Below are 288358 nucleotides of genomic sequence, written 5' to 3'. Positions count from 1 at the left end.
TCATGTCAAAACCAACTTTACAATGTCGGTGTGGGGGGGGAGGGGGGGTATGATTGGGTGGGGGGGAGGGGGGAGGCTGGGAAGGGAGGTGAAGGGTAAACAAAGGAGGAGGCTGCAATGCTTGGTAAGAAATGTATGCATTATCCTGCCCATGTAATTGTAACCCCTCTGTACAGTATGTTCTCAAATAAAATAAAATTAAATTTAAAAAAAAAGATTATTTCCTAAATGTCACAGGGGAAAGGTATATAAATCACAATCTAGATATGGAAGAGTAAGGGGTTAATCCTGTGAGGAGTAAAAAGCAAGAAGAAGAGGTACCTCTTGTCCTATATCTTATAGCGGCCTCAATAAAAAAAAAATCTGAGGGCAAACTTTTTTTTAAATTTTTGTCAATACTGGGGTTTGTTTGAACTCAAGTCCTAACACATACTTTGGCAGATGCTCTACTGCCGAACCACACATCCAGCCCATTTTTTGCTGGTTATTTTTGAAATAGGGTCTCACTTCCTGCCCAAGGTACATGACTGGAAAGACATCTTCCTGTTAGGTTTTTAGTTTTTGCTGGGGTAATGCATCCAGCTTCCCTTTGTTAAGATGGAATCTTCTAGATTTTTCTGCCTAGACCAACCTTGAACCATGATCCTTCTAAACTCAGCCTTTCATGTAGTTTAGGACAACAGGCATGCGACATTGCATCCGGCCACAGGCTGAGAAGGGCTCTCACAAACTCTCCCGTCTGGCTGGCCTGGAACTGTGATCCTACCATTTTAAGCTTCCCAAGCAGCTAAGATGATACCGAGTTCCCAGCACACACTTTACTTCTTATGAGCTCCATATAATTGGCAGGAGAAGAAGGAGGCTGTAAAATTCAAATAAAAAATGTTCTCACTTGCTAACAGCTATGACAGTTATGGGAAAAAATGAAATTTAAAAGCCTTGTAATATTTAGGTGTCCCTGTATTTGGACGTGACTATAAAGCATCACAGATAAGTTCATTAGACTCCCCGATAACATAAGAGGAAATGTTCACCACACAGCACAATGTGTGTGAAGATGTTTCAATGGTTGGTGGTTCGCCTACTGTATCCTTCATTTCGACTCCAGAAACACACACAGGATGAGGGCTGGAGCTCAGAAGTAGAGCTTTTCTCTGAGTTCAATCCCCAGTCCAAGAGGAAAAAGAAACACAGTGGCGGGCTGGGAAGATGGCTCAGTGGTAGAGTGCTTGCCTTGCATACCTGAGGCCCTGGGTTTGATTCCTCAGCACCACATAAGCAAAATGAAAAAAGCCGAAAGTGGCGCTGTGGCTCAAGTGGTAGAGTGCTAGCCTTGAGCTGAAGTGCTGAGGGACAGCACCCAGGCCCAGAGTTCAGGCCCCACAACCGGACCCCCCCCAAAAAAGAGAGAGAACATAAAAGAAACACAGTGGCGTCCTCTTCATTGTGAGCCCTTGTGCCCCTACTGATACATGCTTGAAAATCAAAGAAGTTAAATGAAAAATGACTCCCCAAATAGAAGGCCCAATGTGTGTGTGTGTGTGTGTCTGTGTGTCTGTGTGTGCGCGCACACGTGCGCATGTGTGAGACAGACGACAGACAGACAGAGACAGAGCTAGAGGAGGGAATGTTTTTTGTGCTGGAATGAAGACTTGAACTCAGGGCCTCACCCTCTCATTAAGCTTTTTCTCTCATAGCTAGTGCTCTCATTCAGCCATACCTCTACTGATAGCCTTTTGCTGGAAATAGATAGAAGTCTTAATGATTTGTCTGCCTGTGCTGGTTTCAAAACTTTATCCTCACATCTCAGGCTCTTGAGTGTGAGAATTATAGGAGTGAGTCACCGGTGTCCTGCCCACATTAGTTTTTATGCATTTGGTGGAGAAGCTAAGAGACAGAAAGGAGCAATTAGCTTGTTCACACACAGCTCCGCGGTGCTTCCCTGGAGACCCCTATCTCTGTCCCTCTTGTAAAGAGTTGTTGGGATTTGTTATTACAGCTCTAAATAATAGAAGAGTTTTGTGTTAAGTCTTTCTGGGGTTTTTTTTCTTTTTTTTTTAAGAGAGAAGAAAATGGTAACGTAGGTGATTTCCAAAGATTTCCTTCCTAGTTGGGTTGCCCACTTCAATGAAACAAGAAGGTCAAAAGAAAAGTAAAATAAAAAAAAAAAATCAATGTCTGAATCAATAGATGGCATCTCTGCTCAAATCAGATTACTTGATCCTACTCTTCTCTAAGAAGCTAAGTAGAACACAAGCTATTAACCATTAACACAACTGACAAGCACTCATTCATTCATTTATACCATAAATGATATCACCTGTGATAGCAGCTCTCAGATATCTACTTCTGTGTCTAAAGATCTGTTTTTCCCATGATGGCAAAAACGCCTGGCTAATAGGATCTCAATTTGTGTGTTCTGCACCAGAGTAGCTGGCATAGCTATGGGCTTGGTTTTACCAGCTATTTGCAAGTGGTTCTATGGAAGAAAAAAAAAAAAACAAGGTGTTTCTCAGAGCAGGTAAGGAATTTACCCTGTTACTCACTTGATAGTTTAGTCCTTGTTTGCCTATTCAACTCTTCCTGAATTTTCACTTTATTACAAGATATTTCAACTGACTCCCTATGAGTGCTTCCAGAATATCCCATAGATCAACTTCATTCTTCTATCTAAAATATCAGCATGCCTATTCTTTTCCCTAATTCCAAGCAACAATGAATCTATTTTTTTCTCAATTAAACAACCTACTAATGCAAAGTCAAACACTGAATGGAGAAGTATTTAGAACCAGCAGGTATAGACTGACAGATTTATAGAGGATAATGGATAGATAGCTCTACCTGCTATTTTAGACCTAGGAAACATCTGCTACAAGTAAGCAGTTTGTGGTCCCAAAATCAAACAGAAGAAGAAGATAAAAATAAAAAAATAAAATAAAAAAATCATACTGATTCTGTAGCTTTGGTAGCTTGTTTTGCTTTTTAACCAAAAGTAATAGTAGGCTTCTGTATTCTGTTCTTATGTTCTACTAATACTAAATTTTCCTATAAGGCAAATGAGAAAGATTAGAAAGCATAAACCTTTTCAGCAGAAAGTAAGCAAGTAGATACTGAGGAGGGAAAATGCTAATTAAAAGTATATTTAACTGAGCCATAGGAGACACACACCCCCATACAGACCAGGCCAGTCAGGCTATGAGGGTATCCTGCTCATAGAAATGGTGGAAGCCAATTCCTGGAGATACTCCTGATGGGACATATCCCATATAATAATGTATATAGAGAGTCACGCAACCCCTTAGTAATGAACTTCTTTTATTTCTACCCTAGTCTTTTAGTTTCATCGTAAGCAACTCCATGAAGCAAAGACTTGGCTGTCATTCAGTACATTTGGACAGTGGAACCTGACCAAATTGCTTGACATTCTACCCCTACTCCCTACTCTATTTTCAGTCCCCATTTTCCCTCCCCAGCAACTTTCTCATTAAGCATTATCTGGTTTGGCTGTCTCTACTACCTACTTCAGATAATTGCTCAACTCTCCACTTGGCTCTCTGCTGGGTAGGCTTGACCTACGAGAATGGATGGAAAAGGAACCAACATTTTCCTTTGATCTCTTAGAACTCAGGATTCCATTATATAATCGACCATAAATCCCAGCAGTGGAGATTGACATCAACCTCCGAAGTTACCAGAATACGACACTCCTAGGTGATTCACAATGAACCTGACACTTCTTCAATAATATGAACTCAGTGCTTCAGTGTGACCACAATGAGACACTTTTCTGAGTTGCCTTCTCCATAGGTTTGAGAGTTTCCTGGATTAATTTTTCTCTTCTGTAATCTAAACCTTGTAGGCCAAATGTTCTAACTGGCTATTTGCCTTTTCAGATTTAAGCTCACAGATTTTCCTTGTGGCCACACAGAATATCGCTCCTCTGAGAACAGATTTGATACATAAAATGGGCAATAAATTTTGAACTCAAGAGCTAGATGAAGAAGTCAAGGGCTAGCCCAGGTTAGCACACTTTTGTACATGTACAAGAGTCTAGTGTTCCCAGATTTCAAGTACAGATGCGCGTGGATTCTAGGAATCCAGGCAACAAATCGGAGCCTTTGCTAATCCCTAAAGCTCCTTTTATGTCACAGAATAAGTCTCATTCCCGACCGAACCTCTCACTATGGCATCTAACGAGGAGAAAGTTGGCATTTAGATTTCACTTGTCTTCCAAGTGCCGAGGGAGGAGTACAATGGAGAGAATCCAGGCAGTGAGAAAGAAGTGGGCCCTGCCTAGTCCAAGCATGCAATAATTTGTGACCTGTTCTCAATGATTAATACTAACTACTTTAACACTACTTGTGCAACACAAATACCACACAAAGCAGACCTTTGCCTTCTCAGTTTTTTTCTCCCCCTTTCCTAGAAAACATTTTTCTATGAAACTTTTCTTGTGGTGGTGGTTACAATATCTACTGGAAGTTGCTACTTGCTTGATTTGTGAAGGAGGAATGTTCTGGAGAAAGATGCCATCAAACCAACACAAGCCATGTGCTTCATTCCCAGTGGTAGAATGGCACCCTCTCCTTGGACTTCTCTGCTCAAAATACAAAGCTAAACATCAGCCACCACGGTCCACTCTTGAGAGTATACAATCAGCACTCCAGACTTACTGCAACTGAAATGAAATTATTGAGTCTGCTTGACCCTCATCTCCAACAGGTCCTAGCCTTGGCTTTGTTCTATTGTGGGTGTCCTCACCTTTAACTATCTCTTAAAAGATAAAAAGGAGCCAGGCGCTGGTGGCTCAGGTCTGTAATCCTAGCAACTCAGGAGACTAAATTCTGAAGATTGCTGTTCAAAGCCAGCCCAGGTAGGAAAGTCTCTGAGATTCTTATATCCAATTAGCCATCCCCAAACCAGAAGTTGAGCTGTGACTCAAAGTGGTAGCATGCTAGTGTTGAGCACCAAAATTCAGGGACAGCACCCAGGCCCTGGGTTCAAGCCCCACAACCAACCAAAAAAAAAAAAGGAGAAAACATAAGCTTCCCCCTCTTCCTCCTCACATCCTTGGAGGCAGCCTGCTATCTGCATGGCACAGAACATTTCCACACCGACAAGAACTCTCACAACCCCCTGCCCAGAGTCCTCTGTCAGTGGGACAATGTGTAGCTGTCTCTTTTCCCGGTCAGCTGCCTATGGGTTTGGTTGTACATGCCCTACCACCTCAGCTGTAACTCAACAAGCTACTGAAGACAAGAACTGCACCCACGATGACTGGGGAGTTCCCTCCGTGTAACTTTTTCATCAGTTTTGCGAGGGAAATAAGCACTCAGAGTGAAGACTTGCTTTGTCCCCCAAGCAGCTGTTTTGGATAACCACTCACAAGTCACCACCATCTTGACAAACACAATAGGGAGATAAGAACTGTTTCCTTATGATCTATGTTCTTCTCCAACTGAGCTCATTTTACTATGAAAATATTTTGAGCAAGTAGCATGTTAAAACAATGCTACTTTTCAAATAAGCTTAGGATTGCTTAGGATATTTGGTGCTTGGGAAACTTATTATAAAATCAGGCAGACAGTGTGCCAGCCACATAGGCTTGCTATTCACATCCAGGTAGAGTTCTTCCAGTCATTTTTTTTTGGAGGGCAGAACAAAATCTCCTTTATAACCATAAACAATCATAATTCAAAAAAAGTGAGCCTGAAAAGATTTGTTCAATTGTTCAATTTAAGGTTTTTCAATTTAAATTAATAGTGCACCTCTCGTGACCTCTTCCAGTCCCCTCCAGAATTGATGTACTTGCTCTTCACTTGAAGACTTTAATCTACACAGTATTTTCCTTCCGTTAAGGCATCATCTGTCCCAAACTCTGCACTCAAATCTTTCATGCCTACACTATGAAGCTCAGCTCCTCAAAATGAAATCCACCTCCCCGTGGCTAAATTCTATCCCACCATTTGCTTGCAGTTAACATATTCTTTTCCCATTTGCTACCACTTCCCCCAAAGCCTGTTGTCCCATACCTTTGCCCCTACTATTTATCCCCTTTCCTTACATCTCCCCAAGGCAAGGTTGCCGATCTGTCCAGATCAATACCACTTCCAGATCAACCACTTCTCCTTGTGTTCCCACCCCATGGTGCTTGCTCTCCACTCACAAAGCTCTCAGCGTGTTCTATTCTATTCTGGATGCTGAGGAACAAAGTCAGTGTTACAGCTATTCTGTGATAGATAGAGTACACAGTTAGCTTTCTGTACCTGACAGAGAAGATCTGGACATCAAAGAGCATGCTGGGTTCAACTGGACAGAACAATTCCATGCCTGACCTAGGTGTGCACCAGGATGCCTGCTGAACAACACCCTACCTCTCTACTCAAGGCTTGTTCGGTCTGTTTGTGCGCAAGTCTCTAGGAAAATGCTTAATGTCCCACAGCAAGGCTTTGTAATTGTTCTTCATTCCCGGAACAAAAGTAGGAAAAGTACCTAACAATGTAAGGCCAATTCTGCTACATTCCCAGCAAACTTAACCCCTACATTTCCCATCGGAAAACTCCATGCGACCAGGATTTCTAAAATTCTTTTTCTTTTTTTATTGTGAAAATACCGTTCAGAGGGGTTACAATTACATGGGCAAGGTAATGAGTACATTTCTTATCAGGCATTGTTGCCTCCTCCTTTGTTTCCCCTTCCCATCCCTTCCCATCTCCCCCCCTCTAAAATTCTTTATTAGAAAGAAATGTGTATCTTAAGCCTCTTCTTTGCAAGGTGTTAGGAAAAGAAGTCCTGACAAATAATTAGCTATCAGAGTACAAAAGACAAAGGCTTTCTCAATTTTTCTTGTGCATGTCTTGGAATCTATCAAGCTCTGGGCGGCCATACCCCCAGGAGAACACTTAACCCATGGCACATGGAGGAAGGAAGGGCCGTGGGAATGGAGGGAGGTCACCCCTTTATAGAAGCACCTTGAAGCGGGGGCGGGGAGGGGCTGGTGGAGGGGTTTGTGAGAGCAAGGAGATAAAAAGTATGCCCAGCCCAGAGTTACGCTGCTATCCTGGCGAAGGAAGGACAGGAGCCATGTCCGCTGAGACTGACACGTCTACTTCACACTTTTTACACAACTGAGGTTCCCCAGGAACCTCCTCCTCCTCCTTGGCACAAAGGGCTTGTGTATCGTCTTCAAGGTACCAAGAAAGGGCAGGTGTGTCAGGTGCCAGCGGTTCTCACCTGGAATCCTAGCTACTTAAGGGGCTGAGATCTGAGGATCCGCAGGAAATTCTATGAGATTCTTATCTCCACTGAAGCATCCAAACAGCTGCAAGTGGTGTTGTGGCTCAAAGTGGTAGAGTGCTAGCCTTGAGCAAAAGCAGCAGCCCGGGAACAGTACCCCCCAGGCTCTGAGTTCAAGCCCCAGGACCATCAACAAAAGATTTCAAAACAAAAATTTTTTTTAAGAAAGAGCAGGTAAGATTGTGCCCCGTTTATAACCCAAAACACAGAGAACTGGTGATTATTCTAAATGGGAGATGACCATGAGATGAAGCTCCTGAAAGTCATGGTTAAAAGTCATGGCTAAGAAATTGAAGCTTCACATATACAGCTAATAAAAATCTTCACTGTTGTTACTCCAAAAAGAGCAGTGCCTAACCACTGGCTTACCACATGGCTTCCCAAAATGAGTCACTGAGCACTCCCAAGGGGCAGAGATACTAAGGGTGGAGATGACCATCTTCCTTCCGAAACCCTACCATGATTCCCCCCCTAGCTCCCATGTGACCTTTGACACCTGTGGGGGGGGGAGGCTTGCCTTCCCACCAACACACAGATGGTTTCCCCAAAGCACCCATCAGCCTCTCCCTCCTACCTCATCCTTGCACCGCGTCCAGGCTGCACTCATGCGCTTTACATCCGAGACCTCACACGTAACTCCAGTAATGATTTATGCCTTGTGTAATAACTTGCATGTGATAAAAGTGAACATTTCCCAAAATTCTTGTACTGACATGATTTCATTTAATCCTTATCAATCACTATAAATTTCTGTAAGTCAAGAACGTACCCATTTCCTTGCTCGTGTAACTGTAACCCCTCTGTTCAGCATTTTTACAATATAAAAATGTACAAAATTTAAAAAAAGATTGTCATTCCTCCTGTCATACAGATAGAGATACGGAGGCCTAGAGAGGACATAATGCCTCCTGTGAGATGAGCCTGGCAGGCTCCACACTGATCAGAAACTGAGTCTGTGTCCTGCGGAGGCTGTGAGCATATGGGGCTTTGGAAGTAGATGAACCTTCCTTCTAAGCCTACTGGTGTCATTTACAAGGCTATAATGTGAGACATGTCATTCACTCACAAAGCCTCAGTCTCCTCATTTGGAAAGGTAAATGCCTGGGGTGGGTGTGAGAAGTAATAGTAAAAATATCTATAAAAAAAGTCACACCAAAGCAGGGCACCAGTGGCTCACACCTGTAATCCTAGCTACTCAGGAGGCTGAGATCTGAGGACTGCAGTTCAAAGCCAGCCTGGGCAGAAAAGTCTGTGAGACTCTTATCTCCAATGAGCCACCAAAAAAAATGGGAAGTGGCACTGTGGCTCAAGTGGTAGAGTGCTAGCCTTGAGCTGAAGAGCTGAGGGACAGCTCCTAGACCCAGAGTTCAAGACCCACAACCAACCCCTCCTCCCAAAAAAAAGTTACTCCAAATAAAACCTTTCCCAAACTTAACTACTAATGTAATTTATGTTATTATCCCCAGATGGGAAATAACAGAGTTAGATGTGAGGGAGAGTCTCACATCTTTGGTAGCATGATGAATTAGAAAATTAACATATAATTCTGTGTGCAGTAAGATTGGCAGAATGGTGGAAGAGATGACACTGGCCAAGATACATTGTACTCATGAACCAACACAGTGTATTGAAATCCCTTTGTACAACTTCTTAAAGATAACTTCAAAACTAAAATAAGACAAATTAAAAAGGTATTTTTAAAAAATCACGTGTTAAGCCAGGTGCTGGTGGCTCACGCTTGTAATCCTAGCTACTCAGGAGGCTGAGATCTGAGGATCATGGTTCAAAGCCAGCCTGGACAGGAAACTCTGTGAGAATCTTATCTCCAATAAACCACTAGAAAACTGGAAGTGGTGCTGTGGCTTAAGTGGGAGAGCACTCCTTGAGCTGAAGAGCACAGGGACAGTGCCCAAGGCCAGAGTTCAAGCCCTACAACCAACCAAAAAAAAAAAAAAAAATCCCATGTGTGCATGGACTAAGATTTTGCCCCAACAACAATAAAATAAAAGGCTAGTGGTGCTAGAGATGAACCCAGGGCCCCATGCACGCTGAACATATTCTCTACCTCAATGTGCTTCTTTTGTCATGAAAGTTAACTGTGAAGCATCTGTTTTGACTTTTTTGTTTTGTGGGTGGTGGGGAGTTGAACTCAGGAACTAGGCACTGTCCCTGAGCTGTTTGCTCAAGGCTAGCACTCTACCACTTTGAGCCACAGCTCCACTTCCAGTTTTCCAATGGTTAATTGGAGTCTCTCAGATTTTTGTCTCACAGGCTTTCCTGCCTGCGCTGGCTTTGAACCAAGACTCTCAGATCTCAGCCCCCTGAGCAGACAAAATCACAGGCGTGAGCCACCAGTGCCTAGCTGTAATGTATTTTTTGACATATTTGTCTCAGCAAGATTTTCCTTGCCACCTTTCTCAACATGAAGGAACATATCATCTTTATAGCCACACAGATGGGAATTATTAGAAAGACATTGGCGTTCCTGAGACATCTCTTCATTACACACATTATTCGTCTCTTCATTTCAGCTAGTGGCCTGTCTAGCTGGCTAGACTAACTGCCCTTTACTGTTTAGGACAAGCCTCCAGTTACGGTCAGTTAGGCACCAATACCTGGCAGCTATCAGCTGATCTTGAGGTCTGTTTATTTATTCAATATGTATTTATTGGGCGCAGGTGCTATACTAGGCTTGGGAGAAAAATAATGTCCAGGGACTGGGAAGGTGGCTCAGTGGTAGAGCGCTTGCCTTGCATGCCTGAGGCCCTGGGTTCAATTCCTCAGCACCACATAAGCGCTGTGGCTCAAGTGGTAGAGCGCTAGCCTTGAGCTGAAGAGCTGAGGGACAGTGCCCAGGCCCAGAGTTCAGGCCCCATGACTGGACCAAAAATAATAATAATAATAATAATGTCCACACTGGGTGGTGTAGCACACATCTGTAATCCCAACATGCAGGAGGCTGAGGAAAGAGGATCTGAGTCCAAGGCCGGCCTGGGTTACACAGCGAGTTCTAAGCTAGCCTGAGCAATACAGTAATGCTCTATCATAAATCAAAGCAAAACAAACAAAAATAAAAGCAGGAGAGAAAAAGGAAAGAAAAAACAGAGGGAAAAATATTTTCTCATATTGAGCATCTAATTCTTGAAGACTATAAATAGTTTTATGAGTGGTTTAATCTCCCATGCATTAATTTGTCCCATGTAAATCATATTAGGAGGCTACTACCCCTTTGTTGCAGATGAGAAATTCAAGATCAGAGGTGAAATCATTTTTCTAAATACCATAATAAGACTAAGGTGGAATTGAAGTCATGGAATTAGTCATCTATGGTGGATGTATAAATCTTCACCAGAATTTTAAGTTTTCATGGAAAACCTGAGCAGATTTATAAGGTACATAAGATAATAATTCTACTGGTAAAAGAATAGTTCAAGAATCACAGACTTTCAGAGAAAAAAAACAATGTTACGTTCATCTTTTTATTGGAGGGGGGTTAGTACAGGTGAGTTGAACTCAGAGCCTCAAGTTTGGTAGGAAGGTGTATTACCACTTGAACCACATCACCAATCTTTGCATTTTTTTCACCTCGATCTTGAGATCCCCCTGTCTCAGCCTCCAAGTAAATGGGATTACAGGCATAGTATCCTGTTTTTGTTTCGTTTTTACCACAAATGAGATGGTCCTTCTTTCTCTTGCCTGGTTTTTAAATGGCCTACTTGTAACCACGGAACAGAGCTGTGCAAATGAACGCTCTACCGCTGGCCTCAGCCTGAGCAGTTGCTGTAATCACCGGGACGGAACTCGCGGACAAACACTCACAGGAGGCCCCCAGAGAACCAGGCTAGAAGGTTTAACAGGGACCTGGCACACAACTTCCAGTGCTTGGTGACTGGGGGGAAGTGGAGGGAAGGTAGAGAGAAGGGCCACCAGCTCCACACTAAACCAAACACCAATTTCCTTGAACTGAAAGGAATTGTTTGACTTCGGTATAGTTGAAACCATATGAGCTTATCCCTATCTTTGACTGTCCCACATAAATATCTCCAACTATCTAAGAAAAGTATCCTGATATTGCACCCTCATCCTTATAGCCAAAATTTTGCCCTATTTTTCTGTAGGTACATCAGATGTACCTCTGATAGGTACGTCAGAGGTTTCTTTTTTTTTTTTTTCTAGTTTCCTTGAAAAACCAACCTAACCACCTCTACCAGTATTCTATCCAGGCATCCTACGGCCAACACTGGGCTGTCTTCAGGGATAGCCACAAAACCACAGCACCTTTTGCCTCTGAGAAAGAGGAAAGAATTCTACCAAATAGAAATGGCTGTGAACCCAAGATCCCACTTTTCTCCATTTCTTTTGGCTCTCTGTTGTTTTCAGATATTGTTCTAATACCCCCACCTCCCACCGGAGATGCCTTCTCCGTTTATTCCAACGCACACCCACATACACATGGACATACGGTCCACATACAAACATGTGAGCATGTGGGATGAACACACACATGTAATGTACGCATGCACATATGAGCTAGAGAAAGACAGAGCTCTGTGTTTCTCACACTCAAAACCAGATTTGTCTCCCAGCAACTTGGCCCGAGGAAGGCCTCTGGAAACCTATTAAATGTGATGCAAAGAGTTATTTTAAAATCTGGCACCTTTGGCTAGGAATCAATACCTCGATCACAAGACAGGTAACACCCAGCCCTTACAGTAAGTAGAAATATGTTTATCCAAGTTTAATCATGTTGGCTTTTATGGATAGGTCAGAGCGAATAAAGACTGGCTAGCTTCTTGAACAAGCATGAGACTTACAGCCTAAGGAAATGCTGTCCTGAAATGGGCAGCATTCCTCTCAATAAAACGAAAGTATCCTGTCCTGTCAGACGTGAGCCCCGGGCCCCTACACCAGCAGCCCACTCCACAGGGCTGTGTCACAGGACAAAAAGTCATCAGTCCTTGTTTTCAGATAAGAGAAAACTGAGTCCAGGGGACCCAAAAGAACTTGCTTAAAATCATGGGGCAATTTCCAGGCAGGGTTGCTCATTCTTTTATTGCTGGATTGCATAGCTCTTCAGAAAACAAAACTTGTCTGCCTTCAGGAGACAAATAATGGCTCATTCCAATCACTTAGTTCAAACTCACAGAAATCGCAGCACCGAAGATTAAGAACACAGCGAGTGCTGGAGCCACCCCGAGGTCAGTCCAATGAGGATCTGTGCAAATCCCATCGTATTTCAGCCACGGAGGATCTCAGAGCCAGGACAGAACCCAATAAATAGAAGTTTATCTGAGGTAAGCAGGCAACTTGTCAGTGCTGAACTAAGGAAAGGAAAAGGCATGACGCGCTCTGACTCAGCTCAATATTATTCCTCCCAAGTGAATTTCCACTGCAATCAGGTTAGATTTACCATGTTCGCAGGGCAGGATTCCTTGTCTACAACTCCAGAAAATAGTCCTAGAGTAGTAGGAGAGAGAAATAGACACCACTTGGCGCAGAGGAGGTAAGATCTGAGGTCAAGAGCCTGTTTGTACACAGTAACACATTCGGGGGCTGGAGGGGGGGGAGAGGAAGAAAGAAGGAAAGAAAAGTTAATAAATAAATGGAGGAGAAGAAGGAACAGGAGTACCTGCTGCAGGAGAAGAGAGTCCCTCAGAGACTGCCTTCCCGGGCTAGGGCAGAGCCCCGGGCGGTACATTGGCCTGGGCTGCCCGGCTCAGCCCTGTGGAGCATGCAGCCTGCATTTTCAGTTTTGGTAGACGCCGAGCTGTGGCTGTGATGACCGTGAAATTAGGAAACCCAGAAACTCAAAACTAAAGAACTAGCACCACCATTTGACGAGGACTGGAAACTCTCCCGGAGACATGAAGGAAGGCGGTGGCCTTCCTTTCTCTCCCAGGCAGAGACGGTCACTTCCCAAACTCTGTGATGATAGATGGTTAACAAGAGACCAATCCTGGGTCATCTACCCGATTTAGTGTTTTTTGCATAATCCAACCCATTTTTTTCTTTATTCCTAATGATGTTCACAGTCTAGACAGGCATATGGAGTTGAGAGAAAATAAGAATAAGGCCTTCCTTCGACACATAAATTTTATTCACCCAGAATCAGCTTCAGCCACAAGTTAGGGTGAGTAGGGGTTTTGTAACTTTCTCTTTTGGCCTTTGACTCAACCAGCTCTGCCCGCTTGTCACTGATTAATTCGTTTCTGATTAATTGTCACCTGATTAATTAGACTTTGTAACCTACATGGGTTTAGCATCTCTCAGCTCTCGCTCCAAAGCCCTTTCTTCTGTCAAAGAACTTTCTGTAATGCTGGCATTTTACTGCAACAAGTTAGTTGCAAGTTTATGGATTGGTGGGGGTGAGGGTTTTCTTTTTTTGAGTTTTTTGGTATGTGTGTTCATGAGTGTACTTTTTTTAACAAAGACAAGCATTCTACAGTAAAAACCATGGGATTTCATTTTATTTTCAATGCTGAGGATGAAGCGTAGGGTCTTGTGAGCTGGCAAGCCCTCTACCACTGAGCTATGCACCGGCCCCTAGAATTTATTTTTTGTAAAATGATATTGAAATGACAATAGCTTAGAAAGTCTGCTGAGGGTTTTGTAGCAAGCATGTTTGTAAATATACAGATGTTTTTTGTATGCAAGTATGACAACAGTTTTCTGAAAGTGAGAATGGAAAGAGAAGGGAGGAAGAGAGACATCGCTCTTTTGTCTCTGAGTCAAATTGAACCATATTAAATAAGAGGCAGCTCAGCTGGGTGCCCGTGGCTCACACCTGTAATCCTAGCTACTCAGGAGGCTGAGATCTGAGGATCACGGTTCAGAGCCAGCCAAGGCAGGAAAGTCTGTGAGACTCTTATCTCCAATTAACCACCAGAAAACTGGAAGTGGCGCTGTGGTTCAAGTGGTAGAGCACTCGCTTTTCTGGAAATGGTGCTGTGGTTCAAGTGGTAGAGCACTCGCCTTGAGCTGAAGAGCTCAGGGACAGCGCCCAGGCCCAGAGTTCAAGCTCCACAACTGACCAAAAAAGAGGGGGAAAGGGGAAGGCATATCAGAATTGGCTAGAGATGAAAGCAAACCAAAATTCTCATAATCCATGCTTTCAATACTTTTTAAAATAAACACCTTCACTGTCTTCAGTCTTCACTATACTAGTGGATTAGCCCATAAAATAATTCAAATACACAAATTGGTGAGTGAGTAACCTCCTCAGACTGTATAAACTAAGACACGTTGTAGCTAATCTACAGAATATTTTGATTTTTGGGGGTCGGGGGGGTCCAGTCGTGGGGCCTGAACTCTGGAACTCTGGGCCTGGGCACTGTCCCTCAGCTCTTCAGCTCAAGGCTAGTGCTCTACCACTTGAGCCACAGCACCACTTCTGGCTTTTTTCTTTTTGCTTATGTAGTGCTGAGGAATCGAACCCAGGGCCTCATGCATGCAAGGCAAGCGCTCTACCATTGAGCCACCTTCCCAGCCCCAGAATATTTTGATTTAACAAAAACAAAAGTTCCAACAAGATTCATTGGCACAGAAATGATCCTAAACATTGACGGGACTTTGCTTATTGTTGTCCTTAGGATTTCTGGCCAGAGCTGTGTTATTTAATAAAATGTTTGAGTAGCGGAAATGTTTGAAAGCAAAATATTTTTCTAAATTAATTAAGTGCCTCCGTTATTTCACTTACCAGAAAGGATGAATCATCCTTTTTCAAGCAGCATTTAACTACCTGTCAACATCAGCTGTGATCTCAACAGAGAAAAGAAAATTACCTAGGGCTAAGGGTCTCAAAATACAACATCCAATGGACTCTAATTATAGACTATTTCCTTTTGTTTAGAAAATCACCATTTATAATGAAAAACTGGCACAAAGCATAAGTTAGATCACTCATTTTTAAAGGACAATTATTGGCATTTGTTTGCATCCCAGTACCATATTTTATTTATTTATCTACTTACTTAGTACTGGAGTTTCAACTCAGAGTTTTGTGTTTGCTAGACAGGCATTCTACCACTGACATAGGCCCGCAGCCTTTTTCTCCACTGACTCTTCTTGAGATAGGGCCATGCTGCCTGCCTGGGCCTGGGTTTGAGCCTGGATGGAGATCCTTCTACTTTATGATTTCCATGGTAGCGGAGATCGCAGATGCACAACCACATGTAGCTTCGTCCATTGTGATGGGGTCTCGTGGAATTTCCTGCCCAAGCTGGCCTGGCACACCAGTCCCCCCAATCTCAGTTTCCCATGTAGCACTGAATAAGGGGTGCACACCACTCCACCCAGATACTGGGTGAGAAGGGGATCTCTCAAATTTTTTGCCTGGGCTAGCCTTGAACTGTGATCCTCCTAAGCTCAGCCTCCCAAGTGGCAAAGGTTATAAGCATGAGCCACTGGGGTCTGGCACTTTCTTGAATGAGGAAAACTGAAAGAACAGAAAATATCTTCAGGGCATATACCAACATCAGCTAGTGAGGGGTGTTTGTGTGTGTGTGTGTGTGTGTGTGTGTGTGTGTGTGTGTGTGTGTGTGTGATGTGTGTGTGTGTGTGGTGTGTGTGTGTGTGTGTGTTTGCTGGTATTGAAGTATTGGGGCCTAGATGCTGGCCCTCCACTTTGTCCACTCAAGCCTGGCACTCTACCACTTGAGCCACACAACTCCACCTCTGGCTTTTTGGTAGACAGTCTTTCCTGCTAGAACTGGTTTTGAATCACGATCCTCAGATCTCAGCCTCCTAGTAGCCAAGAGCACAGGTGTGAACCAGCCATGACTGGCTAGCACAGGTATCTTAAGTACTTTCAAAGAAACACACAATGCACATTTGGCAGAAGTATCTGAGCCAACACATGAGACCATGCTCAGGGGCACAGACAGGAGCAGACGTGTTTTGTGTGCACCATGGGACGCTGCGCAGCCTTACCAGGGCACTCTAAGGACGGGCCATCCAGTCGCTGTAGGAAGGTGATTATTAATCTTTGCAAGTCAACGTCCTAACAAATTCGCCAAAAATAACAACGTGTGCTTGAATACAACTGAAACTGTTCTTAAAATATTCGGTAATTTTTATTTTTTAAAAGGAGGATGGGAGAAAGACTCCTTTGAGAAAAGGTATCTAATAAAACTGTATCCATCACTACTCGACTGACTTGCTAACGAGCAAACAAATAAGAAGAGAATGATTCACATGATGCTGTATAATATAGCATAACTGAAACATAGGACAAATCAAAGAATAATTGAAAGAGAAGCACTCTGCTTTGATGCCTGATTCCCCTGCACCCCTTTTCCAAGTGAAAACAAAAGCCTGGCTTTTCATAGAATCATACCATCCACTTCATCTTTAGGAAGAAACAAAGAGGACCAACATACAACGTACATATCCCTCTAGAGTAGCATATGGTTTATTAAGAAACACAGAACAATCAAAGTCTGGAAATTCGCCCAGGTTACAACCTGGCTTTTTTTTTTTTTTGCTACATTCTCCTATTCTAGAAGTAGCCACTAACAGGCTGGTTTCCACACGCAACGGAAAGCAGAAAATTGATGCAATCTGTCCAGGTCATTCAAGCAAACTCTTGCTGTGATCCGAGTGACTTGTGCTAAGATTTAAAAAATCAGGTTTTGTGATTTGGAATGGGTGCTTTTGTCCAACACCCCCAGATGACAGCAGAGTTTGGGACTCGACTACATAAGGTAATTGCCCAAATTCTCCATTTGTTCTGATTAGCGAAAGATCCTTTCCTTGTGTACGCCTCAAAAAATAATCTCAATTCCACCACAGGACAAAAGCAGCTCTGAGTTTCAAGTTTCTTCAAGAAGAGCCACCAAAATTGATAGCGGCAGTCCCACCAGCCGGCCATATTTTGAAAGGAAATTGCACCGTTCTTGCTCCTGTTGCCTAGACAACCAAGTGAGTCCCTAGGATGCCTTATCCTCCTACCTCACATCACCACGGGGCCATAGTGACGCATCCATAGGACATCGACAGTCTGTCTATAGTCAGGCCAGATTGATATAGGATATGACTAACATTAAAAAAAATGAAACCGGGCTCTCTGTTAATAAACGAGTTTTCTTCCTGCTTGAAAAAAAAAAAATGAAACCGGGCACCGGTGGCTCACGCCTATAATCCTAGCTACTCAGGAGGCTGAGATCTGAGGATCGCGGTTCAAAGCCAGCCCGGGCAGGAAAGTCCGTGAGATTCTTATCTCCAATAAACCATTCAGAAAACCAGAAATGGTGCTGTGGCTCAGGTGGTAGAGCGGTAGCCTTGAGCTGAAGAGCTCAGGGACAGCGCCCAGGCCCAGAGTTCAAGCCCCAAAACGGAAGAGGGGAAAAAAAAAAAAAAGAAGATGAACTTGGCCAGTCACATCAAGTTCTCAAGAATATGAATTTGGAACCCTTGATTGACGTAGAGAACTTCAGAGGGGGTATCCTGCAGGGAAATGGGGAAATAGAGCAAGAAATGGCCCCTAGATGAAACCAGCCCCGGCTGAGCTGAGCTGAGCTGAACGGAGCAGACGCAGGCTCTGGTCTTGTGGCTGGGCTGCACGATATGGCTGCAGCTGCATCCGTTACTGATGAACTTGCAGAAATTACAACGGCGATGGCTTCTTCTCTGTGTATCTAAGGAAGTCTGGGCCTTCTGATGAGAACAACACCATTAAAACGCTCATCCCAGGTCCCAAGTGTTAGTTTTTGTCGTAAAAGACATGAAATCCAGCAAGGTTATTTTATAGTGTTCTGATCCAGGGGTTTGGGCCACAGAGCCTATAATATACCCAATATTCAACAATACTTTATCCAGGCTTTTACTCATGAGGGAAGCTCTTTTGGAAGCTTATAGGGATAAAGGTAGTCTCTTTCTCAAGAGAGAAAGAGAGGGAAAGGGAAAGAGAGAGAGAGAGGTCTGACTCTTCAAGCACTAGACAAGTCAAGCAGAAAATACTTTTTGGGGACAAGATCAAATTCAACTAAATCTCACAGGTTATCTATAAAAAGATTCGTAATATAGAACAATATATTTGTCAGATTAAAACACCCCTCTAAGGAAATAGTGGTTGGAAATGTTAGCTTGGAAGAATCAATGTGCTACTTCCATAGTTACAGGATCAGTTATGCAATGGGAGATCTTCGTGCGGTTAGAAAAGTAACTCTGGTTGAGCCCAGAGGTACCGCCTGCCACCCCGGGGCGACAGTGGGAACACAATAGCTGGGCACTATGGCATGCACCTGGCAGCTCAGTCACAAGGGGAAAATCACAAGTGGCCCACGCCAGCCTGGGCCTACAGTGAGACCTGATCTCCAAAATCACCAAGGCAAAAGGGTCTGGAGGGGTGGCCCAAGTGGTAGAGCTCCTGTCTTGCAAGCTCCAGGCTCTGAGTGCAGTCTTTAGGATGGCTAGGATTATAAACAGAATAAAAGCTTTGCACCATCCTATGCCCCCAAGACCTTGGCCCCAAGCCACGCCCCCAGTCCGCCAGGCCACGCCCTTCCTGGGTACCACACGCAGACACTCACCCATAGCTGTGGGATGCAAGGCCACGGGGGCACCAAGAGGAGGGCTGCTCTCCCAGCCCATGTGTTTTCATCCACTGCTCAGGTGTTCTGCCTGGTTAGGAAGATGCCAGAAAGTTCTCCCAACCACCAAGAACCAGTACCCGAGGAACACTGAGTCTTACACGCAGCACTGGATCTTGTCGCTCACTTCAGCTGCCTGACTCCACCAGACCACGGGGATGGCAGTCCAACAGGAGGCAGCTGCTTTCCATGAGCCAGCCAGAGGGAAGCCCTGACCCTAACAAGAACTGGAACCAAGGCTCAGAGGGGCGCCTAGCTCCCCGGGAGGGGTTCAGCCTGAGCCACAGGTGGGTGCTACCCGCGGCTGCACCGCACAGTCTTGGAAATCACCGCAGGCTATCACAAGCTTTCTTCTTCTGTTGCTGTTTTCGCCTACTTTTTCTTCTGGACTTCACCATCCACCTCCAGAATGCCTGCTGTCCTGAAAATCCTCTGCGGTTCTGGGAACGGCCCAATGGCCTCCAGCCTCACCCCCTTCTAGCCCCTCCCACACAGCCTCACCAGATCCCCTTCATCATCATCCTCACATCACATGAATGGAATTAAGGACACACCACCGGCTCGGCCCTGGCCAGTGATCTGGCCCCGCACCCTCTCACCAGCCGCAGACGCTGTCCAGTCAGCCTCATTCTTTGCTCTGGGTATCCTGCGCTTTAATCTTGGCCCCTTCTCCGGACAGGTCATGCTACTTTTTCAAGGAACACCTCCTCCATGGAGGCCTTTGGGATTACCCAATACCAGCCTCCAAGACCCACAGAGTGTTGCCTGTGTCCCTCATTGATAGCCACAAACACCTCTGGGGCATTTCCTCTCTGCGTGACAAGGAGGAACACCATGACCTTGAAGACTTTGTGTCTGGGAAGGGAGATAGACATACCAACGGATGAACTGTTCAGTGACCCCAGAGGTGATCAGAACACATACTTTTACAGTACCAACCATGCTACCCTTAGGCCAGCAGCACATTTGATGTGAGCCAGAGTTCTGCATGGGCCTTTACCCACTCTGCTCAAAGAAGAAATAAGACATACTAATAATAAAAAAAAGTAAACAAAGACTACAATTAGGTAATTGTGTCAGAGATAGGACATAATATAATTTGCACCGTTAAGTAAAATAGAAGGGTAACAGTAAAGAGCCAGTAGACCACTCGCTCACCCTAAGTGCTTTAAAATGGAAAATAATGAGGGCTGGGAATGTGGCTTAGTGGTAGAGTGCTTGCCTAGCATGCATGAAGCCCTGGGTTCAATTCCTCAGTACCACATAAATAGAAAAAGCCAGAAGTGGTGCTGAGACTCAAGTGGTAGAGTGCTAGCCTTGAGCAAAAAAGAAGCTCAGGGACAGTGTCTCGGGCCTGAGTTCAAGCCCCAAGACTGACAAAAAAAAAAAAGGAAAATCATGACCCCTCGGGCAATGAATGTATGGAGCATTTCCATCTCTACTACGTGTTTGTTGATTTCTCCATTTCACAGATCATTCTGTACCCTACTGAAAACAAACATCAAATGTGGGGTGTCCTCAAAATGACACCAGGACTTTGGGGTTACATAAACACCTGTGCGTTGTTCTGAAGAAGAGTCTGGAACTTTCTCAGACTCTTCAGAACGCTTGAACACGATGAAGAACTAGAGGAGCAAGCTTCTCGCACCTCCGTACATGGACATTTTCATTTGCTCTCCCGTGTACTACTGCGTGTCTTCACGGTGCGTAGCCTTGCCCTGCGCCTTTTCCCTTCCAAAGGAGTTTCACCCTGGGAATAAAGTGTCGCCATTTGCATCCTTCTTCTGAAATAAACTTCTTGTGTTTGGAAAGTTCTCCCGTAAAACCTCGGAACGATGCTGATGTCCTAAACTTTAGGTCTCTTGCTAATTACCATCCTGTGAGATGAACCGGCCTGGGGCAGCCAATGAGGACACCAGGGCCAGCTCCCAGCCCAGCTCCCAGCCCAGCTCCCAGCCCAGCTCCCAGCCCATCCAAGCCCTGTCCATCATGCCAGGAAAGCTTCAGACTGGACGGAGGGGAAGACACCAATGCCAACCTTAGTGTAGAGCAGTGCCCACCTCTACTGGGCAGTTTGACTTTGCTGCTTGTTTTCCTCAAGTAAGAAAAGAAAGGGACTAGCGTGAGGACTGAGGTGTGAATGAAGTGAGAATCAGGTCAGGATGAGGGTCAGCTGACGCTGAAGGAAACCAGAAGCCGAAATGGGAGAGAGAGGGTCGCGCTCCGCGCTGAGGAATCCGCCATGCAGAAAGATGTGTGGTGACTCCAAACTGTGAGCTTTCTTCTTCCCTTGCCTTCTGAGGCCGATTCTTCACCTAAATCTCTAACAATAGGTTTCCACCCTCAAATGTCCTCAGCATCTTGAGTGGCCACAACTCCCACCAGGTGTGAAAGAGGAGACGTGTTTAAAGGTGTTTGGGCAGAATCTGCACTCCAAGGAGGAATAAAGAAGTCCTGGCTCCACTTCCAAAGTTGCCACCAAAGTAACAAAGCTGCCACCTTCTGGGAACATCAGAGTGAAGGAAGCCACCTGTCTCAAAGAATACGTGCACTGCTATTTATTCCCGCAAAGAACCAGCGTTCGTTTCAACCAGCAGGGCAACGCTGGGCTCTGTGACACTGGGGATAAGGGGATGAAGGGCTGCTGCTGCTGCTGCTTCTTGTTGTTCTTCTTGTTTTTCTTCCTCTCTCTCTCTCTCTCTCTCTCTCTCTCTCTCTCTCTCTCTCCTCTTTCTCTTTTTCTGGAGAAATTGGGAAATAGTGCAGGAACAGCCAATGTTTTCCACAGTCGCGCATGCTTCCGGAAGCTTCTATCTTGGCAAGATCAACAGGCAAGCACTGGGCAAGGGCATACCATTGAGAAAGCAAAGAATCCTCGCCCCTCAAACACTTTCCTGACCCCAAGCAGGAGCCCAGGAAGCTTTGGCCATGGTCCGCGCAGCCATTCCAGAGCAATTTGGGTCAAGTTACCCTGAAGTACCACAGCAAAGTGCTACTTATATTGTATTCTTATTTCTATGCCCCAGGACCAGCTGAATGTGTGATCAAGTTATATTATGTTCATAGACTGCTTTGTTTAATGGCAACTCCTTTACACAACTACTTAAAGATGAAGAAGAAGAGGGGGAGGAGGAGGAGGAGGCAGCATTCAAAGGGGTACTCAGGCAGGATGGGTTGATTAGTGTACCCCAGTTCCAAGAGCTGAGTGGTTGGTGAGAAGCACAGGAGTTTAGGTTTAAGAGCAAAGTAAGAGCTCAAGTGAGGTCTCAGCCAGGAAAAGAACCATGGAGATGGAGCTGAGCACTGCGGGTGAGAGTCCCAACTAAGATCACAAAGAGCTGATTGCAGACAGGGAAGGGACAGCAACCATCCCGGGACGGTGGGCCCTGGACAGGGAAGGTGGGCAGGCCACACAAGAGACTGTGGGAGTCTTCAACGTTCCTCACGGGTGGGAAGTCCACTCCTGAGAGACCAGTGGGCTACCAGACAGCAAAGAAAGCTCAGCCCCCGAGGAGGGATGGTAGAGAGGCACAGCACAGCTCATATTTCAACCAAAAATGATTTCTGGTATACTTATAAGGCTCCAGGCACTGCACTAGGTGTGGGAGATCCCTGGCCTCCCGAGGCTTACATGTTAGTGGAGTGAGGGCACAGAGGAAATAGTAACTGTTACGGGCTGAAAGCTTGTGTCCCCAAAATTCATATGCTGAAATCCAAACCCCTAATGTGAGCAGGTTGCCACTACCTTGGTCTCAGAATTCCACCTTCCGGTTCTGTGGCAGAGTTCTGCTTTTTAAGTCAGTCACCCAGCATATGAGATCTGTCAATACCTGTAACTAAAGTAGCAATAAGTGAAAGAAAGGGGAGGGGTCAAAGGACAGCACTGAGATAAAGACTTGCAGGAAATGGAGAGTCAAGGCAAGCTGGAACCTTAAAGTCGGTGATCAGACAGCCTGAGTGAAGAAGACGGCATTGAAGGAAAGGAGGCATAAAACAGCTCGGTGTAGTAGTGAGTGCCAAGACCAGAGCGGCCCAAACACAGCTGGGAATCAGAGAGGAGCTTGGCATCTGAGAAGGGGCTGGAGGCGGAACTCTGACTGGCTGTTCAAAGTGCAATAGAAGGGTTTTGCTCTGAGGATAATGGAAAGCTCCTGGAGACAAGTTGCTCTCTCAAGACTGCGGGAGGATTGGGCTGAAGGCCCCTGTAACCAATGAGTACAGACCAATCAGAACACCGCAACCCCCAGGTGCTTTCCATAACAAAAATGTTACCAATGGAATGCCTTCCTCTACAGAAATGTATTTCTCTGGTTCTGAGGCTCAAGGCCATGCATATGGGATATAAAACAAAGATGTCCGCCCTCTTCAACACACAACCTCAGCCAGGTGCCTGGAGAAATCTTGGATTTTTTTTTTTTCTCCCCTTGTAAAATTCCCATTTCAACATGATGTTAAGCTTGGCACTGGTGGCTCATGCCTGTAACTCTAGCTAGCCAGGAAGCTGAGATATGAGGATCACAGTGTTGATTTCAAACCTCCACATGATTGTAATGCACAAGGAGAGGTGAAAATCAGGGGGATGGGCTCATTTTTAGGTCCGACTCAGCCTTAGGTGTATCTCATCTAACCAGGTCTGCCTGCTGCCATTAATATACACTTCATGCTTCTTTCTTTTACATTTGCATAACATTTTTACATATTTCATTAGAAGTAGTCACAAGAATGTGGGGGCCTGGCACGGATAGCTCACGCCTGTAATCCTAGCTACTCAGAAAGCTGAGATCTGAGGATCCTGCTTCCAAACTAGCCAGAACAGGAAAGTCCATGAGACTCTTACCTCCAATGAACCAGTAAAAAGGCAGAAGGGGAGGTGTGGCTTAAGCCTTAAGTGAAAAAGCCAAGTATGAGCTTGAAGTGCTGAGTTCAAGCCCCAGTACCAGAACAAAAAAAGAAAAGGAATGTGTGAATTTGCATTGGTGGAGAAAAAAAAAAAAACAACAACTCCTGAGCCCCAGTTCCAGCATTGGAGAAAATAAAGCTGAAGGAATACATCATTCCAAACAGATACCTAGGTCCCCCGCCTCTGCAATCCTTCCTGCCGAAGTTGCGCCGTGCGACTCCCTGCTCCTGACAATGTGACAAGAGGTAAACAAAGGAAAGTTGTGCTCACTTCCAGCCGCTACAAAGCACAGGCCAACAGAAAAAGAAACAGAATCAACCTTTGCCAAATGGAAAAGAACAAAACCAGCAGGGCCTGTAGCTCTACACGGAGCTTTTGAAAGGGAATTTCAAACAATAGAGAAGAAGCGCTGTGCCATCTCTCCAAAGATTTGCAAACAATGTGACAAGACAATGTGGCATGAATCCTGCCGACCACTGAGAACCCGTCTACAGGGAAGACACAGCATACTCTGAACTTCGTCCACGAAACACTCTCCCTGTGGGCATCTGTCCAAGAAGCCATCTCCACTCGGGACTATTGATCTGTCCACGACGTTTACCGGGCACTTCGGTTCCCATTCATTATATAGGAATTGATAGGAAGGTAAGAAAGGGTTAAGTCTTCTCATCAGCAAAGTTCAGTGAAGTCCAACAGTGCCTGCCTTCATTGGGGAACCAGAAACTTCCCACCTCTTTTCTCAAGAAAGTGAAAGCCCCTAATACGTGGCTCCTAAAGCCTAACTCCAGTGTTCCTTCTTTTCCAAGAACTCTCTTCCTTTGTCTTTCTTTTCTCTGTCATGATTTCCAAATTGCCTTATACCATTCGGGCTCTGTTATAATTAGCTGGAGGGGACTATCCAAAAGCCTCTTTGCTTCTGTTGAGATTTGGGGGGTAACTATGCTCTGAGATAAGCTGCCATCTGCTGGGACTTGGGGGGTGCTCTTTATCAGATGGCAGTTTCTCTGATGAGCCAGCTTCATGAGTAGTTGGGTAGATGGGGAGGGGGTGCTCCCCAGAGTGCCTTCCCCTGAGAGGTGCTCAGTGCAGTAGAGGAGGATGCCAATTTCGGGGAGGGAAGGCTGCCCGTGTGGTGGCTCCGCTAATTAGCACCATTTGAGGATAATTACGACAAGACCACATGCAGAGAGCATGAAGTTTCAAGTGTTGTAGACCATTAAGCAAGTAGCAGCTCCGAACTGTATCTCCTTGGTGATTGTGAAGAATCTTCCAGAAGATGGACAGAGGGCTGTGGTAGGCTCTAGGCCTTCGCAGTAATAGGAAGGGATAAGCCAGCCCCCAAAATGCACCTCCACAACTTGATGGTGGACATGCCAGCCCACATGCTCCCAACCCACTGCAGCCCTAGTTGGTGAAGCAGCCAGCCGCGACCTCAGCAATGGACAGAGCAGGTGACCAGGGGGCGCTGGAGTCTCCATTCATTCAGAGCCACTGACCTGGGAAGACCCAGGAGGACAGAGCAGGACCCGGCCTACCGTGCTGGGAAGTCCCTGGAAGAAATGATGGAGGCTGGCAAGCCAGCTTTCCCCAGTTACTCACCCACCCTCCATTCTGTTTCTTCTCTTGTCTGTTTTCCCCCACCAGGCTCTTCTATTGCATCGGCTCTGGATCCTGCTTCAGTTCTTGAACTCAGAACTGAGTGTGGTTTACAGGTCTTGTACTTTGCTGTTTCCTTCTCAGATGCAGAGTCCAAACCTTGACTCTTCTGCTAACACTTCCACTGGGCCTTGGACTTGAAGGACATGACGTGCCCTAGCCTTCCCTTCCGTGGGCCACACGGTCAGCTCTCTGCTGCCCCCGCCTGACCCACAGCAGAATCTGCAAGTGAGAAATCCTGCAAATTTCTTTATGTACCCCAACCTGGAATTCTGGCCTGCACTCAAATTTTGTTCATTTTTTTTCACCATAACCTGACTCAATTTATGAGTCCTACACTATTCTTAATGTTTAATGCCCAAGTTACATCTGGGTAAATAAGCTACTTTTGGGTAAGTGCTTCGGGTTTTGTTTTGTGTGTGTGTGTGTGTTTCTAAGGTAAGTTCAGAAGAATGGTAGTATCATGAAAATTTCTGAAAAAAAAAACAGCCTAATCCATGCTATATAATGCAGCTATTCCAAAAGGGGGCCATTTATCCACACGGATTCTTTCCTTCCATTTCAAGCTTCCTATAAAAGTAGAAGGGGAGGCAAGGAAGTGCGTGGAGGAGGAAGAAGTGATTTATCTGCAGTCCCCCATACACTTTTGGTGAAGCAGCTCAAGAACTTCTTTGAAGAAATTCTTTCCTCTTAAGGGACTGGGCTAAGAGTCTAGCCATTCCCACCTGCGACAAACTGGCCCATCATTACAGACATGACCGGTCCTGCTCTCCGTGGCAAGCCCTGGCTGCCTCCGGTACACCGTGGGCGCTCCGTCAGTATTTGCTGAGTCTAGCCATGTGATTAACAGAAGTCTGTAAACCAGATAGTCCTGTAAATATCTATCATCACACGACCGCGCAGCAGTTAAGGCACCTTTGTATGTGAGTATTCAGCATGACAGGGGCAGCCTTCCCTCTCTCCTGAAGTTAAAGCTTTTTCTACCTTAACACTCCATGTGAGTGGTCACCAAGTGGTTTAGGAATGGGAAAAGATTTCTTCTCATAAATCACCAGTGTTCCAATGGTCTGGCTGAAAAACAAACGGAGTGAAAGTACATCTCCACATCTTCCTTCTTTATCACGAGTAGCTTTCCTCAATAGACATCCAGAGCAGTCTTACTAAAGATCCTCCTAATCTGGATGCACACCATGTTCTGGAGAAGATAAGGGAGCAGATGGATCAGTCTTAGGTGGGCTGGAACTATAACATAGTCCAATAAAGACAAATCACTTCACTATGATTAAAATCCAAATTAATCACATTTGTGATTCATAGGTAGATCCTCTCCCCCCAAAAAAATGACACAGTAATAAGGAATTTTTTGTAAATGATCTTGATAGACTCACAATTGTGATTCACAGTCTTAGAAACATAAATCCAAAGGTCCAATGCTACGTGATAGCAGAGTTGCCTAAGCTACTTTGAGACAGTTGCACCCTGTTGATGCCAGGGTTCATACCTGTAATCTCAGCCAGGCTAGAGGAATAGATCAGGAGGATCGCAGTTTAAGACCCAACAGGGCAAAAAGTGAGACACCATGTCAATCAACAAGCTGTATTATACCAATAATAAGCAGAGTCACATCGTTTCCATGGTATTTTTTTAGTTATGGAAATTTTAAGCAAACAACATAAAAAGAGATAGTATGTAATATAAAATATACATTCTTAGAAAGGAAATAATATAGTCAATAAACTGAAAGGTCCAAGCACCCTAGCACCTAATTTGATAAAGCAAAAGCCATTTGAAGGACTTGATTCAATGTAATTATAGTGAGAGATGTCAATACATTTCTTTTAGGAGCGAATCAATATTACATTCAATTAGTTACATTTGCTAGTAATTGAGACACGCTTGTACCTTTACATAATGGGTTTAAATTTTATCTACCAATTATTTAGAAAACTTAGGTATGAAGTTGGTCACAAATACTATAAAAAATCAAAAAGTAGAGATTTATTGGCCACAAAATCTAGTAATAACCCAATAAAATGAAATGAAATTAGAATGAATGAAATTAGAAAATCTTCATTTGAAAATGTTATTTATACCTAATAAATCTATTGACTCAAGCAAATCAAAGGTGATCTTCCAACAACGATGAAACAATTAAACAAATACTTCAGGTCCAAAAATCTAAGGGCCATAAAACTGACTAAAATATACTTTCAAATATAGACATGTGTTTTACATGGTATTAAAATATTTATAAAACTATATACATCATACTCAGCTTAAGAAATCCAAAAAGAAAGGAAAAGAGAGAAATCTAGATATTAGAATGTGAAGCTAGAGGAAAGACAAAATTATGGAATAAGTCAGAGAGCTCTTTGAGAAGACTAAGAAAATAAACCTACCTACCTGACATAAAGAAAGATGGACAGAGAATTAAAATGTGCAAAGCTAAGAATGAGCAGCAGTAGAATGAAAGAGAATTATTCCTGTAAACCTAGATCAATGGGGGGGGAAACCTGCCTGGTAATCCTTCCTAGAAAAATAAATAGATGCTAATTACTCAAGTTGACCTGCGAAAGCTGAGTAGATCAATTCTCCCAGAGGACAGGAAAGTTGATTGAAGAGCTGGCTTCTAATGAGTTCACTGCTGAGTCCCAGTTACCAGATCTAAAGGAAAGGTGATGATGAGAAGATCTTTATTCCCCTCCTCTCCATGCCCTGAAGCCCTGGGTTGGAGATGAACTCGTAGTATTGGAGCCCTACACACCTTTCTAGCATCACTCACACTGGAAGTCACAGTGCTTGAAACCTGGCTCCCTCGTGGAGTGGAGCTGCCTTGACAACTTGGCCCAGCTGGAGTTTGCAAAACGCACACTGTGGAGCCAAGGATTCGGACAGCACTCACTGAAGTCCTGTGTGCGATTGGTTCCTGGCACTCAGCACTCCAACTTTCTCAGCTAACAAAAGGAATGAAGAGTCAGCCCGTGTTGGGGGTGGGGGCGGTTATTGGGCTCATCAAATGAGCAGGAAATGCTAGTGAAGACTTAATCATCACGCCGAGCTGGTGGTTGGTAAGTGGCTCAGAAATGTCTACCGTTGTGATCATTTCAGTCAGCCCGATGTCAGAAAAAGAGACAAGAGCAAGAAGCTTGGTCTGTGGGGGCCAGGTTTTGAGGCTCTTCGGGTTCCCTGGCAAGGTGCTCTGGGCTGTCATTTCTCTTGCCTTCTCAGCATCTCTACGTATCACTGAGGAGTTCAACCCCTGTGGGACTGGCCCTTCCTGTCGTTCTACATGAGGCCATGGTTAATGCCTATCCCTAACACCACCCCATTTTAGGAAACCAGCAAGTTCACCCCAGACCTCAGTGCCCTGGGGGAGATCCAGCCCCCAACAGCTGCCCTGCTGTTCCCATTTCCTCTGAAGCCTAATTCTGGCCATTACCCTGCCCAGATGGCTCAAGTGACCTCAGCCTGGTCACAGCCCCTGCGTCCACCCGAGGTGCCACCAGGGGGCTACTCAGCCCTGCTGTCCCTCAACTGCATCCATCGCACAGAAACGCCAAGTGCTTGCCATTCTCCCTGCTTCTCTCCAACTAGAACGCCACCTCAGCCTCTAAATGCCCTGATCCTGCCAAGCAGCCATGCCACGCTCAGACACCACTTCCAAATGGTGGCCATAGTTTCATGACCAACTATCTTTCTACCCCAGTCGATCAGATCGCATGAGGCTTAGCACTGTGCCCACTGACACACCTAATAATATTTGCCAACAGAGTGAAAATACGTACAGCACAATATGCATACACCTGGAACTCACTGCACTCTCCTTTCTGGATCATTCTTCCTCACTATTCTGGGGGAGCAGGCTCTGAAATCCTTCTGCAACGAACGTGCCATAGCTCATCAGCAAATCATCATGAGTTGGACAGATTTCTGGATAATTCCTTCTTTCCACAGGCAGGGCTTCTTGCCACCTCGATATCTCTGTTAATGATGATTGACAGTTCTATTCTCCCAGCCTCTACTCAAAGCCGCTCTACGCCTCTCCCTGGCAGTCACAGCTTGGCTTACAAGGCCTCCAATGTCTTTGTAGCCAACATCCTTATCTCCTTGAGCTCAATTGTTTCTGGCAACAGAACAAAAGGCCCCACAGCTCTATGGCTACCTACCACCTCCACTGACCTTGCTGGGCTCATGGGGTTTTGTTTTCTGTGGGTTTTTTTTTTTTCAGAAGGGGAACAGGGTGAGATCCAAGCACAAAAGTCTTAAAAGCCCAGTGCCAGAGGGGCTGGTCGCTATCAGCTGGACCAAATGAGGAATGAAGTGACTTCTCAGAGCTCTGCAATTTCTTTGATATGGACACGATCGATCGTTCTGTGAGCCGAGGAACACGAGGCACCGCAGGGTCCCGCCTCCCTGAGCGGCAGGTCTCACAGGAAAGGAAACTAGAGTAAGTTGGGTGAGATGGCGGTCGTTCTGGGATATGACATGTATCTCCTGCAGGAACGGGCAGCCTTTCTGTAGCTGTAACTCATCAAACCTGAGAGATGTGTGGAAATGAGTGACAGCAAATCTATGAGTTTTTGTTTCTGCCGGTCTTTTCAGTTGATGACCTGACTCATGGGAGGTGAGCGAGACGGAAGACTCAGCTGTCTTGGTACTTTCTAATTCTTCGGTTCAAACTCTAGTTTTCTGTGGCATTCCACCTTCCCTTCTATGCCACCTCTCTCCTTCTAGCTCTTTCCAGTTTCTATGACAGCCTCCACCCACACCCGTGAGTACGTAAGCACTCCCTGAACTGAGGTGTGTATTGCACCTCAACTTAGCTCAACTTAGGTTCTGTCATAGGCACCTGTGCATGAACCCATTCATTTTGAAAGCTCTTGTTGGAAAAGGAGGAAGAAGAGGAGGGAGAGGAGGAGGAGAAGGAGGAGGCCTCTGCAGGGGTGAACAAGAACCAGCAGCCAGGTAGAGGTCTGTTTCTCCATTAGAAGTGCCCAACTGAAGAAACAGATGAACAAACACCAGGAGTTCCAGCACTCCGAAGACATGCAGAACTCTGAAAATGATAGCTAACGAAGGACTACACTAGGTCCAGCAAAGATGGTGGAGACCAATGAAGGAGGTAGGCAGCCAGAGAGCTGTGGAAGCTTTTGGCGTTTTCATCTACCCAGAAGCTGATTTCCATGGGTGGCACTTCCTGCAGAATGAGAACGTACCCCAGAGAAGTAGCTAGAATCATTGAAGAGAAAACACTCTTCAAGGGCTTCTTAGGAAAATGACTAACAGAACCCATGCCCCTCCCTCCACCCCATCCCTGAAACTTTTTCTTAGTCTAATGGCTGAAAAGGAAGGCCAAGTCTTTGGTTCCCTAGGGCATAGGACTTAGTGGGATTTCTTTTAATATCTTTCAAATTGAAGATTTAAATTTTTTTTCAATATAGCTTTTCTTCCCTGCTACAGCTTTAAGTCAATTTTAGAATGTCAGTTACTCCTGGCAGACTCATTTCAACGATTTTCTATTAAGAGGCCAAAGAAAGAGTAAAAATTAGCCAATTTTTTCTGATCACTCTACTTGTGCTAATGGAATTCTTTTTCAATAATCTCTTAGTTTTACAATGCAATTCTTTAGACCCTGGCCAAGTAAAATGTAATTTTTTAAGTGATACAAGAAAATACAGAAGGAAATCACTGTCCAAGAGATTAAGGTAAAATGAAATGAAATAAAATACCTAAAATGATTTGAGAAATCGAATGGCACACAATTCTTGCCTTTGTCTCTGGAATAATAATTTTGAGATAATGTCTCATATCCCTAAAGGGGCTAGAAATAAAAAATGAAATCAGTTCTTAATATGCCACGGCACTTTGGGAAATGTGATCAAACATGATGTGTTAGTGGTCTGGAGATGATTTAGAAATCCATTTTTTAGGTATTTGAGACCTCTTAAATCTTGGCATGGAAAAAAGAAGGAAAGATGTGTTTAGAGATTTAAAAAAAAAAAAGTAGACCCAGAAGCTGAAGTTACATAGAGTAGAGGGTGGATCCCACTCTGCCCTTCGTCCTTCAACTCCGGTTACTTAATTCATCAGCAAAAAGAGGGGGGGGGCTCTAGTTCAAACTTCGTCAAACTGGAGTCAGTCCTGCACTTCAGATAAACAATCAACATTTGTTCCCACTAAGTTTAGGGTGCAGGGAGCAGGGTGAGAAAGGAGAGAATGCATCCAAGAGCAAACATGTGCAAGAGGAAAGGCCATGAACAACGCAATCAACTTCTGCTGCTGCAGCGGCCATCAAGAGACCTCTGCTGACTCAAGCCCGGCACTGGGGTTCTGCGCTCCTGAGTCCAGAGACCATAGTTCTCCAACTGTATTGTCTCTTTAAAACAAAATGTCTCTGAGGCCAGTTTAACGATGAAATTAACAATGATTTATAGGTCACGACAGACACTTCTGCAAAACAAACCACTTAAAAAATCAGAGGACTGGATGAAGCCAAGGTCTGGGTCCAGTTCCCTGTTCCCCTGCAATTTCTCTGATCCTTTCTACCTCATTTTCTTGTTTAATGGAGGAGGCTAGAAGCCAGGAAAATTAGAGCAAACCCCATGGCATGAGAGCCATTCTATTCTGTTCCAGGCAGCTGTGAGTGAGGAAAGGCATTAATTCTACCAATTCTAAGCAACTCTCCTACAAACATACAGAAGGAATTTAGGATGTCCATGAATTGAGTGTTATCCTTGCTTTGTCTAATTCATAACAATGACAATACTACAAAAATATTTTGAAGAAGGCAAGTTTAGGGGACTTTCCTTTGGTCTGTTTTCTCTACCCACTTCATAACTGGAGGTAGTAATTTGGAAAAATACTTATTACCTTCTAAAATCCAAATCCATGGTAATCATGAACTGATTATCTCAACACTCTTCATGGAGTCTTCAAAACCATTCTCAGGAGTTGGTGCCTGTCTTCTTCCCAGTTTAGAAGAGGGAGAGTTTTGGTAGAAGGAACATAGGTTGCTATCTGAGACAAACAAGAAGAAAATATGGGATTACACATGGTAGAGGGAAAGACTTTACTGGTTTGTAAATTCTGAGAAGACAGGGCCATTTGGCCAGGGAAGAATGAAGCTGTTTCGGTAAGGCAGGTGCTGCTTGTTGTAATTGGTCCAGTGTCCAGCCACTGACCTTTATCAGATGGGCCTCAGAGCTGAGATTTTGGCAGGTCACTCTGCCGAAGATAAATCTGTCCTGTGGTTGTTGTTGGTTTTTGGTGGTGCTTTTTTTTTGTCCTGCCTAATAAGAAAAATGTCTTCTTGTTTTATCTAAAGTTTAATCTTTATCAAACCTGATATATTTGAATAGTAATTTCTTCTAATTGTTTTTTCATAAGCTACTGGGTTGGGTATTGCTGATAATAATTTGAAGATGTCAGTAGTAGAATTCCTTATATTTCCTACTTGAAATTAATTTTTTAAAAAAAAACAAAACATGGCACTGGTGTCCTTGTTTATGGTCTTCCTGAAGGCCAACCTTCTCCTATTCATTTCCATCTGGTAGTAATGTGACTTTCCATGTATTATCTTATTCCCTCACCTTTAAGCCACTACCTGGGTTTTTTTAGCTTCAAATTATGCCAACTTTTCCCCTCTTAGCAAAAATGTAACTGATACATTAAACAATGAGGACCAGAGAGGGTAGGAGGTGCGAAATGTATCCAGGACCTCCATGGAAAGGACAGCCAGCCAGAAGAAAGCCACCGAAAGTCACCTACTCTGAACTTCCTCCAAATTCTCTCTTTCACCTGACACTGTTCAGGGATTGGTTTCCTCACTGGCTACAACAAAGTGAGCTTTGTTTTTTCCCATAGACATGTACATGGCAGTGAAATCTCACCTTCTGTATGGTTCTGGGTTGTTCCCGAGCTCTTCTTCAACAGTTTTCATCTCCTTGAATAAAAACCTGAACTTTAGGGAGGTAGGGACTCTGCTGTCACTAGCAGGGCTCTGGGAAGGGAATGAATGCCCTAACAGGAAATGACTGTGACTGAACAAAGCCAAGAACAGATTTTGTTTCCACGTCTGACATTATCTTGTTTAATAATCTCAGAAAACTGCACAGAGCTTCACGGGTTATAAACCTCTGAAGGCTGTCTGAGTTTCTTACCATGGGATGCTTGTGTACCACTGAAACTCTTCCAACAACAAGGCCATCCCCAGAAGTAATCTTTCAATCTTGGGCCAGAACTGTGGACCAAAATATATCTTTTTTGTTGTTGTTACTTAAACAAAACATTAAAACAAAAGGCACTAATAGTTTGAGTGTATACAAAGCAAATTTTTACTAAAGTTACTGAGCAAATTAGATCATTGTTCAGAAATCTTCTCTGCAAAAGAAGGGATGGGGGGGAATGAGGAATACTACATAAATTCTAAAAAAAAAAAAATGGCAAGAGAGTCCAATGAACAAAATAGCCATCCAGTTTAAAGAGATAAAATAAGGCACAGCTAAATAAATCAATGAAGTCAAGAATTCAATGCAACATCTTTAAAAAGACTTCAATAAAGAGACAGAAACCCAGAAAAATGACCAAACAGAAGGCAATAAAGTAGAATAAAGTAAAAATAAAGTAGAAAGCCTCTTCTACAGAATAGATGGCATAGAAGGCAGAGTCTCTAGTCTGAAGACAGAATAGATATAATAGAGAGTAAGTAACCTTAGCAGAAAAAAGATAAAAGAAAAAAAGAAATCCAAACAATAAGAAAGGAGTTTGCAAGAACTGCAGGATTCAATCAGAAGACCTCGCTTGCAGCTGATAGGTATTGAGTAAGGAGAAGAACAGAAAACTAAGGGCATAGAAAACATATTCAACAGAATTATAGCAGTAAACTTCCCAAACATTCAAAAAGAAAAGATCATTCAGATACAAGAAGCCTTTAAAACACACAATAGACCAGACCAGAAAAGATGCTCCCATTGCTGCATTGTGATTAAGTTGGTTAAGGAGAAAACAAAGAGAGGATCCTTAAAGCTGTAAAGGAAAACAGTCAAGAGTAATTGCAGATTTCTCAGTTGAAACCCTAAAGGCAAAAAGGGCTTGCCATGATATCAAGCATTGAACGCAAACAAGGACCAACTGAGAATACTGTATCCAAACAAACTTTCTTTCATAACCGAAGGGCAAACAAAAACATCCCATGATAAACAAAAACTAAAATAATTTATCACCACCAAAGCAGAACTACAGAATATACTCAAAGATATCCTACACACAAAAAATCTACATAGCCTGGTGCCAGTGGCTCATGCCTGTAATCCTAGCTACTCAGGAGGCAGAGATCTGAGGGTCATGGTTCAAAGCCAGCCCAGGCAGGAAAGTCCATGAGACTCTTATCTCCAATAAACCACCAGGAAACTGGAAATGGCACTGTGGCTCATGTGGTAGAGTGCTAGCCTTGCATGCATGAGGCCCTGGGTTCAATTCCTCAGTACCACATAAGCGGAAAAAGCTGGAAGTGGTGCTGTGGCTCAAGTGGTAGAGTGCTACCCTTGGGCTGAAGAGCTGAGGGACAGCGCCCAGGCCCAGAGTTCAAGCCCAACGACCAAAACAAAAAAAAAATCTACATAAACAGGAAAGAGGCAAAGAAAACAGACCCTACCAGATGAGCAGGTACTTATAGTAAGAAGAGAAGAGACACAACCCCTAAGGAGGGCAGTAACATGAACAGCAACGCTCCCATGCCTGTCGGTTCTAATACTAACATTAATGGGCTCAGTCATCCAATCAAAAACATAGAGTGTCTGTCTGGATCAAAAGGCAAGAGCCATCAATCTTCTGCCTTCAAGAGACACATCTAATTGACAAAAAAAACAAGTATCTACTCAAGGTGAATGGCTAGATAGAAGTCTTTCAAGCAAACATCCCTCATAAACAGGCCAAAGTAGGAATAGTAATATCAGATAAAAATTAGTAAGAAGAGACAAAGAAGGACATTACATATTCCTAAAGGGAACTCTCCAACAGGAGGACAGAACAATTCCAAACATCTATGCACTAAACAGTGGAGCTCCCAGTTTCATCAAATGAATACTAATTGACCTAAAAACATAGACATAGACTCAAACATAGATCCAAATACAGTGATCATTGATGACTCTAACACATCATTGTCACCTTTGGATAGATCATTCAGATAAACCCAGCAAATAAACCTCAGAGATAAACAAGTGTATTGACCAGCTGGACCTAAGAGCCATCTCCATAAAGATAACAATAAAAAGTGATGAGTAAACAGGCATGGGAATTTTTTCTTCTGGTATTTGAACTCGGGGCCTTTGCACTTGCTAGGTAGGTGCTCTACCACTTGAGCCACTTTCCCAGACTTTTTTTGCTTTTATAGTTCATTTTTCAGATAGAGTCTCACACTGCCCTCTTATTATGATCATCATACCTCACCTTCCCAAGTTGGGATTACAGATATGTAACACCATACCTATCCATGAATGAATTTTGAAGTATCCAACCCATATTAAAATCTATAGGCCTTTATTTATTTATTTATAAACTGTGTCCTTTCTAGAATGGAGACAATTTCAGATACCATGGATACCAAACATCACATAAAATGTTCTACCTCTTTAACAACAAAGTAACTTCACACAGTTTTTGTTGTGATATTTCCACAGAGGTTTACTATTTTTCCATACATATAAAGATACTTTGAAATACTTTACATAACATATAATTATTATATAATATATAGTTATATATAAATAATAGATTTATATATTACATTATTATATTACCATATAATAATATATTATGTAAGTTACCTACCACATATATTATAAAGAGTACCTTTCCACTAACTTTTGAAAGTTCCCTGCTGTAATTGAACAGTCATTTAGCAAAGACTCTGACTCCAGGAATTAAGAAATTCAGGCACTTCCAGCCAAATCTCCTGTGCGAGATGGACCATCCCAAATTTTCTGATGAACAGATGAGCTAGCAGAGACTCAGGTCATTTGAAAGACTTATGCAATGCTGTTTGAGGCTCAACCATTAATAGAATTGGATCTCTCAAGCCACAATTCAGGCGTGCTTTTCATTAGATAGAATAAATATTGAGTTACTTTATTACTTGCACAAATGTTTAACAAGAATTTTTTAGAGATGTGTGGAAATAATCCACATGTTTTCTTATAAACAAATTCCTTTACATTCCAAATACATACTAGAGACTTTTAAAACTACTCTTTGTAACTAGTCTGAACAGAAACTGTAAAGGGAGGTACCTCTGACTCTCTCTCTCCCTCTCTCTCTCTCTCATATCCTGGGGATGAGGAAGCTCTTCATCTCAGAACTCATGGATTTGCTGATACAGAATGAAGGAGGAGGAGGACGAGGAGGACGTGGCAGCCTGAGTCTTGGCAATGCTTCATAGATTTCAATCCTGGATCAAAAGCTAGACAAATTTAGGATTAAAGGCGGGTTCTTCTACCTGGCTGTGGAGCAAGTCCCTTGACCTCTTTTTCTTCCTCTTTAAAAGGGATTGATACAAAGTTGAGATGGAATAGTCCTCAATAAGTACTGAGCATAATCCTTATCTCCCAGAACTGGTGGTCAACTTGCTTTGTTGCCCGTGAACTCTGTGCTGTCATGGAAAAAAATGGACACAGAAATGATGGAACTTCTACTTCCACACTAAAGGCAGACAGAGTTCCCATTAACCTGTACCCACTCTAAGGCCAGATGGAGCAGACACTAAAAATAACTCCTCACCAGTGGCAAGTCCTGGAGAGTCCTCCAAACCATCTCAGCCCTCCAGCCTCTCCCATTTGACTTCATCTGAGAACGAAGGGTCAGCCCCTGACCACTGCTAGATGGAAACTGGGTGGACATTGGTGCCAACGGCAGCATCCCAGATTAGTCCATCTCTACCTGTGCCCACGGCCTCTTTGAATATTTGTGTTTGAAAAAGTACTCTGTGACAGTCTTAGCCCTAAAATCTGAGCCTGCACCCATGGGTTCAAGCTAAGCATTTCTGGATACGTGGTGATCACTAAGAAAAAGCACTCAGTCTTCCCATCGGAACTGAGCTTGCTTCTGGACATCTTCTTGCTCTCCAGCTTCCAGCTGTTTCCACCCGCAGCATGTGATCAGCGTGGAAGGTGAAGGTAGAATGTATTGCTGGAATCCTACTGTCTATATTTTCCTGAGACTTGCTATTTCTTCTGATTATGTTTTGTTTGGGGTTTTGCTTTTGTTTGTTGTTGTTGTTGCTAGTCTAGTTGTTGCTCAGTTGTTTGGTTGAGGGTTTTGTTTGCTTGCTTGCTTTTTCTTTGTTTTGTTTTGGTTGCTCTGGAGCTTGAGCTGATGGCCTCATACTGCTATGCAAGTGTCCTACCACCTAAGCCACTTCTCAGCTTTTGTTTTGTTTTTGTTTGTTTGCTTTAGCTACTTTTCAAGTAGTATCTCATGTTACTGTCCTAGGCCAACCTGAACTGGACCCTGCTCTTATACCTCCTGAAGAGCTGGGGTGACAGGCATACACCACCACCACATCTACCAAATTGCCCAGGTTAGCCTCAAATCACAATGGTCCCAACCACCACTGCCAAAGAAGCTGGGATTACAGGGATGCACTTATAGGCATGAGCCTGCATTTATCAAGTAAGGAATATCAGTGAGTGTCATTGTAACATGAACAGCAAACAACAGTTCTGGGTGTGCTGGTGAGTAGAAATATATAAAAATACACCTTAAACTCAGAGAGATAAACTTATTTTTTGGCCACTCCTGGGGCTGAGCACTGTCCTGAGCTTCTTTTGCTCAAGGCTAGCACTCTACCATTTGAGCCACAGCACCACTTCTGGCTTTTTCTGTTTATGTGGTACAAAGGAATCGAACCAAGGGCTTTCATGAATGCTAGGCAAGCACTCTACCCCTAAGCCACCTTCCCAGTCAAATGATAAACTTTTATAAAGTATTTCATCTCCATGAAAAAATATATTTATAGAAGTAAAATAATTGAAACCCAGCTTTATTGACAAAGCTTAAGCTGTCGTTGGTACATTCTATCATACCATTATCAGAAGCACCGACAGATATTTACTGAGTGCTTGTAATGCGGAGTAGGCGAGGTATGCTCAGAATATGCAGAGTCACTTAGCTGCTGATCAAAATCTAATTGAGGAGATGATATATCATAGAAATTGAAGGGGGAAATCACTTTGAGCAGATAATCTCACATGGGAGACGCACAGAATAGATACTGTTTATACCACATCTGCTCTAGGAAGAACTTGAAGTGCAGCCCCAAACTGGGGACTGAACCAGACAGAAAAGCACAATCCAGGCCCAGCCTCTGTGATTCCCTCTGCCTGGTCTGCATTTTTACACAAATGTAAATGACACCTGCAACTGTTGCAGGGGAAACAGGAGGAGGCTACAATGCTTGATAAGAAATGTACTCATTATCTTACCCGTGTAATTGTAACCCCTCTGTACAGTATTTTCACAATAAAAAATAAATAAAAATAAATAACTAAAGCAAAGGAGGGCTGTCCACATCACTCAAATGGTAATGTGCCTGCCTTGCAAGTGTAAGGCCCTGAGTTCGAACTCCAGTACTGCCAAAAAGAAAAGAAGACACAAAATTGCCCTCTCTAGGGCAAGAAGCAATATGGCTGTAACTGGTATAACTCGAAAAATCTCTTTGGCTACAATAGGCATGTTGGATAAAAGACAGCCTCTTCAGCAAGTGCTATGGGGGGAAACTGAACATTTGTATGGATTAGTCTGAAGCAGGATCCCTGTCTCTCACTTTGTACATGCATTGAAGTGGCCCAAAGATCTCAATATAAGGCCTAAACCTTTGAGACTCCAACCAGAAGAAGTAGGAGAGACACTAGATCTTATTGACATAGGCAGGGATTTCCTGGATAGAATTCCAAGGACTCGGCAAATGGGAGAGGGCACTGACAGATGGAATTACATCAAGCTCAGAAGTGGCTGCACAGCAAAGGATATAGTTTCTAAGCTAAAATGATAACCTACAGAACGGGAGAAGATCATTGCCAACTAGACACCTGGCAAAGGTGCAGTAATCAGAATACACAGGAGCTTATAAAACAAAACCCAAAAGGGTTCAACAACCCAATAATAAATGGGCAAAGGGGAGGGGGGGTGGGGAGTATTGGGGGGGGGCAGGGGGAGGATGGAAAGGGATGGGAAGGGGAAACAAAGGAGGAGGCTACAATGCTTGATAAGAAATGTACTCATTATCTTACCCGTGTAATTGTAACCCCTCTGTACAGTATTTTCACAATAAAAAAATAAAATAAAATAGAGAACAAAACAAAAAATAAATAAATGGGCAAAGGAGCCAAACAGACACTGCTCCCAAGAAGTGCATATAGCCCACAAACACATGAAGAAAATGCTCAGCATCCCTGACCATAAGAAAATGCAAATCAAAACAAGAAAGTCTGAGTAGCCATCATCAAGAACACAAACAACAAATGCTGGCAAGGATGCACAGATATTACCCTCCTAGCAGGAATCTAAACTAGTGCAACTACTATGGAAATCAGTATGGAGATTCCTCAAAAAACTAAACATATTGCTATATATAATCCAGTGGTACCCTCCTGGGCTCACAGGCACCTGCACTACAGGTGCCCACAGCAGCACAGTTCACAATAACCAAGTTGTAGGAACAGTCAAGCTGTCCTCCACAGACAAATGGGTCAAGAAAATGTGATGTGCCACCAAAATATGAGATTAGGTCATTTGCAGGGAAATGTATGGATCTGAAACTATTACACTGAGAGGGCCAGTCCCAGAAAGACAAAAGATACATTTTTCCCGCTCATCTGTAGATCTTAGACCCAAAATACAATCTCCTGGATAAACACACAGGGGCATATGCGTATATAGAAAGAAGCTGACTAACGTTCAGTATACACAGTAGTGCTTCTCCATGGAGTAAAGCCCTGCAACAATAGCCAGGCACTGGTGGCTCATGCTGTCATCCTAGCTACTCAGGAGGCTGAGACCTGAGGATCACAGTTCAAAGGCAGCCAGGCAGGAAAGTCCTTGCGACTCTAAGCACCCAAAAAAAAAAAAACAAACAGAAGTGAACCTGCGACTCAAGTGGACTCAAGCACTAGTCTTGAGCAAAAATGCTCACGAAGATTTGTAATCCTCCCCCAATGTCCAAACTAACCAGTTTCTTTCATCTCACACAATGAACAAAACTTCAGGACCCACATGCCTGTAATCCCATCAGTGGGAGCTGAGGCAAGGAGGATCGTGAGTTGGAACCCAGGCCTGGTCCCATAGTAAAACCTTATCTCCAAAACAATGCGAATCAAACAAAAAGAAGTGCTAGCAGAAAGGGACACGGCGTCCATGGAGGTGGTCCATGTACTTGACTCATTCACGGGGCAAGAGCGTACCACAAAGCAGACAGGCCACGGTCCACGTCCCACGTCCCTTCGTGGCATTCAGCCCACTTCTGAATCCTGACCCTGATCTGCTTACCAAGCGGAAAAATGCCATTCAGATGCAACTTTGGTTTCTGAAGATATAGAGCGCGCTGCTGCTGCACCCGAACCAGCAGTGTGGCCGGCCAGGCAGTGTGAGCTCGCATGACTGTGGCGAAGCAGTTGGGACACACAGACCAGGCGCCACGGGGCAGGAGCCCTGGCCTCTCCCCGGTTCCCTCTGGAGGACGTCACACAGCACAGCCAGGCTGCAGAGCTGCTCCTCGAACCCTCTGAAAGCTCTTCTTTCCCAGCCGTCCACTTGCATCGGAAGGAAAACAAGGGTGATCTCTATGAACACAGGTTTCATACAGAGCTACGTTTCACCACGTTCTGCAGACAATACCAAGTCATTATTATTATAACTCAATCCTCCTTGCCTCCGCCTCTCCATTGTTGTGATTGCAGGCCTGGGTCTGCATTTTGGTTCGTTGTGTTAGAGGAAAGAAACTGGCTAGTTTGGACATTGGGGAGGGTTATAAATCTTCATGGGAAAATACATGTAATCCATGAAGACAGGGAGAGGGACATAAAATAATTATTTCAGTCATCTCCCCTTCAGCAAACTAAACCTAATGACTTCAAACAACAGGAATTCATTATTTCTAGTGTTCCTGTGGGTTGACTTGGCCATTCTCTTGCTCATAACCAGAGTCTCATTTGTGCTTGCATTCAATGGACTATGGGTCAAGCTTAACTTATGACGCTGGCATGACTGGACCCTCTCTGCAAGTGGTTTCTTATGGTTTCTCTCCAGAAAGAATAAGCTTGGCTCACTTTCCTTGTTCAACATCTGGGTTCCACAGGGCAGGCTCCAGGCACTTAACCAAACCTCTACACACAGCACACTGGCTGGCAGCTACAAGTCACGCGCCAAATACAGATTTGGTGTGGGTTGGAAGAGGTTACACAGAGAGCTGACACCAGCAGGTAAGTCCTTGAAGATCAGTAATAGTCCACCCCAGAGAGAGGAAAAAAATCAGTGCCTGATTAGTGATTTTAGTCCAGCTGCAAAGGCATTAAATATAAAACCATGATGACTGGAAATAGTAATTACCTAATATTTGCTTTGTGACCTAAAATGTGGTCTGCTTTAGAAAATGTTCTGTGTGCTGCTGAGAACATGTATTCTGATGCTGCTGGGTGAAATATCCTGTAGATGTCTGTTAAGACTAATTGGTCTATGCAGTTGTTTAGATCTGCAGTTTCTCTGTTGAGTTTTTGCCCAGTTGATCTATCCAGGGGGGAGAGTGGTGTGTTAAAGTCACCAACAATCAATGTCTTTGGATCTATTTGTGACTTTAGGGAAAGCAGTATTTCTTGGATAAATTTCGGTGTGCCGATATTTGGTATATAGATACTTAGACTTGTTATATACTCCTGTAGGAGAGATCCCTTTATTAGTATGTAATGTCCTTCTTTAATCTCTTCTTGCTAATTTTAGTTTGAAGGCTACTTTATCTGACATTAGGATTGCAATAATAGGTCATATATATATATGTATACAATAGGTCATATATATATACATATATATATATGGTCATTGAACTGAACTAGACATTTCACAGCTATTCTTTCACCTGACACCCATACCCAGTGTTGGAAACTGGTACCGTTACTCGCTTTCATTTTAGAGATGAAGGAACCGATACCAGAGATTTAAGACAATAGCAGAGGTGAGTTCAGCTTAGCCTCCAGTGAGTACAAGTTCAAAGTCTATGCTTGGAATGCCCACATGACCGTGCGTCTCAACAGCATGGAATAGAGGTTCCTGCTCAGGTCAGTGTGGCACAGCTTTCAAAACGAACTTTCAACTCCCAACTGCAATCTGATCAGAGTTCAACCATCCTCATGCCCAAACTGGGGAGTCATCAAAGGAGGGTTCCTGGGAACCCAGTGCTCTGTGGGAGGCTGGTATCATCTCTCCTTTTCCAAGTCAGTGGCTGACACCTATGCACAGACTCTGTTCTCGCCCGATGGAAGCAGGGCTGGTTACTGGCTAGCCCCTTCCTCCAATTAGGGCTCTGCAATGGGCTCCTCAAAAGAGCAGGGGCAATACACCACAGGAGCAGCCTCTGGAATCTGGCATCAGGCACTTTTCCCATCTTGGATCCTTCCTTTGGCTATGAAACAAAGCTGATCACAGCAGCGGCCAACTGCCCAACCATTCAGGGGAAGATCCACGTAGATAAAGCAGCCCAATCTCTGGCACATAAATGGTGACTTCCGTTCTTAAGATTGGTGGATAAGAAATGTACTCGTTACTTTCCTTGTGTAACTGGAACCCCTCTGTGCAGCATCTTAACAATAAAATTAAATTAAAAAAAAAAGATTGGGGTTTGGAGGTTTTAGAACTTTGTTGAAAGCTCCTTCTCCTTGCTAATCATCCCCAACTCTGAGGGAAGCAGCATCCTCTGAGATACATGCAACTCTGGCGTCGTGCAGCTCTGGTCAGTGGACCTGTGTCAGCCATGTGCTTACATATAAAAATTCATTTAGGATAGATTTAAAAACAAGCCACAAAAACAAAACCTGATTTCTAACATTAGGTAGCCATGTCCTCTAAAGTCATAAACTATATACCTTAGTGGCGTTTTGGGAGCTCGATCTCTGTACTGAGGGTAGGAAAACCCAATTCTAGATGCAAAGGATCACCTATGTGATTCGTTGCGTATTTTACTAAAAGAAAAAGGCAAGGATAAATATTGGGTTTGAAGAGGTATAAACATGCGGTAGAATTTTTCCCACCATTCTCCTACACCGATGGGGATCTGCTGTGTTCTCATAACTCTGTGTTGCCCACTGACCACCCACCCCCGGCACCCCCTCCTGGTTCTCAGGAAAACTTCACCCTGACCTTGTCTGAAAGTGCAGGACTGCCCCACATCAAGAGCAGATCCCTACCATGAAACCCCAAACAGGACAGTTTGCACAATCAACCAGGACAAAGAAATGCCAAAGAACACTTCACCCTTGAATGTATAAAAAACCTAAAACCCCCACATTCCCCGCTCTTTGTTCCCCAACCCTGCTCCATGTTCCATGGAGTCCTTCTGCAGCCATAATGAAAGCCAGTTCTGGTGTGCTGAGCTGTCCGCCTTCTTTCTCTCCTTTCATCCCCTTGTTCTTTCCCTAACACACACATCTAAAGTGCACATATTTGACAGTGCTGTATTATCTGCAAAATGTAAGTGCCTCCTACAGTCTCATGCATGTGTGTGCACACATGTGTGTATACACGTGTTGGGCGGGGCTTGAATTCAGGGGCTTGGGCAATCTCCCTTAGTCTTTTTGCTCAAGGCTGGAGCTCTATGACTTGTGCCACACCTTCACTTCTGGCTTTTTGGTGGTGCATTGGAGATAAGAGTCTCTCAAATTTGGCTTTGTACTATGATCTTCAGAGTAGCTTAGTACTATGATCTTTTGAGTAGCTACAATTAAGGGCATGAGCTCCTGGTACCTGGCCTTCAGGAAGTATTTTAGATGACTGCTTCAGAAACTGCCACAACAGACCAAGTAGCTTAACTAAACAGCGATATCTCCACTGTCTTGGAGGCTGGCAGTCTGAGGTCAGTCTGAGGAGGTCGGAGGCATGGCTCTGCTGGGAGCTCTCTCCTGACTCAGCTGAGTCCCTTTTCCCTCTGTCCCAACATGGCAGGCACACAGCAAACCCCAGTTTCTTCTTCTCATAAGGGAACAAAGCCCCATCTAGGGCTCCCCACTGACTACCTCTTCAAAATCGAATCATTCCCCACAGGCACCACCCCCTAAAACCATTCTAGGGGTTTGGGGTGCAATATATGAAGTTTTGAGAAGCCCTGACATTCAGCTCATAATACTCTCAAATTCTCCCACTTCCTTCAAACACTATTACAAGGAAAGGGAGAGCATGAAGGGTGAAAGTGAAATCCTGCCCCCAAGTTTTCTTTCAATTCTCTGTAACACTTAAGATAATCAGGATCCTCTAAAGAGAAAAATATGCCTTAGGGAGCTTTTAGATAAAATGAGCAGCATGAGTACCCTTTAGAATGTCTTTCTCCAGGGCATAAAAATTATAGTCTTGCTAATCAAGTCTGTTTTGAGTATAGTTTTCTTTCTCACTCCTATTTACAAAGAATGAGCTATGGGTTGTCTAGAACTGAGTGTAGGTTCCATCTTCTACATCTTTCCAGTTTAATGATCCTCGCTAAGTCCTTCTGAATTACTTTAAGCCCTGTACCTTTAACTATAAGAGCAAGAATTGATGTTTTAAATTATTGAAATAATTTAAATTATTCAAAAATTATAGAAATAATCCAAGCCAGGCGCCATTGGCTCACACCTGTAATCCTAGCTACTCAGGAGGCTGAGATCTGAAGATCGCAGTTCAAAGCCAGGCCAGGAAGGAAACTCCATGAGACTCTTATCTCCAATAAACCACTCGAAAACCAGAAGCGGCACTATGGCTCAAGTGGTAGAGCACTCACCTTGAGCTGAAGAGCGCAGGGACAGTGCCCAAGCCCAGAGTTCAAGCCCCATGACCGACCAAAAAAAAAAAGAAAGAATCCGAATTGTGTTCTGAAGCTGCGTCAGCATGTACAGAAAGGCTCCGTGAACCACTTCTTGCAGAACAGACATTTATTAGAGGTTTGTTCTACCTTTTTGACAGGACTTTCTTTTTCAAAAACTAAAAATTACCTTCAAATCTATACCACTTTCAGGGAAAAAAAAATATTCTTATTGAAAGCCTGGATCAGTGGTAAACATAGCTTTGCTAAAACCTCTACATTAAGGGATTAAATTCTTTATAAACCTTAATAGTGAAATAAACCACTGCCTGCAGACGTGGCGCAGGTGCACACCCCACATTGCACACACACTGCCGCATTCTTAGACTTCGTTGCTGGGAGCTACACCTACATGTCACACCCAGGGACTCAATTCAAGCCAGGACATAATTTTCAGGAGCTCCACAGTGGATCGACAACATGTTTATCGCGAAGATGGCCTTCTGAGCTCAGTCTACCCTCTCGTAAAACTTCCAAGGTCTTGGCTTTTGACTGACAAAGATGCCAAGATGGCCTAGGCTTTTCATAACTGGTGCAAGGAGGAGGCACTAAAGCTAGACCTAAGACTTGATCTTCAGACTTAGCCTGGAAGTGGCACTGTGGCTCAAGCGGTAGACCGCTCGCCTTGAGTTGAAGAGCTGAGGGACAGCGCCCAGGCACAGAGTTCAAGCCTCATGACCAACAACAACAAAAAGACTTGGCCTGCCTGAGGTCAAGTTTCCTGAAAAGACTCAGAGACTGAGAGCAGGCCACGGGTAGAACCTCACGCTCAGACTGAGGCCTGTGACAAAGCAGGAAGGTGGAGTTGGCAGCAGGGACAGAGCCCCACCCTGAGGTGGTGGCCGAGGCCTTGCCCTCTGGTAAGGCTGACAGGAGGTCACCGTGTCCTGCGCTGTGAGGCCAGTGCTGGGGCTTTGAGCCCCGCCAGCCAGCGCCTGAAGAGAAGGCCCTACCAGCAAGGCCTTGGTCGGGGGGGGGGGGGGGCCCTTCAGCTCAGGGTGGATCCTTGTAAGGGATCAGCTGGGGGTTGTCAGGAGCCAAAGCTCTTGGCAGTTTGGGCTGGGCATGTAGCTCAGTGGTAGAACACTGGCCTAGCAAGCCCAAGGTCCAGACTTAATCCCCAGCACTACTATATATATATATATAGAGAGAGAGAGAGAGAGAGTCATTTTATATTTGTGTATACATATATATACATATAGAGAAAGAGAGAGACAGACAGGCAGACAGACAGACAGACAGACAGACAGACAGACAGACAGATAGATAGATAGATAGATAGATAGATAGATAGATAGATAGATAGATAGATAGATAGACAGACAGACAGACTTCAGTCCTAAAGGGGTTGGGGAGGCTCGGTGCACCCCAGGTCCCCATATGTGCTGCAAGGCCCAGAGAAGCTTTCATTCTTCACGGGGTCCTCACAGCACCCCAGCCATTCGGCATCACCCTGTGGGAAGATAGGAGGAGATGCGCTATGTGTAAATGACGCCCGGAGTGACAGCCACACTAAATCCCACTTAGCAACACTCCGCTAAGCTTGCTTCTCAACTAGAACCCTGGGCCTGCAGGCAGGGAGCGTGAGTGTCGCCTTCCTTGTGGATTTTCCACCTCTCATTTTTAGTGATGGGCATTATCCCCGAGTGGGGAAGACAGAGCCCCCTTCACCCCCTGTTCTTGGGTCGTCAACTGCCTTCGGGTTTCCAGAGGGTTCCACGGTCTCCTGCAAGCTCTGACGGGCACGTTGAGGTCCTGCCTGCACTGGCCCATGCTCCTTCTCACGTGAATACCTCATCTTTGTTTTCTAAACTGCAGTTGCTCTAACTTAAGCACACAGGGAAAAAGCAAGTAGAACGTCACATCATGGAAATCAGAGGAAGCGAACATCTCAACAATGGCGAATGTCACCTGCTGCCGATGACTCAGGGAAGACAAGGGCTTTAAAGGTAAAAAGGAAAACCGATTTGCCAACCAAAAGATGGAGTGTTGGTTGGGTGGAGCCAAAGCCAGGCGACAAAGGTCAGACCCGGAAAGTCCCAAGAAGGGATTTGGAAAGACATCTCTAAAGGGCTCTTCTGTAAAGACAGGTTCTAGCGAGTTGCTGAGAAATGGAGTGATGGTTTTTCATTTTTTCTCGCATTTTTATGAGCATCTGTAAGTTGTACAAGAAGCAGGTGGCTCACACCTGTCATCCTAGCTCCTCCTGACATCTGAGGACCACGGTAACAAGTCAACCTGTGCCAGAAAGCCTGGGAGACTCTTATCTCCACTAAACTACTAAAAAAGGTGGAAGTGGAGCTGTGGCTCAAGTCATAGAGCACTAGCCTTGAGCAACGGAAGCCAATGGACAGTGCTTTTACCCTGAGTTCAAGCCCCAGGACCAGCACCAAACAAAAACAAGTTGTGCAAGAGTTTCATTCTGAGCTGGGCACTGGTGGCTCATACCTGTAATCCTAGCTACTCAGGAGGTTGAGATTTGAGGATCACAGTTCAAAGCCAGCCTGGGCAGGAAAGTCCATAGGACTCTTATCTCCAATAAACTACTCAAAAAAAGCTGGAAGTGGCACTGTGGCCCGAGTGGTAGCGTGCTAGCTTTAAGCAAAACACTCAGGGACAGTGCCCAGGCCCTGAGTTCAAGCCCCAGGATGGAGTTTCATTCTGGCATGTCCAGACGTGCCTTGGACATAACTAGATCTCTCCCATCTGTTCTGTGATTTTCCCTCGTGCCCCTTCCCCTTTCCAAATCAATCTCAGCAAGTTTCACTTCATGCACAGACATGAAGGCACAGACATGAAGTACACTGGCAAATTCACTGCCTTCACCCTCTCTGTTCAGCCCCCTCTTCCCAGGATGACTCCCCCACACCAGATGACAGAGACTTAAACCTGTTTAAATATTGATGGAAAGAGAAGCAAACCACTGGAGGGACTCAGTCCCTGAAGACAGAAGTAGAAACAGCACTAGGAGACAGGATGGGCAAGGGTGGGTGGAAAATACAGAACACCACGTTAGGACTCAATAGCCAAGAGGTTTCCTGTAATGGCTTCTATTTGCGGAGGAAATCGGACATGAGATTATCCACTGGGAGTGAAGAGGAAAAAAACAGGATAAGAGCCTTGAAGGTGCGGGGAGTATTTGTAATAGTTACTTTCAGAAAATGGCAGTCAGACCTAAGCGGGAAAACAGCACAGGACTACCAGCAAACGCCAAGGACTCAGCGAGATCAAGGGCTGTGAAGCGGAGATGCCACTTAGCTGTGATTCTGTGTGATTTTCTCCAGTCTCACTCCGTGGGGCAGGAAAGGCAGCAGAAACATTGGTAGTTGGGATTCATTCCAAGCTGAAGCCAGAAGGGCAAAGGAACAGAAGTTAATGGCATTAAGGATAGAGTATGGGAAGAAATAACCTTAATGCTCAGGTTAGCTCCAGTTAAGAAGGAAGACTGGCAGGGAGAAGAGGGAGAAAAAGGAAACTCAGGGGAAAGAAATAAAGGAAGGAAGAAAGAAAGAGAGAGAGAGAGAGAACGAAAGAAAGAAAGAAAGCTATGGCAAAAGAAGGAGGAAGATGGGGAGGAATAAAAGGTTGTAAATGTTTTATTTAAGAATTCAGTCATTAGGTGGCTCATATTGGTAATCCTAGCTACTCAGGAGGCTGAGGTCTGAGGATCACAGTTCAAAGCCAGCTTGGGCAGCAAAGTCTGTGGGACTCTTTTTTTTTTTTTTTTTTTGGTTGTGGGGCTTGAACTCTGGGCGCTGTCTCTCAGCTCTTCAGCTCAAGGCAAATGTTCTGTCGCTTAAGCCACAGTGCCACTTTTGGTTTTCTAGTGATTTATTGGAGATAAGAGTCTCATGGACATTTCTGCCCAGGCTGGCTTTGAACTGTGATCCTCAGATCTCAGCCTCCTGAGTAATTAGGATTACAGGTATGAGCCACCGGCACCCGGCTTCCATGAGACTCTTATCTCCAATTAACCACTAGAAAACCTGAAGTGGCGCTGTGGCTCAAGTGGCAGAGTGCTAGCCTTAAGCTGAAGAGCTGAGGGACAGTACCTAGGCCCAGAGTTCAAGTCCCACGACTGACAAAAAAATAAAGAATTCAATTATTGCACCCTATGTACATTACAGAAATATCACAGTGAATGCCACTGATGTGTACAATTCTTTCTTGTTAATAGCCAAGTGGTGGTGGCTCATACCTGTCGTCTATGCTACCTGGGAGGCTGAGATTGGAGGGATCAGAGTTCAAGGCCAAACCTGGCAGAAAAGGTCTCAGGACTCCTTCTCAACCAATCTCCAGTTGCAGTGGCATGTGCCCAACATCCTAGAAAAGTCCACGAGATTCCATACCCACAGTAGGTCTAGGTATAGTGCTTCAGACTCACTATCCCTTTAACTAAATCTAAAATAGGCAGATCGCTGTTCTTGTGGCTTGCTCTTCTACCTGGTCAAATGAGACCCTATTTCAAAAATACCAGTGCAAAAAAAAGGGCTACAGACAAGGCCCTGTGGCAGAGAACCTGCCTAGCAAGCATGAGGCCCTGAATTCAAAACCCAGTATTTATAATATATATTTATTCATTTTACAAAAGCTGAGCATTGGTGGCTCATGCCTGTCATCCTAACTACTCAGGGGGCTGCTATCTCAGGATTGTAGTTTGACGACAGCCGAGGTAGGAAAGTCCATGAGACACTTATCTCAAATTTACCACCAGAAAAAAACAGAAGTAGAGCTGTATCTCAAAGTGGTAGAATGCTAGTCTTGAGCAAAAGAGCTCAGGACAGTGCCCAAGCCCTGAGTTCAAGTCCCACATGTGTGTGCATACATTTTGGGGAGTGGTATTAGGGTTTTGGAATTCAGGGCCTAGTGCTTGGTAAGAAGGCACTCTACCACTTGAACCATACCTCCTACCTTTTTTGCATTGAGTTTTTTTCATATAGGGTCTATTGCTCTTTGTCCATGTCTAGCCTTGGACCTGCTTTCCTTGCTCTGCCTCCAGCTTAGCTAGGATTATAGGCATGTATAACCACATCCATCTTGTCAACTGAGATGGTATTCTTGCTAACCTGTTGGCTGAGCTGGCCCTAAACCATGATTCTGCCAATCTACATCTCCCAAGTGGCTGGTATTATAGGTGTGCATCATCACATCTAACTAATAAGAAGAAAAATGAAGAGTTCAGAGCTCAAGTTTGAGGGAACAGGCAGGAGAAGATGATCTGGCTCTGCTCTGAGATTTCTCACAGACACTTGGAGATGGTTTTGTTCTCATCCAATCTGCTGTAAAGACCACTTTCCAGTCAGCATGGAGGAGCCCATCTGTCAATGGAAGAACGGAGGCCAACGTGCACAGACAAGCAAAATCAAGCAGAGATGAGCAGTGGGTGGCAAGGACAAGAATCCAGACAGGCATTCTGAGTCCCAGGATCTAGCCAGACTTAACCTAGTCTGCACCTCAGTCTTTCGAATGAGCCTCAACATTCTCTTTCCAGCTTAACTGCTTTGCTCTACAACAATGCAGTCTAGGGTGTGAGTAGCTAAAGCCAAAGAGGATAAAAGTTTTAGACCTGAGAAGGCCCAGGAACTGCAGAGATGTTCTAGCTTAGTTTGGCCTGTGCACCTTAAGAGTCAACCAAAATGAAAACAGCTCTCTGTGTGGTGGAAGGTTTATATCCATGAGCCATTTGCAAAGTCTGAGAAAGACAGAACCAACAGGATATTAGGCAGTAACCACAATGAAGATCAGAGGCAAAGTGTTCATCAGCTACTGGAAGCTTCAAAAGAGCCATAATCAGAGCATGGCATGCACTCCTATGGCTCCTGCCTGTATTCCTAGTACTTAGGAGGCCAAGATCTGAGAGTCAGGATTTGAAGCCAGCTGTGGCAGACAAATCTGAAAGATTCCTATCTCCAGTTAAATTAGAAAAGCTGGACTGGAGACATAGCTTAAGTGGTAGAGTGCCAGCAGATCAAGACACACACACACACACACACACATCTGGAAGCCACACAGGAAAGAGAGACACATCTAGACTCTCCTTGCTGATGAGTAGGTAACCGGAGCATGCACTCACATGCATAACTGCTGCATAAATGAGGAACTGCTATGAAACTCTGCCCCACTAAAAACCAGACTTCCAAGTCTTGGCATCAATATAGGTCAATATTATAGATTCCTGCAAGCGCTCTTCCGCCCTACCCACAGATCACAATCACCTCTGTGCCTCTGTAAACTGGATATTTACATGGACCAGGCTTACAGTTTTTCTGGAGATATTTTACACTAATATTTTCAGATGTCTCAGTGGCCAGAATAATAACCTCAGTAACAACATCACTCGAGTGTATTGAGTAGAAGAGTTCATATTAAATATTTAAGCCCTTATTTTAAAATCACAGCACCCTGGTGTATTTTATTGATCAACATAAAATATACATAGATATTACAGAAGAGCAAAATCTAACATAAAAACGGGAAGCTTGCCTGCCAAATCTGACCTGCGCCACAGAGAAAAACCAACAAATGGCTGGCATTTTAACAAGGGGACAAAGAGAAATGGCGATGTGAACAGATTTTCAATTTGTCCATATGACAAATATTTACGTGCAGATATGCACATCTAAAAGTTACTTTTCTTAACTTTACCTTAGGGATCTTTTCCACTGTAAATCACTATGGCTTTTTTTTTTAATTAAGCTTTTATTTTGGGGTGTGTGTGTGTGTGTGTGTGTGTGTGTGTGTGTGTGTGTGTGTGTGTGTGTGTGTGTGTGTGTGTGTGTGTGTGTGTGTGTGTGTGTGTGTGTGTGTGTGTGTGTGTGTGTGTTCTAGTCCTGGGATTGAACTCAGGGCCTAGGTACCATCCATGAGTTTTTGGCTCAAGGCTAGCACCTTGAGTGGCCACAGCTCCACACTTCTGGCTTTTTTGGTGGATAATTGGAGCTAAGAGACTTCCCTGCTTGGGCTAGCTTCAAACCATAATGCTCACATCTCAGCCTCCTGAATAGCTGAGATTACAGGCATGAATCACTGGCTTCCAGCTAAATTAAACATTTTAGTGCTTCTGTGTATATTGAACATTATTCTATGGATGGATGTATTTATTATTGTATGCACATTTGATTCCTAGAGTAGAAGTACTAACTAACCATCTGGTTAACCATTTGGACAACCATTTGGATAAATGGAATATCATTTCATGGGATAAAGTGTGGTGCTGGCACTAATATAGACTATCGTCAGTCTCTTTTATGAATCCTAACATATAATTAATGATCAATCAAAACTGGAAGAATGACACAGTTGTGCTGTTCAAGATACTGCTGAAAGTATCATTGACTTGAGTAGGAAATAAATCTACAGAGAAAATAAATTTATTAAAGACATACAATCTTTGGAAAATGCAAACAGAATGTGCAGGAGCAGTCTCCTTAATGATGCGAACACACTCATGTGAACAGGCTTCAGAGGCCCGGTGCCGTCATTTCCTCCTCTTGAGGGAAGGTAGACCTGAACAGCCACTTCTGCTAGCGTGGGGCCTCCATGGGCTGCAGAAAACACAAGGCTGATCTCAGGCTTCTGGGGGAAACCCAGCTGTGACCTCAGTCAGGGCCACACCTGTTCACACACTGGCACACCAATGCCTCGCACACCAGGGAGAAAGCCAGGCAGAGATGGCCTGCCCCGGATCGGACCACGGCCACCTTCTCTGAGTCTGTCCTCCAACCGTGAAGGGAGACTTTTCATTTCCTCACTGTTTTCACCATTGATCTACGCTTATTAGATGGTAATTTTATTAGAAATAATGTGTTGATTTTTCCCTCCACCTTATCACTAATTTCACATAGCACTATGGGTATTGGGATTTTTTTTAATGACTGCAAAATTAACAATCAATGGTAGCACATTTATCAAGATTCAAAACTGAAAAAAAATGTCATCTAGTCTTGAGCCCACATTCATGTTTATCCAATTGTCATAAGAATATTTCTATGCCTTTTTATCTGAACCATGATCTAATCTAGTTTTGGCTTTTGAAACGATTACTTCTCTTTAACCTTTTCTCCATCAACTAGTAACTTGCCCATTATTTATGACATTGACTTTTTAACTTTTTAAAACAATTTTATAAAAAAAAAATTTATAAATGGTTGTATATTTTGCCCTTTTTTTCTTAATTTTAGATGCACTAGATCCTATGTTTAATTTCAATAAGACAATAATGACTTAGACATTTTAGCCAGCTGGTGAATCATGTCTTTTATCTTGCTGAGAAGGCTGAGATCTGGAAGGTCTCAGCTCAAGTTCAGCTTGGGCAGAAAAGTCCACAAGACTCCATATCCCAAATAATCAGCAGAAATTAGGGTTAGAGGTGTGGCTCAAGTAGTAGAATGCCAGCCTAGCACGCTCAAGACCCTGAGTTCAAACACCCAGAACCCTCAAAAAAAAAAAAACCCTAATAAATTCTTCATCTAGTTTCTATCTGCACAACCTCCTCAAAAAGAGTAGACATTTTATATGGCAAAAATTAAGATAATCTAAAAGAGACAACAGATTTTTCTCAGTAAAATCAAGAAAATGGTTTCCTGAAAAATATTTGCACAATAAAAATTGTAAACGAAGTCAGCAACTGGTAGAGGTTTTTTGTTTGGTTGGTTGGTTTTTGTGGGTCCTGGGGCTGGAATTCAGGGCCTGGGCTCTGTCCTTGAACCTCTCTGTGCTAAGCGAGCACTCTACCACTTAAGCCACAGCGCCACTTCCGGCTTTGTCTGTGGTACTGAGGAATCAAACCCAGGGCTTCATGGCATGCTAGGCAAGCGCTCTACTACTAAGCCACATTCTCAGCCTATATTTTTATTTTATAAAGTCAGAATCATGAAAAATTCTCCTTGCTGTAGTATATTTGATCCATTAGTGAATAAGACTGAACAGGACTGCTTTATCCTGGTGGGGTTGTGTTCACGTGGAAGATTTCATTTTTAAAGAACTGAGCAGCCCTGTTCAAACATTCACAATTATCATCAGATGTGATCTAATAGCAACATTTTAAACAGGCTTTCGTGTACACACCATACTGTGGCCTAAACTTAAGATCTGGATTTTTCTGTCAGTTCTGGTGCTATGTTACTTGAGACACAGCTTCTGGCTTTTTAGTGATTCATTGGGGATAAAAATCTCATGAACTGTAGCCCAGAAACAGGTACAATTACTATGCATGAAATAAAAGCACATATCAAAAAACAATTTTTAGAAGATTCTGCCCATCGTTGTGATGAGAATTGATTTGTCTTGTAAAACTCCAACTCAAAAAAAAAAAAAGCTATGTCATCACTGGGAACTGTCCACTCGTACTCCCCACTCAAGGATGCAGTCTGGATGGATTCTTCAATCTCAGAGCACTAGCAAATGAAGCAACAGGTGCTTTTGGAACTGAACATTTGTGTGGGGCTGGAACCTCTGAGATCCTTTTCTGCCCATGGTGCAGCCATACTAAGTTATCGAAGAATACGATCACATTTCTATAAAGACTTTGTGACATGGAACTCTGTGTGCCATCTCTCAGCTCCACCTCCCTCTCAGAGATCAGTGTTCAGTGAAGAAATTTTAAATGGTCTCCCAGGTGCCTATCTTGCCCTGTTGTGAGGTTACTGATGCAGGCACAGGTCACAAAATGGTGCTGGTGTAAATGGATCAGTCTTTCAAGACACTTGATGATCTCATAATCAGGAAGAGCAAGAGTGGTCATGTTCAAGCCCAGCATCTGAGAAACTATCTCCCTGAAGTCCACCAGCTGCAACAACAAACAGAAACATGTTAACAGGACAGAAACTACTGCTGGGTAAAATTCAGCAACAAGAACACAAAACTAAGCCTGGCGCTGGTGGCTCACATCTGTATTCTAGCTACTTCAGAGGCTGAGATCTGAGGATTATGGTTTGAAGCCAGCCAGGGCAGAAAATCTTACTTATTTCCAATTAACTACCAAAATTAGCCAGAAATGCTGTGGCTCAAGTGGTAGAACACTAGCATTGAGCAAAAACAACAACTACTACTACTACTACTAAAGGACAGCATCAGGCCTTGAGTTCAAGCCCAGGATTGACACCAAATTAATTCATTAATTAAGATGATAGTAAAACATGGACTTGTATCCTACGAAGTCCCTTTAGCTTTGGTACTTTCATAATCCGTTTTCTGATGAGCCAATTGATGGTAGGAGAGCTCGCTAGTGAATCAAGATCCCCAATTAAATGATCTTCACTCAGCTGTGCACCAGTGTTTCATACCTGTAATCCTAGCTACTCAGGAGGCCGAGATTTGAGGATCAAGGTTCAAAGCCAGCCTGGGAAGAAATGTCCATAAGGCTCTTATCTCCAGTTAACCAGAAAAAAGCCACAAGTGTAGGTGAGATTCAAGTAGTAAAGAAAGCACCAGCCAGAGAAAATGAGGGAAGGGGTGACATGGTTCAAAAAGAAATGTACTCATTACCTGACTTACATAACTGTAAGCCCTCTGTATATCACCTCTACAACAGCAATAAATATATTCAAAATAAAAGGAAAATACCAGCCTTGATTTAAAAATACTAAGTGCATGAGGCCCTGAGTTCAAGGCCCAGTCAAAACACAAAAGAAACAAAACAAAAAAACAACCATAACTGAGACTCTGACCTCACTTAAACTTCATTTTTTTTCATTTCCAGTGTAGGATTCTCCATGAACTTACCTATCCTGAAGCTGGGAATAAGTGAAAGAAGACTGTGTGTGTTCTGTGTGCTACAGAGCATGCATGATGTATGTATTGGTAGGGATGTCAGTGAATTGTAAGCATTTCTTCCTTGTAACTGAGGACTAAACTTCTGAAACTAGCAAAAGAACAAATGGGAAGAAAGCCAATGAAAACAGGAGGCTTCCTAGATTATGAGGAAGACAAGCCACACAGCCTGCCCCCTCACTGATTGTGACCTTACACTGACCTTGGACTACTATTTGCCCATCAAGAAGAGGGAAGATGGGCTGGGAATGTAGTAGTAGAGTGCTTAGTAGTAGAGTGCTTGCCTAGCATGCATGAAGCCCTGGGTTCAATTCCTCAGTACCACATAAACAGAAAAGGCCGGAAGTGGCACTGTGGCTCAAGTGGTAGAGTGCTAGCCTTGAGCAAAAGAAGCTCAGGTACAGTGCCCAGGCCCTAAGTTCAAGCCCCAGGACTGGGAAAAAAGTAAGAAGAGGTAAGATGCTAGGCACCCATGAATTATATCTATAATCCTAGCTACTCAGGAGGCTGAGATCTGAGGATCATGTTCAAAGCCAGCCCTGACAGACAAACCGGAGAAACTCTTATCTCCAATTAATCACCAAAACACTGCAAGTTAGAGGCATGGCTCAATGATAGAGTGCCAGCCTTGAGTGAAAGAGCTAAGAGAAAGCACAGAGATCCTGAGTTCAAGCCCCAGTACCAGCGCGCACACACACACACACACACACACACACACACACACACACACACACACACACACACACACACACACACACCTATCTAGATAGCACCTCAGTACAAGTACCTGTCATTTTGGGAAAGGTAAAATTCAACCTGAGATGGAGTAGTATCAGGAGAATGCCATCCAACATGCCCAGCCCACACTCTTTATGGAAGTTCCCAACTCCTCAATAGCCAATAGCCTTTCCATGTTGAGGGTTCTCTTCACATGATGGCACTGGGATGCTAGTGTCCTTCCCCCAAAACAGATAGAAAATAGATACACAGATACATAGATGAAAGATAGAAGATACAGATAGATAAAATAGAAGATAGAAGATAGATAGATTGATAGACATGAATATAACCCATGTGATATAATCACCCATGGGGTCAGGAGCTGGGGCTTTGGGAGTTAATTAGATTTTGATGACATCATGATAGGAGTTAACTAGGCTTCATGACAGCCCAATGGCTGAGCCCCATCCCCTTACAAAAGGCCCAGAGCTGCTCTGTTCCTTGGACCATGTGAGGACGGCATGAGAAAACACCATCTGCCCATCACTTTGACCTTGACCTTTTCCAGCTCTAGAACGATGAGAATTAGGCATCTAGTTGAACACCTCCCCAGTTCTACCACTCTCTTACAGCACCAAAACAGACTAAGAGGCCAGCCAGGTCTCCCAGATGTCGAGATTCCCCTCAGACTTTCCCACCCTTTTCAATGTGACCCAAAACGTGTCATTCCTGAGATGTTTCCTTTCTGAGAACATTTGCTGTGGTAGTTTGGCTTTCTCCAACCCTGCCTGACACATGAGTCAAAGCAGAGACAGCCAAAGAGAAAAAAAAAATCCTAGGACCAGCGTCCACTCTCTGCCCTTTTGAGCTTCAGAGAGAGTGACATGAAAGCCAAGGCAAGGCAGGTCAGGCTGCCCGCGACATACTCCTTTATGTCTGACCTGATGTGCTCACCAGATAAAACGCTCCTCCTTGCAGCCAGCCAGCCAATGAGGCTTTTCTCTTTTTATGGCTTCCATCTGGGTTTGGTTGACCATGAAGTTTGGGTGCCACTGTTTGACAGTGGTGACTGTTTCCTGCAACGGATCTGTGCGGGAGATAAGGCTTCTCCCCTGACACGCAACCCCTGCTCAGTGTTAAATGAGAAGATCGGAGATGATGCAGATGCCACAGGCCATCACCAAACACAACCAAAATCCCCACCACAGCCAGAATCTGGCTTCTCACTGGTATTTCACTGCTCAGCATATCACCACATGCCACAATTCACAAATGGGAATTGTTTTTCTTAGAGAAAACTATAATGGTATTAGAATGCCAAAAAAAAAAAAAAAAAACCCAGCTCACTAGAGGATGGATATGTTGAAATACTATAGAAAGCTTTACAAGTTGTTTTTAAGGGACTATATGAATAACACTCTCTTTGGCAGAACATGCACTAAAATGTGGAAAGACACAGAGATGAGCACGGCCCTGACGCAAAGAGCCGTGAAGCAGTGCATATTTTTAAGTACATGAGCAATCATCGAGCTTTTAAAGTATCCTGTCCTTTCCCAAACAAGATTTCCCCACCAGATCTGTGCCCACCTGCTTTTCCCTCTTCATCGCTTCTTCCAAAGACTGTTTGAGGGTCTTCACTTCACTGGTTACCACTTGTATCATGGTTCTCGACCTTTCCTTGTTTTCCCTGGCCTCGTGTTCCAAAGAACCCAGCTCTGACTTGACCGATGTCAACTGCTTCTCTACCTTCTCCTTCACCTTCTCCAGCCTGTCTCTGGATTTATTTAAGTCTTCAATGGCTTTGGTCTGCTCCAGAGTTTTAATCTGAGAAATCAAAAGAATGCTGATCATTTCTCTTATATTGATTTAGCAAAGCTGCATAAACAAGACAAATCAATAGTCATACAATTATTTTTATGAACAAAGACTTGAATTCATCCTAGCCAGCCATACAGATGTGGCTAAGCACTGTATGCTGAATGGACATGATTGAAGACAGTTCCAGCTTATGAATACCATATTAGAATACCTTTACTTGAAAAATCAAGGAGAGAAAACTGCAGAGGGCAATATTGTGAGCAATTTTGTTTCTCTAGGCAGGATACTAAAATCAAGCCTGTGAGTAACCAGGTCAGGTGGCACATACTTGTAATCTCAGCTCTTTGGTGGGCAGAAATAGGAGGAGGATGGTCCAGGATCAACCCAGGTAAAAGCAGAAGCTCTTATCTGAAAAACCAACTAAAAGCAGCAGGTCTGGGAACATGCCAAGTGGCATGACCCTGAGTTTAGTACCTAGTACCACCAAAAGTAAAACCAAAATATAAACCTAAAGCCTTCAAGAAAAGTGTACTGCCTATGTATCCCCATCTTTTATATACAAGTAGTAGAAAGAACAAACTACCTCATCTTCTAATGTTGGAGCCCAGGGAAGTCCCACCTAACATCCTCCCAGGAAGTCCTGGTTGCTGTGAGGAAACTCTAGGCCCACAGTTATTCAGAAAATTCTTTTTTTTTCAAGTACAAAATATCATGCTTTATTTTTACATCCACATGAAATGATCAGAATAAGCAGGTACAAAATGCAGTAAAGAGATCAACAATTGGTTAAGAGATGACAGCCACAGAGATAACTCAGGGGTAAAGTTAGTCTTTTCTACAAAGGGTGCTGGCATGAAATAAAGACTATGACCCAAAATTATTCCATACATAAAATTAATACAGATAACAAACAACAAACTGGAATTTAATGCGTCTCCAAATGGATCAAAGACCTCAGAGTCAAAGCAGACACTCTGAAAACATTACAGAATGGAATAGGAGAAACCATAAGTTTTCTTGGCACAGGCCGAAATTTTCTTAATAGAGACCAGAAACACAACAAATCAAAGAAAGGTTGGACAAATTGGATTGCATGAAATTGCAGAGCTTCTGCATGGCAAAGAACATAGCTAGCAAGATCAATAGAAAGCCCACGGATTGGGAGAAGATCTTCACTAGCCATACAATGGACAAGGGTCTCATATCTAAAATATACCTGGAACTCAAAAAATTGAGTCCTCCAACAATAAATCCTCAAAGAAACAACTGCCCAATAAATAAGTGGGCTAAAGACTTAAAGAAGAGGAAAGAAGGATGGCCAATAAACACATGAAGAAATGCTCAACCTCTCCAGCCATAAAAGAAATACAAATCAAAACAAGATTGAGATACCACCTCACCCCAGTTAGAATAGCTATAATCAAGAACTCTAAAAACAACAGATGCTGGAGGGGATGGACAGAAGGGAACCTTACTGCATTGTTGGTGGGAGTGTAAACTTGTTCAACCACTTTGGAAAGCAGTATGGAGGTTCCTCAAAAGACTCCACATAGAGCTCCCATATGACCCAGCAATCCCACTTTTGGCCATTTACCCAAATGATCACAAACAAGACCACACTAAAGCTACCAGCACAACTATGTTTATTGCAGCATTATTTACCATAGCTAAGATATGGAACCAACCCAGATGCCCCTCAGTAGATGAATGGATCAAGAAAATGTGGAATATATACACTATGGAATTCAGAAACTTCTGACTCCACTGTTGGGTACGGGAGCTGGAGGTGGCTGCTACATCCCACTGCAGATGAAGGGAGGGGACGGTCCTCACCCCTCAGGAGTCATCCAGAACCTTGGAGCCAAGACAAAGAAGATCCTGGCAGAGGAGACATGTTTTCTTTATTAGCTTATTGTTAAAGATCGTACCAGAGCAGCTCACAAAAGAACTCAAGTAAAAAGAGAATGACACTCTGACATATTCTACCACATGAGAACACCTTGTGAATGCTGCACTGAGTGAAATAAGCCAGACACAGAAGGGCAGGTGCTGCGTAATGGCACCAGTATGAGACACCTGAGCAGGCTAGCTCACAGACACGGAACACAGAGTAGACATCACCAGGGGGTGCGCATGGACACAGAGTTTCAATTGGGAATCACGGGAAAGTTCCGAAACTAGATGGTGTGATGGTTGTAAAGTGTGAATGAATTTAATGCCACTGGATTGTGTACGTAATAATGGCTAAAACAGGAAATTTTGTGTTATTTTTATTTCATCACAATAAAATGTAAGCAGTTTTGTATGGACACAGATTGTGTGTGTGTGTGTGTGTGTGGTGTATGTGTGTGTGCTGGCACCAGTGCTTGAATTCAAGGTCTCACATTCTCACTTGCCTTTTTCTGCTCAAGGCTAGAACACTCACTTGATCCACACTTCTGACTTTTTGCTAGTTAATTAGAGATAAGAGTCTCATGGACTTTTCTGCTGACTTCAAATCTCCACTCTCAGATCTCAGCCTCTTGAGTGTCTAGGATTACAGGCATTGGGCCACTAATGCTAGGCTGACACAAAATATTTTTAAAATAATCATTTGAAAGAAATATAAATGAGCTACTAGGTAACATCTACATGTATGACTGAAGTAAAAATGACAGGTAATGACAGGTAAAATTAGAACTCAAATACTGCTGTTTTCAAAATGTTAAACACAGAATTATCAAATGAGCCTAAAATTTCACCCTAATACTGGAAAAACAACACCAAAATAAATTGCTTTGAAGCACATAAATAAATATTTATTTCCTATGGATTGAACAAAGAATATAGATGAACAGAGCTCCAAATTAAATTTTGGACTTTCTAAGAAATAAGAGGTCTCTGGGCATATTCTCAAAGCAAAAGCACCTTCAAAAAAATGTTGTGTTCAAGTCATTTAAAAGTTTGGTATGAAAGTGATGAAATAAAAGATATCAAATAATGAGTGCTTATTGTTCCTCTCCCCCAACCCTTCTTTCCTAAGAAGAAAGGACATTCATGGAGCTACTTTTTCTGTTTCCCCCAGGGCCCATTAAGGGGTTTTTCTTTGAATGTGAAATGTCTCCTGCAGACTCACATTGAATGCTTAGTCCCCAGCTAGTAGTACTATTTTGGGAGAGATTTCTGGGTACTTTATGAGGTGGGACCTCATTGAAGGAACTAGGTCAGTGGAATGCTCCTCTGAAGGTTACACCTGCTTTTCAGGTTCCTCTTCACTCCATTTCCTGTCAACCATGAGATACAAAATCTCCTCCCCCCTCCACCCCCATCCTTCACCTACAATCCTACAATGATGCTCTGCTCCAGCGTATTACACCCAAGCAACCATGGACTAAGCCCTCTGAACTCATGAACCATCAATCTTTCCTCCTTTTAAGCTGCGCATGTCAGGCACTCGGCATAGCAATGAGAAAACCCGCAGGGTAAAGAAGTTAGTATTGGCAAACTAAATTAATCTACAAAACAAAGAATTGACAGAAAGTGGGAAGAAAGGCATGTGTCCATGCCAACGAGGCTGCCGGAAACGCTGCTTGAAGAAAGTGGGCAGGGTGTGGGGGAGAGCTGGGGAGGCAGGGGGCTGCGAAGCAATAGCCTGAGAGGGAAAAGGAGATGGGAAAAGATACTTAAGTCACTGATGCTCCTGACAAATGAAAGCTCACCTTTTTAGGGAGGAGGAGCTTAGGGTCTGACGTTGTATTGTTTTCTTTCGTCTGAATAATGATAAAGCTAGCAATGACCCTTTAGTGGCGCTGGTCAGGAGGATCTGGGCTGATGTTGTGGATCATAGGCAGAGGCCACTGTCACACACTGACAATTTTCCCTTGTCTTGGACTTAGCGTGCATCTTTGTAGTGACTGAACATCCAACATAGGACATGAGAGAAGAGGGGTGGGCTGCCCCTTACCAATGAGGCCCCCAGGAGCTCCTCTGTCTCTTCCAACATGTGAAAGTGTTGTCTGTGAACTAGAAACCAAGACCTCCCCACCGACATCAAATCTGCCGGCGCTTTGACCATGGACATCCTGGCCTCCAGAACCATGAGAACTGAATTTCTAGTCTTTCTAAGACACACTGCGTGGTGTTTGTTTTATTAGGTAGAGCTAAGAAAGATGCTGGACAGAAAGAAGCCAACAGCAGACACACCTGAACCAGGCATAGCTACTGAACTTCATGGGGTGGGGGGCGGGGTAGGGGGGAGACAAAAATCCCTTTGGCAGCTGAGAGCAGCTTGGGACTTGCTAACAAGTGGACAAAGGAACAAATTCTGAAGCTCTGGAAATACAGAAAAAATAAAGTGCTTCCATCTGGAGGGAAGGGACCAGAGCCCATAAAATGGTGCCAAACAAGAAGGCACCTGAGGCATCGGAATGCTATCCACAAACTGTAAGTCTCCAGGGTCTGAGCTTGGAGACCATTCATAGATACTGAGTTATCAAAATCTGCATCTGGATATGGTTTGTGTATGAGCTACCATTGTATCAGAATATTTTCTCAGCGGATAGTCCCGACTGTGCCGATTGCATTGTGGTAAGGTACAGTATCATTGTTCTTAAGAGATACATGCTATCATTCCTTTGAACAACTAACATGCAGTCTGAGAAAGTGAATACCAGGAAGCTGGAACATAGACAAGAGGAAAGAGAGCAGAGGAAATGAGGGAGGTGGAGAGGCAAAGCACCCATCATATTCAATGGATACATGTGAACGTGGAACCAGGTAACTTGAGAGGCTGAGGGGGGTTGGGACAGATGGGGAAGAAGATGAGAGACATTGGTCAAGCTGTCTGTCATAACTCAGCATGTCATAAGCTAACACGCTGAATTGAACCTGCTTTGTGCAACTATGTAAAGACAATAGAGAGAGAAAGAAATACACACGGGAAGGTAATTAGGGGTAAATTGTCAAACTAATTTGCAACTTACTTTCAAATGCTTCAGCAAAAATTAAACCCATATACACATACATATACAAACACAAGGCATGATACAGCAATGTTTATAACCTAGGTGACAGCCAAGAGTATCTATTATACTGTTAAAACTTCTCAGACTTGAAATTTTCAAAACAAAACATTAGACATGGTGCTATATTGATGATCATGGATCCTATCAGTAAAAAATTTTGAATATATGCATTTATACATAAATTACATAAACATACTACTTCAAATAACATAATGTTTATATAAATGATATAAACATACTGCCTTAAATAGAATATTCTAGAGACTATCAAACAGTTTACAAATCATGGGCATTTGATGAATTCAATATATATTTATTTTATTCATGCATTTTCTTGTGTGGTCCTGGAGCTGGATCTCAGGACCTGGATTTTTGTTCATGACTAGCACTTTGCCACTTGAGTCTCAGCTCCATTTTCAGCTTTTTGCTGGTTGATTGGAGTTAAGAATCTCATGGACTTTTCTCTCTAGGCTGGCTTCAAACTTTGACCGTCAGGTCTCAGCCTCCTGAGTAGCTAGAATTACAGGGATGAGCCTTTGGCACTTGATATAGATCAATATAGACACAAAGTTGTGTCCCATTTACACAGATTCCCTCTACAGACCAATGGCTTTACTGATCCAAAGCCAAGTGGGAAGGTACTGGGATTGTTATGCTGAATTCAAAGCTTTGTCCTTGCAGAGGAGACATCTTCAGCCTTCCTCTTCGCACTGGAGAAACGTTTGCTGTAGGCTACCTTCCAAAGGTGACGAGACACAGCTTGGAGACTAAGAAGCAACAGGGATGAGGTCTTAATGAGAAACATGCATGGCCACGAACTCTGAAACCTAGGAGATTCCTCACAGTCCTGAGGCTGCCTGTGTTCTTGCTGTCAGGAGCCAAGAACCAGAGGCCCCCAGCCAAAGCCAAGACGGAGCTGGGAGCCAGGGGCAGTGACAGAGGCTCAGCCTCGTAAAGTCAATCCGATGATGGGATGGACTCCTGGGAGTGCGGTGGGACTAACGCGGTTTCTTAATCCCCCTGAGGGAATGCTGAGCCAGCCAGGAGCTCAGCACAGACGGTGCCCCAACTTTCCATGGAGTCAGAACTGGCCATAAACTGGCCACAGACCGGTGTGGCAGTGCAGCAGCTTCCGCAGCGGCAGAGCTCATTCCCAGGAGCCTCGCGCATGGCACAGTCAGCCTGGGCCAAGCAGCCATTAAACCTGCCAGGCAATCCTCTCTCTAGTGTAGCCAAAAAGGAAAGGCAAGTAGACTTAAAAGAAGCTGAGAGCTGAGTGTACAAGTCTATAATCCCAGCATTCGGGAGGATGTGACAGGACAGTCAGTTCGAGTCCAGCCTGGGCTGCAGAGGGAGACCATATGGTATGTATGTCATACATGTGAGATGCATATTCATGTATGTGTTCGTGTATATTCATAGATGATAGAGCCCTACATACGTCCTCTGAATATCTACATTTTCCAGCTGGAAAGTTGAAGTGCTTCATCTAAAATGTCATCGGGGAGTGAGGGAGGGAAGGGGTGACATTGTCCAAACAGAAATGTACTTTAGCCTGCCTTGTGTAACTGTGCCCTCTCTGCACATCGCCTGTATAAGAACAAGTTAAACATATCACTGCAACTCAAGGCATGGTTCAAGTGGCAGAGTAGCTCAGCACATGCCTAGCAAGCTTGAGACCCTGAGTTCAAATTCCAGTACTATCCAAAAGGAGGGAAGAAAGGAAGAAAAAAGAACAGGAAAGGAAGGGGAGGGGAGAGGAGGCCAGGAAAGGGCAGGGCAGGGGAGGGAAGGAGAGGGAGGGGAAAGAAAGGGAGGGAAGGACAGGGGATGAGAGGGAAGGAAAGGGAGGAGGGGGAAAGGGAGGAAAGGGGAGAGCAGGGGAGGGAAGGAGAGGGGAGGGGAAGGCAGGAGAGGGAAGGAGAAGGCAGGGGAGGGGAGAGCAGGGGAGTGGAGGGGAGAGCAGGGGAGGAGTGGTAGGAAAGAGAGGTTCCCTTCTTTGCCTCCAGTCCCCACGGGCCTGGCTTATGTACCAGTGAGGAGGAGAGGCCTGGGTGGTCAGAGCAGAATCTGAGAAGGGAGGCTGAGGCTGAAGAGGGGAAAGGCTGCAGAGTCGGGTGGGGGAAAGGCCTGGAGTGGAGGAGGAGTTGGGCACAGCTGACATAGGCTGGAGATGTCATGAGAGGCAGGAGGAAGAGCACCTGGCTAATGGCTGGGAACACTGCTCCCTGATGAAGACAGTAATGAGGAGAATAATGGCCTTGGGTTTTGGTGGTCTTGCTGTTTCGTTTTGGCCTCCTCTCCCTACTAGGCTTGGCCCCTGGGGTATAGACGACTAGCTGATCACTCTTCACCAGACAGCTAGCCTTCCTTCCTGTCCTACTTCTCAGAATAAAGACCCATTCCTGAGGCTGGCTTCATTGAAATGAAGACTAAGTTCTGGCCAATGGTGACACACTAGGTATTATATCATTCCTGGAAAATGGCACACAAGCAGTCCCTCCACCTTTCTCCAGCTTGGTAAATGGAATGGGGCTGGAACCCCAGCAGCTCCTGTGGGCTGAGGGAGCACTAAGACGCTACAGCAGGATGGAACAGCCGGTTGCTGATGGCCACAGAGCTGTCCAGCTAAGCGTGGAGGGCCTACTTCCATGCTTCTTTCCAGTGAGAAAGGGGCAGACGTCTATTCCCACGTGCTTTAACACATGCAGCTGAAACATCACACCATCCGGCCATGCACATCTGGCCTTTTATGACTTACACTAACAGTTTGCTACATGCTCCAAAATTTTGCCACGTGATTTCAGTGTCTGCAATAATCTACAAGGCTATGTGTGTGCCAACCCATACTATGGTAATATAATATTCTTAGGTTAATGACAAAAGAGCAACGGTAGAATTAAGATATAAATAATATGGTTATATGAAATACATGGGTGGTACAAACAGAATGTCTGCAGTGGGAAAACAATGCACATGCTAGCATAATGGCTCCATCCCAAGGGAAAACAGCTGTAGGTAAGCAAACTCCAAATAACCCGCAGCCTTAGCAGTCAGTACCACACATTTTTGTTAATAATAATCTCGGTAAAGTAGTATCATCTAGCTGATAGCATGTACCTGTCATTTTAGCTACTCAACAAGCTGAGAACTAGAGGATCATAGTTTGAAGAATCAGCCCAGGCAGAAAGTTCCATGAGATTCTATCTCAAAGAAGAAGCAAAATAAAAAGCAAAAGGCTGGACTGGAGGCATGGTCCAAGGGGTAGACCACCAACAGACCAAGCAAGCTGGCCAAGGTCAGAGCCCTGATTTCAAGCAGTAATAGTACACACACAAAAAAAAGTGATAGTATTATCTGTCATCTTGTGCCTAATATGTCTACTTTGATTCTATTTGTGTCATTTGTTCGTTTGGATTTCATCATGGTAAAATCTCTTGTTGGTTTGGATTGCATCATATAAAAAATGTATTATGATTAAAGACAGGTATGGTGGCACACACCTGAAATCCCAGTCTCTCTGGAGACTGAGCCAGGTAAATTGCAAGTTCAAGGCCAGCCTGGACAACAGAACAAGACTTTGTTCAAAATTCAGTGTCACATATGCTAAGTGGCAGAAACCATAGAGAAAAAAACCCTTCATCATATGGTTCCATTTATATGAATGGTCCAAAATAAACAGTGCTGAACTGCGAGAAAGTAGACCAGTGGCTGCCTGCTCACGAGAGGGCTTGAGGGAAGGATGGAGGACGTTGAAATCATCTAGAATTAGACATTGGTGATGGCAGTACAGCTTTATCAACACACCAAAAACCACGGAACAATAGACTTTGAAAGGGTCTATTGTAGCCAGCCTCTGGTAGCTCACACCTGTAATCCTAGCTACTCAAGAGGCTGAGATCTGAGGATGGCAGTTTGAAGACAGCCCAGGTCGGAAAGTCCATGAGACTCTTATGTCCAATTAACCACCAGAAAACTGGAAGTAAAGCTGTGACTCTAAGTGGTAGAGTGCTACCTGTGCAAAAAAACTAAAAGACAGTACCCAGGCCCTGAGTTCAAGCCCCATGACTGACAAAAAAAGGGAGGGAGGATCAATATTATAGTAGGCAGATTATTTTTCCAGTTTTAAAACAACAGAAATGGATCCAATTATTACCTTCTGTTGTCCCTCCATAAATGATGAAATTGTCCGTTTAGTGAGTTGTGGATTGAAGAGTTCCCCCACCCCAAAATGTTGTCCACTTAAAACTTGAGAACGTTGCTTATTTAGAATGAAAGCCTGTAAGGATTGAATTAAGGGAAGGATCTCATGTGAAGATCATTGGGTTTAAGAGCCCTCTGAGCACTATGATTGATGTTATCAACAACAGGCAAAGAGAGGCAAGAGAAAAGGTCACGTGGAGACAGAAATCAAAAGATGCTGCTGTCGGCCAAGGACAGCCAGCAGAAGTCAGAATCACAGAGGAGGCACAGAACAGATGCTCAAAGCAACAGCCAGGCACACTTCATGTTTCAGGTTTCCAGCCTCCAACATACAAGCCAATCAATTCCTGTTGGAGTAAGCTAACCAGTTCATTGTACTTGGGCAGCCCTACAAAGGAACTCAATAAGGTCATTTATTTTTTTGGTGGTGTCTAAAAAAAAGTTTGTTTGATGAATAATTAATTGAATACAGGGACCAGCCCAGGCACTGAACAAAAATAGGTGGCATCTTGCTCACCACCATTGGCATGAGCTTGCCAGTTAGTGTGTCCACAGTTAGAGATCTCTTCTCTTCCATCAGAAAGCATACTTGATCATCTTCTGCAATGTTTAGGGAGTGAGTCCTGCATCAAATCCAGTCTCCGCTGAAGCTTTCCAGAGCCCAGGGTCACGGACATTCCTACAGCCTGTCTCCTCCGCAGGACTTGGGACACTGGGGTCACCGCCTCCTGATGGAGAACTGTGCCCTCCCTCTGTCTCTCCAGGATTTCTCTGTCTCTTTCCTGTCAATGTGACCCTCCTGTTCAGAATCCCTCTTGGTCCCTGAGATGCCAATCAAAATATTCATCCATATCTTGTCTACCATAGAGAAGCTCCTTTTCCTTTCTGAGTTCCTTGGGCTGTCTTTCCACGGGTGTCCATTTCTCGTAACTTTTCCTTCTGGGGATTGAGCTCAGGAATTCTCCCTTGCTGGGTAAGGGTTCTACCCTCTGAACCATGCCACCAGCCCTTTTGCTTCAGTTTGTTTTTTTTCAGATAGGGTCTCTTACTTTTTTCCTAGGCTGACCTTGGAACACAGTCCTCCCATTCCACTTCCCAAGAAGCTGAGATTACAGGCGTGTGTCACTAGAAGGTTCCATATGTTCAAGGCCAGCTCCATTCCAGGTGCTTTGTCCCTGATGGGCTGTGTCCAGATTTGGAAATCTTGCAAAAGTCGGCTTCTGGCTCCCTGCTGAAAGCCAGGAGGCTCCCGTCCACTGTGCTGGGGACAGGGTGTACAGCAGTGCTCATGCGTAACAGTGAAATAATTTTCATTAAATTCCTGTATGTGTTCACTTCTTTCTTGTCACAAGTCAAACACTGAATCAAGGAACCACATCTCCCTCCTCTATTAACCCTTTGCATGGTATGCTGTAATTAACCTTAGTAAATGGGGAGTTACTCTTCTCATTTCTCCCTAAGAAATTATTACCTGAGAAAGCCTCCCGCCAGGCTTATGACACAGTCATCTACACCTTGAAGAAACATTTTTGTTTTCTGTCTTTAACACTGCCCCTTTTCAAATACTGAAGACGTACTAAATTGATCAAATATATATGTATGTGTGTGTATATATATATATATATATATATAAATATTATTCTGCTGTATACAATTTTTGCCTTTTCCCCCCAAACTCTGGAAAGTTGGCAGAAGCTTTCATTATTTGCTTCTCTGGCATTCCCACCCTCAGGCTGTTCCTCTTGTACATAAACCTTAATGTCAGCTGGAAAAATAAAAACAAGCAGCCAGGCACAGCTATAATCCTAGCTACTTAGGAGGTCCAGACTTGAAGATCTGGGTTTGAAGCCAGCCCCGGGAGCCAAGTCCATGAGACTCCTGTCCACATAACCACCAAAAAGCCAGAAGTGGAGCACAGCTCACTAGTCTTGAGTGAAAAAGCTAAAAAACTAAGTGCCAAAAGGAAAACAAAACAAAACAAGAACTCAGAGCCACACACTTGCCTTAAGTTCATTGGTGTCAGCTAGTTTGGCCTTGAGCTCCGTGTTAGACTCCCGACACGTGCTCAGCTCCTTCTGCATCCTCTCCACCTTCTTCTCCAGCTTCCTGATGGTAAGATGGGCCTCGTCTCTCTCCACAGTCAAGGCCTTTTGCATGTGCCTCTCCTCCTCCAGCTGGGCTATTTTCCGCCGGAGGAGGCTCAAATGCAATTCTTTGCTTTCCAGTCTTTCTTTCTGAGTCTTGAGCTGGTTAGATACAGAGGGGTTTTTTTTAAATAATAATAATAATTGAACAGTCAGTAAATATAAATGAGTTAACCCAGATAATGTCGATTTCTATCTACACTTCAATAAGGCTAATTTGTAAACCCTCAAAAAAAAAAAAAGGTCAGTGGGTTCATAGCGCTGATTGCATTTTTTTATATAAATTCACATTTCTTCCAAGAATTAATTTTGGAGCTGCAAAGTATGGGACAAAAGAAGCCCAGAAAATGTGCAAAGAAGTCAGCTCTCCACAGCTGCTTCTCGCCAACATTTCGTGCTGCATAATACAAATGAGAGATCTCTTTTAAGGCTAATAAAATAGGCTCATCAAGAGCAGAATTCAGTAAGACAGAGACAAAGTCCTCTCTGTCACTCAATGGCCACAATACCTGCACTAATATTTTCTGAAACAAGGTAGAGTACAAACAAGTACTGCCAACCTAGATAGCTAATCTGAACACTCAGAACAAGGCTGAGTGCTACCCAGTATGAAAGATGATGTATTTTTACAGTAGGGTGAACTAAGGGGACTTTGAAGGAAGCCTTGTTTATATATTTAAAATCAAGATCTAAGAAATAGACTTGAGATGGCTGTCTTTCTTAGGGGATTTTGTTATAGACTTGACCGCTAAGAGACACCAACCAAGCAGGGAACGAGGCCTCAAGTTTACTTACATGACCAATCAAACTGATGCAAGAAATGAATGATTTTGAGAAAACGACTAAGAAAGGAAAGATCTCCCTGAGCAATACCGGTCACCCACTCATGAAGCAGAAAAAGTCTCTTAAGATGGAACCCTATGTGTATTTCTATGAAGCCTAAGGGAAATGGTTGTAAATATCACAGGCCCTGAACAGTTTGGGGTGATGGGAAGAGAGTAGTTGGTTCTTTATTTTAAATTATCATGCAACATATCCCGAAAGTACAATGGCCGGGACCTTCATGGCGCTGCTCTGACATAGGTGCCTGCTCATCTCCAGGCCAGGGCCATACACTGCCCCCTCCCCCACCCCTCCCCTCCTTACAGACTACAGAAGCCTTACTCTGTTACAAAATAAAGCCTCTCAGACACTGCCAAAGAGGAAGGTCAGGTACAGTGACACATGCCTGCGATCTCAGCTACGTGAAGATGTAATATAGGTATTTAATCCAGACACCCTTGTCATCGTTACAAATGGGGGAGCAGGGGTGGAGTTCCTGCTGAACCTCACTTTCTCCCTTGTTTTTTGACTCTGTGTTTGCGAGGTGTGGAGTGTGAGAAGGCGAGGAGACTTCGCAAAATGCTACCTTGAGCTTCTTGTCTCGCGGTGACACCTACGTCCATGCCAGCATCACCCTTCTGCGAGCCTTTCTAATATTCCTCTACCCCCATCTTTCTCAAGCTCTTATTTGGAGGAGGGGCACTTGAGTTGGAACCCAGCCTCATGCTTTCTAGGCAAGTGCTCCAACACTTGAGCCATGACCCCATTCCTTTTCTGCTTTAGCTTGTTTTTCAGATAGGGTCTCACACTTTTGCCCAGGCTAGCCTCAGGCGGTGATTCTCCTACCCCCACCTCCCATGCAGCTAGGCTAAGAGGCAGATGCCCAGCACTCTTGAACTACTCCAAGTCAAATTCCACTCCACTACAAATTTACCCCAGTAAGTTCTATACATGAGTGGTTTTAATACCTATGCAATGCTAAAGAAGGAAGGGTATTAAGTATGAAGGAAATCAGTTATCAGAGGAGAAATCTGGAAGTCATCGTAGCTCAATTTAATATCCCTGGTATTACTTCTCCAGGATGGGTTTGCTGGTAGGAGGACAAAGAAAACTGAATAGTGTCAAAATGGACTATTACAGCTATGAAAACAAAAAGGGAAGAGTACAGGTAGTATGGTGGAGGGGTGAAATTGATTAGAATATTGCATTACACATGTGTAGAGATGTAACAATAAAAATCCTCCCCCTCATAGGACTCATATATGCCGACTAAAAATACAGCTCCAGATACATTTCCAGATAAATGCAGTTCAAAAACATTTTTTACTAAAAATTAACCATCCTTTGGGATATGCGTTGCTTCTATTTTAATGTGATGGGACAGAGAGGTATATAATTTGTCCAAGGTCACACAGCTTGGTAAAGGCAAATTTGGAGCCCAGATGTGACTCATTACACAGCCTCTACACAAGAATTCAGCCACAGAATTTTCTCCTAAGAACTATTATAAGAACACATCTGTGCTTTCCCTTTTTCTTTCTCAAATACCATTAATTATATAACTGATAATTATACTTTATCCCTTTTATCCATTTATTCATTCATTTGGTCTAAGCTGTTTCATACTCTGCCTTCTGGTGAATGAAAAGTGAGTCTTTCTCTTTCTACTTTCTTTGTAATAGAGCTAATAGGTGCAGCCCTCCCCTCCTCCCCTCCGCCCCCCCGCCACCTTATTCCTCTTCTACCAAAGTAGTGGCAGCTACCTTGCAAGCTTCCCTTGCAGCTAGCTTTGGCCATCACAAAGACCACATTCTGACCAAGGTCACAAAGCAATTGCTGAGTACCTTCTTAAAAAATAGCTTTTGCATGAACTTTTTTGATTTTGGCATTGGTAGTGAGGCTTAAACTCAGGGCCTAGGCACTGTCCCTCAAGGATGGCACTCTACCAGTTGAACCACAGCTCCACTTTTGAGTTTTTGGTAATTAACTGGAGAGAAGAGTCTCACAGACTTTCCTGCCCAGGATGGCTGGTTTTGAACCTCAAATCCTCAGATCTCAATCTCCAGAAAAGCTAGGATTACACGTATGAGCCACCAATGCCTGGGTTTTGCATGTGATTTTGCATCCATCTTCCTCAACCCCTTCTTGTCCATCCTTCTGAATGAACACAGATGTAATGATTCTGGGCACCAGTCTGTTCTATGATTTGACCTATGAGCATAAGGCCCACACTAGGGATAGTCCTAAAGAAGACACACATAGCAACTCTTCATACCCGAAATCAAAACTCCAATTCTAAATACGTGCGTAGATATAAGATCTCAGCCATTTTGGTGACTATGGAGAGGATAAGTCGTTTTCCAACACCATTACATTCCAACATCCCTACCTTTCTCTGTAAATTGTGGGCAATAGTCTTGTTTTCGGTGATGGCGAGGCTCTCAAGGCGGGCCAGCTGCTCTGCGCGAGCTAAGATCACACCCAGCTGCATGTCGAAGCCAAGCTCAGCGGCCACCTGGCTCAAGTTCATTTTCTCTAAAAGCTGATCCAGAAATCTAAGATACTAAACCGAGGAACAAAAATGAAAATGGGACACAAGAGTGACGTTACTGTGGGAGCTCACAGCACCCTTCTCTTTCTCTCAAGATGACCAATGGTTCTCTTTAAGCTAGCTGGACTCTAGTTGGAGTCTTTGGTGAGGAATGTCTGAACCACCCTACCAACTCTTGTCTCTCCTTATCCTGGTCAGTATGCCAATGTCTGATTTAACATCATGCATCCTTCAGCATCTCACCATATGACAGATTTGGCTATGTCCCTCATCTTGCTGCTTCCGTGGCAAGCCAAGGCAACTGTGCCCATCCCGGGCCGGCTCAGCCCCTGAGATCCGCCCAGCCCTGGCCCCCCAGGGGGTTCTCTGCACCAAACAGGGCCGTGACCTTGAAGCTGGAAGCTAACAGCCTAACCAGTTGCCACTTAAGTCCTCCTGTGCCCTACAGATCACTCCAGAATCAATACCCTCCATACACACAGGATCCGAAGAACTTTGTGGGTGTTTTTTTGTTTTTAAGATGCCTTATAAAATGGGGATATTTTTTGTCTTCAGTACATCAAAGTTAAATGAACAATATCATCCAAAAAAACAAAGCTATGTGAAAGAAGTGAAAGACAAAGAGAGAAAGAGAGAGAGAGAGAGAGAGAGAGAGAGAGAGAGAGAGAGAGAGAATGTGTATGTGTGTGTACTTGCACATGCATGACTGGGTTTTGAATCCAAGGCCTTAAGTCCTTAAGTTTATGAGGCAGCCACTCTACCACTTGGGCTATACCTCCAGCCATTTTTGCTTTAGTTATTTTGTTTTAAATAGGGTCTCAAATCTAAGTCCAGATTACTATCCTCCTATCTACGCTGTCCAAGTCTTAGTGTATACCACCACTCTCAGCTCTTATCAGTTGAGATGGAAATCTCACTAGCCTTTTCCCCAAGTTGGCCTAGAACTACAATCCTCCTGATCTCTACCTCTAGAGCAACTAAGATTATAGGTGTGAGCCATCATACCTGGCCTCAAGGTTCATATCTAACCATCTAATGATCTAAGCATCTTCCTGCACTTCACTACTGTGGCTTATCTGGCCAAACTCAGAGAATAATGTTTATTAAGTGCTTGCTGGATGAGTAAATCAGTCAATGAGTTTACTATATACTCATCTCATGTTTTGGGTTTCTATCTTTGAAATTTCCTCCTGATTGGAATAACTTCTCATCCATCTGGCATTTTCAGGAAATTTAAATTTCAAAGAAATATAATTTCCTGCTGCCCAAGCGTGTCACTTTAAAGCTTAGAACTATCTGTATTTTAGTCATCAGGAAGAAATTCTCCTTAAGTGTATATTTACCAATTTTGTTAAATGGCATACATACAGATGCAATTTAATCTCCTTTTAACAAGTTTCTAGAAATATACTAGGATATTAGTAGGCAAATGCCCTATCACTTCTGAGCCACATCCATAGCCCAAGAATATTATACCATGTCACCATATTATACTATGTCACCATAGGCTGTTTTAGTCCCTGTGTCACCAGGCCATCACTTGATTGCACTGTGGCAGGTCTCCTTTCTGAAGTCTTCATTTCTCTTGGAAAATAACCTAACCATCATTGTTTGTATTTATATAAGAGTTGATCCCTTTCCCTAAAAGGTAGGCAGTCTCTTGTTTTCTGTGTCTCCAGGGGACTCATTCACTTCAAATGAAACATCAATAGAAGACTAGAAGGGATTCACATGAGACCAATATAAGACCCACAGAGGAATGGCCTCTTTTGAGGATCTTAACTGCTCCTTAGAAGATACTAGTCAGCATCGCATCCTAGAAGCAAAGGAACGCTGGTCATTCTCCTCATTTGAGTCACAGTTTGGCATACGTAAGGAAGGGTGCATTCTAGTACGTCATGTGGTGCTAGCCTAGGCTACTGTGCCTGTCATCTCTGCACGGCTGTCCTTTCCAATCTTGCATACTATCAGCCTTACCAGAACATGCATTTTATTGGCAGTGATCTGCACAAACTTCACCATGGACAGAATTCACTTAGACAATTTGCTTTCATAACTGGGAGTTATCTTGGCATAATCTCAATTTAAGTTAATGACTCATTTTTATGGAGAGGAAGGAGGAGAGCCTAATCTACCTGAACCGCTTGCCTTTGACATAAGTCTTCGATAATTCAGACAATATTTATCTGACTGTCATGATAGGCCCTGGAGAAGCAGCACAAAGGTCTTCCCAATCTTCAGGAAGCTCAGGCTCGGTAGAGTGAGGCAGGCGCAAGGACCCAGAGCAAGGTCTCTAGGGAAGGCTTCCAGGGGCAGCACATTTCCAGCTATGTCTTGAAGAAATGGTTTTCCCAGCTGAAGGGGGGAACGTTTTCTCAGAGAACAGCTGCTCGTAACCTGATGTGCAATAAGGCATATGGAGTGTTGTTTCAAATTTGAATGTGGCTGCTTCGGGGCTCAGTAATTACCACCCACCCTGCTAGGGTCCCACTCGTCCCCTTTTTGCTAGAGAGATGGCCAGGAAGGATTTCCAGGGAGAGAGGTGGGGACAAGGAGAACTGGCCTGATGTAGAAAGGAAGGCCATGGGGGGAAAAAAATCTATAACTTGCCAGGTGCTGAGAGCTCATGCCTATAATTAAATCTGAGGACCAGCCAGGGCAGACAAATCTACAAGATGCCCATCTCCAATCAGTCAACAAAAAGCCAGAAGTGGACATGTGACTCAAGTTGTTGTAGAGAGTCAACCAAAGAGTGGAAAGAACAAGCAAGAGCGTGAGGGCCTGAATTCAAGCCCCAGTGCTGTGTCACACATCACCGGTGATATCCCCATACTCAAATCTTCATGGGGGACCCCTTCTCTCCTCTCATCCTACTCTCCTCTCTAGGCAATTGACATACTGCAGTCTTGGCTCCAAAGTGCCATCACATGATCCTTCTAAAATACAGCCGTGCATTGCTTAGTGACGGAGACATGTCTGAAGAACTACAGCACGTACATGAACCGTTGTAGAACTTACTTTCACCAACCGAGATGGCTACAATCTCTCTAAGCAATAGGATCTTTTCTAACTTTTTGGGAGGTTGCTGGGATGGGACCCAGGGCCTTGCACGTGCCAGGCATGCACTCCACCGCTGGGCTGCATCCCAGCCACAATACTATGGGACCGCTGTCATATATATAGTGCAGTCCATGACTGACCAAGCATCATTCCTCAGCATGTGACTGACGCTCACAATGCTGTATTACACTTTACAGCCAACACAATAAGCAACGCTCAGTCTTCATCATCCAAGGCACTCCAGTCCCTCCCTCTGGCTGTGGCCCACTAAGAATGTCATGTTCGGCCCATATGCGAATATTATTCACCATTCTCCGAACATAAAACTATTCTAACAGATTTCTCCTTCCGTATCTGTCCCTTCTCTAGTCCTACTTATCATTCAAGATAAACTTAGGTGGGGTGCCGGTGGCTCATACCTACAATCCTAACTACTCAGGAGGCTGAGATCTGAGGATCATGGTTCCAAGCCAGCCCAGGCAGGGAAGTATCTGAGACTCAACTCCAATAAACCACCAGAAAATCAGAAGTGGCACTGTGGCTCAAGTGGTAGAGCGCTAGCCTGTAGCTGAAGAGCTCAGGGATAGCACCTAGACCCAGAGTTCAAGCCCCATGACTGACCCAAAAAAAAAAAAAAAAAAAGATAAACTTAGTTGTCTCCTGTAAAATCTTCTCCTTAACTAGAAATTCCTGCACTACTACAGTAAGGACTGCAGCGTAGCTGTGGCACTGCACACAATCGATGAGACAGCACACCATCTACACATCTGTCCCCGCACTGAATTATGAGTCTTTCAACATTAGGAACTCTGTAGTATTCATATTTTGCTCCCCAAACTTTCAGGACCTCATTATATAATGGTCATTCTATTGGATTTAATTGAACTCCTTTGAATCAAGGACACGCCAAACAATAGGAAGAGACTCATAGCTCCTTGGAATTCATCATGACCCAGGACACAAACGGTCCAAATACTTCAAAATTCTAACTATTCTCAGGTAAAATCGTAGACAGCAACAGATGCTTCCACGCTGGGGATGTGTGGCTGAAAGGATCTTACTTTTTCTTTGTCAGCATTCAAGTTGTCTCGCAAAACATCTCCTGAAACCAGCTCTCCCTCGAGGTGTGTCAGCTGACTCTGAAGAGTCTCCGACTTGTTTTCTGCCGCGTGGGCCCTCTGCAGTGCTTCCTGGTGAAACTCAGACTCCTTTCCCAACTGTTCAGTAAGCTCGGCTATTTGGGCTTCAAGCTGGGAGACCATCTGGAAATGAAGACACAGAAGAAGGAAAACTCTTGTTGGAGATACAACAAAGAGTTAAACTCTAGTTCAGCCTAGGCAGCTCAGCCATTTATGATACCCACTTATAAATTCTCTGCAAAAAAAAAAAAAATGCACTTAAAAAGTAGGCCACTGGTAGCTATATTTGCCTGTTTGAAATCAACCTACATTCATTATCTAACAAAATAGTTCTGAGCAGTGTTTGTAACTTTTCAATAATTCCTAAAGGAGGTGGAGGTGTGATTTAAGTGGTAGAGCACCAGCCTGGAGTGACAAAGTCAAGCCAGAATGTGAGACCCTGAGTTTAAACCCCAGTACCAGCATAAATAATTAATTAATTAATTAATTCCCTCAATGGGTTAATTATGTAAGGATAACATTTACTTGCTTCCAAAACTGCCATTAATTTAGAAGTTTCAAAACTTGGAAAGGGGTTAGAACAAAAATTGTTTTCCAAAACTACAAGAGTCATCCTCCCCACCCCAGAAACACTATGCGCATGGAGCTCATGAAAGTGCATCATGATAAGTAAGCCTAAGGCAGTCTGGGGAATTCAAGTGCAGAAACACATTTTTTTAAGTTTTATATGGCCCTCAATTGAATATTGGTTATTCATGTCCTGAAGTCCAGTGCCACTGATGGTCTACGACCCAGATACGAAGTGACATTATCATTTTAGCACTTGAAAGGTCAAAATCTCTTTAAGCTGGTGAAGCCAAATACAGGTAATGGCAGCAGGCAGTCACCCCAGGAATCTGATTACTGAGTCCTCCTTCTCCAACACAAAACCATGTCCCTCTGTGACTGGTGCCTGAGACTTACTACAACCCCCAGAACTTGCCCACTGCTGACATCTTTCCCAGAATTCCTTTCTGGGTCTGGACAGTTCTGACTCCTTATACCCACAGCAGAAGGTTATCAAAACTAAAGTATACTTTTAGAACCCTAAATCCAGTTTCATAAAGTGCTGAGTTGGGTAAAAAAAAAAAACAAAAAACTAAGTCTGTGCTGTGCCTTGGTGTCTTGTGCCTGCACCCCTAATGGCTCAAGAGGCTGGGAGCTGAAGATTGTGGTTCAAAGCCAGCCCAGGTAGAAAAATCTGTGAGACTCTTACCTCCAATTAGCCAGCAAAAAAAAGCCACATAAATGTGGCTCAAATGGTGTAATGCTAGCCTTGAGTGAAAAAGCCCAATCAAAAGTGAGAGGTCCTGAGTTCAAGCCCCAGAACACACACACACACACACACACACACACACACACACACACACACACACACACACACACACAAAGAAACTAAGTCTGCAGTGATAAAATTTGCTTTTGCAAATTTTTATTTTTGGTAAAAGAAAAGAAAGCAGTACTACATATTTATTCGGCCTTACAGTATTATTCTGTAGTGTTAAACATCCCAACTGTTCAAGAATTCTTATAGTCTCCATTTTTTAAAAAAATCAATTTCTTCTTACCTATCTATAAAACAAGCATACAAAAAGATATTGTAGCTGCCTTCCAATTTTCCAAAGAATAAGAAGATTGGTTCCAATAAGAAGATTGCCCTTAGCACTTAGATTGAGGACCAATAAAGTATAAATCAGAGAAAACCTCCACAACTACTTAAGGAAATATTATCCTCAACCCCTACACAGTAAAGTAATATACATGCCCTTTATAAAATACTCATTAAAAAAGAATTTATATGCAAAAATATAGTCTCACATAGATACCCCCCAACCCAGGGGCCACAACTATTAATATTTAAAATAGTTCATGCGGTTAACATATAGTAAATCAAGCACCACTGGCCCAAACCTGTAATCCAGCCACTCAATAGCCTGAGATCTGAGGATCGTGGTTTAGAGCTAACCCAGCCAAGATTATTTTATGCATGCAACTTTCTTTATTTTGACCTAGTAATATGTTAAGCATCTTCTCATTCAAATGATAAGAGTTCTAGGTCTATAATTCAGTTAGTTCTATACTTTGACAGAGTTAGCTATTCAAAGCCAAATTCAATGGATTATATCTCCAAGGATATTTTTTTTGGTCAGTCATGGGGCTTGAACTCTGGGCTTGGGCGCTGTCCCTGCATTCTTCAGCTCAAGGCGAGTGCTCTACCGCTTGAGCCACAGGGCCACTTCCAGTTTTCGAGTGGTTTATTGGAGATAAGAGTCTCACGGACTTTCCTGCCTGGGCTGGCTTTGAACCGTGATCCTCAAATCTCAGCCTCCTGAGTAGCTAGGATTACAGGCGTGAGCCACTGGCACCCTGCTCTCCAAGGATATTTTAACTTTCTCGTTTTTATTTTTTTTGGTTGAATTTAGAGCTTTGATCTTGTCCTTACCACTTGAACCATATCCCAGTCCTCTCAAAATAGATTTGTGTGTGTGTGTCAGTACAGGGGCTTGAACGCAGCATCTGGGCATGGTACCTTAGCCTTTTTACACGCGCGTGCACACACGCACACACACACACACCAGTACCAGAACTTGAACTCAGGGCCTCACACTCTCACCTGTCTTTTTCCAATCAAGCTGGCACTCTGCCACTTGAGCCTCATCTCCCCTTCTTGAGGAATTTTTGAATGTCACAAAGAATATAGGTGTCTGAGAAACCTCAACTCTAGGTTCTGATCATAGTGCTTACAAACAACAGATCTGATCTTAACACAAGGAGAATAAGGGCTTGTCTGGGTAGATCATGCAAGGCACCCTACAGAACTATGGCTATAAAACAAGTTCTAGGGCTGGGAAGGTGGCTCAGTGGTAGAGCACTTGCCTTGCATGCCTGAGGCCCTGGGTTCGATTCCTCAGTACCACATAAGCAAAAAGAAAAAAGCCGGAAGTGGCTTTGTGGCTCAAACGGTAGCCTTGAGTGCTAGCCTTGAGCTGAAGAGCTGAGGGACAAGCGCCCAGACCCAGAGTTCAGGCCCCACGACCGGACCCAAAAAAAAAAAAAAACAAGTTCTACATGATGCTGCCTCACCAGGGAGCTGTTTGGGTCATTCAAGGCTTGCAAGGTGTTACTGCACAACAGATGTAGACTCCAGGGAGGATGTATGTCTTCCAAATCTTCAACACTTTTCCTGCCCCACAGCTGAGCTAGAATAGAGTGAAACTAATAACAAAATAGATGCAAGGCCGGGCGCTGGTGGCTCACGCCTGTAATCCTAGCTAATCAGGAGGCTGAGATCCGATGAATGAACTGCCAAAAAGCTGGTGACGTGGAGATTTGGCTCAAGTGGTAGAGTGCTAGCCTTCTGCAAAATAGCTCGGGGACAGTGTGCAGATCCTGAGTTCAAGCCCCAGGACTGGCATAAAAAAACAGAGAAGATAGAGGTAGACGTGTCAGCTGGAGAGAGGGAGAGCTCTGGCCAGCAGTCATGGCCAGCAGCACAGCTCAGCTGAAGGAAGCAGGGCCTCCTGTAGTAGATCTGGATGGAGTCGTTCTGAGTTGACCGTGAGCTATGAGTTGAGGAAAGGAGAGAGCAGACATCTTGATGTGGAGCAGACTGTGTAGGAAGGTGTTTGGGGGTTAGGTAGCCCTGTTTTCTAATCCCTACTCTCTTAACAGCACGCTACCTAAACAAATGAAAACAACGAATCTCCCAGGAACTCACTGGTGATTAAAGGTGTACGTGGAGATCATTTGAGAAGCAAACTTGAATAGCAGACTTGCTCCCACTGGGGATGCAGTGACCTTCAATACAGCTTGCCCATGTCCATCTGCTTCAGAGTGGGTTCAGCCAGTCACACGCCCTTAAGGACCCTTCAGAAACTATCCTACATGTGTTTCCCAAACTATTTTCAAATGGCAGAGTGTTTTTTCAACTAGACTTTCTCAGGAGGACAAATACATGACCCAAAGGCAAAAGAATCCCACCTGAATCTTCACCACGGAAGATTTGGACCCACGGAAACCTGAGCATCAGTTAGGATATGACATCTGAAACCATTAATATACAGACTACTGGCTGTACTGAAGATGCTCAGTGGGCAAGCCAAGATTCTGGGGTCCAGAAAGGGCAAACCACTAATAACTCCATACTCTACCCGGTCACGGAGCTCAGCTTCAGAAGCTCATTTAGTAATCAGTGCATGGGACTCCCCTGAGTATTTTCAGAGCTAAATTTACATAAGTGTATGCAAATCAATTAACATTACCCATGTAACTCAGTTCCAGGTAATCAAATGCTAGTGGGACACAAGTGCCCCAACAAATACACCAAGAAGTCAAAAGAATCAACACAATTTTCTTTCCTTCCTTCCTTTCTTCCTTCCTTCCTTCTTACCTTCCTTCCTTCCTTCTTTCTTTCCTTCCTTCCTTCCTCATTCCTTTCTTTCCTTCTCTTCTTTATTTTTTCCTCTTTCTTCCTTTCTTTTTCTTTCTTCTTTCTTTCCCTTTTTCTTTCATTCTTTCTGTCTTTCTCTCTTGCTTGCTTTTCTGAGTATCTATGAACAAACAGCTGATAGTCTGTGGGATAAAATGAGACTGAGATTTCCATTTCACACTAGAGATGTAGGGAATTGGGATCCGGGCATGAGAAAGGCTACACTAACGTAATGTAAGCCATGAATGGTTGCAATGCCTCACTAAGAATGACGTGCCAGTGTATCACTCCAGGTGATCATGACACGTGTACAAGCATGGTACAGGATTCTGACAATAGGGAGAGGCTACATGTGTGTCCTCGGGCAGGAAGAACATATGACTGTCCATACTTTCCTCTCAGTTTTGCTGTTTTGTTCTAAAAAAATAAATAAAATCTATTAGAAAATAAAAAGTAATGCTTAGAGAATACATATCTCAATTTTGTAAAGCAAAAAATGAAAGACAAAAGATTTCTAAGAGGGCCTTGCTTCCTTCAACAGTAAGCATGGGAGTTTGGGAAGTAAAGTCAGAAGGCTGAGTTAATTCACTTGCCGAGGTCAAGGGTTTGCTGATTTCCCCAGGGAGGGAGGCATTCTGCTCTGAGATGAAACCAAACAAGAGGTACAAGAGCCCTGCGTTGAGAAAGAGCCTCTCAGGTCACGTAAGGACCAGGGCCTTTTGGACATAAACAACATTTTTCCTATTATTCAAGCCATAACTTTCCTGTAATAGGAGCTATATAAAATAAACTGCCAGTGGGGGAAAGCAAAGACAGGGATGACATTGTCCAATAAAAAGAAATATACTAGCCAGGTGCCAGAGGCTCACGCCTATAATCCTAACTACTCCAAAGGCTGAGATCTGAGGATCTCGGTTCAAAGCCAGCCTGGGCAGGAACATCCATGAACCTCTTGATCTCCAATTAACTACCAGAAAACCAGAAGTGGAGCTGTGGCTCAAGTGGTAAAGTGCTAGCCTTGAGCTCAGGACAGTGCCCAGACCCAGAGTTCAAGTCACACAACTGACAAAAAAAAAAAAGAAAGAAAGAAATGTACTTAATACCTGACCTACAAAATAGTAACCCCTCACAATAACAATAAAATTATTAATTAATAAATGATCCTGTCACAGGAATACAGTAGAAGGCAAACTCCTCTTCCTCCTTGTCAGTATGTATGGCCAATGGTGATGACAGGCTAAGCCAAGGCCGCCTCCTCTATGTAAGGTCTGCACAGGGACACCTCCCTGCCTCTTGGCTAAGTTTCTGCCCAGTATCTGTTACCTAGGTAACTGGCAGACCTGGAAGCAGTCACCTTCCCCTCCTGCTAGGTCAGATCCTGGGCCACCTCTGGTCACATGCCTCCCATCTGACCTGAGGAGTGTCCCAGACTCTGAAGTCACATCTGGGTCCAGTGTGGCCACACCTTTCCCCCACCTGGCCACACCTCTTCCTGTCCCTGGCTTAGATAAATCCTGGCCCAGGGGTGGGTCACCCCTTCCTTTGCAGCCATACCTCTCCACCATGCATTGCTGGGGCAGCAGTTCAGTAAATAAACTTCTTTTCCTGCCTGAATAGTGCATGGTGTTCTCTTAATTGGCTACTTAATGAAACCTACCTAGTTAATATACCTTACACTCTACCCACATCAATTCTTGCTATGTGAGTTGAGTACCCCCAAAAAATACATATTGAAGCACCCCAGCGTTTCAGAATCTGGCCTTATTTGAAAATGAGCTCTTTACAGAGATAACCAAGACACAGTAACTTGGACCAAGGTGGATGTTAACCTGATTAGACCAGCATCCATATGAGAAGGGGACATTTGGACACAAAGAAAGACCGTGTGAAGACACAGGAAGAATGCCACCCCAGGCTAAGGAAAGCCTGGGGCCACCGGAAGCCAGGGGATGTGCACAGAAGCAGTCTGCCAACCCCTGGCATTCGAATTCTAACCTCCTCTAGGACTGGGAGCTAGAAAATACCTCCCACTCCACTCAGTTTTGGTGATCTTTTGTTACAGCAGCTCCAGGAAGACGAGGGAAGTGAAACCCTCCATCTATTCCCATGCCCTGGTAACCCAGAGGTGACCGTGGAATACAGACTGTGTCCCATCAGTGGAAGTCAGCACCTACAGGTGCACCTATGGGAATGTTTGCTTTCAGCAGTGGCAGGATTATTGGTGATAGGACCTAAGATCAGGAAGATTAGGGCCATGGAGACAATCTTAGGCTCTTTAGAACAAACTGCGCCCCACTGCACCCTAAGAGCACTCAGATTAAGACATTTTCTTGTGATGGAAGGAGAGCCATAGGAATGTCTAAAGCAGAGCAAAGAGGCTGTGGAGGTCAATATGTGAGTAGCTCTGACTTTAATGCAGGAAATGACACAATGCTGATCATGGTCATAATGCTCTCTGCCCATCATCAGTTCTCATCCAGATGATTAGTCAGTTAGGAAACACCTCAAAGGAAAGAACATTTTGCCTCACACTTCTAAAAATGTGGTAATTTTCTGCCATTGTGCAAGAGGCCACTATTTCATAAACACCAGCTATGATGTTCTGAAATGTCAAGACTCAATAAGGTCTAAGAACTCCTTTAGAATTTGAGGGGCTCCACAGCAGGGGCTTCCTCTAAGGCAGAGGTTTTCAGCTGAGGTGTGGTGATGTTGCTCTTGGGGGCTTTTTTAGAAAGGTCTGGAAACTCCTGTGGTTGTTATCAATTAGGGTGAGAGAAGCTATCGGTAGTGAATGGGCATTTCTAACCATCCTCCTCTAACTGAGTGGCTTGAGCAGAATGTTGTGGCCTACAGTTCCAGAGGTAGGATTGTCACGTGAAGACGCCGTCAGGAACGGCTCCCTCTGAGCGTGTGATGATGAATCTCTTCTATGGCGTCATCTAGCTTCAGTCAGGCCTTCCTTGGCTCGAGTTCTTGCTCTCTCTCTTCACGTTGCCCTTTGTGTTTCGGTGCTCCAAAGCACAGGACAATGTCCACAACTAAAGATTTACTGGTCTAAAATGTCAGTCGTTCAGAGGCTGCTCTAAGATATATAAATAAATAAAGCTTTGCTAAAGAAAATGAACTTTTGCCAGAAGGAGAAACACCCATCGCAAGTAGAAATGACTTACTGGAGAAACGTGGGCGATGTCCTCAGCTCTACCAAGAACTGCAAATCCAAGCGAGAGAAAACGGGCAGCCAAGGGGTCAACAAGAGAAGCGAGGTTCCGCAGGTAGGCTTGGACACAAAGCAGAGAAGGCATGGGACCAAGCCTCCCGGGCTTGCGGGAGTGTTAACCTTGGGGCCGTGTGTGCAGCGTGAGCGGCAGCTGACAGGGGAATGAGCCTCCCCCACACTTACACACTCATCAATTTGTAAAGCTTGCATTCTTAAAACCATTTCTAAGACAATATATGAAATCCATTTTCTCCTGATTTGACTTGAGGATGAGTCACGCAAGACACCCGCTATATGCTTAATTTCAGGCTTTTAAAGAGGGAGAAGAGCTATTGGGAAAAATTACAGGGTAAGAAAGGCCGACAAAAGCACTAAAAAGATTCTGAATCATTCTAATTTTTATGGGGAGCTGGGGAAAGGCAAATTCAGCTTAACCAATTTACACCATTTTGCTTTAGAAAATAAATGTATATATCACGCTGACAACCGAACACCATGATTTCATAAGCTAGTATTAAAATAGTTTTAGAGAAGAATAAAGAAAACCTGGAAATATAGAAGAGGAAGCAATAAACTACATGGCCAATAAAAAGTAGCTATTGAAAAATACTGATTGCCACTCAAGGTAAATAATGGAGTTTTTCTTACTCTGGTAAAAAATTTCCTCAGTCAGTACCTGTAGGTAAACTGAGTTAGAAAGAGAAGAGAGTTAATCTCACAGATCCATATATATTACATGGTAGAATTTGGTCGAGCAGCCCTCTGTGTGTAAACATTTTATACACAAAGAGAATCCTAAAAATGATTGGCTAAAGAGGCAATGGGGTGTCTTTTAAGCATGTACAAAATCTAGACTTTTTTAATTTTTTTGGTTGGTCATGGGGCTTGAACTCTGGGCCTGGGCACTGTCCCTGCACTCTTCAGCCCAAGGTGAGCGCTACAGCACCACTTCTGGTTTTCTGGTGATTTATTGGAGATAAGAATCTCACAGACTTTCCTGCCTGGGCTGGCTTTGAACCATGATCCTCATATCTTAGCCTCCTGAATAGTTAGGATTATAGGCGTGAGCCACTTTACCCAGCTAAAATCTAGACTTTTTAAAAAAGAATTTAATTTTTTAACATTGCAAGAAATTGGAAAATGTATCCTTGAACTGCTTTTAAATAAATTTTGTTGTATGTATTAAATATATATGAAGTAACATTATCATGTTCATCTATAGCAGAATGGATCTGTCTTGAAACTAATGAATATACCCATCATCTCTCATTCACCCAATATCCCGGATGCCTTATAATCCTAGCTACTCAGGGGGCTGAGATCCAAGGATCAAAGTTCCAAGCCAGCTGGGGCCGAAAAGTCTGAGACTCCATCTCCAAAATAGCCAGCAAAACATTGGTATAGAAGTATGGCTCCAGTGGTAGAACGTCAGCCATGAGTGAACAAACTAGAGCAGGAATGTGAGGTCCCGAGTTCAAGCCCAGGACCAGTGACTGATTGATTGACTGGCAGGCAAGCACATTCCATAATCTCCGGATTCCCAGGCTCACAGTGCCATAAGCAAGTGTGTGGTAGAGACAGGATCCAATGTCAGGCAGGCCCCAACTCTAGAGCACATCATAGTCAGTGTGTCACCTGGGTACTAGGTACAGGTGAACATGAGATTCCCACTGTGAAAGGATACTTTTCATTCATTGCTGAGTGAGCTCAGAGGAAGCTCCTCTACAAGCCCCACACACTCACCCTCTCCCTGCTCTCCTCCTGGTCACCCAGTTCTCGAATCCTCTCCAAAATGGCATCCTCTGTGGCATCCTCCAACGTGCAGGGAAGGAGGGCTGCGATCTGCTGCCTAAAAGTGGCATTCTGACTTTGCAAGGCCATGGCTGCCTCCCGGCTGGCCTGCAAGCTCGTCTCCAGCTCCTGGGTGCTTGTCTTCAGGAGGCTCAGTTCCTGCTTTGAGGTGGCCCAGGCCCGCTGGCCAGTAAGCAGCCTCTCTTGGAGGATCTTTACTTCTTCTCCAAGAGCCTCTTTGGCCTCCATAGCACCAAACAAGTCCTGAAATAATGACAAGGTGAAGGTAGTCACAGTAGTACCCCACAGTGCACCTGCAGCAAGTACCGCTCGCTGTTCACTTACGTTCCACACAAGGACTCCAGGGTAAATGCTCATTTCAATTTGACTCTAAGTTTTCTATTGTCTCTTTGTGGGGTTTTTTGTTTGTTTGGGTTTTGGTTTGGTTTTTTTGGCCAGTCCTGGGGCTTGAACTCAGGGCCTGGGCACTGTCTCTGAGCTTCTTTTGCTCAAGGCTAGTATTCTACCACTTGAGTCACAGCACCACTTCTGGCCTTTTCTGCTTATATGGTACTAAGGAATCGAAGACAGAGCTTTGTGCATGCTAGGCAAGCACTCTACCACATTCCCGGGCCTTCTACTGACAATGAATACCTCTTTAATCCTGTTTAAAACCAACACTAGCAAGCTGGGTACCAGTGGCTCAAGCCTATAATCCTACCTATTTAGGAGGCTGAGATCTGAGGATGGCAGCTTGAAGCTAGTCTATGAGACTCTCATCTCCAATTAACCAGAAAAAACTTGGAGGAAGAGGAAGAGTGATGGAGTGCTAACCTTGAGCAAAAAACCTATGGGACGGCACCCAGGCCCTGAGCTCAGACCCCAGTAGTGGCACAAAAAGGAAGGGAAGAAGGAAGGAAGGAAGGGAGGGAGGGAGGGAGGGAGGTAAAGAAGGCAGGCAGGCACAAAGAAAGAGAGAAAGAGGAAGAGAGAGGGAAGGAGGGAGGGAAGGAAGGAAGGAAAGAAGGAAGGGAGGGAGGGAGGGAGGGAGGGAGGGAGGGAGGGAGGGAGGGAGGGAGGGAGGTAAAGAAGGCAGGCAGGCACAAAGAAAAAGAGAAAGAGGAAGAGAGAGGGAAGGAGGGAGGGAAGGAAGGAAGGAAGGAAAGAAGGAAGGGAGGGGGGAGGGAGGGAGGGAGGGAAGGAAGGGAGGGAGGGAGGGAGGGAGGGAAGGGAGGGAGGGAGAGAGGGAGGAAGGAAGGAAGGAAGGAAAGGAGGGAGGGAGGGAGGTAAAGAAAGCAGGCAGGCACAAAGTAAGAAAGAGAGAAAGAGGAAGAGGGAGGGAGGGAAGGAAGGAAGGAAGGAAGGAAGGAAGGAAGGAAGGAAGGAAGGAAGGAAGGAAGGAAGGGAGGGAGGGAGGGAGGGAGGGAGGGAGGGAGGAAGGGAGGGAGGGAGGGAGGGAGGGAGGAAAGGAGGGAGGGAGGGAGGTAAAGAAGGCAGGCAGGCACAAAGAAAGAGAGAAAGGAGGAAGAGAGAGGGAGGGAGGGAGGGAGGGAAGGAAAGAAGGAAGGAAGGAAGGAAGGAAGGAAGGAAGGAAGGAAGGAAGGAAGGAAGGAAGGGAGGGAGGGAGGGAGGGACGGAGGGATGGAGGTAAACAAGGCAGGCAGGCACAAAGTAAGAAAGAGAGAAAGAGGAAGAGAGAGGGAGGGAAGGAAGGAAGGAAGGAAGGAAGGAAGGAAGGAAGGAAGGAAGGAAGGAAGGAAGGAAGGAAGGAAGGAAGGAAGGAAGGAAGGAAGGAAGGAAAAGAGAGAGAGAGAGAGAGAGAGAGAAGGTGTGAAGCACCAGTTGAAAGCAGTCGCTAGTACAGTGGCGTTAGTCAAAGGAGCCTGGCCTTCACAGAGATGGAAGGACTGACCAGGGCACTGCTAAAGTGCCTTGCTTATCAAGCTCTTGGTTTCTCCATTCACTTTCCTATCCAGTCACCTCTGCGGCGAAAACCCATTCCTACTCTCATTAAACTACAGTCCTCATAGTATAGTTAAGAACCACTTAGCAAAGCTACACTATTTAGCCAGGTGCCAGGAGCTGATGCCTACAGCCTTAGCTACTCAGGAGACTGAAATCTGGAATATCAGCGTTCTAAGCCAGTTAAGGCAGAAAAGTCCGTAAGACTCCAGCCCCGGAGTAGTCAGCAAAACGCTGGGCTAGCCAGGCGCTGGTGGCTGACACTTATAATCCTAGCTACTCAGAAGACTGGGATCTAAGGATCACGGTTCAAAGCCAGCCTGGGCAGGAAAGTCTGTGAGACTCTTATCTCTAATTAATCACCAAAAAAAGAAAAAGCTGGTAGCAGAGTTTCTAGACACTTCTTAGATACCAGCTAAAAAGCAGAGCTTTTTAGGGGTATGGCTCAAGTGGTAAAGCATTAGCCTTGAGCAAAAGCAGCTTAGGGACAGGGCCCAAGCCCTGAGTTCAAATGCCAGGACCAACACAGACAAAAAAAAAAGGCTGGGCTGGAGATTTGGATCAAGTGAAAGAGCAAGCAAACTAAGTGTCAGTGAACGATCCTGAGTTCAAACTCCAGTGTCAGCACACCCCAAAAACATACAAGATTATAAATGTAAAGAGATGTCTCCAGACAGGGCTGACAGGAGTCACTTCCTGCACTGCTGATAATCAGGTATGCCCACATTTCACTTACAAAATACAATCCCCAATTTAACGACACAGGGATGAAAATTAATCCTAATCACTTTACACCTCAAATCCCATACAGGGTAGGATGTACTAATATTATTTCATAGTGGAAGACACCCCCTAATGCAAAAGTTATTTATGGTGGTACTTGTAGCCAATCATTGGCAAAGGGCCTTCAAAATAAAATTTTAAAAATTAAACCTCTATCAGATCTTGGATGAGAAGGGCTGACTGTCAACCTAAAGGAACTGATCAAGAGTCCATTAATACTAGAAAAAGTGTAACTGAAATAGATCAGCTTTGAGGAATTTTCCTAGCCGCATACCAAGTTATTCACAAATTTAGAGATACAGTTCAGCCGGGCACCAACAGCTCCTGCCTGTAATTCTAGCTACTCAAGAAGCGGAGATCTGAAGACAAGGGATTGAAATCAGCCTAGGTAGGAAAGTCTATGAGATTCCTCTCTCTAATTAACCAGCAAAAAGCCAGAAGTAGGGGTATGGCTCAAGTGGCAAAGCACCAACCTTGAGTGAAAAAGATAAGGGAAAGTGCCCAGGCCCTGAGTTCAAGCCCCAATATTGGTGTGTACACGCGTGCGCGCACGCACACGCACACACACACATACCACATGAAGAAGAAGAAGGAGAAGGAGAAGGAGGAGAAGGAGAAGGAGAAGGAGAAGGAGAAGGAGAAGGAGAAGAAGAAGAAGAAGAAGAAGAAGAAGAAGAAGAAGAAGAAGAAGAAGAAGAAGAAGAAGAAGAAGAAGAAGAAGAAGAGGAGGAGGAGGAGGAGGAGGAGGAGGAGGAGGAGGAGGAGGAGGAGGAGGAGGAGGAGGAGGAGGAGGAGGAGGAGGAGCAGAGGTGGAGGAGGAGGAGGAGGAGGAGGAGGAGCAGAGGTGGAGGAGGAAGAGGAGGAGGAGAAAAATACAGCTCACAACAACCCAAGCTCAACAAATCCAAAGCATTTCCTTCCTTTGAAAAGAAAACCCCATACTTAAGAGTCTACTAAGTACCAAAAAAATAGTCACTTGTGACCACAGAATCAGAGGCCCCTGTGGAAGAACCAAGTCTGGCTTCTGCACCTGGATCTCTAAGCTATTTCTGTATAGAATGCAGAACCAAGAGCTAGAGCCAGACCTTGGGGACGGCCACTCGCCAGAGCTCTGATTAATCTCATTGGGATTCAGGGACAAGCAGCAGATCTGCTGGAAATAAATGTCCTCCACCTGCAATTACCTGGCCGGCTATAAGGAGCAAGGTACCAGGCTGGCATCTGGTTGCGTGGCTACCTCAAGGATGCACTAAGCACAGGGCACAAGGTAAGGTGACATGGCTTGGCCAGCCAGGACTGCTGTCAGATCATGCTGACACAGACACAGGCCGCTTCCTCCAGAAACTCAGGCTGACCTCCACAGGGCAATATGGTGCTTGCAAATGAGGGCAGCCCCCAGATAGACAGCAAGACTCAGTCCTCAGAACACATTAGTATAATTAGACATCTTTAGATGCAGGCCAACTAAGGCAGCACTAACAACTCCTTCACCATTACTTTAACAAATGCGTTTGTAACTATATTCCATTTAGCTTCCAATTAAACGTGAGTCTGCATTAAATAATGAAGCCATTCAAGGTTGGTGTTTTGAAAACAGCATCAGTTACTGTTCCAATGTTGCTAATTATTACAAAGCTCTACCCAAAAACTGTCAGAAATGTGATGACTATAGTTATCATGATGGTAGGAACTTCTAACAGGAACCTAATTCCTCCAATTCTAAATCAGATCTACTAAATAAAAAGTTATCTGGCTAATTATACCTACCACAGTTACGATTAACAAATAAGCCTAGAAATTTCCACAAAAAGAGTACATTCAGTAGAAATGTGAATAGACATTTGGTATGAATATCTAACGAAACTTATTATGCACATGTGAGGTTTGAACTCAGGACCCATTAGATAAAAGTTAGATTTAATTAGATTAAATCCCAATTGATTAAATCAGATTAAAATCAGATCTTCAACATGATGGTTTTAGTCATAATTTTTATCTGCAAAATATGATATGAATATAATTGCTTTTTTAAATTAACTTCACATGCTTTCAAAGAAGAAAGCGTTGCTTACACAGAAGGCTAAGATCTGAGGATTCTGGTTCACCATCAATCCTGGCAAAAAAAAGTCCATGGACTCTTACTTATGAACAACCAGCAAAAAGCTGGCAGTAGAGGTGTAACTCAAGTGGTAAAGCCTAGAGCAGAAACGCTAAGCAAGCGCATAAGATCCTGAGTTCAGAAGCCCCAGTACGGACATGAAAAATAAAGGAGGAAGAAGAGGATAGAAAAGAGGAGGAGGAGAAAGAAGAGGAAGAGGAGAAGGAGGAGTAGGAGGAGTAGGGGAAGGAGGAGTAGGAGGAGTAGGGGAAGGAGGAGGAGATATAAGTCTTTTACCCTATTTATTCTCATTATGTACTTTAAAACCAGTGATTCACACCTGTAATCCTAGCTACTCAGTAGGCTGAGATCTGGTTCAAAGCCAGACTGGGCTTTGAAGGTAAGAGTCCATAAGACTCTTATCTCCAATTAATCAGCAAAGAGAAAAGAAAAAAAATAAAGCACACATACACAAAAAGTCGTTAAGTGGAGCTGTGGCTCACGGGGCAGAGCAAGTGTAGATCAAGAGCTCAAGGTCAGCATCCAGGCTCTGAATTCAAGCCCTAGTACCAGACCGAAAAAAGAAAAAGTTTACTTCTGTGGTTTCAGACGTGAGTTTCTGTGAGTTCAGACGTGTGGTTTATGATTAAAATTTTCTACTCATTCTTATCATACTTTATTAAAAAAATAAGAAGGAGCAAATGATTAAAAATAAAGTGCGCATGGTTTGGGAAAGGCTGGACTGGCGCAAGTCCCCAGCACACACAGGAAGCCGGTGGGAGGTTTGGCGTTGTGTTCTAGGAGGAAATACTGCGGGAACTGGAACACTTGTCCTGCACAAGTCTCCCAAGGATTCACAGGCTCCCTCATCAAAGGATGATCAGCTTTGTTCTGCTTAAACAAACCTACGGAGGATGAAATGGAAGCTATCAGACGACACTGATGATAAATGAGCAGACCTTGCCCAAATCTGGGCTGGCCCAGTGTGATCGTGAACTTGAGAGGCAAGAACACACTTAAGGCTGAAGTTCTCACCACTGTTCAACTCCACCCTGGTTGGGGATGGCCTTCTCTGCCCAGAGGCCAGTGTGGGTCTGAGCTTCAGGGCAGAGCTGATGAGATACTGTTCTGGTCTGGTCACGCCGTGCCTGAATGCCATGACACTGCCCACTGGCACTCTCATGAGAGCCATTGGCTAAATGGAATGGACTCTGCCTGGCACGCTGAGATTCCATGCATAATTCAAATTATTTTGGAACCAGTCATGTTGAATGCTGCTTTAACTAATTTTAATGTTTTAGAATGAACCTAAAGACAAACCATCGAGGACTTAATTATAAAAACAGACTAGAAGCCGGGTGCTGATGGTTCACACCTGTAATCCTAGCTACTCAGGAGGCTGAGATCTGAGGATCGCGGTTCAAAGCCAGCCCGGGCAGGAGAGACCATGAGACTCCTATCTCCAATAAACCACCAGAAAACCGGAAGTGGCGCTGTAGCTCAAGTGGTAGAGCGCTCGCCTTGAGCTGAAGAGCTGAGGGACAGCGCCCAGGCCCAGAGTTCAAGCCCCAGGACCGACAAAAAAAAAAAAAAAACAGACTAGAACGCAATCCCACACCATGCAAATATAATTATAAAAATAAAATCTAAGCCGGACACTGGTAGCTCATGCCTGTAATCCTAGCTACTCAGGAGGCTGAGATCTGAGAATCACAGTTCAAAGCCAGCCTGGGCGGGAAACTCCGTGAGACTCTTATCTCCAATAAACCAGTAGAAAACCCGGGAAGTGGCACTGTGTCTCAAGCAGTAGAGCGCTCACCTTGAGCTGAAGAGCGCAAGGACAGCGCTCAGGCCCAGAGTTCAAGCCCCACAACCGACCTCCCCCCAAAAAAAAAAGATAAAATAAATAAAACCCAACGTGGCACCAGTGGCTCATGCCTGTAATCCTAGCTACTCAGGAGGCTAAGATCTGAGGATCGAGGTTCAAAGCCAGCCCAAGCAGGAAAGTCCATGAGACTCTTGTCTCCAATTAACCAGCAAAAAGCCAAAAGTGGAATTGTGGCTAAAGTGGTAGAATGTCAGCCTTGAATTTAAAAGCCAAGTGAGAGCTTGTAGCACTGAGTTCAAGCCCCAATATCAGCACAAAAAGTCATCAAAGCAAAAAGGACTGGAGATGTGTCTCCAACAGTAAAACTCTTGCATAGTACCCAGGGGGGGAGGAGGGGAGAGGGAGAGGGAGAGGGAGAGGGAGAGGGAGAGGGAGAGGGAGAGGGAGACATTGGTTGTGTAAAAGAAAAGGGGTTGAGATACAATATGTAAATTTCACTTCTGCTTGAGTAGACACAGTGCGTACTTTTCTCAAAGCTGGAGTTGTTTTTTTGTTGTTGTTTTGTTTTGTTTTCAAGATAACCACAAGAAAGAACATCAACCTTTGATAGTTCTGAAAATATACATCAGCCTGAGCACCAGTGGCTCATGATTGAAATCCTAGCTGCTGAGAAGGCTGAGACCTGAGGACTGCAATTCAAAGCCTGCCCAGGCAGAAAAGTCCATGAGACCCTTATCTCCAATTAACCACCAAAAAGTCCTAAGTGGAGCTATGGCTCAAGTGGATGAGTGCTAGCCTTGAGAAGAAAATGTTCAGGGACAGTGCCCATATCCTCCGTTGAAGTTCTAGTACTGGCATAAAGGAAAAACAAAAACAAAGCCATACTTAGGCACATGGGGTACAGGTCAATGGTAGAACACATGCTTAATGTGTATAAGGCTCTAGGTTCAATCCCCAGCTCCAAAAAAAATTTAGTGAACTACTAAAGCTTTCCACATAATGTATTTACCATCTCTGATAAGTCAAGTAGATTTTATTAAGGAAAATTTCATAAGATAACTGAAGTAGACTCATTAAGCAAACCAGAAATCTGTTCTATAGAAACTAACCCTTAGCCTGGTGGATATTTCACTGCCTTCATCCATCTGGACTTTCCTAACAAACCTAGTTTCCTACCTCAAAAACAGAGCCACAAAACCATCATGAGACTCTTCGTAAGGCCATTAACATGTCAGTAAAAACACTTGATGGGATTTTTCAGTAGTAAATCTTTAGTGGTGAAGTCCCATGAATGAGTACTTTATTAAAGACCTCAAGCTTTTACTGCTCATGTTTTTACTTTACAATTTTTATTGTTTTGGCAAGAACCTCAAATCACAGTGAATGTGTTTCCAAAGTCTGAACAACACTGTCTTGGTCACTTCCAAGTAAAGACACTTATATAAGAAAAGAAATTCTTTGTAGTTGTTTGGTTAATCTTTAAATATTTATACAAAAGGGTTGCAATTCATCATGTCAAAATAGTTTCTTACTTCCTAATGATGTATTTTATGGACAAACATAAAGATGTATTTTATGGAAAAATATAAAATTCTTCCTAATTTCCAAGTCTTAATAATTGAATTAAAAATTAATATGAAGCTGGGCGCCACTGGCTCATGCCTGTAATCCTAGCTACTCAGAAGGCTGAGGTTTGAGGATTGTGGTTCAAAGATAACCCAGGTAGGAAACTCCATGATATTCTTATCCCCAATAAACTATTCAAAAAAAATCCAGAAGTGGTGCTGTGGCTCAAGTGGTAGAGCGCTAGCCTCGAGCAAAAGAAGCTCGGAGATAGTGCCCAGGCCCAGAGTTCAAGCCTCAGGACCAGCAAAAAATAAAATAATTTTTTAAAAAATTAGTGTGTTCCTCAAGAAACTAATCCCTCCCAAATCTAACAAACCAATTACTAAATGGGCAAGGGAACTAAAGAGAGACTTCTCAGAAGAAGAGATAAAAATGGCAAAGAAACACATAAGGAAATGTTCACCATCCCTGGTTGTAAAGGAAATGAAAATAAAGACAACCCTGAGATACCACCTTACCCCAGTCAGAATGGCCCACATCCACAAGTCAGCCAACAACAAATGCTGGAGGGGATGTGGAGAAAGAGGAACCCTATTACACTGCTGGTGGGAATGTACACTTATACAACCACTTTGGAAAGCAGTCTGGAGGGTCCTCAGAAAGCTAAATATTGACCTCCCTTATGACCCAGTCATACCACTTCTAGGCATCTATCCTGAACAACAGGAACCAGAATACAAGGACACATGCACCTCCATGTTTATTGCAGCAATGTTCACAACAGCCAGGATAAGGAAACAACCCAGATGCCTACCACAGATGAATAGATCTAAAAATTGTGGTATCTGTACACAATGGAATATTATGCAGCCATTAGAAAGGACAAAATAATAGCATTTGCAGGGAAATGGATGGAGCTAGAAGAAATCATGTTGAATGAACTAAGCCAAGAGCAAAGAGACAAATGGCACATGGTCTCCCTGATAAGTGGATGTTAAATCCAAAAGGTAAGGTGATATGACAAAATTAACAAGATTAAGAAACAAAGGACTTCCACTCATCTGGGTCAAATCACTACTAAATAACCCCATGCTGCTGATCACATGTATGGTATATATGTGTACACCGCAGGGAAACAACAGCGAGACCCATCAGCTGCACTGGACATTGGTCAAAATGAACTAAGCAATTTAATGGCAGTGATGGGAGGGAGGGAACAAGTGGGAAAGAGGGAACAGCTAACCCTATGCAAAACAAAAGAAATGTACATATCACCCAATGTGGAAGAAATAACTGTATTGCAAAGCTCATAGAACTCATAAATGTTATAGACCCTGATAGACAATTTGCCCCACGGAGGTTAGAATGTGATGTGACTTTAACTAAGCATCCCTATCCCACAATACTGTGAAATTTGGGAAATTATGTAATCACTTAATCACAATGAAGAATTTGAAAAAAAAATTAATGAGTTCCCACTCAAACTCTTCTTCTGCCCCTCACGCCCTACATGCCTGCTCAGCCAACGAAAGGAGCGGCCAGGGTGGTGCATGCATAAGCCATCAACAAATCAGTGCAAAGCCTAAGAGCTTCTCTGGGCTTCTCTTTGGGGTCTCCCCACTCTCCTTTCATGGTTTTTTCACTGTGAAGTAAGGTTTCTCTGTTTACCCTTAACATAAGTGAATGAATAATTTTTTAAAGTGACTGTCTCCTTTCTCCTCCCTCTTTCCCCCTCTCCTGTCCCTTCTGTTCCCTACTTCTCCCCTCCTCTCTCTTCCTTTATCCATCCCCTCCCCTACCCAGGTGAGAACCCAACAAGAAGACGGGCCTCTCTGAGCTAGAAAGCTAGCCTCCCCAGAACTCAACCTCCGCTGCACCCTGACTTCGGACTTCCCCAGAACTCTTGCCTAAGCCCTGTTCTGCTTTATTTTTTGCCTTGCCTGGTGTCAAACCCAGGGCCTCATGCATGCTAGGACGGAGCTCTTGCATTGAGCTAGACCGAAGACCCTGTGTGGTCATCTGTTATGCTAACACAAGCTGCCCAGGACATGTGGTTGATAACCATGATACAATCTTCAGCTCTTTTCCCAAAAATGACGTGCGCGAAGAAGAGGCGGCCACAGCTCCCCACATCACTACAGCCAGTCAAGGTGAGGAAGGCGCGGCCCCACCACGCCGGCGCCACGCCCACCGGCGGCGCCACGCCCACCGGCGGCGCCACGCCCACACGGCCACGCCACGCCCACACATCAAAGCCACCCTCCTGCTCAGCCTGGGAGAGCACGGGCCCTCCCTCTCTCTAATCTCAACTCCATCTCCTTCTCCAGCCCCCCCCACACACACACACACTTTTCTCCAGTGTACTTTTATTAACAAATTGCTCCAGTTCACTTCTGCTTTTGGAAGTTGGTTGTTATTACTAATCCAATAATTGGTTTCTTTTCCAAAAACTTTAACGAACATAATTAACGGATTAGACGGCATTAAACATACGGTAGTAATTTTCATGCTCAAACAGATCTAGTTAACTGAAAATGTCAAGCAATGCATGTGTAAATTAAATTAGGAATAAGACTCCTTTTGATCAACACCCCTCAGAATTTCAAAATGTCCGTCAGGTGTGGTGGGGCACACCTGTAATGCCCACTACTCAGGAGTTGGAAGTAGAAAGGTCATGGTTCAGATCAGCCCAGGCAACCCCAAGACCTTTTCTGAGAAATAACTGAAGTAGAAAGGACTGGGAGAGGTTCGAGTAGTAGGGCATTTGCTTGGCAAGCGCAGGGCTTTCTGTTCAAAATCCAGCACTTCCAAACACAGTTTTTAATTTTTATCTACTTGGATCCCAGCAGGTCTTCTAGGATTGGATTTTATATGACTCATTAAAAATTATATAAGATTATTCATGGCAGCCTTACTAATAATGATACCATATATAGTATACCATTTTACACTATATAAAAATGAATGTGTTATATATTAGATGAGATATATTCTTTTCTGTGTGTGCCAGTCCTGGGGTTTGAACTTGGTGCCTGGGCACTGTCCTTGAGCTTTTATGCTCGATGCTAGTGCTCTCCCACTTGAAACACAGCTCAACTTCCAGCTTTTTTTGGTGGTTAATTGAAGATACAAGTCTCAGAAGCTCACCCCCCCCCTCCTCCCAGGCTGGCTTTGAACCATGATCCTCAGATCTCATACTCCTGAGTTAGCCAGGATTACAGGCATGAGCCACCAGCACCCAGCTGAGAAACATGCTTTTATACATTATATGCATGCATGTGCACACAAGAGTTCCAGAAGGATTTAAAAGAAACGAATTTCCTCAGAGGAGAAATGTGTGCTTTGAGAGAGGAATGAGGGAGAAGTATTCACTGTGTACCGTTTTTTTTTGGTTTTTTTGAGTTTTTGTTTTTTTGCCAGTCCTGGGGCTTGAACTCTGGGCCTGGGTACTATCCCTCAGTTCTTCAGCTCAAGGCTAGTGCTCTACCACTTGATCCACAGCACCACTTCTGGCTTTTTGTGCTTATGTGGTGCTGAGGAATTGAACTCAGGGCTTCATGCATGCAAAGCAAGCACTCTACCACTGAACCACCTTCCCAGCCTACTGTGTATCTTTTTTTTTTTTTTTTGGTCAGTCTTGGGGCTTGAACTCTGGGCTTCAGCGCTGTCCCTGAGCTCTTCAGCTCAAGGCGAGTGCTTTACGCTTGAGCCACAGCGCCACTTTCAGTTTTCTAGTGGTTTCTTGGAGATCAGAGTCTCACAGAGTTTCCTTCCTGGGCTGGCTTTGAACTGAGACCCTTAGATCTCAGCCTCCTGAGTAGATAGGATTACAGGCGGGAACCACGGGTGTCCAGCCTTTAGACATTTAGAATTGTTTTTTTTGGGGGGGGGGGATCCGGTCGTGGGGCCTGAACTCTGGGCCTGGGTGCTGTCCCTCAGCTCTTCAGCTCAAGGCTAGTGCTCTACCACTTGTGCCACAACCCCACTTCTGGCTTTCTTCTTTTTGCTTATGTGGTGCTGAGGAATCGAACCCAGGGCCTCATGCATGCAAGGCAAGCTCTCTACTACTGAGCCACCTTCCCAGCCTGAAATTTTTTTTTTTTTTTTGGTGTCTTGTCCTGGGGCTTAAATTCAGGGCCTGGGCACTGTCCCTGAGCTCTTGCATGCAAGGATAAAACGTTACCACTTAAAGCACAGCTTTACTTTTTGGGGGGATAGTTAATTGGAGGTAAGAGCCTCACAGAGACTTTCTTGCCTGGGCTGACTTTGAACTGTGACCTTCAGATCTCAGCCTCCTGAGCAGCTAGGATTACAGGCGTGAGCCACCAGCTCCCAGCTACATTTAGAATTTTAGATCTTGTAAATATATTACTTATTTGTTTACATGAAAACAGCTTTTATTAATTATGGCTCACACACACACACACACACACACACACACACACACACACACACACACACACACACACACGGCATGCTGTACCTGCTTCAGCCTGTCATTCCCGTCCATCCAGCAGGCAGATTTTCTCTGCTCTTCCTTGACTTCCGATGCCAGCCTCATGATCGTCTCTCTGTTAGCTTTTGCTTCCATCTCATGGGCATTTACTGCCTCTTCAAGAGTAACCACTTGTCCTCTCAGAGATGCATTTTCCTCACACAGCTTTCTAACCTGAGCACAAAGTAATTATAACTAAAACATTAACACTTTCCTTTGTCTGCACCACTCAGTCCATAGCCTGGTAGTAGAGCCTATTCTGATAAAAAATATTAAAATCATATCCCTCCATAGATCCAAGCAAAGGCAATCTTGAAACTCAGCTCGTTAGGGGCTGACTCAGTGATCAACTAAAAATTATGCACCAGGTAGACACAGGACAAGGAAGATAGGAAGGAAGTTGAAGCTCCCGGAGAAAGCAACAGCCACAAGCCTCAGAAAGCATGGGGAAGCACTGGAGGTGGCGGGACTGTGTAAGGAGGTGAGAACCAGCCGTGGAGCAGAAGCCTCACTCAGCCCTTCCATTCCCACCTGCTCCCGCTGCGTGCGCGGAGCTATTGGCATGGTGACATGCAGAGAACACAAGACTGCTTATCAAAGGTAGCCTAAAACAAGCCGTTCACTGGTGGCTGGTACCCGTAATCCTAGCTACTCAGGAGGCGGAGATCTGAGGATCAACGGTTTGAAGCCAGCACCAGATGGAAAGTCTATGAGACTCTTACCTCCAACGAAACAGAAAAAAAGCCAGAAGTAAAAACTGTGGCTCAAGTGGTAGAATGCCAGCTTTGAGCAAAAAATGCTAAGAAACAATGCTTGGGTTCTGATTTCAAGACCCAATACTGGCACATAAAATACTTAAAGCACCCATAGATACGTAAACAGACAGATAGGCAGGCAGGCAGGCAGGCAGATGAAAGCAAACAGAAAAATCCTGGATACTTACATTGAGGGCTAAGATTATCAGGGCATTTTGCTTCCGGTGTTATGTATTAGAATTATCCACTGGGCACATTTATAAGATTCTCAGGGAAAAACAATAAATATAGGGAGACTCCTAATCTTATCCTTATATTAATAAATATTCCTCAAACAACACATTCCTGATTTTGTGATTGCATTTGGAACTAACGGGAAAAAAATGTCCCAAAGACATATTAAGATTAATTCTTAGCCTGGCACTGGTGGCTCATGCCTATAATCCGAGCTACTCTGGAGGCTGGGCAGGAAAGGCTGTGACATTCTTAGCTCCAATTAACAACCAGAAAACTGGAAGTGGAGCTCAAAGTAGGAGACTGCTAGCCTTGAGAACAAAAAAAAAGCTCAAGGATAGTATCAAGGCCCTGAGTTCAAGCCCCGTGACAAAAAAATTAACTATTAACCAATAAACAAATGCATATGGCCATGTAAATATATCTTAGGCAAAGTAAGTAATACTTGGAGAGTGATCTCAAATAACACTCGTGAGGGACGCTGGAAGTGAAGCTCAGAGCGGGTGTGGATAATTCCCGCAGGGAATGTGTGCTGTCCTTAGGTACTATCCCAGCCTCCTGCCACCCCTAGACTCAGCACAGCACTTCTTTTCCTGTCAGAACCGTGTATTGATCATCTCTTTCATCTTCATGCAAACACCTTTGAAATGAAATCTTCTTTCAGTGCCTCCTCGCGCTTCCTCTCTGGATCCAAGCAATCACAAAGTTGAGTTAGAAATTCCTCGTGTCTCCTGCAGTTCTCTGAGGCTTGCTTCTTAGTCTCTTCTTTTTCCATTGAACACTTCCTAACGAGCAAATAATACCGCAGAAGTCAGAACTTCAGCAATTTGTGGGAAATCATTGTCATTTTCAATACAATAGTTTCCCAAACCCAGTGCAAATTATTGTCAGCCAAGCCCTGCTAGGAAGGGAGAAATGCAGAAGCAATTTTCTGCCTTCTTCAGGAACCCTCAAGGCACCTTAGACTTAATAAGAGGAGGGGAGATGTAGGCTCAGTGGCAGAGGAGAAGGGTTTCTAGACTATGTACAGACTCTTCCTCATGTGTAGGGTCAAAATCCACATAGCTCTAGGTTTCCACTCAGGGCTCAGGAGGAAAGAGAGAGGCACACTATTGGTACCCGAGGAGCAACATTCATTTATCTGTAAACGCTCCACAATGACTTACAAGGGTGACATATATCAGGAACAGAGGATGGATGATCCCATACCTGGAAGAGATGTTCAATGACTGGTAAATATCATTATGAGCAGCTAATACCCAGAATCTTTAAAGAATATGGGAAGAACACCGGAATGGCCTGTCAAAGACAATTGGGAGACTTCTGTCCTATACTATCTCATTTAATTTTCAGATAGGTCTACCGAAATTGTATCATACATTATTAATGGTTAAAATATGCAAGGCTAAGATATCATGAAAAATTAGACACACATTAGAGGGAAATTTCAGAAATGTGGTGTCACTTTTTCAATATCCTAGGCAATAAGCATGATTATGGCTTTATCTTTTTCCCCATGGTGAGTGTTTACTGCAATTTTTCCCTCTATTCACAGAGTAACGAAACACATTAACTGCATATACTCAAAAGCATATCATCTTTCCATTTAGAAAAAAAATATACAAGGGGCTGGGAAGGTGGCTCAGTGGTAGAGTGCTTGCCTTGAATGCCTGAGGCTCTGGGTTCCATTCCTCAGCACCACATAAGAAAAAAGAAAAAAGCCAGAAGTGACTCTGTGGCTCAAGTAGTAGAGCTCTAGCCTTGAGCTGAAGAGCTGAGGGACAGCGGCCAGGCCCAGAGTTCAGGCTCCACGACCAGACCCAAAAAAAGAAAAAAGAAAAAAACATACAATAAAGAAAAGGATGACATTGTCCAAAAAGAAATGTATTTTGTTAATACTTAAGTATCAAATCACTAAGGCAATAATGAGTTATTGATCTTAACCCAGGCCCCTGCCCCCCTTTTTTTTTTTTGGTCAGTCATGGGGCTTGAACTCTGGGCCTGGGCACTGTCCCTCAGCTCTTCAGCTCAAGGCTAGTACTCCACCACTTGAGCCACAGTGCCACTTCCAGCTTTTTCTGCTTATGTGGTGCTGAGGAATTGAACCCAGGGCCTCATGCATGCAAGGCAAGCACTCTACCACTGAGCCACCTTCCCAGCCCCACCCAGGCCCCTTGAGCAATATGCTAATGATTCTTTCCTTTTATTAGAAGATACCTTCAGCTGGCTGCTTCCTCTCCTGAGGAAAATAAACATTTAAGGATGCTTTCAAAAGCTGGACTCTCTCTTCTGGAAACAATATGAATAAATACCAGCTCAAATGGCACTTTCTCATTCCTTCAGTAAGACAGATGATTAGATAGATTGATAGATAGTTGGATAGATAGATAGATAGATAGATAGATAGACAGACAGACAGATAGATAGATAAAAAGAAAAGCTAAATGCATGTTTATATTGTCACAGTTATCACTGCACATAATATGTTTTATTGTACTGGGGTTTGAACTCAGGGCCTCATACTTGATAGACTGGCACTGTCCTATTGAAGACTCTGGTAACATTTACCTATCATCTGTCTGTCTATCATCTACTATGGTCTATCTATAAATAAAGCATTATGGAACCAAAAAAAAAGAGAAAGACATTTACTCATTACCTGACTTATGAAATGGTAACATCTCTGTATATCACCTTTCTAATAACAATAAAAAATTAATCATAAAAAAAGAAAACTCAAAAACAAAGAACCAATATGTCCCTGGGTTCCTGTTTTTAGCAAATGGAAGGTAATATTTACTCAGCGTCTTGGGCACAATGAATGCTATTGCTCTTGTTGGTTTGTTTATATCATTCAGACATTAACCTTAGGATTGCAAGCTTATGTCTCCATTTCAAAGGTCTCTAAACTACACTCACTTCTATTCATATTTCATCTGACCCAATAAAGTTTCAGGAATCTGCCCATAACCACATAAATGTACCTCCTGTCAAGCCCTACCACCTGCCATCTGTATGCACATGTGTACACACACACACACACACACACACACACACACACACACGTGACAGTAAAGTCATATGTATTAATGAGATATATTTTAGATGCAGGCAGCTCCCAATTTTGCCTCAGTGGTCATCTCTTTTCAGAACTAAGCATGGTAACCTAGGTTTCCTGAGATCTTTGCCTAAATTGGGCATCAAACCTAATGAGGAATGTTTGGGGTGGTCTGGCTTCCTGGTACTTTTATAACTAGCTTCTTAATAAGTGCTTTCTTCTGTGGACTTCCGACCACCTCAGGGTTAAATCTCCATTTCCAAGAATGCACACTGCAATCCAGTTATGCATATAATCCGCGTGGTGAGTGCTATAACCAAACCTATGACAACAATCTGTTTGTTAAGATACTTGATGTTTAGAAAGAACTGAGGAAAATTGTTCAAGATTGCAAAGGTATTTGAGGCCAATAACTTTTTTTTCAGATTGGGTTTCAGGGCCAAATAGTACACAGCATTCAAAGCACATTCAAGAACAGAAACTAGTGGCTGTCAGAAATGAATGTGGCCACTAGGTTAAACTACGAAGCTTAATGGCGCCATACTTACTGTAATTGCTCCCCCAGTTCTGTGACTTTCTTCATTAGTCTCTGGCTCTCCTTGGTTGCAGTCTGAGCTGTGATTTCTATCCTGCTTTTAGAAGTGGAAAGTGCTGCTAATTCTTCCTCCAGCTCACGAACTCTGTCTCTCAACGAGGTGACGAGAGATGATTTCCTGGCATTGCTTTCTTTGTAGCTCTCCATCTCAGCCTTTAGTTCTTGACAGCAAACTTCTTTAGAAAGCATCTTAGAGCGGAGGTCTCGAAGCTAATATGAAAAGGAATAGAAAGAGAAAGGAAGAAAGAAAATGGATGTAACAGTGTACCATGTGAAGGACATATAAGAAAGCTGAAACCATCTTACTTCTACACCCAATGCTGGTGGTTCATGCCTACAATCCTAGCCATTCAGGTGGCTGAGATCTAAGGATCTCGGTTTGAACCCAGCCTTGGCAGGAAAGTCTATGGGACTCTTATCTCCAATTAACCACCAAAGAGCTGGAAGTGAAGCTGTGGTTCAAATAGTAGAGCACATTCCTTGGGTGATAAGTGTAGAAACAGTACCCAGGCCCTGAATTCAAGTCCCAATACTGGCGCACAAAAAAAGAAAAAGAAAAACATTCTCACTCTTTTCTTCATGACTTAATCCAGCTTCCTTTTCTTTTTCTCCCACTTGTATTTGTATAAGCAAATAGAAAATTGCATCTTTTTTTTGTCAGTTGTGGAGCTAGAACTCAGGGCCTAGGTGCTGTCCCTGAGCTTTTCCTGCTCAAGGCTAGTGCTCTACCACTTTGAGCCACAGTTCCACTTCTGGTTTTCTGGTGGTTCATTGGAGATAAGAGTCTCACAACCTTTCCTGCCGAGGTTGGCTTTGGACCAATCTTCAGATTTCAGCCCCTGAGTAGCTAGGATTATAGGCGTGAGCCACCAGCAACTGGCCTAGAAAATTCCATCTTAATAACAGACTTCATACTCTTTTTCAAAACAAAATGAGCAATGTCTTGGGTCAACTCACAAAACATGTGTGGGGACACTGCTCAAAGCCATACAACCCTTTCCAGTGGTCACCAATTCTCTGCATTCTCGTGTTGCTACTTTTACTGCTGAGAACCAGCAGTTCAAGGAATCAACAAGCCACATGGTTTGTGATTTGATATTCACAACCTTTCCCAAGTAAAGAAAGACTGTCCAGCCAATCACAGTGCTCCCCTCACTTTCTTTTTTTTTTTTTTTTTTTTGTTTTGTTTTTGGGTCCGGTCGTGGGGCCTGAACTCTGGGCCTGGGCACTGTCCCTCAGCTCTTCAGCTCAAGGCTAGCACTCTACCACTTGAGCCACAGCACCACTTCTGGCTTTTTTCTTTTTGCTTATGTGGTACTGAGGAATCGAACCCAGGGCCTCAGGCATGCAAGGCAAGCGCTCTACCACTGAGCCACCTTCCCAGCCCCTGCTCCCCTCACTTTCTGAGCCATCACTGTGAGTGAGAAGAAAACTAAACCCAGGCATGGCATGGGTGGCTCACGCTTGTAATCCTGGCTATTCAGGAGACTGAGATCACACACACATACACAGAGTATCAGCTCATCATTCAGCAGGTCCCAGCAGCCTCAGGGACAGTACTGGTCACCTCCCAGGCCAGCGTGGACTCCTCAGACCTCTGGGCAATCAGCCAATGCCTCTCAGGAGACGCAAAGGGCCCATGGATCCCAACCTCTTTCCAGAATTTTCTCCGGCCAACAGAACTTCCCTAATGAAGGAATTCAGAATTCCCTTGTAAGTGTTCCAGACTTCGAGTGATCCACCTTAAAGGAAGGTATTCTAGAAGACGCTGGAAATTTCTCCAGACAGCTTCCACAAAGGCCCTCAGGTGCCCCAGACTGTGCGAGGAGGCGGAGCTTCTGGAATGCAGGCACTGCCCGCTTCTACAGCATGGCAAGGGCAGGCACGCCCCAGGAGAAGATCAGGGATAAACCTGAGGCGAAAATGTTTTTATCTGTATCCAACTATCTCCATTCCCAACTCTATATCCTGCTCAGCCCCTTCTGATTGGCGAGTGTGGACACTCTTACCTCAGACTGAGCGCATTCAAACTTGACCAAAGTGGCTGCAAGTTCGCTCTGAACATTTTCAGCCACATCCCGATAGCGGTTTAACTGCTCCCGGGTGACTGGGACTTCCAAAGAATGACCATAAATGTCCTGGGGGAGATAACATTAAAGGGAATGGTAAACAGGTTTCTCTATACAGCTGCACAAAGAAAGCCTAGACAGTTCTCTTTGTATTTCAATTATATCAAAAGTGCTACCAAGACTTAACATGGTAGCGCATTCTTGTAATCTCAGCTACTTGGGAGCCAGATATTGTAAGGATCACAATTTGAGGCCAGCCCAGGCTAAAAGTTAGCAAGACCAACATGCTAGGTGGTATACACGGTAACCCCAATTTCATGGGAGGCATGGGTAGGAGGACTGTGTTCTGAGGCTGACCCAATCAAACGTGAAAGATCCTAGCTGGGCACACCTAGGTGGCTCACACCTGTAATCCTAGTGACTCAGGAGGCTGAGATCTGAGGATCCCAGTCCCAAGCCAACTCCAAGCAAGAAATCCATGAAATTCTTGTCACCAAAAAAAGTTAGAAGTGGAGTTGTGGCTCAAGTGGTAGAGGACTAGCCTTGAGCACAAAAGCTCAGAGACGATGCTCAGGCCCTGAATTCAAGCCCCAGGATTGGCACAGGAAAAAAAAAGTTCAAAAGGATGTAAAAGAAAATAACCCAAATAGACAGTAACCCCAAAGACCAGACAGACAAAGTCACATAGGAGGAAAGATGTATTGCCAGCAGAGCCAACAAGGCCAAGTTCTCACGCGAGGGGAGAGAAAATGGCACAGGCCCACCCCCTGGGCAACCCCTTTATACCATCGGGGGCTTGAGGTGTTTCACCTGAAGCTGGAGGCAGGAAGTGCCTTACCAGTCCCTCCCACAGATGGTACTATGGAGGCGGAGGTCTTGGGCCAGGCCTGCTACTCAGAGTGGGGGAGGGGCGCACAGCTCAGGGGCCCCACAGGTGCTGCTATTCAGACACTGCAATTGAGGTTCTGCTATTGAGGTGAGGGAGGGGCTCAGGGGCAGGAAAGGGCATTTGTCATCTTACAGGAGGCGGCCCAGGAACCAATGACGCGCTCACTCTAGACAGTAGTGGGATCTGACATAGACAGACAATCATTGCCAGTCCGGGAAATATCACAAAACCCTGACTCGTGACAAAAATAAGAGGGTGGGTGAGGCTCAGAGGTATGATTGAAAAACTAGATCCTTTCATTTTGAGACACCAATGGTCACAATTCTCACGCTGCAATTCTGGTGATCCAATTGAGCTGCAATTCTGGTGAGCCAATTGATGCCGTTTCATCCTGTACAGTAGCAAGAGTCAGATTCAGGGGTATGGTGGCCCCAGGGCATTGCATGAAGTGCCAGCACTAAAGAAAACAAGAAATAGCCAGGCAGTGGTGGCTCACGCCTATAATCCTAGCTGCTCAGGAGGCTGAGATCTGCGAACTGCGGTTCAAAGACAACCAGGGCAGGAAAGGCCGTGAAACCAGAAGTGGCACTGTGGCTCAAGTGGTAGAGCGCTAGCCTTGAGCTGAAGAGCTGAGGGACAGCGCCCAGGCCCAGAGTTCAGGCCCTGCAACCGACAAAAGAAAAAGAAAAGAAAGAAAACAAGAAAGAAGAGCACAGGATTGGCCTTGGCCGGTTATATTTCCTTCCCCATCCCAAATGCTGTCTGACTTCTGCCCAAAACTAAAAGCATCAACCAAGAGCTATTGGAGGAAGGAAGGGGCGAAAGCTACTTCTTGTCTCATCGTGAGACCGCCACTGTTCTCCCAGTCCCAGCCTACGAAGATGACCGACGAAGAGGACCTCGTCTCGCTTGTCTAGTGACAAGACCACATGATTTAAATGGAAAAGGTCTTTTTTTTTTTTTTTGGTCTGGTCATGGGGCCTGAACTCTGGGCCTGGGCGCTGTCCCTCAGCTCTTCAGCTCAAGGCTAGTGCTCTACCACTTGAGCCACAGCACCACTTCCGGCTTTTTTCTTTTTGCTTATGTGGTGCTGAGGAATCGAACCCAGGGCCTCAGGCATGCAAGGCAAGCGCTCTACCACTGAGCCACCTTCCCAGCCCATCCCAATGCTGCCATCTGCTCTTTCTACTCGATCTCCTCATCACTCCTGGAGTTGGCAGAACGAATGCATGAGGTTAGACACAGCAGGGAAGCACAGAGTGCACCTGTCCCCCCAAAAGGGAATTCTCAGCTTCACTGATGGAGCAGATGAAAAATAAGGATGCCAGTTGGGTGCCAGTGGCTTATACCTATAATCCTAGCTACATTCAACAATGATGAGGATCACAATTGGAGGCCAGCCAGGACAAAGTTATTTCAGAGACCCTATCTCAACGAAGAGCTGAACACAATGGCACATGCCTCTAACTACAATGGAAAGCCTAAAATAGCCAGATAGCACACAGGGACAGAGCCAGGCAGAAAGTGAGGGCTTCTCCCCAAAACAGCCAGCAGGAGGAGGAGAGGGAGGGGAATAAAAATCAACGGAAGGCACAGCTCGGTGGTTAGAACTCCGGCTGGTAAGTGCAAGGCCCTGAGTTCAAACCTCAGTCTTAAACAAAATAAGAGTAAGTTGATAATTATAATAATAATTATAATCAAAACTCCATACCTGGGAAATCACTCCTATATTTGGAGGTAAGCCCTTGACCCACGGGGTAATGCCCATAAATTTTACTTTGTAAAGCTTCAGTTTTTGCCCTTGACAGCTCACTAAACTATCACAGCAAAAGAAACACATGAGGCAGGCACCCATACCCGTGGGGCGAGGTTGGGCCGGGGGGGCCTGTAGGGCTGGTGGGGGGCAGCCCCTAGGGCTGTTTCTTTCCTAGGGAATTATTGGGACAGAGATCTCTGCCCACCTCTACCCAGTCTCCAGCTCCTGTGGTCTTTGTGACAGTCCTGTAAGGAAAGCGTTGGTTTATGCCGGCACATGAAGGAGATCACACGGAGGAGAATTTCCTGTTCCTCTCAGCAGCCCCCAGGGACACATCTGGTTCACAGCCAGAAACCACCATGACCAACTGCTCAACTGCTGCTTGACACACTCCTGAAACATCCTCACCAAGCCTAGAACTTGACAACAAGGGTTGCTATGACTGGTGTGAGGCAATCCACAAAACCCCAAAGCAACTCTCCCGAGCGCTTAGGAATCAGCAGCATTGGCCAGTCACAACATGTCCAAGGAGACGGCGGACAGCAGACAGCAGGACACGCACCGCCCAGGCCTCGGTGCAGAACGCCAGCCGGCCCTCCTCCCACAGGAGCCACCACCACAGGCCCCTGTCCCACGCACGGCCACTTGGGAAGCGTCAATCCTCATCTGTCATCAGGAAAATAGGCTTCCCAATAGTTGTGATCATTTCTTCCCTAATACCTTTCTTTAGGAAGTGATGTGGTCGTATCATTATATCTCCTTCTAACAAAAACGACTGCAGCAGAGCACTGCGGGCTCACACCTAGAATCCTAGCTACTCAGGAGGCTGAGATCTGAGGATCAAGATTTGAAGCCAGCCAAGACAGGAAAGACTGCCTCCCAGTAACCAGCAAAATGCTAAACTGGAGGTGTGACCCAAGTGGAAGAATGCCAGTCATGAATGAAACACTGGGCAAGAGCACAGAGTTGAAGTCCCAGTACCAGCACGCACGTGCCCTTGCACACATACAGAGATACACACACACACACACACACACACACACACACACACACACTGTAAATCCACAGTTTGATACTTGAGTTCATAAAACCAACAAAAGAGGAAGAACTCTACTATACATATTTCCTAAAAACATATTCAGAAACCGAAAAGAGAAGGCCTAACAGAACATATTACTACTGGAGAAGAGTACTGACAGGATAGGGGTGCTAGTCTTAGATCTGGGGTACTCAGGTAATGACTTCATTTTTTCCATAAAAATGTGCTTATAGGTTATTGGCACAGTTATATGTAAATTAGAGAAAACATCAGTAACTGAGGTTACCTTTGGGTTGTAGGGGTACCCTTCATCATATTTCCAAACCCTTTACAATGACCATGTAATTTCATAATGAGAAATGACATCCTCCCCTTAAATTTCAGAAAAGGGACAAAAACTGCCAGCCTGCCATGGGGTGCAGCTGCAAAGAACATCATGTGGGTGACAAAGAAATGACTGGAACTGACGCAGGCTGGAGTCTAGGAGAAGCTGACACTGCGGAGAGCAGCTCTCCGTGAAGCCCTCCTGCAGCTCATAAAATCTGAGAAAATTCTTCAACTTTTCTTGTAAGTATTAAACAATCTTCACTTTCAAAAAAAAGAGATTGATTTTCTTACCCTATTAAAGATTCAGGAGTGCATCCATTCGCCCTCACATGAGCACAATCTAAGTGATTAGGTACCTTCATGCTAACCCATAAAGCAATTTTATATTAATTTCCCAGAACCAACTACCTATGATTCGATTCTGCTACTGATATTATTATGATAATGAGGGAAATTGCCTCCCAGGGCGGCTTACAGTCCTGACAGCATAAAGGATGGTTTCAAAGCTCGGTGGCATAAAGCAGAGACAAGCTTATTCATAATTTAGTACACAATGTGTGCCATTATCTGACCTGCGGACAATGTCTTGGGCCGGTCCTGCTACTGGGGTGTTTAGCTGTCTTATTATCCTATGGACAAAAAGAAGTAGAAGAAAATCACTTCCCTGACACGCAAAAGCTCCCCAGCCATCCCATGCTCAGCTTCCATCCCATAACTCATGTCTTCTTTGTTCCAGCATCATTCCTTGTAGGTATACAACTCTATGCCTGCAGATGCTACCATCATCATCATCATCATCATCATCATCATCATCATCTCCCTCCCTCTCCCTCTCTCCCCCATCACATGGTGTCCTATAAATATGCATACTTTAGTAGACAAAACTAGATTTAAACAAAATCAGACGAAAACTAGATTTAAACTTTTGAAAGTGACTTTTCTTTTCTTGTTTTGTGGTTTTGTTTCTCTTTTTGGTGGTACTTAGGGTTTGGACTCAGGGCCTCATACTTGCTAAGTAGGTGCTCTACCACTTGAGCCACTCCGCTAACCCCTTCTTGTGTATAGTTTATTTTAAAGATAAGATCTTGCCAGGTGCTGGTGACCCAGCCTAGGTACTCATGAGGCTGAGATCTGAGGATCGAAGTTCGAGGTTCGAAGCCAACCAGGACAGGGAAGTCGTTGAGACTCTCATCTCCAATAAACTACTCAGAAAAAGCAAGAAGTGGCATTATGGTTTAAGTGGTAGAGTACTAGCCTTGAGCACAAAGAAGCTCAGGGACAGTGCCTACGCCCTGATTTAAAGCCCCAGGACAGGCAAACAAACAAACAAATAAATAGATAGGTAAATAAATAAGGTCTCACTTTACGTCTAGGTTGACCAGGACTTTAAGCCTTTTTGTTGTTGTTGTTGTTGTTGTTGGTCATGGGGCTTGAACTCTAGGCCTGGGTGCTGTCCCTCAGCTCTTCAGCTCAAAGCTAGCGCTCTACCTCTTGAGCCACTTGAGCCACGGCGCCACTTCCAGTTTTTCTGGTGGTTTATTGGAGATAAGAGTCTCATGGAGTTTCCTGCCCAGACTGGCATTGAACCACGATCCTCTGATCTCAGCCTCCTAAGTAGCTAGGATTACAGGTGTGAGCCACCGGTGCCCAGCTTGGATTTTGATTCTTATATTTGGGCTTCCTGATCCTTTAGGATAGCAGACATGCACCGGCATACCCCAGCTGCTGGTCGAGATGGAGTTTCTAGAACTTTTTACTTGATTTCTTAAGTAAGTTAGTGGTAACTGAGAGCATGGGATTTGGGTTTGGGTTTTGTTTTGACAACTAGTTCTGGAAATTTTCTTTTCTTTTTTATCATCTTTAAGTAGTTGTACAAAGGAGTTGCCATTTAACAAAGTAGTTTATGACTGTAATGCATCTTGATCAAAGTCACGTCTGTCAACATTCTCACTCATTGTTCCCACCTTCCCCTTCCCTCACTTCTCTTCGTTTTGTAGGATATACATTGAATCCATGACTGAACACATGTGTAAGAGTCCAACTTACTTGGCTCTAAATTGCCACATACTATTCATTCTATATTAAGACAAGAAACTGAATACAGCTGGGCACCAGTAGCTCAGGCCTGTAGTCCTAGCTACCCAAGAGGCTGAGAGTTGAGGTTTGCAGTTCAAAGACAGCCCAAGCAGGAAACACTGTGAGACTGGAGAAAAGAATCTCCAGTTGACCAACAGAAAATTGTGTGACTGGTGATGTAGCTCAAGTGGTAGAACACCAGCCTTGAGCAAAAAGCCAAGTGAGATGTGAGGCCTTGATTTTGGTTACTACCACCACGTGCATGAGCATGTACACGCATACACGCACACATGCATGTGCGCACACACACACACACAGCTGAATATTTTGCCTGTGAACGATTACTGCCTGCAGAAACAATAGGAAACCCTGAACTTGAACATCAGAAGAACTCAGACAAAGCAGAAAGATGAACACAGCAAAACTTGGCGTGTATTTGTTTTGACAATGTTTTGACTAGATTTGGGGACAGAAACTTCACTGAAAAAAAAATGAACCAAATATAAATAATGCTGTAGCCAAAATATAAAGTGTCTTCAAGGTTTAAAACAGGAATTCAATCATTTTAGTTTTTTTTAACTAACTGTTAAGAAGACCTCCAATGAACCAGAGAGAAATAGACTCCATAAGTAATTTCTGATGGACTATATCATGGCTTTCTCTTCCTGGGTGGCCATTAGCCTCTGTCCAAAAAAAAAAAAAAAAACTCAATCAAAACGCTGCCACTGGGTCTTTCTAGTACATGTCTTCTGTTGGAAGGCTTCCCTGGCCTCCAGCATATACAAACTCCCGGGAGCCTCCAAGCCCACAGCCTCCTAGTTTGGAAAACACAGAGATTGTTAAAAAAAATCTTGGTGCAATGGAAGCCAATCACTCACTTTAGAGAGGAATCAAATGATCTTTAACCCCTCTGTACAAGTTCATGCACAAACTGGGAGAATTTAGGGTTCGCAGTCCTCTATGGTGATCCCACAACAAATTGATAAAAAGTAGATCTGAAAGCCTCCATGAAGCAGAGAATGCGCTGTGCCCATGCTCATCAGAACAGATGAGCAAACACCCGTTTAGGGACCTCAACTTTTCAAAGGATGGGTCCATTGCCTCCCTGATCATCACAGCTCTTCCCCAGGACCCGTGTCCTACCTTCCCCATGCGCTGTGATACGGAAAGTCGCAGAGCAAACAGGTATCAAAGAAAGTACCACTCAATCAAGCAAGGCCCAGTACCTGTGCACACTGGTAAACAATTCTCTTACTCTCACAATTTAAGGCTCTCTCAATCATTTTCCTCTGTCCAGCTTCCTGTAGGACTTGAAGGACAGAAAACTTCCAAGGCCTCAGCTGACTCCTCCCAGAAAGCTTCCCATGCTTCTGTGCTTCTCACACGACCCTTAGCACAGGCTGAGAGCCAACCATCAGTGTGAGCAGGTGTTCCGTCTCCTTCCCTCAAAACACTGTGATTAGCAGGGCACCTGTGGCTCATGCCTAACATCCTAGCTACTCAGGATGCTGAGATCTCTCTCTCTCTCTGTCTGTCTCTCTGTCTCAGTCTCTGTCTCTCTCTGTCTCTCTCTGTCACTCTCTCTCTTACACACACACACACACACACACACACACACACACACACCCCTGTAATGCTTGCTAAGTCATATCTAGCACTTATGTAAGAACTCACAATGTAAATGCTCAGCAATTATTTGTTCAGTTAGGGCAATCAATGCATGCTCCTTCTGCTCCATCTACTCTTCCCAATGGACTGACTGGTGATGGGTGAGTGGTGATATTCTAGGCCCCACTCCACAGTTGATTCACTCCACAATCTCATCCCATTCCTGGGACACCTAATGCCACTGGCCACATGGCTGATGTCCACCGAGGCCTGCCCTCAGGAGATGGGCTGGCTGGAGAGGACCCACAGCTTCTCCCATGGTAAGGAGCAGCCTGCTGGCCACTGTAGCAGCCTGTGTCTTCTGAACAACACTAATAAACAGAAGCAGGTAAGTACCATGTGAGTATGGTCTCTGGCAGGAGGAAGACTAACTTCTTTCTGAGTGGTAAAATGACACCGTATCTCCCATACTGCACCCCAAAGGCCCTCCTGGGTTCTGTCATCTTACTATACAAAAAAAGGCCCAAATTCTAGAGAATGACTTTGACTTCCTTCCGGAGATTCAAGTCTGTTCCTTATCCAATGTCAAAACAAGAAACAAAAAAGAAGGGAAATTTTGTAATAGCCCCACAAAAAATAAAATACCTAGGAATTAACTTAACTAAAGAAGTGAAGGAGCTCTATGATGAAAACTTTAAAATTTTGATAAAGGAAATCAACACAGAACTTAAAAAATGGCAAAACCTCCCATGCTCCTGGATTGGAAAGATTAACATCATGAAAATGGCAATACTTCCCAAGGCTATCTACAAATTCAACGCAATACCTATCAAAATTCCACCCTCATTCTTCAAGGAAATAGAAGAGGCAATCCAAAAATTCATATGGAACAATAAAAGACCCCGAATAGCAAAAACGCTCCTCAACGGAAAAAACACTGCTGGAGGAATATCAATACCAAATTTCAAACTCTACTATAAAGCCATAGTAATCAAAACAGCTTGGTATTGGCATAAGAACAGACCTCAGTGGGAATGTACACTTATACAACCACTTTGGAAAGCAGTCTGGAGGGTCCTTAGAAAGCTAAAGATTGACCTCCCTTACGACCCAGTCATACCACTTCTAGGCATCTACCCTGAACAACAGGAACCAATATACAAGGACACGTGCACCTCCATGTTTATTGCAGCACTGTTCGCAATAGCTAGGATATGGAAACAACCTAGGTGCCCCACCACAGATGAATGGATCCAAAAATTGTGGTATCTATACACAATGGAATATTATGCAGCCATTAGAAATGACAAAATAATGGCATTTGCAGGGAAATGGATGGAGCTAGAAGGAATCATGTTGAGCGAGGTAAGCCAAGAACGAAGAGACAAACGGTACATGGTCTCCCTCATAAGTGGATGCTAAATCCAAAAGGTTAGGTGATACGACAAAACTAACAGGACTTAAGAAACAAAGAACTCCCGCTCATCTGGTTGAACCACTACTAAATATCCTCATGCTGCTGATCACAAATATGGTACATAACATGTGAACACTGTTATATATTACAGACTGTGGTAGACAATTTGCTCCAGGGAAGTTAGAATGAACTTGTGACTTTGAAATTATGTAATCATTTAATCACAATCAAAAAAAAAAAAAAAAAAAAAAAAGAACCTCGGGGAAGGGAGGGAGGGAGGGGATGGTAGGGGGAAAACAATGGAGGGGGTAACAATGTTCAAGAGGAAGTGTACTCATAACCTCACTCATGTAACTGTAACCCTCTGTATAGTAGCTTTACAATAAAAAAAAAAAAAAAAAAAAAAAAAAAAAGAACAGACCTCAGGACCAATGGAATAGAATTGAAAACCCAGAAATGAACCTACAGACCTATAGCCATCTAATCTTCAATAAGGGAGCTAAAACAATAGAATGGAAGAAAGACAGCCTCTTCAGTAAATGGTGCTGGCAAAATTGGTTAACTACATGTAGAAAACTAAAGCTAGATCCTTATATATCACCCTGCACCAGAATCAACTCCAAATGGATCAAAGACCTTGAACTCAAAGCAGACACTCTGAAAACATTACAGGATGGAATAGGAGAAACCCTAGGTCTCCTTGGCTCAGGCCGAAATTTTCTGAATAGAGACCCGGAAACACAACAAATCAAAGAAAGGTTGGACAAATGGGATTGCATAAGGTTGCAGAGCTTCTGCAGGGCAAATGACATAGCTAGCAAGATCAATAGAAAGCCCACGGATTGGGAGAAGATCTTTACTAGCCATACAACGGACAAGGGTCTCATATCTAAAATATACTTGGAACTCAAAAAATTAAACCACCCAACAACAAATCCTCAAAGAAACAACTGCCCAATAAATAAGTGGGCGAAAGACTTAAAGAGAAGCTTCTCTGAAGAAGAAAGAAGGATGGCCAATAGACACATGAAGAAATGTTCAACATCCCTAGCCATAAAAGAAATGCAAATCAAAACAACATTGAGATATCACCTCACTCCAGTTAGAACAGCAAAAATCAAGAACTCTAACAACAACAGATGCTGGAGGGGATGTGGACAGAAAGGAACCTTACTTCATTGTTGGTGGGAATGTAAACTTGTTCAACCACTTTGGAAAGCAGTATGGAGGTTCCTCAAAAGACTTCACATAGAACTCCCCTATGACCCAGCAATCCCACTTTTGGGCATTTACCCAAATGTTTACAAACAAGACCACACTAAAGCTACCAGCACAACTATGTTTATTGCAGCATTATTTACCATAGCTAAGATATGGAACCAACCCAGATGCCCCTCAGTAGATGAATGGATCAAGAAAATGTGGTATATATACACAATGGAATTCTATGCCTCCATCAGAAAGAATGACATTTCCCCATTTGTTAGGAAATGGAAAGGCTTGGAAAAAAATATATTAAGTGAAGTAAGCCAGGCCCAAAGAAACATAGGTCCCATGGTTTCCCTTATTTGCAATATCTAGTATAGGGATGAGTCAAGCGGAAAAGGTCAGAGAATGTGATGTTAGGAAAATGAACCCTTAAATATGTATTTTAATGTTTTTGTTTCTTTCATGCATGTGTTTCTAACACATTTATAAGATTATGTCCCTCCCCCACAGTGTAACCCCCGCTTTCACTATATTTGATGTCAGTATAACTTGTAGAGGAGATGGGGACAAACAAGTCGTTTAAGGATTCAGGTGGACCTGTTGCAACAATGAGAAGTACAAAATGTCATGTCAAAACCAGCTTTACAATGTCGGTGTGGGGGGGGGTATGATTGGGTGGGGGGGAGGGGGGGGCTGGGAAGGGAGGTGAAGGGTAAACAAAGGAGGAGGCTGCAATGCTTGGTAAGAAATGTATGCATTATCCTGCCCATGTAATTGTAACCCCTCTGTACAGTATGTTCTCAAATAAAATTAAATTAAATTAAAAAAAAAAAAGAAGGGAAAGAAGAGAAGGAGGGAGAGCAGGAAGAAGAGGAAGAGGAGGAAAGGGAAATAAATGTCAGAATTGAAGGAGAGGAAGCAGAGATGTGGCTGGAATGGTACCGTCTTGAGTGAAGAAGCCGTGAGAGTGTGAGGCCCTGAGTTCAAGCCTCAGTGTCAAAAAAAAGATTCCAAGTATCCAAATGAGCCAGGTACCCATGGCTCACGCCTGTCATCCTAGCTACTCAGGAGGCTGAGATCTGAGAATGACAGTTCAAAGCCAACCCAGGCAGGAAAATCCGTGAGACTCTTATCTCCAATAAACCAGAAAACCGGAAGAAGCTCTGTGGCTCCAGTGGTAGAGTGCTTACCTTGAGCTGAAGAGCTGAGGGACAGCGCCCAGGCCCAGAGTTCAAGCCCCACAACCAACAAAAAAAAGAAGAGGAGGAGGAGGAGGAGGAGGAGGAGGAGGAGGAGGAGGAGGAGGAGGAGGAGGAGGAGGAGGAGGAGGAGGAGGAGGCCGCCCATGCATCAGGAGTTAGAACCCCAACATATGACTTTGAGCATTTAATCCGCAACAGGCTGCCTCTTGGGCTGTGGGAAAAGGTAAACCCACAGCCACGGGATGTGAGGGCACTGGGGACTGGGACCCATGTTCTACTTGGCAGCGAATCACCTTGATTTCTTCCTACTTCCTTATCTGCACACTCCAAGCATGGAAACGTCCAGAGGCTTCTAGAACCAAAGAACAGCTTGACTTCCACTATTACCCTGACACATGTAGAGAAGACTCTCTCCCATCCATTCAGTATCAGAAAGCCACTCCCCATACGTGTTCTAGAGTGGTATCAGATTTGGTCATTTCTAGAGCTGTTGTAAATTAACTCTGTAAATTAACTTCATATTTTCTCTCCCTCCTCCTTCTTCCTTCCTCTCTCCTCTTTCTCCTCTCTCTCTCTCTCTCTCTCTTTTCCAGAGAGAGAGACGTTGAAGCAGGGAGGTTATAGTGTAACCCAGGCCGGCCTCAAACTAGTGATCCTCCTGCCTCAGTCTCCCTAGTGCTGGGATTACAGTTGTGTGCCTCAATGCCTGGCTTTTTCTCTCTTCTAATGCAATTTAGAGAAGCAGAGAATGTGAACACTTGTATTCAAACCAACAGTCCAGATCAGGGGCTAATGCTCCCATTTTCACAAAGAGGTCACTGAGGCCTAGAGGCTTAGCAACTCTCCCAGTGTCTTCCATGTAGCAGATGGTAGGGCTGAGTTCTTTTCTTCTGCTGTGTAGCCTATGGTTTTCACTAAGATGTCATAAATGAAGCATGCACAAACTCCTGTCATGACTTCAACCCAAAAAGAAAATGATCACTCCAAATGAACATGTGACACTTTTATCTTGACAGCTGTCAGAGAGCTCAACACTCAATTTAGTGAAACAATTTCATCAATTTATATAATTTTCCTAGCATATCTAACTCTCCACCAAATGGCCCTATCTTGTCTCTCCCCAAATCTCTGCTTTATGTATCTTTCTCTTATAAATCTAATTATTTTAGGAGTGATGACTAGTTTATTAATACTGAAAAACGTCAAATGCAAATGAAATTAACATAAACCAGACACAGGAGAGCCTAAATATCATGTGCTCTACATAACAAAATCGGTCAATTTTAGCATCAAGACCATTTAAGTCTCTTTACTTTCTACCACTGAGCCACCTTCCCAGCCAGTCTCTTTACTTTCTGATTCATACTTTTGTCAGGACAATAAGGATTTCCTCAGTAAATTGATGAATAATTGATTTTCTTAGTGGGTGCTTACAACAGGAAGAATTTACTCCCTCATATCCTTTCTATTACCCTATCTTCTCACCCCAATTAACATATTAAAATCCAATGCTCGTTTAAAAAAAAATTCTTCCTTGGGAGCAGGGTGTGATGCACACCTATAATCCCAGCATTGGGAGACTGAGGCAGGCAGATCTTGAGTTTGGATTAGATAGCTAGCCTGGATCATCTAGCAATTGCCAGGCCGGGCTGGACTGCACAGTGAAACTCTGTCTCAATAACAGTGATGATAACAGCAACAACAAGATTAATACTCATCAAATAACGCTTCCCACTGTCTCCCTGGAGCGCCTCTGACTCTGCGGCCTTCCTTCAGGCCCTGCAGGCCTCAGCGCTGCATCCACCTCTGAAAGGGATTCCAGCCATTTCCATCAGCCTGCTCTCCCCCAGGTTCTCCACCTCCACGAGCCGGGCCTTTCCCTCTCTGCCCCCTTGGGTCCCTCGTTCCCACCTTACAGCCCCAGTCTCCTGGTCCCGGCCCAGGAGGACCCTGTCCTCCCTCCCTGTCCGCCCTGCGGCCTCGACCTTCCTGTGGGCACCTGACACCTCTCACTTCCTCCTGGGAGCCCTCCTTACTTGGTGCCCTCCCTCGGCCCCTCTGCCCTGCAGCACACCTTCCTCAGCCTGAGGATCTGCTGGACTCTGTTCCCCAGATCTCCTTCCCCTTCCAGGCAATTCCCAGCTCTTGCGTGAGTTCCAACACTTCCGGTCTCTGATGGCTTCCGACCTCTGAAGCTTCTCCAGCCACACAGGTGCATTCCCAACTACCTGCCCCACCTCCAAACCAGCAGCAGCCGTGCCCCAGATGGCTCAGGATGGCTTCCTTCCACCCCACCCCTGGCCTGCTAGAGCACCCCCGGGTCATTGGGCCTTTCCCTCCAGACCCTCCCCTGATCTAACACATTTCCTAAGGCCACACTTGCTGTCTCCCATAGTTTGCCAATGAACCTGTGGGATTCCACCAGTAAAAGCACCTTCTGCTTTCTAACCTCATTTGTTGTCTGGCATATCACTTTTTCTTAACATTTTTACCTCTATCAGTAGAAAACTTGCAAGGATAATCTAGTGAACTCAAGAATAGTTTACACGTATCATCAACCATTATGAGAACACTTTACTGCATGTGACTGACTCCTTTCTCTGGGTGAACATTGCAGTTACGATTGCTGAATCATGTGTGAGCAATTTGCACACAACCATGGCCCTTAAAGTGCTCCAGGATGGCGTTCCCAACAGCACACCGTCATCAACATCAAGAGATCTCACAATAATACACATTACTCACTACTTATCCAGATAGTGTTCCTCCAGGCAACAAAAAGGGCCAGCAGTTCATGCCTGCAATCTTAGCTAATCAGAAGGCTGGGATCTGAGGCCTGCAGTTCAAAGCCAGCCTCAGCAGGAAAGTCCATGAAACTTTTATCTCTAATTAACTACCAAAAAAGCCAGAAGTGGAGCTGTGCCTCAAGTGTAGAGCACTAGCCTAGAGTGAAAAACCTCAGGACCAGTGCCCAGGCACTGAGTTCAAGTCCCAGGATCAGCACCAAAAGAAGAAGAAGAAAAACCACCACCACCACCTTGCTTGTGGCTATCAAGTACGGTAGTTTCTCGGTTTATCTTAGTCTTTCAAGGCATCAATGATGAAATAAACCAGTACAATGCTGCTCGAGTGATACACTGAGAAAGAACATGGCACTCACAAAGAACTGTCACAGTGAGGAGCCTGATTCTTCATTAGAGACAGGACTAGCCGGGTGCCTGTGGCTCATGTCTATAATCCTAGCTTCCCAGGAGGCTGAGATCTGAGGATCAGGGTTCAAAGCCAGACCAGATAGGAAAGTCCGTGAGACTGTTATCTCCAATGAACCACCAGAAAACCAGAAGTGGGGCTGTGGCTCAAGTGGTAGAGTGCTTGCCTTGAGCTACAGAGTTCAAGATCCATGACCGACAAAAAAAAAAAAGTTGGTGTATTTAAAAGAGTGGTTTGTAAGCAAGGCAAGAGGATGAGGCCCTGAGTTCAAACCCCACTACTGGCACAAGGAACAAAGAGAGTGGTGTGTTGAATGCTTCAAAGCCTATGGAAGTCCTCTCTCTCTCTCTCTCTCTCTCTCTCTCTCTCTCTCTCGTTTTGTCAGTCGTGAGGCTTGAACTCTGGTCCTGGGTGCTGTCCCTTGGCTCTTCAACTCAAGGCTAGCAGTCTACCATTTGAGCCACAGGGCCACTTACGGTTTTCTGGTAGTTTATTGGAGATAAGAGTCACACGGAGGAAAAAAAAAAGAACGTATTTTTCAAATATAAAAAATTTTAAAAAAAGAGTCTCACGGACTTTCCTGCCCAGGCTGGCTTTGAACCATGATCCTCAGATCTCAGCCTCCTGAGTAGCTAGGATTATAGGCTTGAGCCATGGGCGCCTGGCTTAAATACACCAACTTCTTATGCACTTGTCCTTGCTGTTTGTAAGAGCACCCCTCCCAAAGGGCTGTAGCTCAAGGCAGACCCCGTCCGTGACCTCGATTGAACAGCCAGCTCTCCAGAGCCTGGCCAAACAGAGCCTGCCCGGCACCTGCTCCGGGCTTCAGCTCACCAAGCTGTGTTCTCTTGTCGAAGCATTTAATCACTCCCTGAAATTACTTTATCTGCTGAAGTTCTTATAGCCTTACTGGGCTATAACCCTTAGGAGAAGGGGAGTCCAAGCACAGATCCCCAGCCTCCAAATGTCTAACGTGCATGAGGAGCTCTGTGCTTGCCAGTGCTGGGGGTGTAACTGGGCCTGCTGCACGTCACGTGTCTTACTAACATCTCTTTTTTCCCATCTTTTTTATTATTATCTTGAAGTAGTTGCACAAAGCAGTTTCTGAATACAGTGCATCTTGATCAATGCTAACTTCTCATTTTTTGCTTATTTCAGGGATCAACACAAGATCTCAATATCAAAGGTTTCTTTTGGGAAATTCTACTATCCATTTCCTTTACTCCAAGTAGCATAGATTTGGGGAAACGTCATCATTATACTCAAGTCTTAAGACGCTTGGCAGGTACACTGATGCATATATATATATATATATATATGCTATATATATATGCAAATGCATGCTGAAGAAGCGTGTGTGTGTGTGTGTGTGTGTGTGTGTGTGTGTGAAGAAATGTCATAGGGCATAAGAGGAAAAGCAGGGTGCAGGGGTGAAGCAAAAAAACTATAGGTTTCTGATAGAAAAATGAAATGTTTCTAAGATAACCCTCCATTGACTGCCAATGTATGTATTAGAATGTATGTTTCAGACAATGGCTTCAGTTGAAATTTATGATAAAGTTACAACTCAATTCTAATGTGGATTAAATGCTCCACATAACAATTTTTTAAACTATCAGAGTGGTAGATTCAATGAAAAAGTCACCTCAGTTATGAGAGCTATATTCCAGATACTTATTTTTATAAGACTGGCACATTCTCACTTAGGAGACTTTATCTGAAGAGTTATTCCAACTTGCATTCTTAGTTTGAGAAGCAATTTGTTTATTTAAGGAATATTTGCACTTGTAGACTTTGAAGCTGCAATCATTAGAAGCTATAATCAGATGAATAAGAGAAAGACTGAGGTGCTCTGGTCTGCTTCAGCGTTGCATTTGAACTTCTGCACCCTTACATCAAAGCCAATAAAGCACCAGTTTCAAAGGAAGAAAGTTGGAAGCAAAACAAAGAAAGAAAGAAACCTTGAGTTGAAGAACATAACATAAATAATTCTTGCTGCAGCAAATGGTACTGCCTTTCTCAATTAAAAAGAATTTTGTTGTCCTTGAACCTGGGGGAAAAAGTAAGACTATAATCAGTCAAATTAATTCAAGTACAAAGTAAGAAGTATTCACTATTGTTTGAAATATACTACACATTCTAGTAACACCACACACACACACACACACACACACACACTCTCTCTCTCTCTCTCTCTCTCTCTCTCTCTCTCTCTCTCTCTCTCTCTCTCTCTTTAAAAATGCAAATAAAAACTCTCTGTTTGCTGTCCAAAACTTCTCCCCTACCTGCTCTTTGAAGGTTTATCTCAGTCTGCATTCTAAAGCCAGCTGGTCAAAGAATAGATGCCAAGAGAAATTAAATGTAATAGTGAAAACAGAAAAGTGAAATGTGTGAGTAAACTGGTTATTTTAACACTTTTTACTCTGAAAAAATTTAGATACGGAAAAATTGCAAAAACTAGAACAGTTTCTATATATACCTCATCCAACACCTCCCCAACATTGACATCTGCCATTACCATACTTATTCCAACCAAGGAACCACACTACTGTATCATTATTACCATACTATTAACTAAACCTTATTCCAATTTCACCATTTGTTCTACTAAACTCCCTTTTCTGATCAGGACTCTGCATTTCCATACTGCATGCAATTTTCATGGTTGATTATTTGTAGAGCATAAATGTTTTTAATTTAGAACAAGGAGAAATCATCAAATTATTCATCTAATTCTTTTTTTTTTTTTTGGTGCCAGTACTGGGTCAAATTCTGGGCCCAGGGGCTATTCCTTACCTTTGTTGCTCAAGGTTGGTGTTTTAACACTTAAGTCTCACCTCCACTTCCAGCTTTTTGCTGGTTAATAGAAGATAAGAATCTCTCAGTCTTTTCTGCTCTGTTGTCTAAAAACTCCGATCCTCAGATCTCAGTCTCCTGAGTACCTAGGATTACAAGCATAAGCCACCAGCGCCCATCTTCCCTCCATTTTTGTTCTTTTATTCTGAGGTTATGGTGTTAGGTTCATATCTAATATATACATATATATATAATTGTTTAAATTTCTTTGTTGTTGTTATTAGTCATGGGGCTTGAATTCTGGGCCTGGGCACTGTCCCTGAGCTCTTCAGCTCAAGGCAAGCATTCTACCACTTGAGCCACAGCACCACTTCCAGCTTTTTCTGTTTATGTGGTACCAGCAGGCAAGCATTCTACCACTAAGCCATATTCCCAGCCCTAACTTTCTTTTTTTTTTTTTTTTGGGTCCGGTCGTGGGGCCTGAACTCTGGGCCTGGGCGCTGTCCCTCGGCTCTTCAGCTCAAGGCTAGCGCTCTACCACTTGAGCCATAGCGCCACTTCCGGCTTTTTTCTTTTTGTTTATGTGGTGCTGGGGAATCGAACCCCGGGCCTCATGCATGCAAGGCAAGCGCTCTACCACTGAGCCACCTTCCCAGCCCCCTAACTTTCTTAATGAATGGAAATTTTATAATTTTGTGATGACTATTTACTTCTAATTATATTTTGCATTTTGTGCAATATTAATTTTGTATTTTGTATAATACTAGCATGATAATGAGTTTTGTGTTGTTAGTTGCCTGGTATATCTTTTCATGCAATTTTTCTCTCATCCTTTCTATACTCTTTTGTCTAGCTGTATCTTTCATTAATAACATGTACATGAATACTTTTTAAAAGTCTGACTGTGTCAGTTAATTGAGCATTTAGCCCATGTATTTATTATCATTAGTGTTACATGCATATTGCTTTCAACTACAATTCTGTGCTTTTTCCCCTTCTCTGTTTCTTTTCCTTGAATTTTTTTCTTTATATCTGGAAAACAGAGCAATCTCACAAGTTATATGGAGACATGTAATCAGAATCACGTTTTCTTTAATTTTGACAAAAAGGAGGAAGAAAAAAATAGAACAGAAAAAAAAACCCTAGAGGAGTGAGGAAATTATTCTTTAAAAAGCAGAAATAGAGTCAGGTATACCTGTAATCCCAGAATTCACAGGCTAAGGCAAGAGAATAGGAGTCTGAAGGTAGCCTGAGCTACATAACAAGAATACTATTCCATACCCACTAGAATGGTGACAACACACACACACACACACACACACACACACACACACACACACACACACACACACAGAATGCCAAAATGGGAGCAAGGATGTGGAAAATTTGGAAACTTTGTACATTGCTGGTAGAAATTGTAAAACCATACACCACCATAGAAAACAACATAGCAATTTCTAAATTAAAAAAAAAAAATAGAACTACCATATGATCCAGCAATTCCACTGATACATATGTAGGTATACATATGTAAGTATACATATCTATACACACACATATATATATACATATCCAGAAGCATTAAAGGCATCACTTTCCAAGGAGATATTTAAGCATGCAATGATTATCATTCTGCCTTAAAAACACGCCACAACGTACATGACCCTTGAGGACATCCCTTTGGATGAAATACGCCAGTTACAAGGACAAGTACAATCCGATTCTGTTTGTGAGAAGTACCTAGAGTCAGATCCATGGAAACTAGAAGCACGGTGGTGGTTCTCTGGGACTACAGAAGGGAGGTGCACTGTTTAATGAGCACAGGGCTTCAGTTTTGCAAGATGAACAAATACAGAAGAATGGTGGTAAATGGTTGCACAATCTGAAAATGTACTTAATGCCCCTGAACTGCATATTTACAAATGGGTGACATTGTGTATTTTATTTGTTTTATTTGTGCCAGTGCTGGGGCTGGAACTCAGGGCCTGTGCACTGTCCTTAGTTGTTATTGTTTTCACTAAAGGCTGGCATTCCATCATTTGAGACACAGCCTTACTTTCAGCTTTTTTGGTAGTTGATTGGTGATGAAAGTCTCATGGGCTTGCCTGCCTAGGCTGACTCTGAACTGGGATCCTCAGATCTCAGCCTCCTGAGTAGCTAGGATTACAGGCGTGAGCCACCAGTGCCTGGAATTTTATGTTAACTGTTCTTAAAACTTTTTTTTTTTTAAGGCGAACCCATCTTGCTGTGCTGCCCAGGCTGGCCTCAAACTTGTGGCCTCAGATCCTCCTTCCTCAGCCTCCCACATAGTTGGGCCTACAGTGACATATCACCAGGCCCACTTTGAGAAAGTCAAAATGCAGAAAGGGAAACATCTTTCTTCTATTATGTTGATATTTGATGGGTTAAGAGACTTTATTGCTATGTTAAGAGGCTGCATTGCTATTTGTTTTTGTTTCTCATAATGATCCAGTCCTGTTTTACAAAGAGGAAAGGAACTTGCTCTGTTTCCCAACTAAGGCTTGTATTGGAGTCAAAATTTTGATTCAGGATCAGTAAGCAAAACAGTGGGTGAGCCGCCATTTGTCATAGGCCTAACACCAAATCTAAATCATTTTTCTCTTAATTACTTCAATGGCTTTTTGCAACTGGTGGTACTCCTGTGTATTTCAGATTCATCGCTCATTCAATAGCTTGTATAAATGCTGGACACAGTTCACTGTCCCAACTCAAACAGTATCTCTTTCCTCTTCACTTTCTACTTCCATTTTTGTACTATTGTTGAAAGTATTCATCAATTTTCCAGCCCAGTAAAGCTCTGTTGATGATCTGATTGCAGGTAAATCCAGCTGGATGCAAGCTCAGCACTAAATATGGCTCATCTTGATTGTAAATTCTTATTTTTCCATTGCTCATGTGTGTGAGAGAGAGAGAAAGATAAAGAGAATGCATGCAGGTACTGAGGCTTGAACCCACAGCCTGGGCATTGTCCCTTAGCTTTTTGGTTCCAGGCCAATATTTTAGAACTTGAACTACAGTTCCACATCCAGCTTTTTGTTTGGTTAATTGGAGATCTGCATTATGTCTGCCTGGATAAGCGTTCAGCCTCAGTCCTCAGATCTCAGCCTCCTGAGTAGCAAGGATCACAGACCTAAGCCGCTGGCGCCACCTGGCTTTCAGACGTGTGTCTCTTAGATATTAGTGTCCTACCAAAAATCAAATCATCAGTTCCAGAAAGCTGAGGTACTATTCCAGATTTAAAGAAACTAAAGAGCTGGAATAAATAAATACAATGCATCATACTGGAATAAATGCAACAAATCATTAAGTTACAGGTCAAAATTTGAATAATGTGGGCTGGGCAGGTGGCTCAGTGGTAGAATGTTTGCCTTGCATGCATGAAGCCCTGGGTTCGATTCCTTAGCACCACATAAGCAGAAAAAAGCCAGAAGTGGTGCTATGGCTCAAGTGGTAGAGCGCTAGCCTTCAACTGAAGAGCTGAGGGACAGCGCCCAAGCCCAGAGTTCAGGCCCCACAACCGATCAAAAAAATTTTGAATAATGTATATTGGGTAATATTATTGTAACTATGATAAATGTTCTGAATTTGATCAGTGTACTTTGGTTAGTGAATTCTTTCTTAAAAGACCAGAAGGTATTTAGGATGGATGGGACATGATGTCTATAATTTACTTAAACACTCAACAAAAAACATATAAATGACATCCAGTATTTCACACTTTATGTACAGACCTCTGAATTCACATAGTGTTGGGATAAACTGTAGTCATGTCAAATATGGAACTACCAGATGGTAGGAGAGTTAGTTTTATTTGTAACACCACCACTACTTTTCACAAGTGTGTCGGGATTCAGAGAAGCCCCAATGGGTGGGTTCAGACAGCATTCGAGCCGCTGAGCACTGGGATGGCAGGGAGCAGGAGGAGAGGGCAGGCTAGCTTCCCCAGGACGCCTGTGTTCTCAGGGCTGCTCCCAGGTTACAGCTCCACGGGTTCCTCTCCACCCTCCCTAGCAGCTGCCACACACATGCCTCATGCTGGAGCTGGAGATGCACCCAGAATTTCCTCTGTGCGTGTGCATGTGTATGTCTGTGTGTGTTTATGTGTGCCTGTACGTGTCTGTGTGTCTCTGTGTGTCTGCATATGTATCTGTGTATGTGCTGTGTGTCTGTGTTTCTGTGTGTGTCTGTGTCTGTCTGTGTGTATCTGTGTCTGTAAGTCTAATGTCTGCCTGTCTGTGTCTGTGTATCTCTGTGTATGTGTGTCTGTATGTGGCTCTGTGTCTGTGTCTCTGTGTGTATTTCTGTGTGTGTGTCTGTGTCTCTATAGGTGTATGTGTGTCTCTCTGTGTGTATCTGTGTGTCTGTATGCCTGCAACTCTATGTCTGTGTGTCTGTCTGTGTCTGTGTATCTGTGTGTCTGTGTATAGCTCTGTGTGTGTCGTATCTGACACCTGTTAAGTCCCCAAAGTCAAGGTACCCCCCCCCCGCCCCCAAGTAAAGGGATCCAGGGATGACTGAGGTTGGGTTTCTGGGGCGGTGACCTCCTCCGAAATGCCCTGGCCGCTGGGGAGTGGAGGGGGTGGGGGGGGAGAGGGGTGGGGAGGAAGGGCCGGCGGGTGGGGGGCTGCCCCAGGGTCACCGCACCTGCCCCCCCCACCTGCCGGCCCTTTCCGCGATCTGCCCGCCGCGCGGGTCCCTGGGCCCCCCGTGCGATCGCGAGCCCCGGGACGGCCCGGCCCTTCCCGGGGGTCGTCTGGCCCCGGGCCCCTACCCGCTGGCACCGTACCTCGGGCGCGGGGGCGCTGGAGCGGTCCAGGCTCCGGGAGCCGGAGGCACCAGGGCGGCTCATGCTGGCGACCCCGCGGCGGCGGGCCGGGACGCGGCGGGACCCGAGGAGCCCGAGCCCGGCAGCCGCGCGGAGCCACCGGGGCGGCCGCGTCTCCCGGGGCAACCGGTACACAGCGCGCGGGCGGCGCGGCGGCGCGCGCGTGGGGCACCCCGGGTCGGCGGCGGGGGCCTGGGCCTGGGCCTGAGCGCGGGGCGGCGGGGGCCTGGGCCTGAGCCTGAGCGCGGGGCGGCGGGGGCCTGAGCCTGAGCGCGGGGCGGCGGGGACCTGGGCCTGAGCCTGAGCGCGGGGCGGCGGGGGCCTGAGCCTGAGCGCGGGGCGGCGGGGGCCTGGGCCTGGGCCTGAGCGCGGGGCGGCGGGGCCTGAGCCTGAGCGCGGGGCGGCGGGGGCCTGGGCCTGAGCCTGAGCGCGGGGCGGCGGGGGCCTGAGCCTGAGCGCGGGGCGGCGGGGACCTGGGCCTGAGCCTGAGCGCGGGGCGGCGGGGGCCTGAGCCTGAGCGCGGGGCGGCGGGGACCTGGGCCTGAGCCTGAGCGCGGGGCGGCGGGCCTGAGCCTGGGCCTGAGCGCGGGGCGGCGGGGCCTGAGCCTGAGCGCGGGGGCGATGCCAGGGCGACGGGGCCTGGGCCTGAGCGCGGGGCGGCGGGGCCTGAGCCTGGGCCTGAGCGCGGGGCGGCGGGGCCGGCAGCTGGGGCCCAGGCCGGCGAGGGGCGCAGCTGTCGCCCCACACGCAGGCCATCGGGAGCTTTTGTTTGGCACTTGCTGTGTGTTCGCGAATGCGCGCGTGAGCGCCCAGGGCTCTGGAGAGGGCTTGGAAATGAGCTTTGAATTCCAGGCCTGAGCTGTCCCTCAGGTGTTTTCCAATCAAGGCTGGCGCTCTACCACTTGAGGCACAGCTCTACTTCGGGCTTTTTGCTGGTTAATTGAAGGTGAGGGCCTCGCAGACTTTCTTGGCCAGGCTAGCTTTGAAGCATGATCCTCAGATCTCAGGATCATTGCGTAGCTGGGATTACAGCGCTAACCTGGCAGTGTGTTGAGCCCTAAGTAACAGCTCTGTACTCATCCAGAATCACCTCAACCCTTTAACCGAAAACATTTAAAAACAACAACAAAAACAACCTAGCTGGGGGCCGAGGTCGACAGTTTGCGGTTCAAAGCCAGCCCAGGCTGGAAAAGTCCCCGTGAGACTTGTGTCTCCAATCAACCACTCAGAACCAGAAGTAGCTCACATGGTAGAGCGCTAGCCTTGAGCACAAAAAGGCTCAAAGGCTCAGGGACAGCGCCCAGGCCTGAGTTTAAGCCTCACAACTGGCTGTCCCCCTACCCTACCCCCCAAAAAAGGCCACAGACTTTCCTGCCTGGGCTGTCTGCAAATCACCATCCTCAGATCTCAGCCTCTGAGGAGCTAAGGGTTACAGGCCTGAGCCACCGTCTCCTGGAAGCCACACCATGTAAAGGTTAATTTTGCACTTTCTTCAGCTAGCAAGCCCGTGGCTGCAAAGCCCCCTCTCCTTCCCCAGAGAACTTGTCCCTTCTCAGGAACTGCCCAGAAGTGGAAAGAGCTGGATGAGGGAATGCAAGGTTCGCATTACACCCACTTGCTTGACATTAGTCAAGATCTCTCTGAGACAGCAATGAAAAGGAAGGCTAAGGGTTTTTTGGGGGGGGACCACAAATTGAAGGCCTCAAAATAATATAATAGGGTGAGGGGCATGATTCAATTGGTAGAGTACTTAGCTAGCATGAGAGAAGCCCTAGGTTCAATCTTCAGTACTGGTAAAACAAGATCAGAACTTGTGTGAAAAGCCAATTTCAAAAGCTAACAACAGCCAGGCACTGGTGGCTCATGCCTGTAATCCTAGCTACTCAGGAACTACAGAGCTGAGGATCTCAGTTTGAAGCCAGCCAAGGCAGGGAAGTCCATGAGACTCTTATCTCCAGCTAACCACCAAAACACTGGAAGTGAAGCAGTGGTTCAAGTGGTACGAGTACTAGGCTTGAGCAAAAATATCTCAGGGATAGACAGTGCCCAGGCCCTGAATTCAAGGCCCAGGAACAGCACACACACAAAAAAATGTATTAACAAAAAGTTTATAAATTGAACAAAACCTCCCAGCCTCTGGGTTTTTAAAAGGTCTTATTTTGGGGCTGGGAAGGTGGCTTAGTGGTAGAGTGCTTGCCTAGCAGGCATGAAGCCCTGGGTTCCATTCCTCAAAACCACATACACAGAAAAAGCTGGAAGTGGTGCTGTGACTCAAGTGGTAGAGTACTACTAGCCTTGAGCAAAAGAAGCTCCAGAGAGTACTCAGGCCCTGAGTTCAAGCCCCAGGACTGGCAAAATAAAATAAAATGTCCTATTTTGGAAAGGCTTATACCTTGGGGCTTGGGGGGAATGTGGGATTTTCCTGATCCCATTTTAAACATGGTTTGGATTTCTTTTAAAATTGTGCCAACTTTTCTTTCAAAAGCCAACAACAATGATTGTTTTTGAAAATTGGGAAGAGAAACTGTTCCTTATATGAACTGCTGTGGTTTGTCTATGTTGCTTCCAGATTCCTACTGAGGTTTTCACAAAAGTTTTCCAAAACATTTTGATGGTTTTTCTGATTCAGACCAGGCTCAATTTAATAACTAATTGAGGTTTTAGGCAAACCCATACATATATCCTTGGAAGCATCGTAATTCGTGTAATTTGGGGAAAGAGATTTTATCTTCTACTGATTCACAGATGTAATCTCAATTTAAAAGTATTTATAAGCTTACGTTAGTTACTGCCCATAAATTTAGTCTATAAAATTTCCTCTTGTAAAAGAAAAAGAAGCAAGAAAAGGGAAACTTGGCAATCATTCAGTTAACCATTCTGTTTGTGTATGTGTTGGCACTGGGACTTGAACTAAAGGCCTTATGCTCTCACTTATTTGTCTGCTCAAGGCTGGTACTCTACCATTTGAGCCACATCTCCATATCCAGCTTTTTGCTGGAGGTAAGAGTCTCACCAACTTTGCTGCCCTGGATGACTTTGCAACCATCCTCAGATCTCAGCCTGTAGCTAGGTATCAGTCAGACTTCTGATCTCAGCCAGAGTAGCTAGGATGAAGGGTGTGAAGGCCCATGTCGCAAATGTCCAGTTCAGCAAATCACTGTTTTATTGTTGTTATAAGGGTGACATACCAAGGGGTTACAGTTACGTAAGTTAGGAAAAAGAGGCCATTTCTCTTTGGACAATGCCACTCCTTCCCTCACTCTCTCCCAGAACAAATCAGTTTTAAAGAAGTCAATGCCATGGTGCTTGTGGGGTCTCTTAAGATAGTTTCTGAGGTTTAATCATTGCCCATGGCTCACGTCTGTAATCCTAGATCTAAGGATCATAGTTCAAAGCCAACCCAGGCAGGAAGGTCCGTGAGACTCTTATCTCCAATGAACCGCCGGAAAACCAGAAGTGGCGCTGTGGCACAAGTGGTAGGTGCTCACTTTGAGTTGAAGAGCCCAGGAACAGCACCCAGACTCAGGGTTCAAGCCCCATGACCAACTAAAAACAAAAACAAAAAACAAGGGCATCTACTGATTTTTTATTTCTTTGGAAATTTCAGCCTGCTCAATACAAAGTTCTGATCAGAAAGCCCCAAGAGTTAGAAAGAAAAGAGGTATATAACTCTGTCCTCAAGAATTTGAAGAATGAGGGCTGGGAAGGTGGCTCAGTGGTAGAGTGCTTGCCTTGCATGCATGAGGCCCTGGGTTCGATTCCTCAGCACCACATAAGCAGAAAAAGCTGGAAGTGGTACTTGGCTCCAGTGGTAGAGCACTAGCCTTGAGCTGAAGAGCTGAGGGACAGTGCCCAAGCCGAGTTCAGGCCCCATGACTGGAAAAAAAAAAAAAAAAGAATTTGAAGAATGAGGAGGAACAGTAAGACTTATAGAAGAAAGCTAAAAGTCCCCAAATGGAGTCACAGAACAATATTACGAAGCTGCTACACATTACAAACCAACCACAGACAGGTTAAAATAGAAGCAGAGATAGTTTTGTTTGGGTGCAGACAAGATTTGCAAATCAGACACAGGCTCAGCTAGAAAGAGCCAGCCTATAAGGAAAGGGAACTTGGGTTTTCCCAGCCTAGAGAAGGGGAGGTACAGCCTTAGCATTCTTTAAGGGAGATAAATTGGATTGAGCCACATTTGGCACAAACCAAGATGGCCATAAATTTTGTAAGTGCTTTGGAATGTCCAGGTCAAGAGGCAAACTGGCCAATCTGGTATGTCTCAAACTTTGCAAGGTATTGTTAGATTCCAGAAAATTGTTCTTTTGGGGTGACTCAATTCCCAACAAAATGTCTGTGTGACAATTTAGTCCTGTCTATTAAAAAATTTTCACAAAGACTCAGAAAAGGACTTTTGCTCTCTTTTTGATCATACTGTAGCCATTTTCACTTTTGTATTTTTGGTAATAGCTGGAATTATAAAAGTACTTGATGACCAGTTGGAAAAAAGACTGCACTGGGGAAGCAATCCTTACCAAAGTCTGAAAGAAAGAACAAGAAAAGAGATTTCCTTAGTCCTAGCCTGGCAAACCTCCACTAGCTATTTTGTGCTCACTGTGCAGAAAGTTCTACATGGATGCTTAACCATGAGGCTCCATCACAAATATACATCCAAGGCACCTGACCAGCCCGAGGCAAAAACAAATCCAGGGCTCAGAGTTGTGTCTTCCAGTTTTCATACCACAGTCATACAGTGGGCAGAGATTAATTTGCCATTCATAAAACCTGATAAACTGTGACCTCAAAAATCTGACCTTTGGATATGAGGACAGAGGACATCATTTCCAGGTTTGGGCTTCCTCCCTCCCCCCCAAAAAATATCCTATAAATATGTGTGATCTTTTCCCCTTAGATGTGTGTGTGTGTGTGTGCACTCGCGCGCGTGCTCATGTGTGTGTGCGTGTGCACCAATACTGAGGCTTAAAGTTAGAGCCTGGGAACTCTTAGCTTTTTTCGAGGCTGGCACTCTACCGCATGAACCATAGCTCCACGTGATTCTCACCATTGTCCTCCTGAGAAGTTTCCCGAGGCTGTCTATCACCTTCAGAAGTGGCTTTGAACTGTTTGGTACTAATTGAGATCATTCTCTAAGACTACAATTATTTAGGTTTTGGCAGTTCAAATCAGATTGTATATAGAACTGATTTTTTTTTTTAAAGAGACTGAATTAGGACATACTTTAACCGATAAAAATTGTGCCTCATCATGGGTTGAAACATCATAAAGATCCCAAATCAACAAGTCAAAGAAAGACTGGATAAATGGGATTGCATCAAATTGAAGAGTTCCTGCATGGCAAAGGACATAGCTAGCAAGATAAATAGAAAGCCCACAGATTGGGAGAAGACCTGTACCAGCTCTACATCAGATAAAGGCCTCCGTCTAAAATATACTTAGAGCCCAAAAAATTAAATACCCCAAAACAAACCCTCAATGAAACAACAACCCAGTTAAAAAATAGGCTAAAGACTTAAAGAGAGACTTGGAGGAAGAACAATTGCCAATAGACCCTTGAAGAAATGTTCAACATCCTGGCCTTTAAAGAAATTCAAATCAAAACAACACTGATAGATATTCCATCTCACCCCAGTTAGAATGGCCATTATCAAAAAAAAAAACAAACACAAAAAACTAACAAAAACAGATGCTGGTGGGGATATAGCCAAACAGGAACATTATTACATTGTAGGTGGGAATGTAAACTTGTTCAAACACTCTGGAAAGCAGTATGGAGGTTTCTAACAAGACTAAACATAGAGCTTCCTTATGACCCAGAAATTACGCTCCTGGACATTTATCCAATAGAACACAAACAATTTCACATGAAAGCATCAAGCACAACCATGTTCATTGCTTACCATAGCAATGGAATTCCATAGATATGGCATCAACTCAGTGGATGAATGGATCAAGAAAATGTAATATGTATACACAATGGCATTCTACTCATCCATCAGAACAATACTGTACCATTCATAAGGAAATGGAAAGAGTTGGAAAAAACATGTTACATGTTTCCTTCATTTGTGGTAACTAGAATATGTCTATAAATCTACAAGTATACACTGTATAGTAAAAGAAAAAAAGCCCTGGAACATGATAAATTACACAGGTCTCTAGGCATTCATACACAGTACTAGACCAAAGGAGGATATTTTAGGAGAGGAACACAAAGGGGCAATACCTATGTATCTGATCATATAAAATAATATTTATAGAAATGAGCTCCACAAAATGAAAACAAGAGGATTTTGTTGTTGCTGCTGCTGCTGTTTGTTTTCTTTTCCTTTTGTTCATCTGTCTTTGGGAGGGTAAAGGGGCCACAGAAATGATGGGACATAGGATGAACAAATGCAGCCGTGATACTCACTAGACACTATGTTGAAAATGAACTATACAACTTGTGGGTGAGCATGGAAGGGAAAAACTAAGAGCGAGGGAAAGGGTGACATTGTCCACAAAGAAATGTACTCTTTACCTGACGTTGGTAACTGTAACCCCTGTATATTATAAATTATTGTTATTATATATTATAGAATTGAAAGCACAGAATCTGTGTGGTAGACAAAATTACTCTCAACCCATGTTACTTGCGAAATAGTACAACAGAGCAATCCAACCTCTCTACCCTAATAGCTCTCCTCCTTGAGCCTAAACTTTGTATTGAACTCAAGCAGAATAGTCAGCAGTAGGACTTGTGCAAGGGGGGGGGGGGGGGGGGGGGAAGGGGCCTGAGGGTGTGACTTCAATGGCTTCACCTGCCTAGCAAACATGAAGCCCAGTTCAAATCCCAGGACTGCCAAAAAGAGATGCCATGATAAGCACTTACTAAATATTGACAGTTTACAGCTTATAAATCTAACACAAATACTTTTCTAAGAAGCCTAAAACAGTTGGACGGTTCCAAATAATTAGCACTACCTGAAGACTGCTGAATCTTATTGCAGAAAAAGTTGTCTAAAGATATTCATTCTGTTTTTATAGAGAAAAAGTTAATCTATACTACAAAATATTATGATTAAATAAATGTAGCCATTAAAAGTAACATTTTGGGCCAGCTACCAGCTCATATCTGTAATCCTAGCTATTCAGAATAGGTTGAAAGGTGAAGATCAAGGTTCAAAGCCAAAAAGGACAGAAAAAAATTCCATGAGACTCTTATTTCCAGTTAACAAGCAAAAAGTTGGCTAAGTGGAGCAATGGCTCAGGTAGTAGACACTAGCCTTGAGCAAAAAAGCTAAGAGATAGTGCCCAGGCCTTGAATTCAAGGTCCAGTACCAATAAAAATGAAATAGGTTGCTTTATACAATTTTTTTTCTGGTCCTGGGCCTTGAACTCTGGGCCTGGATATGTCCCTAAGCTCCTTTTGTTCAAACTTAGTCCTCTACTACTTTGAGCTACAAAACCACTTCCAGCTTTTTCTGTGATTAACGGGATAAAAATTTCATGGAGAAGCTGGTGGCTCACGCCTGTAATCCTAGCTACTCAGGAGGCTGAGATCTGAGGATTGCAGTTCAAAGCCAGCCTGGGCAGGAAAGACTGTGAGACTCCTATCTCCAATAAACCACCAGAAAACCGGAAGTGGCACTGTACCTCAAGTGGTAGAGCGCTCGCCTTGAGCTGAAGAGCTGAGGGACAGCGCCCAAGCCCAGAGTTCAAGCCCCACGACCGACAAAAAAAAAAAAAAAATTCAGGGAGGGGGCTGGGAAGGTGGCTCAGGGGTAGAGTGTTTGCCTTGTATGCATGAGGCCCTGGGTTCGAATCCTCAGCACCACATAGGCAGAAAAAAACAGAAGTGGTGCTGTGGCTCAAGTGGTAGAACACCAGCCTTGAGCTGAAGAGCCGAGGAACAGCACCCAGGCCCAGATTTCAGGCCCCACAACTGACCAAAAAAAAAATAATTTTTTTTTCATGGACTTTCCTGCCTAGGCTGGCTTCAAACCACAGTTCTCAGATCTCAGCTTCCTGAGTAGGTAGGATTATAGGCATGAGCCACCAGTGCCCAGCCATTATGAATTTTATTATCTCATTAGATCTCAGTTTTAGTTTTCCTCTCTTGGTTTTCCCCCTCTTGAGGAAAAATAAAAACAGTGGGAATTTTCAGTACAACTCATTTTATTATTCCAGTGCAAGAAAACATTTCCAATTCCAATTTCAGTTTCAAAACAAACTGACATGAATTTTTAGTTTTTAATATCTGTGGTTATGAACAATAAAATGTGTAATATAAAAATGAATTCCTTGTTGGTATTATATAAATTCAATGCATAGGAATATTTTCTATGTAAAGCAGTTTTATAAGGTTGAAAACTAAGTCTGTTCATTTAAAATGCTTAGAGCTAATAATCATTTCAGGTGCTTATAGCGAGCATAAATAAAATGTATGTGTTACACTGTTCAATTTTGTGCTTCCTGGCATTCATTTTTCAGGTCAGTCAACACACAAACACATGCAATAAAAGAGACTATTAAAATGAGACAGTTCAAGGACAACAGGAGTTGTAATTCACTCATGAGGTATCACTCCTATATGTTCAAGCATCGCAGTTGTAAAAAATGCCTCTTTACAAAGAGTCACTAAAATGTATGTTTTCACTGAGTAATCATTGTTCTAGGAGCTCAAAATTAAATTCCATGCTCCCTAGAATATCAAACACCATGCAGTATGCTAAGAAAATAAAACAAAACTAACTTATAAAGGAGAATTTATTTATAATTTGCTTTTCCCCAAATTAGAAATAAGTTCTTTAAAGCTATTTGGAAACTATACGTTTACCTTGTAATACTTTCTGAAATTCTGGCACAAGTATAAATATCAGCCACTAGCTTAAAACCCTCTCCATTCCCAAAGCAGTGTGGTGGGGCCATTGTCACCCATGGGCAGCAAGTGCACTTCCAGAGTGCAAAGACCTTTCTACACAGCTGGATTCAAACTGGCCCATCAAACTGGAATATGCCATACCTCCCCGTGGTCAGCCAGCTGGGATCAGAAGCTGTGAGCTGCTCAGCGAGCCCAGGTGGCAAACCCACCTGAATCTCTGCCTTCAGTGTTCTTATGCTGCACAGAGGTGCAGGATGGAAGCCATTCAGAGCCTCATGAAATGGAACAGTGAACTCCCATTTTTTGTCACCTGCCAGCTTCCTATAATTCAAATCACCCTTGAATATAATCAGACATGCCTTCTGTAGTTCAGCATATAAGTCAGGGGCAACCTGGAACATGGCACAGTATGCATAAGGCAGAGTCCAAAATACATGATCGTGGTAAACCCATCTTCCTGCTTGCACGTACTTTTCCCAATCACCCCCACACTTGGCCAGGTGCTCATGATTACCATGTTTTACTTGCTCCATCACCCAGTTAAAGTCACGTAGAGTAGTATCAGAAACAAACCACGGAATCATTTTCCCATGAAAATGAATCTCAGTAGCCAATCTAGAGGACAACAAGAAGTCAGCTAATATAAAATCTGTAATAAGTTCAAACCCAGAATTATCTAGAACAAAATCTACTCTAACTATGGATGTTTTTTTTCTTGTTTTTCTCAATTTACTAAGCAATGACCAGAGATGCTGCATATCATTTACTAAGATGAAAGGTTTTAAGTCTTCCAAAGAATTCAGTAGATCAGTCTTCTGAGAACTACTTTCTCCCCCAGATAGAGACAAGTCACATTTATTTCCCCAGAGTGAAATCTGAAAAAGAAAAATACAGAAAGTCATCCTTCTTTTATATAACCAACATAAACTAGCTGGGCACAGATGGCTCACACCTGTAATCCTAGCTACTGAGTAGGCTGAGATCTGACAGCCTGGGCAGGGAAGTTTATGAGACTCCTATCTCCAGTTAACCACCAAAAAGCCAGAAGCAGAGCTGTACCACAAGAGGTAGAGGACTGGCCTTGTGCACAAAATCTCAAGTTCAAGCCCCAGGACTGGTACCAAAACAAAACAAAAAAACCCAAAGCAAAACAAAACAAAAAACCATATTATAAAAGGGATGGGAAAGGGTTGCTAAAGTATTCATAAAATTATTTCAACAAAATTCTTAAAATGGGGCTGGGAATGTAGCTTAGTGGTAGAGTGCTGGTCTAGCATGCATGAAGCCCTGGGTACGATTCCTCAGTACCACATAAACAGAAAAAGCTATGGCAATGTGGCTCAAGTGGTAGAGTGTTAGCCTTGAGCAAAAGCTCAGGGACAGTGCCCAGACCCTGAGTTCAAGCCCCAGGACTGGCAAAAATAAAACAAATTTTACAACATTCACAGAGCCGCACACCAATGGTTCATGTCTATAAAATTTCATGCCTATAATATTCAGAATAATATTCAGAAGGCTGAGAAGTGAGGAATGCAGTTTAAAGCCAGCCTGGTCAGGGAAAGTCCAAGAGACTCTTATCTCCAATTAACGACCAAAAAGCTGAAAGTGGAAGTATGGCTCAACTGATAGAATACCAGGCTTGAGCAAAAATGCAAAGGGACAGAGCCTAGACCCTGAGTTCAAGCTCCAGGACTAGCACCAAAAAAAAAAAGAAAGAAAGAAAAGAAAAATACATGTTTAGGACTATAGGCTTTGAGTCAAACCTGGAGCCAATCCCAGTATCCTCAGTGAATAATCACTGGCAAGTCAGATCTCTCTGGCTCAGGTTTGGTGACTGAAAAATGAGATCATAAGACTTTCCTCACCGACTTATTATAATTAACTAACATGACGCATATAAATAATTTGGTTAATAATGTACCCAATATTTGCACATAGAAGTACTCAAAAATAGTAGCCAAAACAGACCCTAATCTCATTTGTGATTTAAAATTAGGCATGTGGCCATGTACGTATGTGATACGTACCTGTCATCTCAGCTGCATGAGAGGAGGCTCAGGTAGGGGCACTGTATGAGCCCAGGAGACCACAGACAGCCTGGGCCATACAGCAAGAGCCCATTTTGAAAAAAAACAAAACACACAATAACAAAACTACTAAAATTAAGAAAACACATGTTCCAAGCCAGGCGCCGGTGGCTGACACCTGTAATGGTAGCTACTCAGGAGGCTGAGATCTGAGAATCACGGTTCAAAGCCAGCCTGGGCAGGAAAGTCTGTGAGATTCTTATCTCCAATAAACCACTAGAAAACCAGAAGTGGTGCTGTGGTTCAAGCGGTAGAGCACTCGCCTTGAGCTGAAGAGTGCACGGACAGTGCCCAAGACCAGAGTTCAAACCCCACGACAGACAAAAAAAGAAAAAAAGAAAAAGAAAACACATGTTCCAATCAAGAGTATTATTAAATAAGGGTGTCAGGGAGAAGCCAACTGACAAGGGAAAATAAAGACAATAAACTGTAAAGAAATAAAAGCTTAAATTGGGGAGACAGATGGGTATCTTATTTTTTTTTTAAGTGAAATTTAGGCCACATCAAGGAAGACTGTACACCCCAGAGCACTCACAGCTAATGAGGAGTCAGGGGAGGGCCTGTGCACTAAGAGAATAAAATGCTTATTGTGAGTGGTCTGGGCATACTGCCCACCTCCCCATATTACAAGACCACCATTAGCCATTAGTCTCACTGAAGTCTCACTTTCACTACACTTCATGTCTTCCTGTCCATTCTCTGTGCTTAGTAGACAGTTGAGTATGCTTCTCATATTTATGTGGGTGCTGAGTGGGGGGGAGCGGGGAGGAGCTTGCCAAATTAGATGACAGAAGACATCCTGGCACTCATCCTTCTTTATTTTTTCAGTCTAAGACTAGGGCTCAAACTCAGTACCTGATGCTTTCCTTCACTGGCTAGTGCTCTACCAAAGGCACCGCACCTCCAACCCCTGGCTATTTCTTTTTTTCATTCTTCTTCACAATGTATTTCAGTTACAGGACAAGAATATATTCAAAGACTACTCCTGAAAGTATGGGTATCTAGACATGGCATGCTCAGTGGGGAGTAAAAATAAATTTGAAAAACTAGTATTAAAAAACAACTATTATAATGCATACATTACTGAACTGTAAAGTAATAGTTAAATCAGTATTTACTAGCACTTAAAAACATTCAGATGATTTGATCTTTACCTGTAGAAGTTTAAAAAGTTCATCTTTCAGCTGATTTTCATCCAGGTCTTCAATTGTCAGCTGTTGCAAGTAAGTACATAAAACGTTGACAGACTCCTGAGACTCTAAGAAATTTTGGTCTTTGGATTCTTTAAACACATCAAAGTCATCAAGTGGTGGGCTACAGTAGGAGAAAAGCATAGGTGGGACATTTATAAAAGTCCTCCTTGAGACTGGGAATGTGACTCAGTGGGAGTGCTTGCCTAGCATCTAGCACGCCTGAGACCCTGGGTTCTAGTCCTCACTACCACATACACAGAAAAAGCCAACAGAGGTGGTGTGGCTCAAGTAGTAGAGTGCTAGCCTTGAGCAAAAGAAGCTTAGAGACAGTGCCTAGTCCCTGAGTTCAAGTCCCAGGACGGGCAAAAAAAAATAAAAGTTAAAAAAAATCCTCCTGTCTGTCATTTATTTCTTCCCTCCTTCTCTCATCCCCTCTTTACCTTCTTTCCACATTCAGTACTGCAACTCAAAGGGAAAGAAAACAATAATCAATATACAAAAATATAATCAATTATACAAAAATAACTCCCCAAATTCATTTTAATATATTGGCAGAGGCTCCCAAGTTAAACATTTTATTAGAAGTAGTAAATAATTTGGTGACCATGTCTTTAATTATCCAACAGAGATTCCAGAAGAGATTCCAAGAGAAAATGGGTATTTTCTTTAAAAGGTATAGTTATGCTGGGAGCCAGTGGCTCCTGCCTTTATCCTAGCTACTCAGGAGGCTGAGAGCTGAGGATTGAGGTTTGAAGCCAGGCCAGGCAGAAAAAAATCCATGAGATTTTCTCTCTAATTAACCACCAAAAAGCTAGAAGTGAAGCTGTAACTTAAGTGGTAGAATGCTAGCCTTGAGCAAAAAAGCCCAGGGACAGTGCCCAGGCCCTGAGTTCAAGCCCCAGGAACAATGTGTACACACACACACAAAGGCATAGATTAATCACCAGTGTCCAAGGCCATACCTCCCTGAGGTTTACTGAAGAATCACATTCTCTGTTGGTTCCCTGAACATATCCTTCATACCACCTCCTAGTTTGCAATTACAATTATTTGACTGTCTATATTCCCTAACAGTTGCATAACAACAAGGGTTGGCCTATTTATTTCCAACACGCTGTATCTACATAAGTGTTTAACAGTTTGTTTACAAATGTTTGTGTGGTTTGAAAAGAGATCAATATTCCTTCAAACCACAATATTTTCTGGCTTCTCTTGCAATGTTAAGCTTTATTTAGTTCTCAGTGGGCAACAAGAAAAGGTGACACTGACCTTCTTTATGTAAGAAATAATCATGGAAGGTGTGTTTTCAAAGCTAGATATCCGATGAGACCCTGAGTTCACAGTGGCAATGAGAATCGAACCCAGAGCCTCAGGCATGCAAGGGAAGCACTCTACCACTGAGCCACCTTCCCAGCCCCGGGACTGATTTTTTTAATACAACATACCAGCATCTACGCAGCACATGACGGTGCCTCCTCTGGGCACTGTCACCAGATGAGGCTACACCTTTATTCCAAGGACGTTGCCATTGCCCAAAGCACTTTTGCAATTTCCCCTCTGGAATTTTCTTCAGAACCTGTGACACATTATCAAAGTGTCCTGTCAATACATATCTTCATAGTTCACTTTTAAAAACAGCCAAGTCACTCAGAACAATTTCAATGCAATAAAATATGTCATCATACTGAATAAAAACTTTTTTTGGGGTGTAAAATGAGTAATGACTCAAAAATAACAAAACCAATTGGTTTTTTGTTATATTTCTTTTTGAGGCTTATAAACTGGCTCTGAAAGAAATTCCAGAGGACACAAAGGTATTTTTAGCAAGGACAGCATTGCTGACTTGAGTCAGTCTCTCAAGGTGACTTAAAAGGGCAAAAAACTACTTGGGAACAGGGGTCGAGTGCAGGGAGCAGCAAACAGCTCAGACCCAATCAGGCCCTCCACTGGTTTTGAATGACTCATAGACCAAGGATGGTTTTTACATTTCTGAATGGACACAACGCAAATGAAAAACAGTGTTTTGTGACATATAAAATTCAATTTTTTTTGTGTCTATAAATAAAGTTTCACTGAAACACAGCCATGCTCTTTCATTTGCATATCCTGTTGTTAATTTCTAGATAGAAGTAAAATACCAGTCTATGTGGCATCAGGGTCATGAAATGGCTTTTTTTTTTTGCCAGTCCTGGGGCTTGAACTCAGGGCCTTGGCCCTGACCTTGGGTTTCTTTTGCTCAAGGCTAGCACTCTACCACTTGAGCAACAGCACCATTTCTGGCTTTTTCTGTTTATGTGGTACTAAGGCATCAAACCCAGGGCTTCATACATGCTAGGCAAGCACTCTACCACTAAGCCACATTCCCAGCCAAGATGGGTTTTTGAGTAGTACTCTACTCCTGAGAATTAATGGTAGACTTCATTCTACCCTAAGATGGATCAACATATACTTTTAGAACAGGTCTTGTCTTCTTCTAGAAGTGAATCCTTTCTAAGAGTCCTAAATAAGTTCATACTTAATAGGCCATCTCATATGTACTATAAGCCTATGGATTACAATTGCCAAGTAAATTGACAGCATTTAAATGTCCAACAGTACTATTAATATTTGCTGAACTCAAATGGATTCAAGCTTTCACTTGTTTCTATTCAAACCTACCCTTTACAACTTCAAAAAAGTGTAAGTGGCTGGGCATAGGATTACATGCCTATAATCGTAACTTCTCAGGAAGCTGAGATCAAAGCCAGCTGGACAGGAAACTCCATGAAACTCTTACCTCCAATTAACCACCAAAGTGCTGGAAATGGAACTGCATCCAGGCCCTGAGTTTAAGCCTTAGGAGTAGCACACACACACACAAAATCAATAATGTATAAGTAATTTAAACCTTTGCTATTTGTTGATGAAGCATTTACCTCTGGATAATGGCTTCATGAATTCTGCGATACATGTAGCATTCTACAAATAACCACGGGGACTGAAACCAGCTTGGTTTCCTATCACTTTCATTCAAAAGGCTCCGCTGATACTCCAGGTATTGATTCCATATGTCAGTATCAGCCCATTTGTCAACCAAGGGGATGATGGGCTTATCTGTCTGCAATTCATTCCGTAACTTAGAAAGAAGGGAAATAGCTTTCTTTTCAGCTTCCATGCCAACCTATGAAAATCAAAAAGAAAAAGATTGTGTTTGCGTACATATTTCTCTAGGATAACACAATTTTATAGACCTAACCTAAATTTAGGAAGGATAAAAAATACCATATTACAAACCTGCATTTTGTTTTCCATAAACTCTTATAAGCATTTTCAGTGAAAACACACAGATTTCCTCTTAACATGTTCATGCCCTATCTTCCCTGCCTTCTTTTTCCTAAGTGCTTTATAATTTTGGGGAGGGGAAAGGTAAGGGGGGAAAGGAGGAGAAAGTAGGAGAAGGGAGGGGAAAGAAAGGGAACAGAAGAGGAAAGGAGGGGAGCCAAGGAAGGGAGGGGAGGCAGTCTGGGCAAGGCTAGGCTTAGGTTCACATCTCTAATCCTAGCTACTCAGAGATTAATATTTGAGGACTGTGGTTTTGAGCTAGCCCAGGTAGACAAATCTGAGACTTTATCTCCAATTAACCAGCAGTAAGCTGGAATTGAAAGTGTAATTCAAATGAGTCAGTCAGGAACAGAAAAATCTAATCAAGAGTGAAAAGCCCTGAGTTCAAGCCTCAGTACTAATATAACACAAACAAAAAACAAGAACTCACAAACAAAGTACAAGCCTACAATCCCAGCACTCAGGAGTCTGAGGCAGCAGGATTCTGAAATCAAGGCCAAACTGGGCTACAAGCTGAGGTCAAGGCTAGCCTGGGCATTTCATCAAGACCTTGTCTCAAAAAACAAAATCAATAGTTAATAAGATACATATAGAACGAAATATAGGAAATAAGTTTCAAACCCAGCTGAGTATTTTTATAAGATCATTATAACCATATTGATATTAAAGAAATTTGGCTCCTACTATAATGTTCCAATAGAAACATTTCTCCAATCTCCACACCCCAAAGCCCCATCCTTTCTTGTTTTCTCAAGTAGAATCTATTATCTATTTTGCTGCTAGAAGGAAAGGCTGAAGTTCAGAAAAGAGAAGAGTTCATAAAAATTAAAAGTTTTAGGGACTTAAGAGGAATTCTGCCTCTTCTGGACTTCTACCCTAAATCCTTTCACTCCAACTTCCATTTAACAAGAAATTACAACTGAGATTTCCATAGGGTTCTAAGTACCCTTTAGAGGTACTATTACCCCTATTATCCCACCACTTGCAGGCTGAGGCAGAGGTCTTACAAATTTGAAGCCAGTCTGGATTACAGAGTTTCTGAGAACTAAGATTTGTGTGTCAATGCCAGTTTATCATTGCTTTGATTCAGTGTAAACATTTACAGAATCCCATGTGTGTCAGACACTGCCTAGGGCCAAACAGGGATGGACAACACCAGGCTCCATCTCCGAAGGTCTCATAGCTGACCAAGCAGTTATCCAAGGGTCTGGGCCTCTGACTATTGAGACGGGAGGGCAGGAAATTGTAACACTGAAAGTCTGAGGAAAAAGTATGGTTTTGCTGCAGCTAGGGGCTTAGGGAGCTTAGAAAGCACATTGGCCTAAGGGGAGAGGTCACAGATAGGAGAGGTCTACACAAGGAGAAGACTATTAAGACTACTAAGAACAGACTTTACTAATGCTGCCATTTTCCGAGGTCTTGTCCTGTGCCCAGAAGAATGTGAAACAAGGTAGAGCTGAAGGGACTATTAATAGACTTCTTTCCCTTAGGCCCCACAGTCCTCTGACATTTATGAGCACACAGCCCACGTAGCAATATACTAAGACTTACCACATTTTAGGTCACTCCAGTCAAAAAAAAAAATTACCGAACAATTGTAGGAACATAGAGCCAAAACCTCAGACAACCACATCTGGCTGAATTATACTTGAGTGTGAACATGTGCTTCTATCAAAAACAAAATCAAGCCGGGCGCTGGTGGCTCACGCCTGTAATCCTAGCTACTCAGGAGGCTGAGATCTGAGGATCGCGGTTCAAAGCCAGCCCAGGCAGGAGAGACCGTGAGACTCCTATCTCCAATAAACCACCAGAAAACCGGAAGTGGCGCTGTAGCTCAAGTGGTAGAGCACTCGCCTTGAGCTGAAGAGCTGAGGGACAACGCCCAGGCCCAGAGTTCAAGCCCCACGACCGACCAAAAAAAAAAAACAAAAAAAAATCAAACTTATGGGATAAACACTGGAAGCATACATGAGCAGAAAAGTAAATGTCCAAGACAAGCTAGATCTTAGCAATAAAGAATAATAAGAAGCTAGAAGAGATGCTGCACACCTGTAATCCTAGCAATCCAGGTATCCCTAGTTCTAGGCCAGCTTGAGCAACACAGTGAGACCCTATGTCAAAAAAAGAAAATAATAGGGCTGGGAAGGTGCTCAGGGGTAGAGTGCTTGCCTCACATACATGAGGCCCTGGGTTAGATTCCTCAGAACCACATAAGCAGAAAAAGCTGGAAGTGGAGCTGTGGCTCAAGTGGTAGAGTGCTAGCCTTGAGCTAAAGAGCTCAAGGAAGAGATTGCACTGCCTGGGACAGCGCCCAGGCCCCGAGTTCAGGCCCCAAGACCTACAAAAGAAAGAGAAGGAGGAGGAGGAGGAGGAGGAAGAGAGGAGGAGGAGGAGGAGGGGGAGGGGGAGGGGGAGGGGGAGGGGGAGGAGGGGGGGAGGGGGAGGGGGAGGAGGGGGGGGAGGGGGAGGAGGAGGAGGAGGGGGAGGAGGAGGAGGAGGAGGAGGAGAGGAAGGAAGGAAAAGAAAATAATAGGAGATTCTCTATTATGCCAGAATTAGTTTAGAAAGAAATGCAACATTATGCATCATATTGCCTGAGCACTGTCTTGCTCCATTTCAATTTGGCGAACAAACACCACCCAACATTTCTCTCAATCTTGGCTGTGAACTTTTTCAAGAAAATATATGGTGTACACATGATCTTTCAGTCTATTATATAACCCAAAGATTTCTTTCTTTTTTTTTTCAGTGCCAGTCTTGGGGCTTGAACTCAGGGCCTGGGCTATGTCCCTGAGCTTTTCTGTGCTCGAGGCTAGTGCTCTACCACTTGAGCCACAGCACTTCCAGCTTTTTCTAAGTAGTTTATTGGAGATAAGAGTTTCATAGACTTTCCTGTCCTGGCTGGCTTTGAACTGTGAAACTCAGATCTCAGCCTCCTGAGTAGCTAGGATTATAGCTGTGAGCCACCAGTGCCTGGTAATCCAAGATTTCTTTTGCCACTTGGAACTGGCTTAAGTGTCAACTGGTAGAACTTATCCTGGCACAAATCCCTGAGTTCAAATCCCAGGACTGCTAAAAAACAACAACAACAACAAAAAAAAGGTGGAGTAAGAAAAGCTACTTAGAAGGCTGAGATCTGAGGATTGAGGTTCAAGGGGCAGACAAATTTGAGACTCTAATTAACCAGTAAAAAAGGTAGAGGTGTTGCTCAAGTGTTAGAACACCAGTGCTGAGCAAAAAAACTAAGTGAGAGTACCCAAGCTCTGAGTTCAAGCTCTAGTACATGGGTGCCATAGCACACACACACATGCATGTGCAATGGCACACTCCTCCACATACAAACACAGATTTCTGTTGGACCTGAACATATCAAGGCCTCCATCTCCAATAACATAGTAATTTAGAATCTCCTCCATTAATTAAATTGACAAGTAGACCTGTACCTAAACAAGGTTATTTTCAAGTCTTTCTCTGTTCTGAACACCAATGAATGTTTTACTTCACCAGTCCAAATGTGCCAATCCATCATGCTGTCCTTTATTTTGAGCTCTGCATAGCAATCTGAACTTCTGGGTCCCCAGACTTCAAATTAAAAATATAAATATTGTAATTCAACTATGCTTGAAACCATAAAAGCTTTTCTAAGAAAGTCAACTAGCCATTTGTCTGCTAGAAAAGATGGTATGAGATCTAAATTGTTAAAGCACAATTCTCTTCAGAACTGGAGATGGCTGTTCTATCATTGACAATTATAACAACATATTATCCCACATAAACATTTGGCTCATATCAACTTTTACATTTTACATGAGCGTTTAAACCTCCACTACTATTATTCTGAGGAATTAACAAAATTAAGCATAATTCTTACCTCTCCATATTTCTCAAAAAATTCACTTTTATGTCGATGCAATGTATCAATAACCTTGGTTAAAATCTGTGGTGTTCTGTCTTTCATTGTAATATATGCAAATGATCTAGAAAAGAACCACATACAAATATATTGCTTAGTAGCTTTGACACAAGAAGGTTGGCCAGTTTTTAGTTTCTGGAATGCCTTATTTAACTAAAAATTCCCTTTCGTGACAAACAAAAAGGTACACCAGTTTTCTACAGCAGGGCATTAAAATGTGAGAACTTCCTTCAAAGTGTCACTGCAAACTAAGTCACCAGGATGCCTCCAGTTGCAATCTCTCCTAAGTCTGTTCACATGTTCCTATCTTTCCCATTCTACCCTTTTTCTATACCAGAATCAGTTTTACTTAGGAGACATGAACACCACGCTGGGTTCAGCTTACTTCCTGTCTAAGGACGGTCACATTCTTCTAAATGTTCTCTGCAACATTTTCAAGAGCCGATTTCGAATATGAACTTGGCTGTTTAACGTATGCACAGGGATGCTACATATATATATATATATATATACACACACACACATATGCACATATGTGTATATATACATATACACATGTATGTGTGTATACACACACACTGCGGTGGAAACTTCGCGTGCACTCAAAGCCCCCAATCACGGTCATCTCCCCGTACCCGGGTGCCAGTTAGATCAAATGGAAAATTCCTCAAGTCAACAGTTTGAGTGTTGAGTAACTTTTATTGCAATGCCGGGTACTTGTCCTGTGGCGTGACTAGTTCTGTTCATTCTTCTACAGTACAGGGGAAAGGCAGCTACGCTCCCGGAGGGCTCGAGTTTCAGGCATCTTCCGGGAGCCTGGCAACCACCACTCGCCGTCACTGTCCTAACTTGGGAGACTATGAATTAATCCGACCCGCGCCGGGAAGGAGCGCGTCTCCACACTGCCGAGGCTTTCAAGAAACTTCCAGACCCCGGGCGCATGTTCCCAAGGGACCGCTACCGGCTTGGCCCGCGCGCCGCGCGGACGGCCTCGGGTCGCGGAGCCGCACGGAGGGACTTGAACTCGCCACCTCGGGGCAGCGGGCGCCCGCCGCTCGCTGCCTACAGTTCCCAGCCAGGCCTGGCTCCCCGCTAACGTGGCCAAGAGAAAAACGAGACGAACCCCACGTCCCGGGCCGAGAGAAAGTCCGGAGGCTCCGCCATCGCGTCGGGCGCCACGCACCGTCGCGGTGCCGCCGCGAAGGAGTCGGGAAAAGGGGCGGTGTGGCTTTAAGAAACCTGCTTTTGAATGAGGAAACTTTATTTGGGGCCCGGACAAACAATGTCTGGATCGGGCACGCGGAGCCCTTCCGGAGACGCAGGCGGCGCAGAGGGCGGGGCGGGGAGGAAGAAAAGCCGCGGGAGGCCGTCAGGAGAGCGGAAGAAGAAAGCGGACGGAAGGCGGAAGTAGACCAGGACCGGAGGTCTCAGAACCTGGACAGCGGAAGAGGTCGCGGCGGCGGGGTCACGTGATCCTCACGTCACGTGGCCCTGGCGGCTCACGTCCCGCCCAGCTCGAAGTTCGTGCGCTTGCGCAGTAGCAGGCGCCAGTCCCGAGTACTTCACCGTGAGCTTTGGTCCGGGGCGCGGGCGTCTGCGGCCGGGACTGTCACCCCTCGGCGTTGCGGCGCGATCCTGCGATCCGGGGGCTTCCTTCTTCTCTTCCTGCGGAGAGGTTAGTGACTCCTTTTCCCCAACGCTTGTGGGGCCGGGCCCCGGGTTCTGTTCCCGGCTCCTGACTGCCCCAGCCCTCTCGGGTCACCGACGTCGTCAGCGCCGCCGTGACCCTCGGCCCCGGGCGGAGATCTTCGGTCGACTGAGCGGGACCCGAGCACCCGCTCAGCAAACGCTGCCCTCCCCGCTTGTATCTGCAAAGGAGAATAGCCTCGTGGATATCTGTTGTTTTGGAGCTCCAGATTGGGCACATTTATTTAAAATGTTCAGCGAATATCTTTTATCAGAAGATATCTATTTTTTCCTTTTTTTTTTTTTTTTTGCCAGTTCTGCGGCTTGAACTTAGGGCGTGGGCACTGTCCCTGAGCTTCTTTTGCTCAGGACCACAGATCTACCACTTGAGCCACAGCATGGAACCCAGGGCTTCATGCATGGGAGGCAAGCAGCCCCAGAAGATACCTATTCTTAAAAAGCAGAAATGTGCCTGATGATAGTGGCTCATGCCTGTAATCCTAGCTACTCAGGAGGCTGAGATTTGAGGATTGAGGTTCAAAGCCAGCAGGAAAGTCCATAAGACTCATATCTCCAATAAACTACTCAGAAAATCAGAAGTGGCTCTGTGGCACAAGTAGTAGAGCACTAGCCTTGAGCTGAAGAGCTGAGGGACAGCGCCCAGGCCCAGAGTTCAACCCCATGATCAGAAAAAAAAAGCTGAAGTGGAGGTGTGGTTCAAATGGCAGAGCATCCCTGGAGTGACAAAGCTCGGAGAACAGCGCCCAGGTCATGAGTTCAAGCCCCAGTGTGGACACTGTGCTCAACAACTGAGTGGCCGCCTTGTACTTCATTTTTGAAAGTTCCAATGAACTTGAATGCCTTAGGCATTATTGTCTGAGGATATACAGCATAAAACACAAAAGTCTTTTCCCAGAACTAACATTCTAGAGAGAAAGATGAAAATCTTCTTCCCTCTTAATATTTATTTTTAGGATGGTCACTAACATATATTTTACTTACTTGCCACTTGATCGATCATTTGCCACCCCTAGTAAGGTTTGAAAGGGATTTGGTGCTGTTTTTGACTATCAGCAACTGTCACAATGGCCTGGCACACAGTAAGGATTCAGTTCATGTTTCTCATATGAATAACAAACTAAAAATACAAGGTAGGCAAGTGATGTTAAATGCAATGAAAAATAAGAAATGGAGAAAGAGAGTGAGTGTCAGTTTTGGGGCTTTTGGTTGTAGCTGAAACACAGCTACACTTGAAGGTTGTGTGATGTGGATGAAGTAGCTAGAGAAGAATTCACTAGGTGGAAGAAGTTTAACAGAGATCTGAAGGAAATGAGAAAGGGAATCTTAAAAGATCCCTGCAGAAGCACTAAGTGTAGACATTCAGACGGTCAAGGTAACTAGAGAAGAATTAACAAGGAAGAGAGCTATAGGAAATGTCAGAGTGGTGGAAAGGGCCAAAAATGTAGCTCCATTGGGGGCAGGGATGGGAGGGGGAAGCTGAGGAGAAAGGTAAGGAAGGAGTGACATTGTCCAAAAAAAAGAAATGGATTGGGCTGGGAAGGTGGCTCAGTTGGGAAGGTGGCCTTGCATGCATGAGGCCCTGGGTTCGATTCCTCAGCACCACATAAGCAAAGAAAAAAAAAAAGCTGGAAGTGGCGCTGTGGCTCAAGTGGTAGAGCGCTAGCCTTGAGCTGAAGAGCTGAGGGACAGCACCCAGGCCCAGAGTTCAGGCCCCACGACCGGACCCCCCCCCCCCCAAAAAAAAAAAAAAAGAAATGGATTTATTACATGACTCATGAAGTAGTAACCCCTCTGGATAACACCTTAATGATAGCACTAAAATTACTATTTTTTTTAATGTAGCTCCATGAAGACCATCTTAGACCTTTGGCTATTGTTATAAATGAAAGCCATTGTCAAATTTACTGCTGAGAAATGATTTGATTTTACTTAAGTTTAGAAAGGATCATTTTCATGGTCATGGTGGGAAGAAACTAAAGAGGGCCTGGAAGAGAAGGGGCTGTTAGAATAATCTGGGAAAGGCAGAACTACTTGGACCAGGGAGTAGCAGTGTTGGCGGTGAGAACTGGTCTGAATGTATCTAGTGGGATTGACTGATGGATGGGTTTGGTAAATCAATAGTCAAGGTAGACTCCAGGCTTTTGGTTGTAGCTGACATATGGCTATACTTGCAGAATGAGGTCATGGCTTAACTGGCAACATGGCCTGCCTCCCAAGTGCAAGGCCTTGAGTTCACTACTGGAAGAAAACAAAGTAGTCTATAATTGCTTCTTGAATGGGAAAGTCTATAGGGAAAAAAATAGTTTTGTGGGAAGATTTCCAAAACTCAATTTTAAGCATGTTAATTTTGGGTATTTGCAGAAAGATGTAGAGATAAAATAATTGCTTCTCATCAGTATATAGATAAAATTGGGTGAGATAGCTAAGAGCTGGTTGGGAAGCTAAGTGGTCCAGAGGCTGGACCTGTTCTTGAGCAAACCAACAAAAGAGACAAGGTTGAAGTCAAGGAGGAAAAGAGCAGTGTGGTACTCTAGAACGCAAAGTGAAGCCAAAGTGATCACCTGGGCTCTTCGCTCCTTGACAAATCAACACTGAACAAAGGATTTGGAAAGGTGAAGGTTACTGGTGACTGACAAATAAATTTGAAATGGTAAGGATGGAAGCTCGAATAGAGTGAGTTTGAAATCAGAGAGGAGGGATTGGAATAGTAAATAAAACTCATTTGGAGAGAATTTTATTGGAAAGGAATTCAGGAAAGTGAGATCAAGAGGAGGTTTTTTTTTTTTTTTTTAATAAGTGGGAGAAGTTATAGCATAGATATATGGTCATAGGAATGTTCTAATAAAGGAGGAAATAAATAATGGCATGGAAGGGGAGAGAACGTCAAGAAAGGATGAGAATTTAGGGAAAATGAGGGCTGCTGTCATAGCAGAAAGGAAGGCCAACTATATGAGCACAGAAGCAGTAGATAGGTGTGTTGATGATAGCAGATGGTTCATCTTCTGGAACTTCTTTTCTGGCTGTTGATGTTGTCAGTGAAAGGAAGCAGTCATTGAGGGTGAGAAAGGAGGAGACCTGCAGGTTTGTAGAGAGAATGTAAGACTGTTGAGCAGCATGAAGAGAGTAGCCCTGATGACAGCATGAGATAGGACATCTTGGTCGGTCGGTCGGTCGGTCGGTCGGTCGGTCGGTCGGTCGGTCGGTCGTCTTCAGTCACATTCAGCTGCAAGAATGCAGGCACAAATTAGGAGTGTTTTACGTATTTAGAGTTGATGTTATGTCACATGGGTGTGGAATGGAAAAGGACACCTCTAACTTCCAGCTCAGTGGCTGTACCTATTCCTGGACAATGATGAGCAGTAGATAGCCTGTCCCTGCAGGATGGCTTAGAACCTCCATGGCAGAGTCACTTGTCGTTTCTTCCATGGGCTCCTGGCCTCTAGGTGCTTAGCTCATTGTAAGAGCTGAGTAAATACTAAATAAAGGAAGTTGTAAGTCTAGATATTCTTAAATAGTTGAAATGTTAATGTGAAGAGGTCCCATCACTTTTTAATGTAACCTGTCATACCAATAGCTTTCTAAGTTTATATATGTGTATATATCTTCTTATACAATCACAGGATTACATGATTATATATGTACACAATACTACTGAGCTACAGCTATAGCCCTATATTTATTTACTTATTTTTGCCAATTGTGAGGCTTGAACTCAGGGCCTGAGTGCTGTCTCTGAGCCTCTTTGTGCTCAAGGCTAGTGCTCTACCACTTGAACCACTTCCAGTATTTGAATGGTTAATTGGAGATAAGACTCTCACGGGGATTTTTCTGCCCCTGCCAGCTTCCAGCCATGATCCTCAAATCTTAGTCTCCCTGAGAAGCTAGGATTAGAGGCATGAGCCACTGGTTCCCAGCTTTTTTGTTGTTGTTTTTTTGAGCAGTACTGGGGATTGAACTCTGAGCTTTTTGCTAAGTGAGTCCTTTATTGCTGAACCACATCCCCCAACTATTTTCTTGCTTTGCTTATCTTGTACTAGGGTTTGAACTTGTGACTTTGTGCTTCTCATACTTGCTAGGCAGGTGTTCTACCACTTGAACTATGTCCAGGCCTCTAAACTTTTTTTTTTTTTTTTGGTCGGTCATGGGGCTTGAACTCTGGGCCTGGGAGCTGTCTCTGAGCTCTTCACCTCAAGGCAAGCAGTCTACCACTTGAGCCACAGTGCCACTTCTGGTTTTCTGGTGATTAACTGTAGATAAGAGTCTCATGAACTTTCCTGGACTTTCCTGATCCTCAGATCTCAGCCTCCTGAGTAGGTAGGATTATAGACATGAGCTACTGGTACCTGGCTAAACTTACTTTTTTTTTGTTTTTGTTTTTTTGGATCCGGTCGTGGGACCTGAACTCTGAGCCTGGGCGCTGTCCCTCAGCTCTTCAGCTCAAGGCTAGCGCTCTACCACTTGAGCCACAGCACCACTTCTGACTTTTTTTTTCTGCTTATGTGGTGCTGAGGAATCGAACCCAGGGCCTCAGGCATGCAAGGCAAGCGCTCTACCACTGAGCCACCTTCCCAGCCCCTAAACTTACTTTTTTAACCTGTACTATTAGAATTTTCTTATTTGTATTTTGAAGATTTTTAAAAGAAATATTATATGTGTATTAGAAACTTTAAAAAATAAAATAACTTGAGTTTTGAATTCATTTTTCTTGCAGCTTGAGATGTGGTAATGCCAGCCAGACTTCTCAGAGCCCTGGCTGGATCACACAGTATATTATCAAAGGCACATCAATATGGAAGATTTGTTCGGCTAGCATTAAAACCACTTAAGGAATCTGAGAATTTAACATGCAACAACACTTTGACAACACATCACAACTTGGATTTATTCTTTCCAGTTACAGCAGCTAGCAGTTTGAATAAGCCACAGGTCCTGGAAATGAACCGGATAATGTCAGCTACAAGTAAACTCTCTCTACTAAACGTTGCGCATTGCCAGAATGAAAAAGACTACCCTTCAACTGTGAAATCATGTAGTACATACAGGGAAGTGGCCCACAAACCAAATCTCTTGAGTTCTGAGTGGCTCATAAGACCATTAAAGAGGACTTACTCATCTATTGCAACTGAAACTGTTCCAAAACAAGACTTTCCACAGATCAAGAGACCACTGAAAGCATCTAGGACCAGACAGCCATCCAGGACCAACCTTCCCATTCTGTCTGTGAACGAGGTAAAGTCCATATGCTTGTGGCCTTGTGTTTCTCAGTCATTGCTTACTTGAAAGTAGTGGATGTTCATCACAGCCTTGTGGCTAACGTAAGAGAACTGGCCACCAACTCTGGATTCTTTTCAAGACTTTTGAAACCTAGTATCAAAGAGGGACTTAAAATTGTCATTCTAAAGAATGAAGTGCACATATAAAGACAAAATATAAGCTGGGTGCCAGTGGCTCATGCCTGTAATCCTAGCTACTCAGGAGGCTGAGATCTGAGGATCGCAGTTCAAAGCCAGCCTGGGCAGGAAACTCCGTGAAACTCATCTCCAATAAACCACCAAAAAACCGGAAGTGGCGCTGTAGCTCAAGTGGTACAGCACTAGCCTTGAGCTAAAGAGCTGAGGGACAGCACCCAGGCCCAGAGTTCAAGCTACATGACCAACAAAAAAAAATTTTTAAAGACAAAATATAGTCAATGAAGAGATTAAAAAGCAGTTTATGGAGAGATGAATTACTGACTTAGGAAAATTTTGGGAAAGAGTATTAAGTCCAGTTTGGAACTAAAGCTGTAAAAACACCTTAAAAAAAAAAATCAAACCAGAAATTCCTCATCAAATTTAAAAAGATGCAGGTTGGGATGGCAAAATGATCTGTCAAGGTAGAAGCAAAGAGCCTTTTTCTCCTCTCAAAGCTAAAGTAGTATTTATTACTCACTGTTCAGAGGGTGTTTGGGAGAATTTTTCAGCTATACTTTGCAGTTCTCTTCTAAGTAATACGTTCAAGATCAAGCTGGGTGCTAATGTCTCATGTCCATAATCCTGGCTGCTTGAGACGAAGACCCAGAGGATCATGGTTTAAAGCCAACCAAGTCAGAAAAGTCTGTGAGACTCCAGTTAACCAGCAAAATGCTGGACTGAAGGTGGGGCTCAAGTGGAACGTGCCTGCTATGAGTAAGAAAGAGAAGAAAGAGGGTTAGGCTTTGAGTTGAAGCCCCAGTACTGGCAAAAAGAGTGAGGAACTCAGAATCAGGCCCTTTGTTAACCTTTGTATTTTACATGGTACCTTGAACTGTACCTTATACTTTATGGGTATTAATTTAGAATGGATAAGAAATGAGCTTTTCAATGTTGCCATTTCATCTTTGAAAATTGAAATATTGATCCAGGCACTGTGGCATACCTTTAGTTCCTGCTGAGGAAGTAGGATCACTTGAGCCCCAAAATTTGAGGCCAGCCTGAGTAACATAGCAGAACCCTGTTTTCAATGAACAAAAACAAAACATTAGGTTTTAGATATTTTTTAATTGGATTAGACCTTCAGCAGCTACCAGAGCATAGGTTAGAATGTTTGTCTTCAAACCTTGATTCTCAGGTGGGCCCTGAGCGTGTTCAATTTGACTGGCTGGGCACTTTGTGTTGCTTTCTGTGAGAGAGCTACATTGGTCTAGAAGTGCTGGGTACCCAGGAGACCCTGTTCCTAGGAACCTGGAGTGTGCTGCTGCCTGGCCTGCGGAGGTCTTCCCTGAGCAGCTTTCCATGCCCCTTTGGGAAGGTGTTTCTTGGTTTCATGACACAGGCATGGTCATTAACTCACTCACTCTCCCCTGCCCTGAGTGGAGTGTTGGAGCTGAAAGTTCCAAGCTTCTCGCAGCCAGCTCCTGCCTGATGCTGTTCAGGGACCACTAAACGTCAGCTCACGAGGTGTTCCTATCACTTGAGAAAGAAAGTTCAGGGGATTTAGGCACCGTGTGCCAGGAAGATTGAATATTATAACCCAAAGATGCATCCGTACCCCATATCATGTAGAAAGTTGCAAGGTTTAGGAGCTCTGTGGAAGGAACCAAGGATGAAGACCAAATAACTATAAAGTTATTATATCCCAGTATTGCTGTAAAACAGAAGCCACATTGCATAATACACTAATTTTCTTTAGTAATAGTACTTGAATTAAATCATTGCCTGAGCATATGATACTACTAAACAAGACTCACAAATATCTAGCCCCATCTGCTAGAATATGTTTTCTGTAATCAGAAAACCAAAACACATACAGAGCAATTATTTTTTAACATTTTAAAATAGTCCTAATTTTGCCGGGTGCTGGTGGTTCATACCTGTAATCCTAGCTACTCAGGAGGTTGAGATTTGAGGATCACAGGTTAAAGCCCAGGCAGAAAAGTCTATGAGATTCTTATCTCCAATAAGCCACCAGAAAACCAGAAGTGGTGCTATGACTCAAGAGGTAGAGTGCTCTCCTTGAGCTGAAGAGCTAAGGGACAGCGTCCAGGCCCAGAGTTCAAGCCTCATGACCAACAACAACAACAAAAAAAACATGGGCTAATTTTGATCCTATATCCAAGGACTGTTTTAGATTAGCTTGCCACATCCATTTAAGAACATATTGTTGGGGTTAGAGATGTGGCTTAATGTAGAGTACTTGCCTAGTGTATGTGAAGCCCTGGGTTTGATTCCTCAGCACATCAACAAAAAAGGCCGGAAGTGGCACTGTGGCTCAAGTGGTAGAGTGCTCAAGCTTTGAGCAAAAGGAGCTCAGGGACAGTGCCCAGGTCCTGAGTTCAAGCCCCAGAACTGGGGGGAAAAAAATTGTTGATTCCATCCTAAAGCCTGAAATCTGCCTTACATTACATATGTAAACTTTGTATGTGTAAGTAGTGCTTTTTAAAAATAATCAGAATTTAAAGAGCTAGGAAAAGATAAGTATGCAAATGAAATCTCAGAGTAGCAGCACCTTTGATTAATAAGTGGGGGGAGGAATGTAAGTATCAGACTCCATGGTTGTCTGTCCCTTTACTAGTGTGCTTCAGCAAAAAGATGAAATTTAAAAGCAAAGGTATCAAACAAGATGACAAAAAAGCCAAGTTTTAAAACATGTATTTATGAACAGAAGCTCACAGCTTAGAGTAGTGCAAGCCACATTGACTTGTGACATGGAGAGAACCTGAGCCAAATCAAATGACATGCTGAGAAAGCAAAGTTAACAATCTGCAGAAAACCAATGACAAAGAATGGCTAAGTAAAAAAGATTATTCATAAGCCATTCTGAGTTCAGAAAACATTTCTTCATAAAAATAGTGATCGAATGACTTGTGTGTCAAAAGTTCTCAACTGTTCATTTTGGAGTTGGGGATTTAGCTCAGTGGAAGAGCGCTTGTCTGGCAGGTGCAAGGTCCTGAGTTCGGTCCTCAGCTCTGGAAAAAAAAAATGCTGTAAAAGATCAATAGTGGGGCTGGGAAGGTGGCTCAGTGGTAGAGTGCTTGCCTTGCATGCATGAGGCCCTAGCTATGAGTTTACTACTGTTCATTCTAGAGAAACCAAGTGCTTCCATGTTCGGTGCAGTTACAAGACAATCCTCTACCAGTTTATCTCCTGTCTTCTGTTTGCGTCTCTACTTTTCCCACTCCAGCCCTCACTGGGCCTGCAGGCAGTCACACATCATTCTGACACCCTAATACACTGATTTTGCCCAGCAAGCCGCAGAAAACTTGTCCCCTGGGTGCAGCCTGTTCATGGGGGTCTCACCGGAGGCCTCCTGACAGGATTCCTTTCCTTCAGCCAGCTGCAGGGCCACCCTCGGCACACACCTGATCCTATGCCTGTGACTATTCCAGCCTCTCTTAATCCATACATATCTGATACCTGTGAAAGGAAGGTAGAACACCCTTCATCCCCTCATCCATTATTCCAGTGTATCCACTAGATTTCTTCTAATTGAAAGTACTTATGCTCTGCAGTTTGTACATGTACATGCTTCAGTGTGGGGAATCCTGAAGTCTCCATTTATTCCTCTGCTGCTCTTGAAGCCACTCAGAATGTGTAACAGGCTGAGGGAAGGTAAAACTAGGTCAGGCTGCTTCTTGAGAAAGGGCAGGGGTGGGAAGAAGGAACAAATTCTTACACTGCTCCTGGCATTCCATCCTGTTAATACCTAGTAGGAAGGAACCTGGAAGCTGGGATGATTTAAGCCCTAAGAATAAATGTGCTTTAGTGACTTATAAACTCCTGACCAACATAAGCTAGCAAGTGCTGAACTGTCTGGAGCAGCTTATATTTATCAGCCTGATTAAACTTTATAGCAATCCTATAAATTTTCGATCAGGTTTTTAGGTCTGAAATCTTAACATGCTGATAGCTTTCAAACTTTCTGACCACATCACTAGTGTATTTTACATACATAGTGACTGGTATGCACACATGACAAACACTTCACGTTTGCTTTTTTATGAATACTACTCTGGAATAGTTCCTCTCTATTTCTTTTGCAGGGCTGGGGATCAAACCTAGGACCCAGCACATCTAGGGAAGTTCTCTAGCATTGCAGTACATCTCTATTTATTCTCTATTTCTAAAAAAATGTTGTCTGGGCCAATTAAACTGATGTCAGATCTTAACGGCCTATAACTACAGTCTGAGCAAACAATGAACAGTTTACTTCACACAACATGATACATGTGTGTACTGACTAAATGACACACTGTCAAGTTTGTAGACTCTTCTGTTTATGATTACTCAAGAGTAAAATACTGTAATTCATTTGGGGATTTTATGGAATCTGCCTGTACCAGGCAAGTGATAAATTGTAAAATGACCTCATATTTGTTACTGTGAAAGAGCCAGGAAAACTTGGTGGGAGAGCCCTTAACTGTTTCATCCAGACCTAGTTACTGCCTTTATTCCCTCTCAGGATAATCCAGTCCATTCTTTTGGCTAGTGGAAGCAGGCTCTTTTGTAGTTTGAGCTGAAATATGTTTCCATGTAATTTCCTTGTCTTCTTCCTTATCAGATCCCTTGAATGCTTGAAAATAATCTGAGTGCCAAAGTTGGCACTCAGAGCCCCTAAGAGGACAAGACCCAGCAGCCATCAACAGGTGCTTCTGAGCCTGTTGACAAGGTAACCTGTCCTGTGCTCATCCCCCAAACAGAACCTGATGCACTGCACAGCCTTTGCAACAGCAGATGAGTATCATCTGGGAAACCTATCTCAGGAGCTGACTGCCCATGGATATATTGAAGTAACAAGCTTGCCTAGAGGTACTTCTGCTTGAACCTGGTGCCAAGTATGTTAAAATAAGAGAATAACTTTTCTGTGACAGTGTCTTAAGTATGCCTTTATTTGCATTTTGTTTTTTATTGAAAAATTGTCATAAAAGTGGTATCAAGGGCTGGGAAGGTGACGCAGTGGTACAGCGCTTGTCTTGCATGCTTGAGGCCCTGGGTTCGATTCCTCAGCACCACATACGCAGAAAAAAAAGCCGGAAGTGGCACTGTGGCTCAAGTGGTAGAGGGCTAGCCTTGAGCTGAAGAGCTAAGGGACAGTGCCCAGGCCCAGAGTTCAGGCCCCACAACCGGACCCCCCAAAAAAAAAAAAAAGGTGGTGTCAAGCTGGGCACTGGTGGCTCATGCCTGTAATCCTAGCTACTCCTGGAAGCTGAGATCTGAGGATCACATTTTAAAGCCAGCCCAGGCAGGAATGTCCTTGAGACATCTCCAATAAACGACCAGAAAGCAGGAAGTGATGCTGTGGCTCAAGTGGTAGAATGCTAGCTTTGAGCTGAAGAGCTGAGGGACAGCACCCAGGCCCAGAGTTCAGGCCCCACGTCCGGACCAAAAAAAAAAAAAAAGTTGTACCCAGTGTTTATAAAAATGACAGAAATTATATATAATTATAGAGAACTTAGTTCTTAGATTAAAATCAGTGATTCATCTTTATTTGCAGCATTACTATTGCTTAGGAAGATCAAACTCTGTGTGTTAATATTCTGCTGTTGTAACAAATACCTGAGAGAAATCAACTTAAAAAGAGGAAAGGTTAGATGGGCACTGGTGGCTCATGCCTATAATCCTAGCTACTCAGGAGGCTGAGATCTGAGGATCCCGGTTCAAAGCCAGCCCACGCAGGAAAGTCTGTGAAACACTTATCTCCAATAAACCAGCAGAAAACTGGAAGTGGCACCATAGCTCGCCTTGAGCTGAAGAGCTGAGGGACAGCACTCAGGCCTCTGAGTTCAAGCCCCATGACCAACCAAAAAAAAAATTGGAAAAGTTTATGTTAGCTCACAGCTTTGAAAGTGTCAGTCCATTCTTCTAGGTATGTGGTAAGACAATGCATCATAGTGACAGAGCAGGTCAGTTGATCCGTCATAATGACCAGTAAGTATATGAAGAGCATGCCCACAATGACCTAACTCCCACCAGACCCCACCTCTTAAAGGTTTCCACTACCTCCCCAAAGGTCCACATGCTAGAAATAAAGCCTTTAATACATGGGTTGTTGGGAGATATTTACTTAAATCATAGTCCCATGCTACACATTAAAAAGTTATTGTAAGCCAGGCACTGGTGGCTCATGCCTGTAATCCTAGCTACTCAGGAGGCTTGAGAGCTGAGGATTATAATTCAAAGCCATTCTGGGTAGCAAAGTCCATGAGTCTCTTAACTCCAATAACTATTCAGAAAAGGCTGGAAGTGGCGCTGTGGCCCAAGTGGTAGAGCACTAGCCTTGAACACAGACAGGCTCAGAGATAGAGCTCAAGGCCCAGGATTAGAAAAAAAAAAAAGCTATTTTAATATTATAGTTCCATAAAATTGATATAAAAAACAAGGACATTCTTTAAATAGCACAGTATTTTAGAAGTAATAGAATTAAAATAAAAGATAAACATATGAGCATACAAAAGAAAATTTAACAGAATTTTAGGAAAGTATAAGAACGGGTTCTTGCTAGATGTGGAAGCTCATGCCTATAATCCTAGCATTCGGAAGGCTGAACTTACTGCTGCTGAAAATAGGGCAGCAGTGAGCTAGCTCAAGAGCATTCAGAGTTCAAGACCAGCTTGAACTATATGGCAAGATCAAGTCTAGCCTATGCCATCTTAATAACTAACAAATAAAACTTATTTTGATGGAAGAAAATTTTACAGTGACTTTGAAGGTAGATAAACTTTTTAATTCATCTGAACAGCAAAATAAATTGAAAACTTCCCTGCACCAATTCCATAGAGAGTTGAATGTCATCAAACCCCAGTACCTCAGAGAAAAGAGAAAGAAAGTTAAAGGCCTGGTGCTGGTGACTCATGCCTATACTGTAACTATTCTGGAGGCTGAGATCTGAAGATCATGGTTCAAAGTCAATCAGGCAGGAAAGGCCATGAGACTCTTATCTTCAATTAACCACCAGAAAACTGGAAGTAGAGCTGAGACTGAAAGTGGTGGAGTGCTAGCCTTGAGCATAACAGCTCAAGGACAGCATCTGGGCCCTGCGCTCAAGCCCCATGACCAACAGCAGAAAGCCATGTTTCATTTTCAAGTATGGCATACTTTACCAAATCTGAGTAGGAAAGTTAGAGACTGTGTAGAGCCCTTTGTAGTATATTAAGTGATCAAAGGACTTTATTAAAAGATGACTTGCATATAGTATCTCCTTGTAATACAGCTTTTCTGTTATTTATTTTAAATCTCAGATGCAGCAAATATTTTGGTGATAGGTGTAGAACATTCTGCAAAAGAAGGAGATCCTGGAACAATCTTCTTCTTCCGGTAAGATGGGAAAGAAACTGAATTGGGAAGTTGGTCAATGCTCAGGTGGCTGTGGTCTTGAGTGTGCAAAGGTACCTCTTGTGATAGCTTGTATGTTCAAAGTGTATTTGTGATCTGAACATATCATTAGGCCTAGGAATCTTTGGTAAATACTCTTTAGGAAATGAAATTTTAAAACAATAGTCTTGCCTTGGCTTGTCTGTAAGTATGAGTTTGCATCCAATGAGCTAACATAAAGCCCTGGTTTCCTATTCATCCAGTGCTCCTCACCAGCTCCATACTACCTCTGCTGCTTTTCTTTGTTTCTTTTCCTTGTGGAACTTTTCAGCCAAAGTTTTAGCCCATATTACTTCCCTTCTCCTTCTCCCCCCCACCCCCCCACCCAAGGGACTCAGACTGGTATGCTGGCTCACATACACTGTTATTTAAGGATGGCCTTTAATACCAAATGCAGAGGAGCCTAGTGAGGTCGTTGAGATCATAAACTCATGCTGCTATCCTCCCTATACCCAAGGAAGGTCTGTTACTCCCATTTTGTAGCTGAGGAAATGGCAGACCAGAGATTCAGTGAATTACAGTCATGGGACTAAATGATAGAAATGAAATACATGGGACATCTAAGAATCTGAACTTTAAGCCAGGCATGGTGGTATGCCTGTCCTAGCTACTCAGGAGTCTGAGGCGGGAAAATCATTTGCCCAGGACTTCTGAGCCAGTCTAGACAACATGGTAAACTCCTATATCAAGAAAAACAAAAACAAACTAGGTGTTGTGGTGCAGGTTTGTAATCCCAGTACTTCAGAGGATCAGCTAGTAAAAGCAGAAGTTCAAAAGACATCCTGAGCAATATAATATGACCTGGTCTCAAAATAGTTGTTTTGTTTCGTTTTAAAGGGTAGGGATTTACTTAATGATAGAGTGCTTGCGTAGTTTGCATACACTACCCTCAGTTCAGTCCACAGTACCAAAAAAAAAAAAAAGTTCATTGGTAGAGGATTTTTGTGGTTGTAGTCCTTCCAGATTAAAAAAACAGGAAAACCTGTCTTTGTTCTATCAATGCCTACCTTCCTTTCACTCGAACTTTAGAGATAAAGGTTTCACTGCTGAGTGCCAGTAGAAAAGCAGCATCCCATCCCTGCAGGGAGGAGTCCCGAGGTGAGGACCCGGCTGTGCAGTGTACTACAAGCATACACGTTCTCAGCATCACATTTCTAAAAGTGAAGGAAAGATGAATTCTGAGTAACATAAATAATGCTACATCACCTAGCTAGCGTACTCTAGCTAACCTCACAAGGTCATTTCAACACCTCAACTGATGAGACTTTCTGTACTTGTTTTCCGTACTGTATTTTACACTGACAGCTTGCCTTGCCAGACCCCAGTCATGGTCTAGGTCCTGCATTTGTGCAAGCTGTGTATTTTACACTGACAGCTTGTCTCACTAGGTACCAGTATGGTCCAGATCCGGCATTTGCACAGATGCCTCTGAATGTCGGCCCAACTGCATAGCAGAGCTATAGATGTGGGCTCAGTCCACTGTACTCCCTTCTGTTTAGATGTGACCCTCTGCATGCATATGTAACTGTGGCTTTTAACTTGTCAAAGCTGTCTCCTCAGACTCAGCCCTGATGCACTAGTATACTTACTTACTGGCCTCCAGGCCTGTCTATTCACCCACAACCGTTTGTTTACAGTAGGCAAGGCCCTTCAGTAGAAAGCTCTCTATTGACACTTTTCTGCTTGAAATTCCATGCATCAAATTGTCACAGAACAAAGTCCCCTTAGGGATTGACTGGGCCTGATGAACCTGAGTGTTCACATGACCACACATCTGGATGACTATGTAGCTTCCTTCTAGCTGTTCCAAGACACCACTTCGCTCCTTCCTTTTCTTTCCTGAGCATGCACAGATCCCACTCTTGATTGTCTCTTCTTACTTTCCCCACTGCTAGCTCTGCAAGTGCCTTAGAAGTTATATCTCTTGGCTAGATATCCCAGAGTGCACTCTGCCAACCTCTTCTATGATACTGATCATATACTGTGGTAATAAGCAGTCTAGGTGGCAATCTTTCTGAGATTGGGAGTTTCTAGAAGATACGAACTGAGTCATACTCATCTTTGTATCCTAAGTGATAAAATAAATGAAGACACACATCTACTAAACACTTGAGATGCCTAAAGAATGATTTACTTCCCACCATTCCCATCTTTCCTTCCTCCAGTGCAATAACCCAGTAACTAAAATGGAAGTTTTTATTTATCACTTATACAGCCCATCACTGCAAAAGTCAAACATGAAACTAAGTTTGTAGTACTCAGCCCTCCAGTTCTAGTATGGAGGCCCCTGTGCCTTCCTTTCAGCTGTTCTAAGCTTTGTGCAACGGCAAACTTCAATCAAACTCAGTCTCAGCCCCACAAGTCTTAAAAATGTGAGCCCCAGGCTGGAACTAGTGGCTCACAATTATAATCTTAGCTACTCAGGAGGCTGAGATCTGAGGATCATGGTTCAAAGCCATCCCGGGCAGAAAAGTCCCCTTGATACTCTTACCTCCCAATTAACCACTCAAAAACGAGAAGTACCACTGTGGCTCAAAGCAGGAAAGCACTATCTTTGAGCAGAAGAGCTTAGGGACAGTGCCTAAGCCCTGAGTTCAAGCCCCGTGACCAACAACAGCAACAAAAATGTGACCCTTTATTCTTTGCATATAGCAAAATCACCTAAGAGCTAAAGTTGTTCCAATTAAACAATATATTAAGTTTCTTTTTGTACTGGAGAGTTGAATCAGAGGTGCAAGGTGTAACACATGAAGGGACATAGTATGACAGTAGCAGCTACTTTTTCTAGAACTTTGATTTCATGTAGAAGTCAGGTTGTATCAAAAATTAAATAGACACAAAGTACTGATGAATCACCCCTGTAATCGTAGGCTGAGATCTAATCATCTTAGTTCAAAGATAGCTGGGGCACACAAATCCTAGAGACTCTTATCTCTAATTAACCAGCAAAAGACACTGAAAGTGGTAGACAGCCAGACTTAAACAAAAAAGCTAAACAAGAGCTTGAGGCCCTGAGTTCAAGCCCCAATACTGGCACAAAAATAAAATTAAAAAGTAGCTCTTATTTTAGCAAATGTTCCTAGTCCCTATGTCTAATCAATAAGTCATATTTCCTCCTGTTATATCCTGGATATGGTCTAGATGTTACCCAACTATGGCTTCATTGGCTTTATGTATGGACCCAAAAAATGTATTCTATCTTTAACTTAGTTAATTTTCTTATTCTTTTAAATCAGGGAAGGAGCTGCTGTGTTTTGGAATGTCAAAGACAAAACGGTAGGTGTAAATAAAGTATAAAAGTGTGAAAGTTTGGGCTGGGAAGGTGGCTCAGTGGTAGAGCGCTTGCTTTGCACCACATAAGCTCAGCACCACATAAGCAGGGGGAAAAAAAGCCGGAAGTGACGCTGTGGCTCAAGTGGTAGAGCGCTAGCCTTGAGCTGAAGAGCTGAGGGACAGCACCCAGGCCCAGAGTTCAGGCCCCACAACCGGACCCCCCCCCCCAAAAAAAAAAGTTTCTTAAATACATTCATCAAAACTACAGTTCTTATAAATCATGTGAAAAAAATATTTCTGAGAAAATGCCCATGTATATGATAATTATACTAAATAAATAGCAAGTAAATGCCCATTCCAATGGCTCAAGCCTGTAATCCTAGCTGTCAGGAGGCTGAGATCTAAGGATCCTGATTTGTAACCGGCCCAGGTAGATGAAACAAGAAGATTCTTACCTACAATTAACAGAAAAATGCCAGAGCTGGAGGTGTGGCTCACGTGTTAGAGCACCATCTGTGAGCCAGAAAGTCAAGTGAAAACAAGTGGAATACACAAAGCTAGTTACAGAATATAACAATACATTGTGGAAGTTGGTTAGCTCAGGGCTGGTGCCCCACCACTTGAATCGTAACTCCCATTTACAGTTGTTTGTTGGTTGACCAGAGATAAGGGTCTCAGTGACTTTCTTGCCCAGGCCTGGCTTCGAACTGTTATCCTCAGATCTCATCCTCCTGAGTAGTCAGTATTAGAACTGTGAGCCACTGATGTCTGGCCTGTGCATGTCTTTTGATATAGCCATTCCTAAAGAAATAGTCCCACATGACACCAAAGAACATGCTTAAGATGGTATACCATGCTGTAATGCATGGTAATCACCATCCCAATGGATATTAAATAAGTTGCACTTCTCCTCCATTGAGAAGAACAGCACAGAATACATTCACACCCATACCACAGTCCTATTTTACCTAAGACGATGCTCACAGGAATACAATGTGTTAGGCAAGCATCTCTGAGATTAGGATTTCAGGTGAGCACATAAGATAGTCACATTCTACACTTCATGTTCTAACTTAAAAAACATTTAGAACTTTTTTTTGAGATTTAGTGAATACAAACTATAATGTTACTAGTAATTTTCTTTGAATAATTATATTTTTCTCTTCTCTTTCCTGTTCATCTCTATTTTCTAAACATAAAGATTGATGAATATGCCATCTCACAGTGAGTCCATCTTTTCCTTAAAAACTAAGCAACAGAATTGTTGGGCATCATTGGCTCACCCCTGTAATCCTAGCTACTTAGGAGACTGAGATCTGAGGTGCATGGCTCAAAGTCAGCCCAGGCAGGAAAGTCCTTAAAACTTTTCTCCAATTAACATCCAAAAAGCTGGAAGTGGAGCTGTGGCTCAAGTGGTGGAGTGCTAGCCTTGAGCAAAAATTCTCAGAGACAGTGCCCAGGCCCTGAGTTCAAGTCCCAAACCAGCATATGCACACACATGCACATGAGCACGCATGCACACAACCCCAAAACATAATGTTGATAACGTAATGAAGGATATAAAAGCCCAGCTTCATATTTGTACACTGATGGACTTGCTTTAGTTTCAGGTTAGTGTTTCCTTTTCTTCTAGATGAAGCACGTGATGCAGCTTCTGGAGAAGCACGAAATCCAGCCCTACGAAGTTGCCTTAGTCCACTGGGAGAATGAGGAGCTCAACTACATAAAAGTAGAGTAAGAACTTCCTATCAGCTTTATGAAAGGGCTTGGAAAAATAAAAAATTTACATAAATCATTTCTGAATATAGACACTAATTTTAAGAAAAAAGTTCTTAGTTCAAACTAAGTCAAGTAATAAATACGAGGGGCCACGATATGGTGTGTGTTTGTGTGTATGTGTGTGTGACTTCTCAGGCTGTCCACAAATTAAAACAAGTAGAGTATAACTCCCAGTTGGAAAGCTTTTGTTTCAGTTAAGTAAATCCATTTTGTACTTGGTTTTGAGTGTAGAGTATAATATGATCTCAGAGAACCCTGTGCAGGAAAGTGGTGTAGAAATGTGGGTGCCTGAGGCTGGCAATGTGGCTTAGGGGTACAGTGCTTGCCTAGCATGCATGAGGCCCTGGCTTCAATTGCTCAGTGCCACATAAGCAAATAATAATAATAAAGAAATTAAGGAGCCGGGCACCGGTGGCTCACACCTGTAATCCTAGCTACTCAGGAGGCTAAGATGTGAGGATCACATTCAAAGCCAGGGTCAAAGCCAGCCAGGGCAGGAAAGTCTGTGAGACTCTTATCTCCAATAAACCACTCAAAAACTGGAAGTTGCATTGTTACTCAAGCAGTAGAGCGCTAGCCTTGAGCTGAAGAGCTGAGGGACAGTGCCCAAGCCCCCAGAGTTCAAGCCCTACGACTGATCCAAAAAAAAAAAGAAATTGGAGGGAAGGAGGGAAGGGTGCCTGTGTGATATAGGCCTGGTATGTGGCTCTAGGTAAAGCAAATGGGAAGGAGCAGCCTGCAGATTCCTCCACCTCAGCAAGGGCAAACAAAGAGTGCTAGGACACTGTTGAAGACAGGGTGGCTCATTTGGAAAGGACTCTCTCCAGTGCCCCCACCTACGAGAATATGAAACAAGGCTCTTAGGAAAGCTGATGGCAGAGCTTTAGGACAATTTGGAGATTTCAGATTGCCCGCCTTGGCCCAGCACTATTTTCCAAGTGCTTCCCCTGAGCCTTGTGGTGTCACTCTGGCCCACCATGAGGATGGACCAGGCCTGCAGTGGCTGCACCAAAGTGACCATGGGAGCCTAAGAGAGACAGAGATGTGCTAATGTACTTTCATTGAATTTTATCTATTTCTGCTACTACTGAGGCTTGAACTCAGGATCTTGTACTACTGCTTAACTTTTTTGCTCATGGCTGATTCTCTACTACTTGAGCCACAATTCTGCCTCTAGCTTTTTGCTGGTTAATTGTATGTGTGTGTGTACATATATATATGTACACATATATATACGTATATACACATATATATATACATACACACACACACACACATACATGTATATATATGGGGGGGGCAGGTCATGGGGCTTGAGCTTTGGGCCTGGGCGCTGTCTCTGAGCTCTTAAGCTCAAGGTGAGCTTTCTACCACTTGGGCCACAGCACCACTTCCAGTCTTCTGGTGGTTAACTGGAGATGAGAGTCTCATGGACTTTTCTTTGAACCATGATCCTCAGATCTCAGCCTCCTGAGTAGCTAGGTTTACAGGCATGAGCCGCCAGCGCCCAGCTGGAGATAAAAGTTTTGTGGGTATGTTTCCCTGGACTGACCTCAATCCTCAGATCTTAGCCTCCAGTAATAGGAGGATAGGTATGAGCACTTGGCTTAAATGTCCACTGATATTTTTTTTTAATACTGGGGTTTGAATGGAGGGGGTAACAATGCTCAATAGGAAGTGTACTCATTACCTTACTCATGTAACTGTAACCCTCTGTATAGTATCTTTACAATAAAAAATAAAAAAATATTAAAAAAAAATACTGGGGTTTGTACTAAGGGCCTAGAAGTCTACCCTTGATTGGTACCTCCAGCCCCTTAAAGTGCTATTAAGATTTGGAAGATACTATTTTTTTCTTTCTTTCTCACAGAGGGCAGTCCAAACTTCACAGAGGGGAAATCAAGTTAAATTCAGAGCTGGATATGGATGATACCATTCTAGAAAAATTTGCTTTCTCCAATGCTCTTTGCCTGTCAGGTAAGTTTCTCCTGCTCTCAAGGAAGGCATTACACAGTCTTTATTTCCTCAGAGGAAGTTTAAGTATTTGGTGAAGATTTTGCCGTTTTTCAGACAACATTCCACACAGCTAAGCACTCCTTTTCACTGTGGAACATGTGGGTAACTAGACTAGGTTCTAAAGCTTCCCTGCCCTCGTGCCTGCATTAAGGTCACCACCTTTGTTTTCCTGTCCATTGCTCAGTGATTGTTCAATTTTAGGTAGTTTCTAATCCAGACAGCCAAATTCAGCCCTGCCCTGTGTGATGGCCCGGGCCACATCTCTGTGTCACAGCAATAGGAAGGAGTCACATGGCTCAAGCTGAACATGTTCCATGGGAATTCCTTTGCTAACAGGCTGGCTGAAGACAGTCCACACCCTCTGGCTTCTTTCCAAGACTGATGCACTTTATTCCACTCATCGCCCAGAGTGTGAGAAAGCAACCTTTCTCCCACCTGTGCTCCCTTGGTGCACTGTGTCTCTTCCCTCTGCTCTCTAAGATGTGCTCCTAGAACATCAGCTCTGCCGGGTAGAGCTGTAGGCTGCCCACGGGACGCAGAGCTTCAGTTCCCTTTGTCTTTGCAGGTTCCTGCCATGCTTGCAGATCTATCTCCCTCTTCAGTTCCAGTTTCAAATTGGCTTTTTTGTTTCTGTTTGAAGGTTTTTGGTTGTTGTGGTTTTATTTTATTTGTGTTGTATTGTTTTGGTTTGGGCTTTTTGATACAGGGCCTGTTACTCAGGCTGGCCTCAAACTCATGCTCTTTATGCTCTTGCCTCCTGAATGCTGGGATTATAGGTGTGATCCACTATGCCTGGCTGCACGTTTGCTCCTTAATCTGTTGTCAGACTGGCAGCATAAACATGATGATAAAGAAATGTTTCTTGTTACTTTTTTTCCCCTAGTGAAGCTTGCTATTTGGGAAGCAACACTGGACAAATTCATTGAGTCTATTCAGTCAATTCCAGAGGTAATTATATCAATTCTGTACTTGTTTTCAAGAATTGATTTGTAGTGGGGGGAAATATAAACTTTTCATTTTTAACAATATGTACAAGATGAGTATAATAAAGTAATAAGAAAACAATAGGAAAGCTACATAGATTTTAAGCAATGAAAATACCTTTCAATTACATGTAAAATGATGATATATTAGAAACTTCGTTTTGGTTTTTCACTTTTTAAAACTTCCAATTACTGATTGCACAGTATGTTTAATAATAACTGAATTAGAGTGTCCTGGGCATGTAGTTAGTGGTAAACCACTTACCTAGCATGTAATCAGGTTCTGGGTTTGATGCCTTGTACTGCAAAAGGTATAAAGAAGGCAAATACTCCATTTCTATAATAAAGTGCCTGAGATAATCAAGTTATTGGGAGGAAAGTTTGCTTTGGCTCAGTTTCGGTTCCTGGTTTGGTAGACCTGTGGGTGTGGGATATGCGACTGGGCAGCTAATGGCGGGAACCCACGGCCAAGGAAGCTAAGCAGGAAATAAAGACAGGGAGACAGACCACGATCCCAGTGATTTCTTCAAGGGCACGCTCCTGGTGACCCAACTTCCCGACATTATGTCCCATCTCTACAACATCCCACCACTGCCCGACAGTGCCACAGGCTCTGGGCCAAGCCCCCACCACATGGGCATCTGGAGACATTCGGGATCCAAACTAGCCAGGCATCCAGTGTTCATGCTTATAATCCTAGATACTCAGGAGACCTGAGTTCTGAGGATCATGGTTCAAAGCCAGCCTGGGCAGACAAATCCTTGTGACTCTCATGTGCAGTTAACCAGCAAAAAGCTAGGACTGGAAGCAGAGCTGAAATAGAAAGCTAGTCATGAGTAAGAAACCTGAGTAAGAGCACAAGGCCCAGAGCTCAAGTCTCAGTACCAGCAGGAAATGGAAAGTAAAAGGAATTGGGGGGGGGGGGGGGGGAATATATATAAATATATAAAATTTCTGCCTAGTGGGGCTGGGAAAGTGGCTCAGTGGTAAAGCGCTTGCCTTGCATGCCTGAGGCCCTGGGTTCAATTCCTAGTACACATAAGCAGGAAAAAAAAAAGCCGGAAGTGGTGCTGTGGCTCAAGTGGTAGAGCACTAACCTTGAGCTGAAGAGCTGAGGGACAGCGCCCAGGCCCAGAGTTCAGGCCCCAACCAGACCAAAAAAAAAAAATTCTGCCTAGCAAAACTTTAAAATATTGGAGTGAATTAGGACATACATCTGGAAGACAGTTTTATCTAAAGAATTATGTACATAAAAGTATGTCCCTACAGAATTTACTTGATGAACCCAGTACTTTAAAAAGATATACAGAATCTGTGCATTGATTCCCTCCCACCACCCCAGGATGCTAAAATCTGTGGGTGCTCATTTTTATGCACAGTGTTGTACACACAACCCATGCATGTCTTTCTGTATACTTAAATCATCCTAGATTGCTGATTGTAATTAATACAATGTAAATGCTATGTAGATAGCTCTCCTGCTCTGCATCATTTAAGGAATAACAAGGAAAGTCCATCTGCTCATTCAGCACAGTGGCAGTGTGTTCTAGTTTCTTCTCTCTGGTTAGTTGACTACACAGACATAGAACCCACAGAAACAGAGGGCCAACTGTATATGTGGTTTTATTCCCTCCAAATAGGCTTTAAAAGCTGGGAAGAAAGTGAAACTATCCCATAAAGAAGTTATGCAGAAAATGGGTGAACTCTTTGCCCTAAGGTAAAGTTTCTCTTGTAAACAAAGTATTTCATATATTAAATATTCTCGAGAAAACATTCTGATAGTTCTGTATTAAAGAAGAAACATTTATACTTTTATAGGAATTCTGCTACTTCCATTTCATTAATGATAGGCAGGGAGAACTCTTACCATGAGAAGGAATGAGGTATACAAGGCCTCTAGCTGAGGAAATCCAGCAAGTACAGAAGAGGACCTAACTAGTCCACATTAAACCTAGACTTAGGCAAACACATTCTGAGAGTAGGAAGATATATTAGGATTTGGTTAATGCAAATTTCCAGCAAAATAAATACATGCAGTGGACTTACTTGTACAGAACAGTTACATACCAACTTCATTAAATATGAGACCCCAAAATGCAATACAAAGAAAAAACCCTTACCACTTAAACTCTTTCAGTACTCTGTAGTCATAGAACTTAAATTTTATGTTTTGAAACAGCCCTTTTAGCCTTATTTTGATCTTGTCTTTCCATTTGAGCTTAAATAAAAAGAAAGGCATACATTAAGTAATGACAACTAAGTCACAACTGTCACACACAAGACGCCGTCACTTAAGATGCCTCCCAACTTTAGAGAATTCTGGGTGTTAGTCCTGGGGCTTGAACTCATGGCATGGGTTATGCCCCTGTGCTTTTTATTCCCCTCAAAGCTAGCACTCTACCACTTGAGCCACAGCTCCACTTCTAACAATTAATTGGAGATAAGAGTCTCAACGACTTTTTTGTCCAGGCTATCTTCAAATCACAATCATCAGATCTCAGCCTCCTGAGTAGCCAGGATTATAGGTGTCAACCACTGGCACCTGCCAAATAATGCATTGAGTCAGATATACCTATGATCTAGCTATTTATTCAGAGGCAGGGGTTGGGTCTGCAGTCTAAAGCCAGATCTGGCAAAAGCATGAGACCTCATGTGAAAAACTAAAAGCAGAAAGGATCAGGGGCATGCCTTAAGTAGTAGAGTGCACAAAGCTAGCAAACATAAGGTTCTGAATTCAAACTTGAAATACTACCAGGAAAAAACCTCAGAAGTTAGGACTAAATATATTTAGATTTGTTAATATTTGTAAAATGTGTTTGTATAAAGCCTTATTTTTATCCTTGTATTATTTGAGTTGTTTGGTAAGATAAGAGTGTCTACTAGCCGGCCACCAGTGGCTCATACCTGTAATGCTAGCTACTCAGGAAGCTGAGACCTGAGGATCGAGGTTCAAAGCCAGTCCAGGCATGAAAGTCCGGGAGACTCTTATCTCCAATAAATCACTAGAAAACCAGAAGTGGCGCTGTGGTTCGAGTGATAGAGTGCTAGCCTTGAGCTGAAGAGCGCAGGGACAGGGCCCAGGCCCAGAGTTCAAGCCCCACAATGGACAAAAAAAAAAAAAGTGTCTACTATTGTTTTTCTGAATGCTTCTTTAAGTTATTTTCTTTAACCACTTAAATTTTCATTTAGCAAAAAATTTTAAAGCTCAGATTTCTATTAAAAAGATGGAGAGCAGAGGGTTGGGGAAGGGAAGTAATTTGGATGTTTGCTTGTTCAGTGCTTGCACCATGACTGGAAGGATACTGAGAGAGGAGCCTTCCTACACACAGAGAGCAGGAGAAAGGGAAAGGGGAAATTGGGAGTAAGATTAATCTGTTTTTCTCTTTTTATATCTTTTGGGCTTGGGGGGGGGGGGAGGGTGCTTTTCTTTTGTCCCCTTTTTTTTTTAAATCACAGATCTTCCTATGTAGCCCATACTAGCTTCAAACTCACAATCCTCCTTCCTCATTTTCCTCAAGTGCAAGTATTACAGGCATGAATCTTTACATTTAGCTGTTTTTAAACTGTGTGATCACCTGGCCCCAAAAATAACTTGCTTGGAACTGCAAAGTATTTTAATGAAAAAAGAAACAAGTGCATCATTTTTTAAAAATGTGTTTTCTAGCCGGGCACCAGTGGCTCACACCTGTAATCCTAGCTACTCAGGAGGCTGGGATCTGAGGATCATGGTTCAAAGCCAGCCTAGCAAGAAAGTCTGTGAGACTCTTATCTCCAACAAACCACTCAGAAAACCTGATGTGGTGCTGTGGCTCAAGTGGTAGAGTGCTCACTTTGAGTTAAAGATCTGAGAGACAGCGCCCAGTCCCAGAGTTCAACCCCATGATGGACCCCCAAAAAAATGTTTTTTCTACTTTTAAAAGGTTAAATATTAATAAATAGTAACCATTAAAATTTAAAGATTCAGCCGGGCGCTGGTGGCTCACGCCTGTAATCCTAGCTACTCAGGAGGCTGAGATCTGAGGATCGCGGTTCAAAGCCAGCCCGGGCAGGAAAGACCGTGAGACTCCTATCTCCAATAAACCACCAGAAAACCGGAAGTGGCGCTGTAGCTCAAGTGGTAGAGCGCTCGCCTTGAGCTGAAGAGCTGAGGGTCAGCGCCCAGGCCCAGAGTTCAAGCCCCACAACCGACAAAAAAAAAAAAAAAAATTTAAAGATTCAGTTAAGGCTGGCATGGTGGCACAGGCCTATGATCCCAACTATGTACACAGGAAGAATTTAAAAAAAAAAAAAAAGACTTAAGTTTGAGTTTTTAAATTGTTTGTAAAAGGTTTTTTTGCCAATTGTGAGACTTGAACTTAGGGTCTGGGCACTGTCCCTAAGCTCTTTTACTGAATAATAGCACTCTACCACTTTGAACTACAGCTCTACTTTGATTTTCTGATTAATTGGAGGTGAGCATCTCATGGACTTTCCTCCCTGGGTTGGCTTTGAACCACAAGCTGTAGACCTCAGCCTCCTGAGTAGCTAGAGTTATTGGCATGAGCCACCAGCACCAGCTTATTTTGTAAATTTTTAATTCACATATTTCTCCTAAGTATTTTGCAGCGGTCAGCATTTAAAGGTGCTCCCTATGTATGAGAAGTATCACAGAAACAATGGGTTTTCAAATTCAATGTAAGTAAGAGTAACCATGTCCCCTTTCTTAAGGCACCGAATAAACTTAAGTTCAGACTTCTTGATCACTCCTGATTTCTACTGGGACAGAGAAAACCTAGAAGAACTTTACGATAAAACCTGTCAATTTCTTAGCATTACTCGACGAGTTAAGGTACACATTTTATACTTTTACTTGACATGATTTGCCTCAATTTGTATGCCTGTAAGATACAAGTGAATGTGTTTGACTTTGGTTCCAATCCCTTTAGATTTATCTTTCCTTCTTTTCCTCTCTACAGTCACTTTGAAATTGATATGTCAAAAGATCTCTAGATAAGAAGTGTGAGAGGTCAGAAACTGATAGATGTTTTTTTACTCCCGCCTATCTTGGAAGTACTGGGCATTTTTTGTGAGTGTATTTTCTCTTGTTCAGATTAGAAAACCTCCAGCATGCTATTTTACCATTTGCTGTTTCTTTCCTTATGGTTTTAAGACATAGCACTTGAAAGCTAAGTGTTTTTTAATCATCTCTCTTTTCATTCTCTCCCATCTTAATGTCTTGTTTTACTGTGTAGTGTTACATTGAGTAGTTTTTGCCTGATATTCAAGATACTTCCTAGTCTTATGCCTTTCTCAGTGTTATTTACCAGTGGACCAGTGGTCCACACCTATAAGCCTAGCCACTCAGGAGGCTAAGATCTGAGGATCACAGCAGAAAAATCTGCAACACTCCATCTCCAAAAAAAAACTACAAAAGTGCCAGACTAGAACATGGCTAAAGTTTAGAGCACCAGCCATGACTGGAAAGGCCTTGAGATCGAGCTCCAGTGCAACCAACCCAAAAAAGTGTGGGAGCCAGTGGCTCACACCTGTAATCATAGCTACTCAGGAGGCTGAGATCTGAGGGTCACAGTGCAAAGCAAGCCTGGGCAGGAAAGTCTGTGATACGCTTTTATCTCCAATTAGCCACAAAAAGCTAGAAGTGGAGCTATGGCTCAAGTGTTAAAGTGCCACCCTTGAGTGAAAAAGCTAAGGAACAGTGCTCAGACCATGAGTTCAAGACCCAGTATCAGCAATGACAGAAAAAAAAAAAGTGACTTAAATTTCAAAAACCCTACATGGCTCACTATTGCTACAATAGTTTTGCTACTTACATTATTTTCTCTAAGCCAAGACCTTTGTGTAACTCATAAAAGGTGTCTGCAGTTGCCATTTATCTTGTGTGGGTGTCTTGTACCACAGAAAAGTAGAGGTCATGGCCCTGGTCTGGTCAGGGAAAGACAGCCACCGGAGGCCATCTGCTCATCGCTGGCATAGAAAGACTGATTACAGGGGCGGTTAAGATGAAATTTGGGGGGGGGGGGGCCTTCTTCAACATTTAAATGTATGAAACATGGATTTGATGACAGTTGTAGGACAGACCTGAAAAACAGTAGATTTTTGTGGCCTGGTGTTCATATAAAAGAGGGATGGTAGTGTCATGAAGGTAAGATACTTATATTAGCTAGCTATTACTATAACAAGTTTCCCCAAAACTTAGTGGTTTAAAGCAACAACTTACCACATAGTTTCACATCAGGACCTTTCTGTAGCAGGCTGCAGTGATCTCAAGAAGTAACTGGAAAGAATCACTTCTTGGTTTTTCCATGTGTTGCACATTAAATTTTCTGTATTAAAAATCATTTACCCAAGGAAGAAAATACAGGATTCCATTCTTCAGATGTTCACAAAGCACTGGATACCCTCCACAGCAGAGAGCTTGACAGTCTTGAAAGTCTTGAGGTGTTGAGTCTTCCACGTATTATAGAACATTCCTAAGAGTTCTCAAACTACAGGGAAAGATATACTCTAAGTAGTACTTTCTAAACATCCCAAAATACGTAAAAGATTTAGAAGTGGCTTTTGTTAATCAGCTTTCCATCACTTTTCTTATAGAAAAAAGATTTAGGCTCAGTTCTAGAGATCCCACCCTTTATCACATGGGCCTTGAGAGGTCATTCAATATCCAAGCTATATCAGAGCTCAAAGAAACATCCTTCCCTCTTCTATGCTCAACACAGGGCAGCACCACAGGTAATTAAAGGCAGAGTGGTCACAGTGCTGCTTTTTCCTTAAGATAGTCTTGTGAGAACTTGGGTGACAGTGTAATCTGCTGAGAAACACAAAAGTTGGGATAGGTCAGGTCATTTCATTTGTTAATTAGAAGTTTCAGTCTTAGCAAGACATGCATGTGCAACAGGCATTTCTGTGCGGTGCCCAGCACCACTCCTCAAACTGGCGTCCCTGGGGCTTCCATCAACACCAGCAATCTTGCTTGCATGACTTCCCTCACCTTTTCCTGTTTTCAGATGTGTGCTTCTGATCCCAATCCTGCCCTCCAAATGTTTTCCTAAATTCACAGGCCCTCCACCTGGACATATCTCATAGCAAATAAACTCCAGGACATCAGAGTTTGGTTATCAGCTTCCCAGTTCCTGGCAGAGTCACCACATAGAACACGTACTCAAAACTGATAGAATAAATCAGTGATTTAATTACGCTTCACTTATGTAGTCATCATTCTACCAGAAACCCAAGTCTCTGCTTCACTGTCCATATCTAGTGAGTCAAACCATCTTCCTTTTCCTACTAAGTATCATTCACTCTTTGGCAATTTATTGAAAGCCCATGTGATGATCATAAAGTGTATGGCGCCATCTTCTGGTAATTGTGCAGCAGATCAAATATTCAGTACTTTAAAAAAAAATGTTGCCTTTTAACTGCTTCAAATTAAAGCTGTCTACCAACAGTCAGGAAATCTTTGCAGACTGCCATCAAGTCTTACAAATAGGATGTTAAGCGTTTTGGCTATGTTACATAGCAAAGTGTTTGTGGGTGTGGCTTGCTATATACCAATAACAACTGGTTACCTAGAGGAAGACTGGAAAGCAAGAATTAAGTGGTTTCTTAATGTAAAGCTGCAGAATGTTGCAGCATATGACCAACTTTTCTTCCTAAATAAAATTTAGTACCTGATGGTAAGGTTTTTCTTATGCAGGTCATGAATGAAAAACTTCAGCACTGCATGGAACTAACTGATCTAATGCGGAATCACCTGACGGAGAAGAGAGCTCTCCGCCTAGAGTGGATGATCGTCATCCTCATCACCATAGAGGTGAGTAGGAGCACTGCACCAGTCATCTCCCACTTCAAGCTGTCTGAGATAAAGACAATTTAAGAATAAAAGGCCAAGTAGAGGATGATTTTGTTCTAATTACTAAGTCTATTTGGAAGTGAAGTTTCACAGCTATTTTTCTAACTGCATTAAATGTAAAGACAGCATTTAAAAGTAGTTCTGGCTCAAATCTCCAGCTTGCCATGTAAAAAGGGAAACAGTTCATTCATTGCCATCTTGGAAAAGTCCATTTTAGTTTGTACTGTACAAAAAGATTAGTAATTCTTACTTTTTACCACCCTAAGGTAACAGTTGAGCTGGGACGAGTATTTTCCTGATCACATGATAACCAGTGTCACAAGAGAAATCCAGGTTCTACAATCAAAAACCAATGCTCAGTACTGGGGGATTTCTTATTTAATAGCTTTAATTTTCTACATCAAATTGTCATTTCTTTTGCTGCATGAATAAAAATTATGACAACTGGTGTTCAGTCATCATTGACAGTTCAAAGTAAAATGCTCTTATCATTTTAGGAATTAAAGTCAAAAGGCTTAGATTTTGGATACTACTTTTTAGCCTCTCCTTGGGAATATGGCTAAAGAACCACACAGAAACTTACAAATGAAATCAAGATGGTAAGACAGGCTTTTGATGGCACAAGCACATTTTCTATACCTATTTTATGTGGCCTAATTTGAGTATGGTCATCAGTACTTTTGTCCTTCCATCTCCAGAAACTGACAGTATTCTTCCTACAGAGACAATTCTCTTATATACTTTAAGGAAATTAAGTAACAACCAGCACAAAAATGAACATGCTTTCCATTTTAATTAACAATTAGCCCTGACACTTGGGCCTTTCCCCCAACCTTTGTAGTTCTTTTGTGTAGCCCCTTGCTTTTTGCCAGAGATCAGCCTCAGCCTGCCACCCCTAGTCTGTATTGAGAATAAAAGGCATTCTGCATCATCATGCCTGGCTTTAGAGGTCTCATTTTTACCTGAGGTGGCCTTGAAATGCAATCCTTCCCATCTCTGCCTTAAAAGTGTGTGGCATGTATTTTGGGGTTTTGTGTGAACATTGGAACTGGGATGTTTTGTTTTTTAACATAACCTAGGCCAGTCTCAAACTCACAACCCTATTGCCTCAGCTTCATTTTAGTGCTGATGTTATAGGCATGTACCACCATTCCTAGCTCAGCAATTCTTAAGTCAAACCAACCACCAGTGACTCATGCCTACAACCTTAGCTACTCAGGAGACTGAGGTCTGGGAATTCCAGTTCAAAGCCAGCATGACAGAGTAGCCGAGATATTCTTATCTCCAATTATTCATTGAAACTCAAGCAGAGGTGTAGCTCTCAAGTGGCAGAACACCAGCCATGAGCAAAAAAAAGCAAAAGCCATACAAAAGTGAGAGGCCCAGACCACACACACACTGGCTTGTCAAGTAGCTGTGGAAACATGCATGTGTAGTCCCAGCCACTGGGAAAGCTGAGGCAGTGAGATCTTTTGCCCAGTTGGAGACAAACCTGGCAATACAGCCTAGGCTCAAAACAATGGTTAATCTTTCCCTTTCATGCCCTTTGGATGCATAGCCCCACTCCCCCAAACGAATGTCTTACATATGTGCCTATCCATACACTACTTTATTCCAAAATGAGATGCTTGTTTTCCACCTTGCCTACTGCTGCACGGTATCCCACCCAAGAGAACCTACATTTCTTGATAGCTGGATAGGCTTGTATTTGCTCTAAGAGTTCTAAAAGGAACACCTACAAATCATTTTCAGTACCTGCACCCAAGGGTACCTGTAATAGAAGGATGTGGGCAAGCATCTTTAGATCACGCTTCATCTAATTTTCATATTAGCATACCTATGGTACACATCTGCAATCAGTTTATCAAAGACTTTTTTTGGGGGGGGAGGGGGTCTGGTCGTGGGGCCTGAACTCTGGCCCTGGGCTCTGTCCCTCAGCTTTTCAGCTCAAGGCTAGCACTCTACCACTTAAGCCACAGCACCACTTCTGGCTTTTATTCTTTTTGCTTATGTGGTGCTGAGGAATCAAACCCAGGGCCCCATGCATGCAAGGTAAGTGCTCTACCACTGAGCCACCTTCCCAGCCCCTCAAAGACTTTTTTACAGCTTCTTTTCACACTTGATAGAATAGAGGCCTCAGCCTTCCTGAACAGTCCAGTACATGTGCTGCCTTTACTTTGGTCAGCCCACCAGAGGACAATTGAATAATTAGTGGAGGAAGACCCCTTCAAGCCCATTTAATATCCCCTATCAAGAGATGCATTTCAACAGAATGAACTTCAAATACCAATCAATAATTAAAATGATATGCTATTTAGGTAACAGCAGTAATTTTAGTAACCCAAAAAGCACATTTAATGCCTTCTGGCTATAGCAAATTGAAACCCAACATTTCAGTTGTTTTGCTTTGCTTTTGCAGTGCTGAGGACTGAATTCAGGGCCTTGTACTTGGTAGGCAAGTGTTCTTCCACTGAGCTAAATCCCCAAACTCAGACATTTCAATTTATATACAAAGATTACAAAGGAGTCAAAAAGCTTTTGTAACTATTTATTAGGGTGGGATACAGTCTTGTGGGAGAAATACAACATACAGTGTCAAGAACATTAAATCTGAATCATTTGCCTATGTTTAAATGGACCATAATGGACACAGATTCATTGACATTACATTCTAGATAGAATTGACAAGTAGCATAAATAGCATCATCATAGGATAGCAATACGTATGATACATTGGAAACATTTCAACTATAACAACCTAAGAGTTTAAATACCTATTTTAGTTGTAAAATGCATTTCACCTCTCCTAACAAAATGACCAAACAATTCTAAGTGTTCAGCCTGAGGCATACTCTTTTCAACAACTGGGTGTGAAAGCCCTCTCCAGAATCATACCTGGATCACCCATTAAGAGTTCAGGAGTTACTAGAACCAACCTCGATATGAATTTTTGCCTTACCAGCTCTTCAGCTATGTGTGTATCCCTTTGGGAAAGCTTTCACTGACCTCTCTGGGCCTGTTTCATGTATAACATGGATTTAATAGTACTCATAAGGCTTAGTTGGAATATATGTGAAGCTTCAAGAGTATTATCTATTATTATAACCCATCAGGGCAAAACTTAATATGATTCTGAGGAGAAATGAAAACTAAGAAATAAAACGTATTTTTCTAGTACTGAGGTTCACCCCCCCAGGACCTTGCACTTATTACATACTATGGCCTAAAGGACAGATGCTGTTGAATTCCGTATTGCATTAGAGTGGTTCCAATGTTCGTTTAGATTAAAATGAACTGGCTCTTCAGTACAAGTCCAAAAGGGCTTTTAGGACTTTACACATTCTGCATATACCAGGCAGCTACCAACAGATCTGAGTACCTTCTTGGATACTAACAGTAGTCATAATAAACCACTTTTATGTATCTGTGTATATATACACATATGTATATTTCAAGTTTTATCTTTTTTTAATTGAGCAAACCATATCCATCTACCTTAAATTGTTGTCCTTTCTACTTTGAGCACAGTTTTTCTGAAGTCTGGCTGTCAAACCCATTTACTATTACAGACTGCTGAGTTCAACACTTTCCAAAGCAGAAGCCCTGGGGGCTGCAGCTGGAAGAAGCTTCTCCCAACTCTCCTAGATGCTTCTGGTCACTAGCCTCTGAGAATACCAGCTCAAGCCTACTTATTGGCTCCTACTCAGGTTACACTGATTTAAGTCTTATGAGGACTAAATCTCACGAGGCTTCAGTTCCATCTTCCTCAGCCCCATCTCCTACTCTGCTCTCTCTGATTTATGTGTGCGCCTGTTGGAGAATGTGATAATGATTAATGAGTATTTTCCTAAGTACCAATAATCTAACATTCATTTTCCATTCTCTCTCCCCTGATTCAACTGCCATTTTAAAGGAAGATTTAAGATCATGATTCTAAATTCCTTTTCCTTACAGAGGGCTCATGAAAGAAATTTTTTTTTTTTGGGGGGGGGGGGGGGGTCCGGTCATAGGGCCTGAACTCTGGGCCTGGGCCCTGTCCCTCAGCTCTTCAGCTCAAGGCTAGCGCTCTACCACTTGAGCCACAGCGCCACTTCCAGCTTTTTTCTTTTTGCTTATGTGGTGCTGAGGAATCGAACCCAGGGCCTCAGGCATTCAAGGCAAGCCCTCTACCACTGAGCCACCTTCCCAGCCCCTCATGAAAGAAAATTTTATAGAGGTTACATTTTTGTTCCAACAGTACAATTTGAAACTAAGTATGAGTTTAAAATGCTTCCCTAAAACAAGCACCAGTGGCTCACATTTGTAATCTTAGCTACTCAGGAGGCAGAGATCTGAGGGTCACAGTTCAAAGCCAATCAGTGCAGAAAAGTCTGTGAAACTTTTATCTCCAATTAACCACCAAAAAGCTGTGGCTCAAACAGTACAGCATTATCCTTGAGGAAAAATAGGGACAGCACTCAGGCCCTGAGTTCAAGTCCCAGGACTAGCGCACACACACACATCAAATAATTTTTTTTTTAATGTAAGCTTCCTTTAAAAAATTTTTCAACATTCCCTACCTGTTAAAATAATCTGAAATTATGGGAGCTTGGTAAAAATCTACTCACAGACATTCTTTTATCTAATTTAAAAAATAAGTATTAGAAGATCTGATGTAGGAAGTGGCGCTGTAGCTCAAGTGGTAGAGTGCTCACCTTGAGCTGAAGAGCTGAGGGACAGCGCCCAGGCCCAGAGTTCAAGCCCCACGACCGACAAAAAAAAAAGAAGATCTGATGTACTTCTCTCAGCTCTAAGACAGTGGTAGAGATGAGGCCCCCAGCTTTCACACATCTTACATCTAATGAAGGCAGTAGGAAAACAAGCCAACAACTATCTGACATCACATGTTTACAGATACTCAAATCTACAAGAGAGGCAGGGAACAGACTAGTAAAACTAAGTAACTTACTGGGAATTAATTTGAGTTTTAAAATTCAGAACAGGAAAAATTCTTATGAGTATAAACTCGACTTTTAAACTCAACTTTTCTACACAAGAAACTAAAGAATTTGTTTACCGTAACTTTTGAAAACAGCCTGCAAAAAAATATGGAGGATATAAGACAGACTGGACTAATTATTTTACTTATTAAAAAAACAAGATTTACACAGGCTGGCAAACTAATAAATACTAATGATGCAATTCCAATGAAATCTAAACCACTACTGGCAACAAGACCTTAAATTTGATGATCTGGGCTGGGAAGGTGGCTCAATGGTAGAGTGCTTGCCTTGCATGCATGAGGCCCTGGGTTCAATTCCTCAGCACCACATAAGCAGAAAAGGGGACAGAAGTGGTGCTGTGGCTCAAGTGGTAGAGTGAAGAACCTGAGCTGAAGAGCTGAGGGACAGCGCCCAGGCCCCATGATGGGCAAAAAAAGAGAAAAATTTTATGCTGATCTGGAACTAAAGGGCCTTACTTTCTGGTTACCTATTGAGATTAGTTGTAATCCTCATGAGGGCTCACTACTAAAACTTCTCTCATGCTCATTTTTTTTTCCCTGAAGCTTTAGCATTGTCCCTGAGCTGCTGTCACTCAAAGGAGGCACTCTACCACTTAAGCGACAGCGCCACTTCTGGCATTTTCTGTTTGTGTGGTACTGAGGAACCCTGGGCTTCATGCATGCTAGGCAAGCACTTTACCAGTAAAGCACATTCCCAGTCCCAATCTCTTGTGTGTTTTATGTCCTTTCTCAGATGTACTGAAACCACCCTGGACTTCCCTTGGAGCAGCCAAACTTTCATTCCTAAAATTGGCTAAATCCTAGGTAACCACGCCTATCTTCAGACTAGAGCCAAAACAGTAATTAGCTAGGCACAGTGGCTTACACCTATAATCCTAGCTACGTAGGAGGTTGAATTCTTAAGGATCATGGTTCAAAACCAATCCAGGCAAGGCATCAAAGTCCATGAGACTCATCTCCAAGTAATCCCTACAACAGAGCTGGAAGTGGAGCTGTGGCTCCAAGTAGTGGTGCACTACACTTGAACAAAAAAGCTCAGGGACAGTGCCCAGGTCCTGAGTTCAAGCCCTATGACTGGCAAAAACACAAAACAAAAACAAAAAAACTCCACTAACAATGCATAAACAGCCACCTTTTTCAACTCAGAATTTTGCTGGAAAGCTATAGATATGTGGTTCAACTACTTAAAAAAAAAAAAAAAGCCTCCACCACCCACAAAAAAACATTTTCATAAAATGTGTTTAAGTGGTAGGGCACTTACCTATCATTTGCACAAGGCCCAGGGCTCAATGCCTCTAATACTCGAAGGACAAATGTGCTGATATCATATAGACATATAAACAATCAGGGCTCTGAATGAAGAATGGATGCTCCTTGATTTATATGATAGGGTTTGCACTCAGTCCCACAGATCCTTAGCACGCATAAGGCCCTGAGTTCAAATTTCAGTACCATTCAAATAATTGGGAAAAAAAATTTCAAAATTAACTATGTGTTTCAAAATCAGCTGTGGGGCCAGGTACTAGTGCCTCAAGCCTGTAATCCTGGCAACTAGGGAGGCAGAGATCCTGATGATTGTGGTTTTGCCATATCAGGCAAAAACCCCAGTAGCTCCAAAAAAAAAAATTGTGTACTGGAGATGTAGTTCACTGGTAGAACACACTACATGAAAAAGGGTAGTGTAAAAAAAGCCACAAATGGCATAATTCCACTTACATAACAGTTCAGGGTGCCAGACAGGAAGAGGGCAAAAGGCATAACCCCTGGGAATTTTACAGTGACAAACAGTCCTGTATACTTAGTGACTACAAAAGCATATACACTATGTTGAGATTAACAAAACTGCACATGGGCAGTTTTTCCAAACAATTTTAAGCTACTTTCCAATGTTATTTCAAAAATATACCAATGATTCCATCATTTTACTGGGGTACTGTGGGGTACAGTGCTGGTACTGAACTTGGACTCAGGCCTAGGCACTATCCCTTAGTTTTTGTGCTCAAGGTTGGTACTCTACCACTTCAGCCATAGCTCCCTTCCATCTCTTTTGATTAGTTGGAGATTAGTCTCAGCCTGCTGAGTATGCAGGAATACAGGCATGAACCACTGTTTCCCAGGACTTTATTTCACACAGAACCTGTAACTATTATCCCTAGTTTAGTAAAATGAAAAACTGAGAATCAGAGGTTAACTAAGGGAGGCAGCATGATTCAAACCCAGCCCAGATCTGACACTAAAGCAAGTGAGTGCACACACGTGTACTAAGCAGGTACTCAACCAGCTGAGCCATACCCTACCTAGAACAATATAATACACTGTTCCCTCTGCTCATGAACGCTCATCGTTCTGTCTCTCCAAGTGACAGACAAGAAAGTTAAGTTCCTTTAGTCCATTCCTAACTCAATACGGGTCCAGAGTTCAGGCCCTCAGTTCAACTCCCATAACTCTAGAGGAACATTGTCCAACAGAACTTTCTGTAATAATGGAAATGCTCTTACAATATCAGTGCTGCCCAATATGGTAACCTCTAGCCACATGTGGCTATTGAGCATATATGGCTAATGTGATATTCATTGGTACATCCACATGTGGCTAGTGAGCACTAGTTTGGATCACAATTCTAGAGAAATACTAAGAATGTACACACCAGAGTAATTACTACAAGAAAAAATAATTTATGTCAGATATATAAGGAAAGAATTAGACCAAGAAATCCATTACCTCCAAACTAAACAGGTTAGCAAACTAAGAACACTTTCTGAACATCTGTTCACCCTTCAAGATTCAGTTGGCATAACAACCCACTACAGCACTTTTCACATCTAAAACAGAACCACTGAATGTTAATTATCCAGTTGCTTTCTCTCTCAAGAGCAGAGACGTTTGTTATTTGCATATACACCACCAGTACCTACTCTACACCCAAAGGCCTTCTACAATAGGTTTTTTCTTTTCCTTCTAGTAGGAAAAATACCATCATGTAGGTTTTTCAACTACAAAGTCAACTAAACCCAAGGATTTAAGTACCAGAAGTACACAAGAGCTTTGAGTAGGGCCTGTGGGTTCCAAGAGAGACATAAGCAAAAACAAGAAGTGATCGACAAATGTATACAGTGGTTTAAGAACAGAAACTGTCAGGAATCAAGGTAAGATAAACTGAAATGCGTTTTAAGAAAGAAGTTGCAGCTAGGAGCTAGTGCCTCACACCTGTAATCCTAACTACTCAGAAGACTGAGATTGAAGGTCTAGGAGACTCTTATCACCAATTAACCACCTAAAAAGTGGAAGTGGAGGGCTGGGATGTGCCTTCATAGCTAAGTGCTTGCCTAGCAAGCACAATCCTGGGTTTGATCCCCAGCAACCACACACCAAAAAAATTTCAGTTGTTTAGGTGGGGAATGTGGCTTACTGGCAGAGTGCTTGCCTAGCATGCATTTAGCCCTGAGTTTGATTCCTGAGTACCACATACACAGAAAAGGCCAGAAGTGGTGCTGTGGCTCAAGCAAAAGCTCAGACAGCACCCAGTCCTGAGTTCAAGCCCCACAATCAAAAAGAAAAAAAGTGCCACTCTTGCATCTTGCATTTTTTTAATAGCAAAACATATAAGCTAACTGTTAACCTACTATGTGCCACCTATTACTCAAGAGAATGTGGGGAGAGAGGCACACAAAATCAAAGGGAAAAACAAAATCGAGAAATGCACCCTTGCTTCATTCATTCCTTCAATACCAGGTTTCATCCTATTTCTGGGATTACTAAACTGCACTGGTGGGGCTGGGGAGGTGGCTCAGTGGTAGAGTGCTTGCCTTGCATGCATGAGGCCCTGGGTTCGATTCCCCAGCACCACATAAGCAAAAAGAAAAAAGCCAGAAGTGGCACTGTGGCTCAAGTGGTAGAGCGCTAGCCTTGAGCTGAAGAGCTGAGGGACAACGCCCAGGCCCAGAGTTCAGGCCCCACGACCGGACCCAAAAAAATAAATTAAAAATAAATAAATAAATAAACTGCACTGATGGCTCACACCTGTAATCCTAACTACTCAGGACGCTGAGATCTGAGGATTGTGGTTCATGATTCAAAGCCAGCCCAGGTAAGAAAAGTCCTATCTCCCAATTAACCACCAAAACCCAGATGCTGTGGCACAAAATGGTAGCACAATAGCCTTGAGTAAAAAAATCTCAAGAATGGCACCTAGGCCCTGAGTTCAAGCTCCACAAGTGACCAAAAAAACAAAAGCTCGAGGACAGCACTCAGACTCAGGCTCAAGCACTACAAAGAAAAGAAGAAAAAAAAAAAAAAAAAAAGCCCTTCAAGAATCCAAAGCTTCCATGAAAAAGTCACTGAATAAAGTGGTAGTTTGTTCTTTATCCTGAAACCCTGACTTCGCAAAACCTCCCTTGGGCCCTTGACTTGCTATACAGAATTAATTTGCACCATACCTTCTTGTGGTCAGCAGGCAGGCAATACTTGGGGCTCACTATTCAAAGTAGTTTGAATTCCCTTAAGTACATTTTATTTTTTTCTAAAACTCTACTGGGAGAGAGGAATTTAACATCCAGATACCAAACAGTACCCTTCATTTAAAGTGTTAACTACTATTTTAACACTGCAAACTGGGAGACTAAAGAACAGTTCCACATTTACTTTTTTAGGAAGGATTAAAAGTATTATTTACCTGTCAATTTTCTCTTCATTACCAGCACACAGACTGCTAATGACAAAGATCACAGAAAATGTGAGAAGTGCCCCCAGACTGAATGGCCTTAGGCTAATTAACTACTTCACTTCTTAGAGCCTGCTTCTTTAAATCTAGGTTTTGAGGAAGACTAGATGTCCTCAGAGAAAAAATATGGCTTAAGCAAGGTAATTACTTACAGACTGACTACAGCAGTTTTTGATGCAATTGCAATGCATCCATAAACTGGAAAAATACAGAACTGAATTGGTTATTAAATGTCTTAAAAAGAGCTGGGAAGTTGGCTCAGTGGTAGAGCGCTTGCCTTGCATGCATGAGGCCCTGGGTTCGATTCCTCAGTAACACATAAGCAGAAAAAAAAAAAGCTGGAAGTGGCGCTGTGGCTCAAGTGGTAGAGCACTAGCCTTGAGCTGAAGAGCTGAGGGACAGCGCCCAGGCCCAGAGTTCAGGCCCCACAACCGGACCCAAATAAATAAATAAATAAATGTCTTAAAAAATAAAATGTCTATACTGAGCGGGGCACCAGTGGCTCACACCTATAATCCTAGCTACTACTCAGTAGGCTGAGATGTGAGGATGTTCAAAGCTAGCCCAGCCTGGAAAGTGTGTATGACTCTTTATCTCTACTAAACCACCAAAAAAGCTGGAAGTTGAGCTGTGGCTCAAGTGTTAGCCTTGAACAAAAAGCAATTCAGAGACTGGGCCCAGGCCCCAAGTTCAAGCCCCAGGACCAGCATAAAAATGTGTATGTGTATTTGTGTGTATGTGTGCCTATAGTCTAACACTCTCAAGAGGTGGAGCTTATCTCCCAGCCCTTTGGGTTCAGGATGTGCTTTGGTGTATAAAAAATGGTGTATGGCTTCTTTGCTTTTGCCTGTCACTCATTCTAATCCCTGAGGAAAGCCAGCCACCACATGAGGACACTCAAGTAACCCAAGGAAAAACTGAACCTGCTACCAACCTGTTGAGATCAAGGAGCCCATCAATATCTTGACTGTGACCTTGGGCAAAACTATTACCCAGAGTTACCCGGCTACAGTTCTCCCAGATTCCTGCCAGAAACTATGTCAGAGGAACAAATCATTGTTGGTAAGCCAACTAAGTTTTGGGTTAGTTTCTAACAAAAGAATTAATACACTAGCGTTCTTCAGACTATGAACCCTGGCTCACCTGGTGTTGATGAAATAAACAGAAGATAATCTGTGATCAACTTGTGATCAACTTTTTTGAGTGTCAGTACTGCATCTGAACTCAGGGTCTATTGCTCTTACTTGGCTTTTTGGCTCAAGGCTGGTACTATACCATTTGAGCCACAGCTCCTCTTTTGCCTTTTTGCTGATTAGCTGGAGGTATAGAATCTTGCAGATCTTTCTGGCTGGTCTGGTTTCAAAAGCACACCCTCAGATCTCAGCCTTCTGAGTAGCTAGGAGCCACTGAGCTAATCAAAAAAAAAATTTTTTTTTGTCGGTCATTGGGCTTAAACTCTGTGCCTGGGCGCTGTCCCTCAGCTCTTCAGCTCAAGGCTAACACTCTACCACTTGAGCCACAGCACCACTTCAGGTTTTCTGAGTTAGCTTACTGGAGATAAGAGTCTCACAGACTTTCCTGCCTGGGCTGGCTTTGAACCATGATCCTCAGATCTCAGCCTCCTGAGTAGCTAGGATTACAGGCATGAGCCACAGGCGACGGGCTTCAATTTTTTAATGAAATAGAAAAGAAAGCAGAGAACATCAGTCACAATTACTCAATTACTATTTCCTAAAAGTTTAACTTCAGTGTATGCAGTAAGTAGCAATATAAAATACAGGCATTGGTAGCTCACAACTGCAATCCTAGCTACTTAGGAGGCTGAGATCTGAGGATCACAGTTCAAAGCCAGTCAGGATAGGAAAGTCCATGAGACTCCTATCTCCACCTACCTACCAAAAAAAGGGCGGGGGGGAGAAGGAGGGAGAAGGGAGGAGGAGGGAGGGGAAAAGAGGGGAGGAGGGGAGGGGAGAGGAGGGAAGGGGGGGCTAGGAATGTGGCTTAGTGGTAGAGTGCTTGACTAGCATGCATAAAGCCCTGGGTTCGATTCCTTAGTACCACATAAACAGAAAAAGCCAGAAGTGGTACTGTAGCTCAAGTGATAGAATGCTAGCCTTGAGCAAAAAAGCAGCTCAGGGACAGTCCCTAGGCCCTGAGTTCAAGTCCCAAGACTGGCAAAAAAGAAGAAGAAAAAAAAAGAAGCCAGAAGTGGAGCTGAGTTCAAATGCCAGTATCTGCGCGCGCGCGCGCGCGCGCGCGCACACACGCACACACACACACACACACACACACACACACACACACACACAATGTGTTTGTTACTTAGCCAGGTGCCAGTGTCTCAAGCCTGTTATCCTAGTTCCTAAGAATGCTGAGATCTGAGAATCAAAGTTTTGAACCAGCCTGGGCAGGAAAAGTCCATGAGACTCTGATATCCAATTAATCCCTAGAAAACCAGAAGTGGCTCAAGGTGTTAGAGTGCTAGCCTTGAGGGAAAAAGCTCAAGAACAGCACCCAGGCCCTGAGTTCAAGTCCTACGACTGACAAAAAACAAAAGTGTTCCTTACAATCACAGTTGAAAACATGTAGACCTACAGGTCTACAACAGGTTTAGAACAAAAACTCCCTAAAACACAGGGAAATCCTAGAGGGGGCATGATCTCAGTTTATATAAATTTTACTATAAACATTTTATATAAATTGTCACTAAACCAATGAAAGAAAATAAGACACTCTCAGTAGAACTACTCTCTTCAAAATATAATCAAATGGGAGCTTTTATAGGTTGTATCTCAGATCACAAATAAAAATACAAGACTTTAGACTACTCATGACTTATTTTTGATGAATTTGATCTATTTTCTTTGAAATAAACATATTAAACTATTTTGAACTCCTGATTTGCCAGGTTTACTTTCAAAGCACCCAAATAAATCAGTACACAAACACTAAAAAGTGACTTCTAAGTTTTACTACTTAACTCAAGATTTGCGGCTCTTCCAAAGTCAGACTTCTTAAACAGTCCTTATCTCTGCAATGCTGCTGTTTTTGCTCCAGCCTTTGCAGACACACATATCTTTCTAAATGCTTCTACTTCAACCAGTTGAGGAAAACAAGACAGTCCACAGAAGTCTTCTCTTTTTCTTTTCTGTTAGTCGTGGGGCTTGACCTCTGGACCTGGGTGCTGTCCCTCAGCTCTTCAGCTCAAGAAAAGTGCTCACCACTTGAGCCACAGACACACTTACAGTTTTCTGGTGGTTTAGTGGAGGTAAGAGTCTCACAGACTTTCCTGCCCTGGCTGGCTGTGAACTGCGATCCTCAGGTCTCAACCTCCTGAGGAGCTAGGATTACAGGCGTGAGCCACTAACGCCCAGCCAGAACTCTTTATAAAGTTATTTCCTGGTGATGGTGACTAAAATTTATCTACATACTTGGAAAAAATCAAGTGCAACTGTCTACGCCTTGAGAATTAGCAGCAAAGAAGCTCACTTCTAAACTTGAGATCAGCAGCTCTGGAAGAGAACAGACCATCCTGACAGTACATCCTTTAGTTCTTAGTCTGAGAACTGTTATCTTGGCTTCTTCCTATAAACCTAGAGTTCTGGGAAACTATCACATATCCTTAAAGTTACTCTGATTCAAGAAGTCTAGACATAAGGGGAAGTCTCTGTCCAACCACTTCCACCTACAACTTCAATACTTAGTTTTGAGCACTCTAAAGTCCAAAGAAATTGAGAATTCAAAGATCTCTATGGTTCTCTACAGGAAAGAAAAAGCCAAAATCATTTTAGTTAGAAACAGACTTCAACTATAGAACCACCTGGAAGAACCTGGCATGCCAGTCTGAAGGCCAGCCTTGATGTTTTTTTAGTGACAGTGAACTTGAACACCAAGATCAGGGCCAGAATTTGGTTCTGGAAGCAGACATTTAACCATGACAAGTCATTTATCTAGATGATCAAAGAATAAGAAAGTTCAAGGAAGGTGTATGCTGAATCTATTATTCACTTTGGGGCCACCAGTTAACCGAGCTGTTCCTTAAGTCATCTACAGCTACAGACATAAGACTGTTAAATCAACCTCAAGATGTCTAGGAGGGGTACTCTGTATATTAAATGTCTTCAGATAGTTAGGTTTACCTTAAATGTTTTGTAAACAGGCACTGTGCTAGTCTGGATATAAATCAAAATGAAGATACATATAAACAGGCTGACAGGCTTTCAAACTAGAGTTAAGTCTAGAGCGTTCAGTAGTACAGAGCCTGCCTAGCAAATGGGAAGCCCTGAAAATTCAATACCCAGTATCACTACCACTGCACACACACACAAAACTATAAAACTTAAGTAATCTGAAAACGGCTACTTATCCTATCTCCTTATGAATCACGCTTTTACCTTTCTGTCTTCAAAATCCTAAATGAGGAAATGAAGAACTCCAGTCTAGTCCTCAGAGAAGGGAGAAGGGAAGAATTCTAGCAAAGCAACAGCAACAACAACGTAAACGTTAAAATATTAAGAATAACCAAGGAATTCTAACTAGACGGCCGGGTGAACGGTGTTTCGGGATCTTCGGGTTCCAAGATTCTCTGGACCTGGCAATCTAAGAGAACTGCAATTCTGGGATCTACGGCGCTCGCCCTTCAAAGGCCAAAACTTCAACAGGAGAGTCAGACAGCTCTCTGGCAACCCACATGGCCCTGCAGCCTCCAATCCACTAGGGCCACCTGCCTCTATCCCGACTCGCCAGACACCGCACGCCGCGGACACACGGGGCACGCAGGTACCTTCTGCAGGTCCCACCGGCCGCAAGGAAGGCAGCGGCGATGCCCTGAGAACTTAAGCTTAGCGCTGGGGAAGGGACCTGGTCGGAGGAGAGAGGGGTGCGGGGGTGGGGGAGCCCCGAGAGATGTCAAGCGCCAGCTGACAGCAGGAGCTGTCCGCCGAGCAGCCCTCCGTCCCTCGGCACCCCGGGGGTCCTACCGAAACGCCGCCGCAGGGGACCGGGGGAGGGCTGCGCCCCCCACGCCTCCGGCCCCGCCGGGCGGAGAGGCAGAAGTTTCCTGGGCCCGGCTGCACATGGCTTGCCTAAGTTCGGCCGGAGCGCGGCTCGCCGCGGCGAGGCGAGGCGGGGCGGGAGCGGCGGCGCAGCCAGGCTGCGGGCGGCGGCGGCGGCGGCGGCGCAGCAGGAGGCGGAGGCGGGCGGGGGAGGGGAGCGGCCGGGGGGCGGAGGGGGCTCTTGCCGCCACTGCTCTCTCGCCGCCTCTCCCCCCCGGCGGGAGCCGCTCGCAGCCTCTTTGCACTAGTCGCTCCGCTCTCTCGGTCATGTGACCTTAACGTAACCGGACAGGAAAAGCCCCGCCGCCGCCGCCGCCGCCGCGCCGGAGACCGACCGCGGCGGCAGCAGCAGCAGCAGCAGCGAGCAGCGCGAGGGAGAGGCGGCGGCGGGGAGGACCGCACCGCCGAGGCCGCCCCGCGCCGCCGCTCCGCGCCTCGCCCCGCCCGGCCAGCCCGGCGACAGGTAAGCGCGCAGCGCCGCCCCGGGCCGGTGCCCACGTGCCGCCCCCGGCCCGGGCTCCGGGAAGGCGGAGGGGGGCGGGGGCCCCCCGGAGCTCGCAAACGGTTCTGGCAGCGACGGCGGCAACAAAGGCGGCGGACGGTCCCGGCGTCCCGGGGCTCCGGACGGAGGCAAGCGGAGGGGGGACCCCCCCCCGGGCCGCCCGGGACCCGGCTCTGGGGAGCGCGGGCGGGGGCGCCCCGCGGGGCGGGGGCGGCGGCGCCTGGCGCCGGGGCTCTGGCCGCCTGACAAAACCATCCCCGAAGCCAGGCGGCGGCGAGTCGGCGGCGGCGGCTCCATCCGGGGCTTTGCGGGAGGGGGAGGGGACGGAAGCCGAGAGGGCGGGCGGCGGAGCGGAGGAGGGAGGGAGGAAGGGGAGGGGGGCGGCTCGCGTTCCGTTCCCCGCCGCCGGTCCCTCCCTTCCCGCCGCCTCGGCGAAGCGCGTCCCGGGCGGAGGAGACCGGTGAGCGTCCCGCGCTGGAGCCCCGGTAGGCGGGCCCTTCAGGTGCGTATTCCTCCGGACGCGCCGCCGCCGCCGCCGCTGCTGCTGCTTCGGCGGCCAGGCCGCGAGCTGCGGAAGTGGGTTTGGGGGAGGGGAGGGAGAGAGGGAGGGGGAGGGGAGGGATCCGGTCCGACCGGAGCAGGCCCGGCCTCTCTGGCGCTTCTCCCAGCGGCAGCGGCTCCTACAGCTGCTGCCGCTACTGCCGCGGCTCCGCCTCCCCGCTCGCGGGCGGGGGCGCGCACGCGCGCTTCCGGCCTCCTCGGGTCTCGCGCTGTCTGCGGCTCTCGCGCGCGCTCCTCCCCGCTCCCTGGCTGGGCCGCCCCGCCCCCTCGCTTCCCCCCTCGCCACCACTACCCCCCCCTCCGGCGCCGGCCGGGGCGTTGCGCACGGCGTAGGCGTCGGCTTTGTGTTAAACTCCGCGGGACTTGGGGCGGGCGGGCGCGCGCGCGCACACGCGGGCCGAGGGCAGCGCCGAGCGTGCGGCGCGGCCGGAGCGCGTCGCCCCGCCCCGCCTCGCCCCTCAGCGCCCTGGGGTGGAGGCGGGACCGGAGGGACCGGAGGGGCCCGGGGGCCCGGCGCAGGCGGTTCCCCGCCCTCCCCCAGCTCCGCCCCGCTCCGGGTGGGCCCCTCCCCGGGGGCGGGGTGGCCTGGCGGCCGTTGGGCGGCCCCGAGGCTGGGCCGAGGCGCTGCCTGGGCGCCGCCTGGTTCCCGTGCTGGGGCGCCGGGCCGTCGCTGCCGCCTCGCCCCGGGCGGGCCCCGGGCGCCTCTCGGGGTGGCGGCCCGAAGCCGCGTCGGGAGCGAGGTGGTTGTCGCTGTTGGCTGGCGGTGGACTCGGGAGGCCACACACAAGGAAGCCCGGGCCGCCGAGCGGGCGGAGCGGGCGCCGAGCCCGCGGCCCCGGGGAACCGCGCCTGCCCTCAGCTGGGCCGCCGCGCATTGTCTGACTAACCCTAGAGAGAGAGATGTGGATCTCGAGCCCCCGCCCCCCGGCGCGCTGCCCGGCCCGGCCCGGCCCGCAGTGCCGCGCTGCCCGGCCCCGGCCCCGGCCCGCAGTGCCGCGCTGCCCGGCCCCGGCCCCGGCCCGCAGTGCCGCGCTGCCCGGCCCGGCCCCGGCCCCGGCCCCGGCCCGCAGTGCCGCGCTGCCCGGCCCCGGCCCCGGCCCCGGCCCGCAGTGCCGCGCTGCCCGGCCCCGGCCCCGGCCCCGGCCCGCAGTGCCGCGCTGCCCGGCCCCGGCCCCGGCCCCGGCCCGCAGTGCCGCGCTGCCCGGCCCCGGCCCCGGCCCGCAGTGCCGCGCTGCCCGGCCCCGGCCCCGGCCCCGGCCCCGGCCCGGCGGCTTGCCACCAGCCCGGGACGAGCCGGTCGAGGTACTTCTTAGGAAGAAAGCGACCCTGCCGTGCTCGCTGGGAACCGTGTGGCCCTGGGTTTACGTAGCCTGACCGAGGAACTGGCATGATGCCGAAACCGCCCGGACACCTAAAAAGGCCGGAAGTGGCCGGAGTGGTGTGTCTCGGGGCCACTCACCGGTCACCTCCCGTCCGCACACCTGCTCGCCTGGGTGCGAAAGGAAGAGGAAACGACCCGGGGCCTTTCAGTCACGGGCGATTTGAGCAGCGAGTGCCGGCTTAAAACAAGTCTGAGACTGCTGCGAATTTTGAGCGGACTCCGGGAGGTGTGTTGTGTGTGGTTGGCCGAGCCGGGCTGGCCCGCGGGGCCTCCCGCTCGCCAGGCAGTGTACCAGTTAACGCCCCCCAGCTGAGATTGGAAATAATACAAAAGTGTATTTCCTCCGGCTGTCCTCAGGAGATGACCCTGTAGCCCCGAGGTCTCAAGGCCGTGCTTGCCATGTTTGAGAAGTGCCGAAGCTGGGAAGCAAGCTCCAGGCTGCTGTGATGTGGGCTTGGGACCCGTATTTTCCTAGCAGGGGCTGCTCCTGGCTCTCTCCAGACATGGCCACGCCCCTCTGTAAGAACTTTGAAGCGCTGGGAGGTAGTGTAGCCCCAGACACAAGAAAGGAAGACAGGAGGAACTGCCAATCTGCAGGGGATTTTTACCATAAGATTCAAAATTCACCAGGCAAAAGGCCCTTTATCATTTCCCCGTTCTTTCTCTTTGAATCTCTGAACTTGACCCTGAACATCTTAAGAGTTTTTTTTACAGTTGTAAACATTAGATTTAGGAACATTTTAAAACCATCACTGTGCTCAGGTTATAAGTCTTATTAGCCAGCTATAAACTAAATAAAAATATTTTTAATTTTTTATAATGGTGAGATAGCTATTAAGATGTGGAGTCACTCGGTAGAGACTGTGGAAAGTGAACTATGCAATTTGTGGGCAAGAGGTGACACTGTCTAAAAAGAAATGTACTCATTACCTCACTTATGAAACAGCAGCTCCTCTGTATGACCTGAATAATAACAATAAAATTGTTTAAAAAAAAAAAAGATGTAGAGTCAGTAGCTATAGAACCCTATCCAAGACCTAGCAATTCAGGACGTGTAGGCCCATTATTTTATGGTACAAGAGCCAAGTTAGAAGCTGTGTTGAGGCTGAAACATATAATCCCCAGTTATAACCATGTGGGTGTCTCTCTCATGTGCTCGTGCATGCCAGAACTGGAGCTTGAACTCAAGGCCTGGCGCTTTTGCTTAGCTGTTTGAAAGCTGGCACTCTGCCACTTGAGCCACTCCTAAAGTACCCCTGAATCAGCCTCCTGACCCCAAGACTATTGGGAATAATTTGATTGGGAATTTAAAACTAAATGTAAACAAAAGCAAAATATAATTGAAAAGGCAAGTCTTTTTAGAAATGTAGTGCTTTCCAATATTAAAATTACTGCTAATAGTCAATGGCCCTCCTTTTTCTAATTACAGTGGAAGATGGTTGTTGCTTAAAGAAACGGAAGCAGGGCTCTGGTGGCGTAAGCCTGTAATCCTAACTACTCAGGAGGCTGTGATTTGAGGGTCAAAGCCTAGGCTGTGAGTTTCTTATCTCCCACTAACCATCAAAAGTGGTAGACTGCCAGCCTAAGTTAAGAATGCCTTGGTCCTGGGTTCAAGCCCTAGTGTGTTGGGGGCTGGGGGTGAGTAGAGAGTTCAATCCCCTAAACAAAAGAAAGAAATTTAGGAAATGTTAGAGAAAACTTCTCAAACTGTCAATACAACTAAATAAAATCCATTTCCTACCTTTGAATTGTGTTTTAAGTATATATTGAAATTGAAATGAGCAGGCTTACTGAGGTTTAGTTCATGGGGCCTCCAACATTTTTTTCCAGTTTTTTCAACATTAATTTTTTATAATACTAATTGGAAAGGCAGTTCTTGTCCTGCTAAGTGATCTAAACCACTTGAAAGAATCCATTTTACTTGTGAGTAATGCTTCTGTCTGATGTGCCTGGTGCATTACAGTATTCATTTATGCTTCACTCAAATAAAATCAAGGACTTCGGAGGACCCTTTTAGTGCCCTTGAAATGGGTCGCCTAAGTGGTGTTTAGTGTGTTCGAAGAGCTATTATCTTTAGAAAGTGAATCATCAATTCCCAAAAGCTGTTTGGTCTTTAGTTCTTCTTGGGAGAGTGAAGGAGGAACTTGGGTTGTGAAAACACAGCTCGATTACAAGTGTCTCATTCAGCTGCACATTCCGAGACGGGAAACCCACGGGTCCCACTCAGAGAAAGAAGCTGGAAGCTCCCTGCTTGTGACAGCCAGCTGCTCAGTGTCCTGATACCGAAGTGGGAAACAATGCTGGAAACTTACAAAACAGATTGTCTTAATTATCTAAATGACTATTTCTGTTTGACTTAGGAAAGCGTTTTTTGTTTTTTAACCTGACAGGAGCTTGTCTTCTAGACTAGTTTACTTACATAAAAAATTACACAGGTATACATCAAGGAAGCTTTTAAGTTCCATAGAACTGTTCAGTGGTTGGAGATTTTATATGGACCATCAGTGTCCTTATTTTGTTGTGGCCCGTGGTGACTAGAACCCATAAGAATTTGTGGGAGTGCTCCCTGTGAAGCACCAGTGGAGAATCTCAGGCCCTGAGGCAGAGCCCCTACGGCCAACAGTGCAGGGATTTCTGGACAGAGCTGTGTTGTCCCATAGCCTGGCTTCCGTGAAGACTCTGAAGTCAGTCACTGGACTTCTGAGCCTTGGGGACCTCTGCAAATCTAAACCCACCTAGCTAGACAGGTTAAGTCTTCTGGGGTGCTTTGATCCCAAGTCAATGCATCACCGTTGCTGTTGACTTTTTATCTTCTAAATATCATGGTATTATCTTCTAATTCTGCCCAACTCCTCCTTCAGATTGCTGCTCCTGCTCCTTCCTTCAAGTTGAACTACAGTGTACTTTGCCCTCCCCTCCAGCACAGCTCTGCTGGCGCTGGTCAGATAGTCTTTATACCTTGTAGCCCTCCCATTGTGTAGTGGGTTGAAAATCTCTTCAGAGGCTGACCATTGTCTTGGTTTAAGATAATAACTGAACCCTTAAATAGATATCAGAGTACTTGTCTCATTCTTCTCAGGCTCTTTGCCCTTTAGGGTCATGGTAAACTCCCAAGCACCATTCAAAACTAATTATTACCATGGGGAAATGCCACATGACATTAAACTGAAGAATTCATCCAAAATATAGCACATGTGCAATTGATGAGAGTTTTTTAGGTCTATATAGGACTAAAAGAAACTGAGCTTTTATCCCCAATTACCCAGTTATTTAGATGTCAAACCATGGCTGGTATACTTCACTATTCTCTGAACATCTATTTACTAGTTTCACTATCCTACGTAACCTACTAGGCACTTAGGTAAAGTAGTACATTATAAGGATCCATTAGCTTTCTAGAAGCATCTAGAGGACTACATAACTGGCACATGCACAGATGCCTCGAGGAAGTACATGTGTGTGCAAATATGCAAGTGCATGAATGCACATGCTTATGTCAGTACGTGCTCCTGTGTACCAATACCAGGCTTTGGAATGTAACATGTTATGTATCACAACAAAAAAATTTTGAAGCCAGGCAGTGGTAGCTCATTCCTGTAATACTAGCTACTCAGGAGGCTAAGATGTGAGGATCACAGTTCAAAGCCATCCTGGGGAAGAAAAGTATTTGACTTTTAAAAGCTGTAGGTGGAGGTGTGGCTTAAGGTGTGGCTCAATACTTGTGGTACACTACACAAGTATTAAGTAAAAAGCCAAGAGCAAGCAAGAAGCCTTGAGTTTAAGCCTGAGTATCAGCATACACACACACACACATATAATATACATATATATATATACATATATATATACATATATATATATATATGCTTCTCAGAAAGTCTGAAAAGCTATAGCTTGGACCAGCCCTAGGGTCCAGAGTGCAGTGTCAAGATGTTTTTTTCATTGTGAGCCGTATACATATGCCTCTGCTTGGCCTTGAACTTTTGCCCTTGGTCAGCATGTGCTTTACCACTTGAGCCACTCCACCCCTGAGTATCTCAGGTCCATCAGGTTCTGCGCCTCTGTCCAGTGACCCTTTCTGCTGTGGCCAGTGGTGGTGACGCAGAGTGTGAGGAGGCCCGCAGCAGGGAGTGTTACAGACTCTCAGGGGCCAAATGATGCTCTGCGCAGGTGGACGTCAGGGACCTTCTGGGAAAGAAACTACCTGGCTCAGCTCGCCCAGAAAACATTCTGTCTTCCCTAACATAAAACAAGATGATGGGGCTGGGAAGGTAGCTCAGTGGTAGAGGCTTGCCTTGCATGCCTGAGGCCCTGAGTTCGATTTCTCAGCACCACATAAGCAAAAAGAAAAAAGCCAGAAGTGGCGCTGTGGCTCAAGTGGTAGAGCGCTAGCTTTGAGCTGAAGAGCTGAGGGACAGCGCCTAGGCCAAGAGTTCAGGCCCCACGACCAGACCCCCCCAAAAAATGATTTTGTTGTTGTTGTTTTGGGGTGATGGGGTCTTGCCTTAGCCTCCTCAGAAGTGCTGGGATTACAGCCAAGTGTTTTTTGATAATGTTTATATATACTGGATGCCCAAGCTGACAATCTTGGGTCCAAAAGTAATTGAGTGGATACTTAATGTCACAAAAGAAGGTTTTGTGTTTACATTTAGAAAAGGTTATTTTCCATGTTTGGATATAGTGTCCGCTCTTCTTCCTCTGGGAGAATGCACTTGCATTCCGTCTTTTCTGCCCACTTAGGGGGAAATGCGCTCCCATCCCTGTTAGGCCTGTGACTAGCTTGTGTCTTTGCCTGCAGAATAGAGAGCAGCACTGTTGGAGCGCCCCCGCCTCAGTGTAGCCGTTGGTTTGTTTTGTGTAAGTGTGAAATCAGAAAGTCTGAAAAGCTTTAGCTTGAATCAGCTCTGGAGTCTAGAGCGCAGAGAAAGCAATAGTAAGGTGACAGAGAAACATCAGATTCGCCCTTCAGAAAGATCTGATTGTTACGTAGTGGATGGTAAGGAATGGAGAATCAGATTTGGGAGGCGAATTGGGAGGGTTTCAGTTGATGTGAGGGGTAAGGTCTTAGAGAATTGGAACCTGAGTTGAGACTTCTCAAGACTGAGTTTGAATACAGAACAGATTTGTACACCAGCTTCTCACTCGGGAAAAGGGGTGAGCAGGTCAGATATTTGAGTTCACTGATTTAGATCAAGCTGAAGGTTCCTTTGGGACCACAGGGTAGAAGAGGATGCACTCAACCAGGGGATGCTGCCCAGGAAGAAGTGGGCAGCAGAGCATGCGCGGTAGAGAACGGCCAGAGTGATCTTGGCGGGAGGGGAAGACATCACGGGTGCAAAGTGGCCTGGATACCAGACACAGGAGGCTTATCCACACAGAAGGAGAGGTAGAAAATTCTGCCATTTTTCCAAAGAAGGATAGCCTGGTCAGCCTGAACTGCATGGTCTTTATGCAAGTTAAGCCCTCAGCGCAGTGATTTGGGGGACCATGAAAAGGAAAAAGGAGAGCAAGGCCCCGAAACGCAGTCCTTCCCCGTGTGCTCCTGCGGCCTCCGCTGCCTCTCACTCCACGCTTGCAGAGTACTTCACTGCAAGGATCCAGGCGATTCCACTTTGATTTTCTCTTCTGAGAAACAAATTTTTGATCTAAAGAGTGTTCCTAAATTGATGTTTGGATTTTCTCCCACATGAATTTTTAAACATATGACTTGTTCTGTGTTCTTCCTCCTTTTCATCGCAGAGCCATCACATGCGCTCCTCCCTCTATATCTGAATGCTTATGTTCAGTGTGATTCCTGATCTAAGAGATGTTCCTAAATTGAGATCCTAAAATTACTCCCTTAAAAAGGAAACATTCAGCATTTCTTATCACACTTCCTTCTTATGGGCTGAATAGAACACTGTTAGTCTGTTTATGGAAAGAGAGGGAGCTGTGTATTTTGCTATGTGAAAGTAGACAGCATTATATAGAACCATCCATGTATACGCCATAATCCTCCTATAAGCTATTGAGAAATTTGATGACATTAAGGCAATCATACATCAAAAATCTTGGAGCTGGAAGTATATCAATGGTTGAACTCTTAATATGTGTGAGACCCTGAATTCCATCCCCATCACACACAAAAGTTCAGTATAAGGAGAGGCCAAGAAAGTCAGGAAAGCACTAGCTATGCAGGTGACACAAAGCTCATTGATGGATGGATTTTCTAAATCAGGATGAAAAACAGGAAGTGGTGCTGTGGCTCAAGCGATAGAGTGCTCGCCTTGAGCTGAAGAGCGCAGGGACTGCACCCAGGCCCAGAGTTCAAGCCCCACGACCGACCGAAAAAAGAAAAAAGGATGAAAAGCAAACCAAGAAAAACATGGGCAAAACTCAGGAATAGACAGTAGAAGAAATTGAAGTGGCCAGTTAATATATGATTCACACCATTAAATGTCCTAAAGTGACACTGAGAAAGAGTCTTAAAAAGTGATCATGGACAGCTCTCTTTGTGTCTCTGTAATGTTTGAATCCTTCATAGCAAGTGCATAGACTTAAAAACACAGTCAAAAAAAGAATATTTCTTGTTAATTTAAAACTAAGCTGGGGAAGGCAGCACCTGATTCTGAGCACTGGGCAGGAGGGTCAAAGTTGAAGACCAGCCTGGGCTACGTTAGCAATCAGACAGAGACAGAGAAAGAAGAAAGAAAGAAGAAGAGGGAGAGGAAGGAAAAGGAGAGAGAAGAAGAGAAAGAAGGAAGGAATCTGTACCACTTTACATTGTCATCCCCAATATGTGAGTGATCCAGTTTCTCCACACCTCACCACCATTGAGTGGTAATTTTTGATAATTTTATCTATCCTGATAGGCACATTAAACAGGCAGTGGTTTTAATTTGGTTTCTTTTGAAGTAAACGATGTTGAACACTTCCCTGTGTTTCTCTGCCATGTGTATATCTGCCTTGATGAAATATCTAGTCAAGTCTATTGCACATTTCTAATTGATTGGGTTTTTTATTATTAGTTTTGAGAGTACTATATCTGATAGTAGCCTGTTTCTGGAAGGGTAGCTTGCAAAAGTTCTAAGACATTTTCTCCTACTCTTCTTACCTCGTCTTTTCATCTGTGGAACAGAATCTTACTTTCGATTCAGTTTAATTTATCACTTTATCCTTACGGAGTCTACTTTTGATGCTGAGTGTAGGACCTCTTTGCCTAGCTCTAGATCCCTCATTCCAGAAGTTTTATGGTGTGTGTCTTACATTTAAGCTCATGATACATTTTAAGTTCCTTTGTACATAAAGTACAAGACAGGTCTCAGTCCCTTCTTGTCTCCTCTGCCTCTCTTCTTCCCTCCCTGTTTGCCTGCCTGTCTGCACCATTTATTAAGAAGGTCTGCTTCCTTCATTGAATTACTTTGGTGCCTTTTTCAACCATCAAATGTGTGACTCTGTGTGGCTCTGTTTCAGTGTTTTCTATATTCTCCTACATTGGTTTGCATGCCTGTCTCTCTGCTAAGACAACAGTTTTGAATTTCTTGCCAGTATACATCTTAAAAGTGGTAGACTGATTTTTTTCCTTCGTTATTGTTCTTATTTATTAACTTTGACTACTTGCTTATTTTTCTGGTACCAGGACTAAACTCAGGGCCTCCTATTCACAGGGCTTACTTGTCACGTGGCACGATTACCACTTAAGTTATGCCTCCAATCCTGTTTTTTAATGGCTAATTGGAGATGAAGTCTACAGTACTTTTCTGTATGGACTGCCTTTAAGCTCTGCTCACAGCCTCTTGAGTAGCTAGAACTATAGGGGTAAGCATCTAGCAGCAGCTATATGGTTCTTTTCAAAGAGTTGTTTTGCTAATTGTCTTTCCTTTGCCTTAGCATATACATGCAGAATAATCTTGCCTATATCTCAATAACAGATCTTGCTAGGATTTTAACAGATATTATGTCAAATTCTAAACTTGAAAGACATTATGTCTTTTAGCTAAGGTGAGACTTATCCATAAATATAGTGTCTCTCCACTTATTTAGATCTTCTTGGATTCATCAGCAACTTATAATTACCCATGCAAGTCCTACATGCTTCGTTAGATTTACGCTTTATATATTTTTTTCTGGGTGGTTATAAATGGTATTGCAGTTTTAATTTCAATGTCCACATATTCAGTGCTAAAATTCTAGTTGATTTTTTTGTATGTTTATCTTACTAACGTTTTTAGTTCTAGGAGGGTTTTTTTAAGATAGAAAGACAGATAAATGCCTGTGGTTCTCTACAACCATGTCTTCTGCAAATATGGACAGGTTGGTTTATTCTTTCCTGTTTGTATACCTTTATTTCCTGTCTTCCTTCGTTATATGTCAATTATTTCCAGTGCTGTATGTTAAGGAGAGAGAGAACATATACTTCTTTGTTCCCAGTCTTGGGGAGAAAGCATACCCTTGTTCTCACCATGAAGTGTACATTGATCTATGTGTAGCAGGCTGCGCTGGTGGTACTAGAGTTGAACTCAGAGCCTTGAGCTTGCTAGGCTAATGATGCTCTACCACTTGAGTCATTCCCCCAGTCCCACAGTGGCCTTTACAAATGCTGTCTGATTGTAAGAAGGAGCAGTTTAAGAATTTGATAGCCAAGCATTAGTAGGCAGCTTCTCTGCTGTGAGTAGATTCAGACCTGAGTAATTGGCTGAAGGGCTGTCTGAGAGTAATAGAAACCATAGAATTTGAAGTTGGTACACCAAAGTTTATATTTTGATTCCTCCACTTTCCAGGTGGAAGGTCTGGAGCATTCAAAAGCCTAGTTCCTCCTTCACAAAAGGAAGGGCTAACTCCAATCCTAGAGGATCTGCAGCCATTCTATCCATGGCAAGGAGTGGAAAGCAGGGAGTTCCACCACTGCCTAGATGTGACTCCAGCCAGCACTTCAATTGGTCTGTCTCTAGAAGATTGGACAAATTCTGATATATCTTTAGAATTTTCATTTAGGAAAGACTAGCTAGCTGGTCCTGAATGCTTTCAAGGTCAAGGACTGATGCTTGAAGGTAGAGTCCCTGGGTTCTTGCCTGGCTTTTCAACGTATCATCTGTGTAAGCCTGAGCAAAGTGTGTAATCCCAGTGAGTCACCCCACGGGAGTTCTGACAGGCATGTTCTGAGGATGGAATTCACCAGTGTGCTAGTTAGCTATACATCTGACAATATGGGAGCTGTGCTGGCATAGTAGCTTTGATGGTTACTGTTGGTGACTATAAAGGACACATTCTTGTTTGTGAACCACCTTTCTTAAAAACAAAATTGTTTACTTTGCAGATTTATAAAAAAATGGATTTGACCAACCATGGACTTATTCTACTGCAGCAGTTAAACGCTCAGCGAGAGTTTGGTTTCCTGTGTGACTGCACGGTTGCAATCGGCGATGTGTACTTCAAGGCACACAAATCAGTTCTTGCTTCATTCTCCAATTACTTTAAGATGTTGTTTGTCCATCAGACCAGGTAACTAAAGTGGTTGATACTATCTAATGGCTCTAGACTTCTAACTCCCATGCCCTCCTCCCACCAAGCCCACTCTTTGCCTTTGTCCAGACCATGAGTCTGTCTGCCTGTACCAGGCTCCTAGGTGTCCAGTTCCCTTGTGACCTTAGCCCTCTGCCCTCTTGGTTACCGGTGCTTTCAGTAGCCCTGGAGATTCACCAAACGTGCCTGCTTTGTGAGCCCCTCCCCTCCAAATCACCACCGTGGGTTTCACCTGCATGATCTGCGAGGATTCCTCCCCCAGGGCCGGTCATGACACCCAGCTCCCCTCTGTCAGTAAGCCTTCTTTGTTCTCTAAGCCCAGTTGTTTCTGTCCCGTAACCCCAGGCCCCTGAATTCAATCAAGAATTTCCCCAGTTTCCCTCTTTTCTATCTTTCTGTCCATCTCTCCAAAGAATCCTAGAGAAAAGAGTCTTTTGAGGTCAAAGAAAAATTGATCCTCCTCCCTCACAGCTCTGCATTTTTTTCTCTTCTGTATTTTATACTTTTCATCCCTTTCCACACTGCATCCCATCCAGCCTGTGGGAGCTGGAGACTTGAGCTAAGGCGCTGCTGTCTTTGATTTCGCCACAGAAGTCCTTAAAAGGGCCCTGTGTCCTTTTGTGCACTTTGCGCATCCCACACTCTTCCTGCCCATTTGCACCACGGTTTCCTCCCCAGCCCGGACTCCACCGCAGTCCCATCTCCAAGGTCACCTCGCCAAAACCACTGCCCCACCCAGGCCCCGGTCTGCCCTCAGCATCTGCGGCAGCTGTCACTTGCACTGCGGTGCTGGCTGCCCTTGCTCTGGCCTCTGCCCTCTACCCTCTGCCCTCTGCCCCTGACCTCCTGAGCCCCAGCCTCAGGCTTTCCCCACTCTCCTTACACTCCTGTCTTTCCTGTAGGTCTTATCTTGCTACTGGAAACTTGCAGCTTCTCGCTCTGGCCTCCCATCTTTGTGTCTCCTGAACTCTACTCCAGAGCCTCCAGGGCTGCCTCTGCTCATTTAGGACTGACTGCTCCCCACCCCACCTCCCATCTCATCGGGCATGGTGAAAACAGCATGGTGTCTCTTAAGGTCTCCTCATTTTCTTATCTTCAAGCTCCCCAGCTTAAACCCCCTTTCAGATCACATCTTACCAATCCCCAGGTCACGCCTTCTTCCAACTACCTTTCACATCTGTCCACTCTTCCTCATTTCCATTATCTAAGCATTCATGCTGTACTTTACTGTCAGATTAATTTTGCTAATCACTGCTTTAAATATAGGACAGTAAATAAATGTCTCCTTTGATGAGAAACTTCTTGAATGTGTGATTCCTTTGCTCAGAAACCAAGAAGATGCATTGCACATCAAAATACTGTCCAGGTTCCTTATCTTCTCGTTTGGAGCCCTGCAGGCCTGAGCCTGACCCCCAGCCCCATCGCCAGGCGTCTCTGAACCGCCCCACCATACCTCACAGTGGCCTGACCAGCTCCCACAGCTCCCGCGCACCACACATCCTTCTTCCTGCCCCTCCACTACCAAGTGGACAAGTAATCAAAAGTGACCTCATCATCTCATGGTCATAGCACTTTATTTGTACCTCATTTTCCTTCAACTGTTTTTAGTTGTATACTCAGACCCCCCCCCCCCAGCCCCTCCTCATGTACACACCTTGTTTGTAAGTTTCTTGAGGGCAGAGACTGGGTCTTACACATCCTTGTGGACACAGACACCACAGAGTATAATGAAATGGTATGCACATAAGGGGAGAGCCATTTGGTGGACTCCTGGAGCGGCAGCAGGGCCAGCACAGGATTACAGCAAGTGTAATTATGGGCAAGGGCCAGCTGGCCGCAGCACTGAGCTGGTCGGGAGGTTGAGGCAGGAGAATCAAGAGGAGTTGAAAGCCAGTCTGAGCAATGTAGTAAGATGGCACCTTTTAAGTTCAATGTGTTAGAGAATTTGTCACTAAATGGGGGCTTTGTACTTAGGTTCCATACAGATAAATGGTTCTAAAAAAGAAAAGATTTTAAATTGTAGAAGTAAAAGAAAATGTAATGGGCTTTTATTAAAGGCAAGAAAATTCCTTATTTAAGTAAATGGCAGAGAATAAATGTCATTGTAACAAAGAAGATGATCTGGCATCCTAGAAGACCCCAGTTTAAGCAGTAGTTTGTGTGACCACACCAGAGGTGACATAGGCATTGGAGGAGCCGCCTGGTAGTCAGCCTGGCCTCGTTGCCTCCACGTGCAGAGCTCAAGTTCACTGGGGCAAACACAGGGAGATCCTGGGGACAGGCCTTCAGCTTGATGGGGCCCGTGACTAAAACTAGGACGAGCACCTTCGGGTTTACTGTAGGCAGTGTTTTGTTGGCTTGAGGAGAGGGGAGTGGAGGAGGAAGGTGGTACCAGGATTTGAACTCAGGACATGGAGCTCGCTCAGAAGTATGGAGGGCTAAGCCCTGCTAAATACAATGCTCAGCATTAGTTGAAAATGTTTAATTGTAAATTTTTAATGAAGGAAAGATTGAACAAGGAAATTAGGGTGGAAGTTTTGAAAGAGGCCTTAGAGTTGTACGAAAATGCTGTTCACTTCTTTTTTGCCTGCCTAAAATGTTCTTCAAGTAGACATCTTTGCTGGGAAGACACTGGAGGAGCAGAAAGCCACTCAAGTCTGGCCCTCAATGGAGCTGAGTGGCTAAGAGTGAGGTTGAGGGGTAACAGCGGCCGAGTGATCGAGGCTGGAGTGTGGCACAGGGAAGTTGGCAAAGCTCCACCTCTTTTATGGGCACGCACACGTGTGTGTGTATGTATGCGTATACACGCACACTCACGCGCTTCTGCTTTGTAAAAGGACATGTTTTAAATAAAACAGAATGAACTGGTGTCTGGGGATCTCCCCAGGGCCTGAGGCCTGGCTATGACCCCAGGGCCTCCCCGCATCCCTCTCCCTGGCACTGGGCCTGAACTGCCCGGCCCAGGAGACTTCTCCCTCCAGCCCGGCTGACGTGTGGGCTGCGGGTTTCTCCACTTCTTCCTGTCCTTGCCGTCAGGGACTGCAGTAGCTGTCTAACATTTGACTGTTCACAACCATGGCCTGTCCAACCACAAGTGAGAAATGGCAAAGCCCACGGAAGAGTTCTTCTGGAAAGGGATTCTGCTCTTAGTACCTTTCCTGGAGGCTGATTCTTATCAGGGCCTCCTGGCACCCTTCCCCATTAGCAAGGAGAGGGGAGGGCTGCGGGCTTTCTAGTTCTCCTCTCCTTCCTTGAGGACCAGGTCCATCTGGAGCCTACTAATCTTGGGTAATTTGCATTCCTGAAAGCCTTCTCAAGCCTCTGGTCTCTGCTTCATCTGGAAGGATGAATATTTTTAATATTGAAGGTCCCCAGAGCAGCTAAATATGTCACATATGTTACACTGTACACCTGCTATTATTGGAACCTACCTTGTGCTGAAAGACCACCTGTATTTACATTCCTATTAAGTATAAGGAATATAAATATAAAAATAAAAGGCACCAAGTAAGGATATGAACAGTCTGTGTGTGTGTTTTTAAGAGGAACTTAGATATCCTCTCCCTTTGTCCTGTTAAGGTTAGGCTAAGGGGCTGGGAAGTTGGCTCAGTGGTAGAGTGCTTGCCTTGCGTGCATGAGGCCCTGGGTTCGATTCCTCAGCACCACATAAGCAAAAAGAAAAAACCCGGAAGTGGCGCTGTAACTCAAGTGGTAGAGCGCTAGCCTTGAGCTGAAGAGCTGAGGGACAGCGCCCAGGCCCAGAGTTCAGGCCCCACGACCAGACCCAAAAAAAAAAAAAAAGGTTAGGCTAGGTTTTATGTTTTGTTTTTATTCTTTGGTTTCCATACTTTGTGGTCAAACATGTCACAGAATTATTTGTATTCACTCTTAAAATACAACTGACAGTTGTACAATAATTATTGAGATAGTCCTGTGACAAGTTGCTATTAAAGTTACTTTGTGTGTGTATGTGTGTGTGTGTGTGAGAGAGAGACAGAGAGAGAGAGACAGAGAGAGACAGAGACAGAGACAGACAGAGACAGAGAGAGTACTGGGGCCTGAACTCAGGGCCTCACATTCTCCCTTAGCTTTTTTGCTCAAAGCTATTGTTCTACCAGTGAGCCCCACTTCCCGTCTGGCTTTTTGCTAGCTAACCAGAGATAAGAATCTCTCAGATTTGTCTGCCCAGGCTGGCTTTGAACCATAATCTTCGGATACCAGTCTCCTGAGTAGGTAGGAATACAGGTGTGAGCCACTGGTGCCCAGGTCCTTTTTTTAAATAGACTAAAACGGTAAACTTAAAAGCGCAAGGTTTAACATCGTGCAAAATACAGCGTTTAACCACTGAATGTGATTGTTAAAACAATCAAAAAGTTGTAACAAGAAGCTGCACAATCTAAAATCGTTATGAATTTTAAAATCATTCAAGGAAGCTGTCTGCAGATATGCATATGCATAGAACATATCCACTCTGGATGTATCATACACCTTATTTATGTAGATAATGCATCACATTGGTTTTCAGTGTTGTGTTAGAACTTCTGTCTTTACTGATGGTCTGAGAACAGTCCTTACTCCTTGCCATTGGTGCTCAATCAGGATGTTGCTGTTTCTGAAATGATGCAAGCAGTAGTGTCTAAAAGTTAGAAAAGCAGCCATACGATCAGCTATATTCATTCTCTGGTTCCATCTATCAATCAGTCATCAACCTCTGCCCCCTTTGGCCCATCTGGGTACTTGTATTGAAGGTTCTTGGTGTGGTTTTAGAAATTAGGCCTAGATTCAACTGTCGGTCGTACCACTAACATCTCTGATACTGAGCAAGGCATTACTCCTCCGACCTCTCCCTGACTGTTGGCCGTCAGATGGCAACATGGTTGTACAGCCCCTCAGCAGGGCTGAGACTGATGGTAATAAGGAACAGGTTGTTCCTAGGCCTCTTTTTCACGCCATCTAGCAGTACCAGAAATGTGGCTGGCCTGACCTGCTCTCCCATCACTTGCCATGCCTCCACCTTTGCCTTTGCGAGAGAGAGTCACACAGCGCCAAGAATTGGGGGTCATGAACAGTTTTGATGACATGCTCTTACACTGCTCATGCTCACCAGCTCCCCGTATCTTCCTTCTTAGATGGGCTGTTTCACTTTCCTGACAAGATTTGAGCTCAGGATTGGAGAGTACAGAGCCCTAGACTTAACTAAGAGCTCAGCGGGGGCCAGAGGATCTAACAGTCAGTCATGAGAGCCTTCTGTTTCATTGTTTGCTAGTGTCTGTCTGTTTTTGTTTTTTTCTCCTACAGACTCTGTTATCATGTGAGACACCGCGTGAGTACTTACGGGCTTTGTTTCTCGTCTCTTCCAGTGAGTGTGTCCGATTGAAGCCCACCGACATCCAGCCCGACATTTTCAGCTATCTCCTGCACCTGATGTACACAGGCAAGATGGCTCCGCAGCTGATCGATCCCGTGCGCTTAGATCAGGGGATCAAGTTTCTGCACGCATACCCCCTGATCCAGGAAGCCAGCCTCGCCAGCCAGGGCACCTTCTCCCATCCCGACCAAGTCTTCCCACTAGCTTCTTCACTGTATGGCATTCAGATTGCCGACCACCAGTTGAGACAAGCCAGCAAGATGGCCTCAGCGCCTGAAAAACTTGGGCGAGAACCCAGGCCGCCGCCAGCCAGGATGAGCCGGGAGCCGGTGCCCGAGGCGCCCCAGCTGTCCCAACTGACCTCCAATCTGGCCCAGGTGAATCGGACAAACATGACCCCCGCCGACCCCCTGCAGACCTCGCTTTCTCCAGAACTTGTGTCCACTCCTGTTCCCCCGCCTCCGCCCGGGGAGGAGACCAACCTGGAGGCCTCCTCCTCGGACGAGCATCCTGCGGCCCTGACCATCGCCCACGTGAAGCCGAGCATCATGAAGAGGAATGGAAGCTTCCCCAAGTACTACGCCTGCCACCTGTGTGGCCGGCGCTTCACCCTGCGCAGCAGCCTGCGGGAGCACCTGCAGATTCACACCGGGGTCCCCTTCACCTCCAGCCAGCCCGGGGAGAGCCGCGTCCCCCTGTCCCTCTGCACCAACGCGGCCGACCTGGGCAAAGACAGCATGGAGGTGCCCGAGGCGGGCATGATCAGCGACAGCGAGCTGCAGCACATCTCGGACTCCCCGATCATCGACGGGCAGCAGCAGTCGGAGACCCCGCCCCCCTCGGACATCGCGGACATTGACAACCTGGAGCAGGCCGACCAGGAGCGGGAGGTGAAGAGGCGCAAGTACGAGTGCACCATCTGCGGGCGCAAGTTCATCCAGAAGAGCCACTGGCGCGAGCACATGTACATCCACACGGGGAAGCCCTTCAAGTGCAGCACGTGCGACAAGAGCTTCTGCCGGGCCAACCAGGCCGCCCGCCACGTGTGCCTCAACCAGAGCATCGACACCTACACCATGGTGGACAAACAGACCCTAGAACTCTGCACGTTCGAGGAAGGGAGTCAGATGGACAACATGCTGGTGCAAACCAACAAACCCTACAAATGCAACCTGTGCGACAAAACCTTCTCCACGCCCAACGAGGTGGTCAAACACTCATGCCAAAACCAGGGCTCCGATGTCTTCGCCCTAGACGAGGGGCGGTCGGTCCTCCTGGGCGGGGGGGACTCCGAAGTCACGGAACCCGACCACCCAGTGCTAGCCTCCATCAAAAAAGAACAGGAAACCGTGTTGTTAGACTGAATGTTACTTGTCTTTAAAAAACAAAAACAAAAAAACAAAACAAAAAAAACCATACACACACACACAAACCCACAAAAAACTAATTTTTACAAAAACCTCTTTCCCTTCCCAGCATTCAGAACCATAGTTGTACGTGGCATGATTCAAGCAGGCTCTGTTCCCTTCTCTTCCCCTCAGCCCCACTTGTGAAAAAGACTGTGCATTTTAAGCCTGGAATTCATTTCCTCCAATCCAGGGGAGGTGGGAAGATAATGGTCCTTAGTCCTTATAAGTGTAATAGGTTTTGAGAAGTTTTCGATTATTTAAAAGCATACTTGGAACTAATTAAGGGTATATAACAAACACAAACCAACTAGAATATATTTGGTAAGCTGAAATTATGACTCCCTGGGTAATAAGTCTTCCTTCTCAGCAAAAGTGTCAGAAAATACGGCATGCTTCTTAGAGATAAAGCTGGGCTCTGTCTGTACTATGCAAAAATCCTGAAAGTGTGGGGGAGCTTTAAACCCAAGAAAATGTTTTTAGTATTTATCCTCTAGGTGTCTTACTTCAGAATGTATCCTTTGAGATTATGTCTAGTTAAGAAAACTAGTTTTAAAAAAAAAATCTACGTTAACAAGACAAAAGTAATAATGTGATGGCAATCTTAATTTTTAGATGGAACGTGACAAGCGGTGAGTCTGTGTGTTTGTAAGAGGGAACGCGGATACTTGCTATAAACAGGTGAATCGATGCACTTGCCTTACCTAATTGTGGGCTTCTTTCCAAGCTGAACAACAAAATGCTGTATTTTAGTTTCTGACAAATTGGTTGGTTTACAAATCAGACTTGAAAAAACTAGTGTCTGGATTGTCTTTCTGAACAGAAAATGACATGCTGTTTTTCTAACAGACGCCTGTGGTGGGTTCATGTCAGTACAAGCAGCCGCTTTGAAATCAGCGTGTGTCACAGGGAGAAGGGTGTATACAGAGCGTGCATGTTCCAGGGGAAGTTGTGAGCAGATGTGACTTCACTAGCAGCAGGCTGGTCACTAGCGACATGCATTGAAGCATCAGAAATGGCAAAAGGAAATCAGGACAAAAAAATTGTAATCGCGGTTTTGGGGAAAAACAAACGATGTCTTTTCTCCCACTTTTTTTTTTTTTTTCTCTTTTCAACACCTGAAGTTTTCTCCACTGACCTAAAAGCAGTAAAAGTTGTCCGTTAACCTCCCCTTAGCCCAATAAGAGAATGGTGTTGCAGGACAAAATAGGAGCCAGAAGTAAGGACCCAAGGGAAGAGGGAAGGGGAAGAACACCTATAGCTATACTGTATGTATATGTTGAAAACTGAATACCCCGTCATCCCACTGTCTGTATAGTTGAGTTCTCAGATTTGTAAGTTTTTATACATCCTTTCATTAAACATTGAGTTAAATGAGCATGCGATTTTTTTTTTCTGTGCATCTGCCTAAGCAAAGGGAGATGCTGGACCATCTTCTGTATACCAGGCTTTGGGGGGATGTCTCTAACCTGACCCCTAACCCTAACCTCACACTTGTAAACTGAAGTTGTTGGCTGCATTGGGTCGCAAAGTCATGGGAATTAAATGAGTACTGCGAACAGGGTGTAAACAGTACCTTGCCAACCTCCTTTCCAGGGGGAAAAGGAGGCACTTTCTAAAGATGACACCAAGTACATCTCTGGATATCTGGGAAAGGGTGATGCAGCCCTCCACGCCTGAGAGCCCAAAGGGGTGAGAGTTGGGACCAAAAGAAGTCTTGAAACCCAGAAAGTCCCAAGAGTCAAATAATCGGAACTGTCAATTTAGTTCCACCCCTTATATTACAAATAGTATTACTTTTCCTTCACAGGAAAAGCAATGAACAAAGGGGCTTCACTGTCAGTACATGTTACTAAACCATCGGTTTTGCAAAGTACTGTGGGAGTCTCACAATAGAAGGTAATGCTTTCGTGGGGAGAAACCATTGCCATTCAAGGTAGCTGTGGCTAATGACAGGCATGAACAGAATGGAGTCCAACTTCTACCTCACTCTGAGTGAGCTGTTGCTGCTTTGGAAATTTCACTGCAAGAAAAGGAAAGGGTAGGGGCATTCAAGCTGGTACAGTGGCTTATGCTTGCAACCTAGCATTTGGGAAACTGAGGCAGGAGGATCACAAGCTTAAGGCCAGCTTGAATATATAATAAGACTTACCTGGAGAAGCAAAACCATTTTGTGAATCGAGCTTATGCTGTTCTTTTAAATGTTTTTGTTGTTGTGCCGGGGTTTGAACTCAGAGCCCTAGGCCTCAGACTTTCTGGAGCTCTGCCAACTTAAGCCACACTACCAGCCCAACTTTCCTGTTGTTGGGATTCTTCTGGGGCAGGGGGAGGAGGGATGTTTTGGGGTTTGGTGTATTTTTGTGAGCTGATACTGGTGGTTGATCGACCTCATACTTTATTAATTTACAGGGGAATTAGTTACATGTCAGGTAATAATGAGTGCATTTCCTTTTTGACAGTGTCATCTGTTCCCTCTCTGCCAGACCCTCCTGTCTCCACCCGTGAGTTGGCCTCCATTCTCTTGGCTTTTTTACTCAAGGTTGGCATTCTACCACTTGAGTCACACCTCCACTTCCAGCTTTTTGCTAGTGAATTGGAGGTAGGAGTGAATTGGAGGTAGGAGTCTGGGATTTGCCCGCCTGGGCTGGCTTTGAGTCTGGATGCTTAGATCTCAGCTTCCAGAGTAGGTAATAGGATTACAGCAAGCCACCAGGCCCCTGCTGTCCTGTACATACTTTCAATGTTAGAGGTCAATGTTCCAAGACCACCACACCCACCACTGTGGAATGTTCTGGAGAATATTATTTTGTTTAGGTGCCAAAGAGGGGTGGGACTAACTGGGAATATAACAGCATTAAACAAGTCATGATTATTCACCCCACACCCCCACGATAGCAACCCCCAAGTACTGTTTCCTGAGCCAAAGCCTAAGCCAAGTCTCAGCTTTCTCAGATGTTTATTATCCTAATAAAGGGTGCACACCGGACGCAGTGAGGGATTTGGCAGGGAGGAGGGGCTGCATCTGTATGAGTTCTCTGCCAGGTGTGCTTCCTCCACATTCCACAGGGATGAGGATTTACGGGACATTGGTTTTATGTGCGTGTTCCAATCTCTTTCCATCCAGGAATCCTTGGAGTGCTTGCATGGCTTTTTATTCCCCACCCATCCACCACCACCCACCTCCTGACATGGTGGCCAAGATCTTCAGGTCCTCCTAGCTCAGTTTCCTAAGTGCTGGATTAGAGGTGTGCACCACCACACTGGGACACTGTGTCGTTCTTGTAGAGTTGAAGAGACGTTCTAAACTCCAGGCCTTGTTATTGGTGCCATTTCAGAGGCAGTTTCTGTGCCTATCCCAAAACCATATAAATCTGTTTATATTTAGGAGGCCAGCCAGAGGCTTAAGGAAATTCTAACTAAAAGAGCCAGGCCAAATGGTTACAGATCTGGTGGGGACATTTGTGCATTCACAACCCCCACCCCCTCCCCACATGCACACACGCGCACGCGCGCGCACACACACACACACACACTTTCATCCATTCATTCTATACTTCCGTGATACTCAGGGACTGACATAAGCAAGTTCCTCATCTAAAATGTGGGCTAGAGTATGGACATGAAGAGAAAAGCAACATAGCCCCGACCAAGGTAAAACCACAGAAGAAAAGTCCATGGCATTTAATTAGATTGTATTTTATTTAATGAAAATTTGCCCCCAAACAACTAGGAATCAAATATCGTCTTGGAGTAGAGGTAACTGCTAAGCTTGAAGCTTACATTGAAGGCTAAAAATTTGTAGCTCCTGTCTAATCTGGTAGTTCCAAACATCAAAGAAAAATATTGGAACAAAATATGTACACAGAGAGGCAACTCATGGGTACCATTGAAGCAATTACAAGTAGCAAGAGTTTACAAGTTTTGGTTTTTGCTCTAATGTACCATGGCTCCAATTGTATTGCCAAAAATAACAAAATGAGGCACTTGCTCCACCTACCCTTTATATGTATCATGTTCAACAGCAGCATTAGAATTAAAGAACAGTATTGCAGGCTACCATCGGCCTTCTTCTTGTTAAGAAAAAGAAAATGCTAAACAGACCTGGATATAGAGTAGCCAAGCAATCTAGGGCACATTAGGTAGCAGTATAAAATGTCATCAAGGAGTTACAGCTGGAAAGTTGATAGTGACAGCCAGTTACTTTGGCCCCGTGTGGGAAAAGACAAATGCACATGTTTGATCCATTCAAAACAGCTGTGCTCTCTTCCTGCCAGAGAGAGGAAATGGGCCCACAGAAATTCCTCACAAACCCCTCAGCATCTCCAGTACTTTTATTGATCTTCAAAAAACATTGGCACCAGCTCTTGGACCAGAAGACGGTAAACCTGTTCATGTCTAATAGTTACGCACAGGTGAGCTGGGCGGAATGAGATATAACTGTATTGTGGTCCTAGCTACTTGGGAGGCTGAAGTGGGATCATTTGAATCCCCAAGTTCAAGACCAGCCTGGGTAACATAGTAAGATTCCTCCCCAACCCCCACCTCAAAAAAGTAATTATGCATAGTTGAGAATATTTGAGAATAATTTCACAAAAACATATATTGTCCAACTATAAGACCAAACAGCGTTACAAGGTACCTTGCTAAATGTGGTCAATTATTTATATAGTCAAGGTTGTAAGAGAAACTACATTCAATTTTAACAGCAACCTTCCTTGACGCTTTTTTAAAGTGGGGTTTGTAGGCTTTTAAGAATTATTAACTGGATGGGCTGGGAAGGTGGCTCAGTGATAGAGCGCTTGCCTTGCATGCCTGAGGCACTGGGTTCAATTCCTCAGCACCACATAAGCAAAAAGAAAAAAGCCGGAAGTGGCGCTGTGGCTCAAGTGGTAGAGCGCTAGCCTTGAGCTGAAGAGCTGAGGGACAGCGCCCAGGCCCAGAGTTCAGGCCCCACGACCGGACCCAAAAAAAAAAAAAAAAAAAAAAAAGAATTAACTGGCAGCCAAAACATAAATTCTCAAACTGGAGTACTAAAATTAAGTCAGATTTAAGTGCATTTTCCAGGCTAGTTCTATGTGCAAAAAAGTAAAATCTTATATATACGGTGACAAGCTTGTTCTTTGTGTGGTATTTTTTTTGTCCGACAAGATTCTTTATGTACAAAAATGGATCCTCAGGTCAACATTTTTAAAAACTTTTCATCATCTTTTAGGCAAAGCAGTTCTACAAATTTCCTTTTCACAACATTTGTCATTGTTTGAAATGAAAAATATTAAAACTCTAAAAAAGGCCTCTTTTGGGGGGGAGGGGAGTTGGCAGAGCAGGAGCAGAAATGTCCATCTAAAAAAAGCCTCTGTTTATTTTAGCAAATACATCTCTGCCCTGTAAACATTTGGCTCAAACCGGTGTTCACCTACCACCCTCTCACTGGTCTTCTCCCAGTGAATACACAGCCTCATAAAGCCAGCAAATCTAAGAGAAGCAAATATTTTATTTAAATCCGTTGTCCAATCACAGTTTATCCAAATGAACATAATGTGCAACAATGTTCGGCAAGAAGGACGTAAGTACACAAGACACCAGCCACGTCTACCAAAATAGCATCTATAGAGAAAGGACTCGCTGCGCCACACGTAGATCCAGTCTAGACTACAAAAGTAGAGTCAAAAATGTACAAAGTCAGTTCTTTCTGCATGACATGAAAAATGTTGCACTGGCCTGCTAAGGTAAGAATTAGCACACTCGTCTGTTCAAACCACCGTAACACCATCTCAGAGAAGAAATTTATCTTGCCATTGAAAACAAACTTTCCAACTTTCGCTAGACTAGAAAGGGGGAGGCGGGAAATTCACAGTAACTAAAAGAATCATTCTGTATGTTTACAAATGCGTTTTATTTTTTTTTTTTCAGCTCACTGCATAGAAGAAAGCGGCCAATTTCAGAGGCATGGATCTAAGCATTAGTGAATGTTGAAAATAAGAATTGTACCTTCTCGTCAGGAATGTGATTTCTTGGGAGCTGTGTTTGTGTTTCCCCAGGCTTCCCATAGCTACGTGCCTGCTGTGTATCATGGGATACAAAAGGTCTGTGCTCTAGGGCACACGTGAAACATGGAGGCAAAAAATATACAATGGATGATATGGAAGGAGGATGACTTAAAATATACGCATAAATACATAAAGCACGATACTCCAGTTTGAGAAGCAGAGCTAGGTATTGTTCCAGGTTAAGAACTGAGCCCCTTACATCAGAACTATGAAATGCTATCAAGGGGGAAAGAGGAGATGGTCTTGGAAACAAGAAATGTTAGACGGCTGTAAGCTCCTGATGAAGCCTCAGGATTGTCAGGGGCGATGGAGGATGGCCCTGCTCTCCATTTCTCAAAGTTCTGAAATAATGGTCTTGAGTCTCAGCAGCATTTTCTTCCACTACTTGTCTTCACATTCTGGTCTTGGCAAATGTACAATGGGTTTCCCTGTAAAAGGAAGTCCGACAAAGAGTCAGCAAAATTCTCTCTTGGTTCCTCATTTACTAATAGAATAGCTGTATGAGTGAACGGCACAAACCATGGGCAGCCAGGTGCCAGTGGCTCACACCTGCAATCCTAGCTACTCAGGAGGCTGAGAGCTGAGGATCTCTGTTCAAAGCCTAGGAAAGTCTGGAAGCCTCTTATCACCAATTAACCAGAAGCGAAAGGTGCAGTTTAAGTGGTAAAGTGCTAGCCTTGAGTAGAAAAGCCAAGTAAGAACTCAAGGGTCTTGAGTTCAAGCCCGGGATCTGAAAAATAAAAGGAAAGGAAAAAACTTTTCCTAAAAAAACACATTTTAGGGTCTGGGAAGGTGGCTCAGTGGTAGAGTACTTGCCTTGCATGCATGAGGCCCTGGGGTCGATTCCTCAGCACCACATAAGCAAAAAAGAAAAAAGCCGGGAGTGGTGCTGTGGCTCAAGTGGTAGAGCGCTAGCCTTGAGCTGAAGAGCTGAGGGGCAGCGCCCAGGTCCAGAGTTCAGGCCCCACGACCAGACCCAAAAAACAAACAAACAAACAAAATACACACACACACACACACACACAGAGTTTAAGCCCATCAAAAAAAGAAAGCAAGCCAAGCACTGGTGGTTCACACCTGTAATCCTAGCTACTCAGGAAGCTAAGATCTGAGGATCATGGCTGGAAGCCAGCCTGGGCAATAAAGTTGCGCTTGTGGCATGTATTTATCACCCTAATGGAACAGGAAGGTAGGAGTTTCTAAGCCAGCCTGGGCAGAAAAGTCTTCAAGACTCCATCTCTACTAACTAGCAAAAAAGCTAGGCTAGAAATGACTCAAGTAGTAGGGTATCAGTGGAGCAAGCAAGCCAAGAAAGTCTGAGTTTCTTTAACTTAAATTTAACTTAGTTTCTTTAACTGGCATTCCCATAAAAATTTTATTCCCCCTAAAAGCTGTTTTTTAAATACCTATAAATTTCAGTCTGATATAAACTTGACTCTAGCTGAATAATGATAAGTAATCCTGAGTAACATACACCCCTTTATTTTGTAAAGCAGTGTCACAAAGGGTAAAATTAAGCCATTATTTTCATGACACTAATAAGACAGCTGTGCGTGTGTGTGTGTCCTGGGGCAGTGCCTAGGCCTTGTCCCTAAGCTTTTTTTTTTTTTTGGCAGGTCGTGGGGCTTGAACCCTGGGCCTGAGTGCTGTCCCTCAGCAGATCAGCTCAAGGCTAGCACTCTACCACTTTTGAGTCACAGCCCCATTTCTGGCTTTTTCTGTTTATGTGGTGCTAAGGAATCGAACCCAGGGCCTCACGCATGCAAGGCCAGCACTCTACCACTGGAGCCACAGCTCCAGTTCCAACATTATGGTGCTTAATTACAGATAATACTCAAAGACTTTCCTGCCTGGGCTGGCTTCAAACCTCAATCCTTTGATCTCAGCCTCCTAAGTATCTAGGACTACAGGCATAAGCCACCAGTGCCTGGCAAAAATCATAAATACTGAAAAAACAATCCTACTTATTTAAAACAATTCTTTTCTAACAAATACATCACGGAAGGCATGCAAAAGGGAAAAATGACTTTAGAAGCAAAGGAAGCTGACTTACCACTGTCTTAGCATTCTGTAAGTTCAGATTTTGCTGGCTCTCTCTCTGGTTTTTGCATCTCCTCTTCTTTGGGGGATCTGATCTCCTTATCAGATTCACCGTGCCCTTTTCCTTCCTGGAATCCTGGCTCCTGGGCAGGCTCCTCCTCTGTGACTTTCGGTCCATTGGTATCGGAGGACTCTTTGGTTAAGCCTCCAGAGACCTCGGCATCTGCCGGGGCTGAGATTTGGGCTTCCAGGTGTGCATCTCCTTTCTTGTTTTCTTTGGGTTCCGACGGTGGCTTTTCTATTCTCTCTCTTAACTCGTGGAGACCTTCGTCAGACACAGCCTTTGCCCTGCTCCCATCTCCATCCGCCTCTGACGGAGGGACCACCTCGTCAAGCTGCTGACCACCGACACCAGAACTTTCCATGCCAATTGTCAAGATCTTTTCGGACATTTCACTCACATCTTTGGAAAGTGCGGGTCCCACTGTAGTTGGCTCAGACTCCTCGTGGGCTGCAAGGGTTTGGGTTTCATCCTGGACAGGGGCCTGCTCTTCAGCTGCTTCTTCTGCTCGCAGGGACAAAGCCTGTGTCTGTGAATCAGAGGTAATCATGTCCACGGCCGTCTCTTCCTTCTGGATGAACTGGTCAACTGCTGTCTGAATTACATTTTGGATGATCTTACTGCTCTCAGACTCAAGTTCAGCCTTAAGATCTCCCTCAGAAGATGTACTGGCATGGTCTTCCTGCCAACTAACCTGCTCATCACCTCCATCTGCTGCCTGCCCTGTCTGGGGACCGCTTCCCTCTCTCTCTAAGCCTTTTTCATGACTGGTCAGTAGAACTGGTATGGACATTGCCTGAGTCTCAGGCTCTGCAGAAACATCATCGCCTTCTAGCTGAGGGGCCTGGTCTTCTTCTCGTTCAACAGACTTCTCTGCTGGGACTACAGGTGCACCTGCAGACTGCAAAGTTTCACCTGCTTCTGAAATCTTAGTTTCTTCTAAGACCTCCTCCACCACCTCTACCACCTCCTCCACTGCTCCAGCGGTTAGAGGTGCTGATGCTCCACAGCCTTCAACTTCAACCTCGTGGGCTTGGCGAGGAGGAGATGGGCTTCTATCAGGACTGCTGGTCTGGGGCGTGTCCACTGTGGAAACCACTTCTTCTCTTCGGAGAGCAGCTGCTTTGGGCGCGGGTTCTTGCTCACTCTCTTGCAGGGGCTGTGCTTCGGTAGGATCCTCCCGGCCTGCCTGAGCTTCCACCTCTCTCTCCTGCAGGCTTGGCTGCTGGAGTTCAAGAGCATCATCCATCTGACAGCCCGCCTCCGCGGCCGCCTCGCCATCAGGGGCCACTTCAGGAGCCTTTTCCGGGCTCTCCGCTCCGTCGGTGCGGGTGGACACTTCGTGTCCCTCACCCCACGGCCCATCCTCTTTGGCTTCTTCATCGGGCATCTGGCCAACCTCTTGACACACCTCAGTCTTCAACACAACGGGTCCAGCTTCCCCCAACAGCTCTCCTTGGGTACATTCTAGAACAGTCTCTGCTTCTGCTGGTTCTTTCTTCTCTTCCTGGGTTTGGCAACTAGAAGGTGCTGGAGGGGCCTCTTGCTGGGCAGGACTCGGCTCCTCTTCTGCGGCCTGTGACTGGGTACGGGAAGCGAGGGCTGTGTCTCCGGGGGTTCCCAGGACCTCGTCCTGCTGCACGCTATCTCCGGCTTCGAACTCGGCCACGGGCGTGCTTCCGTCTGTCTCGCTGTCGGTCAGGGTTTCGGCTGAGTCGGGGGGGATGGCCGGCGCCCCCATCGTCTCCTGGGGCTGTGCCTCGGCTGAGGCTTCGGCCGGCGCCTCGCTGACAGCCTCCTCGGCCTCTCCACTCCGCGCGGCACCGAGGTCAGCTTCCGTGTCCTGGACCGTCTCCTCCAAGGCCCCCTGCTCCGGCCCCCCCATCGCTGGTGTGGGGGGCTCCTGCGGCGCGGTCTGCACCCCGTCGTGCGGCCCACGGGTGTCCGCGGGCTCCGCCTCCCCTCTCACTTTTTCAGCCACGGCCTGGAGGACGGCGCGCGTGCGCCGCTCCTGCTCCCCGGCGTCGGCCGCGGCGCCCTCCGCCTCCCGGACCGGGGTGGCCTCCTCGGCGGTGCGGGGCGAGTCGGTGAGCTGGGACACGGCCGACACCATCTCCGTGGTCTCCTCCGCCCCCGACGGCTCCGTGGCTTCCTCGGCACACAGGGCCTCGGGGGGTTCGGCCGCGGTCACGGCTTCCGCCGAGGTGAAGTCCACGTCGCTGGGGACCGGGTCATCGCCGGGGCGGGGAGCCGCGGGAGCCTCTCCGGCTTCGACGGATGCTCCCATCGCCTCCCCGGACGGGGGTCTGGCTTCGTCCTCCTCTGCCGGCTCGGGGGGCTGAGTCACCGAAGCGGAGATCCAGGACGGAGAGCGTTCCTCCAGATCGGCCACGGCCCGCGCGCCGTCGATCACGGCCACCGTCACGGTGTGCACCAGGCTCTGGCTCACCTCCTCTGACACGTACAGGTCCACCTGCGGGCCGCACTGCTGCGCAGGCGCGCTGGGCGCGTCGGGCTCCGCCCCCGGCCTAGACTCCGCCCCCTGGCCGCCCTGTGCGAGCTGGGCTTCCATCTTCTCCCTTTCCACCGCATCGTACTCGGCCAAGGGCACCACGGCGGGGACATCGCCGTCGTCCTCAGTGGCCTCCGCCGGGCCTGCGGCCTCCTCCGCGGGGCCGGCTTCTCGCTTCCCATCGGACCTTTTCTTCCGCCGTCCAGGAATGAACTTCTTAATGGAAGCCCAAGACTCTTCCCTTCCCGGTTCCAGGTCGGAAGCGGAAGCGGAAGTTTCCACGCCGCCGTCGTCGGTTTTCTCTTCCAGCTTGGACTTGGATTTCTTCCTCGGGGTCACCAGCCTCTTGAAGGACTCCCAGGTGGACACGCCCTCGCCCTCCGAGGGGCTGCCGGCCGGCTCGGGCGAGGAGCTGCCCTGCTGCCCGGGCTCCTGCGGCTCGGGGCCCGCGTCGGCGCCCGGCTCCCGGCTGGCCTCCTCGGCCGGCGGCGCGTCCCCCTCCTCGGAGGAGGAGGAGGCTTTCCTGGCTCTCTTCTTGGACGACCCCACGCAGATCAGCGCCTCCCAGGACACGGAGCTGTCCACCTTGCGCCGCGGCTCCTCGGGCCGCGGCTCCTCGGCGGCCCCCTTGGCGTCGTCGGGCGCCTCGGAGGCGGCGCTCTCCGTGGACGACAGCGTGGCGCTCTTCACCTTGTCCAGCTTGTCCAGCTCGTCCTCCTTGTCGCTCTCCGAGGGCCGCCGCACGCGTTTCTTGGGCGTCACCATCTTCTTGAAGGAGGCCCAGGGCGTGATGCCCTCTCTCTTCTTCTCCCCGTCGGAGGAGGTGGCTCCTTCTTCCACCTCCCCTTCCCGGGGGCCGTCCCCGAGCGCCTTCTCCAGAGCCGCGGGCTCCTCGGGCTCCTCCGGGGAGGAGGCGGAGCTGTCCCCCGCCTTCTGCTCGTCGGCGCTGTCGGGGGACTCGGCGGGCGCGGGGCGATGCTCCCCCGACTCTTCGTCCCCTCCTCGCTTCCCCTTCGGCTTCTTCCCGGACAGCTTCTTCAAGCCAGAGCTGCTGAACAGCTTCTTCAGGGGGCTTCCCTGCGCCTTGATCCGCTCCTGCGAGGACAGGAGTTCGGCCTCACCCGCCGCGCCTTCCGGGTGTTTAGACGGTTCATCGGGAGCCAGGTCGGCCGGGGAGGGGCGGTCGCCCTCGGGGGCGCCCAGCGTGGGTTCCGCCTCCCCGGCGGTGGCGGTGGCTTCCCCGGCGGTGGCGGTGGCTTCCCCGGCGGCGGCGGTGGCTTCCCCGGCGGTGGCGGTGGCCGTCCCGGCGGTGGCGGTGGCCTCCCCCGCGGTGGCGGTGGCTTCCTCCGGCGTCTCGCGGGCCCAGGGTGTCCCAGGGTCTTGCGCCTCGGCCGTGCAGGCGTGAACGTCCGCCGCGACCTCTCGGTGGCCTTCGATGGTCTCATCGAACACTTCCGAGGCCAGCGGGGCGGGTTTGTCGTGGGCAGGCCCCGGAGGCTCCGAGGGAAGCTCGGGAAGCTCGACCTTCTCGTACTCGGCGGATAATCGGGCCGCCGGGGGCTGTGGAGAGGCCGCGGGCTGCTCCTGGACTCCCTCGGTATTTTCCTCTCCCTCCATATCTGGCTTCTCTGGCTCCTGTTCTCTTGGCTTCTCAGAAGCTTCCAGCTCGTCGTCCTTTGGCTTCCTGAAACTCGACTTCTTCCGCCAGCCAGCCCAGCCTTGAGTGAAGAATTTCTTAAAAGGCGACGCTGTCTCGTTGATGGGGCTGGTGGGGGAGTCTAGGGGCCTAGGAGGCTCTCTTTCTTGTGTTTCTGCTTCTCTGCTGCTTTCCTCTGCGGCTTGATCAGACTCAGCTCGTGTGGAAATTTCAGTGATGCTTTGCTCGTGCTTCGAGGGGTGCTTCAGCTCCTCGGTGGATTGCTTGAGTTCACTCTCTTTGGACGATGACCCTTCCGTCTCCACGCTGGCCTCCTGGTGGTCGCCAGCCCCATTTGAACCTTCTGCTCCTTCACCTTCCTCTTTTTGAACGGTGACTAGCTGGACAGTGTCAGATTTCTCGGTCTTATCCTTTTTCACAGTGAATTTAAAGCCAACAAACTTAAAAACCTTCTTAAATCCAACATCATTAGCTTGGGACTCGGTGGAGTGTGCTATCTCATCTAAATTGCTAGCCGAGGAAGGAATCTCTTCGATTATTTCAGGTATTTCCTCCTGCCCATCCTTTGTGGTGTCTGTGACTTCAGAGTTGGTAGCCATTTCTTTTTCTGGGTCTTTCTCTCTCACATCTTCAGAACTTCTCTGTCCAACTATTACAAGAGCAGGAAGAGAGAGGACAAAACATGATTATAGTTCAAGACAACTCAGTATTTTTATTAAATATTTTTAAAACACGATCAGTTAGCATGCTCCTTCCTAACAATCAATCATAGAACAAGGTAGGGGTCATAAGGCTGTTGGTAAATGTTAGGAAGTCGGTCGGTTTCTTTCTTCCAAATGACCTTCAAAAATTCAGATAAAAGATATTGTCTGCTCTGGTCTTTTGATCTTAAAGGTCAACAAATAAGTTATGCTTTGGGTACTGCATCACCAAGCGTGGATCCACCAGATGTCTTCAATTGCAAACTGTCATAGAATTACATACCACGCTGATGGCGTTCTGTTACATCCCATGGAGTTCTACATTTAACTTCTACTAAACTTGTTTTCACAAACAAGTCACTACACAATCCAAAGGAGAAGGCTTTCCTGGGCCCCATCCTGATAGTCCAAAGAGGGACCAGCTCGTTGGAGATAGTCCGGACTAGGTCATACAGAGTACAGGAACATTTCTTTAAGCTGATAGAGGTACATGAAAGAACATATAAGCCAGCTGGAAAAGACTGGCCAAACTCTGAAGCATTAAAAAAAGAAAAAGAGGGGCTGGGAAGGTGGCTCAGTGGTAGAGCACTTGCCTTGCATGCTCGAGGCCCTGGGTTCAATTCCTCAGCACCACATAAGAAAAAAGCCGGAAGTGGCGCTGTGGCTCAAGCGGTAGAGTGCTAGCCTTGAGCTGAAGAGCTGAGGGACAGCACCCAGGCCCAGAGTTCAAGCCCCACGACAGGACCCAAAAAAAAAGAAAAAGAAAAAAGAGTGAAAGACATTAATGGGTAATAACACCTCGCACTTAGGGAAAAAAATCACAAATAAGGGTGATATTAAAAAGAAATGTAAATGTAAATTGACCAGGAAGTACTTCTTTGTAAAAACACAAAGAAACAGCTATCACTTCCACTGTGATCATTCTCTTTCAAATTGTAGATGTTGGAAAACATGGCTGAGGCCCCTTGTGGACGGAAAAGAATAAAAGCAAGGGGAAACATTTAATCCTGCACCAAGAAATGCTAAAAAGCCAGGTGCTGGTGGCTCACACTGTCATTCTAGCTACTCAGGCAGCTCAGATCTGAGGATCACAGTTCAAAAGCCAGCCAGGACAGGAAAGTATTATTTCCAGTTAATCACCAAAAAGCTGCAAGAATCATCACTGAGGTGAGTTAACTTCAAAAAAGCAACTTTACAGTGGAGAAGTCCGATGTGCCATGTCAACCAACTGACCAGCTAACAGGATGTACATCATCAAGCCTCCACGGAAGGACAGGTAAGTCCTGGGAAGGCAATCAGCAAATCCACAAGGAACGCTCTTCTACGAAACAACGAGCCTGCCCTGAAATGTCAGTGGTATATGAAAGACCCCCCAAAAAAGCAAAACCACAAATGGGTTGTCAGAAGAAACTTCCAGAAGTTCAAAGGGAGAGGATTTGGTGAATTAGGTCAACTGTACACAGATGGATGTTCCACTTTGCTGTCAGTTTGGAATGCTAAAACTCATGGGAAGGGGGCGGTAAAAAATGTGATTTAAATGAAGCAGGAGAAGGAAGGAGGTTAACTCTGCTAATTTAGGAGCATAGAATAAACAGAGACATGCCAGGATCCTGAATTAGCTGCTCATTGGAGCAAGTGTTGATAGGAGGTTAGGAGCAAAGGCAGGGTTAGTAGAAAAGTTGGCGGGGAATTTTAGCCTATACAGATGGCAGATGGCAGGAGAAGCTGATACAAAACGGAGTAAGAGGCTACACAACAAGGAAGGAGGACAAACGAATGGGGAAAATACATGAGTCACCAAATCTTACCAGAAACAGAGACCCACCAATCAGAAAGCTGCCCAATTTTCCGTTTAACCCAAGGCCGAGCTTGCTGACTAGGGCTGGCTTCCTGTGGCATCTATATCACGTGCTCTCTTTCTCTGCCATGCTTCTTTTCTGATGTTTTTTTTTTTTTTTTTTTTGGTCGGTCATGGGGCTTGAACTCTGGGTCTGAGCACTGTCCCTCAGCTCTTAGGCTCAAAGCTAGCAAATACCACATGAGCCACAGGGCCACTTCCGCCTTTCTGGTGGTTTATTGGAGATAAAGAGTTTCACGGCCTTTCCTGCCCAGGCTGGCTTTGAGCTGCGATCCTCAGATCTCAGCCTCGTGAGTATCTAGGATTACAGTCGTGAGACACCAGCGCCTGGCTTCTGATAAGTATTTCTATCATTAGCTCATGTTTACGTCTTGCTTCAGTTATTCTCTTGCCAGACACAAGGACTAAGGTTGTTTAGCTGTCTTCAACTTTCTGGTAATGTGGGGCTGGGCAGGTGGCTCAGTGGTAGAGTGCCTGCCTAGCATGCATGAAGCCTGGGTTCAATTCTTCAGTACCACATCAGCTGAAAAGGCTGGGAGTGGTGCTGTGGCTCAAGTGGTAGAGTGCTAGCCTTGAGTAGAAGCTCAGGAACCGTGCCCAGGCCCTGAGTTCAAGCCCCAGGACTGGCCAAAAACAAAACAAAAATTTCTGGTATTTGGTGCATTGTCTTTTTTCTTTTTTCTTTCTTTTGTGGGTTGTGGGGCTTGAACTCTGGGCCTGGGCGCTGTCGCTCAGATCTTCAGCTCAAGGCGAGCGATCTACCACTTGAGCCACAGCACCACTTCCGGTTTTCTGGTGGTTATTTGGAAACAGTCTCACAGACTTTCCTGTCCAGGCTGGTTTTGAACCATGATCTTCAGATCTCAGCCTCCTGAGTAGCTAAGATTACAGGTGTGAGCCACTGCTGCCGGCTGAAACATATTGGCTGAAACATATTTCCTTAACTATTCCCTTTACAAACAAACAAACAGCTCACTATGAAACACATCTGCAAGGGATTGAAGTAAAAGGATTTTGAGGACGCTCACACCTATAATCCTAGCTACTTAAGAGTCTGAGATCTGAGGATGGCGGTTCAAAGCCAGTCCAGGCATGAACATCTATGAGACTCATCTCCAATTAACCACCAGAAAATCAGCTTAAAGTGGTAAAGCGCTAGTCTTGAGCAAAAGAGCTCAGAGACAGCATCCAGGCCCTGAGTTCAAGCCTCACAACTGGCAAAAAAAAAAAAAAAGATTATGAATTTCAGGCTTGGCTGGGCTGTAGTGAGATCCACATGCTAACGAGGGGAAAGGGGGAAAGGGGAATAGAGACACAGAGAGAGGCCAAAAGATCTCCCACATGAGTTCCAGGCATGGTTGTACAGACCTATCTTAGCACTGGGAGGTTTAGGCAGGAGGATGGTGCAAGCACCTTGGGCCACTTAAGTAAGATGCTGTCACAAACCAACAAACATCATTTGTGACCAACTGTAGACTTTGTATGTAACAAAGAAAAGCGACCAACCACAGGAAACAGAGAAATAGGTTGAAGGAGAAAGAAAACCCAGATACAATTTTTTTTTCTGTTCAGAGTATCTAGAATGTTCCTAATCTTCTACAATAAGAAAATGCTATGTTCACATGTGTTCTTACTAAAAACCAACAGGTGCTGACCAGCAGTAGCTCGCTGTAACTACTCATTCAGGAGGCTGAGAGCTGAGGATTCAGGTTCAAAGCCAGCCCAGGCAGAAAAGACATTGTTATGTCCAATTAACCACCAAAAAGCCTAAAGTCAAGCTGGCGCAAGTGGTACAATACCAGCCCTGAATGGAAAAAGCGAAGGGACAGTGTCCAGGCCCTGAATTCAAGTTTCAGTACTGGCATAAAATTATTTTTAAAAATGAACAGGTGATTGGTGTTAAGTCTAAATATTTAAAGTGAAGTACTCTTATTCACATTTAAGTACACTTAAAACTAAGTGTACTTTCATGAACTGTTTCTTTAAAAGTTCCTCAATTAGGGCTGGGAAGGTGGCTCAGTGGTAGAGCGATTGCCTTGCATGCATGAGGCCCTGGGTTCCATCCTCAGCACCACATAAACGGAAAAAAAAGCCAGAAGTGGCACTGTGGCTCAAGTGGTAGAGTGCTAGCCTTGAGCTGAAGAGCTGAGGGACAGCGCCCAGGCCCAGAATTCAGGTCCCACGACCAGACCCCCCCCACCAAAAAAAAAGTTCCTCAATTCAAAGGCATTCTCTCCCTCCCTCTCTCTCTCTCTCTCTCTCTCTCTCTCTCTCTCTCTCTCACACACACACACACACACACACACACACACACACACACACAACTAAAACACACAAACAACTATAGCTGCAAACACTTCTAATGCAACAGGAGACATGACATTCCGTGATAAGAAGGTGGGTGGAATTGCTGGGAATACACTAAGGGGAACCCCAAGCCCCAGCCTCGAACTCCACAACAGAACCTGAACTCAACAGAACCTCAACTCCACAACAGAGCCTCAACTCCACAACAGAGCCTCAACTCCACAACAGAGCCTCAACACAACAGAGCCTGACCTCCACCACAGAACCTGAACTCCCCAGAACCTGAACTCCCCAGAACCTGAACTCCCCAGAACCTGAACTCCCCAGAACCTGAACACGGGCATCTCGGCCCCAGCCCTGTCAGGAAGAGGAAACGCAGGCTTTCGGCCCCAGGATGGAGAAAGCCAGGGAAGTTCACAACCTTTTCTGCGGCTCCCGGTCCCCTAAATCCATGTGCATTGGAAATGCTTTTCCTAGACTGTCCGCAGCCCACGGGAGAGACGGAAGCGGCCACGCGCAGTTTGCGGTGACCGGCGCGGGAGCCTCGTTCCGACCCTCAGGAACCTGGAAACCTGAAAAAAATCACACCCGGCAACTTGGACCTACGGAATCCTAGCCCCTACTCCTGTCCGAACCTTCCAGAAGGGACCCTGCTCGGCTCTCCGGGATGGGGCCTGGCGGTTTCTGCGGGTCGCATACCCAGAGATCGGCCTCCACACCCGGCCAGAGCTCACACGGGGGTCAGGCCCGGGGGGGAATCTTCTAGAAGGCCTGGTGGGGGCTGGGCGGTTTCAGGAGGTTCCAACGGGCGCGGGCTCCCGCCTGTAACTCGGGCCGCCGGTGGCAGCGCCGCCACTGAGCAGGACGGACGGAGCCAAAGCCAAGCGGGCGCAAGGCCCGGGGTTCGAGCCCAGCCACGGCACCAAAGAAAACTGCCGAGCGCCGTCCACGGCGTCCCGGGGCTCTCCACCCCAAGCCAGCCCAGACCCGCACCCCAGCCCTGCTCCAGGCTGGGCCGGCCCCAGCCGCGGAGGGGTCGCGCCCGGCATCCCTCGGGCAGCAGCCGGGTTGGACGCAGGCTGTGCGCGGCTCGGCCCGGGGCACACGGCCCCTCGGCGCGTCCCGGGGTCCCTCGGGAGGACCAGCCCCCGCCGTCCCGCCGTCCCCGCCCAGCGCGCCGCCACCGGGGTAGGCGCAGCGCGGGGCGCGGCCGCCGGGGGGCGCCCGACTCACAGCAGAAGTTAGTCCACCAGGGCATGGCACGCGTCCCGGCCCGCAGGGGCAGCGCCGCCCGCCTCGCCCCGCTGCCCCATCCCCGCCGCCGCCGCCGCCGCCGCGCGTGAGCTGCTGCGGGCAGGAGGCCGCGGGGCACCTGATGGGGGCGCCGGGGCCCGCCGCGCACGTCACAGAGGCCGGGCACCTGCGCCCGGCTAACTGCCAGGGAAACGGCGCCCACCCCCGCCCCGACGTGGGGGGGGGAGGCCCCGCCCCACCCCACCCCAATGGGGGGGCAGGCCCCGCCCCCCAGACCCACCCCATCCCACCCGGGGAGGCCAGGCCCCGCCCCCAGACCCACCCACCCCCACCCAGGGAGGCCAGGCCCCCCCCTACCCCCCTCCATCCCAATACCCCAACCCACCCACGCCCACCCGGGGAGGCCAGGCCCCGCCAGTGTTGGGTGAAAAGCAAACTGGTAAATTGCTGCCCAAGAGAAGGGTGAGCACCACGCTGTTGGGTGACCCCGCAGATCTGTAAGACCTGAAGTCTGCAGCTCTATTTCGGGTGTCCTTGGAGGTGGATGGATCGTTTTGGCAGCAGAGTGCGCCAGGCCTCCGGCCAGGCTATTTCAGAGATGGTGCCCAGTGACTCTATCTGCCAGGGTCAGCCTCCAACCCTGATCCTCGCATCTCAGCTTCTGGAGTAACTAGGATTGTGACTGTGAGCCACGGGGGGGGGGGGGGGGGGGGGTTGAAATGCTACAGCCTCCAGCCAGAACTGCAGGTGTCACAAATTCCTGCTGCCAAGTGACTTCCTTGGAGGCAGAGCCCTAGGGTCCCCGCTGGCTTCTAAACTGCTGAGCCTTCTCCAGTCACTGGGCAAGGAAGACCTGTGGCGGCCTTGTTGGGGTTTCTTGTTTTTTTAAATGATACTCATCGATTTCTTACCACACTCCAGCAATCCACTCACATAGATCCAAAGGGAGTTGCAAACTTAAGTTCAAACAAACAAAAAAAAGCTGCATATGGCTGTCAATGTTTATTTCATAACAGCCAAAATGTGGGTGAACCTAGGGTGTCGCTCACGCTAAGCACTCTACCACATGAGCTGCACCCCCAGTCCTCAGGATTTTACATTTTAGCCATGACATTATATTAGAGGGGGAGGGGGAAGGGGAGGGGGAGGACCCAAAAAATGGTTTTTTTTGGTTCTGAAAATAAAACTTCATTTTCAGTTTTTTTATCAGTTCCAAAAGTCATCTACCTGACATGCACAAGACTTTAAAACACAGGAAATTTTCTATAAAAACAGCATCCAAAGAGACCCCCTGTGTAGTGGCTTTTCCTCAAAGCGCACCTCTCCTGATGTGCTTAAGTTCAGCCCCCAGAGCCCAGTGCACGCTCAATCTTCTGTGACAAATCCCCGAGCCAGTGTGGACAGCAGAGGGCAGTACTGGCCACGCTTCTGCTGCTGTCCTGGAGGGCCTACTTTTTCCTCCAGCTTCCATCAGAAACATTTCGAGGGAAGAAAAAGGGAGGGGAGCCCACACCTCAAGCCCTGTCCTTTCCTGCTCTTTATGTGCCGTGTAAACACAAAGGGCCTTCACCCCGCTTTCCACTCAGGCAGTCCCCCAGTGTGTGTGGCTCTCCTCTTCCCCATTTTCTCTATTTTCTACCTATCCAAGGGTGCAGGGTACCCCAAGTATCATTCTACATTTCCCCGGCACTGGCTGGAGGGAAGATCTTCATTCCCATCCACTGTCCACACCTGGCCGGTCAGACAGAGCAGCTTCGGTGTGTCATGCGCACAGAGCCCAGCATGGTAACACCCTGGGAAGCCATCAGCTGCATGAAAAGAAAAAGAAAAAGAAAAAAACAATTCTGGTGGCTCACACCTGTAATCCTAGTTACTCAGGAGGCTGAGATCTGAGGATCACAGTTCAAAGCCAGCCAGGGCATGAAAGCCCCTGAGACTCTTATCTCCCTCCAATTAAGTAGCAAAAAGCTGGAAGGGGAGGTGTGGCTCAGGTGTTCGCGTGGCAGCCTTGAGTGAAAAAGCCAAGTAAGCATAAGACCCTGAGTTCAAGCCTCAGTGTGTACATCAAAGGGAGACGGGGGAGGGGGAGGGGAGAAAGACAGAGATGAGGGAGAGTAACAAGACAGAGGAAGAATAATCTGGGACTTTTTTTCCCCTTTAAGGGCTTAAAAGAAGAAAATGAAGTAATATGTCCCACCATATTTTATAAAATATTAATGTTTTTATCTCTATTGTTGAGTTTCAGTGACGTCAATTTTTAGCAGTAAAAGAAAAGGCGTGCAACAAGGCTAAAGTTCTGGAGTTCCTTTTGTTCAGGTTTAGAATAATCTCGCTCTGGGTCCGCAGGCCCTGCGGGCCGCTCACAAAACATCTGGAGCTAGTTAGCCCCCCCCTCCCCCACCCCGGTTTGGAGCACTGTCCTGGAATTGTTCCAGGAATTCTCTGCATTCTAAATCCATGCTTTATATCCGAACACTCCCAGCTCTGCCCTCACGAGCAGGAACCTCCACGGGGAGTTGTTCAACTGGAATTCTAACTCAGAGAAGCAAGCCCTGGGCCAGCAGTGCCCTGGGCTTTTGACAGTGATATGGGAAAACATCTGGGCAGACATAAAAGTGTAGGTGCTGGTAGCTCACCCCAGTAATCCTAGCTACTTGGGACTGAAATCTGAGGATTGTGGTTCAAAGCCAGCCCAGGTAGAAATGTCTATGAGACTCTAACCAGCAAAAAGCTGAAAATGGAGCTACAGTTCAATGGTAGAGCACTAGCCTTGAACAAAAAAGCTAAGGCAGACAGCATCCAGACCCTGAGCTCAAACCCCAGTAACACACACACACACACACACACACACACACACACACACACACGAGACATTACTAAACAAACACCAGCCACTTAGGGCTTAGAAGAATGCGATCTTTAACACAGTCCTCTATGGCTTTGTTTCTTACACGCTATGAAATCTTGGGCAAATTTCCAAGCCTGAGAAAACCACTTCCATGAGGAAAGGAGGACGAGGCAGCCACCGTTTGCAGGATTCGGAAGAAAAGCAATCAGGATGTGAGAAAAGTACTTTGTAGATGTTCGGGATGCTAGCAACTTCATGTCTCAGAGGTTTCTAGAAAACTGATCTGCCTTCATCACAGACAGCAAACAGCCTCATGCAGTATGCTGTGGGTTTTTTTTCCTCTTGTAAAAGGATTTGCATAGAGAAGCCCATTAAAAATCTTCTAGACCGAGCATGAATGTGGGGAGCCTCTTTCTCACCCCAGTTTACTCTAGAGATAAAGAATCATGCTATCTTGAACGCTCATAAGACTCTTGCCAAGCTTACCTAATATCAAGACTTTTTCCTAATACAAACAACAGTTCGGGGCCAGTGTGTCAATGATGTGTGCGTAGGAAACAGCCGAGACACCGCCTTGCGGAAGGTGCCAGCAGTAGGCCCTGAGTGCTGTCCCTTAGCTTTTTTGCTCAAGACGGGTGTACTACCACTTGAGCCACAGCTCCATTTCTGGCTTCTTATTGGTTAATTGGAGATAAGAGTCCTGCCCCGACCCACGATCCTCACACCTCATAGCCAGGATTACAGATGTGTGCCACTGAGTACAGGCGTGTGCCACCGCCCAGCTCCCTCTTTAATCCAGGTGTCGTTTCTAGGCTCAGCGATTGCTATGGGGAGCTGGGGAGCAGCACTGGAGTAACATGTGAATGAGCGATCGTTTCTTAATGAAAGTCTGCTTCATACGTTGGCATCAGGCGTGGTGGGGGGGCTGACGCTGAAGCACTCCCTCCCCAAATCCACTATACTCCAACCCTCCGCAAATCCACTACTCCGACTGGAAACCTTCCCTCTTTAGGCAAGTGAGCCATCCCGAAAGCCGGAGAATCACACCACAAGACTTGATTCACAGTTCATGCCGGTTCCCAAAGCCCTGGCTCCTTTGCACTCTTAAGCAATTGTTACTACATGACCACAGACTTGAAATCTTCCCAATCAGGATAACTTACAGAGGAGAAAACCCACAAAAACAAAAACACTGAAATTATGTCTTCCAAGTAAGAAATATCTTCTGGCTGTTAAACGTTTGTGTAGTTTCTGATTTGCCAGGGAGAAAAAAAAAAAGCCAAATCATGCCAACCAGTACCATCTGCAGCCACACTGGAATAAAGGTAAACTGCAGAAAGCTCAGGTCCAATCATTTGAGGTTGCCTTTAAAAATAGTTCCCCCAAATGCTTCGGCTCCTTACCCCACTGAGATTATTCCAACCAGAACTACTGATAAATAGTAAACAAGGAATCCTTCCTTCCCATAACAAAGTCAGCTCGTGGCAAGCTGATCAATGGTGAATATAATCATCCCATTGTACACAGGGCCAGAAAAAATTCAAGAACTTTAGCTGGGCAGCCATGGTTCATAATTGTAAACCTAGCTACTCAGAAGACTAAGATCTGAGGATTTCAGTTCAAAACCAACCCCGGGCATGAGACTCTTATCTCCAATTAACCAGCAAAAAGTCAGAAGTGGAGCTGTGGCTCAAGTGGTAGAGTGTTAGCCTTGAACACAAAAGCTCACGGATAGCACCCAGGACCTGAGTTAAAACCCCAGGACTTTCAAGAAAAAAAAAGAACTGGAAGTCACCGTGACTCAGAAAATCTACGGGGCAGGCAGCCTTGGGCTGGACCTGTATTTACATATTTCATTCATGGAACAAACTAATGACTTGGAAGAACTAGAGTTTTATGAGGTTCCCCCCCTCCATTCTGCCTATTTAATTATAATTTCTAGTTATTACCTAAAAGCCCATGCTGGCAAGTTGCAGACAGGCCAGACAGCCTGGGGAAGAACTTTGACAGAGTTCAGGGTAAACAACCTAATCCATAGGAAGCGCGAGAGAGTTTTGGTGTGGCCAAACTTTTGCATTCATTTAAAATTCCACCAAGGGAACAAGGCTTTTCCAAAGCAGTCACGTTGAGAAAAGGTGTCAGTCCTAGAAAATCCTAGAAATTCCATTCTGCACGTTTAAGAAAACACAGGGGGATGGAAAGGTGCCTTAGGGGTAGAGTACTTGCCTGGCATGCATGAAGCCCCAGGTTCCATTCCTCAGTATCACATACACAGACAAAGCTCAAGTGGTAGAGTGCTAGCCTTGAGCAAAAGAAGCTCAGGGATAGTGCCCAGGCCCTGAGTTCAAGCCCCAGGACTGGCAAAAAGAAAACATGGGATTGGAAGCCAAGTATCTTAAATATTTAAATAAAGGATGTTCTTATAATTCTAAATTAGCAAATCAAGTTTAACAGCAGACAGGCTCCCTGGGTGCAGCTGACCACAGTCACTTTCCCAAATGGGGGAGAGTATAAACTCACCCTTAAAAATTTTTAAATAAAATGTAGGGCGCCAGTGGCTCTCAGGAGGCTGAGATCTGAGGATCGTAGTTCAAAGCCAGCCTGGGCAGGAAAGTCTGTGAGACTCTGATCTCTCATAAACCACTAGAAAACCAGAAGTGGTGCTGTGGCTCAAGTTGTAGAGGGCTCGCCTTGAGCTGAAGAGCTGAGGGACAGCGCCCAAGCCCAGAGTTCAAGCCCCACGACCCACCAAAAGAAAAAGGAAAAAAAAAAATCTTAAAAAATAAAATAATTTTAAAAAATTACAAATCTGACATGAGTACGCATTTTTCTAGAAGCAGGCATTTGCTATCACAGCTCTTACATCCAGATTCCTAGAAAGCAGTTTTTAAACTTTTTTTAAAAACCAGTGCCTAAAGGGTATTGTCTGGAAGCTACCAGTATGTTCCAGTAAGTGCAGAGCCTAAATTACCAGGGCTGAAACTATTTTACTCAAAGTTCCCTCAAAGCAAGGCACAACGTCAAGAACTCCATGTCTGGAAATCATGTTAGAGGGAGAGAGCGTCTGAGCTTGCAGAAGCAAGTTGCAAATAGGTTCACCCTAGCCTGACCGAGGGTGTCCATTAAGCTGGTGGCCGGGGCTTCCCTCCACGATGCCCCCTTAACCAAAGGATGGGGTCTCTTCCCTCTCCCTCCCTCCACCCCCACGGGCAGAGATCAAATGCCCGAAGCCACAGCCGAGAGGCCAGGCGCTCTGGTTTTGCCTACCGGTGATGGTGATGGTCCCCAGCATGGTTTCGGGGTGCAGCAGGGCCAGCCCGGAGTGGTGGGAAAGACCTCAGTGGAGCTGGGCGGCTCGGAGGACAGGGAGAGGGCGCAGCGCCCTGGGAAGTCCAGCGAGCAGTGTGGCGCGGCCACTTCCCGGCTAATTATAAGAGGCATCCCCCCCCCTTCCCGCCCACCCCTGCCCTGCACCTCCCCGCCCTCCCCCAGTCACGTGCTCCAGCCCCAGGCGACAAGCCTCTGGAGCCCAGGGAGGGTGGAAATGTTGCTGAGAGAGAGACAGACAGACAGACTTCACCCCTGCAAGACTCCCCTCCTCCGACTTCTGCATGGCAAATCTTAAAAGTGAGGCAAAGAAAATAACCATCACATGGAGATGAAAAAGTCTCTTTGGATTTTGTTCATAGGGTGCTGGGTGCCGGGCTGCAGGCGTGGTGAAGGGCTGGCTAGGTGCAGAACGCCGTTTCCCTTTTCCACACCCACCGCATTGTGTGGGTTACCATCTGTTTCCTACACGGGTCCCCCAACTCTCAGGAGCACCCTTTCCTGAACTCTTGGAGAAACTTTGTTCTTGACATTTGATCCCTTTTTTGCAAGAGCAGAGATACTTCAGCATTGTATCTGGGTTAGGGGTGTGTGTGTGTGTGTGTGTGTGTGTGTGTGTGTGTGTGTGTGTGTGTGTGTGTGTGTGTGTGTGTGTGTGTGTGTGTGTGTGTGTGTGTGTGTGTGTGTGTGTGCGTGCGTGTGCATAGCAGCTATCATGCCTCTCATGGTACAAGCCTACGGCACAGAAATCAATCAGAACTTGTAATAAGAGTTCAGAAATGCAGCCGGCCGCAGGATTCAGGTTCTCGCTGGGGCCGGGGCTTGGAGGCTCCCTAAAGACAATGATGAATGAGCCAGTGTGCGCTCTCTGCTTTGTGAAGCCAAAGTGGGGGAGGAGGAGGGGATCTATCGTGTCCCCTGGTCCCTCCTGTCTTGGCATCTTTCTCCTATTGATCATGTCACCCCTTGCCAATCTGACTCCCACAGCCTTGGCTCTTCCCAGAAGACAACGCACCACAAAAGTGTAATGGTGATGGGAAGGGGGGAGGGAATTACTACTCTTCTCTTCAGAAGATCTTGTTCATTATGAAGGCTCAGAGGCAGGGGCCTCAGTAGGACCAGAGCAGGCACCGGGAATGCAAGCATCCGGATGAGAACTGTTAAGTGAAGGAACCACTGAAGCCAGGCAGAGCTGAATAATACAACACCGCATGGCTCCTTCTGGCCACCAGAGGGCGTGATTTACCGCGCTCAGCCTGGGCTGAGCAAAGTCAAGGCCATTTCAGTGTGGGTCAGTGACCACCAGGATTCAATGATCTTGCACAGCTCTGCCACCAGCACTTCCTTTCTGTGAGTCTAAACTTTAGGAAAGATGAGCAAGAGCTGTGCCGTGGAGCTGGGTGAGCAGTAAAAACCTTCCTGGTCATGTACCTTGGACCGCCAACATTTTTTAAAAATAAGTATTGCCAAGTGCCAGTGGTTCATGCCAGTGGTCCTAACGACTCAGGAGAACTAAGGATCTTGGTTCAAAGCCAGCCTGGGCAGGAAAGTCTGTGAAACTCTGATATCCAATTAACCAGCAAAAAGCTAAAGTGGACCTGTGCCTCAAGTGGTAGAGCACTAACCTTGAATAGAAAAAGGTACAGGACAGTGCCTTGGCCCTGAGTTCAAGCCCCAGTACCAACAAACACACACACACACACACACACACACACACACAGAGTAAATATATTGCTGTATATTGCTGTTCAATTTTGGCCATTAACTACTTCTTAGCTGGGCGCTGGTGGCTCACACCTGTCATCCTAGCTACTCAAGAGGCTAAGATCTGAGGACCACGGTTCAAAGCCAGCCCAGGCAAGAAAAGTCCATGAGACTTATCTCCAGTGAACCATCAGAAAACCAGAAGGGGTAGAGCGTTCACCTTGAGCTGAAGAGCTGAGGGGCAGCGCCCAGGCCCAGAGTTCAAGCCCCATGACCAACAAATAAATAAACGTTTCTTCTTTTTATGACATGGGTGACAATGTAACACATCTGATGTGAGATCTTCAAAGAGACAGCAAAAGATGTGGGGCGAGCGATGGGTCGCCAGCACATGGGGGGGAGGGGGGACTCCTTTAAACATGGAAGTAGAGCACCCTCCTTTGATGCTCCTCTGTGAGGAACGCAGGCCAGTGCGCAGCCGTCAGCGTCTGCAGGGCTTACAGAGCTGAGCCGTGCATCAGGGAAGAGGCCGGGAGAGAGGCGGCCCCTCTGCTCCGTGGACCAAGCCCGCCACTTCCCTCTGGATGATTCCATTCTGTTAGCTTTGGTTAAAACAGGATTTTTAGAGGCAGACATCATCGCCCAAAGCAAAAATGATACCAAAATGTTTACCATACCACCAACCGGTGGATGGTGGAAAAGAAACTGTTTTCCCACCTCTACCGCTTTGCTCCACAAATAGTTGCCAAGTTCTTGCTCCATACTGATTGGGCTAAACAATTTGGGGTACAATCGGCTGTCACCCCCGGCCCCAGGGAACTCAGGCGGAGTGGGAGCCAGGGCCGAGGGTTAGCTCACGGGAGGAGCAGTTTGGGGGGGGGGGGGGGGCGTACCACACAGCTACAAGTCCAGACCTCGACGGGGCGGCCGGGCGGCGGGCGGCCAGTGAGACCAGAAACCCGACACTGAAGGGCGATTTCAAATGACACTTGAAAAACAAATGAGTCCAGCGGACATTTATTGAAAGTTACACGGACAGGCAGGGAAGATCAGGAAAAGCAAGTGAAGCCTCTCCATACACAACAATCGCAGACGTGGCCTGAAGGCCAGAGGCTCACAGCTGCCATCCTTAGCTACTGAGGAGCTGAGATCAGAGACACCCCTCACGCCCAGCTTTTGGCTGGTTAACTAGAATTGGGTGTCTCTCAGACTTTTCTACCCCAACTGGTGTTGAACTGTGATTCTCTAGATCAGTTTCCTGAGTAGCTAGGATTACAGGCCCGAGCCACTGGCTCTCAGCTTATCTTTTTCTATAGTCCACACTGACCTGGCACTCTTGATCTTTCTGTCTCTGAGATTACAGGCGTGCACCACCACACCTTAGGCTTCTTTAGATTATGAATAGCACCTAATAGTATGCAATTGTTAATGGTTGAGCTACAATGTTTAGGGAATAACGACAAGATTGGCACATGTTTACTGCAGTTATATGACCCTCTAAAACTGCTCAACTCCCAGGCTACCTGGGCTGACTGAGGGTCGGGTGTGGAATGGGGGGGGGGGGGGGCACAGAGGCTGATGTGCCCGCAGGACACCGCAAAGCAGGTTCTCCTGCGTTCTGCCTATTTCCAGTTCTCGGGCCTGTGCTGTGAACACAAAGAGAGATAATTGAATGTTATGGTCCAGATGCACTGGACGTGTTTGCATAGGTATGGTTATTTCAACTCTAAATCCTCAAATAAATCATCTGAAGAACGGGGAACTTTAAAAACACTTTTAGAAAGCGAAGAGCATTAAACAACATTAAAAGCTCAAGAAGCCAAGCGCAGTAGCAAAGAACTTATCATCCCAGCTCGACTCGGGAGGCTAAGCTGGAGGCTCACCAGCTCCCGGCTGGCCTTGTCTACATAAGGAGAATCTTCTCTAAACAAAAAAAAAAAGGAAAAGGAAGCTAGGCACCCTGGCATCTGGAATCCCAGCTTAACCAGGAGGCTGAGATCTGACGGTCAAGGTTCAAAGTCAGCCTAGGCAGACAACTCTGTGAGACTACTATCTTTCCAATTAATCAGCAAAGAATAGGAAATGGAAGTGTGACTCAAGAGGTAGAGTGCCGTTGTGAGCAGAAAAAGCTGAGCAAGCGCAGAAGGCCCTGAGTTCAAGTCTGGGTACATGCAAAGGAAATAAGAAAAAAGTAAAGGAACTAGGAGGGAAGAGGGTCAGAACGAGAGCTCTCGTCTGGAATCTTTAACGCCTAAAGGATTCAGGAAAAGAAGGAAAAAAGAAGAAAAGCCAATCCTGCCCTCTCCCATCTCCCCTCTCCCCCAGATGAAGGGCTCTGGCTGTCTGGCTTGCAAGACCCTAAGCAACAGCTGCTGAACTTCTCTCGGAGACAGATTCAAAATTCTAGAAGCTTCGGGGAGCCACACACGGGTTCCCGGGTTGACCCAATGTTAGGCTGGATAGCAGCACATCTGGCCAGGTGACCTGACAGAACACTAATGCGTGTGAAACACACTCAATGGAATCCCTCCCAGCCAGGGTCATTTTTAGGGCCAAGATTCTGACAGTCGCCAGGAAAACATAGAACCATTTGTCTCTCAAAACTGAGAATACTGCTGGGTGCCAGTGGCTCACGCCTATAATCCTAGCTACTCAGGAGGCTCAAGCTACTCAGGAGGATCAAGGTTTGAAGCCAGCCCAGGCAAGAAAATCTTACCTCCAATGAACCACACAGAGCTGGAAGTGGAGTTGTGACTCAAGTGGTAGAGCGCTAGCCTTGAATAAAAACAGCTCTGGGACAGCAACACCCAGGCCCTGAGTTCAAGCCCCAGGGCCGCACAAAAAAAAAAAAAAAGGAATACTGAGAGTAAAATCCAGCTGGCTTGGCAAGCTTCCACCCAGCATATTCTAGCACATTCCAACTGGAAATGTGCGTGTGCATGTGTGTGTGCACATGTGTGCGCACGCGTGCATGCATGTGGGCAGAGGCGGGGCACACTCGCTCTCCAGCAGAAACTTTGCCTCCTTTTCTGGAGAAATTTCCCCCAAGTCCTGGAGGACGATGCACCGGAGCCCGGCTGGGGCAGGAGCCTGGGCGGCCCTGTGTCCCCGCCTTCCGAGCCTTCTCAGTCTCCAATCTGTCTTCCCTGGGAAACCATGGTGGCGGTGGCATTCCGGGCTCCGGTGTGGCCCCTTGGGATTCCCCAGTGAAGTCCTAACCTTCAGTCTCCAGCTCCTGGTGGCATGTGCAGAGAGGGTGATTTGGGGGAACAACTGGTACTGGGAGTGGAACTCAGGACCTTGTGTTTGCTGCAAAGGTGCTCTACCCCTTAAGCCATGCCCCCAGCCCTTCCTACTGGCCAAGAGCCAGCCTCCTAGTATAACTCTCTCTGCCCCCTGGGCAGGTGAATTATAGGCACTAGCCACCATGCCCTGTTGGAGACAGGGCTTGGCACACCCGTGCGTGCATTTGCGTGCATGCGTGCTGCGTGTGTGTGTGTGTGTGTGTGTGTGTGTGCGTGTGCGCACCAGTCCTGGGGCTTGAACTCTCAAGGCCTGGGTGCTGTCCCTGAGGTTTTTGCTCAAGGCTAGTACTCTACCACTTGAGCCACAGCTCCACTTCCAGCTTTTCAGTTCATTGGAGACGACACCGCTACTGATGTGAGCTGCTGGCACCTCAGTAGCAGGGCTTTTAAAGAAGCAGGGAAGGAAAGGGAGCTGTGCAGGTGGTAGAGGGTCAGCTTTAGAGCAAAAAAAAAAAAAAAAAAAGGGCTGGGAAGGGTGGCTCAGTGGTAGAGCGCATGCCTTGCATGCATGAGACCGTGGGTTCGATTCCACAGCACCACATAAGCAAAAAGGAAAAAGCCCAAAGTGGTGCTGTGGCTCATGTGGTAGAGTGCTAGCCTTGAGCTGAAGAGCTGAGGGACAGCGTCTAGACCCAGAGTTCAGGCCTCAGGATTGGGAAGGAAAAAAAAACAAAAACTATGAGAGGACAGGCAGGAAGCGTGTCATCCCCAAGCCACGAAGAGGCCTCGGGAGACAGCTCGCTTGCCAGCGTCTGGTGGGTGACCTCCAGCCTTCAGACAATGGGCAGATAAACACGCGCCCTGTGATTTTGTTAGGCAGCCCTAGCCGGTGGTCAGAGGCACTGTCTGTGAGGCTCAGCCGGTTCTAAACACTCCGTGAATACGCTAAGACACTGGAGAGCTAACAGCTCATTCAATTAATTGAATCTACCATGGAGCAAATTCTCACCTCAATAGCTAATGCACACACATTACTGGGGGTCGGGGAGAACAATTTGATTTTAAAAAAAAATCAATCAACAGTACTCAGCAATTTGAAAAAAAAAAAAAATGTACAGTACTCAAGAACAAGCCCTAACTGGTAGGCTGAAAAATTAAATTTTATCCCTAGAAACTACACTGTCAGTATGTATCAAGGTATGCTATTTGTTTTTCCATTTTTCTTTTCTTTGGCTATAGGGCTTTGAACTCATGCTTGCTAGGAAGGAGCTCTAACACTGAGCCATGGTCCTAGCCCTTTTTTGCAATGGTTATTTGGAGACAGGCTTCACTTTTTGCCTGGTATACACGTGACCTCATTCTGCCTATGTCATATACCGTATAACAGCTGTGATTAATGGACTGTCCCACAATGCCCAGCTTCCTTCCTTTGAGATGGAGTCTAAAGAGTACTTCGCCCCGGCAGGTCTTAAACCACAGTCTCCGACTCCCAAATAGCTAGAATTACAGGCATGAGCCACTGACACCTGGGTTATTCAAGTATTCACTTAGCTAACATAGGGAGGGTATGTTCTAGAATATATCATTGCCAGAACCACTTGGAGGTTCCATTTCTCGTGAAATTCTACCTGTTTCGCCCTGAATGCAACTCAGTCCTTCACAAAACATTAAGATTTTCTCTGACAACTGGGCATGGTGGCTCACACCTGCAATCCTAGCTATTTGAGATCAGAAGGATCGTAGTTCCAGGCTAGCCCTGGGAAAAGTCCACAAGACCCATCTTAACCAATAAAAAACTGGGCATGATCTATCCTGAACAACAGGAACCAGTATACAAGGACACATGTACCTCCATGTTCACTGCAGCACTGTTCACAATAGCCAGGATATGGAAACAACCCAGATGTCCCACCACAGATGAATGGATCCAAACACTGTGGTATCTATACACAATGGAATATTATGCAGCCATTAGAACGACAAAATAGGGGCCGGGAAGGTGGCTCAGTGGTAGAGTGCTTGCCTTGCATGCATGAGGCCCTGGGTTCGATTCCTGAGTACCACATAAGCAAAAAGAAAAAAGCCTGAAGTGGCGCTGTGACTCAAGTGGGAGAGCGCTAGCCTTGAGCTGAAGAGCTGAGGGACAGGGCCCAGGCCCAGAGTTCAGGCGGAAGGAAGGAAGGAAGGAAGGAAGGAAGGAAGGAAGGAAGGAAGGAAGGAAGGAAGGAAGGAAGGAAGGAAGGAAGGAAGGAAGGAAGGAAGGAAGGAAGGAAGGAAGGAAGAAAATAATGGCATCTGCAGGGAAGAAATCATGTTGAGCGAGGTAAGCCAAGTACAAAGAGACAAACAGCACATGGTCTCCCTAATAAGTGGATGTTAAATCCAAAATGTTAGGTGATACGACAAAATTAATAAGACTTAAGAAACAAAGGACTTCCACTCATCTGGTAGAATCACTACTAAATAACCCCATGCTGCTGATCACATGTATGGTATATATGTGCACACCGGAGGGAAACCAGGAGGACGACACAGAACTAGAGGGAATCAGGGCAAAACATACAACAGCAGAACCATCAGCTGCACTGGACATTGACCAAAAGGAACTAAGCAAGTAAATGGCAGCGATGGGAGGGAGGGAACAAGTGGGAAAGAGGGAACAGCTGATGCTATGCAAAAGGAAAGAAATGTACATACCACCCAAGGTGGAAGAAATAACTGTATTATCAAAGCTCATAGAACTCACAAATGTTTTTTTTTGTTGTTGTTTTTTTTGGGTCCGGTCATGGGCCTGAACTCTGGGCCTGGGCGCTGTCCCTCAGCTCTTCAACTCAAGGCTAGCGCTCTACCACTTGAGCCACAGCGCCACTTCCGGCTTTTTTTTTTTTCTGCTTATGTGTACTGAGGAATTGAACCCAGGGCCTCAAGCATGCAAGGCAAGTGCTCTACCACTGAGCCACCTTCCCAGACCAGAACTCATAAATGTTATAGACCCTGATAGACAATTTGCCCCATGAAGGTTAGAATGTGTTTGTGACTTTAACTAAGCATCACTATCCCACAATACTGTGAAATTTGGGGAATTTATGTAATCACTTAACCACAATAAAGAATTAAGAAAAATAACTGGGCGTGGTGGTATGTCCCTGTCATCCGGGTTACAAGGGAAGCAGAGATAAGATCATGGTCCAAAATGATGGGGGGGGGGGGGGGAATATTTTTTAAAAAGCACAAAGCCCTGAGGTTCAATCCTAGTCCCATCAAAGAAAAAAAAAAAACAAATTTATGAAGCAAATAAGATAGGTGCCGAGATCTAAATGTCTGTGTCTTCTCCAGATTTCCCTGTTGAAACCCATCCTGGAAGTGAGGTGTTTGGGGGTGACTGGGTCAGGAGGGCAGAGCCCCTCCTGCAAAAGTCAGGGCCCCTTCCAACCTCCACAACTGTGAGAAACAGCCTTCTTCTGCTGTGCAGCAACTACCCAGGATCAGGTGTTTTGTTGTTCAGCCCAAATGAGCTAGCAGTATGGTGGAGTAACAGAGGGGTGGAACCGTTCCTCAGGGACCTCAATCGTGGATGCTTAGATGCTGACTGTCCCCAGAGGCGCCAAAGGCACCATGGGCCGGCTGTGCTACTGGCGGAGGCCGTGGACTTGGAGTAGCAGGGGCCCAGCAGCAGGACTGTGACATCATCACGGCACGGCCCTGAAGGGAAAGGGAAAGGGGGCCCCAATCTCCATCCTGCTCCTCGTTTGCTTCCTGCCCACGAAGTAGGGTATCTTCCTCAGCCGCATCAGGAGCTCACATCAGCAGGCCACCTACTGATCTTGGACTGGAACGTCTAAAACAGCGATCCAAAGCAAGCCTTCCTCCTTTTTATTGTGGTAATAAAATACCACAATAGAGAACAAACACACTTATCTCTGCCCCGCATTCAAGGACACTGGTCCACACAAGAGAATGAACCTTGCTGGACAGCGGGAGGAACCTCTCACAATGACGAGATGGAAACACAGTGCCTGTAAGAGCTGCGCAGCCGCAGTGCGCGACACCTGTACTCCACCACCCCCTCTGCTACAGCCCTGGCCTTTCAGAAGCTCGCAGAGCACAAGCACGCTGGAATAGGCTGCTGTGGCCGGATTCTTTTACAAAGCTGTTCGTTTTATTCTTTTATACCTAGATGACTCTGTATACATTGCAGAAGCAAATTTCCTTTCTTAAACACTGCATGCAGTTAAAACTGGCAGGCTGGAATAAAATAATTCTTCAGCTCTTAAAGTAGTTTATAAGACTAGATTGACAGGGAGAGGGAACATTAAGAAAAAAAATTTTGGTGCCAATACTAGAGCTCGAACTCAGAGCCTATCCCTGAACTTTTGTGCTCAAGGCTAGTGCTCTATTATTTGAACCATGGCTCCCCTTGCAGCTTTTGGGTAGTTAATTGGAGATCAGAGTCTCATAGACTTGCCTCCCCAGGCTGGCTTCTAATCTTAATACTCAGATCTCAGCCTCTTCAGTAGCTAGGATTACAGGTGTGAGCAGCCAAAGCAGTACTTGTTTAACCACAAAAGCATCATACCTGTAGCAGAGTTCCGCCAATGGCATGAGTGAATTAGACACCTACGCAAGAAATATTTCCATGGGGCAAGGCAATGAATGAAAACCCAGTCCTAGCCACTGCACACCACGGAGCTGACACCCAACTTCAAGGCCTACTCTGCGAGTTCTCCCTACACTTCAAAACAGGACCAGACAGGATACAGCCTAAGAAAACGGCCAGCGGTAAGACTGTAACAAGAAGTACACTTTTATTTGATGGCGTTACTAAGAATTCTTATTTAACCTCTGGCGGGTCAGGGCTGGATTTTGGGTTTCTTGGCAACCCCTGGCATCCAGGCCAGCGGTTGGCACCTGTGTGTGGCACCGTGAAAGGATCTGGCTTTGTGACAGCACAAAGCAACAAGGGAGAGGGCTACGAATAAGACCTGTAGGGCTACAGTGTGTGACTGTACCAGAAATGAACTGCACATGAACGTTAAAAGGTTGATAATAGAGAATACTGCTGGGTGCCTGCTACTCACGCCTATAATCCTAGCTACTCAGGAGGCTGAGATCTGAGGATCAAGGTTAGAAGCCAGATAGGGCAGGAAAGTCTGTGAGACTTTGATGTCCACTTATCTGGCCAAAACCTGGAAGCAAAGCTGTGGTTCAAGTGATAGAGCACTTAGGCCAGAAAGGTAAAGGACAGCACGTAAGCCCTGAATTTAAGCTCCAATACTGGCACAAAAATGATAACAATTACTACTACTACTACTACTAATAATAATAATAATACTGTGAACCCAACTCAAAACTGGTTTCATTTATTCAAGTATTTGTAGAGTATGTGCTATGTTCTAGATACTATTCCAATCCCAGAGGATTCAAACAACAAATCAAAAGCGCCCCTTTCCCCCTCCCCACCACTTGAGCTCGTGAGCACTGCTTTCTGGTGATTTAAAGGGGCTGAATGCCAGCAGAGGTAAAGGTTCCCTGGAGGCTAAGCACCACAGGTAGACCTTCCTGGAAATATGAACAAGATTCCTATCGCATCACACATAACACAAAAAGAGTCAAATCCTCAAAACGTGTCTTCTCAGCGGGAAAAGCAGAATCTTTCAGAAAAGCAACTATTTAGGGTGCCCAGCTCCAAACCAGACCCACTCACTATCCAGATAAAGGAGGAAGTATCACCCTCCCTTCTAGAACAGATGTTCTGTAAGATAATGAGATCCATAGGGTGACCAACTGGCAGTCCCCTTCTCCCCTGCCACACCCGAAGGTCCCGGAGGGTTCAAATTCAATCAAAGCAAACAATGACAGGAAGAAAAATTAAATTCACCAGGTGCTGGTAGCTCATGCCTATCATCCTGGCAACTCAGGAGAGACTGAGATCTGAGGATTGTGGTTCAAATCCAACCTGGGCAGGAAAGTCTGTGATATGAGACTGTGATCTCCATTTCACCATCAAAAAAAGCTGAAAGTAGTGCTGTGGTCCAAGTGGTAGAGGGCCAACCTTGAACAGGGACATCCAGGCCCCAAGTTCATTCTTCAATACCATAAATAATAATATAATACTATTATAATAATACTATATTGATAATATTATATAAGATAATAATATAATCATTGCCAAGCTATTAATTATTACAATATAGAGAAAGGAAAACTAAAATGCACCAGGCTGACAAAGGGATACCCTTTTTTGTTGTTGTTGGTCGTGGTGCCTGAACTCTGGGTCTGGGCGCTGTCCCTCAGCTCTTCAGCTCAAGGCTAGCGCTCTACCACTTGAGCCACAGCACCACTTCTGGCTTTTTCTGCTTATGTGGTGCTGAGAAATCGAACCCAGGGCTTCATGCATGCAAGGCAAGCACTCTACCACGGAGCCACCTTCCCAGCCCCAGGGATACCTTTCTTGCCCATAGGCTGAGAAGGCACAATCGGAACTCAGGGTCTCTGCGTACCTCTGGCAGTAGCCTCTGTGCCCAAGCCACTTGGAAGACACCCAGCCCTTTCTAGAAGGGCAAGGGGAGGTCTTCTCAGGGTCAGCTACAGGATAGGGCTATGCACCACCTCACTGCCTGCACGAATGCGACATTGCTTAGATCCCCTAGGCTATCTGTGGTCAGATTTGGGCAGATGATGGCATGGAGTCATAGGGTGGGACTGAATGGCTCTCTATAAAAGTCAGTGTGGCTGAAATGGATGAGCAGTCACAGCTGGGCCAAAGGAAGATGGCCAGCAGCAAAGCTTCAGGAAGTGGGTGGGCCATGGGCTGAAGGAAGGGCCTTGCTGTCAGGATTATGCAGAACACCTGTGCACACCATCCCCCCTCCCCATTGCTCTACTCACCACTCACAACTGAGCCAGGTAAGAGGCTCACAGGCCCAGCCGCTGGGCGGCTTATTCCAGGGATCCCACCTGGACCTCTAAATACTTCCTGGACAGTGCTCTGTTCTGGCACCCTCTTATCCAGCCCCAGTTTAGGATTTCATATTACAGCCTTTCTTAAAAACTCTGCTGGGTGTAGGCCGGTCCTACAATAGTTGGCCTCAGAAGAACATTTGGGCTGAGTCTTGGGGATTTTTATAAACAGGCTCATGGCACTGCCATTACTCATTAAAAATGACAATGCAAGCGGAGAGCTGTGGCTCACACCTGCAATCCTAGCTACTCAGGAGGCTGAGATGTGAGAATCCTTAAACAGCCCAAGCAGACAAATCAGAGACGCTTTATCGCCAACCAATCAGGAAAAGGCCAGAAGTGGAGGTATGACTCAAGGCTGAGTGAGAGCACGAGGCCCTGAGTTCAAGCCCTACAAAAGCACCAAACAAAAGACAATGCACAAAGGCACTAGGATCAAGCCCAAGGCCTCTGTACTTTAAGGCGCCACAAAGCCCGTCACTGAACTACAGCCCCTGGCACTCTCTTGACTCATGTACGCCCATCTCCTTCCATCCGCCAGGTTTACTCAGACCCTGGATCTCAAGGGATTGCTAAATCATGAGGTGAAGCTCATGCGAATTCACTAGGTAATGACCAAGTAGCCTTATCTGTCTTGTCACCCATTACTACCTTCACGTCTCCTCTGTCATCTACTTCTTAGAAGCACACTGAAGGCCCAAGGTAAAATTGAAGATGGCCCACTACACGGTTGAACTCAGAAGTAAATGCAGGCAGGAAAGCCCTGGGCTTGGCAACCCGAGTTGGGTCTGTTCCAATGATTCCAGTGAATATTATTTGAAACTCTTGCACTGGGTCAGGCAAATACTCGTCTGCGAGGCTGTGTATATTTCTAACTTTACACGGCGCCTGTGGTGCTGTATGAAGACCAGTCTTCTCACCAACATCAAAGCGGATCCCAGCTGGAAGCAGCACCATGGGGGGACCCCGGAGAAAAGAAACGGGTTCCACGTGTTGGAAGAATGTCACCCGGCAGAGGCCACGCCCCATCTCCCCTTGGGGGTCTGTCTCTTAGGCCTTACACGCATATATGAATCAACTTACTCTCTGCTCTATCATGGACGCTTTTGCTTTTCAGAAGACAAGATTCTGACCCCAAGGTAGGGCTGCTCACCCCAGGAATTAAAAATCAAAGGCATAACACTGTCCAACATCACGCCCGCATCCTCTAGGTCCAAAAGCTGCACACAGTAGTATAGGGAAAATGTATGCCTTGTAATGTTCCTTCCAGAAAAATCTGTGCAAGTTTAGCAGGCTTCTCTTTAGAGAGTCTCAGCTGTTACGGGGAGAGTTGGGGAGACAGACCCAGGACCTCATACATTCTAAGCACATGCTCTACTACTGAACACTTAACTCGGCTTTTCTAGATTCTTCTACGCTCTTCTAGACCTCTTCTAGGCTTTTCTCAATAAAGCAGCCATGAATCACTGTTCCCAAGCAGAGCTCACATCCAATACCAGATAAGCTGTTTAGGTAAGACATTTTTTAAACAGTTCCAGAGAAAGAAGCCATAGGTCAAACCTAAGCAGAGGAGCTATCCAGATGGCCAGCTTGACACTTGTTCCAGAAACCTTCGATTCAACAACACCCTAAAATTGACAGCATGAGCCTGTCTTTTCTTCTGAAGAAAATCTGTGGACAGTTGGTCTCATGGTCCCTGGAAAGACTTGATCTTCCCCAACCCCTGCGTCCTTCCCCAAGCCCGGAATTGACAGTTTACCTTCTATGACGACCACTTGGTCCTCTTCCTGGCCATTTGAGACTCCTTCTTGGAGGCTGGGGTCTCCTTGTTCGCCTAAGCCATTGGCAGCGGACAGCTGGCCATTCTTCTGAAGAAGCTGCAGGGCAGAGAAAGTCATGTGAACTCAGCTGCAGACTCCGTACCCAAGTTAGAAGCAACACACTCACTTCTAGAAAATGAACTACTCGGAAAGGAAGGCTCAAGGAAGTCTTGAATCAGCAGAAAGATGCAGCTAGCTTCCCAAAGCCATGTGAGGCAATTCATCATCAAGTAGACTGGGCCTAGGATCTGGGTGAGTGTGTTCACAACCAATAGGGAAGCCAGTTGGCCAGACAAGTCCTCAAGACTCTCATCTCCAATTAACTACCAAGAAGCCAGAAACAGAGATGCAGTTCAAGTGGTAGAGTACCAGCCGTGAACAAAGAAAGCCAAGCAAAAGTTTAAGGCCCTGAGTTCAAACACCAGTACTGGCTAAATAAATAAATAAAAGAATAGAATAATAAAAATACATATTTTTAAACTCACACATAAGACATTACAAAAGAACTCAATCTATACAAGGGTAAAATGACCTAAAGAATATTCCACAACCCAAGACATGCCAGTACAAAGAAAATCTCAAAAGAAGATGTGCAAGGAAACCTTGGCTTAGCATATAGCATACCTTAGATTCAATTCCTAGTACAGAAAGAAAAAGGGGCTGGGAAGGTGGCTCAGTGATAGAGTGCTTGCCTAGCATGCATGAAGCTGTGGGTTCGATTCCTCAGTACCACATACACAGAAAAAGCCAGAAGTGGAGCTGTGGCTCAAATGGTAGAGTGCTAGCCTTGAGCAAAAGAAGCTCAGGGACAGTGCCATTTAAGCCCCAGGACTGGCAAAAGAGGGGGAGGGGGCAGAGAAAGAGAGAAAGAGAAACAAAGAAAGAAAGAAAGAAAGAAAGGGAAGAGAGGGAGGGAGGGGGGAAGGAAGGAAGGAAGGAAGGAAGGAAGGAAGCCCTGTTCTACATCTGCCATCATTCATCGTGCTTACAGGCCAACGCAGGACTTGGCCACACCACAGGTCGGAGTCTGGAAGGCACAGTAGGCTCAAGACAGTCCACACAGACGCCGTGGGTTGTACTAAATTGATTTCACCTGGCTGTCCTCGGCTCCCATCAAAGCTGGCCTTCACCCACGCACACTTCCTGCTGAACTAACACCCTCGAAGCGACGCTCACTTCAAAATGCCCATGCTGAGTCCGTTTATTAAATGGAATACTCAGATTACATTGCCACTTAAAGTCTTCTCTTACCCAAAATATGAAAGATGGGAATTTTAAATGAAACCTAAGGAGAAAAGGAGAAGGGGCGGTGTCTCTACAAAGCACCATCAGCAGAAATGTCAGCATATTTTAAGTAAATAGCATTAGTGATGGCCTGGGTTCGAGTTGGATTTGATTCATAGTGTGAAGAGCTAAGGCAGAGAAATAGGACTCACACAGTTTCTGTAAGAAGTATTGGAATACTATACACTCCATGCAATAAACGAGAGTTAATAATTCCCATAGTTCTTTGCAATCAGGCATCTAATCAAGACATCTTTTAGTCAGAGCTAAACTGAGTCTGTGCCTGTAGACACAGACACAAACTTCCCTCTGACTTCAGAACGTTACCAGCATATAACAAAGTACATTCAATGGCAGAAAGGAGCCTTAAGAACAAAACCAAGGACAGGAGGCAGTGGCTCATGCCTGCAATCCAGCTACTCAGGAGGCTGAAAACTGAGGATCATGGTTCAAAGCCCAGATAGAAAAGTCCGTGAGACTGTTCTCTTTTTCTGGCGGTCATGAGTTCTGAACTCTGGCCCTGGGTGCTGTCCCTCAGCTCTTCAGCTCAATGCTAGTGCTTTACCACTTGAGCGAGAGTGCCACATCTGGCTTTTTCTGTTTAGGTGGTACTGAGGAATCGAACCCAGGAACTCATGCATGCAAGGCAAGCATTCTACCACTGAGCCACTTTTCCCAACCCCTTGTGAGACACTTATCTCCAATTAAACAACAAAAAGTCAGAAGTGGACCTATGGTTCTAGTGGTAAAGCATCAGCAACCCAGAGCCCAACTCAGGCTCTAAGCTCAAGTCTCAGGACTGGCACAAACAAAACAAAAAAGCAAGCCATGCTCAAAAAAATTAAGATGAAGCCAAGTATGAGTGGCTCACATTTGTAATCTTAGCTACTCAGGAGGCTGAGATCTGAGCATCACGGCTGGAAGCCAGTCCAGGGAGATGGGGGCAGGGGAGAACAAATCCAAGGGGTTAACCAGCAAAAAGCCAAAGTGGCGGTGTGGCTCAAGTGGTAATGTACCAGCCTTGAGCAAAAAAAGCTAAGTAAGAGCCAAAGGTCCTGAATTCAAGCCCCAGTTTCAGCACAAAACAAACAAAAAAAAAACCAAAACCCTTAAAATGAACTGCCCTGGGTCCATGACAATGGAGAGGTAACTTATGGACTGGCCCACAGCAGCGAGCAGAAGGGAACTGTGTCCCATTCCGAAAGGCACCAGATGCGTGAGTAACTTCAGCAGCTTTCTGTAACTTTATGACACTGAGTTACTGACAGGGCGTTGTGGGTCTATTTCACCATGTGCGTAACTTGAGTCCAGCAAGTGCACCCAAGCTGTGACCCCAGGGGTGATGTCTCGGTCAGCATCCAGAGCCCATGACGTCTCCACATTCCACGCAATATTGGGACTCCATTCCTTCTATCAGATCCAGACATTCCGCCATTACTTAGACATTTTCACAAGGTCTCAAGCATTCTTGCTCATGAATAGGATGCTTCTGCCATAAAAAAAGCATTTTGTTTTTTTCTCTCCCATTTGCAACCATCAAAATCTTTCATACTACTTTTTTTTTTGGCGGGGTGGGGGTGGGGGGCCGGTTGTGGGACTTGAAATCAGAGCTTGAACTCAGGGCCTGGGTGATATCCCTGAGCTCTTTTGCTCAAGGCTAGCACTCTACCACAAGTCACGGCGCCACTTCTGGTTTTCTGGAGGTTAATTGGAGTCTCAGGGACTCTCCTGACTGGCTTTGGACCACAATCCTCAGATCTCAGCCTCCTGAGTAGCTGGGATTACAGACAGGCGTAAGCCACCAGCACTCAGCTCATACTATTTTTTTTTTTTTGTTAAACTTTGGTACTTCTGAGACATAAACAGGTGAACATCACCTCCGATGGAATGTAAATGTATTCCTTTTCAGTCTTTTTTAAAACACAAAAATGGGGAACACAAGTGAGTTTATAAACTCATCTTTTTGTGTGCTAAGGGCACCTCCTTGTTGTTTTGGTGTTCTTGTTAGTTTGTGAAACAGGGTCTCACAAGGCTAACTCACAAGGCTGGCCTGGACCTCAAGACCCTCCCACGTCAGCCTCCCTGGGTACCGGGATTACAGGTATACATCATCATACCAGGTTTCAAGGACAGACTTCTTTTTTGGTTTTAATGGTGTCTGTTATTATAAAGGTAATGTTCAGAGGGGTTACAGTTATGTAAGTCAGGTAAAGAGTATATTCTTTTTGGATAATGTCACTCCTTCCCTTCCTTTCTCCCAGTTTTTCCTTCCCACAAATTGTACAGTTCATTTTCAACATAGAGTCTAGTGAATACCATTGCTGCATTTGTTCACCCTTTGTCCCTCCGTTTCTGTGCTGGACCCATTTCTTTATCAAAGAACACCTCTCTCTCCTCTTGGATCAGGAGACTCATGACCAGAGAAGAAAGGATGCACACACACAACTCAGCCTCGCAAGAGCCTGAGAGCTGTCAGGTTCACGGCTGGGGGGGGGGGGGGGAGGTTGGGGGGGGACAGTGGAGAGCCAGCTGAGATTTGAGGAATCCAGTTGTCATTTATGATTTCCAAACAAGAAAGAAAGAAAGAAAATTGTTTCTGCTTTTTCACTCTGATGCTTCCTCCCAGAGCTTTATCTAAGTCCCATCCTGGACTTAGTTTTATGGACACATAGATTTCTTTTGAGACAAGAATGAGACTTGAAAAACATACTCCTCACACTTCAAGATGGTGAACAGCAGAAACCCAATCTTCCCACTGGGTTTGTGCTTCAAAAAGTCTAAACGCCTCCTCTGAACAAATCAAAACCCTAAATGTTCTCAAGCTTATATCCTCTGGGTAGGTCAGCCAGAGTTTATTCCGTGAAGTATTACCACATTACAGCCAAGCAAGCATGAAAAAGTATCTCAAATGCTTCCACCAACAGTGTTTTTCTCTTCTTTCTGGAAGAGAATATCCAAAATGGTAGCCGTCATCCCAGGGAAAGCTCCAGATTTTTCTGCTCTCCTTCCTCCTCTCAGAACTGTCTCCAGCTCACTCTGTGCCTCCACACAGAGTAAGCACTGGAAATACTAAGCTCTTTAGTCAATTTCTGGAACAATGTAAAAAAGCACAAGGCCGCTATTGGGACATTGGGAGTAGAGGAGCAGAGACTACTTAAATAACTGTTATCACTACAGAAGCAACATCCAACCCCTACTCCAGATGCCACGCCCACATCCTCACTGGATGCCCCACCCACATCCTCAGTGAGTGCCCAACTCTCTTCCTCATTGGATGGATGGCCTGGGTAGGAAAGCACCACCAGCATCCCCATTGGTCACGTGGTTGTTCTAACCACTCTAAATCATTCCATCTACTGCAGCAAAAGCCAAGCCTGAAGGGAATTTTTTTTAATCTTGTAACAAAATCTTTTTTTTTTTTTTTTTTGCCAGTCCTCGGGCTTGAACTCAGGGCCTGAGCACTGTCCCTGACCTTCTTTTGCTCAAAGCTAGCACTCTACCACTTGAGCCACAGCGCCTCTTCTGGCTTTTTCTGTTTATGTGGTACTCAAGAACCGAACCCAGGGCATCATGCATCTACTGCTAAGCAACATTCCCAGCCCCTTGAAACAAAATCTTAGAGAGAATTTTTCCATTCTTTTTCTTTTTCTTGCTTGTGTGTGTGTCTGTGTATCACCAATAGAGAAAAAGGGGTTAAGAGGCTGAAGGTGTGGCTCAAGCCATAGAATACTTGCCTACCAAGCCCTGAGTTCAAATTCCAGTGTTGGCAAAAGAAAAAAAGTTTAAATTCTAAAAATCTATAGCTGCTTTCTATTAAAAAAAAAAAATCGAAGGCTGGGAAGGTGGCTCAGTGGTAGAGCACTTGCCTTGCATGAATGAGGCCCTGGGTTCAATTCCTCAGCACCACATAAACAGAAAAGGCTGGAAGTGGTGCTGTGGCCCAAGGGGTAGAGCACTAGCCTTGAGCTGAAGAACTGAGAGACAATACCCAGGCCTAGAGTTCAGGCCCCATGACTGGACCCAAAAAAAAAAAGTTTGTAACTGTAGGTGTGGGAAGCAGAGGCAGGAAAATTACCAGTTCACCTGCCGGTTTCTCAGAGGGGGAAAAACATCTATTCAATTGATAGATACAATTTCAGAATTTCTGTTTTCAATAGTGCTATGGTTCGTCCCTTGGTGATGACACAATTTCTAATGAGCTCAAGTTATAACGTAAGCAGTATTAAAACAATCTAGAATATGTATTAAAACAATATAGAATATATACATATATATACACACACACATATACGTACATATTGTGTGAGTTTTGAAAGTCTTCAGGTAATGAGGAGCCAGTGGCTCACATCTGTAATCCTAGCTACTCAAGAGGCTGATCTGAGGATCTTTTACATTTCAAAGCCAGCCGGGGCAGAAAAGTCTGAGACTCTCATCTCCAATTAACCAACAGTTAATGTGGAAGTGGAGCTGTGACTCAAGTGGTAGAGCGCTAGCCTTGAACAGTGCCCAGGTTCTCAGGTCCAAATACTGGTGCACACGTATACGCACGCAAGCGCACACACAGATTTAAGGCAACCTGAAGGAAAAATATGAAGAGGTCTTTTGACAAGCAGCAGGTTTCAGGGGGGAAAGGAGCTGCTTCTCCGGTTGCAGAGGCCTTATCAGAAGCATGGAGCCAAAAGCTCTTTCCAACCACAGGAAACAGAAGAGCCCACGGGCGGGGGAGGGGAGGGCTGGCAGTGACCTTGGAGAAGAAGGAGCACCCTTCTCTGAGCAGGGCCACAGACCCTCCCAGCAGACCCCCCCCCCCCCCCACACACACACAGGACGTGAGGGTTCCAGGCTTTCCACAAAACTCCACTGGGTTTCATTTCCTAATAACCTATCCAGTCTTAGACCCAGCAAAACAAACCAACAGAAAAAGAAAACAAGTTTCCCTTAACACCACTGGGTTCATTTGCAGACTGAGAAACTGGGCTCTTGATGTCTGGGCCCATCCATCCCCCAACCCCTCCACTCCCAGAAGAACAGTGTGGCCCTGTGACCTGCCCCCTCTCCCCACACAGGCCTCCATTTCCCCTTGCCTCACTGATGACATCTGTACTTCCCTGGGTGCCACGGAGCCAACTGCCAGAGCACAGCCAAGCTCAAGCAGAAGCATTTGCCAGTCTTAGTACTTGAAAAGCTTGCGGCGACCAGCTGTGCTTTTATTAGTTGGGGTGAATTGTGTTCATTCTGCTGTGAAAATCGTGACTTTCACAATGTAAAGGTTCATCTTGCTGGGCGCAGGTGGTGCACACCTGAAATCATAGCTACCCCAGAGGCTGGAGGCTGAGGATCGAGGCTGGATGTCTAATGGGGCAGGAAAAAAGTCAAGGAGATTCTTACCTCCAGGGAACTAGCAAGAAGCCACAGGGAAGACACAGCTCAAGTGGTAGAGCAATACTAGCCTTGGTGATACCTGGGTCCTGAGTTGAGGACCAGTATGGGTACGTGCATGCACATGCACACACACACACACACACATACACACACACACACACACACACACACACACACACACACAGAGTAATTAATTGTATTTTGCATTTTCAATTGGTCTGTTTCCCCTTTAAGGAAGGTTCTGGAACGGGCCTGTAGACCTATAAAGTGCCACTTCTATACAACCAGTGACAGACTTTGGTCTCCATCCACAAATCCCTGCTTTTCCCGTTTCTTATTCTTTTCAGCAAAACCCATGAACATTACTTAAGGTAATTCCACAAATAAGCCAATCTTATTATCCTCTGGATGTGAGAATAACAAATGCAGAGAGATTGCCCCTAAAAATCTTGCTCCTGGCTTGCAGCATGAATTCTCCATGCAGCTGAACATCATGATTCAAACACTCAAACGAGTGGAATGTCTCCAGCAGTCCTGCGGACGCCTCCTCTTGGTGGTAGTGACCCCGAAGCCCTGGCCAGTCACGGTGAGCATTGCATCAGGCCTGGTCCCCTCAGGATGGCCCAGCCTGCCACTCACAAGCCATCCAGATGTGTTCCACCTTCAACTCAGCTCGGGACCCTCTGCTCCCGTCCCAGTCGGGATTGACTTGAGAAGGTAAGCCTTCTCACGCTCCATGGAGGAATTCTCAAGAATTTTCTAGAACATGTCCAAGGAACCCTGAGTCACATCTTTGGGGCCTCCTGGGAGCTACAACAGCACAGCTCCCCATGACCCTTTCAAGCACACACGGCGGGGACACGGGTCCCCGCTTGCAAACGGGACAGCTGGGTCTCTGGGAAAGTATGGGAAAGAAAACATAAAAGCTGTGGGTCCGGTGAGGTGGGAGATGGATGGTGGTGATTTCAGATAAAGGGAATTCATCTGATCGCTGCTTGAGACCAGAGATATAAAAAGAGCCACACGGTCTCCTGGGAGCAGCCCCCCTCCCCTCTCTGCCATAACCCCAACTTTAGGGTCTGTACTGTATGTAGGGCAGACCTACAGCCTGCAGACCCCACCGGGAGAAATCCTGAGAACCTTAGCCCCAGCTTCCCTCCCTGTGGGAACTACAGGACATGATCCCAGAATGCCTGGTCCCCCAAAGCCTGTTCTTACCATTCTAACCCTCCCATGCACGACCAAAGATGATTCAAAGATGTTCTTGCGATTCTAACCCTCCCATGCATGACCAACCACAGCTACTTACAACAAAGAAGCAAACATGAGGCTGAGGGTAGAGGTGCCTAGCTGCAATTCCAGCACTTGGAAATTGAATTTGCTATCTGGGCTGCAGAATCATCTCAAAGCACGAGTTTGTGTTCTAAGACACTTCAGCACAATCCTGCCCGTTCCTGAACCTGAAGCTTCACACCAGCAAATTCACGCTCAGTTTTACCTAAGAGCAGACGTCAAAGCCAGGATGGCAATTCCATATTCACATAATTACCCTCACACCAAGCCACCAGCTTCTCTCCAGGGGCGCTACGCATCCTAGTAAGGTAATTACACCACATCATTGCTGAGGAAATGTGATTATAAAATAGGATTTGGAATTCACTGCAAGCCACAGAAAGTCTAAATAGCTTCCTAGTCCGACCACTCCAACAGCGAAGGAAACGCGTTGCAAAGAAAACTGGCGTTATCCAAGTTTACATTGTATAGCTCAATAAATTCTGATCGGTGGAGTTGGAGGCGTGGCTCAGCCAGCCAATAAGCAGAGTTTCAGGTCCTGAGTTTGAGTCCTGGTCTCATCACAACAGAAAATGAAAAAGAAAAAAATTCTGATCAAGATACATTATGTTCACAAACTGCCAGGTTGAAATTTTTGATACAACTACTTAAAGATAATGTTTAAAGTGTACAGTTGCTCAAAGGACAAAAAATGACAATAATTATTCATTATTATTGTTGATGTTGTTAATAGTTATCAACATCAGTCAACAGAGAAAGAACCTCAAGCAAGGTGCCAGGTGGCTCACGCCTGTAATCCTACAAACTACTCAAGAGGCTGAGATCTGAGGATCAAGGTTCAAAGCCAGACAGGGGAGGAAAAAAATCAGACTCTTACCTCATTAACCACCAAAAAACCAGAAGTGTAGCTGTGACTCAAGTGGTAGAGCACTAGCCTTGAGTAATAAAGCTCAAAGTCAGTGCCCAGCCCCTGAGTTCAAGCCTAAGGACTGTCACAAAAAGATAGAGAGAGGGAGAGACAGAGAGGGAGAGACAGAGACAGAAACTTAACCAAAACATGTTTAAGTGCCACAAGTTAACACTAGTTCTCCTAACCACAGGTATGTCCACAGTCACAAGCTTCAGAAATGTCACCATGCAAGCAGTCAGCTATGGCGAATACACAGTGCTCAAGCCATATGCTGGGACACGGGCTGACATCTGGGCTACTAGACTTGGGAGGCTGAGATTAGGAGGATCTCAGCTTCAGGCTAGCACAGGCAGAAAAGTCCACAGTTCTCTCACAGTGATCCATGCCTGTTATCCTAGCCATGGATGGGAAGCCTAAAATAGGTAGATCAAGGTCCAGACAAGAATCCAGCCAGGAAGTAAGACTCCATAACGGCGGGGCGGGGAGGAGTAGGGTCGGACGGCCCTGATAGTATGACTCAATTTCCATGACTCTGAGTTCAAACCCCATTACTACCAAAAAGAACAAAAAAGGAGTATGGAAGGGGTGACAGTGGTCAAGACTCCCTGTACTCATTCATAATCTGACTTCTTGAACTGAAATCCCTCTGTACAACTACTATAAACAGAAAATTAAGAAAGGGAGACAAGAAGCTTCGTTTGCTTGTTCGCAGCTACAGGTACAGGCATTAGCACCCGATTCTCAATACAGGGAGAAGGAAGTTTACTCCAAACTGTCCAACATAGACAGAAATGCTACCCACTGCAAGTATACAAATGTAACAGTGATAAATCTCTTTGAATTGCATTGCTTAAAATGAGTGCTGATTTTTTTTTAAACCTAATTAGAAAGAATGCATTCAGCAGGGTACCAGTGGCTCATGCTTGTAATCCTAATTACTCACAAGGCTGAGATCTGAGGATCATGGTTCAAAGCCAGCCTGGACAGGAAAGTCCGTGAGACTCTTATCTCCAATTAACCGTCAGAAAACCACTAGTTCTCCTAACCACAGGTATGTGGCTCAAGTAGTAGAGTGCTTGCCTTAAGCTGTAGAGCTCAGGGACAGCACCGAGGCCCAGAGTTCAAGCCCCAGGACTGACAAAATAAAAATTTAAAAAAAGAATGCATTCATCCATTCACGTTGGTACTGGGACTTGAACTTAGCACCTTGCACTCTCCCTTGACTTTTTCACTCAAGGCAGATGATCTACCACTTGAGCCATAGTTCCATCCCCGGCTTTCTGCTGGTTCATTGGAGATAAGAGTCTTAGGGGTTTGTCTGCCTGTGCTGGCTTCAAACTGAGATTCTCTGGTGCCAACCCCTTAATTGGCTGGGATTATAGACATGAGCCACCAGCCTCCAGCAGAATCGACTGCTCGCCCTTCAACTTGAAGTCTGTGTTCCACTTGGATCAACAAGGAGGCAAGCAAGATTGCTCATCTCATTGTCCAGGGACTACAACATAGTTTGCCATTGTGGGTAATCTAAGATGAGGTGAATTAGCCAAGAATCAACCATCACCAGCCTGTCCTGTTCCACTCCTAATATTTCTAGCACAACCCACTGAGAACCTTCAGCCCCTGTTCTGCCTCTGTCTATAGCGTGGGAGTGCGGGTGCCCCACCAAGGAGGGCGGGGGGCGGGGGGGGGGGAGGAAGGGGGGCAGGAAGGGGGGTCACTGGCTGGCTCCGCTGACTGGCCAAGCTATGTGAGATGCCATTCCCAGGGGACTTCCAAGAAATGCCACCTTTTATGTCAAAACCTTTAAAAGAAGAAAAAAAAAGTTTTATATGCGCCCTGGCACGGATTATTTGACTAAGTCATGAAATATTTAGCTCTGATAATGGACTTGCAGATGCTATTTTGGAGAATCACTTAGGGTCTGTGGATGGTTCATAGTAAAATTAAAATGAGGAACTGAAATGGGTTTCTCTGACATGTATGCTTAGCTCCAAAGGCCTGGAACATTCCAACAGAAAAGTGGCCTGCGCCCAGCCCAGGCCTGCAGCTGCTTGGACTCAGGTTTGGTCCTCTGGGCGGAGGGGAAGAGGCCTGCGCTTCCACGCTGGCTCGGAGGCCTGTGGGGGCCTTACCAGGAATTCTTGTTTCTTTTACTCGGCCTGAGTGCTGTGCCTTAGCGTTTCCCCCCCAAGGCTGGTGCTTTACCACTTGGGTCACAGCTCCACTTCTGGTCTTTTGGTGGTTAATTGGAGATAAGAGTCTCTTAGGTTTGTCTGTCTGCGCTGGCTTGGAACTGCAATCCTCAGCTCTCGGGCTCCTGGGTAGCTAGGCTTACAGGCATGAGCACGGGGCACCCAGTACGCATAGATACTTACTCTCCTGACTTACTTCTCTGCACTGGGCACAGCCCCATACAGAGGCAAGATCAAAAGAGAAGGAACCCAGGCTTAGCCACATATCTATCAGCTTCAAGACTGCAAAGTAAATTGCTTACCATCTGTACTCTAAAAGGTGGGGGCCATAGCCAGGCCCTGGCAGCTCATGTCTATAATCCTAGCTACGCAGGAGCCTGGGATTGGGAAGATCACCATTGAAATCCATCGAGGGAAAAAGTTCCCAACCCTCTACCTCAAGCATGACGTCAGCTACTCAGGAGGCTGAGATCAGAAGAATCAGAGTTCAGGGCTAATTCAACCAAAAAGGTTCTGCTACAAACAGCAGAGTATAAATAGGATGATCACAAGCCAGCTTGAGCAAAAAGAGACCTTATTTCAAAAATAACCAGAACGTGGGCTGGGAATTGGTGAAGCCCTGAGTTCGATTCCTCAGTACCACATAAACAGAAAAAGCCAGAAATGGTGCTGTGGCTCAAGTGGTAGAGTGCTAGCCTTGAGCACAAAGAGGCTCAGGAACAGTGCCCAGGCCCTAAATTCAAGCCCCAGGACCAGCAAAAATAAATAAATAAATAGTAACCAGAACAAAAAGTACTAGGATTCCTAGCTATTTAGGAGGCTGAGATCTGAGGATTGCTGTTCACAGCCAGGCTAGGCAGGAAAGTCTTGAGACTCATCTCCAATTAACCACCAGAAAACTGGAAGTGGTGCTGTGGCTCAAATGGTAGAGCACTTGCTTTGTACTGAAGAGCTCAGGGACAGGCACCCAGGCCTAGAGCTCAAGCCCCACAACCAACAACAACAAAAAAAAGACTGGTAACATGGCTCAAATGATAGAACCTTGTGTCTAGGAATTTCAATACCTAAGTTCAAGCCCAATACTAGCAAGAAAGAAAAAATCAGGTCTGAGTATTTAGAGATTTATATCAAATTTACAGAGCACTTTGTGTGTGTGTGTGTGTGTGTGTGTGTGTGTGTGTGTGTGTGTGTGTGTGTGTGTATGTGTGTGTATGTGTGTTGTTAGGCAATCTAGCCCAAGGCCTTGTCAATGCTAGGCCAGCCCTCTACCACTCCTAGCTTATTGAAAAAAAATCTAAAAAATGAAAAGATAAACCTATAGTCTGTGGTGTCTATTCTTTTTTTGAATGTTGGTTTTTGTTTCTTGAGACAGAATCTCACTGTGTGGCTCCGGGTAGCCTCAAACCCATGATTCTTCTGCCTTATGCCAAGTGGTAGGATTACAGGCATGTGTTACTACACAAGTATGATGGTATCTTCCAGAAAAACACAAGCCCAAGAAAACAAGTATTCATAGCAGGTATTTAATTAGGACTTGAATATAACTGATCTTATACAAGTGCATTTTCCAGCAAAAAAAAAAAAGAGCCTATTAATCTAATTCATAAATCATAAGTTATAGCTGTCAAAGTAGCTTTTAAAGCTGCCTGCGATGACAGCGAATCTAATGGTGTCATTAATACTGTAATTTTTAGCTTCTTCAGTAATTCAGTAGCGCACAGACCGTGCTGTATTCCCCACAGAAGCACATCCAAAGTCTCATGTCTGGATTTAGCAGGCAGAAAACATGCCTCCATGTCTAAGTTTTGATCTCTGGAAAGGGATGCATCAGGGGTGCGAGTGGTAAGAGGTCCCTCCGATGCCCCCAGACCCAAAGGAACACGAATCCGCCATTTCAGGTGCTCTCGGCAGCTCTGAGTTCCAATTCTGTCATCCCAAGGACCAGACTTCACTCATGTTGATCATCTATTGTCAGGAGTGGTTGATGCAGTGTGCTCCTGACAATCACTGAAATATAATTACCTCTACTGCTGCCTCCCCAACAATGGTGGGACCCGAAATCAGCCCTCAGGTAATGAGAAAATCTGTCCGACCCTTGCTGCGTATGTAGAAAAATCCAGAAGGATGCAGTATTCCTTTCATGGAGGAAAGAGACTGCTGAAGGACACATCCAAGCTAGTAAGTATATGGGACATAATTTGCATTTTATATAATAGCTCTATTTATATGATGGATGAAAGTTTGTTCATCCTTGAGTGATTTCTTTTTAATAGCAAAACAGTGGCCATAGCCTAAACATCAATCAACAAAAACACTGAGGTGCAAGCACTCCCTGACCAAAAGCCATGAAGCCTTAGGGCAGCCCTTATAGTACTGGGGGAGGGGGGGGCGCGGGCTGTGCCACACTATAGCATTCAAGAACTTAACATCCCATATACGTTTTTTAATTTTCATTTTGGGTTTTGGAGATGTTCTCTCACTATGCAGCTTGATCCTTCTCCCCTCTCCCTCGGTCTCATGTTGGAATTACAGGCATGCACCACTCTGTGTGTGTGTGTGTGTGTGTGTGTGTGTGTGTGTGTGTGTGTGTGTGTGTGTGTGTGTGTGTGTGTGTGTGTGTGTGTATGTGCGCACGCGTGCGTGCACATGAATCTGCCTGTGTTCATGCATGTGAGTACCTGGGACATAAACTCAGGGCCTGGGTGTGGTGTAGTCACAGATTTTTTGCTCAAAGCGGGTGCTCTACTATTGGAGTCACAGCTCCACTTCGGACATTTTGCTGGTTAACTAGAAATGAACCTCATGGAGTTTCATGCCAGGCTGGCTTCAAACCTCAATTCTCAGATCTCAGCCTCCTGAGTAGTGAAGATTACAGGCGTGAGCCACCAACACAAGACTTTTTCTTAATTTTTAAAAACTGGTTTTGACTTGCATATTCCACACTTCTCTTTTCTAAGCCTAGATCTTTCCTACCTTTTCCCCTTTAGCATATATTGCTACTTCTTTACATATCTAGACTTCGAACTATACATTTTTTTTCTTAGATCAAGGAGAGTTGTATATTTTTTTATTATTTTATTATTTAATAACCAAAGCCCACAGGAGAGCTTGATGAGAGTCTCTTCCCTACCAGGGCCTGGAAACCACACCCGGAAAGCATTAGGCGTCCAAGGATTAGAGACCGTGATGGAAGCCAGGCGCCCGTAATCCTAGCTACTCCAATTAACGCCACAAAGCCTTATTAATATGAAATTGATCCACAAAAGCACCAAGAACTCTGTGTAACGAAACATTTTCACCACTGTCTGCTTTAAATAATACCCAAAACGGAAGAGCTGCGCATACTAGTACTTTGCCTTCCACAGCAGTAAAACAACAGAAGAGAACTGCCTCTTCTGTGCTACATGAGCACACACGCATGCTCCCGTTAGCTTCCCGGAGCACCTGTGTGGAGGTGAGTACACCTGTGCGCTTCAGTGATCACCGCTGTGTTCAAGATGAGGGGGTGGATCAGGGAGTTGATCAATAGGCACAGCACTTGTAAGGCCCTGAGTTTGATCCCCCGGATTGCAAACACACGTGCGTGCACGCGCGCGCGCGCACACACACACACACACACACACACACACACACACACTACTAGCACCTAACAAACCACTGTACTTGAAAAATAAATTTTGCCTTGGGTGGTAGCTCACAGTGATCATCTCAGCTGCTTGGGAGGCAGCAATCTGGGAAGATCAGTAAGCCAGACCAGGCCAGGAAAAAGAAAGCAAAACACCCAAAACAGCCCCACACACACACACACAAACTCGCTAGACATGGAGCTTTGCACCCGCACCCTCAACCGCTCAAGAGGCAGCGGTAGGAGGCTAACGGTCTCTGGATGCCCTGGGCCAAAAGAGCACTAGACCTTATCTGAAAAAAAGCTAGAGAAAATTAGGCCATGAGTTCAAGTCCTAGTACTCCTTGGCCACCACCACAAAAAGAAAAAGAAAGACAAAAACAAAATTCTTATTAATGTTGAATTTTTTTCCTGTTTTTACCATTGTAAAGACCTGAGGGTGAGCTTGATTGAGATGTTGTATACACGTGTAAAAGTGTCACAATGAAACTCACCCTGAACAACTCATGCATGCATAATAATAATAATGCCATTAAACTTTGTTTTAAAAAAGAGGAAATGCTATTTAAAAAAAATAAGAAGCAGAGCCCTGTGAAAATGGGAGACAGTAGTCTACTTGCAAATTTAAACGTGCTCATTTTATAAATGAGACAGGTAACTAAATTATAAGTAAGATTTAACAGTTAAGCCTTTGAGTAAATATCTGTGACCAACCAATAGGTTTTGTTTGTCTGTTTGTTTGCCAGTCTTGGAGCTTGAACTCAGGTCCTGGGCACTCACTGTCCCTGAGCTTCTTTTGCTCAAGGCTAGCACTCTACCACTTGAGCCACAGCGCCACTTCTGGCTTTTTCCCTGTATGTGGTTCTAAGGAATGGACCCCAGGGCTTCATGCATGCTAGGCAAGCACTCTACCACTAGGCCACATTCCCAGCCCTAAGCAACAGATTTTGAATGAATGGAATATGCATAAATTGCAGGGGGTTATTTCAGTTCCACAAAGTTCATACAGATTATTTAAGGACAATGTACCAAATCATTTTCCATTAAAAAACTGCCAGGTGCTAGTGGCTCATGCCTGTAATCCTAGCTACTCAAGAAGCAGAGATCTGAGGATCATGGGTTGAAGCTAGCCCAAGCAGAAAAGTCTGTGAGACTCTTCTCTCCAATTAACCACCAAAAAGCTGGCTCAAGTGGTAGAGCACCAGCCTTGAGCAAAAAAGCTAAAAGACAGCACCCAGACCTGACTTTAAGCCTCAGTATGAGCACCAGAAAGAAAGAACGAAAGAAAGAACAATGATGAACAAACAGAAGAAAAAGAAAGAAAGAAGAGGAAGAATAAGAACAAGAAGAGGCCAGGAAGGTGGCTCAGTGGTAGGGTGCTTGCCTCACATGCATGAGGTCTTGGTTCGATTTCTCAGCACATAAACAGAAAAGGCTGGAAGTGGCGCTGTGGCTCAAGTGGTAGAGTGCATGCCTTGAGCTAAAGAGCTGAGGGGCAGTGTCCAGGCCCAAAATTCAAGCCCCACGACCAACAAAACAAACAAGAACAAGAAGTAGTTTGGTTGGTGTTGGGCTTGAATTCGGGGCCTGGCTACTGACCCTGAGCACTGTTGCTCAAGGCTAACACTCTACCACTTTGAGCCATAGCACCACTCCTGGTTTCAGGGGATTATTTGGAGATAAGAGTCTCCTGGGCTTTCCTGCCCAGATTGGCTTTGAACCACAATCTTCAGATCTCAGTCTCCAGAGTAGCTAGTGTCCAGTCAAAATACTCTTCCTTAAAGACAGCAAATATAAGGAGCCATCTCATTGGTCCCCCCCCCTCCTGTGGCTGTCTGGGTCTGATTGTGGGGGTTGCTTCCCTTTCCCCAGATAAAATCAGACTTTGTCTTAAATCTGGAGCAAGCCCAGTGCCGGCTGCATTTGAAACTGAAAACCTTTCTGGCCAACACAGCAACTGTCCCACACCCCCTGGCTATGTGAGCCCCAGGCAGAAGAGCTACCTTAAATAGCAGCAGAAGTAATTGTCCCTAAGGACAAAGTATTGTCTGCAAGGTTATATAGGTTGCTGCCTTTGTCTTTAGATTTGTTTGTTTTCTTTAAATGACGCAAAGCAGGATTTGGTTGAGACTGCTTTTCTTAGTCTGTGCTCATGGCAAAGAATTCCCCCTCCAGACCGCCAGGAAAAGCAGTCTCCAGCACAGGATGTCTTTGAAAAGACAGGTTGTCTTGTATTCTTATTACTAAACAGACAACTCAATCTAAAAACAAAAAAAGCACAAAAGCATAAATGGGCTATCTCAATCTTTTGTAAAAGCACCAGGCTGAGTATTCCAAAGTCAGAGCTGAAACAAAGGGAAATAGAACCACAATAACCAAGAGAAGTTTCTTGTGTTTGTCTGGAGCCACACCCATTCTTTGTTCATCCAGAACTTCCCCTGTAATTGCGCTTGGGGGCCAGACGCCTCCCAGATCAGTATCATTCATCACCATCCTCCCTCAGTGGCCTCATCCCAGAGTCCTCCCTCACCAGCCTCCTCCCTGATCAGCATCTTCCCACAGCACCCAGCATACAGAACATCAGTTCAACAGCCACCCTTCCTCATCCCCCACCAAAACCCAAAGCAAAAAACAGAAGCAGGCCGTACAGGGCACTGGCACCCTGAAATGTAATTCCTTTCCAACATGAAGCAATTTCTTGGAGAAGTTTAAATTTTTAGCTCATTTCTGGATATACTAAAACATTTCCAAGAATGACTATAATGAGGCTATTGTGCTATCGAAATTAACTTTTACAGTTTCAGTTCTTTAACATCTTTATCTCTCTCTCTCTCTCTCTCTCTCTCGTGCATGTGTGCGCATATGCGTGTGCATGTGTGTCTCCAAGAACATGGAAATATTTTGGAAAACCAACATTTGTTGTTCTGCACTGAAAATTTTACCTCAGGGTCTCCTTAGGGTCAACACTATCAAAATTATGTTTATACACAGAATTTCTATTTGTTGTTTTTGGTTGGTTGGTCTTTTGCCAGTCCTGGGGCTTGAACTCGGGGCCTGGGCACTGTCTCTGAGCTTCTTTTGCTCAAGGCTAGCACTTTCACTTGAGCCACAGCACCACTTCCAGCTTTTTCTGTGTATGTGGTACTGAGGAATGGAACCCAGGGCTTCATGCATGTTAGGCAAGCATTCTACCACTGAGCCATATTCCCAGCCCCTATTTGTTTACTACAATTAAAAAAAAACTTTTAGATGGAGACAAACAATGTGTACTGGTGTCAATGATTAATACTTATATTCAACCTCACGCCAATTTACTGGCAATTTTCTGCCAAGACACCAATGGTGAATAGTTAAAAACTAGTCCAAACATCTAGGTCATAAGAAATGACTTTCCATATCACTAAGATGTTCTACTGATTAATCTACTCAAAGTCACTTGACAAAAATAAGAATAAAAACAGCCTTTCTGCCAGGAGTAGAGAATTTAAAAGCACAACTTGGAAGGTGAGTCACAGTATCTTCTGGAAAGAAATAGATGCTGCAGGTGGTCCCACTGACAACAGATGGTAGGAAGGATGCTAAAAAAAAAAATCTCTTTCCAGCCAGGGTGACGTATAGTATACCTAGTTTTAGCCAGACATGGTCATGAACACCTATAATCCCAGCAATAGGGAGTAGTTTTAAAAAAGTACACCAATATGATTAGCATTAGTGAAATTCAAATCAAAACCACAGTGAGACACCGGTACATCGCATTGGCTGGGATGTTGGAAACCTCCAGGGCAGAATAACGAGTGAAAGCAAGGTCATGCAAGAACAAAACTTTCGCAAACAGTTGTTAGAATGTACATCGGTGCACTTCTATGGAGAACAGTCTGGTAGTCCCTCCAGATTAAACGAGGTAGGCACTGGTGGCTCACACCTCTTATCCTAGCTACTCAGGAAACGTGAGGACTGCAGTTCAAAGCTAGCCAGGGCAGAAAAATCAGTAACACGCTCACCTCCAAATAACCAGAAGAAGAATAAAAGAAAAAATCTGGACGTAGAACTCTGGCTCAAGTCACAAAGCTCCAGCCTTGAGTGAAAAACCCAAGAAAGAACAGGAAGCTATGAGCTCAAGCCCCAGTACTGGCGCATACACATACAACAAAAGATACACTCACAGACTGGAAGGGCTTAGTGGTAGAGGGCTTGCCTAGCATGCATGAAGCCCTGGCCTCAACTCCTCAGTACCACATACACAGAAAAAGCCGGAAGGAGCGCTGTGACTCAAGTGGTAGAGTGCTGGCCTTGAGCAAAAGAAGCTCATGGACAGTGCCCAGGCCCTGAGTTCAGTCTCCAGGACTGGGGAAAAAAAAAGATACACTCACCGATGATGATGAAATCCTCCCAGATGGCTTGGCATTCTTTATTCTAGAAGCTTCCTCTACTAAACATGAAAGATCAAATAGGAAACAACTGTGAAATACTATTCAGAGAAACTCTGCAGTAAATGAGAAAAATTTTAGGGAAAACAAAATATAAGCTAGTCAGCCAACAAACCCCAAACCACTAGCCACTGGATCTATAGTCTGAAGTTGGAACCAATGGCACAAAGAATGTTAAAAGAAAAGCATCTGTAGTAAATATGCATTGTTTATAGAATAAGCAACTACTTGTATGCAGGCAGTTTTACTGCTCGATTTCATGCCTTTGATTAGGAAGGATTTTGGTAATCTTGGGGTGTTGGGGGGCGCTGGGCTTGGTTTAAGAATATGTAATGTGCCCTATAGCAGACTCTATTAGAATGACTATGAAATCAACTAAGCCCTCAATTTGTTCATTCCACCTGTTTTGGGGGGAGGGGAGCACAAGGGTTTGAACTCAGAGCCTTGTCTTTGCTGGGCCAGTGCTCTCCACCTGAGTCACGCCCCCAGCCCTCCACCTTCTGTGATCTGGGAGATTCTCACTTTCATCCTAGGTTAGCTTCAAAGAGGGAAATTTTGAAAAGCAGAATGATCCAACACCACAGTTCAGACATTTATAGGGGTGCCTCATTTGCATATATACTTCATTTGCATGAAAACATCATTTGCATGTGTGCATCACTTCATTTGCATGGATGCCTTATTCACAGAAGAGACTCCTTTTACCTTATGTCTTACATCAAGCTAACGCCTTATGGGAAAAACAGCACAGAAAGCTATATTAACGGACCCCTAAGTAGGTTTGTTAAACATGTACACATACAACTCTACTAAAAATAAACACAATCTAGTAGCAATTTATTAAGGAGTAGCATTTACTAGAATGAGTTGCTCCCACTTATGTGGCCAAAAGTAATTTTCTAAGACAAGTCCTAGGAGAAGCAGGAGAGTCAGGAGAATCAAGAATCAACACAACCACCGGCTTGGCTACACAGCCAGACCCTGTCAAAAAAATAAAATAAAATAAAAGTCCCACACAGAAAGGAAGAACTTTTTCTTAAAGTTTAGTTCAGTTATAATCCTAGAATCTGCTTTTCTAGTAACCAAACTACAAAGCTCTCAGTGGTCAGATGCAAGGAAAAGAATAAATGAGGGTCCTTCTCAAGTCCTTATCGGAAGCTGAGCGAAACCAGCTGGTCAGCTCACAGCAACGGGTTTTTTTTCCCCCCTTCTCCATGACCATAAAAAGCAACAACTGGATGGCACTTCCCTTAACTTGAATTTGCCAGAGGAAGAATCTGCCACTCATTCAAGCCCCGGGCTGCCTCTGATCCTCCCCGCGGCGAGCACACAGGCACAGAATCTCCAGGATCCACTGCGGAGCCGCACACAGTTTCAGAAACACAACAATTTGCAGCTTTTCACTCCACAGTAGTTCCTGGTCCCAGAAAATGTGCTAGAGAAAGCACAAAGGCTTAAGTGAGGGCCTTCAGCTCATGGAGAAATCAAGTGCATAAAAGCTGAGTCGATAAACAGTTATTACTGCAATCAGATGCAATTGCTCGGATTACTTGAACAATGAAGGTAATTGAACATGTAAAATTAAGCCAAGAGTTTTTAATTTTCCTGATTTTTAACTCCGTTTTCTACTTTTTTCCCTAGCACCACTACCCTGCTAAATACAATCAAATTTCGATGTAGGCTGGGCACCAGTGGCTCACGCCTGTAATCCTAGCTACTCAAGAGGCTGAGATCTGAGGACTGCAGTTCAAAGCCAGCCCGAGCAGGAAGGTCCATGAGACTCTTATCTCCAATTAACTACCAGAAAACTGGAAGTAGCACTGTGGCTCAAATGGTAGACTGCTAGCCTTGAACTGAAGTGCTAAGGGACAGCACCCAGGACCAGAGTTCACGGCCTATGACCAACAAAAATAAATAAATAAACCTAGACGTAATTTAATAAGGACATTAGAAAAGAAAGAAAGAAGGAAACTAGGAGGCCATTTGTGAAAACTGCAACACATGGGAGGCAGAGGCCGGAGGATTGAGAGTCCCAAGCCAGCCTGGGCTGCAAGGTGAGAGACTGTCTCAAATAAACAATTTCTGGCCTGGGAAGGTGGCTCAGTGGTAAAGCGCTTGCCTTGCATGCTTGAGGCCCTGGGTTCGATTCCTCAGCACCCATAAGCAAAAAAACAAGCTGGAAGTGGTGCTGTGGCTCAAGTGGTAGAGCATTAGCCTTGAGCTGAAGAGCTGAGGGGCAGCGCCCAGGCTCAGAGTTCAGGCCCACGACCAGACCCAAAATAAAAACCAACACAACAATGCCAAGTGCCCGTGACTCATGCCTGTAATTGGGAGGCTGAATTTAAGAGGACAGCAGTTCCAGGCCGGCCTAGGCAGAGGTCTTCTCTTTAATACTCCATCGCAAAGGAAGAAGCTGGGTGTGGTAGGGATGCGCCTGCCCACTCCAGTGGAATGGAAAAGTGGAGGATCGTGGTCCAGGCATGAGCCCAGGAAAAAACGTGAGATCCTGTCTTAAAAACTGCAGTCTAGCCGGCACCAATAGCTCACGCCTATATTCCTAATTACTCAGGAAGCTGAGATCTGAGGATCTTGGTTCAAAGCCAGCCTGGGCAGGAAAGTCCATGAGACACTTATCTCCAACTAACCACTAGAAACCAGGAAGTGGCGCTGTGGCTCAAATGGTAGAGTTCTAGCCTTGAGTTGAAGAACTGAGGGATAGCGCCCAGATCCAGTGTTCAAGCTCCATGACCGACCCAAAAAAAAAAAAAAAAAATTGCAGTCTAAGCAAGGGTAATCCAATACCTGCCTAGCAAGTGACAGGAGTTGGGTTCAAGCCCCTGTAACCACTACCACCAAGAAAAAAAATTACATCATCTTATAACCTGAGCAGTTTTCCAAATAGTGTATATTTAAAGTTGAGTAATATCCCATGTTCCTCTTTTCAACCAGAGACTACAATCTTTTAGCCAGATACTGGTGGCTCACTCCTATAATCCTACCCAGGAGGCTGAACCCTGGAAGATAGTGGTTCAAAGTCAGCCCAGGTAGAAAAGTGCAAGAAATTCCATCTCCAAAACAACCAGCAAAAAGTGTAATTGGAATGGAGGCTCAAACAGTAGGGTGCCAAAAAGCCAAATGATAGCACAAGGCCTTGAGTTCGAGCCCTACAACCAGCACTTTAAAAAAAAAATTCATCCTTCTACTTTGGATCAACTTTTAGATTAGAAATAAGGGGGCTGGCTGGAGGTGTAGTCAGGGGACAGTGCTTGCCTAGCATGCACAAGGACCTGGATTTGATTCTCAGCACCAAAACAAAAATTTAGCATATGTTAGGTGCTAGCGGCTCACGCCTATAATCGTAGCTACTCAGGAAGCTGAGACCTGAGAATAGTGGTTCAAAGCCAGCCTGGAATGAAAAGTTTGTGAAACTCTTTAACCAGCAAAAAGCCAGAAGTGGAAGTGTGGTTCAAGTAGTGGAGTCCCAATCTTGAGTAAAAACGCTACAGGACAACACGCAGTCCCAAAGTTCAAGCCCTAGTATCAACACACACACACACACACACACACACACACACACACACACACCCCTAGTGTGTGTGTATTCTTTCTTCTTTCTCTCTCTCTCTCTCTCTCTCTTTCTCTCTTTTTGGAGACAGCATCTCTATATGTCTCAGCCACACCAGTGCTGAGTACTACCACCTAAAAAGACAATCATTTTCAGATGAAATGAAAATCTATACCCCAGAGAAAAAGAAAGCATTTCTTTCATCATTTGAAATTATTCTTTTAGCTCCAGATTAGAAATATAAACTCAGGTTTGTAACCTGCCTTCATATTCCTCACATAATACCCATGGACACAGCAACCAGTAATTACTGGCTTGACCTTGCTGATCGGGTGAAGGCAAACTCTTACTCCCACATGCATAATCATCCACCACAAGCCTGCCAGACTTCTCTATTCATGCTCTAATTGTGCTTTCTTCTCTCACCTCACCTTTCTGAACCGAACCAGAAGAGATGTTTATTGTATTTCTCTTTATGGACATATGCATCATACATTACTGGGTATGGCACAGCATGACTGTAACCTCTGCACTGGGGAGGTTGAGGCAGGAGGACCTACTGAGGTTAGCCTAGGCTACTCAAGGAGATCCTTGTCTTGAAAAAGAAAGAAAAAAAAGGTACGGGATGGGGAGAGGAAGGAGAAAGGAAGGAAGGAGGAAAGGAAGAAAGGAGGGAGAGAAAGAGGGAGGAAGGAAAGGAAGGAAGGAAGGAAGGAAGGAAGGAAGGAAGGAAGGAAGGAAGGAAGGAAGGAAGGAAGGAAGGAAGGAAGGGAGGAAGGGAGGGAGGGAGGAAGGGAGGGAGGAAGGGAGGGAGGAAGGGAGGAAGGGAGGAAGGGAGGGAGGGAGGGGAGGGAGGAAGGAAGGGTAGGAGGGAGGAAGGAAGGAAGGAAGGAAGGAAGGAAGGAAGGAAGGAAGGAAGGAAGGAAGGAAGGAAGGGAGAGAGGGAAGGAGGGAGTAAGGGAGAATATTAAAGGTTAAGGCATTTTTCCGCATGCTTCTCTAAAGTAAGACTATTCTGCAAATATTCACCATCAAAACCTACAATCCTAACACTCTGGAGGCTGAGACAGGAGGATTGCCAGTTGGAGGCCAGCCCCAAGGCTACAGAGGGAGGCTCTGTCTAAAAAAACAAAAAACAAAAACAGACTCAGCTGGGTGCCAGTGGCTCATGTCTGTAATCCCAGCAACTCAGGAGCTGAGGTTTGAGGACTGCAGTTCAAAGCCAGCCCAGGTAGAAAAGTCCATGAGAGGGGGCTGGGAAGGTGGCTCAGTGGTAGAGAGCTTGCCTTGCATGCCTGAGGCCCTGGGTTCGATTCCTCAGCACCACATAAGCAAAAAGAAAAAAGCCAGAAGTGGCACTGTGGCTCAAGTGGTAGAGCGCTAGCCTTGAGCTGAAGAGCTGAGGGACAGCGCCCAGGCCCAGAGTTCAGGCCCCACGACCGGACCCCCCCCCCCCCCCCAAAAAAAGTAAAGTCCATAAGATTCATACCTCCAATAAACTACTCAGAAAAAGCCAAAGTGGCGCTGTGGTTGCTGTGGCTCAAGTAGAAAAGCACTAGTCTTGAGCACAAAGAGACTCAGAGACAGCGCACAGGCCCTGCGTTTAAGCCATAGGACCAACCCAAAAAGGAAAAAAAAAAAAAGATTCACCATGAAGTCCACTTTCTTTTCATTTTTAACTTTATTGTTGCTATTCTAAAGGTAATGTGTAGAGGGGCTACAGTTATGTAAGTCAAGTAAAGAGTGTTTTGTTGTTGGTAGTGGTGGTCGTAGGGCTTGAACTCAGGGCCTGGGCGCCTCACTGAGCTTCTTCACTCAAGGCTAGCACTCTACCACTTTGAGCCACAGCGCCACTTCTGGTTTTCGGGTGGTTAATTGGAGATAAGAGTCTCCCAGACTTTCTTGCCCAAAGGGCTTGAAACCACAATCTTCTGATCTCAGCCTCCTTAGTGGCTAGAAGGACAGGCGTGAGCCACCGCTGCTGCTCAAGGGTGCATTTGTTTCTGGACAGTGTCACCCCTTTCCTCACTCTCCCCCAGAGTTTCCCTCCCATCCTCACCAACTTGTATAGCTCATCATGAACCATTTTCCCCAGGCCACTTTGGCAGGTGGCCCTGTCACACTGGTGGCCCTTTAGCCCAGCAATTAGATACCACTGAGAACAAAATACGTTTCCACTAGCTTAAGTCCACCAGAAACTACAGTCCTGTGGCCACCTGTAATTGAAACAGAACTCAAATGAGATCCCAGCAGAGCCCAGCACCAGAAGCAGCAGGACCCAGGTTTACTAGAGGGGTGGCGAGAAGGGGTGGCGTTACAAGCAACATCATCACTGCCCAATGCTCTTCAACTTCCCTTCCAAGATCTTGAGCAAGGACGAAAAGAGGCATCCATCAATCACGTCTACGATCAGCCCGCCCCTAGCTTCTCAGTTCTCAGAAATTAACTCAGCTGCTCTTTGCCTACAACTGAAGCACTCTGGGAAACGAACCAGCTACTTCCAGAATCACAGGGACAGCTTGAGAATCTTGCTCTGTCCAGAATAAAACTTTAAACCATGACCCATTTCCCCACAACTTCCACATTCTTGGCATTCCAGCCTGTCCCAAAAGGGTTCCCAGGCCCAAGCCACAAGTCACTTGCAATCTGTCACTGTTGGGAGTCTAGATAAAAATCACAGGGCCTTCGGTCACTAGGTTCTCCAAAGAGGACCTCCCCCCCCCTACCCCCCACCCCTGCAAACTACCTTTAGAGCATTCAGAAGTATATCAAAAGATTGACTGATCTTCATCTTAATCAAACCAGAACAAGTTTTATTATCAATAACATAAGGCTTGTCCAAACTGAGCAACAGAAACCTGCTTTCAAAGTAAACCCAGAACGCTGGAGAGTAAAGCAGCAAAGTAGCATGTTCAAGACCAGCCTGGGTTACACAGTGAGACTCTGTCACAAAAAAAAAAAAGGCTGGGATGGTGGCTCAGTGGTAGAGTGCTTGCCTTGCACGCATGAGGCCCTGGGTTCGATTCCTCAGCACCTCTTAAGCAGAAAAAGCTGGAAGTGGTGCTCTGCTCAAGTGGTAGAGCGCTAGCCTTGAGCTGAAGAGCTGAGGGACAGTGCCCAGGCCCAGAGTTCAGGCCCCACGACCAACAACAACAAAAAAAAGGTGAGGGAGAATTCAGGCTCTGAAGAGTTTTCAATTTAAAAAGTAGACATTAAAATCAGTCCATTTGGTGGTTGACACACAGCTCACATTTAGGTAAAACTTAAGAATATTCAGGCCTCTGGATTCAATCCAATTCAATCACCAGGAAGACACACACACACACACACACACACACACACACACACACACACACACACTTGGAATTTTCTTTCAGCACAATTACAGCTTACTTAAATTTTCTGCACTAGCTTGTATGAAGAAAGGAAAATACAGTGTTAATCAGGGCAGATTTAGCAAACTTTCAAAATATTCTCCATTGCTTTTCAAGAACGTATTTCATATAAAACAGAGCGAAAGGACTGCAGTCACCAGGGAAGTATTTGCTGTTGTAATGTAGGAGTCAGAAGTCAAGCATAAATACCGGTGACGCACTCAGGCCACTTTATTTTTTTTAAATCAAAGTAGACAGACAAAGGCTAACTAACCCGTCCACGGTATGCAGCAATGTGCGTGGCAAGCAAGCTTTGTACATGCATGTCCACGTGAGGGATAATTTCAAATACACGTTTCTAAAGAGACGTTCTTCAAACTGTTTCTCATAATTTAGTTTTAAAATGATCACCAAAAGCCAGGCTTCCAGTGGCTCACACTTATAATCCTAGCTACTCGGGAGCCTGAGATTTGAGGATTGTGGACTGAAATCAGCCTGGACAGGAAAGTTTGTAAGACTCTTATCTCCAATTAACGACCAAAAAGCCAGAAGCAGAGCTGTGACTCAAGTGGCAGAGTGCTTGTGCCTTGAGCATAAGAGCTCTGGGGGATAGTGCCCAGGCCCTGAGTTCAAGCCCCAGGTCTGACACAAAAATAAATTCTGGATATGTGACAGTTAGTTAGGAGCTAAACAACAATCTTGTTTTATGTATCACAAGTAAACCATCAAGGACACAATGCAATGTATCTTTTTTTTTCTGGCATAGGATCTTTCTATGTAACCCTGGATGGCCTTGATCTCCTGAATGCTGGGATTACAGGCATGCACCACTTAATCTAGCTTGAATATAACTCGTCAGAATCAGGGAGAAGCTATAGAAAACTGATTAAGTAGCAAGCTGGAGAGACTTGTTTCCTTTTTTTTGTCAGTCGTGGGGCTTGAACTCAGGGCCTGGGCGCTGTCCCTCAGCTTTTTCACTCAAGGCTAGCGCTCTACCACTTGAGCCACAGCGCCACTATCCTGTCTTCTTGGTTACTTGGAGATAAGAGTCTCACAGACTTTCCTGCCTGGTCTCATTTTGAACCTTGATCCTCAGCTCTCAGCCTCCTGAGTAGTAGGATTACAGGCATGAGCCACCAGTGCCGGACCCTTCTTTTTCTTTTTGACTGTGTCTCACTGTGCAGCCCCAGCTGACCTCTCTGCTCCTACCTGTGGCTCCCGAGCAAGCTGGGACTCCCAAGTTGTTCCTGTCCAGTGAAGCTCTTCCAGCACATGCCTATCGTCCTAGCTTCTCAGGAGACTAAGACAAGAGCATCATTTGACCTCAGGCATTCAAGACCAACTGGGCAACACAGCATGACTGCACCCCAGAATTACTTCAGATACCCCAAGGGTAAATAATTGCCTGTTATGTTCGTTTAAACACCAATAGGCATGTACCATAACATCTGACTCCAATCATGGGTATTATCTAGGAACTAGGCTGTAATCCTAGCTAGTTAGATCTGGAAAATCAAAGTTCAAGGCTAACCTAGGAAAGAAAAATTCACTAAACTCCCTAAACTCTCTCCTGAATGCTGGACACCAGTCCAGCATGCACAAGGCCCAGTACCCAGGTTCAATCTCAGTACCTATGCCAAACCTACATCCTGGCCCAATTCCACAGACCAGTCCCGTCTGCACCTACACTGCACTGAAAAATGTCTCTTGCTACCCCATGATCAGCTGATCTCAGCCCAGAGGGTCTTCTGCAGCAATTCGTTATCTGATGAAGCCTTCAGTTCCTGGGCAAAAGCTCTGTCCGTCCACCGGACTTTTCCCCCATTGGCTGCAGCTTGCTGGATCATCTCCTTTCCATGATTGCCTTTAAAACATTCAGCTTCTTAATGTCTTTTCTTTCTGGCCTCTGGCTAATGGCCTTTTATCTATCTAGAACCCTTTCCACAATATTCATCTGGAGAATTCACTGAATAGAAGCCTAGTGAGAGGAGTTCTACTCGCTGTTGTAAGTGAGGACATTCTACGGTCTCTCACCTCACCTATGTTATCCACAACGGCCATCTACAGGGACCTCACATCACTGGCCAGGCCTTGTGTCTGACATCTGTAATCCTAGCTACTCTCGAGGCTGAGATTTGAGGATTGAGGTTTGAAGCCAGCCCACGCGGGAACTTATCTCTAATTAACCACCAAGAAGCAGGAAGTGGAAAAGTGGTTCAAGTGGTAGAGTGTCAGCCTTGAGCAAAAACGTTCAGAGAAAGCACCCAGTTCAAGCCCCAGTACCAGCACAAAATAAAATTTAAATTTTTTTTTTTTTGGGTCCGGTCGTGGGGCCTGAACTCTGGGCCTGGGCGCTGTCCCTCAGCTCTTCAGCTCAAGGCTAGCGCTCTACCACTTGAGCCACAGTGCCACTTCCGGCTTTTTTCTTTTTGCTTATGTGGTGCTGAGGAATCGAACCCAGGGCCTCGAGCATGCAAGGCAAGCGCTCTACCACTGAGCCACCTTCCCAGTCCCAAATTTAAATATTTTTAAGCAGGGTTCTGATGACTCATGCCTGTAATCCTAGCTACTCAGGTGGCTGAGATCTGAAGACCATGGTTCAAAGCAAGCCCAACAGGAAAGTCTGTGAGACTTATCTCCAATTAACTACCAGAAAACCAAAAGTAGTGCTGTGGCTCAAAGTGGTAGAGTACTCGCCTTGAGCTGAAGTGCTCAGGGACAGCGCCCAGGTTCAGAGCTCAAACCCCATGACTGACCAAAAAATAATAATAATAATAATAATAAATGGGACGAAAGTTAGGTAGAATGAAATCCGAGGGAAGACAAAACCAGGGATGGAGGCATGGCTCAGTTGGTAAAGCACTAGCCAATGAGCAAAAAATGTCAGGTACCAAGTTCAAGTCCTGGTCTTGGACCTAGAAAAAGAAAAGGAAAGGAAAAGAGGACAAAGCCTTGTGAATGAATAAAACCCTGCTTTGGGAGAAGCCAAGAGTGTTTGAGGAGTGAGAGCCACTCCAGGACACCCCCTACCCCAAGGCTAGGAACAGGAGAACACATTTCCTCCCGTGCAGCAAAGTGGGGGAGGGGGGGGGGGAAGCTCAGCCTGGAGCCTCCCAGAGTCTGGATTTCCACCGTCAACAGTTCTGTTCCCAATATTTCATGGATCAGAAGCATAAAGAAATTTCTGGAAACTAGATGATTTCAGATTGCTCTCAGAGGGAAAAATTTAAGATTCACAGATAAAGAAATAGGTCACTGCCCAAACAACAACCAAAAATTAGTTGGGGCTAGGTGTGTGGCTTAGTGGCTGAGAGCTTGCCTGCTTACCATTTACTAGGCCCTGGGTTCAATCTCAAGCGCATGTGCATGCACATGCACACGCACACACAAGCACACGCGCACACGTGTACACACACACACACACACACATACACACACACAGGAGAACAAGGTGGATCTTTATACTCTGAGAAGATAGCCAAAACCTAAACAGAATCTTATTTGTTAAAAGGAAAAGATGTGGCCAGACAGGAGGTACTGCCAGTAGTAACCCATACATTTGGGAGACCCTCCATCAAAATACAACAGTCAGAAGAGAACACAAACAAACAAAAAAGGAAAAGATAAGGTCATTCTTGCCAACTTCCAAACAGATGAAGTTTTAGAAAGAACAGCAACAAATGATCAACAATGGTTTCAAGCTACTGTCAACAGAAAAGCAAAGGTCAAGATACTTCCAATTTTTATTACTTTTACAAAGTAAATCCTCAATCATTAATATTTAAAAAGAAATAAAGGGCTGGGAATGTGGCTTAGTGATAGAGTGCTTGCCTAGCATGCATGAAGCCCTGGGTTCCTCAATACCACATAGACAGAAAAAGTTCAGGACCCAGGATTAATACCAAAACAACAAAAAGCAAAATAAAAATATAAAAACAAAATAAGTTATAACGTACAAGCTGAGCACTGGCACACACCTATTACTTAGGAACTTAATAGGCTGAGATCCGAAGATTACAGTTCAATGCCAACCTAAGCAGACAAATCAGAGATTCATTTCTACTTAACCAGCAAAACGAACTGGAAGCATGACTCAATTGTTAAAATGCCACCAGCATTCAAGCCCCAGTACTGTAAATTTCTATACAGACCCAACTCCGACAGCTCTCATCTGTAATCCTAGCTACTCAGGAGGCTGAGATCTGAGGATCATGGTTCAAACCAGCCCAGACAGGAAAGTCCCTAGACTCTTATCTCCAATTAACCACTAGAAAACCAGAAGTAGTGCTGTGGCTCAAAGTAGCAGAGCGCTAGCCTTGAGTGAAAGAGTTCAGGAACAGTGCCCAGACCGAGTTCAATTCCCACAACCAGAAAAAAAAAAATTCCAAACTGGACAATTATGGCTGGCATGAAAAGGAAGTCTTCTTTCATGAAGCTTTCCAAAACTAACAAGTTCTTTTTTTTTTTTCTGGTGAAATCTGAACTTGGCTAATACCATTTCTTGAAAGAAAAATGGCATTTGGCTTTTAGGTCAATTAAGCCTCCGGCCTTAATCTAGATCCCCAGCCCCTAGAGCCACACTGTGTTTCTATAGCACCCGGCCTTATTTCCCCTGCGTGTCCTTTAAATACCCCTCAGCCTGAGAGGGGCACCCTGGTTACTGCACAAGACAGGGTCCCTCTCACATCTGCACACAATAAACCTGCTCTGGTCACCAAGTTCCATCTCTGTTCTCCGTGTGCTCTACTCTGCTACTTAGTTGCATTCTCTTCTGATTCCTTCTGCCTCTTCCTGTGATCAAACCACCCTCAGCTCAGCTCACCAAGCTCAGCATGCCATTTTAGAAGAGATGTTGCTCCACTCTAGAAACACAAATTAAAGCTTTTACTAAAGCTGAGCGCAGAGCTCCCTACCAGAGTGCATGCTACTGGAAGAGTCGAGGCAGGAGGGGTACCTGAGCCCCCAGTGTGAGACCAGCTCTGAGGTCCCCCATCTCCAAAATGTATGACAGCTGACTGAAATGTTAAGTGAGCTGGTGGCTCATGCTTGGTAACCTAGCTTCGCAGGAGTCTGAGGTTGGAGGGTTGTGATTCAAAGCCAGCCTGCGCAGACAAATCTGAGAGACTCCAATTAACCAGCAACTGCCAGAAATAAAGGTGGGGGTCACATGGTAGAGCACCAGCCTGGAATGGAAAAAGCCAAGTGAGCAAGGACTCCAAGCACAAATCCTAGTAGTCCTGACATATACAAGAAAGAAGAGAGGAGGGGATGGGAAGAAAGGAAGGGAGGGAGAGGGAAAGGGGAAAAGAAAGAAAGGAAACAAGTATATTCTAATTTTGGCAATCCTAGGTGTCTTTCTTATACCTCCATCTCTAATTCTTGGTTTCTTCTAATCAAACCGCAAGCTGATTCGACTGAAGATGGGGAAGATCTACAGAATACAGGAAAACATGCCCTTTAAATGTCACTCTGTGAGCACGTCAAATTTTACTGTAACAAGGTGACAGCCACTGAGGCAGTGTCCCTCTCTGCCCCTTGGGTAAGCGGGGGAGCAGGGAGCGCCGGAGGGAGTGAAGAGAATCCCAGCTGGCCACATCAATTGTCTGCTCTAGGCACACCCATCTCCAACAGAGTCTTCCACGTGTGTCCATCTTTATGTTTTAGGAACTCCCGTCTGCATCAATCATGTCTTTTAACCACAGCTTAAAAAAAACAAGAGTCTCTATCTCCCTACCGGCTCCAGGCCGGAGCATCTGACGCCAAGGTTCCAGGTTTAGCTTTGAAATCCCGGATCAAACAGAAAATACAGAAAGGATCATTCAGGCCAGGTTCTGGTGACTTATGTCGGTAATCGTAGCTATGAAGAAGGGTGAGATCTGAGGATCATGATTCAAAGCCAGCTTGAGCAGATGCATTGAATTCAAGTCTCAGGTGGATGGCTGAGTTCATGCTGAGTTCAAGTCCTAGGAATGGCACACACACATACACACACACACACACACACACACACACACAGATAGCTATGTGACTATAATCCTAGCAGGGGGGTAAGGGGTTAAGAGGGTGAGGGGATGGGGGGGATAGGAGGGTACAGGAGGCAGCAGCAGGAGGACTGGGTTTGAGGTCAGTCTGGACTACATAGAGAGTTTAGACTAGCCTGGGTTGAATAGTGACACTTTGTTTCAAAAGCAAAACAAACAAAAACAAAAACGGGCTGGGAATGTGGCTTGGTGGTAGAGTGCTTGCCCAGCATGCGTGAAGCCTTGCATTTGATTCCTCAGTACCACACACACAGAAAAAGCTGGAAGCGGTGCCATGGCTTCAGTGGGAGAGCTCTAGCCTTGAGCAGAGAGAGGCTCAGGGACAGAGCCCAGGCCCTGAATTCAAGGCTCAGGACTGTCAATAAATAAATAAAACATAAAAACAACCAACCAACAACAAAATACACACACACACACAGACAACTGAGGTAAAGTGAAGCTAATCTTTTCTGCTCCCAACAATGGCCAAAATGGCCAGGTTTAAACCCTAAGAACTGAACAGATCAAGCCATCCTCCTCCTTTACCTCACCCACAGAGCTTACATTTAGATATAAAGATAAACTACAGTACATTCGTTTCTTTCTTTCTTTTTCTTTTCTTTGTTTTCTTTTTTTTCCTTTGCCAGTCCTGGGGCTTGAACTCAGGGTCTGGGCACTGTCCCTGAACTTCTTTTGCTCTACCACTTGAGCCACAACTCCACTTCTAGCTTTTTGCCAGTTAATTGGAGATAAGACTCTCACAGCCTTTCCTACGTTGGCTGGCTTCAAACCACAATCCTCAGATCTCAGCCTCCAGAGTAGCTATGGTAACAGGCTGTACTCAGCTGGATCATTCTATTTCATTGAAATGCACCATAGATAAAACCAGGACTTCTTCCTCTATGAATTTGTGTTAAACTTGAGTAATTAAAAGCTTAACTCTCGGGGCTGGGAATGTAGCTTAGTGGTAGGGTGCTTACCTAGCATGCATGAAGCCCTGGGTTCGATTCCTCAGTACCACATACACAGAAAAAAGTGAAAGTGGCACTGTGGCTCAAGTGGTAGAGTGCTAGCCTTGAGCAAAAGAAGCTCAGGGACAGTGCCCAGGCCCTGAGTTCAAGTCACAGGACTGGCAGAAATAAAATAAATAAATAAAAGTTTAAATCTCCATTTGACTCACGCCTGTAATCCTAGCTACTGAAGAAGGAGAGATCAGAGGATCTCAGGTTGAAGACAGCTGAGGTGGGAAAGTCCATAAGATTCTTACCTCCAATTAACCATCAAAAAGCTGAAAGTAGAACTGATGTTCAGGTGGTAGAGTGCTAGCCTTCAGCCTAAAAGCTTAGAGACAGTGCCCAGGGCCTAAGTTCAAGTCCCATGACGGGCACAAGAGACAGAGGCAGAGACAAGACAGAGACAGAGACAGAGAGAGAGAGAATTTTCCAATCACATGTCATCTGTTGAGATAATGGTAGTTAAGGAGAAAAGGGGCTGGGCATAGCTCAGCCAGGCAGCCTGTGCTCAACTTTAAGCCCTAGGTCCTGGGTTAGATCCCAGCAACCCAACTGAAAGTAAACAGAAAGAAAGTAAAGTAAACTAGATTTGCTACGTAGAGAGCACATAAAGTAGTAGTACTAGGTATTAGTGAAAATTCTGCTAACAGTGTTTAGTTGAAGATTATATCCAAGAAGGGGAAAAGACATCTTGTAGACTAAATCACCACCCATTGTCCTCATCTACCAATCAAGTTCAGGATGAGGAGCAGAGCTCCTGTAGGACTCGGCTCCTTCTCAGTCATTTGTTTTCAATCCATTTGTCTCTATGAGACTAGAAGCATTTTGAAACTTCAATGCTCACAAACCACACACACTTTTACTCTTTCGGTTCCAGTCCTGGGGCTTGAACTTAGGACCTAGGCACTGTCCCTGAGCTTCTTCTGCTCAAGGACAGCACTCTACCACTTGAGCCACAGCTCCACTTCCAGCAAGCCACTCAATTTCTAAAGATATAGAAACCCAAGCCCCAATCATCCCAACCGAGTTTCTTTCCAAATCATTCACTTCCTCTATTAATAACTAGACTGAGGATGCAGTCAGGATCCAATACTCAAAACTATTAATAATAAGAAGTTCAAAGGTTCACCTGGCACCAGTGACTCACACCTAGCTACTCAGGAGGCTGAGATCTGAGGATCACGGTTCAAAGCCATCCTGGGCAGGAAAGTCTGTGAGACTCTTATCACCAATTAACCACTGGAAATGGTGCTGTGGCTCAAGTGGTAGAGCACTCTCCTTGAGCTGAAGAGCTGAGGGACAACACCCAGGCCCAGAGTTCAAGCCCCATGACCGACCAAAAAAAAAAAAAAAAAGTTAAAAGGTTCAATAGAAAAAGTAGAAATAGGGTCTTGGAAGGTGGCTCAGCAGCAGAGTGTTTGCTTTGCATGCATGAGGCCCTGGGTTCGATTCCTCAGCACCACATAAGCAAAAAAAGCCGGAAGTGGTGCTGTGGCTCAAATGGTAGAGCACTAGCCTTGAGCTGAAGAGCTGAGGGGCAGTGCCCAGGCCCAGAGTTCAGCCCCCGTCCCCCACGATCGACAAAAAAAGAAAAAGACAAAGAAAAAGTAGAGATAAGACACCATGTTTCCAAATTTGATAGTCTCCAGTGAAAAGCAGAGAGCCACTAGCAAGCATTTCTTTCCACAAATGTTTACTGAGAGCCCACCGTGTGTAAGGTAATACCACGCCTAGGGGAACAGCTTGGGATGGCAGCCAGCTAAGTTCCTTGCCTGGGGAACACCTATTAGTCAAAGCCACTAAACCCCAGATGTGCAAGCAGCTGGGAAAGGCCAAAGACACTAACCAGTGGCCAGGATGGCAGACAGGAGTACTTAAGAGTCAGAAGAGACAAGAACTTATTATGTGTGCTGAGTCATACGGAATGAAGTCCTTGCCTGACTACCAAGTTCCGCTAGTTGAAATGAAACCCAACCTATAATCTAAGGAGCTATGTAAGTGTATTGATTTGTCTCCAAATTGATAACTGGGAAGTATGCCAAGTTCAACGACATCATGGATATCATTTAAGTAATCTTTTCAAGGAGACCTGGTTCAATGCTTCAAGATGGTGGCTGGCTGAGATGCCATTATGGGAAGAAATAATAGAGGAAAGAATGGAAAGGAATATTGTACAGTAAGCAAATGCGTTTATTGGGAAGGACATGGCATGACTTCTGTATTTCAGGGTCAATGCTTAATAAGGCTTGAAGGATTCATATAAAAGCCTAAGAAAAAAGACGGCCCCAGTTGTAAGTTTTGAGCGATTATGCTTTTAAAAATCATATCCTACAAGAGTAGCTCTACACCAGAGTCACTGAGACTGTAGCTGGCATCTAAATCCATGAAGTATTATGAGACTTAAGACCTCATAAAGAATGTATAGATTCTATAGACCAGAAGCTTAGGCATCTGTTAGAGGCACAGATAGTTAAGTGTGGTAGGGGACCATGGGTTTTGAAGAGCAGTTATGAGTTGAAAACTGGAGAAAAACTGCAAGCTGGGCGTGGTAGTGCATGCCTGTAATCGGGTCACTTAGGCAAGAGGACTTGAGTCCAGGCCAGGGAGGCTTAGACCCTATCTAATAATAACAACAATAACAATAATAATAACTTTTAATGGTGCATATACACGCACATATATTTTCTTGAATAGAGCTGTCTCTCAGACCAGATTAGACCAGGGCGGCTAAAGAGGTCAGGGGAACGAGGTCACAGATCCGTGAAATGTCACCAAGATCGCACCTCGTCTGTCTCACGTGGAAACGCGCGCCGGCTTCCTGAATTGTCTCCTCACTCCGACCCCCACCGCCTGGGACGAGTACGAGGCGTGGCTCCCCCCCACCCCCATCCTTCTCGAAGGCCGGCGGGTGAAGACTCGCTGGTGCAGGGCCCGGGCCACCGGTGGCGGCCGCAGTGGCCGCAGTGGCCGCGGCGGGGGGGGGGGGGGGGGGGGCGCGCGCCCGCAGCCGCGTCCCGGGGCCGGGGGCTGTGGGGTAGGGAGAACTTCCCACGGCCCCTCCGCGTTCGCGTATCCCACCGAGCCAGCCCTGGGGCCGGGCAGCCCGGGCGCCCATTGCCCACGGCTCGGGCAGAGGGTTTCCGGGGCCGCGATCGGGCTGTGCCCCGGCCCCGCACCGGGCAGGCAGGCGTCCCCGGGGCGGCGCGGGAGCCGGGTACCGGACCCGAGTCCGCTGCACCCCACCCCGCCCCGCCCCGGGCCTTTCAGCCCCAGGGATTGGGGAGCGGGGCGGGGCGCGGAGGGGCGCTGCTCCCGATGCGGCCAGGTCCGCACCGGTGCCCGGCGTGGCCCATCCTCTCTGCCCCGCGGAGCCAGGCGGGAGGAGCGGCGGGCGGGCGGGCGGGCGGGCGGGGGGCGGGGTGGACGGCTGCGGATGGCGCGGTCGCCTCCCTTTCCCCCGGGAAGAGACCCCCCGACAAAGATGCAAGTCCCCGCGGCGCGCGCGCTCGCTGCGGCTCCGGCGCCGGCCCCGCCCCGGCGCCCGGGACCCCGAAAACCCTGCGAAGAGGGGATCCCGCCCTCCGATTCGCGGATGCGCTGGCCGCTCGGGAAGTTCTCGCCGGCGGCGATCGGGGTGGGGGGTGGGGGGACCCCGACAGCACCCCCAACACGCGCGCGCACACACGCACACACACCCCGGGCAGGTGGCCCCGCGCGCGCGCGCGCCTACCTTGGCGGCCGGGTCGGCGGCGGTGGCGATGGCGGGGTCCCCGGCCGCGGCCGGCGCCTCCACCGCGGGGGCGCAGGGCTCGAGCTCGGCCGGCGTGGGGCTCCCGGCCGGCGGCTGCTCGGGGCTGCGCTGCTCGGCGGAGCTCCCCGCGCCCATGGCTCCCGGGCTCCGGTTCTACGCCTCGATCCAACCGCGGGGAGCCGGGCCGAAGCCAGAAGACGACGACGCGCGCTCGGCGGCGGGTCCCAGGCTTCCTCTCCACGCTCCTCGGGCGACTGAAGCGCCGGCCTCGCGGCAAACTCCTTAAAAGAAAAAAAAAAGCAAGCCACCACCTCCCCGCCGCCTCCCCCGCCCGCTTCTCCCAGCTCCATCACATGGGCGCAGCCGGACACGCCTCGCAGCGCCGCCCCCCCCCCCGCCCCCGCCGCCGGGACGCAGGCTGCACCCCGATCTAGCGACCCCAGGCGCCTCCCCTTCGGAATCAGGCACCGGGGCTGCGAAAGGGGGCGGGGAGGGGGCACCGGCCTGAGAGACCTGGGGCCCAAAGCTGCCCGGGGGCGGGGTGGGGGGGCCTGGGGAGAGCCAGACCTGAGCCCCTCCCAGGATTGATAACCCGGTCCACAGCCCGGGAGGGAACCCAGACCCCCCCCCCCACCGCCCCAAAACTCACCCCCATTTGCTTCCCTGCAGGTCGGGTTTGATTGTAAACATTTGTTCCCGCGCCTCTCCTCGCAGCCTGGAGAAAGGCTGAGGCCCAGGCCTGACCCTAGGAAAGGCGGATCACCGGCTGGGGCTGGGAACCGCGGTGGTTACCGTCAGGCCAGACACCCATGAGGT

The 288358-nt window shown here is 45.3% G+C and overlaps 5 protein-coding genes across 9 annotated transcripts; 2 read left to right on the top strand and 3 right to left on the bottom strand.

The window, feature by feature from the left end:
* Positions 1-54841: 54841 nt before the first annotated feature.
* Ccdc170 (coiled-coil domain containing 170) lies at positions 54842-129077 on the bottom strand. Its single transcript, XM_042683688.1, has 11 exons — positions 128886-129077; positions 106619-106747; positions 104563-104819; positions 101597-101741; positions 99956-100141; positions 87188-87499; positions 77682-77882; positions 73399-73572; positions 70047-70289; positions 58607-58843; positions 54842-55316 (listed from the first exon to the last, which is right to left on the bottom strand). The coding sequence occupies exons 1-11, from the start codon at positions 129075-129077 to the stop codon at positions 55116-55118; spliced, it is 2277 nt and encodes a 758-aa protein (XP_042539622.1). The 3' UTR covers positions 54842-55115.
* An 8124-nt stretch (positions 129078-137201) lies between these two features.
* Armt1 (acidic residue methyltransferase 1) lies at positions 137202-149653 on the bottom strand. 2 transcript variants are annotated; one of them, XM_042673118.1, is made up of 5 exons: positions 149563-149653; positions 148398-148503; positions 144121-144365; positions 141167-141326; positions 137202-138800 (listed from the first exon to the last, which is right to left on the bottom strand). In XM_042673118.1, the coding sequence occupies exons 1-5, from the start codon at positions 149601-149603 to the stop codon at positions 138033-138035; spliced, it is 1320 nt and encodes a 439-aa protein (XP_042529052.1). In that variant the 5' UTR covers positions 149604-149653; the 3' UTR covers positions 137202-138032. The 2 variants fall into 2 exon arrangements, with proteins under 2 accessions (XP_042529052.1, XP_042529134.1); XM_042673200.1 differs by lacking the exon at positions 148398-148503 and having other exon boundaries at positions 149563-149610.
* A 344-nt stretch (positions 149654-149997) lies between these two features.
* Rmnd1 (required for meiotic nuclear division 1 homolog) lies at positions 149998-179319 on the top strand. 2 transcript variants are annotated; one of them, XM_042666130.1, is made up of 12 exons: positions 149998-150114; positions 154858-155375; positions 160300-160408; positions 162838-162913; positions 166207-166246; positions 167877-167977; positions 169893-169999; positions 170922-170986; positions 172662-172738; positions 175729-175849; positions 178715-178831; positions 179137-179319. In XM_042666130.1, the coding sequence occupies exons 2-12, from the start codon at positions 154872-154874 to the stop codon at positions 179167-179169; spliced, it is 1350 nt and encodes a 449-aa protein (XP_042522064.1). In that variant the 5' UTR covers positions 149998-150114; positions 154858-154871; the 3' UTR covers positions 179170-179319. The 2 variants fall into 2 exon arrangements, with proteins under 2 accessions (XP_042522064.1, XP_042522113.1); XM_042666179.1 differs by lacking the exons at positions 172662-172738; positions 175729-175849.
* A 14532-nt stretch (positions 179320-193851) lies between these two features.
* Positions 193852-213743, top strand: Zbtb2 (zinc finger and BTB domain containing 2). 2 transcript variants are annotated; one of them, XM_042666996.1, is made up of 3 exons: positions 193852-194109; positions 205386-205570; positions 210952-213743. In XM_042666996.1, exons 2-3 carry the CDS (start codon positions 205398-205400, stop codon positions 212321-212323), a joined length of 1545 nt encoding a protein of 514 aa, XP_042522930.1. In that variant the 5' UTR covers positions 193852-194109; positions 205386-205397; the 3' UTR covers positions 212324-213743. The 2 variants fall into 2 exon arrangements, with proteins under 2 accessions (XP_042522930.1, XP_042522859.1); XM_042666925.1 differs by lacking the exon at positions 193852-194109 and adding an exon at positions 194525-194650.
* A 3812-nt stretch (positions 213744-217555) lies between these two features.
* On the bottom strand, positions 217556-287795 carry Akap12 (A-kinase anchoring protein 12). 2 transcript variants are annotated; one of them, XM_042691133.1, is made up of 4 exons: positions 287522-287795; positions 250646-250763; positions 220466-225331; positions 217556-218840 (listed from the first exon to the last, which is right to left on the bottom strand). In XM_042691133.1, the coding sequence occupies exons 1-3, from the start codon at positions 287675-287677 to the stop codon at positions 220473-220475; spliced, it is 5133 nt and encodes a 1710-aa protein (XP_042547067.1). In that variant the 5' UTR covers positions 287678-287795; the 3' UTR covers positions 217556-218840; positions 220466-220472. The 2 variants fall into 2 exon arrangements, with proteins under 2 accessions (XP_042547067.1, XP_042547147.1); XM_042691213.1 differs by lacking the exons at positions 250646-250763; positions 287522-287795 and adding an exon at positions 236918-237020.
* Positions 287796-288358: the final 563 nt, after the last annotated feature.

Source organism: Dipodomys spectabilis, unplaced genomic scaffold (genome assembly GCF_019054845.1).
Source record: "Dipodomys spectabilis isolate Male_0828 unplaced genomic scaffold, ASM1905484v1 ptg000001l, whole genome shotgun sequence".
NCBI classification, from domain to species: Eukaryota; Metazoa; Chordata; class Mammalia; order Rodentia; family Heteromyidae; genus Dipodomys; species Dipodomys spectabilis.
Note: the sequence above shows the minus strand (reverse complement) of the source record. Positions and strands in the feature narration are given on the sequence as shown.

Coding starts and splice junctions, on each gene's coding strand:
- Rmnd1 (XM_042666130.1), top strand. CDS start 154,872: ATGCCAGCCAGACTTCTCAGAGCCCTGGCTGGATCACACAGTATATTA. Junction 170,000..170,921: donor CAATGCTCTTTGCCTGTCAG/GTAAGTTTCTCC, acceptor TTTTTCCCCTAG/TGAAGCTTGCTATTTGGGAA. Junction 170,987..172,661: donor CTATTCAGTCAATTCCAGAG/GTAATTATATCA, acceptor CCCTCCAAATAG/GCTTTAAAAGCTGGGAAGAA.
- Zbtb2 (XM_042666996.1), top strand. CDS start 205,398: ATGGATTTGACCAACCATGGACTTATTCTACTGCAGCAGTTAAACGCT. Junction 205,571..210,951: donor TTGTTTGTCCATCAGACCAG/GTAACTAAAGTG, acceptor CGTCTCTTCCAG/TGAGTGTGTCCGATTGAAGC.
- Akap12 (XM_042691133.1), bottom strand. CDS start 287,677: ATGGGCGCGGGGAGCTCCGCCGAGCAGCGCAGCCCCGAGCAGCCGCCG. Junction 250,764..287,521: donor CCGCCGACCCGGCCGCCAAG/GTAGGCGCGCGC, acceptor TCTGCCCTGCAG/CTTCTTCAGAAGAATGGCCA. Junction 225,332..250,645: donor CCAAGTGGTCGTCATAGAAG/GTAAACTGTCAA, acceptor CTCTTGTAATAG/TTGGACAGAGAAGTTCTGAA.
- Ccdc170 (XM_042683688.1), bottom strand. CDS start 129,077: ATGAGCCGCCCTGGTGCCTCCGGCTCCCGGAGCCTGGACCGCTCCAGC. Junction 106,748..128,885: donor ATCGCGGAAAGGGCCGGCAG/GTGGGGGGGGCA, acceptor TATCTCCCCCAG/GACATTTATGGTCATTCTTT. Junction 70,290..73,398: donor CCCACAATTTACAGAGAAAG/GTAGGGATGTTG, acceptor GTATCTAACCAG/CTCAAGACTCAGAAAGAAAG.
- Armt1 (XM_042673118.1), bottom strand. CDS start 149,603: ATGGCGGAGCCTCCGGACTTTCTCTCGGCCCGGGACGTGGG. Junction 141,327..144,120: donor CATGAAGCCATTATCCAGAG/GTAAATGCTTCA, acceptor CTCCTACTGTAG/CCCACCACTTGATGACTTTG. Junction 138,801..141,166: donor AACTTTTTAAACTTCTACAG/GTAAAGATCAAA, acceptor TTTCTTTTTCAG/ATTTCACTCTGGGGAAATAA.